The sequence below is a fragment of the Perna viridis genome, chromosome 4 (assembly GCF_037379345.1).
Source record: "Perna viridis isolate PV_CMFRI_1.1 ecotype Kerala chromosome 4, ASM3737934v1, whole genome shotgun sequence".
Lineage (NCBI taxonomy): Eukaryota > Metazoa > Mollusca > Bivalvia > Mytilida > Mytilidae > Perna > Perna viridis.
In genome coordinates this window covers 29,612,185-29,900,542 of record NC_142448.1, presented here as the reverse complement: position 1 = coordinate 29,900,542, position 288,358 = coordinate 29,612,185, and the positions used below count along the sequence as shown (strand labels likewise).

General features: G+C 32.1%; 17 protein-coding genes across 28 annotated transcripts in view; 8 read left to right on the top strand and 9 right to left on the bottom strand.

Moving 5' to 3' along the window:
* Positions 1-64,477, bottom strand: part of LOC148619685 (protein FAM149B1-like) — a 69,309-nt gene extending 4,832 nt beyond the window's left edge. Inside the window, exons 1-16 of one of the 9 annotated variants that reach the window (XM_088579850.1) lie at positions 28,366-28,956; positions 22,768-22,875; positions 17,601-17,739; positions 16,024-16,163; positions 14,999-15,139; positions 10,121-10,297; positions 8,427-8,559; positions 7,687-7,738; positions 6,854-6,960; positions 6,020-6,114; positions 5,429-5,594; positions 3,111-3,218; positions 2,558-2,671; positions 2,218-2,311; positions 1,131-1,247; positions 1-565 (exon numbers count right to left, since the gene is read on the bottom strand). The exon at positions 1-565 is cut by the window's left edge and continues 1,077 nt beyond it. In XM_088579850.1, coding sequence (XP_088435976.1) covers positions 531-565; positions 1,131-1,247; positions 2,218-2,311; positions 2,558-2,671; positions 3,111-3,218; positions 5,429-5,594; positions 6,020-6,114; positions 6,854-6,960; positions 7,687-7,738; positions 8,427-8,559; positions 10,121-10,297; positions 14,999-15,139; positions 16,024-16,163; positions 17,601-17,739; positions 22,768-22,875; positions 28,366-28,565 — 1,926 coding nt within the window. In that variant the 5' untranslated portion in view covers positions 28,566-28,956 and the 3' untranslated portion in view covers positions 1-530. Of the gene's footprint in view, positions 566-1,130; positions 1,251-2,217; positions 2,312-2,557; positions 2,672-3,110; positions 3,219-5,428; positions 5,595-6,019; positions 6,115-6,853; positions 6,961-7,686; positions 7,739-8,426; positions 8,560-10,120; positions 10,298-14,998; positions 15,140-16,023; positions 16,164-17,600; positions 17,740-17,873; positions 17,975-22,767; positions 22,876-28,365; positions 28,957-30,589; positions 30,649-34,381; positions 34,516-52,675; positions 53,417-64,034 lie in introns of those variants that run through there. The other 8 variants (XM_088579849.1, XM_088579852.1, XM_088579851.1 and 5 more) reach the window with 8 other exon arrangements.
* An 8,198-nt stretch (positions 64,478-72,675) lies between these two features.
* Positions 72,676-78,242, bottom strand: LOC148619684 (IQ domain-containing protein K-like). The gene is made up of 7 exons (XM_088579857.1): positions 78,162-78,242; positions 75,786-76,040; positions 75,010-75,107; positions 74,243-74,295; positions 73,652-73,729; positions 73,286-73,370; positions 72,676-72,968 (listed from the first exon to the last, which is right to left on the bottom strand). The coding sequence occupies exons 1-7, from the start codon at positions 78,214-78,216 to the stop codon at positions 72,750-72,752; spliced, it is 843 nt and encodes a 280-aa protein (XP_088435983.1). The 5' UTR covers positions 78,217-78,242; the 3' UTR covers positions 72,676-72,749.
* A 235-nt stretch (positions 78,243-78,477) lies between these two features.
* Positions 78,478-101,940, top strand: LOC148619683 (85/88 kDa calcium-independent phospholipase A2-like). Its single transcript, XM_088579846.1, has 17 exons — positions 78,478-78,523; positions 83,576-83,707; positions 84,444-84,545; positions 85,232-85,447; positions 85,988-86,165; positions 86,835-87,025; positions 87,465-87,561; positions 89,079-89,261; positions 90,159-90,274; positions 90,697-90,845; positions 91,603-91,676; positions 92,518-92,671; positions 94,232-94,379; positions 96,500-96,633; positions 97,299-97,453; positions 98,147-98,314; positions 99,584-101,940. The coding sequence occupies exons 2-17, from the start codon at positions 83,604-83,606 to the stop codon at positions 99,821-99,823; spliced, it is 2,409 nt and encodes an 802-aa protein (XP_088435972.1). The 5' UTR covers positions 78,478-78,523; positions 83,576-83,603; the 3' UTR covers positions 99,824-101,940.
* A 2,717-nt stretch (positions 101,941-104,657) lies between these two features.
* On the top strand, positions 104,658-145,855 carry LOC148619681 (p53 and DNA damage-regulated protein 1-like). 2 transcript variants are annotated; one of them, XM_088579844.1, is made up of 4 exons: positions 104,658-104,747; positions 111,728-111,870; positions 112,607-112,707; positions 145,510-145,855. In XM_088579844.1, exons 2-4 carry the CDS (start codon positions 111,740-111,742, stop codon positions 145,665-145,667), a joined length of 390 nt encoding a protein of 129 aa, XP_088435970.1. In that variant the 5' UTR covers positions 104,658-104,747; positions 111,728-111,739; the 3' UTR covers positions 145,668-145,855. The 2 variants fall into 2 exon arrangements, with proteins under 2 accessions (XP_088435970.1, XP_088435969.1); XM_088579843.1 differs by having other exon boundaries at positions 111,725-111,870.
* On the bottom strand, positions 132,959-136,949 carry LOC148619682 (neuropeptide FF receptor 2-like). The gene has a single exon (XM_088579839.1). It carries the CDS (start codon positions 136,353-136,355, stop codon positions 135,312-135,314), a length of 1,044 nt encoding a protein of 347 aa, XP_088435965.1. The 5' UTR covers positions 136,356-136,949; the 3' UTR covers positions 132,959-135,311.
* Positions 145,856-154,669: 8,814 nt separating the features above from the next.
* Positions 154,670-163,611, bottom strand: LOC148619680 (decapping and exoribonuclease protein-like). Its single transcript, XM_088579841.1, has 7 exons — positions 163,187-163,611; positions 161,601-161,827; positions 160,235-160,330; positions 159,655-159,772; positions 158,720-158,855; positions 157,650-157,744; positions 154,670-155,095 (listed from the first exon to the last, which is right to left on the bottom strand). The coding sequence occupies exons 1-7, from the start codon at positions 163,564-163,566 to the stop codon at positions 154,936-154,938; spliced, it is 1,212 nt and encodes a 403-aa protein (XP_088435967.1). The 5' UTR covers positions 163,567-163,611; the 3' UTR covers positions 154,670-154,935.
* A 64-nt stretch (positions 163,612-163,675) lies between these two features.
* Positions 163,676-171,929, top strand: LOC148619679 (winged helix repair factor 1-like). Its single transcript, XM_088579842.1, has 8 exons — positions 163,676-163,791; positions 164,360-164,461; positions 164,664-164,815; positions 166,506-166,647; positions 167,192-167,288; positions 167,766-167,922; positions 168,805-168,893; positions 169,454-171,929. The coding sequence occupies exons 2-8, from the start codon at positions 164,362-164,364 to the stop codon at positions 169,494-169,496; spliced, it is 780 nt and encodes a 259-aa protein (XP_088435968.1). The 5' UTR covers positions 163,676-163,791; positions 164,360-164,361; the 3' UTR covers positions 169,497-171,929.
* A 4,494-nt stretch (positions 171,930-176,423) lies between these two features.
* Positions 176,424-181,903, bottom strand: LOC148619678 (ependymin-related protein 1-like). Its single transcript, XM_088579838.1, has 5 exons — positions 181,588-181,903; positions 179,888-179,969; positions 179,456-179,566; positions 177,751-177,908; positions 176,424-176,676 (listed from the first exon to the last, which is right to left on the bottom strand). Exons 1-5 carry the CDS (start codon positions 181,855-181,857, stop codon positions 176,599-176,601), a joined length of 699 nt encoding a protein of 232 aa, XP_088435964.1. The 5' UTR covers positions 181,858-181,903; the 3' UTR covers positions 176,424-176,598.
* Positions 181,904-198,338: 16,435 nt separating this feature from the next.
* Positions 198,339-200,416, top strand: LOC148619677 (neuropeptide FF receptor 2-like). The gene has a single exon (XM_088579836.1). The coding sequence runs from the start codon at positions 198,964-198,966 to the stop codon at positions 199,984-199,986; it is 1,023 nt and encodes a 340-aa protein (XP_088435962.1). The 5' UTR covers positions 198,339-198,963; the 3' UTR covers positions 199,987-200,416.
* A 3,065-nt stretch (positions 200,417-203,481) lies between these two features.
* Positions 203,482-209,791, bottom strand: LOC148619676 (ependymin-related protein 1-like). Its single transcript, XM_088579837.1, has 5 exons — positions 209,410-209,791; positions 208,693-208,774; positions 207,638-207,748; positions 207,093-207,259; positions 203,482-203,743 (listed from the first exon to the last, which is right to left on the bottom strand). The coding sequence occupies exons 1-5, from the start codon at positions 209,713-209,715 to the stop codon at positions 203,678-203,680; spliced, it is 732 nt and encodes a 243-aa protein (XP_088435963.1). The 5' UTR covers positions 209,716-209,791; the 3' UTR covers positions 203,482-203,677.
* Positions 209,792-215,496: 5,705 nt separating this feature from the next.
* On the bottom strand, positions 215,497-217,448 carry LOC148619675 (uncharacterized). Its single transcript, XM_088579835.1, has 2 exons — positions 216,997-217,448; positions 215,497-215,751 (listed from the first exon to the last, which is right to left on the bottom strand). The coding sequence occupies exons 1-2, from the start codon at positions 217,418-217,420 to the stop codon at positions 215,534-215,536; spliced, it is 642 nt and encodes a 213-aa protein (XP_088435961.1). The 5' UTR covers positions 217,421-217,448; the 3' UTR covers positions 215,497-215,533.
* A 38-nt stretch (positions 217,449-217,486) lies between these two features.
* LOC148619674 (Golgi apparatus membrane protein TVP23 homolog B-like) lies at positions 217,487-225,528 on the top strand. The gene is made up of 6 exons (XM_088579834.1): positions 217,487-217,663; positions 219,068-219,222; positions 220,711-220,790; positions 222,380-222,505; positions 224,522-224,650; positions 225,299-225,528. The coding sequence occupies exons 1-6, from the start codon at positions 217,593-217,595 to the stop codon at positions 225,350-225,352; spliced, it is 615 nt and encodes a 204-aa protein (XP_088435960.1). The 5' UTR covers positions 217,487-217,592; the 3' UTR covers positions 225,353-225,528.
* A 2,680-nt stretch (positions 225,529-228,208) lies between these two features.
* On the bottom strand, positions 228,209-245,683 carry LOC148619673 (pentatricopeptide repeat-containing protein 1, mitochondrial-like). 2 transcript variants are annotated; one of them, XM_088579833.1, is made up of 9 exons: positions 245,469-245,683; positions 242,168-243,012; positions 239,859-239,979; positions 238,848-238,988; positions 236,656-236,973; positions 233,446-234,126; positions 232,348-232,464; positions 230,255-230,437; positions 228,209-228,574 (listed from the first exon to the last, which is right to left on the bottom strand). In XM_088579833.1, exons 2-9 carry the CDS (start codon positions 242,998-243,000, stop codon positions 228,407-228,409), a joined length of 2,562 nt encoding a protein of 853 aa, XP_088435959.1. In that variant the 5' UTR covers positions 243,001-243,012; positions 245,469-245,683; the 3' UTR covers positions 228,209-228,406. The 2 variants fall into 2 exon arrangements, with proteins under 2 accessions (XP_088435959.1, XP_088435958.1); XM_088579832.1 differs by lacking the exon at positions 245,469-245,683 and adding an exon at positions 245,203-245,427.
* Positions 245,684-245,992: 309 nt separating this feature from the next.
* On the top strand, positions 245,993-248,091 carry LOC148619672 (uncharacterized; the record flags this gene model as incomplete). Its single annotated transcript, XM_088577049.1, has 4 exons — positions 245,993-246,190; positions 246,532-246,798; positions 247,099-247,275; positions 247,551-248,091. Coding segments are annotated over 4 exons (882 nt in total), but the record flags the coding sequence as incomplete, so codon positions are not given.
* A 5,477-nt stretch (positions 248,092-253,568) lies between these two features.
* On the bottom strand, positions 253,569-255,676 carry LOC148619671 (uncharacterized). 2 transcript variants are annotated; one of them, XM_088579831.1, is made up of 2 exons: positions 255,603-255,676; positions 253,569-254,668 (listed from the first exon to the last, which is right to left on the bottom strand). In XM_088579831.1, the coding sequence occupies exon 2, from the start codon at positions 254,570-254,572 to the stop codon at positions 253,664-253,666; it is 909 nt and encodes a 302-aa protein (XP_088435957.1). In that variant the 5' UTR covers positions 254,573-254,668; positions 255,603-255,676; the 3' UTR covers positions 253,569-253,663. The 2 variants fall into 2 exon arrangements, with proteins under 2 accessions (XP_088435957.1, XP_088435956.1); XM_088579830.1 differs by lacking the exon at positions 255,603-255,676 and adding an exon at positions 254,977-255,064.
* Positions 255,677-257,196: 1,520 nt separating this feature from the next.
* Positions 257,197-276,481, top strand: LOC148619670 (neuroligin-4, X-linked-like). The gene is made up of 12 exons (XM_088579829.1): positions 257,197-257,511; positions 260,013-260,168; positions 260,875-261,037; positions 261,961-262,146; positions 263,164-263,372; positions 263,695-263,857; positions 264,239-264,417; positions 265,192-265,318; positions 265,763-265,925; positions 266,829-267,013; positions 268,027-275,394; positions 275,866-276,481. The coding sequence occupies exons 1-11, from the start codon at positions 257,266-257,268 to the stop codon at positions 268,173-268,175; spliced, it is 1,926 nt and encodes a 641-aa protein (XP_088435955.1). The 5' UTR covers positions 257,197-257,265; the 3' UTR covers positions 268,176-275,394; positions 275,866-276,481.
* Positions 276,482-278,584: 2,103 nt separating this feature from the next.
* On the top strand, positions 278,585-281,552 carry LOC148619669 (uncharacterized). The gene is made up of 3 exons (XM_088579828.1): positions 278,585-278,892; positions 280,053-280,103; positions 280,814-281,552. The coding sequence occupies exons 1-3, from the start codon at positions 278,749-278,751 to the stop codon at positions 280,988-280,990; spliced, it is 372 nt and encodes a 123-aa protein (XP_088435954.1). The 5' UTR covers positions 278,585-278,748; the 3' UTR covers positions 280,991-281,552.
* The last annotated feature ends 6,806 nt before the right edge of the window (positions 281,553-288,358 follow it).

The window sequence follows — 288,358 nt, the reverse complement described above, 5'->3', positions numbered from 1 at the left end:
TAATGGTAATTTAATCAGAAGAAAACCATCCCCTAAAGTTAACCATTTTACTTGCTGTAAATCATTTATAGTGTTTTTATTCATCAGCATTGCAACCAACTTAAATTCCCCATCCAAAATACTTTTTTGAATTTACAAATCTCTCTTGCACCCAAAATAATTATGAAAATTTCAATATGTTAATTTTTTTTATATAACTCACCAGAAATGTTTTGTAAAAATGAGGAAATTATCCAATGGTCACAAATGAAAACGAAAAAAACCTATTTCAATATATATATTCATTTGCCATCAATTCACGAAATGAATATCAGTCCTAATATTTCATTTATTGCTGTTATATGTTGTCAACAGATATGGAAAAAAACCATGAGAAAAGAACATGAAAAATACAGAAAATGATCAACACAAATAATAAAAGTTAACACAAATTTCATGCTAATAAGAAAACAGATATAAAGGCCTAGTTTTTCAAGAAGCTAGGCCCTTGTAATTTGAACAATCTCTAAAAAAATACATATACTTTCTACTTAATGTTTGTCTAAGTAAGGCAATTGGAGAGCTCCTAACATAAAAATAGCAAATTTCTAGTATAGTATTATATTATTTCCAAAGCCTGTAAAACACAAATTAGCATAACTACATGTATATCATTCCCCCCATTTTCTTTCCATACCATGCTGATAAAATATTCATAGAACTGTAGCCAGTTTCATTAAAAAAATAAAACTCCTGTAAATGTGGTATTTTTTGCAGTGTACTAGTTAATATGTGAGACAAAGAATAAAACAAACAGAAGCATATTTAAAAGCATTCCCTATTCGAGGGCACAGAGGGTATAGGTACCTGAAAATATGTATATTAGACAGAATGCGAAAACTGCAACCCTGAAAATTACATCCTAATTGGTTTTCGGAATTGAAACAGTGTTTGTTAACTTTTTCTAATCAACAGAGTTAAAGAGTATACACTTTTTACTAAAATAGCACCCCTTTACACAATTCATAAAATCACACAATTCATGAAACCAGGTATAAAACCTAAAGAAGTTTTCTAAACAAATTATCTAGCTGACAGTGATGTAAATAAGACTACTATCTACCAAGCCCAAGATCTAAAACCAGACTTACTCCATTTGTTATAGGAGGCATCTTCAATGTTTTCTTGGTCCTCAGAGATTTCTGGTTGTAAGGCATGACCAAGATCACTGGAGGGTTGTAACCCACTTCCTACCAATACCATACCACCTGCTGATAAAGGAGAAAAGGGTTTAACATGTCTAGTTTATACATTGTATCCTAAATCCAAAGAAGTTTATTTGCTGTTTAACATAACCTGAGGCAATGCCCATAAGTTAATTTGCCTGACATCAGGCATGGGCTAATGTGTAATGGTATAAATGCATTACATGTTTTCAAGTAATTTAATGTAATGTGTAATGCACCAATTTTTGCATTACATGTTATGGTCATTCCATGCATTACTATCACAAAAATGCATGTAATTCATGAATTACAAACGAATAACATTGCATTACTACTACCAACTGTAAAAAATAAAAAGGATACATGAAAAAGTGTTAATGAGACAACTGCTACAAATTCAAACTTACTGGGCCTTGTCATTTAAATTAATTCTCATCCACTTATGTTGAAAAAATAGAGGTCGGTGAGAGGGATTTTTTCACTGAATTTAATTGAAAATCTCATAAAATTAAAGTAACTTTGTACATAATTTGAAGAAAAATACTGACGAGGCAGACACATTTTTCTTAAGAAAATCACAGAAGTATTGAGTGTAATTAATTTCTTTGCCATTTCTTGAGAAATTATTAAGTAGAAAAACTTCTTACTAGATGCACAGTAATTTTGGCATGGGTCAGAAATTGTCAAATGTATTTAAAAAGTTGTTATTGTTGCACAGTATATTTGTAAGTTTCATAATATTTAAAAGAAAACATATATGGACTATCTCAAAGCCTGTGACTGACAGAATGCCATGAATGCATAGACCCCAAAAAAGAAAACAATTTTATATAGGTGGCCATAAAATTCTATGTGTAAATGTGGTGTTATGTTCACATCAATAAGCTTGGTCAAACATTGCACTTGGGTATAAATCTGGGAGTCAGACTTCTTACAACAAACTGTAAAAGGAAATTTTCATGCAGGGGTTACTTTCATAGTTATTTAGTAACCCTGACTGTAGAAATCATACCTGCATAAGCAGCACTTCTTGATGGAAAACCATTCAAAGTAGGACCAAATGGAGTTGAGGCTCTTCTGTTAAAATTTCCTTGAGGTGTATCAGACTGAAAATTGTATAACAAAAATTAATTGACCAAACTACCAGCAATAGCATAGTTCAAAGTTCAACATTTAGAATAAAAAGAATATAAATATCTGTAAAAAGTTTAAAATAAACTTGGCAATAGAAGGCATGATTTCACACTACATAATGTTTTTTTTTAAATTTTTTTTAAATACAAATTAAAAAAAAACAAATGAAATTTTGTAAACTACAATATAATGCTAATAAATAAATAAATAAAGCTTACCCTCATAGCATGAGTGGTACTGGGTCTGGCATCTGTCATTATACCATACCGTTCCCTGTGAGAGGCCAAACTATCCTTCACTACTGCACTACTAGCTCGACTATTACCTCTCTTCTACAAAAAAAGAAAAAATGGGTAATTTCATGCACTACATGAGTCTTTATCTTAGATAAGTTCAAATTGAAAACTGCATTATTGGCAAAATTTTCTTGTTCAACCTTAAAATACATATCTATACAGGTATTGTATTTATTGTATTTTTTGAAATACATACAGGTACTCTTTCTACTTAATATTTGTGTAAGTAAGGCAATAGGAGACCTCCTGACATAAAAAAAGTAAATTGTGTATCATCGGAAACTCGAGTTCTTGTTTTCAAACCCTGTCCCTGACAAAGTTGTCAGTTTTTTATAACTTTAGCTTAAGCAAAAGCTCTTCAGAGCTTATTTCATTTGTGTTTACAATTACCATTTAAAAAAAAGCACCTATGTATTGTCTATGAATCTTTCCATTGTACATTAAAATAATACAATGCAATGCATTTAGAATCTACCTGAACTTTGCTTGGTTCTACCTCAGTGTTAAGTGGTGGCAGAGCTCCATTCCTGGCATGAGCTATCTTAATTACTTGTAAAGCACCATTAGGCCCAACTCTCTCCTCCTGTCAAAGATAAACTAGTACATGTATGAATTATATAGGGAAACATGTACTTTTTGAGAAAGGAGTAAAGCAGGTCTTTTGGTGGAAAACAACTGCACTAATACAGAAAAACTACAGGCCCAAAGGCAGGAATTTGTAGAGGGGGTTCTTTAGACTTGCAGAGAGACCTTGAGGTGCTATCGACTTAAATAGTCACAAATCAAACAAGACTTTAATAGTGCTTATTAGTTTTTATGGGGGGTTCATAAGAACCCCAAGAACCGCAAGAACCCCCTGGCTATGTGTGTGAACTATTGCACAATACAGTGAAACCTGTTAGAACCAAATCATTTTAGGACTTTCAAATTTGCTCAGTTTAGTCAGGTGTGAGGTTTACCAAGGTTTAATTTGATAAATTGACTTTAGACAGTTTTTCAAATTATGCAGGGTTTGGTTTAGACAGGTTTAACTGTTATACAAAAATTAAAGAAAACAAACAAACCATTCATTTACAATCATCACAAGTTACATCATGATATATCTAAGGAAAAATATTTCCTTAGTTACATCACACCTTTCATGGAAAAACAAGAAAGTTTCCAAGTACTATCTGTTAATTGTTTATTGCTTCATAACATGCACACCTGATATATCAAAAACTTTCAGTAATTGATACATAATAGAAAATCTAATGATAAATTAGGTAATTATGCAATGAAATAAAAGGATCAAAACTGCAATTGGAAATAAAAAAAAGTTTAAAGGATAACAATAATTAAACTTTTTACTTAAATGGAATGGAATTCCACTACATACTGACAAAACTGCAGACTCATCTTCATTATGCTGATGATTATTACACATTAATTCAGTAACACTATAGCATGTGACATTTACAACTGTCAGAATCATTGTAGGTACCAGGGAACTAATGGCTTCTGTAGCCGAGAAGATAGTGCGGTAGATAGCTACCTTAACTATTAAGGCAATGCTTTGTTATTTATTCAAGGGTTTATAAAACTACAATGAAATGTTAAATGTATTTAAATTACTATGTAGTTTGTTATCATAAAAACATTACATCATTCTATCCATTCATGCAATGAATGACAGTGCAGAACTCACTCATGTGTGAAATATCTTTGCAAAACATTTAAACTTCATGTTAATTTGCTAGAGTTATTTCACTTTTACTGTTCAAATAAATTATGAATACTACTGGTGGTAGGTATTAAAGATATTATCAGCATGATCTGTTATTTTATGTCGTGAAATATGATTTATTACTTCATGTTCTCATAAATTATTTAAATAGATATTAAAACTTTCCATCTCTTATGACCAATAAATGCTGAAAAATAATATTTATGTTTTACTATTGTTAATACATCAATAATTTGAAAAAAAATTTAAGAACAGAGCCTGGAAAACTGTGGCAACTTTAGTGGTATAAATATCAGATTGTATCATGCAGAATGATGAGTAATTCACATCATTATACATGTATATGTATTTCCTCTTAAATTCATGAAATCTAAAAAATTTAAAAACTGATAAAAATTGTAGTGATGGCCAAATATCCTCTAAAACATAAAAAAAACACTGACACAGTCACTACCTGGAGTGACAAGTGCAGGAAGTTCATCTATTAAATAGCCAATATATAAATAGTATGTCATGAATATATTTATTTTGGACTTTGGACCTGAAAATAAATTTGATGAAAGCCACCTGAATTTTGAATTACATTCAGTAAAATGTGTGCTTATTTTGTCAGCAGTATTTATTTGCTGTTCATTCAAGCATGAAATGGAAACCTTAGTGCAAAATGGAGCCAGGAGACTTGCAAGTACATTAACATGGTAATTTTACAAAAATGAATTTGGGGGGGGGGGATATTGGAATTACACTGTCTTCTCATTTGTCCACATTTCTTGTACATGCAGCACTCTTCCTTGATTACTCCTTCTAAACTGCTAAAGGAATTTTAATGAAATTTTAGAGGAAGGTTGGAAATAAGAAATACAATTATAAATGTAAGAGTCCAAGGAGGAAATCAAACATAAGGGTTTTACATTTAACTCCTTTAGGGGTATTGTCTTTGTTAGACTTCTCACTCTATATCTTTTAAATGAAGACTTCGCTGTTGGAGAATTAGTTTTTTCTATAATGAAAATTGTAGAAAACTTCAAAAATATGAAAAATTGGGAAACCTATGATCCTTGACTTACAGTGTATGTTTTTGATGAGTCTGACTGTATTGGGGCAAGTCTAGCAGGTTTCTGAGCAGAAGGTCTTGTAAACTTTGTATTACTTAAAGGTCTTCGGACAGTAGCACTGGTTTGGAAGCTTGATGCTGGACGATTTGTAGAAGGTACAGGGGTCTCTACGTAATCCCTGAAAGAAGCAAATATTATAAAACATTGACACAAAAAAAAACCTTCAAATCAATCACACGATACTTAAATACAAGAATTATCTACATGACATTAATTAACAATTTGTAAAAATCTTCAGAACATCCTTTGGATAAACTTGCTGTTTTACATTATTTCAACCTTCTCAAAAAATTTTTTTAGCCAACCCTAAAGTAGAGATATGAAGAACTTTGCTCTATAGCCAGTGTAAAACTAAAAAAAAAAACGAAGTAAATAACAAGTCCAAAACAGATAGGCAATTTGAAATGTGAAACTATGACAATGTTTACATCTCAAAGCTCTGCAATTTTAAATTTCAAACAACATCCAAAAATGTTTCACATTGTATTGAATATATCAATGAAAAAGATTGCTCTATGAGTGTTTTAGTACAAATGTACTTACTGTAGATTAGAAGTCTCCCTGACTGATATCTTTTTACTAGATATAAGGAGCACATCATCCAAATTCAGATTATTGCCAGCTGTGTAGGATCTTTGCTGAAAACAAGAAATTTACAAAAATCATTATTTTTTGAAGAAGGAAATTACTACATCATAAGTGTTAAAAAAAGAATCTATTAAGTCATGTCCTGTGGTCCTTCCATCTCAAACCTGTGACTTAACAGAGGACGCTTACCCTACCGGTGCACCTGGTCCATGTTCCCAGTTTTTAGTGGAGTCTGAGTTGCTCATTTACTTTTGTTACTTTGTATGTATGATTTTAGTTACTTTATGTTCTTTGTTGTGTATGTCTGTTTTCCATGTCTGGTCTTTGTCCCTGGATTACATTCTTTTGATTACCGCTATAACCTTGGTTCCCTTGATTACTCTTTAACCAATGAAAATTTGTATTGTGGCTCTTTGAAATAATAGATCCTCCTGTTTTAACTTTGAAGGGAAGTTATGAGCATATGTAACATATAGTTAAGCAAGGTAAGGCTTGGAATCCTCCTTGCAGAAGTATATATGAAGCATGTGCATTGACCAACCTGCAGATAATACAAAATGGTCTTATAAAAAGTGCAGTTTAAACTTAGTAAAACTACCTAGGCTCCTTGAATGACAACTTCTCAGGAATTTTTTTTTTTTATCTCTGAACTTAAAAATCTAAAGCTAAGAATAGTCCACAAAGTATTAAATGAGTTAAAACTTACAACTGAAGATATCAGAAGTCAATGACCACAAACACCAATCATATGTACACTGTTTAACAGTAAGACATGAAGGATATACCCACCCTATACATGGCCTGACTGAAAGATGGCTCCCTCGATAACATTAAATGTTCATGTCGATTTGGTGGAGATGTGGGCTGCATAGGTATTACAAGAGGTTTGTTTTCTTCTGGAAATAGAAATACAGCAGTTACACGAATGAAAAAGTATAAATTTCTTACGAGATACTGCGAAAATACTTTTGTTCATGGGTTACAGAATTTCGTGGATTTCATGGCAAACTTAAACAACAAAATTTAATTCCCAACAAATAACAATTTTCTAATGCCTAATATTTAATCTAATCTTAAACCACAAATTTAACAACCCATGAAACAATGATAATTCAGCAAAGCACGCAAACTGCTATCCACAAATAAAGGAACTTCTACAGTATATCAGAAGCTGCTATCTATCATTAGAAATTATTAGACATTGAATCCCTTTCTAGACTATACTGATGGTTATACATCTGTTATCTGATTTGACTTGATAAACATGACAGGTGCCCTATAGGAAGCAGGAGGTGTTATTCATAAAACAAATTTTGTGTTGCTTGTTTTTTTGCATTTTAGTATTTTTTACCTCTTTGCTGCTTATTATTTCTGTTTACAATGATACATGTATAGGTGCAGATCTAAAAATAGGTGTGATGGGAGTACACCTCCCCTAAAATCGGGATTTCATTAATTTTTTTCATGATATCTTGATTTTCACAAATTCTATCCCATAAAATTTTCTTCCCTTGCTCACTCAATATTTATTCTATTTAAGCTCCCTAACCGGAATTAATGGATCTGCCCCTGATGAACAAGGATTTAGATCTCTCTAAATGGTACTTTGTTTGATAACTCACCTAACACTAACACTGAGTATTTTTTCGTTAAGTTTCTGTTCCAGGCAATTATCTAAGAAAAAAAAAATACAAAAAATGTAAAATGCATTATAATATTTCAGCAGCTTTGTCCCCATTAGGTATACAGATCAAGATGTTGAATCTAGAGATTGAGTGAGACCTTCAACTAGTATTTAGATTTGAAAAAAACATCCATTTTTTTTGTGATTGATTCTAATACATGTGTCTATAATCAAGATAATAGTATTGCAATTTCTAGGTTCATTCCAATCACTCTTACTCAATATTGGTAAAGTTTGGTGGAGTTCTTTTCTGTAAGCCAAATATTTTATATATAATCGATTTTTTAGTTGTTACTATAAACTCTTTCTAAACAATACTATTACATTTTCCTGTGTATAGACATTCATATTAGTTTTTAACCGCTATAGACATGAAGTGAACTGTATACATTAATGAGATTTCTACATTGTTAAAAGTTTTGCTAAATAACTGCTAAATGAGAACAGATTAGGTACAGATAAACTCTGCCATTGTTTTCCTATTCCAACTCTTTGTGTTGAGATATTGACAGTACATAGTATTAGTAATAATAGACTGGTAGATAAGGTCTACAAATTAAGCCAGGTGTTTGTTAATTTGCAGAATTACATAACTGATTTTCTGTAAGGTTTATGAAGAATTTAGGTATATTTGTCCTTGTAAATATTAAGTAAATAAGCTAACTTTTATTAACTTACTTCCTGCCATATTGAATCAAACACTGAACTGAGAACACTGTCTTTTACACAGGCATTAGGCGTGATTGGTGGATACCCCACCTTATGCCTTCGGGGTGTAATCTGTTTCTTTTGCTCTGAAGTCTCATCATATCTGTAACATGTACAAATAACCCATGAAACAATGATGTCATAGAGTGGCACAACAGATATAAGAAGGCCCAGGCCAAATGTTCTTTTATAGGTCAATATTAATTAACAAACTCAAATCCATCTTAGACAAAGAACTAATGGCTTTATTCACAGTGAGTTACTTAATAAAAAAAATCTATCTGTAAGTCCAGGCACCAATAACACATTTTTTTCTATAAATAAACCTGTCTAAACCAAACCCTAAACAAAATGGAAACCTGTCTAAACCAAACCCTAAACAAACTGGAAACCTGTCTAAACTAAACCCTAAATAAACTGGAACCAGTCAAAATCAGACATCTTTCAAAGTCTCCTTATTAGTTTCAATGCATTTTGATCCTGTGGAAACCAAACACTCACATAAACTAAACCTTCAGGCATAAAAGGATTATGTATAGGCTGGTTTCCTGGTACAAGCTGGTAATAAGATTTTTAAACGCAAATAATTTCCTTTTGCAATAAAATTTTGTCCTACATTTCATATAAATTTCTATAACACTTCATTCAATCAGTTGTAGATAAGGTGATTGAAAAAAAGGTGGATGAGATCAATTTATTCAAACATCATTCTTTTGTCAAAATAACCATTGAATGAATAAGTTTATTCCACACATTAATCATTCCAATGAAAATACTACAGTGAAAACTGAACAGACCAGTCATGAACAAAAAAAACCCAAAAAAACAGTAAAACCTCTCTAAACCAGATATTTTTTGAAGTCACTGTATACAATTTTGAATGTATTTTAACCTGAATAAACCAAACACCTGTCTAAACAAATTCAACTGTTGGAAAGCCGTTCTATTTGGAAAGGTTTCACTGTATTTCATTCCACAGCTAGAATTTAAAAAAAAAAAAAGATTCAGTCAAGCTTATACTCTCACAAAAAATTTGTTTGTAAGATTAAAAGGCTACAGGAGGCATTAACAGCTTCTGTGGTTTGCAATATAACATTTAAATGCATATCAGAATGAAATCCATGTACAATGACTTGCATTCCTTCTGCATATTGATATAAAAATAATATACAATTTATTGCAAAAAAAAATTAATTAACAAATACCAATCGTCAGAGGTGAGATTATTAAGTGTGAAAAAGATAAGCAACTAACACCCAGTGATTTCATTCATTGACTTTGTTTACAACTAAAGGAAATATATTTAAAACTTGTTCTCAACAGGAAGCTAAGGGAGATAACCCGAAATCAGTATCTATCCTCGACAGAAATGAATAAATTGTCATTTCTTTTAACCAAATACTTGACATGATATTAAGGTATGATATAAAACTACCCCATGTAAGGATCGTTAGGTTTCTAATTTTGCAACTGCATGGCATTTAATTGCAAAAAAAAACATAAAATAAATATTGATCTTGCCATTAAACTGCATTTAATCAAACACATGTATGCTAAGAAAAGACATTCTAAGGACTTAGCTTAAAACCTAAAAGTAGAAAAAAGTCGTGAAAAGATATAAAACATAGCATGAAATATCTCCCGGCGAGAAACTGAACACGTACATATCTTTATAGTCTATAGCAATAACTTCTTCATAATGTCCCTCCTGATCAAAGATTTCTTCCTCTAGGTGAGTATATTCTGATGTTAATGATGTGTCCTCTCTCCCCGATGATAAGACTGAGCGAGCTTCGATAGGCACAGACTTAGCTTCTACAGATCTACCCGTTAATGATAATCTGAAAATAAAAATGTATCGTAATAAGTTAAAAAATAATAAATACTTCAATTATTACTGGATATTTTTTTTTTCATTTTTACAGATAGAACATAATGATACATTAAGTATGCATCTACAAGCATATATGCACATATAATTTTAAGATCACAATGAGCCAATAGCAAAATGAATTACAGGGGAGAACAAAATAATGCATCTAAGTACAAGAAAATCAGATTTTTAATAATTGATAAAATTGTTACAAGTCTATTTAAAAGAAGCATTATCTAACTTATGCTAAATTTCTGACACAATTGAACTTTTGCTATCATATCAATTTAAATTTGGTTGGACAGTAAAAACTTTAATTTTATTTATAAAAGGTTATTAATATCTTCAGGGAGATCAATCAATGGCACATGTAATTGACAAGATTCGGTTCATGGTGCATAAGAAGAATTTAATCTCTCGTTGAACATATACTTTAAAATAAAATTTCTTTGCATCATTAGGTAGTCTGATAAAGCTCTGTATTTGCTTCACTTTCTATATTCATCATTTTCTACAACAATAGCTCAGGCCTTTATAAAATCAATCACAAGTTAGTAATTTTTCATCAATTTCGAGGGTCAAGGCAATGAACTTTATTAGTAAATTGGATACGGGCTCGTAAAAAACACCCAATATACTTTTTCAATTTCATCAACAAAACCGAGGTGCAAAATTACAACAAGATGAGCTCCATCATCTGTTGAATATTGATAACTTCCATCTAAATTAGTAATAAACAAGAAGCCATCCCAGTTTAATTTGTAATAGTATCCCTTCAAAGGCGACAGATCAATAGTATTTCATAAAAATCATCCCACATTCTGTCATCAACTTGTCATATTTTAACATGCAGCTGCTGATAAAATATTTCAATCCATTGAATCACCATGGAAACAGAAAAACAAACACCTGAAACAGTCTAATTTGAGAACTGACACTCCGACAGATAATTTTTTTGCAACAGATATGAATTATGACTTCCAAAAGACAATATTATTTCATAATAGGATTCTGCCATTTTTTTATGATATATCCTCAAATTATAGATTTCAAATGAAAAACCACTGTACAGTAGCTTTGAAAGGTATTGGATTGTACAAGATACAAATTCTCCAAAATATAACACAAAAATACTTTAAAATGTACACATAAAATATACTACACCGTAGAGGAAAGTTGATCAGATTTAGGGAAGTTAAGCTAAGCATTTTAATCAAAATTAGAAAAACTGTGATAAATGGTCACTAACATGATACCCTTCCAACTCTTCCATTTGATACCATGTACCTTTTGACCTCCATATTGATTTGGATGAAAGACTAAAGTAGAAGGTACACAAAGGGAGCATATAATGAAGATTTTATAAAAGTTTCATTCAAATCCATTCAGTGATGTAGTAGGAGTAATGGATAAGAGATGTGTAACAGAAGGAAGTATGATGGAAGGACATACCTACACTCCCATTCACTATATACAACCCCCTTGCAAGTGAGGGTATAATTATGCAAGATCAGAAATCAAGAAGATCACGAATGTTTTGCCTTTAACTATTTGTATTTTTTAATCATACATGTACTCCTTAATAACTTTAAAACATTATTCAGACAAACCACAAATAAAATCAGATATCTACTTCCATAATTTACGAATCTAAATGTCACAGTCAGTAATAATCATCCAACTTATTCCATAAAAAAAAGTAATTTGATACAAATCAAAAGATCAGACCATGACAAACTGTTTTAAAATCTATAGATAATTCCAATACTAATCTTTAATAATAAATAATGTTTCTCTTTAATCAAAAGATCAGTAGTACATTCTAAAGTCAACAAACATAAAATGTCTCAATGTTGAAATATTCCTACTTATGACAAAAAAGATTTTGACGTTAAAAAAATGCTGTTATACCCCCAGCTTCAAGATTATTTGGGTATATTTATCATAAAACCAATTTCATCTAAAAACAAGACTACCTCGTCAAAATACCCCCTGGATCACTACACTGTCAATGGACGAATTCAAGATGATTTAAACAAAATATTTGTCTACATTTATCAGGAAATGAGTAGTTAAAGAATCTATTTACTTAAGTGATTGAAGATGGTTCAATCTTCTTTGATAAGAGAGAAAACTACTGTCAGAATTTATTCCTCTATAACCAAATTACTGAACAAATTTAAAAAAAAATCTTTATCTTTACAACAGAGACATTGATTTCCAGATGTAAAGGACACTTTACCGATATTTCATTTTGGTACTTCACTAATTTAACACGTTTCTTGTGAAGATCATCGAGGAGAAAGGCTTGGTGATTGAAAGATGTTTTACTATGACTAAACACTTGAGAATATTTGTTTGTAATAAGATAATTGCCGGACACACTATCTATAGAATATTGATTGGTTACAATATGGTATTATAGGGTATTGAAAATGATGGGTTCTTTATCAACATGAAGGGTTATTATAAAGGAAATCAATCAAAGAAAGACCCTGGATAATAGTACAGTGTAGTAGTACAGTTACACTGGACATGTTTCCTAGGCCTGGAAATTATAAAATTTGATTGCAGTCTTCATTGTGTGCACCAGGTCCATCCTCCCAGTTTTTAGTGGAGTCTGAGTTGTTCATTTACTTTTTTTGCTTTGTACATATTATTTTGTTACTTTATGTTCTTTGTTGTGTGTGTCTGTTTTCTGTGTCTGGTCTGTGTCCCTGGATTACACTCTTTTGATTTCTGTTAGAATCTTGGTTCCCTTGATTACTCTTCCTCATCAATAGGCCTAAACCATATTTTGAAGGATGTTTCATATTGATAACACTGGCCTTTCAGTAGATTTTTTAATGGCTCTACCAGCTTCTGGCTTCAGACTACTGTTCATTGAGAAGACTGTAGTTGTAAAATCAGATAGATATCAAGATCAACTGAATTATTTAAATAGAATAACCAATCCAACAGGTACAAACAAGGAGACAGATAATGACCAAACAATGCTGGGAAATGTATGGACAAACCAATGCTGGGAAATATAAGGACAAAACAATACTGGGAAGGATAAGAACAAGACAATGCTGGAAAATGTAAGGACAAAACAATGCTGGGAAATATAAGGGCAAAACAATGCTGGGAAATATAAGGACAAAACAATACTGGAAGAATATAACGATAAAATAATGCTGGGAAATCTAAGGATAAAACAATGCTGGGAAATCTAAAGACAAAACAATGCTGGGAAATCTAGACAAAACAATGCTGGGAAATGTTAGGACAAAACAATGCTGGGAAATCTAAAGACAAAACAATGCTGCGAAATCTATAGACTAAACAATGTTGGGAAATGTAAGGACAAAACATTACTGGAAAATATAAGGACCAAACAATGCTGGGAAATGTAAGGACCAAACAATGCTGGGAAATCCAAAAGGACACCAGATAACGAAAATATATGTACAACACAAAAGAACTGGGAAATATAAGGACAAAACAATACTGGAAAATATATAACGATAAAATAATGCTGGGAAATCTAAGGATAAAACAATGCTGGGAAATCTAAAGACAAAACAATGCTGGGAAATCTATAGACAAAACAATGCTGGGAAATGTTAGGACAAAACAATGCTGGGAAATCTAAAGACAAAACAATGCTGGGAAATCTATAGACTAAACAATGTTGGGAAATGTAAGGACAAAACATTACTGGAAAATATAAGGACCAAACAATGCTGGGAAATGTAAGGACCAAACAATGCTGGGAAATCCAAAAGGACACCAGATAACGAAAATATATGTACAACACAAAAGAACTTAAAGTCAACAAGGAAAAAATGAACAAATGAAAAAAAAACAAAAAAAAACACAGAAACACACAGAGACAAGTTGCAAAAGCCCAACCAATTGTAAGAGTATTAAAAATGATAATGATTCAAGCTTATACAGAACTGTGACAAAATTCAAGTTCTGGTTAACTAAAGGTAGTGACAAGAACTATCTCCTTGAAAAAACAAAAATAATCAGTTATAAAAATGTGTTGGTTCCTAATCTTACATATTACCAGACCAAAGTCCTAAGTTTGGAATTCATAAAACAAGATTAAAAGTCTACTTCAAACGTTTACAATATCTCTATGATAAAATACTAAAACAATATCTCCCAAATTCTATGTTTCACCTTAAACAACTTAAGTGGATAGCACAAGTATCACAACGAAAAAGATAAACATGTTCAACAAGTTAATCTAAATTACTAAAACGGTATTTAACAGTAGTCTCATATCTTGTTAACAACTTCTTCAGCACTTATCTCCATAGCGTGAAAAATCCCAGCCTTAGTGACATGGCCCTACAGATCCTTTACAGTGAGAAACCATTCACTTCACCTAACATTTACAAGGTAATGTAAGAGCTTATGTCAGAGTTGGAGGAAACAAGTGTTGTTTAAAGGCATGGAACCCACAGAAACATATACAGCCTTTTTACATGATAACAAGAAATTATAGATATTTAGTAAGAATGAATATATTGTAAATATTACTGCTAGTTGATTATGTACATTTTGTAAGCATCTTCCATCCTATGGCTATCCCATGGATTTTTCTTGCACATCTCTTTAAAAACTTGCAGGCATTCTACCAGTAATTGCCAGTAATCTGGCAAAAAATACATACCCCTGAATGTCTTGAGTGCCAGATATGTCTTGGTCTGTCACGTCTGTAATACCCATGCTGCCTGTAGAGGGACGTGACGATTCTGTTTCTATCGCATTGTACCCAGTCTCCTGAGGACTTAATAACTGTCGACCTAATATTCTGAAATAGATATAGTAAAAATCTCTAAAAAAAATGTCAAGAGTTTTTCCTAATAATACCTATATAGCCAGTACTAGTTCAATTATCTGAAGTCAATGGCTCAAAAACATTGAGTATTTAACATGTAAACATGGTGTAAATGGTACATTCTCTGCCTAAATTTGCCAAAGCATGCGTTGCAAGTATACAAAATGAGAAAAGTAATACACAAACCCATTCTAAAAACACATTAAGATAGCAAAATTATGTATAAATGCCTATATTTTCATTTATCAAAGCAACCCAGAAATTAAAATTAAAATTTGATAATATTAAAAAAATGAAAGAACAATGTTCCAATGTCCCCCGCGTAAAAAGAATTTTCTAAGTCCAAGGGCCGTAACTTCTGTAAAAATCATTCAACCATAACCATAAGTCTAACTTAATCTGTAACCTGTAACTTTCATAATAAGGCTACATACCAAAGATAAAATCAACTGGTAAAAGCATTACAAAAAAAGTGCGGAAAAACCAGACAGACAGCATTTCCATGTCCCCTTACAACACGTCACAGGGGACAAAAACTTATATCAAAGTTGTTGTCTCTCTGACATATTCAGGATGTCTATTCTCGTTATATATTATAGAATTTTGAAAAGGCATAGCTTCTTTTCACAGTTATGCATAATTTAACAGTGTTGCATATTTCTTTTGATAAATGAGGGCCTAAGAATTTTATGAAATCTATTTTTAATATCCAATTTTATATTTTCAAAAGTTATAATTATTTGGTACATTCTAAAATGTGGAGACCACGATGCTTTTTATTACAATATGCATGAGATGAGGCTGTATAAAAGAAGGCAAACAGTTTCAGTAACAGATCAATAGCTTTTCACACAAACCTTAAATGCGGAAACTGAAACTGCCATTCTTGACATTCTTTCTTTATATACTGAGGACCATCAGAATTCTGCTCAAATAGCACAGAATCTATCTCATCAAACAGATATTGTACTGTTTTAGCAGCTTGTTTATCAAATTCCTACAATAAAAAGTTCATTACATCTTTAAGTACTTGTCATTTGAAGTCCATTATTTGTTATGGCCTAAAATTAAATCTCTTCAATCAAATACACCATAATTGCTTAAGTGACCTACAACGATGTAGAGAATGAATGTCACTCATATGCTAAAATGTCATCTTATTAATTTTGTCAAAATGTCTTAAATCTATAAACCCATTTTCTTATCTCAAGAAGTATATTATTGTATGACTAAACCCTAAAAAAGGGTGTAATTTAAATGATTTTTATACCTGGACCTACAACAAAGCATTGGATGGCATTAATGGTGGCATCGGGTGGTAAATGCAGTGCATAAATGGCAGAGTATTCTTAAACCCTCTTTACATGATCCCAGTGTAATGTAGCTAAGAACACGGAACATTGGAAAATCAATGCAAACAGCATATCATATTATATAAGGTGACATCAATTAAAAACAACAATTACCCATGGAAATTAAGATGGATGTTCTGATTAAGTTCAAATCATCATGATATAGCAAAAATTCAAAATAGCTTCAGCACCAATATATCAATATGAAATTTGATTTTATACATCTAATTTTGATAAATGATAAGACACAATTCCCTCCTGGTTTAAAGAGACAGAGTATCTCAAGCAGGAACTTATTGTTGTTTACACAATGGTTATAATGATATACAATGGTCTTCTGTTGTTATGGCTACCATGGAGTATGTATTTCATGATATAAAATCCCTAGAGCTGCTGAGCTGACTTTCATAATCCGGTTTATATCTTTTACAAACAATCATCTCCTTAAGTTTTTTCAATAAGCAAGAATGTAATAATTTAATAAAAATATTGTTTGTTTCTGCTACAAAAATGTAAACATACAAAGCCAACATCTTCCTTTTTCCTACTGAATCTAAAGCCATGTTTTACTTTAGGACCAAAATGTACAATAACTGTTCTTGTATAGACATAACAGTAGATGAAATTATCATATACCTAGATTGACTTTTTACAGACCTTGCCATTCAATCTTCTACTAAATTGTCATAGCAAATTAAAAAAAAACAAATTTATATAATCTTCATATTAGGGCATTGTGCTAAATAATCATGGTCCTCCAATGATTGGCCCATATATATTCTGCTTGGAGGATTTACTATGTAATTATAGTATTACATCTACAAGAAGTGAATCTCGTATCCCTTTTTGGATCTGTCCTTGACATAGTTTTTGTTTTGACCATAAAGATAGACAAAACAAAAATTATCTCCAGTGCTGAATTCCAAAAAGAATCATCAGTAAGTGTCAAAGAAACTTGTATTTCATATAAATTTGCTTATTTCAATGATTAGTGTATGATGTGCTATCAATTTATATGAAAAACTTCAAGGAAGACAGACAATACTAAAAATTAACCATTCTATGTTCTAAGAATAACTTACATCCCATGAATACGTGGAATCTGTACTGCTTCGTTCTGTTGTATTACCAGTCCACCCAATCTGAGCAGATGATGCTGTACTCTGAGTTTCTGTTACTGTTGGCGATGACCTTCCACTACCAGATGGTGTGCTCTGGTAACTACAATGAAAACAGAAAATTTGATGACTGTGTTTATTTACAAATGGCACTTGATGGTGACGGGAGTTAAAGTCATTAGTACAAAACTCATAAACACAATTGCTCAGTTGTTAGTGTCTCAATAATGAACTTACAGTTCTACCAAGAAAATCCCACTGAAAAATGACATCTAGGTCCAAGCACTAACTCAAACAAAATGAATTTTAAATGTTTAAGTCTCAAATTCTTTCAATAAAACGGATGGATCAGGATATATATCGATAAGGCAGGCATGCTAACAGCATGAATTTGACCCATCACCCGACTGAGTTTTGAGCATTCAGGTGTTCTTCTATACATTCAGTTCTAAGCACTTCTTCAAGTCATGTAAATGTTGGAAGACAAGATTAATGACAACCTTCAATTTGAGGAGCATAAAGTCAACCAAAACAAATTTTATAAAAGATCTATTCAAATCATTTATAAATAGGGACTAAAACTCCTTTGTCATAAGACAGAACAGAAATTTAAAGGTTAACTGATGTAGTACTACAGATTGATATCTCTTGCTAAAATTGCATTAAAAATCAACTTAATGTCAAAATGATTGCTCTCCTGAAAACAATTATCAAATCCTGTACATTTCGATAAGGTCAAACTAAAACCGCATGGATATGCACCTATAGCCCAGAATGTCTCAGTACAGTTAAATACCATATTCAATTGATTTTGTAAAGAACAAATCAGATGGTCCTCTGTTTTGATGTAATTGATACAAGCCCAGCAGTCAGTTATACTTCCATGTTTTCCTGAATCTATAAAACACCAGGTACAAGAAAATACAATCAAATACATTTTTGACATTTTTTTTTTTTTTTTAGATTTGTATTGATTTAATCATTATCAATCTAATACTTAAGGGCTTAAATCACACCACACAGTCAAGTAAATAGTATTTTTCCCAAAAGGGTGGATGCTTGTAATTCATCTGATTTATAGCAAACAATGAAACTTTTATGAAAAAATGGATGCTATACCATTAGGTAAATTTCAGGCATCCAGGAAGCAGACCTCTAATTTCTGTCAAGAAATTAAACACTTGAAGCAAAGGAGAGTTGTCACGGAAAAAATCAAATCTGCAAGCTTTCATTTTTTTTATCAAATAACTAGAAAGCTGACTTCATGACGGTTCTGTGTTCAATAAATACCTCCCTCAATACAGAGGCACAGACCTACTGACCCTAAGTAAATACCTCCTTCAATACTGGGGAACAGACCTACAAACCCTAAATTAATACCTCCCTAAATGTAGGGGAAAAGACCTACAGACCAAAAACAAATACCTTTGCAATGCAGGGAAACAGACCTACAGACCCTAAACTTCTATAATTTTACAAGGTAACATCCAAGGTACTTTTCTTTCCAACTGTTTTTGTTAAGATTTAACGTGTATTCTATATATTTAGTTTATAGAATCAATTCCCTATCAGGACACTTGTCCAAATGCATGTCTAAGGAACAACACTACATGGCAGATTATCACAAATTTAAAATTCTTTGTTCTCCAATAACTTACACAGGGTAAATGTCTATGTTTTAAGAATGAATGATAGAAAGTAGGTTCCCTTTTTTGTTATAATAAATCTTTGTGTCAATTCCAAAGATAACAACTAAATTCACATACCCTTAGAACATTGGATTGTATCCAGAGTGTACTTTAATACATGATTTTGGAAAGGGAGAAATAATATTCTTTAAAACAACACTGCAAAGTCAATAAGTTCAACATCTTAAATATTTAGGAAAAATACTATCAAATTTCTCCATAAAAGAAGGCACATATATATAAAATGATTTGCAAATTTTGAATGATATGAATTTAATAATTTTGATTTACAGAATACAATAAGTAGGTATCCACTAAGCATGAGGGAGACAGAGGGACAGACGGATGTACAAATTCAAGCAACCACTAGACCTGTTTTTTCACCGTTGGTGCCATAAGTAAAAATGGAAACCGACAATGTTTCTTCAAAAAATTTCATCACTTCAAATAAAGATCTGCATAAATTACCATGAGTAAATAGAATATATGTTATTATACTTTTCAATCAACTCTGTTTACATGTATCATTGCGTTTTGTCAGTAATTGTTTTCTCAATGTTCACATGCAGTATTTGTACATGTACAAAGCAACACCGAAGCAGGGGTTTGAATTACTTTCAAAAATGAAAAGTTAAGGACTTTTCCAAGGTTCAAATCAAAGGTCAACTTAAGTAGTACTAAGTCTTCCATACATTGACAATGAAACATTAAGACTGGGTTGAAGGTCCAAAACCTAGATATATGAAATTTTAAAGGTCAAAGGTAAGAAATTCATGGTCCCCTACCTTGAAACATCACTAATATTAACAGAATTTTACTCACAACATTTAAGAAACCCTACCCAATAATTTACTTAAATTTCAGCTTATTTGAAATATTTATAATTGTACTGCAACAAAAAGAAACATGAACTGCATTTAAAATTGTTTTTCATATTTCATTTCAGCAAGTCAAACCTAAGACTTTTGATACAGTCACTGTAAGACATAAATTTAAAGTTAGCCCTCTGTGTACTTTTCTTTTGAAATGTCATGAAAAAGCAATTTTGACTTTAAGTTAGACGCTGACAGAACTAGCCAAAAGAAATGATAGTCAGCAGAAAGGGAATTTAAAACTTAAACACTATTTATTCCTATTTATACAAATGTATTTCTTATCGATGCAGTGACGCTGAAGATACTGTTCAATTATTTTCTTGTTCTGTATCTTCCGCTTGATAAGTCAGAATGTCATGTACAATAATAATTCTCCTGAGATGACTTTTTGTCACAGCAAATAATTCAGTTAATGTGTTCCATATTCATAGAAGTTACATTCATAGGTCAAAACTTATCAGCTTCTAGAATGTATTACATTTCAAACTCATCATTTTATCATAAGTCTCTTTCAGTATGCTAATGACTTCACGTTTTTTGATGCAGTTATGGTTCATATTTTCATGATATAATATCGTTTTATCAAGATTGATTAAAGGAGTAACCAGGAGGAATAGATATGATCATGATAAATGGAAAATAGTTATGATCTGATATAGAAATAAAGTCCTGTTTCAGCTGATTTGTAATTCATCAACTCTGAATTCACTACTATTGAAGCAATTCTTTGGTGTTAGAAACAAATGACCTCTTCATCTATCAATGAAAACTTTTCCCAGCAATTGATATAGTTAACTTCGGGGGACAGAGTTAGCCTTTTTTGGATAAAATGACACCCATTGAACTTCCTAAGGAATTTTACTGGACAATTGACAAGGAAATCTTAAAATTCTATAACATACTCAAGGAACATGATAGAAAGTTTAAATCTTTTTTTCAACTGTCTAAGGAAGTTAACCAAGTAAAGGTCAAAGATCAATTCTATCCCTTCAATATCATCATTAAATGTGCTGCAAAGAAATAAAAAAAAATGTATACATACTGTGAAGGTACATTTATATGTGGATATCAATTTTCTAGGACTGCAGAAAGTGGTTGGTTCATGGATTCTTGGTTTTGCATTTCCCACAGTACAAATAAACAGAAAATATGAATTTTGTTGAGTCAACCAGGAAATCCACGAAATTGGTACAACACGATTATATAAGTACTTTCACAGTAGGTCAATGAACAATGTACAACCATGAAAGAAATTGCAGTTACATTACAACAAGTGTAAATCTACCCTTGTGTGATTTTCCCTTTTTTTCTTTTCATGGAAAAAAATATATAAATCAAAGAGGATACAACAATACAACCCACCATGCTGCAGCTGCATACCAAATTTTAAAATTAATTCAATGAAGGAACCCTATGCTAATTCATGGGACAGACACACATACATACGAAGAGCAATAAAGCTTATCTTACCAACAACTTAAAGGCAGAGACATAAAATAACACTTTAAAAGAAAAAAAAAGAAAATTTTGAGAAAAACGCATATTAAAACTAGTCAAATATATAGGTCCTTTGAATATTTACAATTTAACAATTAGAAATTTTAAAAGGAAGAATTTTCTACCTCACAGGAGACTACAACCCATAAAGCAACAAGGATGAAAGGGTGTTGAGGTGTAAATAGAGATAGATTGCATCACAATAATTTTTCAAAAGTATTTGACAGAATCATCATTAAAGGCATATGGATGCATAGTCAATTTTATTATGGAGCACTTATCATAAACACTCTGAATTCATTTATTTTCCTTAAGAATGGGTAAGTTGTTGGGAGTAGCTTGCCATTAAAATTTAGGCTCCTAATAAAACTCAAACACCATAGAGTATGTGCTATAAATAATGGATAAATATCATTCAGTTTATGGTTTTCTAAAGTTTATGACCCCTTCTATAGGCTGTTGTAGTTATATAGACCTGCAAGTATTTGGTTGTTGCACAACAATGACACCTGAAGATGCAGAGGAAAACTACTGGATCAGACTTAAAATTTTAATTTAATGGCTTTTTACTGCCAAGTTGAAATATTTTATGCTAAGTAGCAGTACTAAAAACACTTATCATAGTCACGTCATTGAAAACTATGCCTGTCTAACCATCCTACAAAATTTGACAAATTCTGATAGTTAGTCCTACAGGACTTGCATCCACACAGGACATTTAATAAATGGAGGAAGAATGGATGCAGACCTTAACAAATAGACATATTTACACTTGTCAACATCATTGGCGAAAATAACATATTTTCTGTTGTTTTCATACTGAATTCTCCTTCAATTTAAAGTTTAATGATGTCACAATTTAAAATTACATTGTTTCATTGATGTCAAAAGGTTATAGGGAGACAAATCTAGGGTCATTCAGAGCAAAAGGACAAGTGTGAATTCATGTATTAAGTCTCTTTGTCATACTGCTACTGGATACAATAATGTAATAAATACTTGATTTTTATGTTTATATTTTAGTCCAATGGTGTCCATAGTTACTGCATGGTTTCTTAGCAATTTAATTACCTGGTTAATGCTTCACTGACAGTACGTAAATATTCTGCTGGCAAGAATTGTGGAGTTTGTTCTTTGACAAAGGCTGTGGTAGGATCCTCTATTGGGCGTATACCCTGCCTGTAAATTATAGAGGAAACCTTTTATAGATTAAACCATACCAAGTAAATCAGATATCAGTAATCTTACTAACTCTGAAAAAATTAAACCATTTTGTCTATGGCCTTTTTCTACTTAAAGCACACAGCTGTCATTGAATATCAAAGGATATTGCATGAAAAGCTGCAATATTGCAATACAGCATGATAAAAGTATGTTCTGAAAATACAGTCTAAAACTCGGATTTACCTTTTTAGCCCTAGAGGGGCAAGTCTAGACAAATTTGTTTACAATGAAAGATGAGTGCTGTTTAAAAAATGTTTGTTATCTGACTCCACCCCTTTCCAGAAAACTAAATGTTTTAGTCTTAACTTCAGTAAATTATGCAAATTACATCACTCACATAAAACAAGCAAGACAGAGCCATACAGATGACACAGGGGTATCATGTTAGTTCATGTTTTACAAAAAACTTTTATGTAGAGGACCATAAAGTCTGTCTTAATTAGTTTGTCTTGTAAAAAAAACTTGATTTAAAGATTATAAACAAATTGCATCAGATTATAACATTAATATAATATAACTATAGCAATAAGGAAGCTGCTTTGTTTTAAGTGAAAAGTTCAAATCTACATCATTTTATAATTCCAGGAGAAAAAAGAGTACAACAAAAGCAAAAAACCAACCCCACCCTTATCAGAAAACAATACTTATGATTTTATGCCTTTAATAGTAAAAGAGCCATGACATGTAGTCATACATGCTAATTCAAGGACCAGCCATTGTGTAAATACAAAGCTGACAAAAAATGTTCAGACGAGGACCATGACCCTAACTGTTTAGTTATGCTAGAACAGTTTGTCTTGTTTATATGAAATAGCAGTAAACAAAAAACAAATGACCTTGAAAGGAACCAGAAGTGTTCACAATATAATTGGAATCCATGATCAAATCTATTGTCCAAATTCACATGTCAGGACTATGACTCATATTGGTGGTCATGAATTTAGACGGATCTCTTTCAAACTTGAATAGCAGATTGATGGCCATAGATTTTATCATTGTAAACAAACAGGACCTAACAAGCCTGTCATGGTTACTTAACAACAGTCAACAGTTATATATCCATAAATAGAAAAAAAAATCAAATTTACTAGGATGTTATACCAATAAGAGTTGCATTTTTTGCATCATAAAAATAAATATCACTAAAAAACACAGACTCAAAACAGAGATGTACTCCGATAGCCTACATCCTTGACAACACGTGCAGGTTTAATTGAGTAAACTAGATCTTCCCAAGTACAACAATTCATTGTTATAAGATAAAATGTTTTATTCTTATTACATAATAAATCAAGAACTTAAGTAAATGAGATTTCCCTCTTTGGCAAATTACACTTGTATAAATAAAGTTGTGCAACCTTAAAAAAAACTTTATATTTAATCAAATGACTTGGCCAACAAAAAAGTTTATGTAAGTTTCCAAGCTGTATGCAAATGAGATGGAACAGAATGTACATGAAACAATTCATTAGAAATAAAATATAATATGCAGTCATCAAATTTGCAAGAAGAAAATATCTTTCCTTAATTCTTTTTACATATTAAGTGTGAAATTCATTTGCGAAACAATGATTTAATTTACTTGACAAGGAAAGGTCAAGTATACAGGTTTGTAATAGAAAAATTTAAAGAATTAATTTACTGTTTAAAGTTACAGAATATGCACTTAAGTATAGGGGAACAAGTTGACATAATGGAAACTAAGAATCTATTTGTTGATAAACAATCTAAGACTTATGAAAAGTATTATAGAGATTAATCAAACATGAAACAAGGTTTATAATAAATACAGAATGTTCTATTTGCTATTTCTTTGTTGTATAGTGCTTTTAAACTTGACCACTCCATAGTGAATGTCAACATGTAATTTTGACAATAACTAGGAAGCGAGTATTGTCAATAACCTGGGTCAATAACTACCCTATCTTAGGGTGGTAACTAACTGGTCAACTATGGTCAACACTTAATCCTGAACAAACTATATTATCTAATCCAATACTTAATTGACAAATTTTCTAACAAAGACCAATATCAACTCATATTTTATTAAATTCTCAACATTTCAAGTCCGGAGTTCGATAATAAATTTCTCATTAAGGTTTATGTTTAAATTGCAAACCTTCAATTTACATTGTTCTATAATTAACAAAATAGCAAACTGAAATCTAATTCAGTCATATTTTTTTAAGTATAACATTTCACTTAAATACCAGCAAACTAAAACATTTCACTTAAATACCAGCAAACATGTAGGTAAAATCGAAATGACCTTTTTCCTCTTAGGAGTAAAGCAGTGAAAAGATACATTTCTTAACAGGTTCAGTAAATGTTTGACAACAGAACAGAGACAGAAGAAAACTTCAATAAATTCATAATCCCTCAAAATGGTTTTGTCCTTCAAAATTGAGTAAATAGAAAAATGTCATGCTACAATGGTGCAAAATTAAGCTTTAACAAATAAAGCCTCATTTGGTACCTTTCAATTTCAAAAGCAATAATTAAAGAATATTACCAGTAACAATGAGAGATATGGATCAATGATGGGTTTTGACTAATTCTTGAAACCACAACAGAGAATTAATAGGTCTATGATTATTGTCCTATTTATCACACAATAGACACAAGTAACAAGTTACTCCCCTTTCTCACTATTATTAGTAGGTTGATGTGCATCATCCAAGGTGCTATATACAGCTGTGTTTTTACAACAGTTTAGATCAATGTGTTATTGCTTCAATGTAGCCCTAATTCTTTTGATCAAAGAGGGCTATGGTACCTTGGTCTTACTAATTTCTTTCTCATCTTCAATCTTATATTTGAGGTATCAGAAAATAATAACTTCAAACATTTTTTAAATGCAATACCACAAAACTTTAGTAACAGTTTGGAAAATCAAACATTAGAACATTGACCCATGTAGGGCTTCATCACAATAGTTGTTGTTTACAAGATTAATTTGTACAGTAGTCTGCCATGGGAGACAACTCTTTGTTATGAATATGGTCACACTCACTACTTCTAACAATAAGATTTTAAAAAATGTAACTGTGTATTCCAAAGAAAAAAGAGTATTTAAAGGTTATATCATTATTAAGCTTTGAAAATAAGAATTTCAAAATCTACATAGAAATGGTAAACTGTTAGATTATTTACCAAATGTGTTTGAAAGGAGGAATCATGTTTTTTTTTATCTTTTTAATTACTGCTAAGTGACAGCATGAAGGCAAACTAGCCCTACATTTGAACAGTATGCATACCAGACATGGTTTTACAAAGCCAATAAAAAAGGCAGAAATTGGTGAAATCAGATGTAAACATACAATTAAACAAAGAATGTAATGGTAAAATCAGGATTTGAACAAGTGTAGTTCCACTAAAAGAAAAGCAGAAAAAAAATTATGTCTGACATACATATTTGTAATAAAGGACAGAAATGTTTTTGAAGGTACATTGTTCAAACTTTATTTCAAATATTATTTTTTCATTATAAACTTACAAATACATCTAGGTTCAATGTGTTTTTGATAATACATATATGGTTCAGCCCAGTAGTAGGGGTTTTAGTCTGACTAAAATTCTTCAAGATATTTTTCCTTAAATGAGTTTTTTTTCAATTTATAAGCCGGGTCTAAGAAAAGAAATTAATCCAATATTTGTCTTAATCTAAAACTTCTGGTCATTTTTTAAAAAAAAAAAGCTTGAGTGTAAGGCCTAGAAAGAGGTCCCTGCTGAAACCAGTCATCTTGTATAATGATAAAGTTGTAAAAAATAAAACTTATTTATTAAAAATTAGAAAGCAGCTCTCCATAAAATTAAATATCATGTCAGCTTAGTAAATCTTTCATGAGTCCTGCTGAGAGCATTTCTTCTGTTGAGAAATTTGACACTTTGTCATTTTTATTAATTAAAAAAAAAATAGTGAAAATAGTGAAAGGTAACAATTGATATTTTTATTTTATTTGACCCAAAAACATGTACTGCTTTGAAAATCAGCATTAGAAAATATGAATGAATATTTAGAAAAAATACAAATCCTTCAAAATTATAGGACTTGAGAATTAGACCATTGTTCAATCCAAAATGTTTTGTTTGTTTGTTGGGGTTTAACGCCCGAGCAGCAATATTTCAGCTATATTCAGGTGATCAATCCAAAATGAATAAATATTGTACTAAATGATATTCCAACTTTAATACCAGTATATTGGTATGTCTATATTGAACACAGAAAACATTCCTCTGAAAATTTGCTTGTGATACAGTTTAAGTCTATTATATTTGTGAATCGAAAATTATCTTACTCTAAAATAAATTGTACACAAAAGCAAAATGTCAGTGACAATAACTCTACAGCAAGAAAATTCAAAATACCAGAAGAAACTATTGGAGTTTTAACAACATAATATATTACTAGTATAGTAATTCAAATCTGGTGTACATGACCATTTACCCGTAAAACATTCATACAATGACTTCTAAATTTGTGGGGCAGTAGATTATTAATTATGGTAGAAGGCCAAATGACAAATAAATTATGCAAAAACTCTTCAAAACAATGCAGCGTTTCAAAAAAAAACATTACATATATATTGTAACATAACAATGTAACCACGGCCATGCAGAGAGATAATAACCACCTTCAATGTCTCTGAGTACATGTTTTTCAGTCCGTAAAATGAACAACTAAATGAGCACCATATTAATTAACGAGTCAATGACCTGATCATAAATCAGTACAAAAAATGTATTGTTAATGACCACCAAACCTCTGTATCATGTTTCAACACTTACAAAAATATCCAACTGATTTTAATAAAGATAGCAAATTACTGAATGCCAAAACTAAATTAAAGACAATTCCATTACTACCATCTGCATTTAGGGGTGTGAGAAAAAATATGTTTTTCCATGAACCCTTGTGAATATGGTAAAAAAAAATGTCAATGTTGGCGTAAATAATAAACTGATAAAGAAAAAAAAGACAATACTAGCTTAGACTAGACGGCAATTATAAACTCATATAAGTTGACAACACTTCCTTTTTCACGATTGTTTTATAAGTATAAGGTTTGTTTAACTGTTGTATTTTTTAAACAACAATGCACCACATATCATTGGTAAACAATAAGTAGAATTTATAAGAGAACAAAACTTACAACCTTAGTAACAAGCAAAATATCTAGTTTCAAAAGTTTGCATACATAATATCTGTTTATTCAAACCAAAACAAAAAATTTAGAAACAATTTTTTTATTTTACAGCATAGTAAGAAAAATAGAAAACTGTTACTTTTACAATAGCTGTAATTTATAAAGTTACAAAATTGGTGGGTAATCCTAAATCACTAGAAAACAAAAAATTAAATTTTAGAAATAGAAGAAAAATAAAAGAATTTTCTTTTCAGAGAAAAAATTGAATTTTGATATAGTAAACTGCTGAGACTCTCACCTTCTATTGTGTATTTTGGCACTAACACACACAATGGCTTTAGATAAGCCATAATGATGAGAATAAATAGGAAGACGAATCTGCCTAGAATGAACACTAGAATTGGTACTAGAGCCCCTAGAGGATGGTTTTATATCCAATTTAGTCCATGGGAAACTATGCTGCGACATCCCATTTCTTATGGTCACTGTTGATACCATGCTCACATTGTTATCATCAAAGTTTATATCTACATTTCCTCCTCATTTTAAAGCCATTAAATGTTAAAATATCCATAAAATCCTAAACAAAGAGACAGTTTGTCATTTAACTTTCTCACACAATTATCACCTATATACAGGTGAGACATCAAAGATCTTTGTCTGTTATTGTCTCTAAATAACTTCCCTTGGTCATGTTAATTAACCCATGTAACTCTGTCAGGAAGAGGGTAAACAATCATCTGTTGACTTCTAACTTTTACTTTCTCAACAAGTCCATACAGTGTTAGCTATTGGCTACAACAGGCGACAGGTAAATTTTAGTAATAAAATGTTGGAGTCTTAATCTCAGTTCTCTCATAGTTTTCTTATTTATCTGAAGTACAAAGCTTTTATCCGGGTTATTGAAATGGTTGTTCCATGGACAATAACTTTATCTTCCATGTGTGGACGGTGAGGTGGAGCTTACAATCTCATTATCATAGAAAACTAATTTACGCATTATTGAAGTTATGATGGAGGGGGATATATCAAATGAAGTGATGCTTTTGCCAATAAATATCTTGTAAATATTAAAATCTGATCTAAAGAAAAACCTTTTGGCCACTTTTTGACCTTAACTGTTTCATGTTATATCATGTAGGTGATGGAGAAACTTTCACATGTCATAGTAGTGAAACCGATAACAAAACAACCTGACATTATTTTATAGGAAAACAGAACATCATTGCTATTTTTATTTTTCTTCAATTATCTTCCTTTAAAAATTTTTTTCAATATTTCTGAGAATTTCAAATCATTCATTATTTTCTTAATTTTCAATTATATTTTTGGCTACGCCCATATGTATCAAAATACCCAAATTTTTGTAAGTTAACAGGAAGAATAAACCATGGTAAATTATGAGCTATAAAAGTGTTTTCCGAGAAAACAAGTTAAAATTTTCAAAGGAAAATGTTTAAAATCTTTAGAATTTTAATTCTTTGAAATAATCAACTATAGGTACAAAGAAACTTCCTACCTCAAACAAAAAAAAAAGCATAAATGAGTTCTTTAATTTAGCATGAGGTTGCAACTTAATTCAAAATACCATAATATTAGGTAACAACATATGATATAGTCAATGAATTATTCATTATATTGAGCAGTAAAGAGAAGGACTTTACTAAGGAAAAGTTATGCATAACAGATAAAAAGATAAGGTACATTTAACAGTAAAATTGCCCCCCCCTAATTTTCCTAAAAATAGATGTTTGATCCTAGGCTGACTTCTATTAACTGAACTAAAGTGTTAAACTTAATTTAATTTGCCTACAAATAAAAAGTATTTGTACTGCACATTTGGGATGTAATTTTTGGTCAGAATACCTGATGTACTAAAATTTGCAAAAAAATGGATATTGATCATTTTAACCCCAAAAACAAATGTCTGCCCAAATCAAAACCCATGCAACCTCTTGATAAAATTTGTGGATTGATAATATTATGTTACCATATTTAGAACTCGAAGAGGACCAAAGACTTCTCTTAATGTACACAGTCTTCTGTTTGGTTTTTGCAAAGTATGTATCAAACATACACGTAGGAACTAATTCTATAAATTTTTGGAGAACTAAATTTTCTAGTTACCTATAACATATTTCTTCCCTTACCTTGCACTTTACAATGTGAAAGGACCCTTTTTTCATTATTTTTACTAAGTATCTGCAAAGTTCCACTTTTGAAAGACAGTTTCCAGTCTCAACATTGAACTCATAAAAGAACCTTGATAAATTCTTTTGCAGTAGTATTTTGAATACATTTCTAGAGACTGAGAACTTAATTTTCAAGTGTTTTGTCCTTCTGGCATAGCTTTGTACCAGTGGTACACGTACAACTTTGTAGTTACATGTATTATGGAACCATATGGTTGAGTTCCTTTTGATCATAATTTCCATAACTACATATGTCTCTTATTTTATTGCCAGTATCAATAGTATTTTATATATTACATCATAGTATCAGTGTATCTAATGACATAATACCTGTCTGTACTAAAGTCCTCCAACAAATAGGATGGAAATTCCATCTATTACTGTGTCAATTACTTGAAGCTAACATTTTGATCTAAGTTTTCTCATGGGAATTGATCAAATTCTTCACTTGCCTAAAATATAATAGAGTATCTAGAATCCAAATTACTTCCCCTGAAACCACCAGATAGTTAACTAATTGTTAATCACTGATCTTACACCATATCATATAATGAAGCCAGATTGAGGGACTTGCTGCAGTACATGTCTTTCCAACATAATTAGACCCCAGATGCCCAATATATATATAATGACAGACTAGGCAGCAGATATTAGATAAGTTACTATAATTACTCTAAGCCTACTGTAATTTAGAAACTTATATGGGCGTTTATTACACGAAGGGCAAAAATGTTGTTTTAAGTTTTCCAATATTGAAAAAAAAAATCCTACACTATCGATAATACAACTGAAAATACTTGTAATTAAAACTTATTTGCATTTTTCACATTATTAAAAAGCAATGCAATAATTTTAGAATTTACTAATACTTTACAGTCTTCATCAGTTTGTGCAAAGTTTTAGTTTGGTTTATTTTACATCAAGTCCTTCTAAGGCCGTCATATATAACTGGACTCTTCAAAAATAATAATTTATACAAAGCACTTATTTAGAATTGATAAATGACCTCAAATATAAGTTTTTGACCTCTAAAAATGATTTTATTGGATCTGTCAATAGCATCTTCTCAGTACAAGTAAACTTTTCTATGATATACAATTACATGAAAGAAAAAGTTACTCCATAATGTAAATACTTCAAAAACAAAACTCTTTTGTACCAACCTAAGTTTTAAGTCAATTTGCAAATAATACTACATCATTGTAAAAAGATAAAACAAGCATTATCACTCAACTATTTCAAGATGTGTAGACAATATGTTTTTAAAAAGGAGTTTATTTGTTTTAAAATTCTACTTGAATGATTAGTACTTATGACCTGTTTAGAAACATTTTGAATTCATATAATAACTGAGAACAAAGGTCACCACCATTGAAAAAAAACAGAAGTTAAATGGGTAAGATCTTATAAGAATGAATCTAAATAGTGTCATGTAGTGGTATCCAGATGGAGTGCCAGTTTATTTCTTTTCTCCAAGTCTGCATCATTAATGTTTCAAGCTATCACACTCACTAATTTACACCCCAAAAATACTAAAATATACAAAATCAGCTCAATATCTACACTGGGAAGGTCTTAGTTTAATGAAATTCACTGTTCGGAGTCCATAATTTCATCATAAAACAGTGAAACTGAATGAACTTATTTCATCACCCTCAAGATCTATTCACATTCCAAAAATTAGCTCAATATCAGCCATTAAATGGGAAAGTCAGAAAAAACTTTTTGCATAATAACTGAATGAAGGAGAATTCATCTTGAAATGTGTGTATGAACCACATGGAAGTTTCATCATGTTTTCTCAAAATCCTCTTTCCAGTGGACACCATATAGAGATATATATATTTTTTTTACATTAACATGTCTTGCTCTTAATCATAGCATCATTAAATTTTCCTTTCCCCAACTAAAAAAAATCCTCTCTCCTTATAAACATTAGTTACTATTACAAAGAAAAACAAGATTATACATAATTCACCTAATAAAGTTTTTTGTCATTTGGACTTAAGAACAAGTGTTAAGCACTCACACCTTCCAGTCTACAGACAGAAAAACAACTATTAAATAAGGCAAGGATGAATGACCTGAGTGGGACAAAACATCAGTCTGTAACACATAGGACACTGTTACAGTATTAGCTATGGTTTTTTATCTCATTGACCAATCAACCTGTCTCAACTGAACCCTGAATAAACCAATCAACCTGTCTCAACTGAACCCTGAATAAACCAAAACCTGTCTCAACCGAACCCCGAATAAACCAAAACCTGCCTGAACTCAACCCTGAATAAACCAAAACCTGACTCAACCCAACACTGACTAAACCAAAACTTGCCTCAATCCAACACTGAATAAACTAAAACCTGTTTCAACCGAACCCTGAATAAACCTAAACTTGTCTCAACCTAACCCTGAATAAACCAAAACCTGTCTCAACTGAAGGCTGAATAAACCAAAACCTGTCTCAACCCAACACTGACTAAACCAAAACTTGTCTCAACCCAACACTGAATAAAGCAAAATCTGTCTAAACTGAACCCTGAATAAACCTAAGCCTGTGTAAAATGAACCCTGAATAGACCCAAACCTGTGTTTAATTAAACCCTGAATAAACCCTAACCTGTGTAAACTGAACATTGAATAAGCAGAAACCTGACTAAAGCACTCTGAATATACAAGAAAACTGTTTTAACTGAACACTGTTTCCTTCTGGTCAGTTAATACATATTTTCAACACGAAAAAAATCGAGTTTTTTCTAAATTAAACAGATTCTACAGTCCAAAAGGGAGTTCAGTTTAGACAGGTTTTGCTATATATTAAACTTGGTTTTTGTTTATTGTGATTATAAATAAATAACCAATGCTAAGCCATATGTTCAAATAGATAAATCTAATTTTAGGGATGAGGAATCTTTGAACAGCCTTTTGAGGGGAAGGGGACATTTTTAAAAATATCTAATTGGGTTGAAAATGGCCTCTTAAGTTTGGAAATTTAAATTGATTCTTTGAAATTAAAAAAATCTTCTTTTAAAAAAAAAGACTAAAAGCCAGAGTAATTATATCTTTCAAAACGTGTGTATAAATAAAGCATCTTGGCTTTATATTTTGGAATATGTGTTTATGAAAATAAATATAAATGAATAGTTTCTTCAGACTTTTTCAAAAGTATTGGAAAGTCAATAGGCACATTTATCAATTTATCAAATCTGATTTATTTGAATGCATGTAAATTTAGGAAGTATTAAAAAAATTTCCCATGCAACATAAAACTTATCTAGGGAATATTGAATGTGCATGTAATACATCCTTTCATTTAATACAATAATTAAGTGATGTTATTTTGTATTTTGGTGGGAACTGAATTCAAAACTATAATTACTTTAAAACTTTTATACTATCCTTTCATTACAGAATAATTACAGGTCTCTGCACAATTATTCACAACCAAATTCATAAGTATCAAAGAACACATCACTGAATATAAAATAAAATGTTGGTATTGAAAATCAAATTGAGGATCGTGTTCTAAATTGACAATTTAATCTGTAATAATTCATCTTTTAACCATGAGAACAAAAATTTGGAAATATAACATTGAAATCATATCATGTTACTAATTTCAACTTCAATAGTTAGGGTCAGGTGTATGTAATGTAGACATAGGCAAAGTTTCCTATTCACAAATACATGAACCAAGTCAAAATCTAGTCCAAATCAGAAATTATCATTACAGTACATTTTACTGCAAAAGAACTGGTATAAAAAGATTTCTAGGTCTCTGGAGACCCTAAAATAGCTATGTCAAGTTTTAAATAGTTCTATAGTTTAAAAAATTCCTTTTTTAAACACATTGTGTCATTGCAATAATGACTATTCTGCATACATCCTTTTTACATGCATGCTTGTGGTTATTTATTAAAACTGAAACTGTTCAGCAACTCAATCAATTTACTTCATTACAGGAAGTACCAAAATAAAGCTTCACTTTATATACTAACAGATTAATGATTTATACAAAAATGACAACAGTCATGCTCCAGTAGTCTCCCCTTACACCAAACCATTTCCATGGAAAGAAAGACAACTGTTGATGGATTAAAACTATGGTGATCACTAACTTACCTTTCTGACCAATAAGTATCCCTCCTTAATAGATACACCATTTTTCCAAGAAAGATGGCCCCACAAATCACTTCCGTTGTATCACTACGATACTAGACAAACATGCGTAAACCACAAGTATGAAGCAATTGATTGCATAAATATTGAAGAATTTAAATAATGCATTGAAAGAAGAAGTCAATTATGACAAAATTCTATTATTATCTAAGCAACATTTAAAAGGCAGTAAAGGTGGTAGTCTTGTCAATTAAAGCTTATTTCTACAAGCACCTGTAATTTATAGGTATGATATTTGAAACGAATTCATCATGTTTAATTGGAAAGGAGTAGATCGCCTATGGAATTAAAAGAAATTCAATCTAATGAAATGTACTTATTTCAAAAGTAAATATTATTTTAAAAGCCACACAAAATTGTTGGTGTTCACGAGTGTGAATGTAGGAGTAGCCAAGACTGAGGTAGAACTGAAATATATCCTGTCAAATAGTAATGTGATGTTCACCAGGATGAATAAACTTAAGACTGTGGGCTGACCTAGTCTTGGTTATAGGCAGATCCAAGGAGGGCCTGCTCCATCCATTGTGCTGAAAAAATGTAGATGCATTATATAGAAAATCACTCTGTAGTGCTCCTCTCTTAGGCAAGTCAGCAGGTTCCCCCTCTTCGGCAAATCAGTATGTTCCCCCATCTTAGGCAAGTAAGTGGTTTCGCCTCATAGGCAAGTCAGCAGGACCCCCCCCTACCATCTTAGACAATATCAGTGGTTCTCCCTCTCAGACTTGTCAGCAAGTTCCACCTCTCAGGAAAGTCAGCAGGTTCCCCCTGTCAGGAAAGTTAGCAAGGTCTCTCTTTACAGAATATCTTGATCTGCAACAATTTATGCAACCTTATACCAATTCAGATTCATACCTCAAATCTACCAAAAACAAAGGGAAGCAACACTGTAATATCTTAATAAGCACTTAATAATATAATGCCTATGTTCCAAACAAAGTTTTTTTCTTCTTCTAAGAATTGTCTCTGTCACATAATTGTCTCTGTCATAGAATTGTCCCAGTCACATAATTGTCTCTGTCACATAATTGTCTCTGTCATAGAATTGTCCCAGTCACAGAATTTTCTCTGTCACAGAATTGTCCCAGTCACAGAATTGTCTCTGTCACATAACTGTCTCTGTCATAGAATTGTCCCAGTCACAGAATTGTCTCTGTCATAGAATTTTCTCTGTCACAGAATTTCTTGCTGGTCAAATAAAACATTCATACTTCTTTAAACATTAAAGATATCAAATGATTATAGTAAAAAAAGTGAAGGTAAAAAAATTCAATAAGTGAATCTGAAAGTCCATACATTATTATGGAAAATTAAACAAGAAATGCAACACTTTGCATACCATGGCAGGATTCTAAAATTAGCACAATACAGCCATTATATGTCATATTAAATAACATGCATATCAAAGATCTCTATTTTTGCAACACTAGCTGATCATAAAAAGATGTACTTTTCCCTAACCTACACATTTTAATGAAAAAAAAATCTTTACAAGGTAATGAAAACCAAATAAATACATATCAGCAGGAAGCTGCCATTGAATAAACTATGGTTAACAGAGCAAATATAGGCTTCTTTCATTATTAGATCATAATTTTAATTATGCATTAACTATAGCATTGAAGGAACCTTCACTTGTACTTTAACAGTTTTATAAATTGTAAGGCCTAAATTAAAATTTCGTTTGTTTGCAATTTCCCTACCTACCCAGAAAAAAAATTGGCCCTAGTCATCTTTCAGCATGATTTGTTTATCAATGAATGAAAAGACATAAAACACCGATATTGATTATTTGGAATTATAATAAAATTATTTCCCTACATGTACCAACATCGGGTATAGGCAAAAAATACTATTATAATTCAAGCCTTAATGTTATAAAAGAAATGTACACACAAAAATGAATGTTCTGATATTTATATATTGAATAATCCAATATAATTTCAAAATGGTCACTTATTGATACATTATACTGGTATATAGTGGGGATTGTGCTGTACATTTTTCTATGCGTTTCATAAGGTTTGTCCCTATTGTGTTGTAATGTTGTTCTTTCCTATGTTGTCTAATGCCTAAGGATTTTCCTTTGTTGTCTTGCCTAAGGATTTTCCCTTGTTGCCTTGCCAAGGCAAGGTGATACCAATATACCAACCACTTGTTGAGTTCGGTATGATTAAAAGTTTTATAAAATTATTTATGAAGGATAGTTTTTTTTTTTGCTTTCCAAGAACAGATCTTCATATCCCCTATTGACAGGAAATTACAATTCTCTAGAACACTCTAAACATTAGAATCCACATGGAATAAAACTAACTGATGCATGTGCAGAAATTAACCCTGTTTCTCTCTCATCAACTTTCACTTCATCTCTAGGGCACAAAATGTAACAGGAAATTAATCTCTTACTTTTCCTTTAATATAATGTTTCACAAACTGCAAGTCATAGCAAAAACATTAAACAAAACTTTAGTCTAATTAATCTGCTTTTACTTCATAGGTCTTCATAACCCATAAGAAATGTCACTTCTTTAATCATTTAACTACAATTAGGCATCTCCTTTTGAAAAAAAAGAGAGAAAAAAAACTAAATTAAATGGGGCATTGAATACTTTTATGGAATACAGACTTGTAAAAGGTTTTAAAATACACATTAAGTCTAAACCCTGACATCAGGGATTTGTTTAGAAATAACATGCTATTCCTTCATTATCCTGAAATTAATCATCCTTCACCTTTAGGTCAACAATGTTAAAAATACCACATTCATATACTCTAATTGGTTCCTAGATTTGCTTTCTTGGTAACAATTCGTTTTTTTTAACTCATTTTTCAATAACAAATTTCAACTATCTATATCATGCATTAATATACAAGGGAAGTTACTCAAATAGAAACTGCTAAACAAACAAAAAACAAAAAAAGTTCTCTGAACTTAGAAACCAATTCAGATTTCCAAAAACAAGGGGTTAAACAAGCTAAGTCAAGAAGTAAGAAGGTTGATAGAACGATTAGCTGTTCCATGTATACAGTAAACCCCCTTCGTACAGAAATCTGATAAAGGCAAAGGACAAACAAATTTCAATCTCACTCCTGAAATCTAGAAAATTGGTGCCATTTCCATGTACAAATTAAGCATATGTACAGAAAGATTGGTCAATATCATTACATGAAGCACATGTACACATAATCAGTCTACTTTTTGAGTTGCTTCTGATACATATATTTTTCTACATGTGAATAACATGGTATTTACAGTCTTCACATTTTTGCAAGAAGTATGTATACATATACATATATGTTAAATACTCAAAGGTTAAAAGTTAACCATTAGCAACACCAAAATCAACTATTATTTCTCTAGTTGCACAAACAGCATTACAAGTTTCACTGAAATGTCTACTAATTTTTAAATACTAAAACCAGACTAGAATATCAAATTTTAAAGAAGCCAAGAAAATAGTAACTTGACCACTTATAAGCACTGCAATGCTAGAAATACAAATAAATGAACCATAATAAAAGAGATTCTTGAGACTTCTGTACACAGTCCTTCAACCCTCATTATATGTGACTTGAGACCACTATGTACATCATCTAGGCCAATGTACCTTGATGTCTTTAAGGTGTTACTATTGACAAGTTAGACCAGCTATTTGCACTATCTCTTAGCAATACTAAGAACTATCAATCATAAATGCTTCTGTTATGATTTGCAATGACGGAGTAGTGGGTCCTTAAGATGATTTAAATACTTTCTGAAGGATTGAAACTAGGGGAAAGGATTATCACTCGCTATCTTTGTCCTAGTGGTTCTATTCTGTATAAACTTGTTATAACAACTCTGGAGTGAGTAAAGAAAATCTAAAAACCCATCTAAACAATAACTATTCAATACAAAGTCAACCTTCAACAACCACCATGGAGTACCCAAGCCAACTTCAAATGCCAAGTCATAAAATAAGTCAAAAGAGAAAATTTGGACTAGTAAAACATGGAGGCCCATTTTGTTATAACAGACAACATCAGAGCACATCCAATATAGTTAGATAATAATGAAGTAAGAGTAAGTCAACAATCTATTATACACATTACAAACAATAGGAAAGCCCATTGTTAGATCTGTTTAAGTAGGGCTGAGAACAGTAAATAATATTCATGTTTGGTACCTGATGAATACATTGATTTGTAGCCTCTGTTCTTACAAATCTATAATTTCAATTTCGTTTCTACTGTTCTGCCATCAATACTACAAATAAACAGGACCTGGACAATTTGTTCTCCCCATTCTATAATTTTGTTTTGTCCATGTAACCACACAACGCCACATATTCCTGCCATTTTTTGACATTTCTAATCTTAAAATTAGACATTAGATATATTAATTAAAAATAAATATTTGTTATTCTTTTCATATGATAGGCATTTTTTTTTTACCTAAAGCATCAATAATGTGGATCTGTACGCACCTATGTCAGTCTGTGCAGTTAAAATTGTACTATAAAACCATGAGGTCTATTTCAATATTTTTAAGGAGATATATTATTTCCCTTATAAATATCCCAATCACAGTGTAAAGGTAACTCAAAGCTACAAAAACTGTGATCAATGTCAACTTATTTAATACCCCAACTCCCCCATTTGCTAACACATACTTTTTGACCTCTAAAATTGGTGTGAATTAAAATCTTAATTAAAAGGTGTGCAATGGGAATATGTAATAAAGGCTCTATGAGCATTTCATTAAATTGCATTCAGTGGCGTTGGAGGAGTTACGGGCAAGAGATGGATAACCTTCAATATAACAGAACGAAGGAAGAAAAGAAGTAGTTGCCGACAGAAGGATGAATACCACCATCATTTTATACAGTTTCTCAGAACTCTGCAGACTGAATACAGTGTGTCACAACTCTTATTAATAATCCTTACAAGTAGTTTAAGGTGAGCAACCGGAACTTGTCCTACTTATACAAGCACCCTGTTAATTTCTGCCAATTTTCCTAAATTTTAATGCTTACATGATGTGCATTCAAAGTTGCCTATAATCTTCTAGAGTGCCTTTTTTGACCTGGATTACCCACACTGAACTTTTCAAAGCTGCAGGGAACACTATCTATCATAAGTATAGATGTGCAGGAAATATCGGAAGTGCATTCTTCCTCAGACTGTGGTACCACAAAACAGACTCACTTAACTAGAAAAATTACTGAAGTCAAAATATAATTTAATTGTTTGTGGCTTTATAAAAGACTTTGACTAGAGTTTCCATGGAAGTTAAAATCTGGTTATTTTCTAAAATTCTGTACTTTTGAAGTATTGTGTCACCAAGGCCTGATTTGCATTTTAAGGGGAAATTTGTCAAAATAATTTTGAAGTAGCCTGTTCTACATGACTTTCAGCAATATTGACATAAACAACTACCTCAATTAGTTCATACAATACACTCAACTATGCTCATTGTCTACAATACAAAGACATAGAATTTAAAACTAAAACCAACTTGAATTTCTTATTGTTTCTAGATACTTTCTCTTTTTTTTTTACACAAAAATGTAAATGTTAACCTTTTAAAAAAAATTAAAAATAAATTTACAGGATAAAAATCTTATTGATCTTGCTTCCACAAAGTCTCCTTTCAAGCTTAAATAAAAGACAGTGAAGACTATTCTTTGGCCTGATTGTATCAAATGCATGTTCACATGCAACTGCAATGCAATCTATGTGCAGACATAACACAATACATACAGAGAACAATAACTGAAATCTAATGAAGTGTAAGACCACTGGTAAGTCTGATAGTATTTAGATGTCATTTTTATCTGACAGTAAATTAAAAACTCTTCCTTTCAAACATGAATTCCAAGGAGATTATTTTTCTATACTTTATGCCCTTTACTGTACACAAAGCACATAGTCTGATAATTGATAATGGAATGCAAGTTGATCATGGTTACAGAATATTGAAACTAACAAGGGTAAAAACCACCTAATTATATATAAAATTGATTACATTGTTCTCAAAGTACATTTATAGATACATGTATACTTCAAAGTGAGTATCATTTACTGTAATTCTTCAACAGAAGTTACATACTCTAAAACTCAGAAACTAACTGTCATTTAAGACCAAAAGTAGATGTTTTTTTTTACAGACGAAATCCTCAATTCATTCAAACTAGAGTTTCAAAATGCAACTTTTACAATAATTTCAATACTCAATGAAAGAGAGATAACTCTCATAAATGGACATGAACCCAATGAAATATACACTGCATTAACTCTCCAAGTCCTATGGCAGGAAAACAGGATGCTGGGAACCTAATTGTAAAGGAAAGCAAAAAATACCCAAAATACAACAAATTACAAAAAAGAAAACAACAAAAAACAACAGCCAAATTCCTTAGCACAAACATTTTTTCCCTAATGATCTTAACATGAAGTATACAAGATAACAACTTAAACCAACAATGAATTTCACACCAAATTTTTCTAACCAGAGAGATTAAACTAACGGACAAATATCTTATCAAAAAACTTCGTCCACATTATTGTAATTATCTATAACATCTCAATTGATATTTGACAAAGCACATTATGGCCATTATTTTTGACAATAAACCACCTCTTTATGTAAAATCAATAAAGTAAACTTCATATTATATAAGATATGAAAGGAAACACTCAGTTCTCATGTAAACTTTATTTGGTTTTATATTATAAATGCCATTCAACAAGACACTTAGGAATATTCATGTAAAACACGAATCTGGCAGGTTCTCCTAATCTGGATATAAACTGCGAACACTTTTCTTGTCAATACAGATTTATGATGTTTAGACCACTTATTTTAGTCCTTATGTTACATAATAGCAGAGCCCTAAACTTGAAGGAGAAATAGAAGGTCAGGCCTCAACCTACTCTATAGCTACTGGTTACAGTTATCTATACCAGTCAAGAACAAAGTAGAACTGCTTAGAAGGCAGAGAATATTTTATGTGGAACGATTTTTAGCAATAGAAATAACCTATTCTATAGGTACTGGTAACAGTTATTTATACTGGCAAGAACAAATTACAACTGGCCCCGTGCAGGTCCGGGTGTCAAAAGAATAGGCCTGCAGCAACGCTAAGCTTGTCGTAAAAGGCGACTAAATGGTGCTCAGAACCTTAGCCAGGGTCTAGGGCGCTCTGCCCACAGAGTAACTGGGTTGTGTGCGCCAGGTGGTGGGATGGGGTAACCCTGGTGTGTTACATGCTTGGTTTGTCAGACTATAACACAGAAAAACTGACCACAAACCATAGTGGTGCACCGTGTTGGGAAAGATGCCACGTTCCTCGCACGTTAAAGAACCCTACTGTGGTATTCTCCCGGAGTAGGAACCATTGGGCTCCGCCACAGGAGGCTAAATTGCCCGACCCTACCCACCTCTCCCTATTTCCAGTGGCAATCAAACTTTGTTGACCTCATTATCCTTGTGTCCCATTTCATCATCATTTCATGTTTATTTTTGTCATCCACTTCATGTTCATCGTCTGAATATGGCTGAAATATTGCTGCTCTGGTGTTAAACCCCAACTAACAAAACAAATTAAAACTGCTTGAGAAGGCAGAGGTGGAAAATGAAAAACTGCACTGCATGACAGATAATTGAGATGGACTAAAACTTATCCTTCAGACCTTACAAATCCTATATGCTATAAAATCATGCAAGTGAAGTTGAAAAACTGACTTGAAACAAAGTTAGTTTTAATTCTTGGTATGGATAATATGGAGCGTTTTCCAGCCATGTGGCACACCCAGGCATTACACTCCGAGTTGGTTTTAATGGTTAAACGAACTTGGCACTATTTTTTCTGCTGATTAGATTTGACAAATCCTTCCACTTTCAGCCTATAAAGAAATATGCCGTCAATATCATGACCTTAATGCTACCAAGAATTACTAAAGTAAACAAACAGAAAAAGAAGACATTTGTTTTTGGAAAAAAAGACTTAAGCTGAATGTTTGTAATTTAATCCTTATGGCAAATCGTACAGACCTGAATTATTGATAAGGCCCATCATATTTATCTTAGGGATTTAGTTTTTCTCTATTGATCTCTGACAACTGATCTGACCAAAGTTTTCATAGCTCATAAATTTTATATATTTTACCAAACTTGTAGAATTTAGATTTGTTTGTTGGGGTTTAACGTCCGAGCAGCAATATTTCAGCTATATTCAGACAAAGTAGAATTTAGAAAACATGTATATGATTTATATTTCAGTAAATATTGGATCTTTTAAAGTACAAAAAATAGCAATGCCTTTCGTGGCAATATTTCTACAATGTATACTGTAATTTAAATGTATCAAGTTTTCCTTGAATAAATTTTAATTTCATCTCCCCTTAAAAACTATTAAAACTTGAAGAAAAAAATGCCTTTAAACATTAAAAGTATCACATGCTTTGCCTTTTAATAATAAGATATTTTAAAAAAAAAAAAACCTGAGCAAGAAGTACAAACATATTATTGCTGTAAAAATCTTTTTAACCATTAAAATAAATATCATTACTTCCTTCAGAATACATATGTAATCATGTTTTTAGAAAATTCTCTTTTTTTGTGGTAGGGGGAAAAAATTCTATATTATGATTTTCGAACTTGTAAGGAACTGACTTCAACATAAAAAAAAATTATCATTCAAACCAAAGTTTACTGAAATTGCTGGAAAGGTTTTTTAAGTTAGAGTCTAAAAACAAAAATTCCCACATTTTTGTACAAATAAAGTCTGATAGAACAAAAACAAAAAATTTTTAAAAAATATTGATTGATTGATTGTTGGGGTTGAACGCCTGAGCAGCAATATTTCAGCTATATTCAGGCGAAATAAAAAAATAAAAAAAATAATAAAGAATCTTAGTGAGCGCACTCACATACCCATGCATCTCTAGTAAATTTGTTTGTAAGAGAAATACATGTAGAAGGACTCTGATAGAAAAAAAGGAATAAGAGTGTTTTTTAGGCTTTAGACCTTTATCTTCTAACTAAATTCTGTTACTCAGAAAGGTACTTTCAAACTCCAGACTGTGATTTCTTTGAGTTTTAGTTAATACAAAGTAAATATTATCGTAGTGGAACAAAACATATACTTGACCTGTAACTTATCATGGTGAACTTAAATACCAAAAATCATGTCAATATCTGCAAGCATTTAGAAATAAAGTCTGGAAAACTGATGATGAACAGATGGATGGACTGACGGACGGGTCAAAAACATTACACCCTTTGCAACTGTGTTGCATGGGGTATAATAAAAGTGAACAATGGATAGACACTAGTAACATACTATATCCCCTCTTAAAAGTCAGGCATAACATAAAATTGATCTTCCATAAGTACAGCTGCACTTAACTGTTCCAAAAAGTTTCTACAGCCTTAAAATTGGTTAATAAAAACTAATTAAACTCATTCCTAATCAGTTACTGCTTATAAAATTGAGCAAACATAGCAATAAATTGGAATTCTATACAAAATGTTGTTTTCTAAATCAGGCAGTGCATCCAACTAAGAGTTTAATTTATATCAACCTTTTATTAGAAGAATATAAATGGTATTATTCTTTAGAGAGAATGATTAACTGTCCTTAATGCTAGAGTATGACAGGGCATAACAATAGTTTTTTTTTACATTTTATGCCAAAAATAGCAAAGATTGAGAAGCAAATATTATATTTTCATCAATAAATAATTTATTTATTACATAATGATTATGCAATATATACAAATGAAGGTGTAAGCTCCTCTAACAGTGATTAGTAGATGTCAAAATATGACTCAAAATCAAACTTAACTAAATTGAGCATGATAATTTTCAAACTTTCATATAACATCAGCCAATTGTCTTCTTTTTTTTTCTTTTTTGAGCTGAAAGATTTACCATAATGCAAAACTAGGAAAAAAATTGCACATAGCAATTTCAATGAATAAATGGCAGGCCAACATTGCTTTTTTTATGGAACAGTGTTGTCAGTTTATCCCAGAACTTTCTTATTTCTTGACACAATTTTAAGTCATTTGAAATACATACAATGGTTTTTTACAATTTTTTAACAATTATTTCCTTACTGCCTTCATCAGAAATCCAGCAGAACAATTTCAAGTCATTCATGTTTCAGATCATAAACATAAGTAGGATGTCGCTGTGCTCTGTCCCTATCAATGCTTTAAACAACTATGTCAAAATGTAAGTGTAGTATATAACATCTATGAAGTAACTAAATTACGAAGTGGCACATTTAAGTTAAATTTGGAAACTGGTCGTTTTTTAAATATTAATAGAGATAGTCATTTATGTTTATGTTGTAATATGAGAGCTCTAAAAAATGAATACCACTTTGTACTTGCCAAAATTTTATTGTTCATGGCCTAATATACATAAGTTTTACAGACTGATTTAAGCTTCATACAGATCTCTTACATTTAAACTTTGTAACTACCTTGAAGCTGCTTGGAATACTATTATACCTCACTTATTGGCATAAATTTGTTAATACCTCGATTTGATAATATTGTTCTCTGTCATAATATTCATGTCTATTTTGTAGCAATAGAATGCATGTCATAGTTTTCCTTTCTTCTTTCGTCTATCCCAGACTTGACTTTTTCAGAGCAACTCGGCGGGTGTTTCTAGAAAAACAGAGGATGCTTACTTACCCTACCGATGCACCTGGTCCATGCTCCCAGTTTTTAGTGGAATCCAAGCTGCTCATTTGCTTTTGTTCCTTTGTATGTTTGATTTTAGTTACTTTATGTTCTTTGTTGTGTATGTTTGTTTTCCATGTCTGGTCTTTGTCCCTGGATTACATTCTTTTGATTACTGCTATAACCTTGGTTGCCTTGACTGTTCTTTATGCAAATGAAGATCATTCATTCATTCAATGATCCTTACTGTTCAGTATAGTACTTCATTCAATGACCCTTACTGTTCAGTATAGTACTTCATTCAATGATCCTAACTGTTCAGTATAATACTAAAAACATTTAGTTTTATATCTCAGTACACGTATAATTATACTACAGTGAAAGCTGTCTGCACCAAACCATAAAAAACCCAAAACCTACATGTTTCTACAACAGATACTTTTTGAAGTCTCTTCATATCAGTTTGTATGTATTCTAAACCTGGGTAAGTGAAACACCTGTTTAAACAGAACATACTCTAAAGTCCAGAATGGGTTTGGTTTAGACAGGTTTCACTGTATTTGATTAGTATCTCTTCATCTGATTAAAAATAAATGACAGTTAATGGATTCCACCAATGACATCGATGACAGCAACAGGATGATACTATAATACCATCAAAATATAATTTCAAATCATTAATTAATTTTAAAGTTAAATGCTTATAATTATAAGAAACATAATTTTAAACTAGTCTCCAGAGGGAATGACTAATAACTGAATCATATGGGGAATGCTGTACATCTTGCCACAGAAAGCCCATTACCCTACCACTGAAATAATCAGCCAACCACTGCTCTCTATTAGCACAACGGAAGACCATAAATTTCTTATACATAGTATTCATAGCCGGTCCCCATTATCATATAGCAATACTGGGTCAATGCTAGAGTTATGGTTCTTTCTGGTTTCCCATCAAAACAAATATGGCAACAAAACTGTTCACTGCCCTGACAGCAGATGAGATTGAAAAGAAGAAAATGTGTATTTCAAGTATGCATGTGTAGGTCATCGTTGGGTAAATTCATTACATAACCATTTAGTGACTGAGTATGGAATTTACCCTGGTCACAACTAATAACATCATGTAACCAGGATTGTAGGGGCAGAAATATACCAGGATTGTAGGGGCAGAAATATAACCAGGATTGTAGGGGCAGAAATATAACCAGGATTGTAGGGGCAGGAATGTAACCAGGATTGTAGTGGCAGAAATATAACTAGGATTGTAGGGGCAGAAATATAACCAGGATTGAGGGGCAGAAATATAACCAGGATTGTAGAGGCAGAAATGTAACCAGGATTGTAGGGGCAGAAATATAAACTAGAACACATTCTATACACTTTGATTGATTACAGTCAATGTCTGTTCCTAATAGATATTTATATACTAAAACCATTTGTATTACTTCAGTAGAGAACTCCCTTTAACTAGAAAAATATTTTTCATTTACATACATAATGATATTGTGTGAATGGATTACAGTTATATCATTGCATTAGGACATATGCTTGACATATTTTTTACAAAAGAAGGCATTTTTTTTAAGGATTTAAGTGATAAATATTGAACTTTTTATATCACAAGTGTGCTTCATTCAGTGTTAAACAGAATTTCAACATAAATAATGTCATACTAACAATACAAAAAGACAGTTTCTTAAAAAGATTTTTAACTTGTAAAGAATTAATTTGTGTAGTGGTTATAGATCTACTGTGACCTTCCCATAATGCCAAACAGGTTTTTTTTTCTCTCCCATTGAATGAAGTTGTTGAATCAGTGTTCTGATATATATCTCTGTTAGTGACATACAGAGATAGCATTGAAGTTCACCAAACCTATATAAACAGGCACTCACATTTATCATAAAAGATATATGGCCATAGATATTATTGCTGCCCTTTCATATGCAACCAGCAATATCGACTGGAGTTGTATATTTCATGTACAATCAACACAAGGTGACAAATATATTGACAAAGCTCCTTATGTTTTATTTATATTACTTTTAAATTGACCATTTGTCATAATTTACATATTTAATAAACATTGACCTATTACCGATTTAAAACCCAACAGGATTATTTAAATAAAATTCTAGAAGGTGTAAACTTTTAGACTTTAGCCCAGCAAGACCTTATCCATTCAATTCAATAAAAAATCATGCCATGCTAGTTATCATATAAAAAGTCCTCTCTCTTGCAGTGCCCATTTACAACCATTTCTATTCAACTGACAAAATTGTATAAATTTACCGAAGAAATTTATAGATTTATAAAGATTTTTTTTAAAAAGAGAAGTCACATACAGCAGCAACAAGTATGATCACATACCATATTTAGGTAACTCATAAAAAAAACATTGCAATACCATATATTTTGTAACTAGAATGACACAAAATCCCAAAAGTATTAGTTGCAAAATGCACAAATACAGTATCTCAGTCACCAAATCTATTCATGGAATGACAAAAACCACAACAAAGTCTACATCTTTGTAACCATGTTGGTTATTATTGGACTACAAATGTCTTATAAGTACATCCTACTGCTTGCTGAAAATACCTCTGCTCTCCCCCCAAAATAAAATGTGTTGCCTAAGTCCTCAAACAGGAAAAGACATGCCACAAATCTAAGACATGTATGAAAACACAAATCAGGGGTCTTAACCAGACTTTCAAGAGAGAAAGGTCCTCGACTTATTTTCATCCTTAATAAAAAAAGTCCAACAGATGAAAGTGAAAGGTCCTCAGTAAGAGTAAAGTATGGTAGGTCCAGGACCTAAGTGACTGGTCCTGCAACAGAAATTGCGAGTCTGAATCTCAGACCAGTGCCAACATGACCCCCTGCGAAATTGAAGTTGAGTAGCTATAAATTATAGCTGCTAAAGAAAAGTGTGATGAAAAATGTTACCCCATACTATAAATGTTTGACAAATATACTATGAAGGTAAACAGGAAATAGGTAAGAGACATGCCTGAAACCAGTACACACAATATAGAACCTCTTACCTATCAAACATCAGGTGGTTGTGATTTGTACATGTAAATACTTAAATATATTTGTTAAGATAGATGGACGGATGGACAGACATACAACACAACTAATTCCCCTTTTCTTTTGAAGTGAGAAATAATGAACTTTACTTCTGGAATTATACCATATCCAATATTCAGGAATATTTAATTGCCAAAACAGGACTACTATTGTGATATCAGGAAGAAAATTTTAAAGAAATTCTCAATTCTTATCAAAGAACCTTCAAGTTTGTAAGGAGGTACTTTCATCCTTAATTCATATTGGTCCCAAACCCTTTTGGCAAACCAATCCTTGTTGCATACATCATAGTCTGCAACTGAAAATAGCTCTCTATTACTATTTTGAAAAAAATGGCTGATACAGTGCAATATGATTTTCAGGCTTTTGAAATTTGTGGGGAAAATTGTCATTTATACAAGAGTTCAAACTAAAACAACTCAAATATATTCTAGATTGCAATTGCACATAAAAACATAAATGGTGACTAACACAGCATTACAATGTACAAAAAAGTATGCACATAAATACATGTACTAAACATCTGAGAGTAAAATAGAAGAACCACCTTTACTTTTTATGGTTTAATGAAGTAAAAGGGAGATTTCAAGTCGAATTCCTGTTAAACATTAAACCACTAAACTGATACTAACACAGTTTCCAATCATGATGAGTTAAACCAGATTTTAACTTTTCTATGCCTTTTTATCTTTCCAAAATCATTATGATATGTACGGACTGGAAAATGCTTTCAGCACATGTAAAAATTTAATATAGCAACACAAAGTAAATAAATGCTGTGATGATAGAGAGAAAAAAAGTCTACAATAACATCTAAAGTATAATCAATTGAAAACCAACATCATTTGACTTTTGTCAAATATCATTAAATAAATTCATGGTGAAAAAGACATATTACATAATATTTTACAATAGCAGTATAATCAACCATTAAAGTGACTAAGATGACAAAAAGAAAAAACTAAAACCAATATTAATGGAATTGTCAAATGAATGATCACACTGGTTAGCAACTGCTAAGTCATGCAGCTTCAAATGCTAGCCAGATAACATTAGAAGTATTTTTTTTTCTTTTTTAGTGCATGCACATTAAGAGAAGGTGATTAAAGTCAGATAATTTATAACTAAAAATTCTGCCAACCCACATCAAGAACATCAATCAAGTAAGTCTTGGACTAAAGTTCTCAAAGCATCCAATCGGACTCAACTTTTCTTGGATAGGTTCATACAACATGTGATCTTATTTATCCAAGATGTAAAGCAATTTACATGGGATCTAACCCAATCCCTGCCTCTTTAGTTGTAGCACAATCAATAAAATGCTAACCAACATGGTTTGAATGATTGATTGTGGTTTTACACCAAATGGCAGATATTTTTTTTTTATTTCAAGACCAGAACAACTGAATAATTAAATTTAAAAGTAGCCAACATGTTGAGTCAGTTTTTTATTGTGCTAGCTCACAGAAACAACATCCCGGCCGTTACATTAGGCATGTCACCCCACACTGACACATTATTCTGACTCAGATCCAAATAAACAATGGGTGATAAACTAACATAGTGAATTCACATAAGTACTGAAATACCAGTCCTCTTCTTCAAAATTCTCAATGACTAGCCGAAATAATAGAGGACTGTATAGGATTCAACTAGCCCAAACAAGAAATGTACACATCAGCTCACTAGCCCAAACAAGAAATGTACACATCAGCTCACTAGCCCAAATCAATTTTTACTAGCCCCAGGCTTCAAGCTAGTGGCTAAAGGCGAACACTGTGAATATAATTACAGGGTTTGAAATTAGCAAGGGACCACTCGCCAATTTGGTGTGGGCTACAAAAAAATTTACGTTAAAACCCTTTGACTATGGATAGAGGAACATAACTACATTTGTAAAAACAAAGCCATTTTTTTTTAATGTAAATCTGCCATGCAAAATAGAATACATATCAGTAATATAATTCAGAAGATTTAGAAATAAAGCCACTCAAAATATTTTGCACCACTGTTTATAAATACAAGTTCGAATAATAAGCATTCTATAGTTTCATATAAATCTATCGGTTTGCTCAAGAAGAATGATATATACAACATACATATACTGGTAATGTTACTGGTAGATAAATATAAATCAAATACTATCCAGATTCTTTTGGTAACATACTGACAAAAGAATTTGAATTTATAATTTACATTGAAGAGGAATAGGAGGTTTTATTTAATTTTATGAGACAGAATTTTTTAGCAAAATGCAAATTGATAATAAATTGTTTGAAAAGTTTCAGTGCAAGTTTTCCAACAACCAATTCTGCATTGGTAAAAGATTAATTGGTGATGACATATCCTGAAAATATTGAGAATTTCTCTTTTTTTTTTCAGTAGTTCCTGATTTGTTGAATGGCAAAACTACACAATAAAAAAAATGCTAAATGTTAACATGAAAAAAAATAATAACTTCTATAACATAAGAACTGGTCCTACAAAATATCTACATTTATAAAAACTTTCTGCTACATATCCTGAAGCCTCAGAGCACACAGCGAATTATTTAACTTAGTAATATCTCATACACACTACAGATACTGTGTACATGTACATGTATGTCAAATCCCCTTAAACACAGAGAAATTTCAGTTGCCAAATGAAATTCAATCTTGACAAATTCAAAAGTTTTAAGGTACATCAGTGAGGACATTTATAGTGAAAAAGCAAGATCAAATCAAAACTTTTACAAAAGACTTGCTTTATTCAATTACCTTTGTATAATAAGATGCATTTCAATTTTGCATGTTATGGAAATGAGATTGGATTAAATATTACATAATACACTTTGTTGTTTATAACCAATATAACAAAAGCTTCTGTGTAAAAGGTATGGGGTTGTTGTACCTAAATTTATTATTATGCAACTCAGTACAATTGCTATATATTTTGTTAATCCCAATGGTAAATTTAGTGTGGATAAAGAAATTAATACTTTAATCTGTTGTTGAGATATTTCTATTTGTATTACTTCAGTAGGAGTAGAAAACAGACAAACTTCACATTAATTGAGGGTGCTTCTTTAACTCTGTGTAAGATTCCTCACTAGTATTCAACCTATGGTATCATTTCAACTTAAGACTTTTTATCAGGGTTCAAAAGTTTAGAGAAAGGGAGATGTCTTTGGCCTATAGCCAAAGGTTTGGCACACTGTTGGTGGTTTCTACTTACTCTCATGACTAATAAATAGGTGTATACCAATTGCCAAAAGTCAAATCACTTGCTACAGATTTCATATTCATTCATTGTTTTCCAAGATCTTATTTTTTTAACAAAAAGTTTTCCCATGATATTATATTTTTTTTAAATTAAAATTCTTTTTGTGACAGTGGTACAGGACTGTTTCTGGCACCCTAAGACACTGCTAAGTGGACTGGTATTTGTATTTATGTCTCGTAAAAGGACTTACAAATTTGTAACTTAAAAGACTACAAAAAAAAGCACAAAATATTGAAATTTATAAAAAAAAAAATCACGATCCATTTTTTGTTGTTGAATAGTTGAAAAACAAGCATATCTAATTTGATGAGGACTTGACTTGGTTCTGTGTCATAAGGTCACTGAAAATACTTGGTGAAAATACAAAATGGTCAATTTTTAATGTATTATTTTTAAACTGGTAAAGGTATTTTTTTAGAAAACTCCAAAAAGCAACAAGCCTAAAAAATAATAATGGCTAATTAGTAAATATATTATGATAATAGAAAAAAAAAACAGAATAAATATCTGACCAGTAAGATATTACAAATTATTGGAAAGTATCAAACCATATTCTAATAATTTGGAAATTAATCATATGAGGTAGGAAAAAAAATTAATTTTAAACAAAACCGAAATGAACATATGGCTTAAACTTAGTAGTGTCAAGAACATCTCATATAACCTTATCATGGATCTAAATGCACTTGTAAAAAATGATCACTAGTTCAGAAGGCAACATTTCCAGCAGTTGTGTAACAAATTCAAGAAACTCATTTTTAAGGTGATATCCTGACTTGTTGCAAACTATTCACAAAAATTTGGTTTATTTCTTTTTTTTCAGATTCAAATACACTTTGTGATTTAAATTCACTTCAAAAAACCAAAAAAAAAAAAGAAAAGAAAAGAAAATAAGCATGGTCGACGGTTCATTATCATACAATAACTTTAAAAGCCCTTCTCCCCTCCCAAAAAAGACAGTAACGGTCAGTAAAAAATAAGTGTCTCTAAACTAATTGGGAACTATACATTATAATTTTTTCACGTTCAATATTTCTGTTTACAAAAAAAAAAAAATATATCATACACTGTATGTACTTTAAAGGTGCAAAACTATTAAAAAATCTTTTAGTAGACAATGTAAGATACAAAAAAAATGTAAGTAGAAACACTGTAAAATGATCATACTATGTTTATATTAGATATAATACAAAGCCATACCTTGGTGTGACAGGCAATAATGCTGCCCTACTCCGAGGTGTGGGGGTAACACTTGTTGATCTTTCTGTGTAGCCTATCCTCCCTAACGCATTAGGCCTAGGGTTTTGTCCAACAATTTCCAAATGTAACATGACAAATTTGAGACAGAATCATTGATTTATTCCTGACATTTTCCTGTCTACTAAATAAAAAATTTCAGAATTCCACATACTGGATAAACATTTGTTTCTACATCCTGAACTATGATCTTCAATTTGTATTTCTATTTATCACAGTCAAAATTTCCTCATTGGCATTTATTTCCTACATGATCAAATCCATCATGTAAAATCAGATAGAAATATCCTCAGATATAGTATTTAAAATCCACTTTCTTACATTTTAATAAAATGAATGTTTTACTGAGTGACATTTATCCTCAAATATATATAGGTATGAAACTTTCAAAAATATATTAAGGTTGTATTAGTAAAAATATCCTCACTAATCTATAGAATGTTGGACAGTAAGAAGGTATTGTTCTATTCTTTACGCCTGATTAGTTTAACAAATTCCAACTATATGGAACCAAGGCTTCCCAAACGTAAATACTCAGGTAAATACTGATCTGTCAAGGCTGGTAGAACCTCTCTATACTAAGCTATTTAACTGGAAAAAATATCTTCTGACATTTAACTATCGAAATCTGATTGTCACATAGCAATAATGCCTTGGGTCGCCACAAAAAAAAAACCACACTATAACGCACAACTCCCTCTAGTGGTACCAGCATTTACAGGATGTTTGAAAAATGCTACTTCATTGGTATGATTACTTTAGATATTGACATATGAACCAATAAAATTGAAAATAAAGTGAAACCGTCACCTATAAACTATATCTCTCTTTACATTGGAAAATGTATACACCTCGTCAGTGTGTTTAGTTAGCTACTTTCTTTGAAGTCTCATTTCTATTCACTGCATACAAAACATTTGTAAAGAAACTTATCAATATGTTAACTATAAATTAGACAATAAATTTGTATTAAAAAGTTTGTTAACATAGATTTTTCAAAATTCTATAGAAGTGGAAAAGGCATATCATTAAATTTTTACTTTCTTTCTAATATGTAACTGTTCAAATCAATCAATTCAAATTCTTTTCAAATAGAACAGAAAAGCAAAAGGATTATATCAATACTATTTAGCATAATTTAATTTTCCCACTTGCTTTTCTATAGGGTTTAGAAAAAAAAATGTTATTTGGATTTGAATAAAATGGAACTTGACTTCACAATAAAAAAGAAAGATTTATATAAGGAGTATGGGATAAAAACAACATAGCAAACCTTCAATGTTTATTGTATATGTTATGGATTGACATTGTATGTAATGTAACTTTATAAAAATGGAGTAAAGTAAAATGCATTATTTTTCAGCAAGTGGCTACTGTCATGGGTATGCATGCATAATTAAAAAAAATAGGTTAGAGACTTGACAGGATCAAATCTCAACTTCAGTGATTCTGAAAGACCTTAGATAGCACTACACATTTATTATATGAATAAAAAATCTAATTATAACTGGACCTACCAAATTTGAAAAGACATTGCCTTGATTCTGTACATGTATATGATTAAAACTTGAGCAAACTTTACCATGATAGAAAAGTTAAATCACACAGTATGAATTAATTGGGGGTAGTCTAGTAATTCTGACCAACTATTTTATCTATTCAGAAAAGTTAATTCAAAGGATGGAACAAAATATTTTCAGAACATCCACTCTTCATGATAAACCAGAAATAGGAAGTCCAGGCTAGTGGAAAGGCTTTTTGGCCTGTAAAAAACCACTAACATGCCAGTTTTATATACATGTGCCGGTAAATAAAATCCTCTTAAATTTGTTTGGGCCTGTGCTGATAAAAAAAGTTTATTTTGAATACAGAATTGCATTACTGAATATTTCTTTTGCATGTTCATAACCAGCCAAAACACCACTGTTCAGAAGTCAGGCTTTTAATTCAATTTACTCATTTAACTGGTACACTGAATCAACAAAAATATTGGAGTCAACTGAGAACAGTCCAGGGACATCATAGAGGACGAAGTCCTAATAATGGTATATTATACAAACACAACCTTTGACCTTAGAAGCACTGAGGGTCTGATTTCAGGCTGACAGTAATGGATAATATAAGTATGTGTAGTAAAATCCAAGTCGACAAACAGTATTGCAGAGTAAGGATCTTACTTCTTTCATATCTTTAACCAGCCCCTGCTTTAACAAAACCAAATGTTCATGGCTCACAACTTTCAATAGTATAAATATAACGAGAACAGGTATGATGTACAAGTCAAAGAGACACCACCACACAAGGATGAAAATGTCAGCCCAAGGCAACCCATTGGTCTCCAATAAAAGACCAGGAAACCCTTGCACTACAGGGCAGGCTGCAGCTGGCCCCAAAACATCATTATACACAGGTACAGCGAAAGAGTTGCCCCTATATACTCAAGTAACATAAAAATAAAGGTGAAAACAACACAAGACATATAGAGGTCAGAAATTCCCGACTTAAGACAGTGGAAAAAATATTAAACAATTCATATTCATTTCATTTTTTTTCAAATAAATAAATAAATTTTTCTTTAAGAGGCTGTCCATGTAAAAATCTGGCAGAACCTATATGGGTGGCTCAGGGTAAAAAAGTTTGTTTTAAATTGACAATACCAATGGATGCCTCAGAAAATGATTTTAAAGTTCACTAAATAAGCATCCAAATTTTTCTCAAATTAATGAGTTATCTCCCTTTTTTTCAAAGAATTTCAATGCATTCAATGTAATTTATTTCTATTTAACCGTTGCAGTAAATCAAAAACCAACATTCAAACTTTGAGAAAGGATGCATTTGTGATATGAAATGGATGAAAATTTTTTACAACAAAATTTGTCATGAGCCACCTACTGCCTTGTTTTCGCATGGACACCCTTTTAAAACATTTCTGTAAAAGGTAAGAATAGCATATATTCTACAAATGATCAAGAATTGATTGAGTTAACCACCAGATAACAACAATAAATAATTCCCTCTGCTGTAATAGCAACAACCAAAATATACCATAATATCATCAAATATAGATGCTGAAATTAATACAAAGTCCACAGAGCTTCTTTTATCACTTTTATAAGTAATAAATACATCACAGAATAAGGAAAGAAAATCTCTATTGTAGTGAAAGAATTTCACAAAGGAATCATAATGTGTTTTATTAGACATGAACAGAAAAAAAATATTTACCACAGAATCTTAGAATAATTATTTGGTACTACATGTATATATGCAATGGTGAATCTTACATTATGAAACCTCAGTCACAATATACTGGTAGCACACTAGAAGGGGATCGTAGCTTCCTTACTTTTCCCATATGTCCATATATTCTGGTATAAGGGAGCAAATGATCTTCTTACTGTAAATTGACTCTGATTTAATGAAAATGAAGACCCCATTATAATTTGACGAATAGACCTTCTATCTATAACTGGTTGTTTTGAGACAATTGCCACTTTCTAGTTTCTATCAAGGAAGTTTAAAACTCTGGCCTTTTTGCACAAGGCTAATTGACAGATTCATAGGGGCAAATCAAGTGTACACCCCCGAAAAAAAAGCTGTGAAAAAATCATGTTTTTGCATGAATTCTTTAATTTTTACAATTACATCCCAAAATATTTTCTTGCCTCTAAATCCAAGATCAGCCCCTTGCAAACATGCGATGTTTTTCAATTTACCATATGATAACTTAATTTTCTAAATTTCAGCATCTATTGTTTATACAATATCATAAGCATTCTTATAAATCATAGAATCTAGGCAAGCAATCTTCTATCAATGTCAAAATTCAGTTCATCTACATAGAAAGTTACTGGGATACTCAAAACTATACCACAGCAATTGAGATTCAGGCAGTAAAGTATCTGTTAACATGGATGATTACAGTATGCAAACAGGTATTTTACTGTCTAAACTTTAAAATTAATCACTATACTTGTGCATAATGATGGCAGAGCTTCTCAGTTAGCCTGCCCGTAAAAGACTGCGTATAACGCCTTGCATGGCATGCTTAATTTTCAAATTCTCACACTGGTTATATAGACAAAAACATGTATAATTTTAATACAGGGATGACTGTAACCTGCAACTTGAATAAACACATAAACCACAGAAGTCAATGACACAGAACAAGCTGTACCACAAGCAGCCATCTTCAACAAAACACATATTCATGCAAAATCTCATGCATAAACTGCACCTATATCAAACCCTTTATCAGTCATTCAGTACAAAGTAATTACAAAACAAATATCTGTTAAAGGATTGTATGAAGATATGAGATAACCAGGTCCACAGTAGTACCTTACAATACTGGATATTGTCCCTGTCTTAATATAAACATTTATCAATGAGATTGGGTATGTGATTGTAAACCAACATTAGAATATCTACTAAGCACATCTGTACCCCTTGTCATTGTTGTTATGACAATAGACCCTTCCCATGCCATGCTGATAGCTGTAGTCTGTATAATTAGACAGTGGTACTCATCTGATTTTAACAACCAAACAAACATGATAGAAACAATCATACTAATTGTCAATTCATAAATCATAGTGAAACTTAAGTCTGATTTCTGTATAAAAAGAAAAGATTTTTAACTGCAAAAGACAATATATGCACTCTCCCGCTGTAAGTTTCATGAGGGACAGGTCAAAGTTAAAACTGGGCTTACTCAGTTGGCCACCTAATATTGGATGTTTTTTTTCTCAATTTCTGTTCAACATATCATTATTTAAAAGCAAGAAATCTTTCCTCTGGGCCAGTTTATTTTCAACAAAACATGCCCATTTGACCAGTTTGACAAATTTTCTTTCCCTAAACTGGATCAGTGCATTTCTTCAAGTCTATCACAATGCTCTGACTTTGAAGAAACAGACTCAATGTTTAGATCTAGTGACTCAGTCTAGCACATTGATATTCTCAATTTAATGTTTAGATTTAGTGGAAATGGTATACAGTTTTTCATTGGAAGTGTAAATTCAAAGTAGTTCTTGAATGTATTTCAGGATAAAAATCACCAAATAATTTGGTAAATGTCTTCAGTGTAATGAAATTTTCCAAATATCCTAAAAGTACAAGTACATTGTAAGTATTGAAAACTGAAAACCTTGGAAAACATTATAAATAACGGTAAAAGATCGTAACTATGGTCAAACAGCGGTAAAAGATCCTTAAACTATGGTCAAACAGCAGTAAAAGATCCTAACTATGGTCAAACACCTCTGAAGTAGTTACTTGAATTGTACATTTGTATGTCAAAGCAAAAGAGGAGAGTTTTTGTAACCTTACATAACTGATGCCATATTAAGTACTCTTAACCATGAAGTTTTTGTGGCAGTTTTATTTTTTGCTATTTTCGTGGTAATACCTGTAACGTGAAAATAAAACACTCATGAATATTTTTTTCAAAGAACATTATACTGTAATTTGAGGTAAGACTGCACAAAACTGTGAGTAAGTAGATTTATCACAAAAATCGTGAAAAAAAGATGGCATGAAAGTTTTCTGGTTTACAGTACGTACAAATACATTTGTGAATGTCACTGGTAAAGGAACTTTAGAATTAGGTTAAACAAAAACATGGTTGAACTGAGCTAACCAAAAGTCAGCCCCACAGAAAGATTAAAGACTTGTAACATATTTGATGAAGGATCAGTAAAGCCTTCCCATCCATTTCATATCTCTAAATGGTGGATAAAATGTCGAAGTGTTTTGTATGTAACTCACATTGAACCATGTACCTTTACCATGTAAATCTTTATATGATGATTTAACATTAAATCAACTTCAAAGAGATTGCACGAAATGTGCTCTTTTCACCAAATATCATATAATCTTGCACTTGAGAAATTATGCACATTGTATACAAAGGAAGACTCAATCCTGTAATTCTGCTCCCAATGATTAAACACTTCTATTTAACTTGTTTCTAAAAAGAATTTTCAATACTTCTGTAAAACTAAACCTCCATGTTGAATTAAATACAGTTGTAAGCCTAGTTTTTTTTATCAAATGAAAGACCTCTTCTATAAATACAAAGTATCTAGATATTTTTTTTCATAAAAGCTCATTCAGGTGCAACAATTGACGAACATAAATAGATACAGGAATCACAAAGAGTTTTGTGTGCTTCAACATATTTTAATTAACTTTATTTACCAAATCATCAATTACTAGTAAGTAGTCCTGAACAACTTGTCATGAATTGGTCTGATTTCAAAACAGATAAAATATACTTTATTGTCATAATTCTTTAAATGGTTGTAACCTTTGACCACAAAATTTAAGATCAAATGTCACCTACAGCATTTTAACCATTGTGCTATGTATTGTCCTCACAAGACTCTGATATCTACATAAACAAAGGCTAAGTCACTACTAATGTTCTTAATTAACCCTTTGATGTAGAAAAAAACCATAATAAGCACCGTCTCGGTCAATTAATTTCTAAACAAATGAAGAAGTATTTAAAACAACTGAATAAGTATTGACAAATGAGACATGGTATTTAAAATAATATTTTGCTGTTACCCAACCCATACCAACATATACAAACGTAAGGATTTTTATTACAGGTAGAGAATATACAAATGTATGATGGGTGAACATCTCCAACAGTATAGCTGAAGGACCAAACATAAAGTTGCATGAGTTGTTGTGCTAGGAACTTGTGCTAGGCATACCCTCACTCATACAGGATATGGATATTGGAAAGCAACCAAAATTGCTTACAACATATACTCCATTCATTGGGAGTTCAAATTTTTGTGACAAAAATGTTTTCCATCATTCAACATAGTGACAGAGTCCCATGAAACAGGAAATTGATAATGGGCAACAACCAAAAATGCTTACCATGTATGCCTTATTTATATGAAGCCACAAACCAAATTTGAAATCACTCTGTCCATTGGGAGCCAAGAAAATTGCAATGAAATATGGATGGATAGACAGAATGATGCATGAACAAGCTGATTCCAATATACAATGTACTAACCACTTGTTCAGTGGGGGTATATAATGAACAGTTTTCTAAACTTAGATGTCCTTCCACATTATTAATATAATGCAGTGTTCTTAGATTTCTACTACTCATCCCCCAAGACAAAGTCAAATTTTGGTGAAGGAAATTAACTTACATGTACTATACTTCACTTCTGGCAAGTAGAAACACAAATTTGGAAAGGAATTTTTAAGTACTAATTCAGGGAAAAATAATTCCCATTTGGAGTTTTCCCATGAAAACTCAAATTTTCTTAAAAGTCCCAGGATTCTTAGAAACATGTCTTCTAACCAGTTCAAAAACGAGTCACAGCAAAACATCTTGCTTTTTTTAACAATATGACCACTTGAAATAAACACTTCAACATTCTTTCAATACAGATATATGTTCAGTAAATGGAGATATCTGAGAGTAGTAACCTCCCATTGTGTTACAGAAGTAACAAGAGAAGCAATTATAAGTCTTGTCACAAAACAAACCTTGGAGCCTTAAATGTCTTTACAATCATTATTTACAGGATTAACATCATTTTGAGAACATTTTTTTTTATTATTTCTTTTAATAACAAGAATGCTTACTCAGTATTTTTTTGTAAATGTAAACAGAGACCTGCATAACTGGCCTATAAAATTTCCTGTTTCAACTGATCAACATCAAATGTGGACAAATGAATTAATAACAAAAGGCTATACTCTCTTTCATAGTTAAAATTTAAATCTACTTTTGGTATTTTGGTATTTGAGATTTGAAGTTAAATATTTCCCCCAAATATTTTGTGAAAGTCTCTTACAAAAAGCATTCTCTATTTTAGTGCAAGGACTTTCTGGTTTCCTCTCCAGCTCTCAATATACTCAAACCTATCAAACAAGATACATTTTGCATCAACTTTAAATTTGGAACATAAAGAATTTTAGAAAATCAGTCTATTATAATTATTGAACAAACCACAGGGGCTACATAAATGTAGTAATGGTGTCATAACTACAGGTTTACTTAAGGTCAACTTGAGGATGTTCCATCAGTGTGCTAGTTTTTGAGATATACATGCAAGCAATTGAAATTTTGGTGGGAAAAGGGTTTTGTTAATTTTCCATAGGTTTTGTCTTTGCAGGTTTTATCAGATAAAATCTTAGACGAAATAACAAAGATTTCATAAAAAACTTTTTGAATAACATTTTAAGGTGTGTTTATTGAAATTATGGAGAAAAAAAGTGGGTGTCATTCAATGGACGAAAAGATCTATGCTATAAAATTGTTAAACCAGAGGAGTCCAAAAATCTGACAATAGTGACTGAACATAAGCAACGTACATCCCTAGGTGAACATGTCCTGCATTTTGTTAACTTACTAACAACAACAACGAAAAAGACTAAAAAACCTGAAGATTTGTTATGATTTGGATCATGTGAATATTGAGAGGTAAATGACATTACATTACTAATAGAAATTTCAGTTAAAACTTCTATTTGTTTTATTCAGCAACTGTACTACTGTACATGTATGAACCTGTACATCATGTACATGTTTTTTCCATAAGTTTGTGCATACAAATGTATATTTAAGACTGGAACATGCTGCTTATAATGTATGTAATAAGATATAAAAGATAATAAAACAATGAATATATGTACTATCTAGTAATTATTGATTAACATTGAGTTTACTGGTATTAATTAGGAAAATGGTCATTAAAGATCAATTTAAATATAAATAATGAGGCAATGACCAAGTACATGTAGATTTAGTAATCTAAGGGAGATAACCTACTTTTAAAGTCTCCATTGCTTTGTACATTACATTTTTTGTTGTACATTGTATTTTGGCTAGTTCATGTTCTTTGTTTGTGTGCCTGTTTTCCCTTTCTGGTGTTTGTCCCAGGATTACATTCTCTTGATTTCTGCAAGAGTCTTGGTTCCTTTGATTTCTCTTTCATCAAATGCACTTTGTAGTTTTAAATTTTTAAAATGGATTTCATTGAATAAGCAGTATGTGAAATTAATGCTAGACTGATTCCAACTTAAGACAATGTCAATGAGATACATGCACAACAATAGTACATGTACCAAACTGCAAAATTTCTACTAGCATGTTTTGATCTACATGTATGCATATTTTCAGTAGGTATACAATGTATGTGTACATGTAGATACACATGTAAACGAATCAGCTGGTTAAAATTCAATGTGTTTAAGTAAGGATATTTTGTAACAGACCATGCACACCACACTGGAATATAAATCTATTTATTCTGATCCAGACTAATTTCCTATCATACAATATGTAGTGTAGATACCTGTACCATTTGTCCATACAAGTTCTTAAAATAGCCCACATAGTGATACTGCCATACTATATACATTGTAGCCTAATGGTATACATATAAAAACTTTAAGTTTTTGGTTTCAGCTTGGAAAATTTACTAGGTAAATGCAATACTTTATGTTTAATTATGTTTAAAGAAAGATGTTTAACTCCTGGAAACACTGACTGAGCTAACACTGTGTTATTGGAATTCTCTTGTTTAAGCCCTTTTCTGTAACAGATTATATATGTACATGTACCAGTAAACTTTCCTGACCAGTGTATGATAGTTGTCATATTTTTAATTTCCATGCTAACATTCAGTTTAGTTGAAGAATATGTAGACAATAATTTAATCTATCTTAATTAAAAAAAGAAAGTTTCTGAAAGAGTGTGACATTATAATAAGTGGTTATACTTCTTTAGAAGTCAGCCATAAATTAATTTCAAAATCTGGGCACCACTACATTTGTATACCACTTCTTTGGTTTACAGCACAATATGATGGCTATGAGGCTCTAATTGGATTTATTGTGGAAAATGAAAATTACATGTTTGACAAGTATTTGAGCCAAAGGAAAAAATAGGATGACTATGCACCTTTGATTGAACATTTTCTAATTCCAAAGCAAATACATGTATTATTTCAAGTTACTGAAATTTTCCTACATGTATAATGTATGTTCTGAAAATATCAATATTTATATCAAATATATATATCAGTTTAATTTACAATGTAAGAATGAACTGTTTCCGAACAATACGAAACAAAGTATTTATAGCGAACACCACAAAGTGGTGTGAGCTCTAAAGTTATTGAATGTATTGTAATTTTCCTTTTATTAAAGATCCTGTATCAGTATAAATAAGTTAATCTTTAGTGATAGTCTTGAGGTCTTTTCTATTTTTATTTAAATTAAAAAAAATACCTATTGTTTAAAAAGTTCGGGAAATGTAATTACATATCTTTCTCCACTGTCCAGTTCCACTACCTATAGAAAAACCTAATCTGCCTCAGTAAAAGTATAGCTTTGATTTTACTACCCCAATCGTGGCATAGCATTTCTATGATAGGAAAGACATTCATTATCTTCATGTATATAGCCCCGTGCAGGTCCGGGTGTTAAAAGAATAGGCCTGCAGCAGCGCTAAGCTTGTCGTATAAGGCGACTAAATAGTGCTCAGAAACCTAGCCAGGGGCTAGGCGCTCTGCCCACAGAGCAACTGGGATGTGTGCCCCAGGTGGTGGAATGGGGTACCCCTGGCATGTTACATGCTGGGGTTGTCAGGCTATAATACGGAAAACCTGACCGCAAACCATAGTGGTGCACCGTGTTGGGAAAGATGCCACGTTCCTCACACGTTAAAGAACCCTGCTGTGGTATTCGATAGGAGTAGGAACCTTTGCGCTCCACCACAGGAGGCTAAATTGCCCGACCTTACCCATCCCCCTTTTTCCAGTGGCAATCAAAATTTGTCGACCCTATTATCCTTGTGACCCATCCTTTTTTTTCATTTCATGTTCATTTTATCATCCATTTCATGTTCATTGTCTGAATATAGCTGAAATATTGCTGCTCGGATGTTAAACCCCAACAAACAAACAAACTTCATGAAATAGAGTGGAAGTTGCATCAATATTTTTGATATACATTTGTTTACATCATACAATGTAAGTTATGTGTAATTAATATTCCCACCTTCCATAGGGAAATGACACTGTTCTGAAAATCTACAAATTATGACAAAAGGAATTGTTGGATCTGCTTGTAAGGGTAATTTCAAATATGGTATAACTCAAAGGTGTACTCTTTTATAGGCAATGCCTACTCCATTGGCAATATAATAATCAAGCAATGGTCAGGTTCATGACATATTCGTATAATTTTGTTGGCAGTATTTCAGGTTCACTTCAAAATATATCTGACCTCAGCAAGGAGTTTAACTTTTACTTACACTGAAATATCCAATGCAACCGGTTTCCTCACATATCGTCCTGTCATGATCATGACTGGTGCTGTTCTGGATTAGGGAGGCATGTGATGTAGGTCTTTATCAGCGACATTTCATTCATTGGCAAATTCAGGGCATAATATTGACACACAAAAAAACTATTTCCAATGGCTGTACAGGACCCTATATCTCTCTCAAGTCAAGTCTTCAACACCTTATGAACAAGAAAAAAATTCAATGACAAACACTAGAACACCTGCTATTGTTGCTTTTTGATTAGTTTCAGCCCTTACCATCAATATCGTATGTTGAAATTATCAAATATTCAATTTTGTGAAAGCAGGTGGACTTTTCCGACAAAAGTGTACAAATTTTAGATGCAGTGCTCAGAGGCTTTTTGGTATCGAATCAAAACAAATAACATGGCCGTCAGAATTTCCCACAATGCAATACGTGTGTAACGGATATAACTTATAACCACTAATACTATATCCTCATGGAAAAAGAACGACGTACCTGTCAAAAAGTTACGATTTAAAATTTTTTTTATTGTTAGGAGTGATTGGTTGATTGATTATTGGGATTAACGCCCGAGCAGCAATATTTCAGCTATATTCAGGCGATGAACATGAAAATGGATAATAAAATGAACATGAATGATGGTGATGATATGAAAAAGGGATGGGACACATGCGATATCAATTAAATCCCATACTTTTTTTTCTACATTGCAAGAGCCATAACTCTACATAGATCTTTTTGAGGACGTTATTTTAAAGGAGTTATATTTAATCAAATGAAATTTTCTATCAAGATATTGGCTATAAAAACTGCAAAACTGTCATTTGGCAATAACTCTTCAAAGAACGTGTTCTTCATCATTGACCCATATAGGCTAAAAACCACTAATTCCACTTCCCATAGGCTTCTATGCTAATTTCACAATATTCAATGGCTTCTCTGGACTTTACCTTAACTTTAACCTGCAGATGACTATATATCAGCATGATTCTACATATGTCAGCTCACAATCCTCAGAATGGCATGTGGGGTTAGCAGACTTGCAGTGCAGTACTGGTCACCGGAAGTGAAGGGTCTATAAATAGCATGGGAAATCCCAGTGTTTTCACAAGATAGGGGTACATTTAAAAATCATTATGGAGATTAGGCTTCACATCACAAGAAGCAAAATGCACCTATAAAATGTACAGAAATGTTTTTCCTTTCAGAAACTGTTTAAATTTTTTAAATAAGATGAGAACTTTTTTCACAGCACTATGAGGAACAGGGGTAATTTCTGCGTAGGACTATTTTTGCGTACGTTCCGAATGCTCATTGGTTGAATTGGTGGTCTGTAACCTATATATAAATTTTTGTAGTCCTTATCATAATCACCCGGGTAAACCCGTTGCTTCCAAAGTGGTGTTTATCGCAAATGCGGTTGATAAACAAGTTTACAAAAATTGATACCTGGAGTAAAATAATGAATCCTAAGGAAAAGTGGTGACTGTTTTTCATTTTCGGGTAAGCCTTACACAATCCCCTAAAGGTTTACTCATTAGCAAATGATTCGAATATTGAAGTAATTAACTCTTCTAGATTTTTTTTTATTGTAAACGGGCAAGCCTAAACACAAAAATTAACTTTCATTTGTATCTTCTTTGTAAAAACAACTCATATAATCATTATCAATTCCAGTAATTAAGAGATAAACATCAATTTATCAAAGCATCTAAGCCGAGAATGTATGCTTTTAATGCGGTTGATGTGATAGTCTAAAGCGGTTGAGAGCACAGAAATGTCTCGCAAATGTGGTTAATTTTAGTTATTTTACGACATGAATAACAATGAAAAGTTATGGGTATGTTTAACAACTAGCAAGACAAATAAACCTAACTCTTCACCATGATTTGCATAGTTGTAGATAAATTATAGGTGCACATCATCGTTTTTCGATGTCTTTTTGGTTTTGAACGTATGTCCATACACTATTCTGATACTAATACATAAAGCCAGCTTTAAATGATCAAAATAGGAAATTTCAGTACCAATCAAAGACATAATTAAAAAGCATGCTAATTGTGTTGCAGATGTAACAGTTTGAGGAAGGATTTTGCAAGTCTATGGCAAAGTCAGAAAATTCAAAGTTCATTTCGTGTTTGAATGCATACGTATACTACGGTGGCAGAATGCGGCCATGCAAAAACTGTTTTTTATGTCGTTCCCTCAACATAATATGTCTTTTCCACAAGGTAGTAATATCGTTCACTCAAGATTATACGTCGTTCCCCGAAGAAAGTTAGATCATTCCCTCCAGATATTATTCCGTTCCAACAAGTAAGTTATCTTGTTGTCTGTATATTATGTAATTGTTCACTCAAGATACTACATCGTTCCCTCAGTATAATATGTCGTACTCACATGGTATAGTTATACAGTTCCCTCAATATATATATGATTCGTTCAAGATACTACGTAGTTCCCTCAAGATAATATGTCGTACTCACATGTTATATAGTTCCCTCAATATATTATGTTATTCGTTCAAGATACTACGTAGTTCCCTCAAGATAATATGTCGTACTCACATGTTACATAGTTCCCTCAATATATTATGTTATTCGTTCAAGATACTACGTCGTTCCCTCAAGATAATATGGCGTACTCACATGGTATACTTATATAGTTCCTTCAATATATTATGTTATTCGTTCAAGATAATATGTCGTTCTCTCAAGATAATTTGTTGTTCCCACAAAGTAGCAATATAGTTGCGTAATAACTTTAAGGAACAAGATAAACTTCTTGTAGGAACGACATAATGATTTGAGGGAACGAAATAACTATCTTGTGGGAACGACATATCATCTTGAAATAACAACATATTATGCTGAGGGAACGACATAAAAAATACTCTTGCATGGCCGCATTCGGACACCGTACGAAACAATTAAGGATTCATCACGGTGGTCACCTTGCCGGTCAAACTTTTGTTTGTGTTTGCGTAGAATTCGGTAAAAATGAGCTTGGAACACCCCTCTATATCGGAATCACTGCACCTTTTTTGTAAATATTTGGATTCACCCATGCATGCATGAAATGTAAAGAAGGCTCTTTCAATTGGTACTCAGCATCCCTCTTCATGTTTTTCAGGATTTATAAATACACAAATACCAATCATGTGATATGCACTTTTTATAATCTTTCTTAACCTTCGAAGATAAACAGAAAATGGCTTATCATGTATCTAAAGTTTGTAGACGACTTCAATTTCAAACATGATAAGAGGTTAAAAGTCAACTATTTTTAATTGGATCGTTTTTAATTCAAACCAAATTTACCAGCATATTCAGTTAGGAATAAAAAAAAAAATTGTTGGTTCTGTTTATTGGATTGGCGTAAATAACATTACAATCCATTAAACTTGATATTTTACAAATAACCGTAAAGGGGAACCATTGGAACCAATGGAACTATGTTCCTGCGGCGGTGTATGAGATAGTTGCGGTATGCCTACAGGCTTTACAAATAAATAGGCTCTGGTGACTTCTATATTCATTCCGATCTTCGATATAAATTGATAAAAAAAACTCGATGGATAAAGTGATGCCTTCAAAAATATTTATTGGGTAAAAGTTGTAGCACGATTCCTTATTTTAAAAGAGTTATTGCCATTGAAAGGCGAAAATGGTGGTGTTTTTTTTTCATTTTTCCCCAACTATAATGGACAGTAAAGACTTGATCCTTATTATAAGGCATACAAAAGTCTCCACCATATTGAAGTTGTAGGAAGATTCATTGTTAGAGTTATTGTCCTTGAAAGGCAAAAACCAGTGATTCAGGCTCTTGGGGGCCTCTTATCGTACATATTCATGAGCACTAAGGTGCACACATTATCTTACTTATCATAATTTATCCATTACAAGTTCAAGTTCAATAGTTGATTAAAGTCCCACCACATACATTCATATAAAACATGACAATAATAAGAGATAAAATATACAAATTAAAATGCATGAGCCATTCTAAAAAGAATTATGAGAGATTGTTGAGAACATAGTAATATATACATCTAAAATACAGTTAAAAAAAGGTATGATTTAAAAAAGTATCATAGATTAATGATATAAAATACTATTTCTTCTCAGTAAAATACTATGGCAGGTTTTGGCAACTAAGCTACATACATTTTCATTATTAATTAAAAATATAAATTTATCATCATCAGACAATGACAAAAAATTTTTGCATTATAACTAATAATATCTAAAATAGTGACTGTCTTAGATCATCATACAATGGGCATGATAATAATACATTGTTTTCATCCTCTATATCATTACAACTGAGACATAATCTTTCGTTTAATGCTGACCTTTCATAATTACCAGTTTCAATCTTTAAAGGTGCTACACCACATCTAAATTTTGCAAATGCACTACAAAAACGTAAAGGTATATTTTGCAACAAATATTGTTCAGTAAAATATGAACATTTAAACAATTTATATGTTCTTAATTAATCACCTTGGCCATATTGACTCATTCTGTTACACCAGTCAGTTTTATATTTATCAAACATTTTTTCCTCTAATTGACATAGGGTACTCTTATCAAGTATATTTACTTCTATATTACAAAATTGTTCTTTATTATAAAATTTTAACATTTCCATAACTTTGTAACTCCAGTTTTTAATTCTATAACTGCCTTTTCTAATAGACCACTTAAAAACTTTATAATTAATTCTATCTACATCCATTTTACTACATCTAGACCAGTGTCTAAAAACGTTAACCCATTGTTAAACGTATGAGGGTTTCCAACCCATATCACCAGCTACTGCATCATTAGGGGTGTATTTTCCAACCCCAATATAAAATCTCATGGCTCGATTCTGAACTGCTGAAATACAGGAGAGCTCTTTCGTGCCCCAAATTGCTGAGCCATAATTACTGACCAAACTAAAGTGTCAAATAGTTTAATGAAAATATTGTGTTGGAAACCGCCATAAGTTTTACATTTTACAATAAGTAAACCTAGTGCTCAACTAAGTAAATCTGCCACTGCTTTGGCCATTACATTATAATCTAAAAATTAATTTAAAACCAGTCCCAAATATTGATAACTTGATACATATTCTATATTTTCACCATTGATCTGGAAAGTACATTCAGATCTTGGTATTGATTGATTTCTAAATTGAATCATTTTGGATTTATTAAAATTAATATTCAAGCAATTATTATTACACCATACACTTAAAACATCAAGCAGTTTTTGCATATTTTCTCCATTTTCTGACATATGTAGAATTAAGTCATCTGCATATAACAAAATAGCAACCTTTTGACCGTCAATATCTAATGTGAACTATTAACTTTTAGAATCATATATATTGCTTTTAAATGTATATATAATATGTCAGTTAGAGGTGAGACTATAATGAAGAATTGTCTTGTCTTGTCTATCTATACCAATATCTAATTCTTTTACATCAGTAATTAAATTATTAATGAAAATATTAAACATTACAGTTGACAAAACACAACCCTGTTTCAAACCAGTCTTTACATTAAACCAATCTGTAGTATTGATGTTATTAACTGTATAATTTTTACATAATTCAGCTTGAATTAAATCTATACCAGCACTTTTACCATTTTTGGCACTCATGACAACATTAAAAACTTCTTCAAAAATAATTGTTTTGTCTAGAAAATCACATACTATATTACTTTCAACATTCAATTTTACATTTGTAGCTAATTCATTGTTGGAATTTTGATTAAGTAAATTACAAAAACAATTTTCTCATATATTTAATACAGAATCCATATTGTTTGTAATAGTACCATCCGGCAATACAACTTCATTGGGAATGGAGGACTGCCTTTCATTGCCAATCCTAATATTACCAATTTTTCTCAAAATTGTTATTATTATTATTATTATTATTATTGTTCATATTTAATAGATCATCTCGGCATTGATGCCAGTAGATATGTTTCCTCTGTTGTACAAGTTTATCAAAGTCCTTTCTTCTATTCAAAAATAGAGTTCGTAACACAGTTTTATTACCACCGACAGTACAACTCAAATACTGGCTTTCTGCAAGGCACGTCTCATTCCATTTTAAAATTAATTCATCTCATCACCATGGCTTCTTAAATCGTTGTCGTTTATTGTTACAACTGTCTAAAATTTTGTTTTCTGTTCTAGCTTGCAGTTCATGTCAGTTTGCATGATTTTTATAAATTCGTTATAAACATTATCTACATCAATTTGATTACCATTACTATTTTCAATATTTACAATACATGAATTTATTTGACTAATAACATTTTCATCTTGTAACCAATTGTTTGGTATATTTTTCACATTATAAATCACTTGCTTTTTAACATTTTTATTTTTGTGCACATTTTCAATATAATTTTTTTTCACATAAAGCCATTTCCATTTCCCATTTTAACACAGAATGATCAGGGATGAATCTTGGCTCGATTGACCCTGCAATAATACTTTGTTGGCCAATTCACTATCTCTAATTACTTCAAAATTTTTATAACTAATTAAATTTTCATATGGTAATACACAATAATCGACAACTGACAACTGCGTGTCCATGCATATGTGAAATCATTTTTCAAACTATTTCTTCCATTCAACACACAACAATTTACATTTGACAAAAATTCACAGAAAATTTCTCCATAACTATTTGATTTGCAATCAATAACTTCTCGTTCTGGTAATTCATCGACACCAGGAATAAAATCTTCCATTTCTCCAATTCCACTGTTGAAATCACCACATATATAGAATGGATTTCCATTTGGAATTGAATATATTTGTGACATCAATGAATCGAAAAATTCATGAACATTTGTAGATCTTGCTGAGAATTCAGGCAGAAGATAGGTTACACATACGTAAAATTGATTGTCGCTTGTTGTTTTTTCAGTAAACTTGACCCATATTATACCATCTGTCGTTGCGTCTTCAATGTTGATGTTCATCACATTCGCTACTTCGTCCTTGACAAGGAGGCCCATGCTCCCTGAACCTGTTTTTGTCCGAGTGTGAATTTGGCTACAATTATTACCGAACCATTTATAGTTCTCTATATCTATAATATTATTGTTTACAAGATGAGATTCAGTAATACCAATTATATAAACTGATTCATGGGACTACCTACAGTAATTAATTAGAAAATAAGCATTATATTGTCGCTGCATTATTTAACCTTGAAATCAATAATTCAACAGTTTTCAATTATTTAATGATTTAGTGTGCACCACATGATTGAAGTTTTTGCTTCATAGACCAAAACAACATAACAGTAATTCCTTATAATTTAATTTATCGCTAAGTATCAAAATTCGAGTAAATCATTTAAAAAGTTTGATGTCACAGTCCTTACAAAATTTGCTTGCCATTAGTAGGGAAAAATTATTACACTAACATCAAATCTAGAAAAAACAGGAATTACCCACCCTTTTCTTGATGTGAGAAGCATTTAGAGCTTTAGAACTTAGCTATGGAACTGTATTTAATAATTAATAATTTACATTTGAAGCAGTTAATGCGGAACAGAGTAACGTCTTTACTATATTAGTTGTTGTTGTTGTGTGTGTGTGATATTTTAAAGAATTTTGTAATTATAATAATTATGCAATATTTTCAGAATGATGGAGTTATGGCTAACTGACCCTATGGTTCATTGGAAGACTATTTTTGTAGTTATTAAATTGAATGGAGAAACCCCTAAAAAAACAGGGCAACTATTCAAATGCAATTTTTAACAAATAACTCTTATTGACAATGAGTGAATGTCATAAAGGCAGACCTAACAATCTTAATGATAGCCACTAGAGGAAATAGAACAAAAAGAAAATGAAAAAAAAATTCAAATGTAATACATGTAGCAGTAACAAAATCAGGGAAAAGAAATCAATACTTCTGCATTATTAGTAACTTTCTGAGTTAAAAAGATCAAAACACTTTGAGTGCAATGATTATTAAGAAAAAAATATGTTGAAATTGTGTCTATGACATCTCGTTAAAAATTTGTCGAATTTCCAATATAAATAATTGATATTATGAAATAAAGAGAAATTAAAAAAAAAAAACATAATTGTTTCTGCAGCAAGAACTCTGATGAATAATTAATGGCTCATCAGTTATACTTAAGTATCACTCCAGATAAAAATCATGCAAAATGTGATTCATGATTGGAAGTCTGCATATTTTTATTTTTGAAATTTGTTTAAAATGTTATAGTAAACAGAAATTAACATGTGGCTTTTGATATATTTCCATATAACCTTTGTTCTTAGGAAATAAAAAGTATGTAGAGGAAATAAACATTATGTAGAATGTACTGTAAAATTCAAAATTATTGGAGATAACTCTGTAAATGGTACTAAAATACCAAAGAAACTGTTGGATTTTCAATGAGGATTATCTCCTAAGAGCAGACAGATTGGCATGAATAATTATACATTTCATCATATAGACCTATAAAGCAACTTAATAACAAAAATAAAAATGTGTCGCCTTTATTTGGGGGCATATCACATATTAGGGAATATGCATGATTCTTACAAAGACTACTAATTAGACAGAAACAAACACTTTTTTATAATAATTTAATTGAGATTTATATGTACAGTGATCACAGATTTTCCAAATATCAACAAGTCAGCCACTATCATTCCTTTTTTTCAGTCTGTTGAGTTGGTGATTTAACATTAATTGGAGCATTGTCCTGTTTATTTAATTGATCCTCAGAAGCGTTAGGGGTAGGAGTATCCCATCCAGGCATTTTCTTGTCCCAGAACTGACTAACTTTATCCTGTATTCCACCAGTTTCTTCCCTCCACTCTCTCTGCCACTGCCGTAACTCCTGAACTTCTGAATCTTTACGAACCTATAAATGCACATGAAACAATATGTACCATATTCTTCATCAATTACAGAAAAAAATGATTGATAATTGCTGACTCTAAGTCAGTTCAATTAAATTTAAGTAAGAACATGACTTATGTTAGTGTCAATAAAGTACACAGCACTTGCCATGCAGACATTATAAAACTTTATTGAACAACACAATTGTAAAGAAAAACCTTTTTGTTTAATGAATAGTTGTCTGCTATGCATTTTTTGCCGAGATTAAAATATATATTACAATATCATTCCATTCCTTACAGATTACTAAGATACAACATATAACATACTAGTACATACCAAAAACCCTCTCCAGTAGTTCTGAATTATTTGTGTGGCCTCATCTTCAGTCCATATTAATGACCATGGTAAAGGTGGGCGTGGACTGTAAAACAGAAACATAAGTGTCATATGATGGGTGCTTCCCAGGGCTTCTGTTCTTGAGTTTAATCATTCCCAGTGTAAACTGTATTGAAATTTTTACAAATTTTCAATAGCATGTAATAGAAAAGAAAATATAACATCTGAAATCAAATAAAGAAATATCAGTTCTATAATCAAGTTTGACTAAATTTGGAGATTGAAAATGATAACCTTTGTTTTATTTACATTTTTAGGATTTTATATTAAATGATAAAATAGAAGAAAAGCAAATCTAATACATACTGATCTTTCAACCACTCTTTAACAAAAGGTATTTCCTCCAAAGATACATCTTCTCTTCCTTCATGTAATGGATTTTTCCTGAAAAAGTTAAGGATCTTCAAACAAGGTGATCTACGATAGTCTCAACAAAAGTATATATCATGATAAAGCAGTGTAAGGATAAAAATTTCCAGGTTATGTGCAAAACTATATATTGTCATATGTGCCCTTACAAGGGCAGATCCAGGAGGGGTGCCTGCCAGGGTTCATCAGAAAAAAAGGGGGCTAGAACATTATTTGCCATTTTTTGTAAATTTTACACATGAAAATGACAAAATTTCCAATAAAAAAGGTGGATGCCAACCCTCTACACCCCTTCTGGATCAGCCACTGCTCTTACTAGTCATATGTTAAATTTCGATAAAAATTCTGTCAAGCAGATATTTTCAATTGCATTTTCGGGTTTTACTCTTAGTCACCATGAGATAAATGACTAATGGTGAAAATATGACTTTAATGTAATTGTTAAAACAATTCAATCTTGAATACGGAAGCATAATAAGAAAAATAAAACCTAGACACCAGCAGAATTTATATATCATACAAACATACTTGTATAATGCCTCTGTTAAAAAATCCAAAGCATTGAACCTGGTTCTTTTTCTCTAAAAAAAAAAGATTAATATGAATAAGTAATAAATAACACATTTTACAGTTGGAATAAATACAAGGTTGAGGATATGAAATTAACATGAATTACAATTAACAGTAACGAAAATAACTGCCAGCTTTGCTCATTAAAAGATACCCCCACTACCATCCCAGTCATCTCATGGTCAAAATATATACAAAGCTGTCAAACAGGAAGTTGATGTCACGTCATTCCAAAATATAATACCACCATATGGCATCCCTATATGGAGCTTTCGTCAAAATATTAAGTATTTGTGATAAGTAGTTGTTGAGAAATTGTAACAAAGAACGAACTGAAAGATGAACAGACAAAATGATCAATAAATACCTCGTGCGAAACAGAAGGTATAAAAAGCAAATGTGCTTGAAAAACTGTTCAAGATGAGACTACAGCTCCTTAAGTATACAGAAATTTCTTTTTGATACAAGGTTTTTTAATATAACAGACAACAGGTTGGCATGGTTTCTATTAGGAGTATTTCAATATTAATAAAATTCAATCTTTTACCATGTACAATGTATTGTCAAATCATTTCTATGTAAATCATATCAGTTATCTATGTTTTAGGTTCTAAAGTCAACCGATTAAGCATCTATTCCATAAAACATTATGTTATACGTATATGCTGAATTAAAGCTTGTCCACTCCTAAAAAGGTACTTTAAATATACTTAGGACATACTTACTTCTAAACATTTTTCCTTTTTTGCTTGCCTTAACATGTCTTCTAAAGCAGGCAGTAACCAGGGAAATATATAATGTTCTAGATATTCACGAGGACTACCTGAAAAGTGAAGGATACATGTAATGTCAGACCATCCACAAAAATTCAACTGACCCACCAATTAACTCCCCAATTTGTTGACCAATGTCATTGAAAATATATATTAAAAAAACTCTCAGATCAAAATCTACAATAATAGATGCACATCTTTGATGTTGAAAGCATAATCTGTGAAAGTTTCATAAAATTACATTCTGTGGGGTTTTGAGAAGTAGAGGATAAGAGAAGGGAACTCTCTCTGTGTAATGGAAGTGTAGATGGGAAGGTGAATATCCCTATCACTTGCAAGTGGGGTATATTAATTCACTTTCCCCCTACCAATCTCCAAAATAATTAAATTGTTCAAAAGAGTCCTACATGTAGATTTATCTATGGACTGAGGATGTATCCAGATACATGTAGGTAAAAATCCATAGTACAGTATTCTTGAAAATGTTTAACAATTCATTAATCCTATTGTAAGAAAGGCTGATTCCAAAGACTAAGCATTGAAGAGTTACAGAAGGAAGGATAGACAGTAGAGCAATCAAATGCACTGTATTTCCATTCAACAATATTTCGATGACTTGAAATAATAAAAAAGCAACCTGAAATAAGACATTACATGTATTAAAGCTGTTAGTAAAATAGTAATTCATCATCAGACAGCTAAAGATAATACCACTTTTTGTGACCTACATTTATCTTTATGTGGAGGCTCTGGTGGAGGTGGTGGGGGACTTGCTGGAGGTTTATCTGTAAATGCAAAACCAGCACAGGCAGGGTGGGATGTGGCTGGATCTATTTCCTTTAAAGGGTCTGCATCTGCTTCTATTCGCTGGTGCATTTTCCCATAGAAAACAGGTGAATGTTTTGCTGGATCAAAGTCCACATACTCTGTTTTTACAGACTGTTCATCTTCTTCTTGGAATGGAGGACATCTTGACTCAAAATCTATAGAAAGAAAATGGATACAATAAATGAAATGTTTATAGTTGAACACTTGATGTCTTTTTGAAGTTTTCATAAAGCAGCAAAGCATACAGTAAATATCTATGCAAAAAATGTATTTTCCTATAAATAACTTTAAAAAAAAAACAACTTGAAACTTCACTAAATTATCAAATTGTATCAACAGATTTAACAAAATATTACCAATTTTTTTTAATTCTACTGATTTACATGTACATGTAATACATGTCTGAACATCATGATTTTTAAATACATGTAATGGGGCCAAATTCCAGCTTAAATATGCAATCAGTCTACTGATAAGTAACATAAGGCTTTGTTTCATTGTGAGAACAGTTGTTCATACATTTACAGTGGTTATTAGGGTGTACTAATAAATTACTCAAGTATGGTAAGTTGGCTTACAGTCCTGAATGAGGAGTCATGGATTTCAGAGTATTTCTACAAACTAAACTAATACAACAACACAAGTTAAAAAAGCTTAGAACTAAAAATAAACATTAAAATACTCCCTGAAGGCATGCAACTCATAAATGCACTGCCATTAAATAATGTGGAAGACAGTTGCTTTAAAAAGTTATCTAAAGAGACAATGGACTAACTATCTTATAGACATATGAAATTTGTCCCTGAATTTTACAGACAGGGAGCAAGCATTAGTAGAAATGTGTAAATTAGATATATCAAATAGGCCAAACCCAACGATGCTTTAACCATTTTACTGTTAGTTTGTTCAGGGGTCAAAATTTACTTTAAACAGTAGCCTGGACTTTTCAAGTTTCAAGTCAATGGTCCACTTGACTAAACTCAAAAGTCCTCATCAAGTGTCAACAAAAATAGTTGAAAAGTCCTTGACCTAGGTACAAAATGTAAATGAAATTTCAAAGGTCCTAGGTCAGAAGTTCAGGTTCCTGGACCTTAGACCTAACTTGAACCCCTGTTAACTTTTAACAAAAAGTATTTTGTAATTTGTATTCATAGAAAAGCAACATATCAAAGGGCAATACATCAGATTGGGAACAATTCCTGAAACTAACATTGGGATTACTATCCATCACATAGTGTTTATTACCTATCATAATAATAAAAAGTTTGGGAAATGTGATTTTAAAGATCAAAGTGGGAATACTTATTGTATTTGGGGCATCTTTCCTGAATAAGGTATATATCTTATGTTTAACATTTAAAAAGTTATGAGAAATATTATGGTTTGCTTGGGTGAGTAACTCTTCAAATAATTCCAATTAAATATACTTCCTTTAAAAAAGTTTCTAAAAATCACTTGGGATATATTAACTTGTCTGCCAACAATCCTTGTATAAAAAATATGTATAAGGATTGTTGAATTTTTCAAAATAAAATATACGAACTAAGAGAGTATTTCTTAATATTATTTTAGGAATGTAACATGATTTTTTTATGACTTTTGTTACTTTTATGGTGAAAATTGAAGTTTTTGTGTTATAAAGAGGTGACTTTTGTGTGATTTGTTGGCTTGGGTGTCGGATTGTGGGTTGAACAAACAAGTGTTGAAAATACCTGAAAGGAATGTTGTTTTCTAAAAAGCTTCTTTATTTTCATAATGGATAAAAAAACCTCTTATTGTCTGAAAGTAGACCTCGCTGTTTTCAACACAAGCAATTGTGGCCAATCTGCTCACCAAAATTTTATTCCACAATGAAAATGGTTGTATGATAGCACATTTTTATGTTAGAAAAATGTCAGCAATCTGTTAAGATGTATTTTTTTACTTGAAATGAGATGAACTTGTTTCACAGGAGAGGACAAAAAATCAGTTGGTAAGAGTTACTTCCCGAGAAGAACTACTTCTTGACCAGTATGCCTTCGCAATATTGTCTGTATCAAAATGACATTTTTAAACTTTTGATCATGGTAGTTCCATCAAATGCTTTAGTTCATTGACAAACTTAAAAGAAATGAATTTTTAGAGCTTTTATAATGAGCTGTCCTGACACAATTGTATTGTTTATGGATAACTTGGCAGAATGATCCGTTCGTTGATTGCTATAAATATCAGACCGAACTGGATGGCAGAAATAATTGTATAGTCCTTCTCTTTTCATATCAAAAGCAGAAGATCACCTTTGCAAATTTCTTCCCACAAATTTTTCTCAGGAACCCTAACGATCACCGCCATATTGTTTACATCAGATTACTGTTTCTATAATAATATTGCACTAAAATATAGTTTCATGTTTGTTATATCATATTACAATTAAGTGGAATATTCTATATTTTATAAACAGAAATTATTTTAATAAATATTTTTTCTAATGTTGAACACATATCAAAGTAAATGTCACGAATGAATAATGAAAAATTTAATTTCCGCGTATTAATTTCGTTGCTAAACATTTATTCGATTTTCTTTAGAATTATCAAAATTTCCGCGGGAATTCCGATTGTCACAAAGGGGTTAATATTCAGAACGAGGCTTTGTCATGGTAAAGTTATTGAACAAGTCTTTTTTAATTTATTATGACTATGACATTAGAATACGTTTGTATTCGTTTATCGAATTTTAGGTTTGTCCAGAGAAAGGAGAGTTTGAAAAAAAAGAACTACTAAGTGTAACTGAATTTAATCAATGTCAGGCTAATGGTTACAGTCCTAATAATAGGCAAATTACAACCACATATCTGTGTGGTAGTACTTAGGGGGCGAGGCTCTGTCTGAAATGGAGGCTGTGCTAAGGGTTGAGTGTGAAAGCTCCATACTTGTATATATATGCCAACTTTTGAAAATCCCCATATGGCATTTGAACAATTGACATCATTTGTATTTAATCATCACAGCTAGGGCTTGTTTTTTTGAGACTGATGTGGTTCTCAATCGCATTCACAAAGTGTATGAGAATGATGCAATTTTTAAGCTTCTGATTTTACGTGCACAAATTAGATGTTTATGATTTTTTTTGCCATTTTAATGTATCCTGAACCCAGTTGATAATTAACAGAATCATAGCATCATTGTTGTGGATACTTGTAGAGAGGGCTGTCACAGTTTGAAAGAACTGGTAGTTTCATGGACAAATAAATGCTTTTAGCAATAACTGTTTTATCTAACTCAGGGACTGTATAATAGTAACAGAGATATTAATATACAACACTTTTCATATTTTTTGTTAGCCCTGTTATAATATTAACTTCTAAAATGGTCAAATTTGTTATGATATATGGTTTTTATTGTTCTTATGCATTCTTCAGTTTTCATGTTCTGAAATTTGTATAGGTTGAAATACATTGTATCCGGCTTTGGTAAGGACCTGTGGTGTCATGGTCTGAATTATTTTTGGGTCAAATTGCCCAGTACTGATAAGCTGATTACCTTATTTTCTTAATCATTCAAGTGCCATGTTTTGGCCGTCCCTATCTTGGAAAAGCTAAGATTTGATTTGTATTTAATCATTGATCTAGCAAATGTTTCCTAGACTGGAGTGGTTTTCAATTGCACTTATCAAGTATATGAGAATGAAGCTGCCATGATGCTATTAATAAACTCCCAATTTTATATGCAGGTAGGTATATACTGAACACGGTTGATAATACAACCATTTGGAAGTGTAATAGTATGCAGCAGGTACTTACTTAATCAACAAAAACAACTTGATTTCAATGATCATAACTTAAAAAATTATTGCAAATATTGAAATAAAATCCTTCAGTTTCTCATTGTACGATATCTTAGCTTCATGTTGATACCACATTTTTCTTTCTGCCAAAGCAAACTGAAAAGAAATATTGGAACAAGTTACCTACCCTGGATTTTTACGAAAATGAAAATTATTCAAAATTAAATTCATAATTTTCATTTAAACCTATCACAATATTTTTGTTTCATAAAATAGTTAGGTAAAATCTTCAGTTTTCCATTTTTTACATCTGGGCATGTGCTACAATTAATTTTATATCATTTAATCAAAAAGGAAAAAAGTAGTTCAATAAATGAAAGGAAAGGTCAAGGAATCTCGTTCCCCGCTGCATGATAATTTGATTGATAAACTGACTAATTAACAAATTTCTCATCTCTGTGTATTATGTCTCTGATTCTAACTAGGAACATAACCTCCCTGTCTAATTGTTATTCAAACAGTAACCTTTAAATTTTTCTTCTTAAATCAAATTAAATCAGGTATGGGCCAAATTAAAAATTGCCAAAACATATAATTACACATTTCGTGTATTGATCTTACACTGAATTATGATCATGATGATGTACCAAGACATTCAAAAGTATTTCTCTTGCATATGCAAAGAAAATTGTAGCATATGAAATATATTTTTATAACTTGTGCATTATCTTGATTTTTTAAATATTTTTTAAAAATGCCAAGAGGTTCATTTGAAAAAAAAGGACATTTTGTTTTAAATATACCATACATTGTATGCTGTATTTTATAGCTTATGCTATACAAGTATTTAGCTTATGTACATGTATCTAGTTACAAGCATACCATAAGTGTCATATTTAATTTTGTTGCATATGCAGCAAAAACATATTATGTTATGAATATTCATTAAGTAGATGGCCCCTCTGTAACATTGTTGAAATGCCTTACTAGTGTTACATTCAGAATGATTCCAAAATTTAAAATTGTTCATTTGATCTTTTGAGTCAAGATGAAAAACTTATTTTAGGTTTCTGCTTTTATTCTTATTATTCAGTTGCCCTTTTGGGATCAAGTAAAAACATTTTTTGACATAAATCTAAGTTGACATGCTGGTACTTTTTTTTAACAATGAGGAAATAATGCCTCTGTGATAAATAGTATATATGATATTAGCTTCAATTATGAGAAATGAATTCATGATTGAAGGGGCAAAGTGTAATTTGCATTAGTGATTTACTGACATATTCAAATCATACAGGAATATGCATTAGAGTGAACAAAAAGTTAATTTGTTTTAATTGGGATTGACTTTACATATGATGGGGACATAACTTTTTGTGGGTTTAAACTGGTCTGGAGCTGGTATGTTAGTTAAATGCTAGTAGTCCTTAGTTTTATTCAGTGTTTTCCCCAGAAATTTGTGAAGGCATGGCACTTAATGTATTTTGAGGGCACTAAACTGTAACAAGAGATCGAGGGCACCCCACCTAAACACGAGGGCAATTTATTTTCCAAAACCTGCAATAAACAGTGTTCAGCCTAGTTGGATGTTATGAAAGTGTTACAAATGGGTGCTAACACCACAGCATTATACATATGTGTTTGATTGCAAATCAGGTAAAAAATATTAAAATAAATCTAAAACTGAAAATTGGGTTTGGACAACTGGGGGCACATTGTGAAATTAATGATGTAGGCAACATGGTGCTTGAAGATGAAGGCATGGTGCAGTGCCATGCTAAATTGGTCGAGGGAAACCTCTGTTAGTTTGTACATTTGTGATATTTATATCCAGTTTCTTTATTTCCGTTGTAACAAGGAACTCAAATCTTTTTGAACTGATTTTTAGGTGTGATTAATTGTGTAATATTTTTTCCACAGTGGCCAGATTTTAAAGGGAGAGGGTTGTGATCATGCAAAAGTACTTTAACCCTGCCACATTTTTTATGTCTGTCCCAAATCAGAAATTTCTGGCCTCTGTATGTCATATTTTGTTTCACCTTTAGTTTATTTTTTATGTTACTTGATGTTTTGGGGACAGCTGCAGTTTGCCCTGTGGTATGAGGATTTACTTGTAGTTCATTGAAGACCAGTGGATGGCCTTGGGCTGACATTTTCATCCCAGTAGGGTTTTTGTCTCATTGACATATACACCATTATCCTATTGAATATACAACATATGATAAAATTCCAGCATGAGCTTTAAAGTAATTTTTAGCTCGTCTAGCTGAAGGTAAGTTGTCCTTAACAATTTTTCTCCTCTTACACTACATGTACTTATCCTATGAATGTTCCTTGGGGTGTCCTGCATAGAACTTATATTGGGATATTTGATCTGTCAAAAAGCATGGCTGCCATTACTTAAAATAGAACATAAGGGTCAGACACATAAATTTTTGCATATATCTCTAAAACCATTAGGTTTAGCCAAATTTTGATGGGACAAAAGTGTGCAGTATAATGAGCTCTGTCTGTAGACAAATTTTTGTTTTAATCTTTGAAGCCATGTTGGAGTTATTGCCAATTTTTTTTAATGTTTTTTTGCTCTTTTTAATGTTTTTTCTTTCAAAAATCTTCTGCTCTGACATTACTTGACTAATAAGAACCAAACTTAGTATGAATGTTCATTGAGGTATCCTCTATGGAATTTTTTTTTATATTTTGGATCCCTTGGAAAAACATGGCCACCATTACTAAAAATAGAACATAGGGCTCAGACATGTTTTTTTTGCAAATATATATCTCCAAAACTGTTACATTGTAGGTTTAGCCAAATTCTGACATAGGGTAAAAGTGTTCTGTATGATGAGATCTATCGTGTGTGAAATGTTTACTTGACCACTTTGATCAAATTTGGTATGAATGTTTTTCATTGAATTGAATTGGGGATTTTTGGTCAGTCGAAAAACATGGCCACTGTTAGTAAAAATAGGACATAGGGGTCAGACAGAATTCTTTCGCATACATCACCAAAATTGTTAGGTTTAGCCAAATTTTGACAACTTACAAGCGTTCAATGTAATAAGATATATTGCTGGTAAAATTTTCTTTTAATCTGTTAAGCCATGTTGGAATTATTATATTATCAATCATTTTTTCCCTATTTTAAAATTTACGAAAATCATCAACTGGTTGTTTTTGTCGCCCAATCAAATAAAAAATCGCAAATTGAAGCCCAGCATGATCCATGTAAATGATATTTCTTTCAAAACTTTCAAATATCTTTTCCTCTGAAAGTACACTAGTGTACCAAACCAATTAGAAGCAAACTTAGTATGAATATTCGTTTGGGTGTTATGCATAGATCTGATGTGGAGATTTTTGATTCATTGAAACACATGGCTGCTGTTATTAAAATGGAACAAAGTGTTCAGTTGGAAGGTTCCTAATACATCTCCGAAACCGTTACTTTCATTTGCCAATAAGATCCTTATTATAAGACCTACAAAAGTTTGCAGGGATCAAAGTTGTCGGACGACTCCTTGTTAGAGTTATTGCCCTTGAAAGGTGTGACAGAAAGAAACTTGTATTTGATGAAATGATCCTTATGATAGGTCCTACATGTACCTTAGTCTTTGTGAGTCAAAATTGTTGGACATCTTGTAAGAGTTACATGTTCCGCCCTTAAAAGGCAAAAAATTAACCAGGTGAGTGATTCAGGCTTATAGGAACCTCATAATTTAACCATACTGTATTTAACTGTCAAAAAAGATAAATTTACTCAAATTGCATATGCTGCAATATTGTAGAATATGCTAGGTTTTTCAGCTTTTGCTAATTTGTCTAATTTTTTTTTTGCCATATGCAAATAAAAATACTTTTGAACTTCATGATACACCATACTTAATGTCATTTTGAGTGATTCATTTCCTTTTTATGTTTACAGAAAAAATGAATAAAAAACCACAAGAGAAATGTTTAGGAACATAGTTGACAGTTTTAAAGGTCTTGTGGAGGTAGCTGGAGCTAGTATTAGTCCATATACAGTGAGCAATGTCAAACTGGATGATTACAAAGGGTAGGTGATGGCAACAAGCAAAGAAAGGTATGAGCAGAGCCTGAGCTTGAGCCTAATTATCATATGAATTAGATGTAATCTGTAAGAGAGCGAAGCCATAAGCAAGAGAAGTCTTTTAAAGGCTATGACATTTTACTTTAAATTTATAATGTCCAAAATCACTTTGTTGGTTTTTGTTATCAAAATTGAAAACAACTTACGAATTTCAATATTTTAGTAGTAGTTGTATATATATAATTCTGCTTCCTGGTTATTGGAAATTAAATTTCTACTACTGCAGGGGAAAGCCATTTGTATTATGTGATCAATCTAGTCACCAAGTTTTTTAAATTCTCTTGTAACCTGTCTACTCATTTCAAAATGCACAGGAGATTTATTTTCATTTCCTGTCACACTGAAATTGAACTGAAATAATTCCTTATGAAAGAAATGTTTTTCTTTGTCATGCTCATACAAAAAACTGACAATAGAAATATATATACAGAAAAATAGAGAATTAATATTTTTTATTTATGTCAAGGAAGATAGACAAAAATGATTACAGTTCCAGTTTCATCTGTGAGAGAGAAAAAAATTTGAAGGAGAGTCATGTAACATTAAAATCAAAGAAATAATCAGTCTTATAAGCTTTCTAAAGTTACTCTATACTTGGAGTTTAACAGTGAACATATGTAGTCGATTTTAAGTGATTATTGCATGACCTATAAATAATATGGTCTTTTTTTTATTATTTTAGGTCTACAAAGAGATGTGAAGAAGGATATATAACTCTGTATAAAAAACTAGGATGCTACGACTGTGTTGTTGTTAGTACTTCAACTCCCCCAACTTACTGGAGGTATAGCACTGATAGGAGGCTGTGTAGGGCTAACTTGTAGTTATTAATATATAAATTTTCTTGTTTACTAGAGGTAAAATTTCATATCTAAGTACTTTATTCAATAATGTTATGTTGAAGTAAATACAGAATGCTTGAGATGCAGTGTTGTGGGCATACTGGTTTTATCATCAGTTAGCTAAGTTTGTACTTCCTAAAACACTTTATTTAAGATTTGGATGTTTCATTTTTAATGTTTAATAGGCATATAAAAGCTTGAGCACTTCCTGTCCAAAATATAGAACTGGTCAACAACTTTACAAGCTGATAAAACATCAAAGATGAAACATTCAATTCTTTTATTTACATTTCAAGTATTTCTCATATTTCATTTCATCAGTTTCACAGGGTCCATGATGGCAAATGTTATTTCAGTCATTTGTATTGCAATACACAGTGATGAATAAAAGTAGTTGTGTAATTGTGGGCATGATCTGTATAAAAAAGCTAGAAATGAGTTTCATCATATAATGAAATATTGTTTTTAAAGCTAATTTTCTGAAGGGATAAGCATATTTTGATGATATGCACAGTAAATGTAATTATCATGTAATACAGATCAAATAGGGTAAGGATGGGATTTAGTATCATACATATTTTTTTATCATTGATGTTTAGGCGATTATTTTGTATAATTTTTTTAACAGTATTTTTAGATTAGCCAATGATGGAGAAGCTTTTGCCCAGTTTGGATTATTTTCTTCCAAGTTGAATGTATTGATAGCCAGAAGTAGTTCTGTATTTAATGGCAACAATCTTCAAAGAATTACTAATGTTATCAAAGAACACCCAGCATGGTCACCTATCCACATTGCTGCTTATCTTGGCATGTATGAGTTTATTCTACAAGGAGAAATTGTAAGGTATATTTTACATTACATTGAGTAAACATATTTAAACAATGAATATCTGCTTATGTGTGAATTCAAATCAGTCTTATTGCTTGAAGATTTTTACTACCTGTATATGGACATATAAGCTGTGTCTACAGCTGTAACTTGTGTCACTCTTCCCTTGGTGTATTTATCACTTCGGTAATATGTAATGGACATACCGATAGTTATGCTATTGATGAGTGGTGTTTCTATAGCACCCCTATAAATATTCTAGAATCAACATTCTGTTATGGGAGTTGTCCAGACTTGGTTTAGTCATTAAGGAACTCTAGTTCATGTGACAAGAACAGATTTAGTTGAGTTGTGTGGAGTTTAATTAAAAAAATATATGTGAACTAGAGTTTTAGCTACTATACATGTAGTTTAAATTAAATGTCAATATTTTACTTCACTGGATTGTTATGGTAATTGTTTTTTAGAAGTCTGAGTGATAGGTCCTTTAAAGTATTTATGCATTTTTTCTTTGGAATATAATTTAATTAATTTTTCATTTTTCTTTCAATGTAGCAAAATCAATGTGAAGTCTAATACAAGGGAGGTAACTCCACTAATGGTTGCTGTGATGGGTAATCAGTTACAGTGTGTGGAACAGTTACTACAGGCTGGTGCAGATCTAAGTTTACAAGACAATTCTGGAGAAAGTGTGTATCACTATGCTATTAAGCATGAACCTAAATGTATATTAGTAAGTACATGTATCTGGTAAAGTGGATAAAAAATTGTGAAGAAATAATACAACTTTAGGCTTAACCTATTGAGGAATGAAGCAATATGCAATTGTTATAGGAGATTTCTTGTTAAATGGAAGTATGTGAGACTTTCTATGACATATGCTCTACATATGTGTTAAATGTTCAAACAATCAGTTTCTAACAACATATGTCATTTCTGAAATGTGTCAAATCTTACTGAGAGATTTCCAGCCATTCCATGTTTCAGAGAATCTACATATATATGACATTGCTGACGTTCCATCCCTATCATGGGTTTCAGGGCAAAATTTAGTGACCAACATTCTGTTAAAATTATAACTTTGAATACTTGAAACCTCATGCCTGTTGTAAAATATCAAACCAGCAAAATTGAATTGATTAAAAATGCAGTGTTTTTGTAAGCCTATTATGGTGGTGTGTTGCTGAATCTTAAAACAAATAAATTACTCTTTCTTGTCTTTGAATCAATTTGAAGAGGATTTTGTTAAATTTAAGAATGGAGGATATGGAGCCCAGAAACAATATCTGAGATCCATTTTGTTTATCCTCCTTTTTCAAGGTAAGTTCAGTTCTTGACTGCTTTATATTTTAGTGATGAAGAAAAATATGTCTCTTGAGAAATATTACTTTGCATTTTTCAGATGATTGCTCAGTATGATAATGATCATGTGATAGACTTTGTAAATAATAAAGGTCAGACTGCCTTGTATATGGCATGTGAAAGTGGTTCTATAGATGCCGTGGAGGAATTACTCAAATTTGGAGCCAAACCTGATGCTTCTGCTTGTGATATGCTACCAATACATGTAGCTGTGAAAAGAAATAATATCAGGTCAGGATTTATTCATATTAGAGAATGATTTATTTTCACATTATTGTGTTTATATACATACAAGTTGTTAATTTACTTCTTAGGCAATGACAATCTCAATTTTACTCCTTTTATAAAACTCTTCAATGTGTTTTATGATTTGCCATTCTTGAGCTTCTCTTCACAAGACCAGTATACTTCTGTCTAAATATGAACTTTAGCTGTTAAATAAAAAAAACATTGGCCATTAGCTGTTTGTATAGTGGTGATTATTATGATATTATCCTAACTTGTGCTTTCTGATCATGGGTTTAGAAATTTTACCAGAAATGTTGACGGATTTGTCAAAGAAATAATTAATTTTATATTCAGAATTATACATTGAAGCATTCTTTCTGATAGACTTTCCACATATAGATATATGTACATGTATATCGATATTATTACAATCTAATTTTAGACAAATGGAAATGATATGTGAAAAATATGCTGACCAGTTATTCGCTAAAGATAACAAATATGGTGGTACACCAGTACACTGGGGCAGAAATAGAGAGGTTAGAATGATATGGGTTTGTTTAATGGGTTAAAAGTAAAATTTAGGGATTGAACATTTGATTAAGGTGGAATAGCCAGCAACATAAAAAGGTCTGAAGGTAGACAAATACATCATTAGAATGAAGTTTGCTAATTTAGACTTGACTCTTTTATTCAACATTAGTTTCCAAATACCTGTGTTCCCGTCAGTTTCAATTATTGGATTGTGAAATCAGAGTAAATTTGCAAAAAAGGTCTTTTGCCACTAAAAAACAAAAAAATACACAAAAAAAGAAAAACCAAACAAAAATAACAAAGAAAAACAGATCTGTGATTTTTTTAACATCAATGCTTTTTCCAATTCAGTTCTGAGGTTTGTATGCATCAAAAACCATATTTTTTCTCAGGCTTAAGATATTTCTCAGGTTTTTCCAATGTTTCTTATTATTTTATTATATGCCCGTCTAATACAGGACGTATTATGGTATACAGTTGTCCATCCATCCGTACGTCCGTCGTCCACACTTTGGACAATAACTCAAAAATACTTTCACCAACTTTAATGAAACTTTGGTGAATTGTTCATATCTATTGAACTAAGCTCTCTTTCGATTTTTTATAAATTTAAGATTTTTTGTTTCCATGTTGTGAATTTTTTTACTTAAAAAATAGGGATTTAAAGTTTTCACACAATAACTCAAAAACACTTTCACCGAAGTTTATGAAAGTTTGGTGAATTGTTCATATCTATTGACGTAATTCCCTTTCGATTTTTATAAATTTCAATTTTATCGTTTCCGTATGAGAAATTTTTTTACTTAAAAAAAGGGGGATTTTTAAGTTTTCGTACAAAAACTCAAGAACACTTTCATCAACTTTTATGAAACTGGTGATTTTGTTCATAGCTGTTGACAGAAGCTCCCTTTTAATTTTTATAAATTTCAGATGCATCATGTCCGTGTTATGAATTTTTATACTTAAAAAAAGGGAGATATTCAAGTTTTTGCACAATTACTCAAAAACACTTTCACTAACTTTTATGAAAGTTCGGTAAATTGATCATATCTGTTGAAGTAAGCTCCCTTCCAATTTGTATAAATGTCAAATTTTACGTTTCCGTGTTATGAAGTTTTACTCTTTAAAAAAGGGCGAAAACGGTCAAGGAAATTTTATTCGTTGAAAAATTGTTGAAAACGGAACCATTTGTTATGATGATTGACTAATAAAAATAAAAGATACTTGGTAACCTTGTCAGAAAAGTGTCCTTTGAACAAGATAGAAATGTATGGGTGAAAAATCAAGACAACAAATTTAGATTAACTTGAGGTAGCCTTGTTAGTGCCAATTTTTTTGTGCATTTTTTATTTACTTTTTTTTTTGGGGGGGGGATGGTATTTGACAGGGCTCACAGTATTTCTAGTTAATCATATAAATTCATTGAAAGCATGAGGACAAGTTTAAAGGACAATGGGTGTATCATGCACTTAAAGCACAGCTCTTTATTAAAACCTAATAAACCCTTGTCTGTTATTTTTAGGTGATTGAGAAGATGTGCCAGTTAGGGTGTGATATTAACACCCACAGTGATACAGGACACACCCCTTTACATGTAATGTTACAGAAAGATAGAAGGGATTGTATCATGGAACTTCTTATATTTGGTGCTGATACCAGGAAAATTGATAACTGTGGGAATACCCCCTTACATATAGCTGTACAGGTAATTGTTATAGGATTAAACACAGTTTTTCCAGAATTTATCAATGTGTAAAATTGGACCATTCACTCACAAAACAAATAAAAGTTCAAAGGACTTTTATGTCAGGTTTGTGAATGAATGAACCAATCAAGGCTACTGATAACTGTATTCTTTCAAAAACTGTTATTTTAAATATACAATGCCTACAATGAATGGACTTAAGCAGATAATACATATAAAGCCTCTAAGTGGCTCTATCTTTTGTCAAAGTGATGGTAGATATGTTGTTTACGATATGTACATTGAATTTACACTATTGTAAAAACTGTCGTTGCTTAGATCGTAAAAGGTGAACAACCAATCATAATGCATGAAAAAGGCATATGCTAATTATATTGGAATTATAGCATCATGTTAAAGTTGTTGTCAAGTTGTATAAATGAACATACTGGTAGTTTTTATACCTACTGCTTTGAAAATTGAAGGTATTTAGTGATCATGGTGTCCCTCTGCACATTTTTAGCTATTCAATGTCAAGGTCATTGATATGAACAAAATCAATAACAAGGTCTTTGATATGAACAAAGTCAATGTCAAGGTCATTGATGTGAACAAAGTCAGTGTCAAGGTCAAGTTCTTGAAAATGAAGGGATTTTTATGTCAACATGGTCTTTAGAATGAACATAACTGAGAACTTGTGGAGGATACTTTTAAATTGTTTAAGGATGAGGTAATCTTGATTTTTTTTAAAAAGTGAAGTTTTTCCTCTACCTACATATTACACAAATATATAAATCTATTTCCCATGCCATATGCATGAGGTACAAAAACACACAATACATTTGATCTTCCTATGCAATATATTGCGAAATTCATACTATATATCTATAGAGTCTTTGTTGATGTTTTTTTTTTTAGAAAGATGATATCGAGCTGGTCAAACTGTTCATTGTATTTGGTGCAGAGGTTAATATGTTAAATAAGAAAGGTGAAACGCCTCGTCATTTAGCTTCAGTCTCCAAGGAAAAGAACAGGTAGGTTATACCATGTACAAAATAATATTTAGGATAACTATAATTGGAAAATGTGAATAACCAAAATATGGTCTTGAGTTCTGAAGTATGCCTAGATGTAGCAAGTGCCTGGTTTATTTACAATAACAAATTACCAGTACATTTGTATGGAAATAATACCTGAGGATAAATTCCTCAAATTAGTTTTAAAGTTGAAAGACTAATAGAGGTTTTTGATTTCTGTAAACTCAAGTTATTATTTTTTTTATATACTTCATATGATATATGATATATAACTACTTATCCTGAGACTAAGCTAAAAAATTGACATTACCTCATAGTGGCTTAAAATAAAGTTACATTTAGGTGGTGTGTATCTTAAGATAAATAGCAAAATCCCAAAAATGAATGAAGAGGAATATTGTGTACACTTTCGATTTCAGAGATACTATACTAAATATGTTACATATATCTGGAGCATCGAGATGTTCTGAAATGGCCAAGGGATGTTTTAAGGGTTGTGTGATGGAAGGGAGCTACAATGGGACATCTGATGATACCATGAAATCCATGTTAACAACGGATAGAGAAGGTTAAACATTCAATCTGGAATTTAGAGAGTCACAAGTTTAATGCAACCATTTATTTTTATGAATGCTAAATTTAGATGTTTCAATCTAGCAATATAAGTTGTCCCTATTTGAAATCACTGGAGATGTTGGGCATTCAGAAAAAAAAAGATACTATTTTGACAACTCCAATGAATGTTCATCTATGATTGGTCAAAATCTAAGATGTTTTTGTTTTAAACTGTTAAAGTTAAAACTATGACACTTTTCAAAATGTTTTTTAATGGTGAAGTGCTCCACATTTTCAAATGTACCATTTTTTGAGAAAATATCCTGTTACAGCAACATTTTATTACTTCAATTAGTATTGTCTTTTGTTATGAAAATTCTGTAAGATAGTGCAAGAAAATCTAATATATTAGAATTTGTAAAATTTGATTGATACAATCTTTATTAGTTCACCATTTTGCAATTTATATTTTTTTTTTATTTTGCAGAGTAATATTTGTCAGGTTTGATATCGCAATGAGAAGAAATTTAAATACCATGTATGTGCATCAAATAAACCAAAATGTTAAACTTTTATTTATTCTGGCCAAAACTTTAATTTATTCTGGCCATTTTGGTCCTGAATATATAATCAGATTTTATTTTGGTGGCTGTTAAGATAGGCTAGTTTTATTTTACCTCAGCTTTAAGGTGACAGAAAATGTTTATAACATTTTATACCATACATTTTTTATCTGCCTGCTTTCTATTTTCCCTGTATGCTTATTTTAGTAATTGTGGATAACATGATAGCCTCCTTACAAGATCCTGACAGAGATTCTGATAGTTCCTTGAACAAAGATACTGTAAGATATTGTACTACAACGAAACCTGTCTAAATCAAACTCTGATTAATTTCAAAAACCTGTCTAAACCAAACACTTCTAAAAGTCCTGTTATGTCAATTTAAATGTAATTTGGACCTGGGTAATTTGAACACCTGTCTAAACTGAACACATTTTAAAGTTCCTGTCTAAATCAAACCCTGATTAATTTAGAAAACCTGTCTGAACCAAACATTTCTAAAAGTCCTGTTATGTCAATTTAAATGTAATTTGGACCTGGGTAATTTGAACACCTGTCTAAACTGAACACATTTTAAAGTACCTGTCTAAATCAAACTCTGATTAAGTTCGAAAACATGTCTAAACCAAACACTTCTAAAAGTCCTGTTATGTCAATTTAAATGTAATTTGGACCTGGGTAATTTGAACACCTGTCTAAACTGAACACATTTTAAAGTACCTGTCTAAATCAAACCCTGATTATTTTCGAAAACCTGTCTAAATGAAACATTTCTAAAAGTCCTGCTGTGTCAATTTAAATGTAATTTGGACCTGGGTAATTTGAACACCTGTCTAAACTGAACACATTTTAAACTTCCAAAAGGGTTTGTTTTAGGTAGGTTTCACTGTATATCTATATAGTATTTTAAAGTGGTATAAACTATTTTAATTATTTTTTTTATCCCCCCACAAACAAAGTTTCTTGTTTGGATATTTAATTCTGCAAAGCAAAGGAAAAATTAATTCATTTTAACGTATTACTTTGTATTAAGATAACATACATACATTTGTGATGCTAGTGTATGCCAGCAGTTTCAATATAAAAAACACCCTTAATCAGTTTAAATTCAACTATTTATAGGTTCTATGTTTAGATGGTGGTGGTATTCGGGGTTTGTGTCTGATACAGCTATTAATAGCTATAGAGGATGCTGCGGGAATCCCCATCAAAGACTGTTTTGATTGGATATCGGGCACTAGTACTGGAGGTTTATTGGCTCTTGGTGTAGCTATAGGTATGTATTACAGCAATCAAAAGTCTCTCATGGATTTTTTAACAGCGGCAATGGAACTATTGGCAAGTCATTGTCCTAAAAGACATGGACATATATTTAGAGGAAAATCATGTTGTACTATTACCCGAGGAACTCTGTTGGGAATTTGAGTATCGTAGGTAGCATTTTTGACTGATTGGCAATAAAAAGCTCTATTGCTTTGATTTGTTTATTCTATTTGTTCATTTCTGAGTAATGAAATGTTTGGTATGAGAAAAGGGTAGGGGCAGGCATATCATGTGCAGTAGCTGTATGTTTGAAAAATGTGTTTTTAGCTCACCTGGCCATAGGCCATGTGAGCTATTCCCATCACTTGGCATCTGTCGTCGTCGTCATTAACAATTATACAAAACTCTTCTCCTCTGAAAAACTTGACTGATTAGAACCAAACTTGGTATAAATGTTCCTTTGGGTATCCTCCATAGAACTACTGTGGGGATTTTTGATTTGTTGAAAAACATTGCCGCTGTTACTAAAAATAAAACATAGGGGTCAGACAGTAGTTTTTCACATATATCTCCAAATATGTTAGGTTTAGCAAAATTCTGATGTGGATAAATGTGTTCAGCATGATAAGATCTATCTCTGGTCAAATTTTGGTTTTAATCCGTTAAGCCATGTTGGAGTTATTGACCTTTTTGAATGATTTTTGCTATTTTTAATGTTATTTCTTTAAAAAATCTTCTCCTCTGACACTACTTGACCAATTGAAACCAAACTTGGTATGAATATTTCATGGTGTATCCTGCATAGAACTGTTATGGGGATTTTGGATTTGTCAAAAAACATGGCCACTGTTACTAAAAATAGAACATAGGGGTCAGACAGCTGATTTTTGCATATATCTCCAAAACCGTTAGCTTTAGCTTCATTCTGACACGGGTTAAAGTGTTCAGCATGATGAGATCTATCTGGTCAAATTTTGGTTTTAAACTGTTGAGTCATGTTGGAGATATTTCCCTTTTTCAATGATTTTTGCTATTTTTAATGTTATTTCTTCCAAAAATCTTCTCTGACACTATTTGATCAATTGGAACCAATCTTGGTACGTATGTTCCTTGGTGTATCCTGCATTGAACTGATGTGGGGATTTTTGATCCGTCAAAAAACATGGCAGCCATTACTAAAAGTAGAACATAGGGTCAGACAGTAGTTTTTTGCATATATCTCCAAAACCGTTATGTTTAGCCAAATTCTTTCAATAGCTGAAAGGATCTTTATTATTAGGAATAATAAAGTCTTCAGGGATAAAAGTTGTCAGATGACTCCTTGTAGGAGTTATTGCCCTTGAAAGGGGGAAAATGACTTTTTTTTAAAACAGTTTTCAGTCAGTATCTTGAAAACTATGATTGATTAAAAGAAACTTTCAGTTGTTGAAATGATCCTTATGATAAGCCCTACCAAAGCTTTCTTGAGTCAAAATTGTTGGACAACTTGTTATATTTATTGCCTTTGAAAGGCAAAATTCAACCAGGTGGGCGATTCAGGCTCCTGGGAGCCTCTTGTTTTTTTCTCTTTTAGGTAAGCCTTTATCATACTTGAAAGGATTATATGTAAGATTGAAGGATGAAGTGTTTAAAGGATCTAGACCCTATGCTTCAGAGCTATTTGAAACAATGCTGAAAAAAGAACTAGGGGATAAAGTTATGACTGACATTAAAGGACCAAAGTAAGTTTTGTCAGCTATCATCCAACAATGACAATTACTCTTCCACAGGTTATATTGTTATAACAAGAGTATTGAATCCATTCATGAATTGATTACAGCATAGTTGAAATACAAAGCCAGGAGTATATATATATAGTACCACTCCAGTTAAGAATCATGCAAAATGTTATTCATAGGTTAAAAGCCTACATATTTTTATTTTTGATATTATGTTTGAATTGCCAAAGTATACAGAAATAAACATTCAATTCTTCATATAACCCATGTTCTTAGGAGATAAAAATTATATAGAATGCACTGTAGATTTCAAAATCAAGGGAGATAACCCTGTAAATGACACTCAAATACAATAGAATCTATTGGATTTTCAATGTTGATTATCTCCTAAGAGCAGGCAGACTTGAATGAATAATTACATATTTCATTGTATAGACCCATAAAACAACTTAATTACAAAAATAAAAATATGTAGCCTTTTTTGGGGTGTATCACATTTTTCAGATTTTGCATGATACTTACAAAGACAGCTACTTAAGGCTCTAAAACTATTATTTGCCCTTACAAGTTGCCATTAACAAATTCCAGTTAGTTGGTAAGTGATCATCATGTAAAATTTTCCTAGACCAATCATCATTACTTTTACAATGTGCCTCCAGTTTACCAAAACTAAACTATCATCTTTAAAATCATATTTCTCGTTTTTTAACTAATTTACATTTAAACATGAATGCCTATTATATTAGTTCATGTCACAGAACCATCTCACAATCTGTTTCTGGGTGATTTTTATAGATTGGCTCAACCAAGTCTCTCTAAATCAAACACAATGTTGTGGACCAGAAGATACAGATAGAGACTGCTTATGTTGTATGTTGAATTTTCCTATGGATTTTGGAATATGGTTATTTTTAGTTCTTGGTAGAGATACCTCATACTTTGTAAAAAATAATTCCGAGTCATCTTCCAAATATACAGAAGAAGATGTTTTAAAAATGCTGGAATTTTTTATCAACAACATATTTGTTCAGTGTGGTGGATGCATTTTTCAACAAACAGTCGGTATTCCAGTTGGAACAAATTGTGCTCCCTACTTACTGTCCTTTTCCTACACTCTTATTAGGTTGACTTTATAGCTGATCTGATCTGAAAGAGTGAAAATCCTTTAGCTCAATCCTTTAATCTCAGTTTCTGCTATGTAGACGATGAACTATCGTTAAACAATCCTAGTTTCGGTGACTTGATTCTTCACATCTACCCCAAAGAACTTGAGATCAAGGATACTATAGACACTGTGAAGTCAGCCTCATATCTTGACCTACACTTAGAGATCGATGGTAAAGAAAAACTAATGACCAAACTTTACAACAAACGTGATGACTTTTCATTCAGAATTGTCAACTTCCTTTCATCTGTAGTAACATCCCTTCAGCACCTGCGTATAGAGTTTTCATATCACAACTCATACATTAAACCGGAGCTTGCCGTAACTACACAGACTTTTTGTATTGCGCTAGGACTCTTACAGTTAGACTTCTGGAACGAGGTTATGTTGCTACAAGATTGAAGTCATCACTACAGAAGTTTTATGGTCGTCATCATGAACTCATGGATTGTTACAGTTTATCCATCTGCACCATGAAAACTGATTTGTTCATTGTTTCATAGTTTGCTTTTTCTCTTTCATCTACCCCGCTAACTTGACTTTTCATGAGCAAGTCGGTGGGTGTTTCTAGAAAAGCATAGGACGCTTATCCTACCGGTGCACCTGGTCCATCCTCCCAGTTTTTAGTGGCGTCTGAGTTGCTCATTTGCTTTTGTTACTTTGTATGTATTATTTTAGTTACTTAATGTTCTTTGTTGTGTATGTCTGTTTTCCATGTCTGGCCCTTGTCCTGGATTACTTTGTTTTGATTTCCGCTGGAACCTTAGCTCCATTGATTACTCTTTTACCTAGAAAATTCTGAATGCATTAGTATCTGTGATCACCAAGTCAACTTTTTCTAGATATGTATTGTGTAAATCAGTCAATAATAAATTATTTGCATAGACCATTACTTAATGACATGTGTGGAACTAAAGATACATGGCTAGGTATTGTGACAAAATATTTATCATTTCAGGGTGATTATTACAAGTGTATTAGCTGACAGACATCCTTCCCAACTACATCTGTTTAGATCTTACCATCCTACTTTTAACACTTACAAAGACGAGAATCATCCTGAAGATAGACTAGTTCCAAGTCCTCCTGATGGTAAGGTGTCATTTTGTATTTAGTTTTCTCTTTGATAGCACCTTGAAATGGATTCAGTTATTTAAAAAATCTAATGTTTGGGGTAAAAAAAAGGCAAAATAAAAGTAAAACAATGACAAAATAGAGTTTCCTTGAATTATTTCATTTTTAATAATTTCTTCATATTTATGAAAAATGCAACCTACATGTTCCTCAAAATTGGGACCATTTTACCCAAGCTGTGTCTTAAGACCTATGAAGCTTGTCATATCAGGTTCAGGAAGTTATATGTCTCATTGTGAGAACATCTTTTTCAAAGTTATTGTTTACAAAAATATAGAGATTAAGTGTAAATTGGCAAGTATCAAAGTGATAACAACCAAACTTAAAAAAACAGGCTATTTCCTTTTAAAAATTGTTTTCAATGTAACGAAATTTCGAAACAAATGAGTTTACTCCTACAAATTTTGTTTTGCTTCCAAAGGCAAAATTTTCTTTCTGAATCTTAAATGGACAACTATTTATCTCCAAATAGAGTACAAAAGATTAGTTGAATGCCAGTGAAGAATTTTCATTCTATTGATGAAAAAAAGTTGTTAATTAATATTGCTTTTTTAGTAGATTGTAAAGTTACTAATTTATTTGAGCCAACATCAAATATAACCAGATTTGATCTTATTTTATAGAGCAGTTAATATGGGAAGCAGCTAGATCTAGTGGTGCAGCTCCTACCTACTTCAAACAGTCCAGGGCATTTGTTGATGGTGGTATGATTGCTAACAACCCAACGTTGGACACCCTGACTGAGATACATGAGTATCATTGTGGTCTTAAAATGAGGGTAAGAAAGTAATCAAGGGAGCCGAGGTTAAAGCGGTAATCAAAAGAATGTAACCCAGGGACAAAAACCAGACATGGAAAACAGACATACACAACAAAGAACGTAAAGTAACTAAAATCATACATATAAAGTATTAAAAGCAAATGAGCAACTCGGGACTCCACTAAAAACTGGGAGCATGGACCAGGTGCACTGATAGGGTAAGGATCCTCTGCTTTTCTAGAAACACCTACTGAGTTGATCATAAAAAGTCAAGTCCGGGGTAGATGAAAGAGGAAGAAATGGAGATACAAACAGAGAGATAAGTATTTTATGCTTTTACAACCATACATGTTCAAATTTGATAGTTTGGAATTTCTAATGGATTTTGTGATTTCATTGTAATATGAGTTTTTTAATTACTATGTTTAATCACAACAATATATTTTCATTGCTTAATATAACAATAAATCTGAAATGATAGAGTTAAATTACATCCAAATCCTTTTTGCGCTCCAAGTTTCATCATATCAGAATACCATATCATAATAGTTAGTAACAGAGTATTTGTTGCAGTTTTCAATGCATGCATACCATACACACCACTAGAGGAAAATAACATTAAATAAGTTTTTATAATTCTAATCAGGAATTTCCTCTTGTTTGCACCTATTACTTATTCTTGAATAAACAAAATTTTGATTCTAATTATAGAATGATGGCCATCTGATAAAACCTATAGGATGTGTGGTATCCTTGGGAACAGGTAGGATACCAGTTGTACCGGTATCCAGTGTTGATGTCTTCCGTCCAGAAGGAATTCTAGAAGTAAAAAAGTTAATAACAGGGTTTACTGGCTTAGTTACTATGATGGTGGATCAGGTAAGTAAATTTATATTGTTAAGTAGCACTTCAGATAAGAATCATGCAAGATGTGATTCATGGTTGGAAAGCCTACATATTTTTATTTTTTATTTTTTTTTTAAATGCTTAGGTAAACAGACAGTAACATGTGGCTATAAATTATATAGAATGTACTGTATAATTCAAAACTAAGAGAGATAACTCTGTAAATGACACTAAAATACAATAGAAAATGGTGGATTTTAAAGTGAATTATTTCCTGAGATCAGACAGATTGGAATGAATTATTATACATTTTATCATATAGATCTATAAAGCAACTTCTTAACAATATTAATGAAAATAAAAATATATAGCTCTTTTTGGGTTTATCACATAATACAGAATTTGCATGATTCTTACAAAGACTGCTGCTTAATAAGGGATAAGATAAGTTTATGCTAGTCGTCAATTGGCTGAATTTTAATACTTCTGTAGAACATTCCTCTTGGGAACATTTGGTCAATGCTATTTCAAACCAGGAAGACCTTCATAAAACTTTGATGATGTCATCTTCAAGCTATTCTTGTAAGTTTTGATGTTTAATATAAGTCTTCCGTGTTGAAGGCCATGTGGATGGTTACTCTTGTTGATGTATTTTTATTACATGATTTCATCACTTGTATCATTACTTATTTTCAACCAACTTTCATTAATTCTTTTTTCTGTTTGTCAGGTACAATAGTCTTAATCTAACCACTTAATACAAACCAATAATGGAACAGAAATCTGTCAATCAACTGGAATGAACCTGATACAAGAAATCACCCATTGTCTAATGAATATTTTCCCCATATCTTTAGTACAGTTATTGATTTTCAGATACACTTTGCTCATTTTATAATACTTAATCTATGCATCCATTGTTTTCCTATTAATCTGTCAGCCTGTCAAACCTCCATTCAAGGTGTGCAAAAAGCTCTTTGAAATAAAGATCTGAGTTTGATGAAACTTTGTAGATATGTTCATCAGGACATCAAGTTTGACATAGACATTCAGTTATTTTCATTCTGGCTGAACAGTACTGAATAGAGCTTTAGTATGACATAACTTTTTTATACCCCACTTGCAGAGTACATAGTGATAGGGATGTTCTCTACTTCCTTTCTTTGGTTACACAGTGCCAACCCTTCTCCTATCTGTTACTCCTCATATACCACTGAATGGAATTGAATGAAACTTTCACAGAATGACATCACTTTATTTTCTTATTGTTATGGTATTGATCAATTTTTTTTTCTATTTAAGGCAACTTTATCAGAGGGACCACCTGTTGATAGATCAAGAGCTTGGTGTAGTATGCTGAACATTCCATTTTACCGATTTAGTCCACGTCTAAGTGAAGACATTCCATTAGATTGCCATGACAACAAGGCTATTATTAAATTAATGTGGGAAACACAGTGTTATATTGTAGCAAACAAAGAAAAAATTGAGAGACTTGGAAAATTACTCAGAACTATACATGATGCCAAGCAAAATGCATAAATTGTTAAAAATTATTATTGTGATTGGATGGCCAATTTATGTCCATTTCTTAAATTGTGCCAAATAGCGAAATTAACATCCCAACGATGTCTTAGTTCAAAATCTTAGATAGGTACTAAGAAATACAAATAATTAATTACTTTACAGCCTAAGATAGCCAAACATCTAGAGAAGTTTGGTTTAACCAGATTTCACAGTACATGAGATTCATTTCTAAACTTGAGAACACACAATGTGCACTTAAATCAATGAAATTACATAGAGAAATTACATAGAATGACACATTGTACCATGTCAGAAAAAGATCTTTTTTCCTATGTTGTAAAGTGTTGAAAATAATCGTCAGTAATTGTTCTCCATGCAGATAGATGAACAATTTATGTCGCAGTATTTATCTTGATATTACAGTTATTTCAATTGCATCTACATCAAAGAGTGACAAAACCAAAACACTGGGTGCTGGCAAGTCTTTCTGGACTTGCAGTGTTTTTTTTTATATTAATTGTGTTTTTGGTATTGGTATATTATAAAATCATTTTTGATGTTTGATTTTTGCAATGATTTGTAGTGCAATATGTCATGTTATTATTCATATAAGTTTTTTACACTTCAGCAATTTATCCATTACATTTAACCATGACTAATGTAGTAGTAAATGTTTATTCATGAGGTACCGATTTGCTTGGTTTTCATGGGTCATTCTAATCACATGAAAACCAAGCAAATCTTGAAACATAGAATTTTATTATACCCCACACAAGGAAGTTGCGATGGGTATAATGTTTTTGACCCACCCCTCAGTCTGTCCATCAGTCCATCTTTAGTTTTCCAGACTTTTTTTTTAAAGGCTTTCAGATATTGACATGATTTTGGTATATAAGTTCAACATGATAAGTTACAGGTCAAGTGTAGGTTTTGTTCTGCTACGATGATATTTTCATTGGATTAACTAAAACTCAGTCTGGAGATTGAAACTGCCATTCTGAGTAACAGAATTTAGATAAAAGATAAAGGTCTAAAGCCTTTTATCAGGGTCCTTCTACATATATTTCTCTTACGAACAAATTTACTTGAGTATCCAACATTGGGACATGTGGGGTTTGTGAGCGCGCCCACTAAGGCTCTTTAATTGGATTACTGCATAAAATTCCAGAATGTAATTTCCACTACTGACTGTCTCTAATTAAGTATTATTTTAAAGGTTTTTTATTCTTGTTTAAAAGGGTAATCAAGGGAATCAAGATTGTAGCAGAAATCAAAAGAATGTAATCCAGGGACAAAGACCAGACATGGAAAAATAACCAAAATAATACATACAAAATAACAAAAGTATATGAGTAACTCAGACTCCACTAAAAACTGGGAGCATGGACCAGGTGCATCGGTAGGGTAAGCATCCTCTTTAAAAAAATAACCATTTACTTACTACACTGAGAAGTCACATGTATATTCATATTGTTACTATCAAATCCATAATTAATGCCTCTAAATATTCAAATTCTATATAGTTATCTCCTAATAAAAAAGTTGCACACATGGCATTCATAATCTTAACTAAATCTATGGATAATTTACAGCGAGTAAAATAGTGAACTTCAGGGAATAGAATTGGTCTTCCCTTGATTAGATGACCATTACCAGATGAAATGTCTTTGGTAGTCAACTGGACAATAAACATGGAGATTTAAACTCTATCAAAATTAGATTAAAATACCTATGAAAAAATCTCATTGTCAATTGTCCAGATAACTACTTAAGTCATTTCATATTCAATTCAATTCTATTCCCTGGAGATAACTATCTCACTTGCTGTAACAAAATATTGCAATGCATGAAAATGTATATCCATGATACGGGTACCAATGAAATGAAAAATGTGTACCTCTGCAGTAAAGTAAACTGTGTAGTGAATTTTTGTTATATATATAAACCTCTATCTTTTTGTCAAATTTATGAATCATTTCAACTTAATGTTTTATGGGAAAATATTTACATATTGTTTATTTACTAATTTAACTTTTTATTGACTTATTTTACTTGAAGTTAGTGTCTTATGGCAATTCATTATACTTACTTACAATACTTCTGTTAATAAAATTATATCTGATTTCCTTTAACTTTCATGTTTTGTCTGTTGGCAACTCATTATAGTCCATGTACATTCACTTTACCTGTTAAACCTAGTAGCTGATAACATATGGTACATCTACATCCCATGCATTTACACTGATTATGAAATGTCTCAATGAATTTTATGTACCGTAATGCATCATTATGGCAGAGAGCTGTTAAAGTCTCTTGAGCCAGCTTAAAAGGCTATATATTGGAATAAATTAAGTGGCAGGTATTACAATCATTTATACCTTAAGTTTGTAAACTTAATCATTTATTCCCCCATTACTGGTATATTGAGGAAGGGCTATGCTGCAATCACCTGGTCTGCCAATCTTCACATTCTTTCACAATTTTGTCACATATCTTCGTTATACTAAATAAAAACAGTTTATGTCCAGTGAATGTCTTTCCAGGTTTCTAGCACATCCACTTTCTAGCTGTTCAACATGTTACCATTTTTCAGGTTTGCCATTATGAAAATTTTGCAAGATATTTCTGGATATGTTTTTTATATTTGGTATGTGGCTTTTGGTGTATTTACTTTTCTTTGTCTCCCCTTTCTGAGATTCCAGCCCATTTAGCTCCTGTTTACTTTGTGACTTGTAATGTCTTAAGATAATTTCATTCATAGAAGTAAGTTCATATATTCCCCAGTACTAGTTCCATCACTTCCTGTTTAAAGTCATCTTATCAAAAAAATACTTTGTACTGGCATTTCACAACTAAACAAAGCAAACTTTCTCTAATTCAACTTTCAGTTTGTCTGGTTTGTCCTCTGAGATGAACCACATGGTAAGAACCAATAATGGTTTTGTTTGTTTGTTGGGGTTTAATGTCCAAGCAGCAATATTTCAGCTATATTCAGACAATGAACATGAAATTGATGATAAAATGAACATGAAATGATGATGTAATGAAAAAGGGATGGGACACAAGGACAATCGGGTCGACAAATTTTGATTGCCACTGGAAATAGGGAGAGTTGGGTAGGGTCAGGCAATTTAGCCTCCTGTGGCGGAGCCCTATGGTTCATACTCAGGGAAAATACCACAGTAGGGTTCTTTATCATGCGAGGATCGTGGCATCTTTCCCAACACGGTGCGCCACTATGGTTTGCGGTCAGGTTTTCCGTATTATAGCCTGACAACCCCAGCATGCAACACGCCAGGGGTACCCCATTCCACCACCTGGGGCACACATCCCAGTTGCTCTGTGGGCAGAGCACCCTACCCCCCAGCTAGGGTTCTGAGCACTATTTAGTCATCTTTTACGACAAGCTTAGCGCTGCTGCAGGCCTATTCTTTTAACACCCGGACCTGCACAGGTCAGAACCAATAATGGAACACAAATTGTGGTGCAAGTGATATGTAAGATAATCTTATAAATTTTGTACCTTATTAGATATCCTATAAAGAATAGAAGATGTCTACTTAATGACATAAGATATCTATAAATTGGTAAGGAATGCCATAGAAATAGCTTGTAATGTCAGGAATACTAATGTAAACATTGCTATAAAATTCTGCTTTCAAGGTCACATGATCTTTGATTTCTATGAAACACCAGTGGACATTGAATCATGTGGCATATATTTGCCATTGTTCATCTTTCACTGAAATTAACCATTTACTGAAGACCTCATTTTGAATAAAGAACACTTCTATCACTTTATTTTCAGATATACTTTTAGCAATGAATTTCGAGATGCCTAACAGATTACTTAACAAGAAACAATATATCTAAGATTTATGAACAAATGTTATCCCTTTTGAAATTCAGTGTTAAAAGCTATTTTTAGTTTTGGCCTGCCACTGACCCTCAGATAGCTTAGGAGACAAAATCCATAAGGGATTAAAAGACAGACTTAATGAAAAAGACATAAAAAAAATTGGAATTAATATATTCTTATAAATGAATGAAAAATACTCATCCTAAAATTCAATGGATTGTGCTATGTTGATAATTACACATGGATTTTACATGCTGTTTCTGCTTAAATATCTGCATCTAAACAAAACAGTCCCAGGGTGTATAGAATATCCAAAAATGCTGAATTATCCAATGCATACCAATTTTATTTACTTTATACTCTTTAAAATAATGCATAATTTAAGCTTATTTTAATTTTTATTCATCTCTAAGCACCTGTAATATAAAATTTGTAAAGATTTCAAGAAAAGAATTATCTCCCTTTTACCGATATTTAAACTTCATTTAACACATTTTTGTATAGTTAGGTGTCCTCTTTCTATTTGTTGGTGGAAATAAAATGGTAACATTTGTTCAGGAGAAGATATATATAAACTAATTTGCACACTAGATTCTTCATTTCTTTTATTTTTAAAGATCAAATAATACAAAGTAGTTAATAATTTTGGAAAAAAAACCTCATCATACCTTGTGTATCACTGAATATGATAACTTTCTGTTTATCGTAATATTCCCATTTGCTTGATTTTTATGTAATCTACTACATGAAAGCTGATTGTTTCACTTCATTTCAACCAGACAGGGAGTGTATTATTTAAGCCCGCGAACCAGGTGAGTAGTGCTCAAAAACCGAGCAAGTTCTTAATGTGACACATATTAGCAGGAAATTTACTGTATTTTAGTATCAAATTGTTAAAATTCACCGTTTGTTGAAGTTAAGATATTTACTTCATATTTCTGTCAAATTGCAGAGTCACATCAAGAAAGGACAACTCTAAATGAATATGCTGAGTTATCTCCCATTCAAAATGGCAGCCTCCATAAAATTTTATCACCGACAGTGACAGATTAAAAAAGAACGGACTTCCTTCGTTTAAAAGTAAGATTTGGGAATGATAGTCATTTTGACAGACAAATATACAATTATTGACCGTTTTGTCAGCACAAATTAAATATGTCATTGAATCAAATAAGATCATTTACACGGTTCATTAAAGTATGTTTACATCCAATTTATTTTTGGTGTCAGTAGGCATTGCACATTATGTCTTTTTGGCCAATATTAGCTTTCTTTTTAAATGCACATGCTTAAACAGTACTTATTCTTCCAAGAACCTTGACAATTCATATTTCAATTATACTCCTGTTTCCTGTTAAGACTTAAGTGTAAAAAAAATGGTCAGTAGGGCCAAACATAAAAATATGTTTGTTTGCTGTTCCTCTACTCAATGGTTTGAAGCTTGGGTCGGTATGTAGGGAAAAAAAAATAATGAAATTTTTGGAGAAGAAGAATTGCAGAATTCAATGTATAAGGGACAGTGACATATGCCAGGTAATAAGTTAGTCTCCATATCTTTGATGACTTGTTATTTTATTATCCTTATTTCTTTGTGTTTTATGAAGTTATACAAAAAGTGTGTATCAGTTATATCAATGACATGCTGATTTGTAATGGTAATGTTCCATATCTTGAATCATAATGCATGTACATCTTTCTGTATCTTTTGTCAATGTTTGATATATATGGACATGAGAATTTGAAATAGATATCAAATGGTCTAATAAAATGGAACAAACTGTTTATTCAATATCAAACAATTCCAACAATGTCAGACATTTACTAGTGCCTGTTTAAAGTCTGGTTTGAAATTTACTAAGACAATTTACGCCGATGGTATTAGGAAAATGTTTATAAAAAACTTGTTGATTTTTGTATTTATCAGGTTCTTAGCAAAATATTTAGACCATTATTAAAACTCCATAAAAATTAATTACATGCACATATTTTGTCACTATACCGTATGTTTGGAAAAGGAAGATAATATTTAAAAAAACACTCATATTATTATAGCAAATGTCAGTTACACCTTTCTTCAACAAAGAAACATTTCAAGTCAAAAATAAATTGTATCAAGAAGTACTCAGAACCAAAAATTTCAAAATGGAAACATGAAAAGTAAATCTAGCACAGAGAACAACAAGAAGTTCTACCAAATGTAATACAGGGAATGAAGCTTAAGTGTTTAGGGATATTGAATTTTGTAATACATGCGCAATGGTGTTAAGGTGTTTTCCAGAAAATTTGACAAAAATCCTGTACAATTTTAAATATGTTTCAACCTCCCAATAAATCCTTTATTTAACATTTTTCATACAAAAACTACATATGTACATATTCTACGGTATCAGTCCATCAATTCTTTATGAAAAATATTAACATTCCTAAAATAGAAACAAATCATGTGACCAAAACATGCCTCCTTCATAAAATATCAGAAACATCAAAAGTCCAGGAGGAAGCCGACCACAGCCCATTCTGAAATTTAACAGACATTTTTAAGTTACTTTATATTATTCAAAAAGTGCTGTGACTAATTTACCTGAGATCGTAAACATATTTAAATTTTGGTCCAAAGCAGTGTTTTTACAAATTTTATCTAGATTTTGCACTTAATTTGCTTTTTTCTATATGTTAAAAAGTTTAGGTAAATTAGTCACAGCAATTTTTAAAAACATTTAAATTTCCGCTATTGACCCCACCATAAATCTAGTGAGTCTATTAAGCTCTTCCTCCTGGACTTTTGGATCAAAATAGAGTGGTATCATTTAATTACTTTATATCATAATTGATGACATAAATCAAAATGTTCAAGAGAATGACAATAGTAATGTATTATCAAAATCGGACTACGGAAGAGAATGGAATGGATATTCCTTATTGTACTGATGACGACATGACGTTAACTGCCGAGAAAATATGGACGTGGTACTACTGGTTAATTAATAAATTTTAATTTTAAAACACTTTGTTCTCATTTTATTTAAATATTAAATCAAAACAATATAATTTTCTTGAACTAATTATAAAATAAAGCCATCTTCAATATTACAATGTCGAGTCTACTTTTTAGCAGGGACTGTTCAATGCACCATTCCACAGGCACTTGAGATCAAGATATAGTTATTTTTTTATTTTTTAACTTTTTGGAAAAAAAATACAGATTTTTTATTTATTGAACCCATAAAGGCCTTAGAACGCATTTCTGGCCCATTTTTTATGTAATTTTAGTATTTTTGATACATACCCTAGCCTGTTTTTCTCCATTATAGTACTATTTAAGTGTTTAGCAGTGGCAGATTTACCAGGGGAGCTAAGGGGACTTTAGCCCACACCCCAACTCTGCCTCTTTTAAAATTAGTAATCATCACCATAAAATTAAGCTACAAGTGTTTTATAGCCAAGGCTTATCTCGTACAACTAGGGGTAAAACCAATTAACACCCAGCGTGTGTATATCTGGTCAAATATCTTTCAGTCGATTTGTTTCGCGTCACGTCACCCCCTAGAATGTTTACGACTATTGAAGCGCGTGTTTCGATGCAAGTACATGTACCTTATAATCAGATAAATGTCCAATGTTTAGGTAAAGGATTATTGATAGGAGAATGATAATTGCTGCAAACTAGCGGAACTATAAAGCGACTCATGAGTAATGTATCTTAGTATCACCCAGCATTATCTTAAATGATAATAAAAAGAACAAATGAAGATAAGAACATGATATAAATTGGAAAGTAAAGCCGATTTTACATCAAGCATTTTAATTTTAGTAACTTGTCGGGGTTCGCCTTGCGAGAACCAAGATTGGTGGTTCTGTCTTTTGAATCATGCAGTAGTAAATTTGGAGGGGACGGAGGGAACGTTCATGCCCCCTTTCTTTCTTTTTTTTAACAGAAACATATATCATGTTTATCCTGCAAAAACATGTATGGATATACGATCAGAACCAAAACGACATAGAAAAAACAATAACATGCGCCTATTATTCATCTACCACTATGCAAATTATAGTTAAAAAAGAGTTGGGCTCATTTGCCTGGCTAGTTTCTAAACATAGCCATTACATTACATTGTTATTCATGCTGTAAGATATAACAAATAATCGCATATGTGACACATTTTTGTGCTCTCAACCACTTTAGCCAATAACATGTACATCAACCGTATTATGGGCTACATTTTCTTGGCAAGGTGCTTTGATAAGGTGTTGTTTATGTCTAAATTAATACAAACTTGGAAGAGATGCGAGTTGTTTTTGTATAGAAGAAACAAATGAAAGTAATTTTGATTAGACTTGCCCATTCACAATAAAAAACAAAATTTGTAAAAAAGTTCTGATAAAAAAAAAAGATTTTTTTTTCCTTTGAATTATAAATTCTCACAATCTACAAGAAATATTTCAATATTCAAATTGTTCGCTAAGGAGAAAACCTTGAAACAAGGAATGATGTAAGGCTCACTTGAAAAATAGTAATAATTTTTTCTTAGGATTCATTAATTTACACCCAGAGTCAATTTTCGTGAACTTGTTTGCAATAAACACTGCTTTGGAAACAACACGTTTTAGTTACTCGAATGATACTATGTTTGAAAACCATTCATTTACATATGTTACAGTACTTGATTGACCTGTAATATCTGTAATATTCAAAATAATTTTATTTTTGAATCCATGTCCCTTTGAGGACACTGCAATAGATTTTAAGAATTCAAGCAAATAATCTTTATTTTCACCATATTTTGAAAGCACACATTCTGTTTATTTTTGTCAATGCATGTATCTACATGTACATAGATGTTTTATACATGATGTGTTATTGCCTATGTATACATTGTAAGTACCAATATCTTCTTTACAATTGGCTCTTTCACTCAATTTCTCCTCACATTTTATCTTATTATAAGCACAGAGATTTCTTTCTTGGTGTTCATCAACAGGAACTTTGGGTATACTTCATTTGTCATTCATGTACATGTATATTCACACATTTAATACTCTTGATATCATGTTATTATACGGGTCAAAACAGCTCTCCAGAGTATAATCTAGTCATTATTGTGTTGATTCATTCATGATAAATGGTATGAGCTGGAACCCAACAAAACCTTTGGTGCAACCTAAAATGTAAAAGAAATAAAATGAATCACTTTCAATATTATGCATTTATCAAATGGGGATCACATTTTTACATATAGTGTTCAGATTTGTAAGGTTTTGCAGAAAATGTTACAAATACATACAGATCTAATTTTTCAATTTGTCTGTAATAGTTGCCAAGATATTACATATACTCACAATTAAAAACATTTCCTTATGGTTTTTTTTTCTCTGCCTGTTTTATGACTTATACCTGGACTACTAACTTGAGCAAAATAGTATTAAATTTGATAATATATTGCCAGTTTCAAAACAATTGAAAAATTCATTCCTCAAGAATTCTACATGCAATTTCATACTTTGTACTGAACATTTATTCATTCCTCATGCATTCTACATGCCATTTCATATCCTGTACTACAAATAAATTCATTCCTCATGCATTCTATATGCTATTTCATACTTTGTACTACACAGAAATTCATTCCTCAAGCATTCTATGAACAATAAAATTCTCATAACTGTTGACAATTTATCACTTCATGCCCTTTACTGCACAGAAATTAATTCCTCATGCATTCAACGTGCAATTTTATACTCTCTACTGCATATAAATTCATTCCTCATGCATTCTACATGCAATTTCATACTTAGTACTACACATAAATTCATTCCTCATGCATTCTACATGCCACTTCATACCCTGTACTGCACAGAAATTCATTCCTCATGCATTCAACATGCAATGTTTTACTCTCTACTGCACATAAATTCATTCCTCAGGCATTCTACATGCAATTTCATACTTAGTACTGCACATAAATTCATTCCTCAAGCATTCTACATGCCACTTCATACCCTGTACTGCACAGAAATTCATTCCTCATGCATTCAACATGTAATTTTTTTTCTCTCAACTGCACATAAATTCATTCTTCAGGCATTCCACATGCAATTTCATACTTAGTACTGCACATAAATTCATTCCTCATGCATTCTACATGCAATTTCAGACTTAGTACTGCACATAAATTCATTCCTAATGCATTCTACATGCAATTTTGTACATGAAGTTGCATGTAGAATGCTTGAGGAATCAATTTCATTTTATATGTACAAAGTATCAAATAATTCAGATAAACAGTTCAAAAGTGTGTCAAATCAGGCAGTAGATAATAAAATGAATAATGCAATTTATGATTTTGATGACCTTTCGAAGAATTCGAAGCTGATATGAAATGCCTTAAACTTTAACCTGTTAATACAAAACAATTATACATATTGTCAGCACATAACAATTGCTAGATTTTCTCCAATTTTGAACACATTTGAACCAAAAACAAAACAAAAACAAAATTGGCATCAAATTTTATATGTCATACAATCATTCAGTTTGAAATGAATATCATTCTGACACCCAAGTATAATTTTGACAATAAAACTGACATTTCGTTCTTCATTGGATTATTGAAACTAAGACGTCAGATTTTTCCCAACATTTTTCAGCAGGAGATGAGAATACTTATTCATTCTTTATTTTGTCAATTGACAAAAATATAAATACTGTAGGCACATAACATTGGCTAAAATTTCTATAAAAAGAGGGTCAGTACATTTTGCCAACCCACCACTGGAGATAAAATGACCAATTATAAATGTCAATTATTGAAATTAAACATATCATTTTTACATTGAGTGAAGTGGCCATAGTCTGCATGGATACAAAAAAGCAAAAATATTGCTTTGTTAACACAGTAAATGGTCAAAAAGAACATATAAAATAGTTAGCAATACATGTAGTTACAGGTACATGTACAATTGGACACTATATTTCTATGATTCAACCAGTATTTGAAATTTCCTGAGCTATAGCCCAATAGAATATGCATGATTTCAATTTTGACACAAGGCCAAGTAAAGCTTATGAGCAAAAATAATACTAAATCGATAACTACAGTATACAAACATCACCTGCAGCTATCATCCCATACGTTGGTACATTGGAATAGATGTAAGATTACGTCGTATAGCATTGTTTTCTTTTTCCTTTTCTCGAACAACGAGCAAACAGCTGACAGAAGATTTTAAAGCTTCTCGCCAATGTCATTTTCCGTATAAGGTTAAAAGCTCCACCCACGACTAATGATATGCACATTCACAAAATGACATACTTTCACCTTTAAATCGTTTTCTTTCATCTAACATGTAATATTAAAAAGAGTACATTTATTTCTACCAAATGCAAACAAAACCAATGCTATAAAGAACCGTAAAATATTGAAAAGACACCATTTTATGAAAGAAGTGAGGGTAATGGTGTAGCTGTTTCTATGGTTAGCACTTGACGTCATGACAGAGTTGTCTCCCCCTTACAAAACACACAAAAGTACCTTAACATCCTTGTGTGTACTAACAATTTCAGAAAGTAATCTATGATATAAATGGAGTCAGACAAGTCTGACCACTCGGCTGGTAAATCTCTTGTCCCCCAGCAATGACATTGATTCAGTGGTTTCTTTTGAAATTTCAGTATACTGTACATATTCTGTTTAAAGGAGGTAGACCTAGGGTAAGGGGCAGAACTCATGAAATCAGTGATATGTTTGTATCATATTTAATTTCACCAAAGCCTCTCAAGCTTTTGATTGAAGCAGAATAAAATGAATCCAAGGTAATTAGATGCTTACATAAGATTGATGTAAAATGCTGAATACAAACGTTCCAATGATTTTTAAGAGTTGTGTCCCTTACCCTAGGTCTACCTCTTTAAGGAGTGATTCCTCTAAAGACATTGGAAAAAATATGAAAATAATTTGTTTACAAGAAGCAATCAAAACCAATAATATCGATATTGGAAGAAAAATCTAGCATACCAAAGTTGTACCATAATATGTACATGATATATTTTTTCTTTTTAGCAGTTATATTATATCATGGATATTGACCCAGAAAAAGTTTTGCCATATTTAACGCAAGTTGAAGAAGTTGCCGAAGATATTTTGTCAGATAAACAACAGATGATAGATTTAGATAGGAAACGTCAAAAAACAAGGGAAGCAGTCAGGTACTATTGTCTGTAAAATATTCTGGATTATGAAAAAGAATACATAAACCTGTACTTAATTGAAATGAATGGAAGGTGTCAGAATTTCTACTGAAGTAAAAACTTGCTGATTGAGCTTAAAGCAGCTCGTACATGTGGCAAATTTAAAGATCATTTACAGATTTTTCTTCTCGTTTTTGTAAAATAAAGGATACTTTAAAAACTACAAATTTTGTCGAAATTGTGGTGATTGAATATTTATGTTAGTCACTAGTAATCTAGTTGACTTGCTACAAGTTCCCCTCTTTATATTAAAGAACACATGTATATGAAAAAGTTTATTGATTGCATATATCCCTCTGATAGCAAATCTACATACTATGGTAGGAGGGCCTCTTTCATGGCAATTAGTAGTGGGATTATCAGAGATGTTAATTATGCAGATTTTCTGTGTCATATATATAATAAAGACAGACTTGTAGCTAGTCTAGTAATCTAGTTAAGTTCCTTAAGACTAATTTTTGTAAGTACACAAAAAAAAATGAATAATTGATTAAAAAACTTTGTTATTTATAAATTTCATTTTGTGTACTTGAGAATTGAATGGCTGTAGCCTGGAATATCAGTGACTGTTAGATGCACAGCACTGTGTTCTGCTGATACATAAGAAGGTATACATGGTACCGGTACCCCAGTAGAATGCAAATCAAGCAACCAGGGGGCAACACTTAATTTAGAACTTCATTGAATTTCATAGAGTTTTACAAAAAGACAAAAGTACAGAGAAGACTTGGGTTTGTTTTGGTAACCAGTTTATAAAGCTACCTAAAGTAAAGACAAAGAAACTACTGGAGAAAGGTTAGTTCTATACATTATTTCCAATGTTGTACATGGTATACTAGTTTCCATTGGTCTTTAGGCAGATCAGGTCAGAGATATAATGAGAATGGATATGGTGAATATGTCAAAGTGACAACAACTCCACATGGATGAAACAAATTCAGCTCAAGGCCACCAATGTGTCTACAGTGAAGGATGAGGAAATCCTCACATTACATAAAGGGTGGGCTGCAGCTGGCCCAAAAATAAGATTATACACAGGTACAGGGAAATAGTTAGAATGCCTTCATTTTCCAAAATTTAGTTTTACATTTGAAACATTTCCCAAATTTGAGTAAACAAATAAAGGTGTCATTTCTAATCATTTTCAAGTTAAAGATCCCCATTCTAGTGAGTGGGGACTATATTGCAATCGCCTTTTCTGTCAGTGAGTTCATCCATAACACTTTTCTGTAACAGTCAGCTTTTATTGAAGGGAATGCTTTGATATATGAAATACTACTTTTGCATGATGACTTATACCATGGCTCCTCCTTCAAGGTTTTTTGTTAATCTACTTCCTGTTTACTGTACAACTTGCAATATATTTATACCCCCACAGTTTCACCCTGTCTGTCTGTCTGTCCAAACTTTTTTTCTAAGCAGCTTGCAGCATTGTTATGAAACTTAGTGGGATGTAATGTAACCATACGGAGATGTGCATACTGACAGGAATTTATGTTTGGACAAAGATTGTAGAAATGATTGCTGTTGAACTTTAATAGACATTTTTCAGCAAAACTTGGTCTCACACGTGTCTGCAACTTCTCTTCAACGAATCGCAGGATTGTTAGATTACCATATGGAGTTGTGCATATCGTCAGGAAATTAAGTTTGGACAGAAGTTGTAGAAATGATGGCTGTTGGAACCTATCCAACTGTAACATTAATTTTATTCAAGGAATTTTTCATGAAAGGATGCACATTTCAGGGAATGTATATGCACTTGTTCATCTCCAAATGGTCTTTTGATGGGGGATTTAAAAAATATTCAGTGAAAGCTATATAATGTGTGAGAAATCTTTCAAAGTGGGAGTTTTAAGCCTTCCATGCAGAGGACACACTCTATTTGGGAGTCTTCCTTAATATGTTGGAGGGTTAACAGGTATAATCACATCTCTTATCTATGTTTTATATGCAGAAAGTTTTTTTCCTTTTGAGAAGGTATCTCGTCATCATGAAACTTCATATACATGTTCTTCTTGATATTATCTTTAGAAATTGATTCCAGTTTTGTGTTTCAGACAATTAAAAAAAAACAACAAAAAGTGATATCTTGATAGAACAGTTTTCTTGTTTTTATGAGTTTGATGAACCACTGACTGAAGTGGAAGTCTAGAACTGACTTGAACACACTTTATTAAATAGTAGACATTTCTATACAGTTCACTGTTCTGTTTATCATTTTCAATCTTATGATAGTCCTGAACTTCTAAAAAAAATCATTTCGGCAAGTCATGTGGATCTTTATTTAAATGAAGTCAGAACCATTTGGGTCTGTGTTGTCCAATTGTTGTTTATGGAGCAGCACGTGTAAAACATAAACCTTATTAGCACATGCTGACTCTCCAACTGATATTTTAGATTCTTTGTCATGGTACATACTGTGTAAAATTAACCATAATATGAATACCATCTGCCTTATGTGACAATAATGGAAATGGAAGTTTAGCGTGCTGTAAATCTGGTTTAACCAACTATTTCCATTCGTAATGTCTGTACCAATTCAGGACAATTGCAGTTGTTACCAACTGTCTGGTTTTTATATAACCTCAATTTTTTTTTCGTATAATGGTATCATCGTGTTGTCATTGTCTTTGGCATCTATTAACTTTAGTTTATTTACAATAACTTGGGTAAGACTCATCCAATCTTTTTGAAATTTTAAACATTGTTCCCAGGGACAGAGCAGAGAGCTCTATAGGTTTTTGCCCCACCCTTTTTGGATATAAGGGGCTAAATGGGTATTATCATTAAAATTGGTAGGAAAAGCTTATTGTTGATCTGATTTTTATGATTCATATGTCAATCTGTCCCTTTTGAAATTCTGTTTTAAATTTTTATACAGGAAAGGCTTGTCTTTAATGTTTTTATTGTTGGTCTGATTTCAGAATTTAAAAAAATGAAAATCCCATCCTGCATCTATTGATCAGATTTCAGATATCTCTTTCAGTTCTAAAGTTATAAGGGGTAAAAGAGGCCTAACCCCAAATTTTTTTTATTTTTGTCCGATTTCAAAAATTTTTAAATGGATTCCTAACTGCAATTTTTAATTAGATCTCAGATATCTTGTACAATTTTCGAGTTGAAAAAAAATCAACATTATTATCTTTGGTCCGATTTTGAAAATTATGTTTTAATGGATTCTGTATGAAAATTTCTGCCTGCAGTTTTTAATCAAATTTCAGATATCTCTTACATTTTTTGAGTTAAAAAGGATCAAAGGGGCTACACCAAAAAATCTGACTTTTTTTCGATACAATTTGAAAAAAAAATTGTAATCGAATTTCAAATTGTCTGCAATACTATATCCAAATCAGATGTTGTGTCCATATTGTGTCAAAAACTAATATTGTGTCCTAGTGATGCTGCTGTCATATGCTGTACTCCATGAATCTCTTTATTACCTGAATATTGCCATTTCTTATGTTGACTTGCCTTCTTTTGATTGTTCTCTTGACTACTGCCTGGGGTTTTTACCTTTCAGTTCATTGTTGTTACTGTAAACATATTAATTTTCAGGACTGCTAATTTTATGTGGATTCTGTCAAGTGAACATATTTGTGAATATCAACTTTCGCAGTTTTAAAAAATGATTAGGGTTATATATTGTTATAACCAATTTCATGATACAATTTTTCACAGATTTTTGTACACTGCAAAAATAATGAAAATTAATAAGTTTACTGTATATGCACTCCCTCGGAACCAGAAAGATCTTCTAATATAGTGGTTTGACTGTACCACTATGTGACAGTGTGAACTGTCTTGTGACCTTTATCTCTGACCTCAAATTGAAAGTTTTAAGACATTTTTTTCAAGTAATATATTCCTTCTGTTTTTAATTGTTATGCGCTTATGATGAAAAGTGTAATGGGAGACAAATCTTGTAAACTAGAATCTAAAACAGCTCCCACTAGTTAAAAACTTGAGTTGTAGCCAGAAACATACTTTTCTGAATGATTTCAAAAATATATATCACTAATAGACAATTTTAGTCAAGTCCTCTATAAATATTAAACCTAATGATATTTTTCTTATTTGTCACATTTTCTATTATGTCTTGGACTGATTAAGCAGAGTAAGACAACCCTTTAACAGATAAGCTCACTTTATATGGTACTTAATCTGTGCTTTGGGAATTTTTATGAAAAATGTGTCAAATGAAGTATTTCCAATGGGAAAAGAAATGATATACTGCATATCTGATGTAAGCCATGGGAGTAAGATGACAGAAAGATGATTCATAGATTTGGAATTATTCTATAAATCAATAAAACTTTGTTTCCAAGCATTTTGAAAAAAAATAGATGAATTTACTTTTTTTTGAATGAGAACTGTACTAGATAGTACCAATAAGAACATTTAAGATAATGTACTTGAGTTAATGAAATATTCCATAACTAATACTCTAAGCTTCTTTTAGTATGTGTAAAAAGACAGATAAAACTTACCAAAGCTGTTATAGCACGTGTCATAGCTGTACTTTCATAAAAGTCTACTTAAATTCTTAAAAGTAGTGTCATTTACTTGCTCACTAATGCAACGCAGGTTCCAATAATGCAATTATCTAGTGAAGGATGTAAGATTGGCTGGTATTCTAGAGTCTTGAAATTGTCCATTTAAGGAAACCAAGTATATGTTTCATATGCCATAAACCTTTTTAAGGTTTTTAACTGCACTTTATATATGAATAAAGAGAAATGTCTCCTTAGAGTGTCTGACTTAATTACACAATATCTTCAGGCTAAAATTTTAGCTTTTATCTTTTTTTAGGATTACAGAAATTGAGTATTGAGTTGAACCATATTTAATTGATATTTGCAAAGAGAATGTGTAGGGTCAAGCCCCTGTAAGAGAATGGCTAAAAAATGATAAGGGAATATATTTCTCTTACATATGTTTTAGTTATTATTTCAGCAATCATTATCAAAACCTTAACAAGAAGTATGATTTAAATAAGTATTCAGTTTTGAATTAGTGAATGTCAAAATAACATACTATAAAAGTACGTCTATTTGTGGATACTAATTTTCATGGATTAGGGAAGAAACACGAGTCCTGGATTCTTGAATTAGTGGTTTTGAGGTTTTCAGTATACATATCAATGGGAATCTCTTTGTGGTTGGGAATCAAATTTTGTGGTTTTGCCTACCCACGAAAACCATGAAAATTGGTACCCCACGAACAATGGTACTTTCACAGTAATTCAATAAGACTTCCCTGTTTCACAGTACAAGTACATCCTGTCTTCTTGTTTTTGATATCTTCATTGTTACATCTAAAACACAGGAAGTTGGACAGTCTAATGAGATTAAGACCTATCAATTGTTTATTCAGTGACTGAATGGAACGATTGATAGGTCTATTTTAATTAGATTTGTAGTTAGAGGCATCACCTATTTATACAAATGCTGCCTACAAGAGATAATATACAGTAAAAATGAACTTTTAGAGCTACATACATTGGCTCTTGGCACTTGAGATGATAAAGTTTTCTGGTATACTGCCATATGCCTGTCTGTATGTCTGTATAAGACTCACTTATCAGATATAGACAATAACAGTGTATTGACTTGCAATAAAACAATGTATGGATGAGGCTGAAACTGCAAAAGTTTTGTATCCATTTTTTTGTTTGATAACATTGCCTATATTTTGACTATAAAGTCATCCTTTAGTGAGCTTTGCTATTTTTAAGGTAGATTTTATATAAAGAAGCATGTTTGATGGCTTTTACTATGTTTTGGTAGAATCTATGATAAATAAGAATGTTCTTTTTTATTTTGCAGAGTTTTGAACTTTCATCCATGAGAAATTCTAAAAGCCTTACAGCAAATTTGTAACATCAACACATCTTATTATAAAGGTTGAGTCATATTGAGTATACATGTATACTGGTATTCATTGATTGTAATTTGCAGGATGAGTTGTAGCATAGCTGTTTGTTATATTAATAACATATCCAATCCTAAGCTTTTTTGGGGATGTAAATGATTCTGGTTGCTAGAATCTATGCCCTGTCAAATCAATGGAGAGTTGTTTCTAGAAGAATATTTTTTACTTCCTGGTTATTTGTTAGCAAGCTTTGATGAATGCTAGAAGTCATCAGACTTGCCATTGTGTTTTGATCTTAATTTTATACACTAATGAAAAAACTTGGCTGAATTCTAGAAAGTTTATGTCAATGTCTTGATGCAGTAGAATTCATTTCACATGATTTCTGAAATTCACTTGTCAAAAAAGCAATTAAAATTGAAATACTCAGTTTTAAATAGAAACTATTATGACAACTGGAAAGTATTGCTATTTGGTTGCATTATCTCTTTGAAAAATGGTTATTGATTTTAGTTATTATTTTCTAGAATTTCATCTCAAATTAATGTTTTATTAACACGACAAGTATATATCTATGCTTATTACTGTATCAGTTTTATACACTGCATTAAGTTAATCATGGTAGGCTTACAAAATGATGACAATAGTTATGTACCTACCTTTTAAATAATTGACCTGTTTAAATTGCAATTATATTATTGGAAGTTAAAAACTTTAATCATTTATTGTTCAATATGCCTTTGTAAACAGAGAGTTAAATTGCATTGAAATTAATGCTTTTTGTTAGTCAGGGTAGGTGTCTCGTCAGTTCCACCATTTACACCACAGTCTATAGATATATAACAAAAATGTCTAAAATTTTGAGTATGGAATATTTGTGTTGTACATTTTGTACTTTTTGAAGAAAAAAGTTCCTGAAGTGAAAAAAAAAAAAGAAATATTGAAAAGATATTTTAACCCAAATGAAAACAAGATGCCATTTTGTAGATCTGGACCAAGTCTATGCTTTAAACTTATATTAAACTTGATACAAGTCTCTCTTTATTTTATATGTCACAGAAAATCTATGTAATTAAGTGCAAAAAGCAGTTTTTAATTGTGTATATACTACAATGTATATGGATATTTTATCAGAGATCTTAAATACAACTTTGCATGCAATGGCTAAGATAAGTGTGTCATTACTTCCTGTACATTGAATGAAGAAATATATTGTATAAACTTTAACAAATATTTAGTAACCCAAAAGTTTTCTTTTAAAATCTGTATAAACTTGCCTTGTATTTGTAAAACTGTATCTTCTCATCACAAGGTCTTGACATAAAACCGAATCACAGGATCAATCCTGGTATAGTTTTGTTTTACTGTATTTTCTTTTTCTTGCTACATATAATCATATATGTCCAATGCCATTCTAAACAAAGGATATATTTATATATTGTTATGTCTTGTCTATACCATCTTTTTTGGCAGCATACAAAACCTTAATGAATCCAGATGGTAAATAATGGCTCCTAGCTAATGGAACTATGGCTCCAGTATTACTTATTATTTATAATTAATGGTATTTAGACCAAGCTTGTTTATTTAAATGCCTCTGGGTATGTTTGAGCAAAAGTTCTTGCTGTCTTTGCTGTCTGTCACAACTTTTGTTCAATTTGATTAAAACATATTCTTTAAAACTTCTGGTCACAAGCATTTGGAAGTTTAAAGCAGAGGACGCTTACCCTACTGGTGCACCTGGTCCGTGCTCCGAGTTTTTAGTGGAGTCTGAGTTGCTCATTTGCTTTTATTACTTTGTATGTATGATTTTAGTTACTTTATGTTCTTTGTAGTGTATGTTGGTTTTCCATGTCTGGTCTTTGTCCCTGGATTACATTCTTTTGATTACCGCTGTAACCTTGGTTCCCTTGATTACTCTTTGATTACCACTATAACCTTAGTTCCCTTGATTACTCTTTGATTACCACTATAACCTTGGTTCCCTTGATTACTCTTTGATTACCACTATAACCTTAGTTCCCTTGATTACTCTTTGATTACCACTATAACCTTGGTTCCCTTGATTACTCTTTGATTACCACTATAACCTTGGTTCCCTTGGTTACTCTTTGATTACCACTATAACCTTGGTTCCCTTGATTACTCTTTGATTACCACTATAACCTTGGTTCCCTTGATTACTCTTTGATTACCACTATAACCTTAGTTCCCTTGATTAGTCTATAACAATGTTATGTATTTTGTGGTTTTGATTTAATTGCTTCTACATTGATTCCAAAATACTGTTAATATCTACATCATGATACTTAGTTGAAATGAATGATTTCTCCCTAGTATGAATAATGTTTGACATGTGTTGCCAAGCTGCTTGTTATTGGTAGATTATTACCAGATTATACACACTTGCAATATGGGGAGTGTCACTGGTGGAACAGGACAAGCTTACCCTTCTTTCTGAAGCGCCTGATGTCACTCCCCCCTTTTTTTGTGGGAGTTCATATTGCTAATGGTTTATTTTTTTGGTATGACGTCTTGTTTCCTTTATCTTCAGGTTTTATGTGTAATATATTTTATTTGGTTAGTTAAATTATGTAGGATGTCTTTGTTTCTTATGTTCACATATATTCCATGTTTTTGGATTTTGACGTACATGTATTGGAATCATCCCACTGCTGAACTTCCAGATTTTTTTTGTTGCCAATATTTGATTGTCACCTACTAGATGACAGAAAGTTGAAACCATCAGATTTAGATAACAAATCTTCAAAAACAATGAATCAAGTTATTTCCATTTTAATATGTTAATATGTTAATTCTGTGAAAATCATAATAAAATACCTTTAGATGGGTTCAAAAATTTAAATTGCCAACCATGCAATTGATTCTTATTAACATGTTATTCGATAAAATTCTTCAAAATAACGAATGTCATTTTTTATAAGACCGCAATGGTACCATGCTTTCTTTGTCATTATCATCCCTTGAAAATTGCTATGTGAACAAGAACTTGAATAAAAATGTATGAATCTTCATGAAACTGTACCAAAGGAATGATTTTGATGCTTGTGACTTGAACCAATAAGGAAAAAGCCATATTAGAGCCAATAACATTTACTTGATGTCCATATATTAACTTTACTGTTAATGAATGGATCTCTGAAAATGTACTACAGAGTGCCATACCCCAAAGGTAGGCAGGTATTGATTTGGAACCATTCAGTAATAAGTGGCTAAAATTGGGCCACTTTGATTCTAGTCATATTCTTATTCTTGTAAATATTGAATAGCAAATAAAATTCATGGCTGTTTCAAGCTTGAATTATGCATTTACACCTGCCCCTACTGTTTTGGGTTTGACCTCTGTGTTCATATCATACTTTACATTTTGTTTTATTTTTTGTGGTGAGAGCTTTAAGAAAATCATGTAAAAGAATAGAATTTTAAAATTTAATTTACAGCACAAAATTAGTTAACTATGAGTGAAAGTCTTCTGATTTCTACTGATCACCAGTTCATATTTTTTTTTGGCACTTTGATGTCATTGTTTTCCTGTTTCAACTTTATGTTGATTCTGTAATAATATAATGAGAATAGGTATGGTGTATATAAGCATTCTTGTGCAGTACATGTATTTTAAAAGTCTGTTTGTCCAATGGGAAAAGTTAGTCTTTAAATGGAGTTGACCTAATTGTATTGAATCTTCTTTGGCAAACATTACTGCTAGAGGTCAACAGTCACTATATATGATAACTTAATTAGCCCTTGTAAAACTTCCAATAGGCTCTTTAAGGATTTGATTACAATATGGTTATCAATTTTAAAATTGATCAATGTGGTCAATTTGTCCTTGATACGGTCTGTTTGTCCATCAATATGTGGTTGATAATAGAATTCATGGGCTCTGATAATGAGTTTTTATCAGGGTTGAATATAGAAATTGCCTTTTTTCCAGTACTTGTACATGCATGCTGTGTAGATATCAATTTATAAATCTGGTTGGTTAATACCAGATACATTCAGGTTTACCATTTCATAGTGTTAATGGGCAATTATGGTTCAACAACAATGTACATGAAAATAACATTCTTAAGGAGGTAGACCGAGGGTAAGGGACTCAACTCTTGCAAGTTATTGGAATGTTTATGTTCAGCATTTTACATCAATCTCATGTAAGCATCAAAGTAACTTGGATTGATTTCATTCTGTTTCAAATGAAAGCTTAATAGGCTTTGGGGAAATTGAATATGATACAAACATATCACTAGTTTCAAGAGTTATGTGCCTTACCTTAGGTCTACCTCCTTAAATCCCCCCATTGATAGTTATCAGCAAAGCAGGAAGTGATTTAGTAATTAGGGTAAAATAGTGCTTTTGCAGCAATATTTATACTATTGCTTGGACAATTATGTTTCCTGAAATGTTAATAATGCCTCATGCCATGTGAAAGCAAAACGGTCATTATAGCTATAAATTGATTGTTGGGGTGAATTTCATTACTTCATGTTTATCGCAAAAACAAGAACTTAGAGGAAAAAAATGTTGAATATATGTCTTTATTTAACCCCTTGCTTTTGATCAGGATAATACAATGCAACATTAATGGCCAGTCTGTGCTAAAACAATGATAAAATGGAGTCTCCATGATTTATTTCAGTTCTTATAAGACTAGTTTCTTCATATTTTTGAATAGATGCAGCATATGTGTTGCATGAAATATTGGTCATATGTTTATCACTTTTTTACCATGGTTGTGCTCCTTATTGGAGTATTACCTTGACATGGAAAGTATCTTTTTTATGCAAACACAACAGTTTTACAGTTTTGTAATGATGTGGCATTGGTGTGATGTCCATTTTGTCGTCTGTAGACACTGGTTTTGTACAATAACTTGAATATCTGTTGTTGGATCTTAATGAAATTTACAACAAAGTTGCATACCCCAAAGGAAGCTTGGCATCTTTCTTTTTTTTTTGGGGGGGGGGGGGATTGTGACCTTGACTTTATTAGAACGGAATAAAAAAAAGGCTAAAAACAAGAATTTTCCTTAAAAGAGTTAAAGTGCATTGATCTCTATGAGATACATGTAGTATATCAAGATGCCATACATAAAAATAAGGTATTTATATATTAAAGAGATTTTAAGCCTTCCACATTAATCGTTTTTGAAAATCATTGCTTATTTTGTTAGTCATATTGCAAAATTATAAAGTTTAGATTTAATTTGACCACTTTTATTCTATATAACCATTTAACCACTAAGTTTAGAGCTGTATCAAATTCTTTGTTTGACCTCTGCTGTCATATCAAGCTGCTACCTACATAGCATTTTATTTTACAGTTTTTATGTGATACCTTGAAAGATATATTAGATAAACTTTCATTGAAGGAATGATTTATGTGGTCAGGCCAACTCAATTCTACAATGGGTGAAAGTTTTTGGATGAGACCTTAAAAGATTGTTAACTTTTAAACAGTAAAAATGACAAGTTTTTGTTAGTATCTTGAATTCCATAACAGAAAGAAAAATATCCAATTGATGAAATTATCTTTATGGGCATCTATTAGCTTTAAACTATAGATGACTCATTATTAGAGTTATTGCCCTTGAATTGTTAAATATTATGTTTTTTTTATATTTAGCTGATATCTTGAAGAACCATAAAAAAGGAACAAATGTTGAATTGATTCTTATATAAGCCTACATAAGTCTGTTGAGATTGGGTTGGTTCCTTGTGAAAAAAAAATATTCTGTTTGATCAAATTATATGGTTTAAGATATATAATTTTTTTTAGTGAGATAGCTATTCAGGGTCTTTAGGGCATCAAGCTTTTTTTTGAACTGCATAATAACCATGTGAAGTGAATGTGATGATAAAATTATAGAGGGTTTATATCGTGGAGTAGGAGTCAGTGACTTAGGCTTACTAAACCTGTGTAATTTTCTGGTCTTATACTTAGTTAATGAACTATCAGGCACAGCAAGGATGAATCATTATCTATCAGCCTTCAGGGATTAACTAAATTTACCAAAATGGAAGGCATTATCATGATGCTTCCATAAATACTAGTTGACTGAGGTGTGAGTTAGGAATAAAACATTGGCATTAATGCTGATAATAAAATCATTAAGGGAAATGATGTAGTCCAACATCGACTGAAACAATTTTAGGGTGGCGAATGATGCTATAAAACAAACAATCAAATTATCATGTTTCTGAATAATGAGAGTGATTTTTTGGTTTCTATGTCACAAAGCTGTGCTTAATGGGTTGATTACAATAAAAAGTCTATATATTTTTATCATGATTTTGACCAATGCTAGAGAAACATTGGCTCTTGTAGGTGTTACATGTTCTTCAGCAAGTCAATCAGTTTAAGCTCTTGTGTGATGAATGAGATGGATAATTATATGTGAAAGCTGCCAAATATCTTAATAGAGCAGGTGAAAATTGTATACCATGGGACAATAAGATTAAATTTAGAAATAATAAGGAAATAAACTATTCCCATGGAATTTTGTCCATAAGGGACTTTCTCAGTTCTTTATTAATACATTAACCTTATTTTATTTTTTTAATGTTTCAGTTTATGAAACCAATGTCAATGACCTTTCTATTATTAACAAGATGTTATCTGATTATGAATTATTTTGTGTTTTAGTAGATGAGTTGGAAAATTTGATATCTAACCTCTACAAAAGTGGGGGGGTGTAGTTATGCCTTATGATAAAAGGGGATTAGTTTTTTTGTCTATATTTTAATTAAATGATGCCAAAACTTAACCCATTTAAGATTATTTTATACACTTTTTAAAAACAAAATAATTCTATATTCAATGTAATGATTTGTTGTTCAAAATATTGGTACATAGCCTATGACTTATAATTTCTCCAAATGGGCACTGAACTGTTTGATGACCATAACATTACTGAAGTAAATAAAGGCATACATATCTGCAACTTTTAAATGTGACAATGTCACTTACTCATTCTTTCTTCAGCCATTTAGTGATAAAGTGTAACAATCTAAATATAACTGTTATCACTAGGTTTATTTACAAATATGACTACCTCCTCATTAATAGGTTAATTTACAAATGTGACAACCTCATCATTTTAGATTTATTTAAATTTGTGAAAACCTCTTCAGGACTAGGTTTATTTGCAGTTCTGACAACCTTATCATGATTAGGTTTATTTGCAGCTGTGACAACTTCATCATGTCTAGGTTTATTTATATTTGTAACAACCTCATCATTACTAAGTTTATTTACAATTGTGACAACCTCATCATGACTAAGTTTATTACAAATGTGACAACCTCATCATGACTAGATTAATTTACAAATCTGACAACCTCTTCATTACTAGGTTTATTTACAGTTGTGACAATCTCATCATTACTATTTTTTTTACAATTGTGACAATCTCATCATTACTATTTTTTTTACAATTGTGACAATCTCATCATTACTATTTTTTTTACAAGTGTGACAATATCATCATGAATAGATTCATTTACAAAAATGTGACAACCTCATCATTATTAGGTTTCTATCCAGAACAAAACCAGATTTTTAAATTAAACATTTTTCTGTTTTAGTGTTATCAGACTTCCCTTCTTTTGACTATTTTTTGGCTATTGCCTAGAGTTAGCCTTCTAGTTGAGAAGCTTTGTTATTATACTTGATCAGTGATTTTTTTAGACTATTTTGCTGTTTGGAAAACATACAGCAAAATACATCAGTGGAAGATTTCCTCAGGCTGTCATAAACCTTTAACACAGTTACATTTATCTGGTTTCTATAGCTCATTTTAAAATGTTTATTTCTCCTAATGTTTTTAAGTATAACTCAATGAATTATTTATATTTTTTGGCGTATATGAACACAAATTTGATGGAAAACTTTTATTAATTCTGCACAAGTTGTAGTAATACATTGTAATTAAATTAAAATGGTGGAATCATGTTGTTGTAAACTGCATCAGGTAATGATTTATGTAGCAAATTCATAAATTATTGCAATATTGATATTGCAAAAAAAAATGTGTGTGTCAGAAAACTGCAATAATCATAACTTGTATAACAGAATTTCTTATACCAGCATTGCAGAAGTTTTTTTTTTCAAAATTGCAAAAAATTGACTTGCATTATCAACTTAAATCGCAATAAATGATATAAACCACAATTTGAGTATTTTTTTCTTGTTTTTTTTTTTTATAAATTAATGTGCTGCCATCCTTATCTGGTCCAGAAAAGATTTCTACTCCACGGGGTTGTCAAAATGACATATTGCATGTGTTGCTGTGCTAGGTACACCCACACTCATACTTAAATATGACAAAACAGAAAGTTTATATAGAAGAGCAACAAAAATGGCTTACAAGTTATGCCCAACTGAATTTGAAGCCTATCTATTCAGAGACAGCAGAGATTTTTGAGATGGAAAATTTCTCTGTAATTTTGTTTAGTAAAATATGGCTAACTCCTTCAAAACAGGAAGTTGAAATTGTACAGCAACTAAAACTGCTGATGAGGTATGCCCCTTCTATATAAAGCCACTTATCACATTTAAAATAAGAACATACTTAGTTGAGATAAATTTTTGGACAGGGGGAATGACAGATGGATGGGCTAGATGATTCAATATACCTCCTCATTAAATTGGATATAATTATATTATGCCCTTCACCGTTAGGAAATATCTGATGCATGTTTACTTTACCTTTACTCTCTGGTATTGATCATGCCACTGTTTTTGATTTGTTCAACATACATGTACCAGAATGAACAATTTCCGGATGACATAGGACATTGTGCCTTTTTTTAGTTCTAAAATGACCTTCGGTTGAACTGACAATGGTTTAAGGTTTTAATGATTGTATATTGATTTGTAATCTAATTTAAGTTCTTTCGTTATTGGCCACCATTTCTGATGCTGTAAATACAATCCCATTGTTTCTTTATGATCTATGTTTCCTAGGGACACTTATTGTTTTTATCAATGATTAGTTTTGGATATTAGTTGTAAATGGAATTAACCAAGTGATGAACTGTTAGTTACAATAATTTATTTATGTGATATTTATATAGTGTTCTGATAAAACACAATGAGACTATTGGTTTCTCTTATTTTTGCTACAATTACTTTGGTCCTGGTGCTTACATTCTGTTGGTCACATACAACATTTCCAATGAAGTACTTATTTCATTGTATTTCCTGTATTGACCCATGTATGAGCACAAGGCTCCCATATTAAGCCAACAGCTTAGCTTGATAGCTGATATTGGCCAAGGGTTGATGAAAAGGGTCATATGGAACAAAGCAATGTCACAAACTTGTCACATTTTTAAATTATTACAAAAAAAATACTGGATGACTTTTTAGGTCATATTTGAATGTAATTTCTTCATTTATAGACAAATTATTTGATTTTTAATTGGAGCATTACTTTCCTTTCCCATGCCTTCCTGATGGACAGATATTGTTTATGTTGTCATTGGCGATGGCCAATAATCTGTTATCTGTCTGGGGCTGATATCAGCTTTCAACTTCTAGCATTGTTAAAGGAGCAAAAATGTCCATATAATTTCCAAACCATATAAAATTCAGACCAATGGATGAGGTGATTCAAGGTGCAGTTCTCTCGCTTGACAGTGTGAAGCGGATGATTTAAGGTACGAGTTGCAATGCAAATGTTTCTGTAATAGGTAAAAATGTAAAACATTATAAAAGAAAAATCTTTTGCTGGCTTTAAGGATAGCACCTTCTTTATACTACAATAGCATTCAAGATGTTTACTGTTTGATGTAGAACAAGAACTGTAAGGTGATGCTACTTTAACTCACACTTTAATAATTTAGATCTTATTTAATTAAACACTGATGATTTGGGAAGAACAGGTATTATGTCATTTCCCTGGTGTATTGTAACTACCCAGGTGTATTGTAATTACCCAGGTATTATGTAATTACCCAGTTGTATTACCTCATTCTGTTCTTGATTTATTTTATTAAACACTAAACACACATTAAAGCATATTTGACTTCATAATTATACTTCAGTAAATGAAGATAATGGATAATGATAGAGTTTCTGATTGTTCCTTTAGTGCCTTTTAGGAGTGTTTGTGATTCTGAAGTAGAATTATGACTGGTGTGAATGATTGTTGTCATTAGATATTGCAGTTAGCCTGCATCTCAATTGTCAGCTGAATATCTCATGTAATAAGCTCATCTTAGATCCCATAGGTCACTTTAAGTTAATTTGAACAGCAGTCTGAATTTTTAGATGATACAGAAATACAAAGGAGTCTATAGGCTTTTGTTTAAAGTGTTTAAGGCACAAGGCATTGAGTCTGAAGGGTCCTGGGATTTTCATGCAGGCCAGATTTTTTCCTTATGATTAATACAAGAGAATTTTATGTAGAAGTTTTTTTTTTCTATGGACAAAAGGTGGGACAGAATATTTTTTTTATTTTAGATGCTGACCAGAAAATTTTTGGAATGCAGTTGGCTTAACCATTCAGTTTAATAAATCACAAATCAAGATAACTCTTAAAGGAGCCTCTGAAAATGCATGGACTGTTAAACCCAGTTGATGGTTCAGTTTGCTCTCTGTCGGTACATGTTTCTGTCTGTCTGTCTGTATGTTTCACATAATGCCCCCTCCTTTTGATGCATGATTTTTTTTATATTGAGATTTAAATAGAATGGCTGTAAAAGAATGAAAGTGTCTGTGACTTATTGGCAGGAAAAGGGAAATTATCAACTGGTATTCTAGTATTATCCAAGCATCTATTATTGTCCTGAAATGTGAAAATGAGTATATACAACACAGTGTTAGTATATGTCATGTACATTAATGTTATGTAAGGATAAGTGATTTTGCATGGCAGCTTTAACTACATAAGTACAGGCAAATTAATCGGTGAACATTAACTATAAAGTCAGACTAAACACAATTTGTGGTAATGAACAAACTTCTAATTTAATTTTAAGTCTGCATTCTACAATGACAATGCATGAAAGCGAATAGCTTCTTTCTGACAGATATAAAATTGATAATACGTAGTTAGAAGTAAACATTTGACTGTTTATTTCCATTGAAGTGATAAAATCTATTTTATTCCCCAGTTACATGATTAAGCTATTTTGCTATTTTATAATTTCCCTTGAGACTGAAAAACCAAACAAGACTGTAGAATGACTTTGGCCTATGATTTATAATTGATGGCTGTGTTTGCTTGCTGTATGATGTTTTGTCTTCCCCAGGTGCTAACATGTAGCATATTGTCTGACTTTTTTCTTTTTATTAAAGTTAGGTACTGAATTACAATGGCTGTGACTACTGACATGTACAGCATATACGGTTATAATTTTGAGTGCAGCACATTCATTTCTTAGTTGACAATATTTGAAGTTATATTCTCATGGTAACAGAGTGTTCGGTTAGAAAGTTTGTTCGATTTGTCAGAAAATTCCAGAGATCATCTCATTAATTTTTACACTCCCACTTTGTTAGGATGGTGACTTGAAAACTTGGTACAACAATATAACATGCTTAATTGATGAATCATAGCCTTATGCAGATGCAGATTTATAAGGTGGCAGATCTAGTGTATGCCCCCCCCCCTAAGTAATAAAAATATTTGTTCCTGCATAAAATTCAGAAATTTCGATTTTTCACAAATGCTACCTTAATTTGTTTGATATATATATATATATATATTTTTATGCAGTAACAAATATTTTTATTCCTGGGGGGGGGGGGTGGGGGGGGGGGCATACACTAGATCTGCCACCTGTTTTGTCTAGCTTGCTTGGCCTTTAATTCTATTTACACTCTCTCACCTAAAATTCTTTATCCATACCTACTATGGTATGACATATTTGCATAGATTTAGTACTTTGTTACATATAAAATGGAAACCTTTCTCACCCCCTTTTTGCCCCGCTTCCTTTGATCCAAAAAGACTCTTACATGTTATACAAGTAGTGTACAAATATTACCATGATGTCATAATTTGTACAATTTGTATCCTGAAATTGTACCATCCTAATGTTGTGCCATAAATGCACTGTCACTTCCTTTATGTGTTCTCTGTAGTTTAAAGAGATTAGATCTGCATAAATAATTGATTCTTTATATAAGGAGGATTGATTTTATATTTATAACAAAATACATACTGTGATACATGTAACAGTTTTTCTTGGAACAATTTCTTTTGATAAATGATTTGTATTCTAATATTTATGTTTATAATAGAATAACTGTGCAATAATGTACCAGCTAATGTACTGTTGCCATACATTTCTTTAGTTATAAGGTATCGCTACATTACAGAATAATTACATCTATTAGATTTGCCCTTTCTGTTCATAGAAATTTGCAGCCACAGAAAATTAAACCATTGTCTATTTTATCAGCATGTGATACATGAATAGATTCCATTGCTGTGAACATAGATGGCCTCTGATTGTATTGATGCTGTGCCTATATTTGGTAAAATATAATTTTTAAAAATACTTTAAAAATTCTATTTTATTTTGAGTTGATCAGATAATTTTCAGCCAATCATAAATCTATATTTGTTTGAAGCAAGATTGTTTAGTTATTTAAGTTGCTTTTTCATCTTCAGTGAATGTCCTTATTAATATCTATTTGTCAGTAAAAGTACACATATGTTGTCCTTATCTATATGTCCGTAAAAGTACACATATGTTGTCCTTATCTATATGTCAGTAAAAGTACACATATGTTGTCCTTATCTATATGTCAGTAAAAGTACACATATGTTGACCTTATCTATATGTCAGTAAAAGTACACATATGTTGTCCTTATCTATATGTCAGTAAAAGTACACATATGTTGACCTTATCTATATGTCAGTAAAAGTACACATATGTTGACCTTTAAAGGTTGATTGGTTGAGTTTATTTCTTATTTAGACAATAAAAAGTAAGTAATAATGAGAAGATACAAAATTCAAAACCCTCATTAATTTAAGTTACTCTATTCCACTAGTGCACAAATTGGCTCCACCTTTAACTGTTTCAGAGATAAAGGGGTCCAAAGTGGTCTGTTACCTTGCACACAGTTTTTTTTATGATTTAGATGGGTTCTGAGTTATTAAAAACAAAACAATGTTTTATGATACCAATTAATTATCCTAGAGAATTTATCTGTTAAAATACTTAGCCAATCCACCATTCTAAGAATGTATCAAACATAAATGGTATGTCTAGATATTGATCCTCAACATACAGGGTTCAATGGGGTTGCCATTTTATCACGCTCCTGTCAGGGAAGCTTTTTATTTTCTTATTAAGCAGCAATTTGGTGACATGAATATTGACAACAGACATTCACATTCTTACATGACTCAGACCTAGTTATCAATGCTGTCTTCAATGATATTTGGCATTGACTTTACTTTTCAGGTGAAAATTACCCAATGGATTGACTTTTATATACATGTACCATAATTCCACTTGAATCCTACAAACAAACATTCTATGGCATTGCATACCCAATGGTAACATCTACCTTAATAAAACACCAGGATAAATTCTGTAATTGAATATCAATTCACATAGTATACTAAAGAGAAATTGAACATGGAAAGTTTGCAACCGTGCACCCCTGGTGGTAATTCTGTATTGTTTACTGATCTGCAGATTTATTCATGGAATTTATGGGTATTCAATACATGTGCAATTTTCGTAGGTAAATATTTACCATGAATTCTATTAAATACTTTATTAGATTTCTCTGTATTTTGCTGAATTTGATCACTAGATACTGCTAATATACATGTATGTTATCGCTAGGTAACATTCACAACACATGGTGAAATATTATAAATATAAATCCACTTCTGGAACTAATACCTTGTTTGTGAGTGGGTAATAGAGTAGTATATTGGTATCACCTTGTCTTTCTGTCCATCCTTCATTCTGTCAGTCTGAATTTTATCACAGTTAAATGTCGTAAGCTATTTTGGTTAGTGGTCAATTCTAATTTACTGTCTTATGGAGCTATCATTTTTGCAATGTGGAATGATAGAGAAAGTCAGAAAAGTATGGAGTATCACTAGATGATTTTCAAATTGGTATATGTCTTTATATAGATGAAAGAGATATTGGTTGCTGTCCATTACCAACTTCCTGTTTTTGGGGACTTTCCCATGCTTTTATTATATTGAATTAGTGAATGGGGTGTACCTAACACATTCTGCTTCATGAATATTACTGATCTTTGACTTCGAAAAATATGAAGTTATTTTTTTTGTTATTAAGTTCTTTTCAAATTATAGCAAATACGATTATGATATTCAAGGGATAGACTAGATCTTCCTTCAATAGAATGACCATTACCAGGTAAACTTACCTGGACAATTAAAAGGGAGATTTAAACTATCATATTTCATGTCTATTTAAATCTTTATAATGATACAAAGTTGAGATCCCCTTCTCAATTGTCCAGTTAAATTTCCATACAAATTCATCAAGTGATTGTATCAAACGAAGACAACTCTGCCCCCTGAAGTTAACTATATTACTTGCTGTAAGTGACTTCATGTAAATGTTGTAGATATGGAAGCAAACATCTTCTTAATTTTGGTATAGCAGTTACAGATATTTTAGTTAGATGCCAAATCAAATTGGTTTTTGATATAAAATTATGTTTGTAAACAGTTTTTTTTTTTTTTAATTTATGTTAAATCCAAGTTGCCATTTTTATCGTAAATATTTATGCTATAATAATTCTGGTTAGATTTGTTATGGTTTGGTACAATATTACTGCTTTCATTTGCAACCTGTGTGGGACTATGAGTATGTAGACTATGTATTGTTACGTGAGACTCTCAAAGTCTTCGTTTACTTTTACAAATAGAATTTTAAAGCATTTATTTGACAAAATTATAACAACAATAACAAGACCAACATAATATATCACAAATATTATTATTTATGTTTTCTACAGTTTGATCACAATAGCCATTTAGCATATGGCTTATTACCAGTAATAGTAAAAACAAGCATTGTAAAAATTGTGGTCAATTTACTTAAATAACTAGAAAGATACAAAACTCCTTTTCCATATTTAAACATTATTGACAATATATAAGTGAGGGTTTCAGAATATTGTCCATAACATATTCACAAGATGTTAAAAAAATGTTATAGGAATTAAAAGGGTGAAAGAATTAAAGATTTTAGGAAATATTAAGTGTAATTTTACAGAAAAGGTTTAAACTAGGCAAACATTAAAATGTAAAAGTTTACATTACTCCCAAAACAATATCTGGAATGTTTTTATTTGTTTGTTATATCATAGAAGAACTTCAGGTAAGGGGAAATTATCTCTATCAAATATATTTATAGAATAGAAGAGCGCAATTATTCACAATGCAATTTCAGTATGAGGGGTCCTCACTTCCACTAAAATCTAAAAATAGATCCGGGTGAAATTTCTCTAATCTAAGGCAATGTTGTTAAAATACACCCATATAGCTTTTTGAAATAAAAACCACCATGTCATTCGGCGTTTCTGCCCGTAAATTAAGGTTCAAAAAGAAGGATACTTTTTTAAACATCAATTTTTCAGTAGCCACCCTAAGCCTTAAGTGCTCCATAAAATAAACATATATGGGCTGCTAGCTTTCAAATTCGATACTTTTGGTTCCTTACTGTTCATACTATTTTTTCATGAAAATATCTTTTTTATTATCCACCAATTGTGAACTTTTCTGTATTTTCCACTGGGCTGTATGTTGGGGTAAAGATTTGGCTGAATACCGAGGAGACATAATTGCACTATTGTAACCTATAGAACAAATCAGTCGGTTTTAAAACAAACTGTTGCTAGAAGAAACGATATGTCAGCCTATATGAACTTCAAAATTGGGCATAAAAATCTTCGATGAATCTTTGTTGAATTTTAAGATTTTTTTTCTGCACCCTACTCTCAGCAGAAAATTTGCTTGAAATTCTCGTGATTTTTAGGAACAATATGGTACTGCTTTCTATGACCTAACTTATGTGGAGTAATATTGCTACGGGATTTGGCAGGATCACAAGTGCTGGACATGCAGAGTAATGAGCCATTCAATTTCGTGGTTATTTCAGCGAATTTTTAACCTTTATCTTGAAATAATGGATTTCAGAATACTGAGGAGACGTAATTGTGCTATTGTAACCTTTAATGCTAGGCTGCCTCTATTTTGAATTTTTAAAATCATACTTGGGATTGCAGAAATACCATAATTAATTGGGTGAGAAGACAGATTCTCTAATAAGTTATATCAAATAACTATGTCAAAAATTGAAAACAATCATCTGCTGAAATTTTTTCAAATGTATATAATAGCACTATATTATGTATCATCCCAAGTTCTTTGACACCACCAATCTGACAATCATCCTGAAGATTTAGTTATGACATGCTATGAAAAAAAAGTATTTTATTTCATTACCACTGATGAGAACAGGAAACAATATGATGATTTAAGAATAATTTTTACGATGTTCTCCTTTACAACATGTTTCAGGAAATGTACACCCAATCTGAAGCACAACAAATTGCATTTTAAAAAAGTTAAAAAAAAGAAATAATTGAAAAATAATTGGATTTTTGGAATAGGGAGTAACAATATTAACAAGGAAAGGTCGTCATGCTGTTGTCAACCTCCACACTCAGAAATATTACCATCCTATAATTACCTGTATATTGTATTACATAATTTAATACATTTACTTGTTAAGCCTGTCTGATTTTTTTTCTATGGTAAGCTTTTCTTTTGAAATTGAGGATAGAACATGTTAACCACAAATATGCATATCAGATAAACCTTGTTATGTGTACCTTTCAGGTAAAAATAAATTACAAATTCTGCAAAATGTGCAGGAAAAGTGAGGGTCTACCAAAGTGCCTATCTCTATCTGTTTAAGCTTTTACAGGTTAAGTATATCTTTAGTTTTATGAGTATTGAAATTCACTTTTTCAACTTTTTAATGCACTTTAATAGAGTAAAATACCTGTGGATGATTAAAGACCCATGTTTTGTAATGTCAGATATTTAACATCATAAAGGGCAACTGAAGTGCATTTTTTATTTAATGTCAGAGTATTGTTTGCTAATCTGACAGTTATAAATAAAAAAATGTAAGGTTAAATTGCCTGGTTTAAAACAGCATTTCCACTTTTCACAATTATTATAATTAATATTCAGGAAATGATTTAGGTTTATACTGGCCATTACTTGTTTAAAATCATATGGTATTAGTACAAAACATAGAAAGAGACCAGACTGAACCTCTAAAAGTTAGTCAGTAATCTTTCTGTACTTAAAGTAGTTAGAAAATAGATTTTTTGTTTAAAATATTTCTTATCAAAGAGAAAAAGGAGCATTTAAAAATTTGTATTTAATATCTCACATAGTTTTTACACCGGGCTTATCAGTGTTTAACAAGTTTTTTAGGTAAAATGTTAATATTAAAATCATATTTTAAATTGGTCAGGCTAAAGACATCATCTCTGTTGAATCATTATTCAATTCTTTATCAAATTTTCGTTTACAAATCAAACTTATGATAATCCTTCCAAGTTTACGACAATGCTTGCGGAATCTAGCGTCACCAACATAGTAGACAAATATATTGACGACATTGTTTACAAAATATGACCTAAAAAGTAAAGGTAAAGTTCCTAAGACTAGAGGGCTTGGTGGGAAAATATCCCCCTGGATAAATGTAGTAATAGCATTCAGAGTCAAATGTGGAATATAACTTACAACATATGCAATAGTAATAGATAAAAATATTTTTGTCACAGTATGTTTGGCTTGCTTCTTACCATTGCCATTTTCAATTCGAAGAAGTCGGTTCATTCTGAAATGATCCCGTAACTCCCATATTATCCTTCCATAAAGATATATCAAGAGACAAAATACTGTTACAAAAATTACAAAAAGGAATGTTGCTTGAATAAATGGATACTTTGTCGTGCGAATGTCATCATCAGTTGAACAATCATATCCAGTTATATTTCCTGGAAAACTTTTCAAATGCTGTCCTTGTATAATAGCTGTTGGCCAAGACAGAAAGATTGAAACAGATATGGCCATTACACAACACATTTTAGCCATTTTAAGAGACATTTCCTCACTGAAGGGGAAACAGATCCTCCGGTATCTTCCAGCTGCCATAACTGTTAAAACTAATGCAGAACCAAGTTTAGCAACATCGCCAATGAATCGGGAAAATTTACAAAACACTTCACTATAGTACATATATGGAAAAGCATTGTCTACAATCTCAGATGGAATAGAAATAAAACAAGCTGTCAGATCTAAGATGGCCAGACATAAAATGTAACATCGGAAATTAGTTTTTTTGTATCTGGTCCCATACACAAGGAGTATTATTGTGTTACCCAATATTCCTATTGTAACTAGCATAGATAGGTATATAACTGTTGGAAGTCTCTGCTTTGCTTCTGCATCATTTAACTGTTGTAGTGTTAGATAGATTGTCTGGTTTGATACATTGGAGTCCACCATTTTCTGTTGTTACATGAATGGTGAAATCTATATTTACTCCTTGTAGATAGTAAGAAATTCTGTTTTTTAGTAACAATTGCAGGAACTTACCGTTGATTCACAATAGTACAGGAATTGTTTCCTCAAGAATTTTCAATGCATTTTTATGTACAAGGACACATTTTCACTTATGATTAGCTCAAAGTACATTGTTTTTTGCTTAAAATCATTTAAAATTTTAAATAAATGCACTAAATTTTACCTTGTACTATTGTCAGTTGTTCTTACTTTTATAATATTATCCTATGTCAAATAACACTTATTAGTGATTATCCAAGTTGAAAAAGGGTGCTAAACAAATAGTACCCGGTAATCCTATGACAGTTATCAAACTCAAACTGCCCTCAACACAAACATATAGCCTTAAATATACTGACTTCGCGCTTTTCACACAAAATTTCAATGCATCCTAAACTTTTGAGTACATCTAACAAAGTTCTCTACACTTTATCAGCCATATCACTTAGACTCTATAGTAACGTAATGCTATTGGTTGACTGATCACGTAGTGGCAGTGTCACAATCCTTTACGATAGTTTTATCAATTGACTACCTGTACCAGTATCTCTGTACTATATGGTTATTATAGTGAGAAACAAGATGTGGGAGGTTATTGAGGTGTCACGTAATACCAGTGTCTTAATTCTTTATTCAATTATCTTTTTGTTTAAAAAGTAGATTTAATAAAATAAGACTTGCTAATCAAGGATAAGTGCTGAGGGTATTGATAACATTATGGTATAATTGTATAATTTTTAAATGACTTTAAATTTAATCCAAGCTTATTTTTAAAGATCAAATTCTGGGAAAAAATAATAATAAGTGTGAGGATATTTTTAATTGATTTTAGTTTAGGAATAGATATGAATATTGCGAGATTTTGTTTCAGAATTTTCCTTCTATTTATTTTCAGATTTGTGTCATTCAAAAAGATATCAAAATTTATTCTTATGCAGCTTTATATGTGGGTTAAATTTGAAAGGTTTGCATGTAAATATTCCATTAGAAAAGTTTTAATTTCCTGGGTATATTGATCAGGCTTAGATTAATTACACTTAATACAAGGTCTCAACTTGAACGAGAATTGCAATATGCCATTGTATATGAACAATTTGTAGCATAGGAGAATTGTATTGCAGCTTATCCCTTACATGCTCCTATTCCATTCTTTTACTTCTGATTTTATTGAATGAAAATTGTCAATAACTATGATATACCACTACTTTGCTGCAAAATATCATCTGTTAAATTTAGCTTAGGAAAATGTCAATTTTTTTGCAACCTGTTTCTTGCATGCTCCTACTTAGACTTGTGACCTTATTGAACAAGAAAACTGTGAAATTACTTTAATTCGTGGATACCCATTTTCGTGAATTAGGGAAGAAACACAAGTTTGTGGATTCTTAAATTTGTATTTTTGAGGTTTTCAGTATGAACATCAATGGGATTTGCCTTTTCGTTTGGAACTAAATTTTGTGGTTAGGCATACCCATGAAAACCATGAAAATTAGTACCCCATGAACAATAATACTTTCACAGTAGTGTAAATTATGATAAACATTTACCCCTACTTTGCTGAAAAATATCATCTATTGAACTATAACAAAGGAACTTAATTAACCTCTTGATCATTGAGGTGAAACATTCTGAAGACTTAAAGACTTGATTATATAGGTGGAGTGATACAGTAGCTCCAGGCAGACTGTACATTACACCTTTGTTTCACTCACATGAAGTGTGAAAAATATGCCAGTTATATGGTAGATTTTCTGTTATATTTGACACTGTACTTAGTAAATACAGACCCCTTACCATTTGACAGGACGTGAATTCTAGACAATGAAATTTACCCTATTCTAACCTGTATAAGTGTGACAAACATTCATGCCAGCTGGTAACATCATGTGAAACTTAAATGAACACCCTAGGTTTAATAAATGTTCTCTTAGCATATTTGACTGTAGTTTAAAGTACCAGCATTTACCACCCTGGTAATAGTGTATCAGCTTCTTCTGTAATGATCCTTTGAATTATAAATACAAGATAATCATTATTCTGGTGAACTTTTACTAGGGTTTTCAGCATAAGTTTTAAGGAGGTAGACGTAGGGTAAGGGACATAACTCTTGAAATCAGTGATATGTTTGGATCATATTCAATTTCACCAAAGCCTATCAAGTTTTCATTTGAAGCAGAATAAAACCAATCTAAGTTACCTGATGCTTTCATTTGAGCAGAATGAAATCAATCCAAGTTTCTTTGATGCTTATATGAGATTGATGTAAAATATTGAATGCAAACATTCAAATGATTTGTAAGAGTTATGTCCCTTATCTCCTTAGAAAGGCTGTTATTCCAGTTCAGATTTTACTTACATATATTGCTTAATAATCATATGCTTAAGTAACTTTTACAAACCACTATGGAATGTTGATTGTTCATGTGCAAATAAAAAATCTGTATTTTTGATTGAAATATGATATAGATAGATAGATGTCCTATTCTGACAGTTCAAGTCAGTTACTATGTGATTTTAATAGGCATTCATTATGTTTTGATTTTTGCTGTGGTTTGTCATTTTATTTTGGTACTTAGATGTATTGTTTTATAATGGTCATGTTATAGTTTTACCAGGTACCAGTTTTTTTTATTAGAGTGTAAATCAGTTTATACATGTGTTTAGTAGAACTTCATTAGGTTGTGATTAATCAGCTTTTGTTCAAGGTCATTTGTGTTATGCATACAAAAAAGCAGTCATTGAACCTTTCAGAACCTGTAAATTAGTCTATGTAAATTATTTGTACATTACTTTGACAAAAGGCTATGTAAGGTTAACTTGTAATAAAATGTCTTTATTGATTTTTTTTATACCCTAACTGAATGAGTGGGTGGTATATTCGAATAACCTTGTCCATCCCATCCAAATTTTGTCACAATTATCTTGACTACCATGGATGACTTTATTTCAGATTTGGTGTGTGGCATCTTTATGTAAAAGGGGCATAAATTGTAAGCAATTTTGGTTGCTGCCAAGTATCAACTTCCTGTTTCATAGGGTTTTCCCATTTTCACTTTATGGAATGATCTAGAAAATTTTGTCACAAAAATTCACTTCTACTGGACAGATCGATTTAAAATTTAGATATTAGCTTTATATAGATGGTTCTTTTATTGTTTTAATGTTGCTGTCCAATATCAGTAGGGTATACTTAGTAGACAATGCAAACAACTATGTTATTTTTTAATTTTGTAGTTCAATATTGACCAAAGAAGCACATGAGCTGTTGCCACATAATTTGCATTCAGTGTCATCTGCACAAACATTAACTTTTATTTTGAATTATTTCTGCAATCACTGAAATCAATTGTAACTGGATTTTGTTGGTCACAAACATCTTTTGGTTATCTACTTAAGATATAGTGTTTGCTAAATGACAATCAAGCATAAAACATTTCTATTTTTAGAAACAGAGGGAAGCTATTAATTTCATCTTACATTTCTATAACTGTACAAAACACGTGAAAAAATAAATTTTATTTTCTTTCCTTAGCTTAAAGTGTTCGACAGTATCTTCCATTTGGATGAAGTGTAACATTAAGACAATGAACAAGAATTATTGCTGTCATGATTTTTGCTTTTTTTTACTTCAATTTTAAAAACCATAATGGAAAAAAACAAATTTCAATTAATGAAATTATCATCATGAATAAGTCACAAAATTTTCAAAAGAATCATTGTTGGAGTTATTACCCTTGAAAGAGTTATTTCCCTTTAAATGCCACTTGTTACTGATTGTGCTGTTTTACTATTTTTACTCTGTAAATGTTTCATTTGAGCTTTGTTATATAGCTTACCCTACCTGGTGTATTGTCGGGATATAAAAAAGTGTGTGGGTTGCTCGTGTATATTTTCATTTGCCCTTTTTCTGTTGCATGTTGTTTCAGGCCTTGTTTGTGTGTTGTATATGTCTCACTATATATATACAAACCCCTTAGATGAATGAAGATTGGTTTGGTGTCTTCATAATTTATTTTATCTTTCTCTGCAATGGTGTTTATAAGATATCAGATTGTGTTGCTCAGTATTGCAGTAGGATACTGATTACAGAATAAAAACTTCAGCCAGACATATGATTTGGAATATTTGCCCTATATAATGAAACATGTCTTAGCTGAACCCTAAATAAACCTGTCTAAAACAAACACTTTTTTGAAGTCCCTTCATATCAATTTAGATGTTAAATTTAACACCTGTCTAAACAGAACATATTCTATAAACCAAATGGTGTTCGGTAGAGACAGGTATCATTGTTATTATTTATAACAACAGAGATTATTGCTTTAATTGACCATCCTTGTCAGCACAGACAGAATACTGATTAGATTTAGTTCTGATTGTCTTGTTTCTTTACTTCTAATGAGATTGCACCCATTAGTATAGTCTATGTGCTAATATCGGTTTGTTGAAAATGAGAAAAAGATGTGCTTTGCAACACTGTGTAATGATAAATATTCCTCATAAATTTCTTATTAGCTCACCTGACCATAGGCTCCATTGAGTTTATGACATTGTGTCCTTCATACAATTTTTGTAAGTACTTACAGCCACTACAGGTATAATGTTTAGATGCACCTTTATCTATTTTTGGTATTACTTGATCAAACAAACATGGGTTAGTGGCTATTTTAGCTTTTGATTTACTAAGTTTAAGCACTTTGAAACTACATATGCCTATGTTTTAAAAGTTTATTAGATTGTTTATAACTTTGGAATCAACAAGCTATTCACTTTTTATGTAGCTGAGGTGGTTCCTGGAGTGAGTGTTGACTCAACCTTTAAAGTATACTTGGCCAATTGTATTAAAAATGGGGTCGGAGAATGAATCTATCCTCTATAAGATGGTTGCCATTGGCCATCAGAGCTTCTGTTGGAACGACTTTTAATTTCAATTCCTCTGAAGCTACAAGTACCAATGTTTTCAAAATAACATGATTGATTTTAATAGATATCTCCAATAACATCAACATCAGCTTCACTTTACACATTGTGATTTATATATATCAAGGTTAATTTGAGGGACAAGTGTGTCATATAATTTATAATACAGTAAGGAAATTAAGTTCTGACTATTAGCTCACATTTCACATCTGTATTCTTCCAAATCAAGTGTACACCAGGCAATCCTGTCCAAATTGGTCTGAATATGGTTCTGTAATTTCCGGCATACATATTGAATTACCCTTAAAGTGGATAAAGCATAATTCATAAATTGGATTTGCTACTGAGGCTTCAAGAGAAGAAAAAAAAATCCAATTTATAGAATTATTCAAGCTTGATATCATCCATAAAAAAATACCCTTTAAAACCAAGATGTTAAAACATTTCAGATTTTTATCTAAACCAAAAAAGAGTTAGCTTTCCCTTTTTAACATATAACAAGGAAAGGGTTTTCTATTCATCTTATTGTTTGAACAAGGTGTGGGAAATTTCTCAGCATTTGCTGATGGCCAATAGACTGCCTTTGGCTTTTATTCACGGTTTGAATGGGTTGTTGCTTCTAAATCACATTCCCTATTTCCACTTCATTTTATATTGAATACTTTGATGAGAATGATCACTACTACAAAGTCAGAAAGTTCTCACATACCTTAGTTATGTGGGTCTGAATTTTGTACTTCACTTTTGTTTGTTAATTTGTTTGTTTTTTTTAAAAAACCGTATGTATAATGCTTTTGATCTTTCTGTCCATTAGGCTATTTGTCTGTCAGTCTTAACATGTTGTCATATGGATAACACCTCCATATTATTATCAATTTCTTTCAAACTTTGGGCCCCGTGCAGGTCCGGGTATTAAAAGAATAGGCCTGCAGCAGCACTAAGCTTGTCGTAAAAGGCGACTAAATAGTGCTCAGAACCCTAGCCGGGGCTAGGGCACTCTGCCCACAGAGCAACTGGGATGTGTGCCCCAGGTGGTGGAATGGGGTACCCCTGGCGTGTTACATGCTGGGGTTGTCAGGCTATAATACGGAAAACCTGACCGCAAACCATAGTGGAGCACAGTGTTGGGAAAGATGGCACGTTCCTCACACTTTAAAGAACCCTACTGCGGTATTTTCCCGGAGTAGGAACTATAGGGCTCCGCCACAGGAGGCTAAATTGCCCGACCCTACCCATCTCTCCCTATTTCCAGTGGCAATCAAAATTTGTCGACCCTATTGTGCTTGTGTCCCATCCCTTTTTCATTTCATCATCATTTCATGTTCATTTTATCATCAATTTCATGTTCATTGTCTGAATATAGCTGAAATATTGCTTCTCGGACGGTAAACCCCAACAAACAAACAAACAAAACTTTCAAACTTTGGTGAACAGACAGTAGCTATTTAAACTTGGATTGGTTTTGGGGTATTGGGACTAATTTATTCTGAACAATACAAATGTGAAAGTGTAGGGGTATTGCGAGCATGCTTACTAGGATTCTTTAATTTCATTTTTTTCTTTATCTTAGAATATTCATCTATCTAACATTGGAATAAGTTGTCCCTGGAACAATGTATTTTCATTGTTTTAAATGTTTTTTTTTAAATCTTTTGTTACTGAACAGCATGTTTGAATTTTAAATAAAGAAATATGATATATAACAGTAGGAGTTTCCTCGTATAGTAGAGTGGTAATTGGTTTCAATTGAAATCTTCATTTTTTCTGAGAATGATGTAAAGTAATGTAGTGAAACCTAATGGCATGGCAATTAACATACTGCTTTGTAATGAGTTTAATGGAATTTCATGGTTAGGTCTCAATTTTCTTAATTTTTCAATGGACAAACTCCATTTAATTCCAGATGAATTATTATGCTACTATTTCTATAGTGAATCTTAACCAGGGATTCAAATTAACATTGAAGGAATGAAAGTTATAGACAAATTGTAATTTAAAGCCTTACTTCATGCTTAAGGATGGTAAAAATAATTGTATTTGATCAGAGACCTGTAATATCTAAATATCTCAGGTTCCTTTTTAATTTTAGGAAAGACAAGCTGTTTGTACCCACAAAAATGTTTGTTGTTGTATAATAGTATGGTGCTTGCTTTGTAGATACTAGGGTTTTGTACAGTAACTTGAGTATCAGTGAATAGATCTGTATGAAAGTGTACCCCAATGTCCCATACCACACAAGGAAGCTCAAGGCTGATTTTGGTCTAAAACAAGCAATGTGAAAATTTTCTTTTTCTTAATTTTCTTAATTTTCTTACTTATTCAGTTGGGTTTACTTTAATTCTTGTTACATGTAACAGGGGTGGAGCCTTTGAAAAGAAGGGGCGCCAGCTGTGGTTCCTCAGATAAAGGGGTGCTAGGGCATTCTTTGCCATATTTGTCCAATTTTCAATAAAAATGGTGGTGCCAACCCATTGCACCATTCTCTGTATCCTCCAATGTGTAAACCTTTTTGATATGCTGAATGTTTTGTGTGGATTTTTTTTATGTTTTCATTAATGTAGATGGCCAAAATTAAATTTTATTTGATTTCATAAAAAACCTTGAGTTTCTTTGATATGCTGAATATTACTGTGCATTTAGAACTAGAACTTTGGTGCCTGTTTTCAGGTAATATGTCCTTGCTTATTTATGAACTTTCTGTCTGCCTAGGCTTTAGATTTTTTGGCATATGATTGTATGTACCATGATGACCTACATAAAACCTATGACATATAGTTCATCTCTATGTAAATTTTAAGCTATACATTCCTTACCTATTTTTGTCTGTTAATAAGTCTTAGATCTTTGGCTGTTTAAATGTGACACCATGGATCACTATATTATATACCATGAAGAGCTTCTCGTGACCTAGCTGTTTGATCTCAAGGCCAAATATGTCTATTATTTCACTCTCTTAGCTTAATATGTTGATCAAGGAAAGTATTTTCTTAGCTGAAATTAGTTCCATTTGAGTATAATTACAGTGTAGGATAACACTTTGTTAAAATACTTTTGAATGTGATAACTTTTGGACAGGTTTAAAAAAAATTGGGAAAAAAGATGGAACAGAACCAAATTTGTAAATGTGTGTACAGTTGGAGACTGTTTAACTATCAATACAGTTTTTTTCCAGAAATAAGTAATTGATTGACATTCATTTTATACATATTAGGAAAATTAGTTCTAAATAGTATGGGAAATGCATATGTATGATTATAATTTTATTTATTATCATGGAATCATTTAAATTTTGTTCATGGTATAATTTTCACAAAAAAAAAAACCCCAAAAAAACAGTACTAACAGCATTTTGAATCTATAATGTACTTGATAGACAAGCAGTTTGAACCGAAAATCCATCATCATTTTGAAAAAATCTTAAAAACACCTAGAGTTCAATAAAGTTCGAAATTGTGGAATGTTGGGATGATTCAAAAGAATTTGTAGAATATTAAATTACAAAAGTGCACAATTCAGCTTTCCATGTGTATCAAAACAATTGTAGGTATTTAATCATAAGTTGTAACACTAGCTGTATTGAAAGACCATCTAAACCAACAGTGATTTTATCTGCATTAAATTGCCTCCAAAATATGACTGTTTCCCCAAAAAGAATTTGTCAATAGGCCCTAATAAGATAAGAAATTTCCCAAATGGATGTCTATAGGTTATGGTGTTTCAATTAACAGTGATAAATTGTCTAAATTATAAGACTTATTTTTTTATATCAGCTATAAAATTAATCATTTTTACTACAAATTCAAAGGTTTGTAACAGTTATTCCAAAGATCCAGATTTAAGAATTGATGCATATTTTCCCAATGATAAAAGAAAGAATGAGGTAGTTTCGAAAAAGGCCTATATCAATTACTAAAAACATTCATAAAGTAAAGGAAAAGATTATATTTCCAAATTTAGCTTAGTCTATCTGGAATCTGTCTAGTCTTTGTATACATTTGATTGCAGAAATTACGTAACTGGTTCTGATACAAACAGCAATACTGCCGTCACAACTAATGGTAATTAATATTTCATGTCCCTAGGACACCAATTCAAATTGAAATTGGATGTATCTTTCTAGAAAAATAGTCTGCAGCTATCAAAGGAGATGAATAATTATTTTACTTTCTATTTTCAGACTTTGAAGAACTTGATGATAAGATAAACACATTAAGACGAGAACTCAAACCAAAAGTCAGTAAATTATATGACATGGAGAAAAAAGATGACATTAAAGGATTCAATCTTAATCCCTTGTCAAAAGAGGAGCTGAAATCCATCCATGAACTGATATGATGGATATGGAATTGATATTGTGTTCTATTATGGTCCCTAGATTCAGCTTTGCCTTACATCTGGCAAATTTAGTGAGGAGAAAGTTCCATCAGCCGAGTTGTCTCAATATTACTATTCGATCCATCATTTAGCTGTGACGTAAATGAGTTTTAATATCAGTTGAGCAAAATAAATTATGAATGTTTTTACCGTTTGTTAGTGAAAATTTATGACTAGTGAAATGACAGTTTTTTTTGTTTTGTATTATATTCATGTTACTACTATGTCTTTCACATCAGTTTATTGACATCGTTTGGAATTGATCAGCTATTGGAATCCCTTCTCTAGTGTTCATTGTCATACAGGATGATAAGTAATTAAATGATAACGACATTCACAGTTCCAACAACAAAACCCTAGAATTTCATTACTTTATTTCATTATTTATCAATAAATTACAAAAAATAAAGATAATCGAAAGCTATTAGATCTAACTATGTACTGCAAAGTGTTAATGAAATGTAAACAAAAGACCAGTAATTTAGGAAAAAAGTCAATTTTTGATGAGACAAATTGGAAAGGAATTCGATGAAGTGGATTAATGCAACGATTGGTCTGTTATCTTGAGAAAAAAATATATCGTATAGTACAATAGTACAATAGTACAAGCAACTGTACATGTCATGCCATAAACTGATTTGAAAATACATATAGTTTATTCCCTGCAGTTGGCTGGTGAATATTTATTTTGTGGTTTTCTTGTTCTCTGTTGGACATAAGTATTGTATGTAATCACGTGTCTTCTAATTTTTTTTTTTTTTTATTTCTGATTTAGTTTACTTCAGTAAGATTGCCTACTCTTAAAGGCTAAGGCACAGACCATTTTTTTCTCAAGTTGGGGGGTTGCCTGGGAATTTTATTTTGAGATAGAATTATTTTTGTGCAAGTACAAAAATATTTAATTTTTTTAGCAGCAACTGTAGTTAGTTTTTTTATTTAAAAATCTATATTGTTAGGTGAGAGGGGAATATTAAATCATAATATTTTTTTCTGTCCATGGCTGGATAAACATTTTTTTGTTGCTCCTATTGAGAATAGCTATTTTTTTTTAAAAAGATTCCAGCCCCACCCCCATCAGTATAAAAATGATTGATGCCTTAATAGTACCCTCTAGTGCATTTGCTATGACCCATTCAGTTACTCTTGGGAATTTTTATTATTGTACTTTATTACATACAAACTTATTTACAAGTCAGCTTGAAAATCTTTCTCTTTTTGTAACCTCATATTTTGAGAATTTGGATATTTCCTCTAATATACTGTAAACATATTTATTTACGTGGTTGCTAATTTTCGTGGATTCTGTCAAGTGAACATATTTGCGGGTATCAACTTTCACAGTTTCAAAATAATGATTAGCTTTATGTAGTGTTAAAAAATCAATTTCGTGTGTACTATTTTACACTGTTTTCTGTCCACTATGAAAATAGTAAAAATTAGTACATTTACAGTATTATTTATTTCAGTTATTTAATAGGTGGGTATATTTCAATGTCCATATGAGGTGTTGTAAGAATAGAAATGACCTAAACTAAGATGATATTGTTTTCCCAGTTACATATTTCTGAAAAATATCTTCCATTTTTTTTCAGATCTAATGGAATTTAAGGAATCATGTCCTAGTGCCACAAAACTTGAAAAGTCGCTTTAGTCTGAAAAACTTCTTAAATGAATTTCTAAGTCTTTGATTTGAGTAACCATGAAAGAACATTCTCAGACTTTATAAGCTATGATTTGTAACACTCATGCATGATTCATCAATGTTTGAGTGGAGGAAAAATTTGAGAAAAAAACTCAAATTAGGTATTTTATGAAATCTAGCTCAAATGTGGTTGGCATGGCATGTTCTGAACAGCTCTAGTCACTTTACTCCTTTTCCATACTTCGTTAAAATTACCTTGTTCATAAGATTTATTGACAAGAGGAATTACAAATAAGGCTGTATGTATTATTTATTGGCAACTTAGAAATTGTTTACTTTTGTATGGATTTATATCAGTTAAAAGGAGTCTCAAAATATTCTAGTGATATTGAGAATATTTTTATGTGGCGCTCTTCAGTCTTGTATGTGTTCTACTGCTGTGGTACTTAAGTTTCAGTGAGTCAATATTTGACCCCTTTCGACCTTTTCCAAGTACATAACAACACTGACATTTACTCATCAACAATGTCATCAGTCAGATTCCATCCCATATTAAAGCCTAACGTCAAATGTGGGCTTATTAATGACTCACTTAAGTATAGCGTGGAATAATGTATGGACTTCAGTACTTTACTTTAATGGAAACAAATAAACCGTGGAATTGTTGTTAATCTAGTTAACTGTAATCTGACAGGGCAATGATCTGTTTTAGCCTGATTTGGATAATACAAAAAAAAAGACGAGAGTTATTGCTGTATTTCTGATTAAAACATGAAATAATATCATGGAATTAAACAGTTGATCCTTGTAAATCCTTTTCCAAATAGATCATTTTATTGTACTCAGGTTGGTCATTAGTTGACCTTCTCTAAGTCACTAAAAAAGCTAATTATAACCCCACTCAATGAAAGGGTAGTATAATGGAATCACCACGTCTTCTCATCATTCCATCCATCTGTCCGAAATTTGTCATGGTTATCTCTGCTCCATAAAGATTTCCAATTCAGTAAGTATCTTAATATAGATGGGTCATACATTGTAAGTGATTTTGGGCTCTGTCCAATATGAACTTACTGTTCTGTGGGACTTCGCCATTCTTCACTATATGGAATGATAGAGAAATTTTTTGCCACAAAGATCTTCCAGTGGATGAATTGATTGAAAATTTAGTGTGTTGTTTAATAAAGATGAAGCATATGTTGTAAAAATATTTTATGATGTTTTATGTTTTTCTTTTTTTTACATTTTATGAAAGGTTGTGGTATTGCAAGTCTAATAAGACCAAAACTATCAAAGTCAGACATGGGACTACAAAGAAATGGCCATTTTTATATCATGCCCCTCAGTAATATTTTTCTTAAATTACTAAAAATGACAATTTTAGGTAACTTGTCATACCATTTTGATATCTATGATAATTCAAGAAGTTGTAGTAGTTGATCATTGTGAAAAAGGGAGAGATAACAACAATTAATATCATACCTATTTCATCACTGTGTGATTCTTAGTCTGTGCTGTATGACAGTTTGAGTACTTTGAATATCCCAAGCAGTGACGTTATATATTTCAGGGATGATGTCAAGTTATGAGTCAGTTTTACTGATAAAAATCTTGTTGCTATGTTGTTTTTTAAAATACCCTGTACAATACACCTCGTAAAATATAGCCAGATTACCAATATTACTATACTGATTTTATGAGAAAATGGAAATAATGACCAGGAAAGGCAATTTTCCTCAAAGTATGTATTTCTCTGAAATATGCCATAATTTAGTTCTCACTAACCACTTCTAATGTTTCTGTTACTTTACATGTAATTTCCAAAGTTTCACTGTGAATTCCGAGGACAAATGATGTTTAAAGTTGCATACCATTGTGAAGCTGGGAAAATAAGGCTTTCAAAATCATTATGCTAATGGTATGATGATTGTAGTAGAAATTATTCACAAAATTTACTTGAATAAATAATACTGAAAATCCACAGTTTTACCTTTTCTGCTAACTGACAGCATGAAGGCAAATTACTCACTCATGTAAACAATATTCATACACTTTTGCAGTAAATTAAATATATGGTTTTAAAGTACACATTCTCAGCTTTATTTTGATTACTTTTAATCAGAATACACACAAATAATGCACAAACAATGCATAGGTCTAGGTTCAGTGTGTTTTTGGTACTACATAGGAGGTGGCCATTTGACCCAGAAGTGGTTAGTGAGACCTAAGTGATTTTGGTTGTCTCTGATATCAACTTCCTGTACCATGTCTAGGATGACAGTGCATGCAAATTCATTTTGGTACAGTGGTACAGAGGGTTCTGAGGTTAGACACCCCTTCTGGAAAATATTGATTTTTGTGGTTTGATCATACAATCCACCAACACTGCAGATACCATACAATCTGGCCACACTGTTGGTATCATCACCCACACTACTGTTAGCATGCAGTCTACCCTCACTGCTGGTAGCATGCAATCCACCCACACAATCCACCAACACTGCAGATATCACAAAATCCATCATACTGCTTGTATCACATAATCAACCCACACTGCAAGTATCACACAATCCAACCACACTGCCAGTATACCATACCATCTGGCCACACTCTTGCTATCATCACCAACACTGCTGGTATCACACATTCCACCCACACTGCTCATATCACACAATCCACCAACACTGCAGATATCACACAATCCACCAACACTGCTGGTATCACACAATCCACCCACACTGCTCATATCACTGCAGATATCACACAATCCACCAACACTGCAGATATCACACAATCCACCCACACTGCTCATATCACTGCAGATATCACACAATCCACCAACACTGCAGATATCACAGAATCCACCAACACTGCTGGTATCACACAATCCACCTACACTGCTCATATCACTGCATATATCACACAATCCACCAACACTGCAGATATAACAGAATCCACCAACACTGCTGGTATCACACAATCCACCCACACTGCTCATATCACTGCAGATATCACACAATCCACCAACACTGCAGATATCACACAATCCACCCACACAGCTCATATCATACAATCCAATAACACTGCAGATATCACACAATCCACCCACATTGCTGGTATCACACAATCCACCCACACTGCTCATTTCACTTAAATATCACACAATCCACCAACACTGCAGATATCACATAATCCACCCACACTGCTCATATCATACAATCCAATAACACTGCAGATATCACACAATCCACCCACATTGCTGGTATCACACAATCCACCCACACTGCTCATTTCACTCAAATATCACACAATCCACCAACACTGCTGGTATCACACAGTCCACCCACACTGCTCATATCACTGCAGATATCACACAATCCACCAACACTGCAGATATCAGACAATCCACCAATACTGCTGGTATCACACAGTCCAGCCACACTGCTCATATCACTGCAGATATCACACAATCCACCAACACTGCTGTTATGACACAATCCACCCACACTGCTCATATCACTGCAGATATCACACAATCCACCAACACTGCAGATATCACACAATCCACCAATACTGCTGGTATCACACAATCCACCCACACTGCTCATATCACTGCAAATATCACACAATCCACCAACACTGCAGATATCAGACAATCCACCAACTCTGCTGGTATTACACAGTCCACCCACACTGTTCATATCACTGCAGATATCACACAATCCACCAACACTGCAGATATCACACAATCCAACAACACTGCTGGTATCACACAATCCACCCACAATGCTAGTATCACACAATCCTTCCAACTGCTATTATCACACAATTTACCGAAACTGCTAGTATAACACTGCTTGTATCATACAGTTCATCCCCACTACTGGTATACCATACAATCCACCCACACTGCTGGTATCATAAATTTCACCCCACTACATGGAAGAGATACTTAACTTCCCAATAAATAGTTAAGTACTTCACATTGACATGAATTTTGAGAGATTCTTTAATCATATAGATCTTACTCTTCTAAAGGACAATATTCAGACTCAATTTTCAACTATTTTCTGAATACAGAATGTTTACATAGCATAAATCCTATCAAATATTCCAAGAGAGAAAAATTCAATTATTTGTTCTGGATTTCTATTTCATTAAGAAAGAAATCAATTTGTACTACAATAGATAACCTTATATGAAGTAATGAAGTTTCAAGGGTCTATCATATGTCCACTATTCTAATTATAACTAACCAACTTTGGTACTTGGGAGATAAAGATATCATAGATATCCAGCTTCTACACAATATTTAAATCGAGTTGAATCAATTCAGGTCCTATTGTTATAGTAAACAATACAAGTATGATTACTGGTACATGTATTGATAATTATATTATTTTTTTTGTATATTGTACTATACCAGTGTGACTCCAACATGACATGCTAAAGTCAGTTCTTAACAGAACGGGGCTAGAAAATATGTTTTTGTATCTCTAATTTATTTTTTTTCATGACTAGTTGAAAACAGTTTTTTTCTTCAAATATACGGTTAATGTTAGTAGAAGCTGAGAGTAAAAAGACAATTATATTTTGACATAGCTGAAAACAAACTATTTATTTCTCTAATAAAAAATTTGGAAACAAACTATTTAAAAAAAACACACCGCTGGCCAAAGTAAATCAAATGGTTGTTGCCTTTTATATTAGCAAGTATTAGATAAAGAAAAAGTTAATTTTGTGAAAATAATACTGATTCTAACAGTCAATGGAAATCACCACCAAAACACTGAGAGAGCAATCATCTGATTTTACAGGGTACTAAATTCAAAAAGATTCCCCTAAAACATGGGAGCATGGACCAGATTCACTGGTAGCGTAAGAACCGTCTGATTGTCTAGAAACACCTGCCAATTTGGAAAATGGTAAACAAGTAATAATGTATAAATATCTTCAGTTCATAAAAAAAACTCCCAACAAGGTATTCTGCAATGAAAGAAGCTGAATATGCTAAGATAATAAATCATAACCTCATGCATGTCTTGGAAAAACTGTTGTTTGCATCATTAAATTTTCAATTGAAGAATCTGACTGTTTAGACTTGTAGCAAGTCTACTGACTGTTAATCACGACATGCTTTAATTATACCTTGATTAATATTTATACCAATTGGTTCACTGATGATGAAGAGGCATTCTACTACAAATACAAACACTTCAATCAAAGCTTAATGTAATTACAAAATCTGTTAATTATCAATTGCTGTAACTTACATAATGTCAATGGCTCTTCTAGAACACTACAGATCATATTTTCCCCAACCTTTACATGTAACAATAATTACAGATATCCAGCCAATATTGTTGGATCTGAGGAATTCATACAATTTAACAAGGCATACACAAAATTTGTGTTAAAAGTAAGAAGAGTTCAAAAATCACAGATGAAAGAGCACTTGTTTTCCTTGATCAAAACTTCATGTTGTAATCTTATATCTGTGATTTGAATAAATATGTGGTCACTTGGTTAAATATATTATGCATGTCATGCTGATATCAAATTACTTAAATTTTGATGTTATACAAAGGTTTGTGATTGAAAAATTATTTTGGGATAAAGTTTATATGGATAAAATATGCACATTTACACTTGGTAACAAAAAATAAAATCCTACTAAATACAGAAGAAATCCAACAAGCAGTAGCAAAGCAGTCTTTAGTTGTACTGCATAAAGGAAGATAATCAATAAGAAATGTGGAAAAAAAGTCCCATAACTCATATAAAAATTGTCCAACCTAAATGATGGTATAGTATGACTATCTACAAGTCTTCAAATCCTACCAAATATTGAAAAATTCTGCAAATGAACAGCTACCAAAAACTCTGTGGCAGAGGACTTAAATGGTAATTGCTTTAGTTCACAATGAAACCAATTTGATAACATGTGATATCTCAGCATGTTTGTTTGCATACAAGTTATTCAACTAATGGTGACACTATCATTCAGTATCAGTTAGCAATCTTGGGAATTCTTTTCTATACAAAAATCTAAGAACATCCTCTACAGACAAGACAATAATGTTCTATGGTAATATATGAAGGATATAACTGTTATAAAGATGGAGTCATATACTTTCCATATAATCTCATCTTGAAAAGAATTGTTTCCACGAAACAAGAACACCTCCCTTGTAAGAACTAAATTTCAAACTAGATTAAAAACCTAAGCCTCAGAAGACATGGTTATTCAGACTTCGTGAGACAATTATAATGATGTTATTTCTTAATTCATCTCAGATATGAAATGAATTGTCATTACATTAATGCTGATGGCAGCATATTGTATAAAACTTCAGTTCAATACAGACTAAAGTCAATATTGGTAACTGATATACTTTTCATAGCTTATTGTGTACATATGATCTGAACATTGACCTTTAATTTAAGGTACAGTTGTAGTATGGTTGTTGGGTTGTAGCATTTTCCTATACTAAAATAAACTGGTGAAGGCATTGTCAAACAATACTGAATGTGTTGCCATGAATGCCACCACAATTAATGTCAAACAGAACTTGATGTGTAGTCATGAATGCCCCTCTACAAATGTCAAACAGAACTAGATGTGTAGTCATAAATGCCCCGATACAAATGTCAAACAGAACTAGATGTGTATCCACAAATGCCCTCCACCACACATCATGTCAAACAGAACTAAATGTATAGCCACAGATGCCTTCCACCACAAATGTCAAACAGAATTAAATGTGTAGTCACAGATGCCCTCCACCACAAATGTCAAACAGAACTAGACGTGTAGCCACAAATCCCTCTGCCACAAATGTCAAACAGAACTAGATGTGTAGCCACATATGCCCTCCACCACAAATGTCAAACCTTTAATAGGAGGGACAACAATGTACTTGACATTTGGACTAAGATTTAGAGTTGGACATAGTACTGGTTTCTGACATTGTTAATATTGTTATAGAGTACATAGTGTGTAACCAATTACAGTACAAACAGAATACCAGCTCAATACCTACAAGCATAGAAAACAGTGTGTTGCAAAGATATGAACAATCTGAATGAGAGACAAGTGTACAACTATAAAACAGGAGCATACACTGTTCAAACAAGTAAGACAGGGTAATGCATTTCATTTTTAAGGAAACATACTGGTACAACAAAATCAGTAACCTTATTTTAAAACATGAGTAAAGCACTCCTTCAACAAATGAGAAGTTATCAGCTATTGTACAAGTAGCCTATCTTAACTACTGTTAGAAGTCAATGTTCTAAAGAATGTTGAGATATTAGTGAAGAAGGTAAAGACTTTGTTTTTAATGTATGAATCCAAACTTATAAAGATAACTAACAAATCTTTTCTAATAAATGTATGAGTTTTTAATTACAATAAAATTGCTTTGTAGATTTGGATTTAAAAAACTGATCCCACACTTTCTTTCTAAAGTGAACTTTATCAGTCTATTCAAGTCAGAGGAGATCTAACATCTCATAATTATTATGTATCAGTAGATCTTTCTTGTATTATAGTATCCTTTCTCAAATACAAAAGGTCTGTTGCTGTCATCTGGTTTCTAGTTTTGGTTTTTTCTCACTGCTCCCTTCCACCTCTGATGTGTTTGGGTTAATGTACCAGTCAGGCAGGAACTGGTGCTCAGAACTGGTACCTATTTTTTGTAACCGTATATCATTTCCTGGTCGCCAATCCATCAAGAAAACTGTTCTATAAATATAACATACTTTGAAACACATTTAACCACTTTAGATGGCACAACTTTTAAGTTAAAGAAAAGGCTGTGACAATGACCAATGTCAATCCCTGAATACTCTGCAAACTTGTCTAAACCCACACTAAATATCCTGAAAACCTTTTAAACCCACCTAAATACTCTCAAAACCTGTCAAAACCCACCCTAGATACCCTAACAACTTGTCTAAACCGGCCCTGAATACTCTGAAAACCTATCAAAACCCACCCTAGATACCCTAAAAACTTGTCTAAACACACCCCTGAATACTCTGAAAACCTGTCTCAACCCACCTATAACGAATTCAGCACAAAGTACTATTGTAACAAACTGCAATAGGATGGGTTCAGACAGGTTTTCAGAGTATTCAGGAGTGGGTTAAGACAGGCATTTAGAGCATCCGGGGGTAGATTAAGATGAGTTTTCAGACTATTCAGGGTAGGTTCAGATAGGTTTTCAGAGTATTCAGGAGTGGGTTAAGACAGGCATTTAGAGCATTTAGAAGTAAATTAAGATGGGTTTTCAGACTATTCAGGGTAGATTCAGATAGGTTTTCAGAGTAATCAGGGTGGGTTCAGATAGGTTTTTTCAAAGTATTCAGGAGTGGGTTTTTCTATTTTAATGTATTTTTAACATTGATAAACCTCACACCTGTCTTAACAATACACTTTTAAAATAAGTTTGGTTTAATAGGTTTCACTATTCAAGGTAATGCAGTCAGCTGAATAATAAAATCAATGCAATAAGTATACCAAACTGAGGTTACATTTCCCTGTTAGGAGACAATGTATATTAAATGATGTGTATAATTGGATCACTAAGAGATTACTAGCCTTGGTATAAAAAAAAACTGTCCAAACATAATCTACATAAGCCAATGTTTCAAGATTAAATCTCCTTGTTGATCCTATAGGTTTGATTTCTGTTACAGTAAAATCATTAGCACCAATTTCATGCACAATGCATTTCATTATCTTGCTTTTCCTATTCATGGTATTTAGATAGATTCATGCTTTAAGGCACTGATATCAGGAAAGGACTCCATCAAGACTGTCTGTTGTCATTAGGAAGTGTAGGATACTTCTGATTGTTCAATAAATTATACCACCTTAGAAACATCAATAAAACATTGGTAATCAATCTGATCTTGTTTGTTTTGTTATCAGAACTATGCACCATACCAAGTTTCATGAAAGTAGGTCATTTCAACATTACTTATTTCAATGGATGATGGTTTTAACGGAAATCTGATCATATAATTCACATCAATAACCCATTACAAACATTTATTCCTTGTCAAGCATCTTTCATACTTTGTTATGATGTTTTCGACTCTTAATTATCAACACAATGTAAAGTAAACATATTCATTTCAGTGTGACAATTAACACTTTGAACAAAGGGCATCAAAGGGTTATCTCTTTCATAACACCAAAAAAAAAAAAAAGGTTAAAAAAGTAATTCAGAAACAGATTTGCAAAGAGGGGATTTAAAGTTATCCTTCCAAATTAAATTTTTTCATTAATTATTAGTAGGAAAAAACAAGAATTCAAGGTTCTTGGAACATAGATAGTTAAACAATTTCATTATATCATAAAGTATCGTCCCTTGTCATATAAACTTCAGAGCTTAGTAAACTATAGGCTCTAAAGAGCCTGAACAGCTCACCTGGTTTGATTAGCAACATTCTATTTTTGTAAAGCAACCATGTGTTTTTTTGGATAAAAATTTCTAATGCTTTTGCCTAAGGAACAGTCATATCAACTTTCATTAAATTCTGAGGAGAAAATCAAGATGAAGAGTACATGTAGCTCACAAGCTGAGTGGGAAATTCTTAAAATATCTACAGTGGAATGTACTTGAACAATTATGGCAGCTCTGCAATAATTGTATAGAATATATATGACACTGTTTTCAAGAATTTTGTTGTGGTACAGACACAAACAAAAAAAATTCATAGTTGACAAGATGTTTATTCCCACACTCCAACTGAACAAAAAAATATGGTATTGAGCAAGTTCAAAATTTTTTTTTTTAAATAAATGTTTTTTTTTTCTTTTTTTTTCACTTGCTTTTCCAAATTTGGCTTATTTTTAATATTTGGACATCCTATTTTCCATTTTTATCCTGTTTTTTCCCCTTTATCTTGATAATAGTCTTGAACAGAGAATACACAAGTGTTAAATACTTTTTCATAGAGCTATTTCATTAAACTACCTTACATGTTCTGATGAAAACAGACAGTCTTGATGTTAATGTACACTTAAATTAATGTTTTAAAGAAACAATCTATCTAAATACCATAAATAAGAAAAGAAAGACATTTGAATGCAACTTTGTAACAATAATGATTCACATTTATGAGGTATGGAAAGACCTGTGAAACAAAAAATAACTACTGAATGGCCTAATTGAAACAATATTAAATATAGGCTTCCCTAAAAATTAAATGTTGTATCTTTTCAGGAAAAATTGGTCATATATTTGTATATATTGACTGTACAATAAATATATAAACAAATACCTTACCTTGGGTTATTCTCTTTGACATGTGACTTGATAAAAGTAAGTAACTGGTCTAAAAAGTTTAACATTACGTTTGGTTTCCAGGGATCGCGAAGCTCCTACAACAAATACAAACTGTTATCACAAATTACCCAAAAGTTTAATCTAAAATGGATTTAAAGTAAAATTTTCATGATTATAGAAAAAAAAAACTTTTTATAAGTGCTTATAAATAATAGGGGAGACAACTCAATTATACTAGGCACCTAACTAGTCATTGTATGACTCTAGTTGACAATTGGAAAAATCAAGTATATAATTGATCTAAATGTTCTTTTAATATAAGGAAAATGGATATTGTGAATATGTCATAGAGACAATAATTCCACCAGGATGAAAAATGTCAGCTCAAGGCCACCCATGGGTCTTCAATGAACCATGAAGAAAACATCAAGCCACTTGGCAGGCTGCAGCTGGCCCAAAAAAATAGAATATACTCTTATTTGTCTTAGAAAAATTATTTAGCTAAATTAATAACAAATTTATTGCATAACTTTTGTTACTTTAAATGTAGTAGCCACACACTGCCAATTGAAACTGGTAGGTTATTTTAGTGTTGATAGGTGCAATTAATTTGTACACTTTGTAACTAACAAATTCAATTATTTGTTCAATTGTATTTCTTGATTCATGGAAGGTGTAGGTTCTTGCCAAAATGCTTAATAGATTGTCCAAATATTATAAGCTATAGTCAATAAATGAATGAGAAGACATATTTACTTTAATAGACCTTGCCAATTTTACCTTAACAATGTTTCAGATGCATAATGAAATCTTTAATGTTTTATTGATCCAACTAAACTTTCAACCAGGTGCAGATTCATAAATTATTAGTAGAGCAGACCCGTTCTAGACCCCCCAAATTATTTGAAAACAAAATTTTGCAGTTAATCTTGATGTTTTGAAAATTCTACCCATATTTTTTGGCCTCACTTCCTCCAACCTTTAATTCCATTTACTCCCCCTTACTTGAAATCCTGGATCTGCCCCTCACTTTTTAATCCTACATAATCTTTTAAGTGAAAAATACCAACCTGTACTTGTCCTGGAATGTTTAATGTTTTGAATGTTTCTAATCTGTGAACTATACCATCATCATCTCTATAGCCACAAATTATTCTAGGAATACCAACTAAATAGCTTTGTGCCCACCATTTTATCAATTTAAACCTTTAAAAAAAATGTACGACAACAATGTACACTTCTTCCTACTCCACAGCTGGAGGTAAAGAGTGACGATTTTCATTTAGGAGGTTACACAGAATGGATATGGTGAATAAACAGACAACAACCCCATCATCATGAAAAATGTCAGGTCAAGGCCACCTATGAGTCTTCAATGAAAGACAAGGAAACCCCCACACCACAGGACAGGCTGCAACTGGCGCGCAAAAAAAAAACATTGTACACAGGTACAGCAAAATAGCTCCCCATTATACTCAAACAACATAAAAGTACACTGAAAGTGAAAACAAAACAAGACATATAAAGCCCAGAAATTTCTGACTAGGGACAGGCACAAAAAAATGTGGTGGGGTTAAAGTACTTAGGTGTGATCACAATCCTCTCCCTTTTAAATCTAGTAGAGTATATTGAGCAAATTTAGACAGTAAAACCTGTCTAAACTGAACCCTGAATAATCTGAAAATCTGTTTAAATTGAATCCTAACTAATCTGAAAACCTGTCTATACTGAACCCTGACTAATCTGAAAACCTGTCTAGACTTTTCAAAGTCCCTTAACATCAATTCTAATGAGTTTTGAACTTTGGTAAACCAAGCACCTATCTAAACCAAGCAGATTTTAAAGGGGTTTTGTTTAAACAAGTTAAGGTTGTTTAATAAGTTTAAGCACAACAAAATACATAAGTAAGCTTAACCAAAACTTTTAAAAAATACAGCAGGGTAAAATATGTTTCAAATGGTAGTTACATATCTTTGACTTAAAGAAAAACCTGAGTCTTGAATACCTTTGAAAATTTTGCTGTTGTCTTTGGTTGTCAATCTCTCTGCTAGTTTTAAATTCTATGTAGCTACACTCATTCATGTTCCTACCAGAATCAAGTGCATCAACTTCTCCTGAGAACACTGAAAAGTAGGAATGTTTAAAATCTTTTATGTGCATTATGACAAAAGAGAGTAAGCATAAATTAAGGATTTCTTCCATTCTAAGTTGGTGATTAAAAAAACATGTGACTTTTTAACCACCGGAAAATAATTTAAACCACTCCTTAATGAAGGAAAATCTGTGCATATCTATCATTCAAACTGATCAGCAACATACCTGAATAAACAAATCTCCAATTTTAAAACTACTTACTGAAGTGTTAACAGTTTAAGTTTCAAAGAAAATGTTTACTGTTCTTCTTTTCCACAATGAGACTGCCAACCAAGTTGTCTTGTGCTGGTAGGTAACATCCCTTTGAAAAACTTTCTAAAATGGCTTGCATTCCGTAAATGTGAAAAACGACTATTGAACAATTTTGCTGAAGGTTTGCTTACAAAGCACAAGGTGGATAGACACAAACAGTCATTCAGTATGATAGCTACCTAATGAATGAGATTCTAATCGGGTCCTCACAACTGTAGCATATTCCTCGTTATTATTTACTGGGTCTTCAGTGACTGGTTTTCTGTCAGGTTTATCTGCAAATGCACCACTGGGTTAATAGAAATTAGCAAGTAGCATCATATTCAACACAAATAACTATTATTCAATGAGTTATTAGGCAGTGACTATGATTATTTATAAATGTAGTAGGAATTAAGAATTACTCAGAAGATAACAAAAAATAACTAAAGGCACAAATTAACATTATAATACAAGTTATTTTTTCTCACTGTTACTCGATAAAAAAATTTCATAAAAGCCTTTTTTTATTTGAAAACTAAACAAAATTAAGACACTAATTTTTTTCCTATTTTGAACTCATTGTCATGGTTATAGTGGAATTTCAAAGCAATTTTTCAACATAATTTTAGTTTAGTTAAATAAATCTAAGAATTAATGAAAAACATTTTTTTTTCTAACTTGAGACAATAAATGAGTTGAAAAGAAGGCAATTTAATTCAGTTGTTTTCCTCCTTGGTGCTGTCAACATATCTAATATGTACAATTTGGAGGTGTCCTCAACCATGAAAACAGCAATAATCATTTAAATTGAAAAGGAAAGAATTAAAAATTCAATTCTAAACTTTCTACTTCAAGTAACAATAAGAAAAGTCACTCTAATCAAAATTATTGTTGTTATTCATTGTTCTCCAGGTAAAATATGAAATCACTCTCATGAGTTGGACTCAGAAAGTTACTTTTCAAGTAACCAGTATTACCAATAAGGCAAACTAAGAGTAATGAAGGTAACCAAGATTCTAGCGGAAATCAAAAGAATGTAATCCAGAGACAAAGACCAGACATTGAAAACAGAAACACACAACAAAGAAAATAAATAGACAAAATAATACATACAAAGTAACAAAAGTAAATGAGCAACTCGGACTCCATTTTAAACTGAGAGCATGGTGCACTGATAGGGTAAGCATCCTCTGCTTTTCTAGAAAGGCCCAACAAAAAAGTAATACAATGCATGGTAATACATTAATGACCAACATCTCCTGACATTTGTATCGTATAGCAAAATAGTATTTCCAACAAGTAACGTAACCAGGAAAAAAGGTTTATTTTTTTAAGAGAGAGCTTAATACAAATAAAATATAAATAAAACATAAATAAATATTAAACTTTTAACATTTTCTTTCAAAGTTTTATGTTTTATTTATGTTTTATTAGTATTTTGTTCCTTTTACCTTTTAAACATGGCTATTGTTCACTTTAATTTTAACATTAATTTACGTTTAATTTAAGCCACTTCACAACATATATTATTTTTATTTTTTAAAATGATAAGATCTATCTTACCTGCTGTTAAATACTGTTCAAACTTCCATCCCCAACAACTCATCTCAGTCTGTCTTTCTGTCATCTCAGCTTTATTTTTTTTCCTCTGTTCTGTTTCAAATTCACACATATATATTGTATTGTTAAATTTTGTTATTGCTATTAACCAGTCTTCTCTATTTTCATATGGTGTGCATAAAAGTTTTGTTAACAGACCACGCCAGCATATGAAATCAGTGAACAGGTCTCTATAATGAAATTAAATTACATATTGTTAAAGCATAAATATATCTGAAGATAAGTTACTATGAAGTTACTTTCAACTAACCTTAGCAGAAGAACCTCCAAAAAAATATCCTAAATGCAATATAACTATCTCTTATGAAGTACATAAAAACAAAAAAGGTACTACATGGTTAAAAAAGACAAGATATTTTAAAAATTTTAGAACAATATCTACATCAAAACCCAATGAAAAGAAAAAAAATTATGAGCGGATGTAGAGGAATTTTTTGAACAGTAAATCGGTTTTCGTGCCGGGTATTTAAAAGAAATTGTGCAGATATTTAATTATCGAGGATTGGGCAGTAACCACTAGAGATGTGTTTATTTGAAGTTTAATTTTCAATAATGAAGAATGTATATTGTGTTCATGAATATTTGGGTCTTACACATATTTTTCTTTATTTTGTAGATAGTGTTGGGCCAGTTTTGTTTATTTTTGTGCATAATGGACATTATTATATCTCATGATATCTGATATATATATACAATGTACAAAAATGTAGAATATTGTTAATTACATTTAGAAGTGGTCATTGCGCCTCTCAGTATCAAACTTTAGTTGTTTTTATTTATGCCAATAGAAGTTTTCAGGTATGGATATTTGAATGTGCTCAAATATGCATACAGTGGTCAAAAAAGGGCATTGGTTGAGTACATAAATACTTTATGTTCGTTTGAACAAAGTGAATTTAGAACATAATAAGATTAAATTGAGTCTGTCCTGAGATATTTGATTTTGAACAATAATCTTTCCATCAAGATTATAGGACAAAGCATCAGCGACATCCTACAAACATATACAGGTCCTCCATCAAATTAAGAATAGCTCAATTAAACCTTTCTTTCAGAAGTTTTGTATGCAGTAAGGCTGTGATTGAACTTTTAACAGATGCATATCATCTATGCATTTTAGGAAATCTCTCATATTCTCGTTGGTAAAGACATCAACAATCTAACAACATAACGGTGCATTATCAATAAGTTAAATGTAATTTGAGTACAAAAAACTAAGCTTCGCCCTTCATTGGCAAAGCATATAGAATCATCTCCCCCCCAAAAAAAGATCCTTGATAAAATATTTAAATGCATGCATTTACACACAAAAATACTGTATTTTTATTTTTGTAAATTGATAAGGGCGGCCTTGGATCCACCTATGCTCTAAGATTATATTATTCTTTTTGGAAGCTACACAAGTCATGATTGTAAATTCTTACTAAATTCAAAAATGTCTCTTATAAATTCAGACTCCAGTATAATATTATATTTGGGCTTCTGTACTATGTATATTAGTAGATTATTAACAGATAGCTGAAGCTTGCCTATGAACAGAATCTTGTTGATTTTTTCCAGGAGTTTGAAGTTGAAACTTCTCTTTATTCAACACAATCCAGTGTAATATATTGTCAATGAATTCTTTTTTAGTTTCATCTTTTCTTATCATTTTCTTATATCCATCTGTCAAGTCAAACTTGACATGTTCTGGGTTTTTTGGATTTATGAAGTATTTCATGGTAGATTTATCATGTTTGAAGCATCTATTCTTGTCTACAGAATAACATCCAATCTCTTTTGGTTTCCTTAATGCAGGTGGGTTCCTGTCAAATCTGTGCCTCTGGCATGTTTTGAAAGAATGACAAACCGGTGCATCATTATTAATATTAGAAACATCGCTGTTTTCGTCTGCATATGTTCTTTTCATTCTTAAGTTGAAAAAGTTAAAACGAAAGTGAAAGTATAAGAATAGAACAGGAAGTGACCACAGTATCCAATCCTGGTCATTCTCAGAAATCGAATGAACCAATCAAACGGAGCGTTACTTTAGATTTGTTTGTTCTAACATGTCAGCGCCCATGTAATTTCCAACTAACTGAAAACTTGGTGTAAAAAGTACTTTTTCCTGGCTTAACATAATTAAGTGTTTTAAGTATGTAACTGTACGATAAATATAAATCCTAAGGTCATTACGTATTTTAGTATTTTGTTTAAACTTCCTGTGATGTATTTGCCATCTTACCAAGATTTCCTGTTTCAGTTGCCTTTCTGCTACTCTTTTTCTTGTTCTTTTAAGTAGCTCTTTAACACTAGTCTGTGGATGAGTCATATAATCTGTAAACACTGAGGTGCATTACCAAAGCTGCAATAGATTTTAAATAAGCTTTCAGAGTTTTACATACTTTAACCAAAGTTGCCTTTGAAGTGTCACCTTGCTACATCTACATCTCTTAGATCTGGAATTGCCAGAATGTTCGGAAAAGAGAATGGTCCCCAGCATGTCCAGAGTAAGGCCCTGGTAGAATTTAAGGATTCTGAAATGCCATTAGATGGCTATTTTATCATCTTATTACTTCAGACATGTAGGGATGCTTTGTTCTCCAGATTTTAATCTAGTTAATCTAGTTGATCATGAAAGATCATTGAAAAAATCCTTTTTAAAATACCATAAATATCCTGTATTACTTTTGTTAAAATTGTCATTTTACAATTTTTTGCAGGTATGAGTAGAAAAAGGACTCTAATGCCTGAGTTCTATAGGAAGAAGAAGTTGTGTACAGAATCTCAAAAATTATCTCGAACAGAAACTACCAATGATGAAGGTACTTTATTATCCTCATTTATGGAATTTGAATGTTTGAATTTCAAGTTTAACATCTGTGCATTGTTAATATATGGCTTAAGCTTTTTTATTACTTCAGTTTTGTTTATGTTGTATTGTTTTTGGTTTTTAGGGGGATTATATTTGTTGGTACTGCATTTTGAAATACAAAAATATTTGTCAGTGATTACTTTAATTTTCAGAAACCAGAGTCCCCACAGGCACAGAATTATCTTTATTGTATTTTAAAAACTTGTTTCCATCTGACAAGTTTGAACAACGCTTACCTCCAATGGTCCTGAAACACCAACTCTATAGTCTTAATCCAAGTAAAACTGTAGTAGATAAAGAATTGGTACGTAATATTAGTGTTTTCCTTAGAAATCAGTCATCAGTCATGCTATATATGGTTGAATATTGAGGGAAACTTTATCGTTAAGTAATAAATTTGAGAGCACTTCACCTTGACACTAGGGCTATATATTACAAAACCAGCATTAAACATTCGTCAAAATGTTATGGTATAAAATTTTCATGATTCATGAATGTGTGCCAACACATTTGGGAAGGATGATTAAATACAAATACAATTCAAAAGGTTATGATTAATCCCAAGATTTAAGTGACTTTTGGCCTCTTTGGGCACATGATGATGGCAGCATGGTGCAGTGCCATGCTAAATTGGTTGAGGGAATAGCTAAGTTAAAATTGTCAAAATCTGAACAGAATTACTGGTATTGTATATACAGATAGCCACTTATTGAAGGCTTTAGGCCATTGTAGTTTGTAATTTAAACCATTTTTCTCCCATTCTAAGCATGTGATTAAAACTTCATATGACCTTTTAACCTTTTGATCATGATTGATTTCTCCCATAAAGTCTGTAAAAAACTTCAGAAATGTAAAACAGTTGGATATGATATCACCTCCTGCATGAATTTAATTCTTTTTTAGCCTATTTTTAATTTACACTATTTCTCCACTCTCTATGGTAAAATGTACCATAGATTTAAAGATGCTTGCTAGACCATCGACTGAAACATATATGATTCCAAACTTTTCATGTATTCTCGCAATCTCATTTACTGTTACTCTAGACCTAAAATTTATCAAATTGGAAGTCGGCATATTAAGTTGTCTTGCGGGAATGTTACTTTCATAACATACTGTAAATGAATTATATGTTAGCAGTTGATAATTTTCATGGATTTTCTCAAGTGGACATATTGGTGGGTATCAATTTTTGCAGTTTCAAAAAAAATGTTTAGCATTATATAGTGTTAAAGATTAATTTCACAATTTTCTTTCCACAGTGAAAATAGCAAAAATTAGTAGGTTTACAGTAATCTCTCTTGGATTGGAGAAAATTCTAAACTTCTAGGGTTCCTTATTTTTAAAGTCTACTTGGTGAAACATCTAGGAGTGCCATTAATTAGTGGAAACCCAGTTTTCGAGAATAAGGAAAGAAACACAAATTTATGGATTCATGAATTCATGGTTTTGAGGTTTCCAGTACACACATCAGTGGAAATTTCCTTTTCGTTGGGAACTAAATTTCCTGGTTTAACCTACCCATGAAAACCATGAAAATTGGTACCCCAATGAATAATAGTACTTTCACAGTTATTGTAACATTAGTGTGATGAGTGTACATGCACTTTACTCTATTATAAAGTTGTTGCTATTGAATAGAAATTCAATACAATATAGGTATATGTTATGCAAAAGTTAAGTATGGAGGTGATGAAATGATATATGAAACATGTAGCTTATTCCTTAGTGGAGAATTATTACTGAGTGTATTCTACTATAAAACAACAATCACAAAAGATTGTCAGAATCTTCTTTCTTAATCAATTGAATTATTTTATTCACAGTTCTTTTCAATATGAAGTGATATTTTGACTGCTTACTTTGTATTGCATTGCCTCTTGAACCTCATGACTCAATCTTTTATTGACTTTTCAGCATTGGTAATTCTTCCTGCAGAGATGGAGGAGAAAAAACAGCTTATATTAAACTTCCTTGTGTATTTTATTTTGCAGAATGATATGAAGAATAGAAATTTGATCAAAATATTTAAACTAGGGTCTGACTTAGATGAATGTGCTGTGGTTTATACTGAAGATTACCGGTGCCATGTAACCAGAGTAATGGCAGAATTCTCAATACCTAAAACTGTGGCAGGTACATCTGTAGGAACAACTTCTGTAAACAGCTTAACAAATAATACACATCTCGAGTTGGCAATAGGGCCTCACACTTTAAAACGAGTAACAGTACTATCTTTAAAACAAGAATTTCTAACACAGTAAAATTTGTTCTTTTTACTAATAATTTTCTACATTTCATTAAAAAAAATAATAAAACATGAAACAATATTTCAATTTTCAAGGCAGTTTTTTTTCAAATGCCTCTAAGTTATCAGTATTTGGCCAATCAAGAAATAGAATTACGAGCATGTGACTTGCGTTTCCATGAAAAAGTGTCTTTAACAATAAGAAGCTAAACTATAAAGACTGTTGAAAAAAAGTTTTCTGTGTCTATGTGGTTATCTTATTAATTGTTCATGTGGATGTGGATATGTTATTTATGGATCACCTCTAAACATAACTCTATGAGTAAAGACCAAACAAACATCATTCTGTCTCATTTTGAAATCCTTTTACACATGCTTTGTTGAGGAAATAATTTTATAGCAGTATACAGTGTAAGAATTTTTTTATTCCAGATAAATTTGTAAATAATATAGTGAAGAGATGTTCTGATGTGTTCATTAACCAGGATACCCTCATTAACGAGTATAACTTTAAAGATGATGATATTACGTGAGTAGAAATAAAATTGTAGTAAACTTAAACCCATTTTTTTTTAAATCAACTTGACTATATTTTTCAAGTTCAAGATAAAGAATGGAAAATCAAGTTTCTTGTGAGTGATATTTTTCCCATTAATACTGTAGAATGAAAAATATATTGTGATGCTTTTGATATTGCAAAAAATAGCATTACTTATGCAGAAATTTTTTTAAAATTGCAATAATTAATTAATTCTAAATTTACGAAAATTTCTGTTTTAAGGACATTGTTGCATGTAGGTGACCTACGCCAGCATTTAAAGTTAAAACAATCGCTATCAAATTCAGTACGCTGTTTCCCACAGAACCATTTTGAACCATTTGTGTTTCTGATTCTATTTATAGAACAACGCTGATGCTTCATCCCCTTTATTAATTACAAATTTTTAACATTGAATTTTAAGTAAATAGTTAGATATAGTTTTAACATTTTTTCCATCAACTTTAGGCTACTAGTCAAAGCCTGTGTTTTAACAGTGAGAACTGTTGGAAGTTTCTGGTTAGCAGTACCTAATACAGGCATGTTTATGAAAAGTTTAGTAAGAGGAAGGAAAGCCATACTTACAATGATTAAAAAGAGCAAGTATAAAGAGATACTTAAAAATGTAAGTAATACATAGAGGATGATCCTGCTGGGAAACTTGTCTAAACCAAATCACTTTTTGACTTTATTGGTTGGGTTTAGACCAGACTGGTATTTTTGGTACCAAGGTTCAAATTACATTTTAACTGAAAGAAACTTTTAAAAGTGTCTTGTTTAGACAGGTTTTGAAACTTTCAAGGTTTGGTTCAGACAGGTTTCATTATATTTAAATCAAAATTAAAATTTGTCTCAAGTATTTTTTAGGCAAGTGACCATTAGTACAATTTAAACCTTATGCATCTTTTAATAATGGAAGTTCAACAGACATATTGTAATGCTACTGTCCATTTCTTATTCTGTAATTTCCTTGTGTACATTTTAAAATCAACATATTGTAATGATTCTTTATTAAACTTGGTTCATACTTAGTACATGGCAAATATTGACACTTTCTAAATTTTCTCAAGCAGAATTACTGAGCTATGTACTAAATATTACATTTAAAAGTCTGTATTGCATGTCATATCAACCCAAGACACCTATATCACTTTAAGGGCCAGCAGTCCGTCATGCATTGGTAGCTTGTGCAAAATAATATCTGCTCAGGACAATATTCTCTGATATTAATGCAATAAATTGCATATTATGGATATTTTAGATTTCTCCATATGCTTTAATGGTTACAGTGCATTCTTTTACAAATTTATTCAATTTTGAACTAATTCAGATTTTAAATAAAAAATACTTACAAAAATTTACAACAGTTCATCTCAGCTCACACGGGCTTGCCATCAATTTGTATGTCAATACATGTACATAGATACTATGTAATATAGTAGTAAGCTGTAATACCATTGGAAATATTAATTATTACAAATTATGAGTATGTTCTCTGTAATTAAAGGATCTAGAACAAAGGAAATTACCTAAGATGTGTAGATTAGGTCTTACATACCACATCCAGGATATAATTGGTGCTGATCTTATACACAGGTATGTTCTTAAACTGAAGATATTCAATTATAACGGATTTGTATGGTTGCCTAGTACTTTCAGTAGTACACTGATATGAAATTTAGATGTTGCCCAAGTTATACTCAAAGTGTTCTAATATTCATATATCCTGTTATCTTTGGTATTGACAAAAAATCCCAGCTGAAAGAGATTCTATAAATTTAGAACCATCATCATTCAGGGAATCTTGATTTAGTTGTAGAAAAGCTGTATCTGACTATTCTATTTTCAATAAAAATTCCATAAATATAAGGCAAAAAAATAATATATAATTGTGTGTTTCCGTTTACACTTTTGAAAAAAAAGTGTATGTAGGTAGGGATTTAAAAAAATATTCTGACTTTAACAGTTCTTATTGAAAAAGATCAAATAATCTTAAGTGTATACAATGTTTAGTGGTAAAGAATTTGGTGGGTAGGGTATTCTGAAACTCCTTTTGGAATCTTTCATACTGTTACTTATCAGGATTTAATGTCTTTATTTTGTGGTAATATGTACTTTACCATATACAGCCTAACTTTATATTATGTATTTTACAGTATACAGACAACCTCAGGACAGCTGTTAAGACTGAAAGAATAAACCGTGATGAAACTTAGCATGAATGCTTGTGTGTTTTCTTGTTTGTTAATGTGTGTAAGGTTTGGTTAAAAGTTATTTAAACATTGGTTTGTATGAAGTATTGATTTTATAAATTGTAGATCATTCAATTTTAGCTCACTATAATTAATACTAAGTTTTAAAGTCCATTAACTTAGTCCCATAACAAAATAGGGCTATTCATAGAATGGTCCCTTATACCAGTGTAAGAAACTTTACTTTAGCATATTATTTTTTGTTCCAAGAAGATGTTGTTATAAGACTGGACCTGTTAATAATTGCTGGAAGGAGAGGGGTAAACTATTTTATCTGTTCATCTGCAACAAATATTTTCATTCCATTTTGCTCAAGAATTACAAATTATTGTCACATGATATTTAACATGCAACATAAGTGGGGGTTCTATTACAGGACTGAATGAAGTCAAGTCTGTCACTTGTGTGGTCCAAGTTAAACAAATGATTGAATTTTTTAACCTTTTGCAGTAGATTTTGGGGATAATGGGGTATGCTCAGGCTGCAGTAGCTCACAGAATGGCATTCTGAAATACAAATGATAGTTTTTATTTTAAACTTTCATTTCCCTTCGTCCACCTTTTGAAGAAAATTAAACAGATTCAACTACTTTTTAGAACTGTCTGAAATTTTGAGAATGCGATGTATGAAGTTTCATTTGTGGAATTTCCTAAGTCAAATGTTTTTTGTTTTTATTTTATATGTAGAAAACAAGTTCTTAGTGAGTGCCTTCAGAGGGTAGTCTTAGTTTAAATATTGTAATGAAATATGCACTTATAGTGAGTAAAATAGTTAACTTGATTGAATGATTATAACCTGATGACCTGTTGTAGGTAGCTAATTGAACAATCAAGATTTGGACTTTCAATTAAAATTAAGTGTAAGTATTTGTAAGAGTCAGGCAAAATGGAAAAAAAATCAGAAACATGCATGTCAAAACCTGCCAATCTGATAACATAATTTCACTGAAGGATGATTTCTCTATTTGAAAAAAAACACTATATGATCCCTGTACCACTGGATTTGTTGAGAATTTTTTTAATAGAATGATAGAAAAATGAGGTTTTTTGTCAGAGGTAGTTCATTTTCAGTGCATTTCAATGAAATAATAACTCAATTTACCAAAGTGATATGGAAAACCTTGTCCTTTTAGCTTGATTCTGATGTTGCAAGTAGTTAAATTACACTTTCAAAATGGTGGGATTTTTCATACCATATTTCACCCACTGCCTGATTCTTACAGAGACAGACACTTAATTTAATTTCCCATGGAATAATAAAAGTTTTAAATTTTCTTCTCAGTTGACAAGTTAACTACCAGTGCCCAAGACATTTTATCAGGGAATGATCATTCAACCAAAGGAAAACAAATTCTATCACACATAGTGTAAGTATTTGTAAGAATCAGGCAAAATGGAAAAAAATCTAAAACATGCATGTAAAAAAATCCACCGATCTAACAATGTAATATCACTCAAGGATACTTTCTCTATTCGAAAATAACACTGTTTAATCTCTGCATCACTGGCCTTACTCAGAAATTTTCAATAGAATGTTAGAAAAATGAGATTTTTGACATAGTTATCTGCCCTTGAAATGTACATTTTCAGTGCATTTCAATGAAATTATAACTCAATTTACCAACATGATAGGGAAAATATTGTCTTTTTAACTTGATTCTGATGGTGCAAATAGTCAAATTACATTATCAAAATGATGGGTTTTTTCATACCATGTTTGAACAACTGCCTGACTCTTACAGGGACTGACACTTAATATTGATTTTACTTGCTGTAGTACCTATTATTAAATATATATATTACCTTGAATGTAAAGTAGTCAGATTTGTTATTTGTGCATAATAATATAAATGCAGTAAACCATTTTATACGTCTTGACTCCTCAGATAAAATTTGGGCAAGGTATGCCAACAAGTCATGAATTATATTTATACCATAGTTTTTTTTTTAATGTGACATTAAACATCCATGTATTATGTGTTCACATAATTAATGAATTTATATGTTATTTATTTTTATTATAGATATTGGAGATTTAATCTCCTTGGTGATACAGGTATTTGTCTCATGGTTATATAGTTCACAGAACTAAATTATTGTCTTTATTTAATAAAGTTTACGATATATATCCTCCAAAAACAGTGTATATATGCCAGAGAGAGTGAACGTCATCTCACTCCCCTGTTTTGGCAGGATGATGAAATACATGTTTGATGAGGTCCTACAGTGTTTTGAATTGACTTTCTGAAAGTATTCTCTATCTGTGTAGTAGTTTTATATGAGAATTTTAATTATATTTTTTTTCTGTTTCTTCTGTGTGCTATTCACTTTTAGTATCAGTAAGTTATGATGGTGTAATTGTTCAAAAAAAAAAGGAAAAAGATCCATTTGTATTACCACATACATTAAATTTTTATTATTGCAATAGTCTGTATTTTGTATTTTTGTGATATATGAACATTTTCTATAACTGATAGGAATTTTTTTTCACTCTTCTGAATTGTGTAAAAATAACATGCACATTCATTCTTTAAACTGATCAGAATCAAACTCCAAACTTACTATGTTTAAGGATCAACGGGCATTACTTACAGGTTATTTTTTTTGGTGACCTTTCAGTTGTCCAATCAAATCATCTGAAAATTCAGGATAGATAACGCTGTTAGAAGAGTGTTTAATTGATCTGTCTTGGTCCAAGACTCATATTTTTAACTTCTATGAATATTCAACAGCTCATAGAAATTCGATTCTCAAGGAACATCACTTGTATATTACATGCAGAGGTTTTTTATGATACGTAATAAAATGACAACTATAAAGCAATGCAGATGAAGTTGTTCTCACACAAGTCCCTAGTGAAGATTTCTTTCATGAGTGTTGAGAAATTTTGTCTTTGTGCACAAGTAAAGCACAGCAGAACAAATGAAGAAATGAATTTCTCACAAGACATACAGGATTTTACTGCTGTTTATTATTTATTGTACATTACTTCTTACCTTGCAAACATCCTTTTTACATGTTGTCCAGATAAGTTAAATTATCATCAACCAGCATCATTGTGAACTTTTTCAAGTTGTGTCTCAATTTTGATTTTCCCAGGTGAGTGATTCAGGTTCTTTAGAGCCAGTTGTTTATAAAATCATGTTTATATGATGTTGAGAATTTTGAATATGATTTTAATCTAATAGGTGTCCTTAACAGTTTATCATTTATTTAGTATTGTATGTATTAAACCTTTTATAAGCAGTAGTTGGCTTGAGTTATTGTTCCATTTTATACATTTTTAATTTTCATATATGCAGTTTTGAATTTCATATGGATTTTGTTCGATTACTTGATGTTTTGTGTAATGGTATAGTGCTATTGTTGTTGTCATACATATCATCGACTGTAGACACTTGGTTTTTGTCAGATTACTTGAATATTAAATGGATGAATGTTTTGAAATTTATTAACCAGGTTTAAATGAAAAATTGTAGATTTATATTGATTTTGAGGATTATGGCAATGATTGATTGATTGTTGGGGTTTAACGCCCGAGCAGCAATATCTCGGCTATATTCAGGCAAGAGGGGTTATGGCAAAAACTGTTTCGGAGTTAATGGCCAGAAACAACCATTTCATAGACATAAATAATATAACTCCAGTAAAAGCACATATATGTCTATGATATTGTTCCACAATACTGTTTACCACAGAGGTCAGACTCAGATGGATTTTAAGGGTTTTAAAGATTTGAACATGAAGGTGACTAAAAAAGGACCAAAAAAATGCATTTTCATTTTCCAGAATTAAACTCTTTGAAACAGCACCACAAAATGCCATCACATCCCCTAAAGAAGATTTGGATTGATTTTGGAGGTTTTGACTGGAACTTTTATAGTAATAATGGGCCTATAAGGCTGGTCAAATTCTTACCATGTGTCAAAGTCAAAATTCAAAGCTGTATCAAGCTTGTGTGGTGTATCCATACATGCCCGAACTGTTCAAGGTACAACTTCTGCAGTTATATTAAGCTGCTTTCTGTGAAGCATTTTATTTTTATACCGTAAAACCTGTCTAAAACTGAACATCTTTTGGACTGTAAAATTTGTTTGGTTTGGACAGATGTTGAGGTTATCAAGATTAAAATATGCTTAGATTGATGTGAAGGGACTTTATAACATGTCTAGTTTTAGAAGGTTTTCAGTTATTCAGGGTTTGGTTTTGGCAGCTATTGCTGTATGTAGCATGTAATGTTGATATATATAAATTAAGACCTTTGATTTCAATGTGTTTACTTTTTAATGTTAGTTTTTAGGTTAAAATGACTGCACAGGAGGGTTTTTTTTTGCTATTTTGCTTGGTAAGACTTCTAACACATAGCTGCTGGTCATATTTTCATAAAAAAATAGTATGGTACCATTCTACTGACTGCACAAATCTAGATTGCTTGAGAAAATAGTTTAGATGTGTTCAATAATTATTATAGCTTAAACTTATTGCCATGTGTAGGCACATGATTATAATTTTCCTTTCACTTGCATGCACATGTTTATTTTATTTGTTTGTGATAAGACTACTTTGTAATGCAACCTGCCCGATTATTTCAGATGTTATTTTAATATTTATAAGGACAGATATCATTAAAAGTTAAATTGTTCATTGTTTTCTTACTTATTGCATCATTTATTTGGAAGTCAGGTCCTGATATTCCTCCACTGAAACTGTTTTTTGTCTTGTCAGTTTCCACTATATACTGGTATTCCTATAAACACTAACTCTGCTTCTTTGACAAATCTGTTTGTACACCCATATAAATGCGAAAAAAAAATGACAATAAAGGAGTGATAAATGGTCCGATTGATAACCATTTCTATTGTTCTTCCCGAATCTTATTTATTTATAAATACTTATTTTATAAGTATATTTTGTGCATCCTGAAGATGCAAGATGGTTGGCAAAAGGACCAGTGTACACTTTCTATAATCACTTGTACTGAAACACACCAAATCTATTTATACACTTCCTATACGGAACTGAACTGAACACATCAGAACTATCATTAGTACACAAAGAAATTAAGGAAACCAAGATTCTGGCGGAAATCATAAACAAAGGCCATACAGAGAAAACAGACACACTCAACAAAGATCATAAAAATAACAAAAATAGTATGTACAAAGAAACACAAGTAAATGAGCATTTCAGACTCCACTGAAACTGAGAGTATGGACAAGGTACAGCGGTAGGATAAGCATATTCTCCTTTTCTAGAGACACCCACCGATTCGCTCATTAAAAGTCCGAGGTAGACGAAAGAGGAAAGAAAAACTGACCCGTTGAACAAATCGGTTCTCATGTTACAGATGGATACACGGTAACGATCCACGAGTTTATGAGAACGACCATAGAACTTTTGTAGTGATGATTTCAATCTTGTAACAACATAACCCTGTTCCAAAAGCCTAATTGAAAGAAATCTAGCGCGGAACAAAAAATCTGTGTAGTTACGACAAGCTCTCAAAACGTATTAGTTGTGATAAGAAAACTCCATAAGCAGGTGCAGAAAGGATGTTGCCACAGATGAAAGAAAAGTTGCTAATACGGAATGAAAAAAATAATCGCATTTGTCGTATAGTTTGGTTCCCTTTCCATCGATCTCTAAGCGTAGGTCAAGATATGATTGGCTTTACAGTGTATGTAGTATCCTATCTCTCCAAGTTCCTTGCGGTTAGATGCAATGTATAAAATCACCGAGATCAAGTACGTTGGATATTCGATGTTCGATATTCGACATTCAAACTTTTCAATATCAAACTGAATATCAAACGGTAAAATTTTACCAATTGATATTCGTTTGATGCTCATTTCTGGCTACCTTTAAGAATGTAAACTCTAAATGAATATCAAATGAATATCCAAAGGTTGTCTTTTTCTGTTCGATATTCGTTTGATATTCGTTTCCGGTTTAGATATCAAATCCATTCTGTATTCAATATATAAACCGGAAACGAGTTTTTAGAATTGTTAAAATAATTTGTTTAAAGATAATACGTCATCTATAAAGCGGAAACTGATATCAAAGGATCTGGCTAAATGATGTTACTTTCCTCGAGCTCAGGATCCACATCGAATAAATACCACTACAACTCTTGAACAGTATGAATTCCACTTTTACACTATATACCATTCCCACCCCATTTCCCCATAGAATTACCCCCATTGCATTTTTCATAATTATATTTTTAATTTTAAATGGAATATCAATTTATTTTAATTTTTTAACTATTGTTTTAAATTTAATCAAATATAATTCTGAAGTAGTTTGAACTTTTTAATCTAATTAACCCACTATCTCCGTTCAAAATCCCCATGCCCCATACGACACCCCAAAGGCCCATATCCCCATTCCTGAACTTTCTATAAACCACAAGAATATATACAATATATTCCCATAAAAGGGGAGTTTACCTCATACAAGCACCGGATTATTGTAACCAATAGAAAGGGGGAGGGGTTTACCTCATACAAGCACCGGATTGTAACCATTCCTAAATGATTATTTGACCCTTTATGGTCCCCTAAGATAATTTACGGATTTTGTATCATAATAAATTAAGTGTGTGTCATTGAACTGTCAGATTTATCTAAAAATGTTTGTATCACATTTAAACAAACTTATCCTTTACTCATGATGACAAACATATATCGTATTAACGTATGAATAACAAATGCTTCATCGTTCAATGACCAGAGCAATCCGGTTTTGAGTTCAAAGTTTGTCTTCAAACTAGGTAAGGTATCTGAGAGGAACACTTTGAGCATAAAATTTTAACTCAATCGCCACCATCTTTACGGACAATTATGCTAATTGATTTGAGAAAAAAGTTATAAGTTAATCTGTTTATTTGGAAAACCGAATCTTTTCACAAAAAGTTAATAAAATACATTTAAGGTAAATATTTTTTTTTCATTTTAACGTTTTAATATATACATACACATTTTTTAAAAAGGTTATGTTGACAATATCTCATGAAAAAAAACTAATGTTTTTCACAAATACTTTTGTCTATAAACCATGTTTTTGTCGACGTATAAACTTGTTGAGGATAACATCTCTAATTCTAGATCTAATAGGATTGGTCTCCTGAAATAAAGAAAAATGACTTTGGCGATATTTTACATTAGAAAGTTACAATAAAAACAAATTGAAAGAATTACGTAGATATTTATTTTTGCAACTCGTTAATCGTTTCATAGTTTTCCTTTCCTATTTCGTCTATCCCGGACTTGACTTTTTAGGAGAAACTCGGTGGGTTTTTGTAGAAAAGCAGAGGACGCTTACCCTACCGGTGCACCTGGTCCATGCTCCCAGTATTTAGTGGAGTCCGATTTGCTCATATACTTTTGTTGCTTTGTATGTATTATTTTGGTTGTTTTATGGTCTGTGTGTGTGTGTGTTTTCCCTGTTGGTCTTTGTCCATGGATTACATTCTTTTGATTTCCACTGAATATTAGTTACATTGATTACTCTTTTTTATTATCATTTCGAACGAGTTACCTATTTATCGGGTACAATTTCGACCATAGGAACCGTTGAATGTTTACAATGCAGTAGATGTATTGAGTTTCTAGCTGCTTTAATAGTTTTTGGAAATGATTTGATAGATTTAGGATTCCTTACCCGATCTTTTTCCTTAGTATTGCAATGTTTACCGATGTTGCAGCTTGAAATATAGTTCCTCCTGACTCATTTATTATTCTACTTTTAGTAGTATATCATTCCATTCTAGCTGAGAATGTTATAAACAGTTATATGTTTTGATAATTTCTGGACTCACCAAGAAAGGTAAATATTACTATCAATGACCTAGAAACAAATCGAACATATGTACTGAATATTACATATCAAAATCTGTATCACATGCTGTATAAACCCGAGACTCCTATATCACTCCAAGAGCCACCGGCCGCGTATGTGATACAGATTTTAACATGTCATGTTCATTATATATTTTAACCATACTCCAAGTATGTTCTGTGATGGGGTGCGATATAGGGTATGCGATATAGGTCTTAGGGTGTGATATAGAGTTGAAACAAACACTTATAAAGCATATACAAAAAAGTTGTATTTTAATCTAAATATATGATGTATAGACTTATCAGCTAATGATATCTTCTTTTACCGCAAAGTAATTCAGGAATACAACAAACTCACCTTTTTTTTCTGAGTCGGATCCATGTGTTTACATTGAGGTGGAATGTTGAAAACACTATAATCTTTTATGCCAGGTGTTACGTTGTAAGCATCAAGTTTGATAATAGAACCCAAATCTTGCGTATCAATGTAGACCACTTGGACAGGCAAGCATGTATCTGAAAGGTTACGAAACAAAAGTAAGCATAAAGAAGAACAGCGGATATGTTTGATAAATTAATATACAAATTACATTTTTATTTTACATTCCCAGTTCACATTTTAATTCTGTATCGTCAATTTTCCATTTACCTGTGCTTATATTATCTGTGAAATCCAGACGCGGATGGAATGTCATGGATTTCCTTCTCTCATCTCAAACATCATTTTTATAGGAGCTTATCGATATTCCATGGACAGTTTTGTACAATGTGATTTTTTAGGACTTGTTGATTGGGTGGTTTTGTTTTTGCATGTTTTTGTTTGGTGATGTACTAGTATATGTTCCTGTCTCATGTTTCTCTTACCGTTTTTAGCAGTTGATATAATATTTGTTTTGAATACATCTTGTCAGCTTACCCAAGTCGATGTTTAATATAAACAACAGATATAAGTAGCACTCTCATCCACTTCAAAGCGGGACAACATACAGTAATTAGAATATTTTCTTCCCTAATCATGCATTTTTTAGTGATTAAAACGAATCTTTCAGCACAAATGTATATTCTAGGTAATGCCATTTTGATAAAAAGTACCGAATGAATTTGGTGTTTACCAGTAACGTAACATGGAGTTAGCCATTAAATGAATGGTAGAATGTACCATTTTTGTGTTCGCAGTTTTTCTAAAAGACGGATTGATTTTTTTGCAGAATTGACTTTTAGGTAATATTTTTTTTTAAGTTTAATTTAATGAATTAAGGGTTTTTACTATCCTAGCATGGATTATGCACTTAGATGTATTGTAGGCAATTCACAGCTTGTATTCTAAATTACCCCTCCGAAATCCTTCCATAAATTATGAAAATTTCTAACGAAATTAGTACATCATATCGGTAAAAACTAAAGCATCAAAAAGAAGGACGATGTCGAATCATCAAAATCTATGTACATATGACCCAAACATGAACAACACGAACAATTAGACGATACACAGTGTAAATAACAACATAATTACGTATAAAGACTGAAAGACAACAAACATATAAATAACTAAATCACTTGCAGTATGAGCTCAAATAAATATTAAACCATCGCCAGCTACACCTGTCACATTGCAAGTGAGTAACTTCCGGTAGGATACAAGTTCGATGGGATGTAAATCCACCAAGACGTTAAATATAACTACAGATATTTTATTCGAGCGAGTTATTATCTAAGATGGTCCGATGCCAAATTTGTATCCGGAACTAGTATCCTCATTCAGCATTTTCTGGGCATGAGGATTAGGTACTAACATTTTGCACATTCCATTCTAATTTTTGATCTAAATGAATTTGGAATTTGCCCAAAGTTTACTGGTATTTTGCCTTTGACTCCAATGAGATACTAATTCTGTTTCTGTATGATCTGGTTTCCAAGGAATAATCCATTGTTCGTTGTAGTCAATAACTACGTCATGACTGATTGAAGATTTATTTTGCTTTTTGTTTGTATTTTAAGTGGCGTCAGTGTCGGAATGGTTCTTTTTTATGTAGTGGGTGGTTTTATGAACTTGAAATAGTTACCTTTCTGAATAGTTGCCCTGACATTAGAGTAAGAGTCACCAATAGAAGTGTTGTATGTGATTGTTTGAATACCATGTCCTACAGGCCCTTTGTATAGAAACTTATCACCGTCTGTAGTAATAGAAATAGGTGTATTACAGTACAGCTAAGTGTCAAATACATCCTAGTATTGCTTGTAATCTTCATAGGGATGGAAGGATGGATCGCATATGTTTTAAAAATTATATTCAGCGTATATAGATGTCCGTCGTATGCCTGTCAAACATGTTTCGAATTGCTTGGATTCAAAAGTACCTTAACAACTATTTAATTTTAGCATACCAATGAAACATGTCTATATTATCATGTTTTGTTACACTTATTATTAATATATATATCATAATTGTTATTACCATACGGAACCTCTGAAAGTTTTTCTTTAATGATACCTACCATTAATACATTGCTTGGTCATATTAAAATCCATCCATGCTTTCTGGCAGTCTTTAAAGTTATCAACTTCATATTCAACGTTCTGAATTTAAAATTGTATATATACATGTAATAAGAAAATTTTGATGTCACAAAAAGGGGGTAAATGCAGGTGGTACGTTGGAGCGACTTCATGAGTATGAATATTACCGGTCACAATTTTTGAGAACATGTGTTCTTTATTCATTGGTTGATATTGCCTTAAATATTTTAAGATACATGTTTAACTCATGTTGCTTATTATAGGAACTCGAAACCACAAAAGGATCAACGGAAAGTCTATCAATATAGTAAATATTAATTATTTCCTACCCAAACTTTTAAATCTTTCCTGTAAATACTTTACAATAATTGTACTTGGTTATTGGTTGCCCGCCATATTTTACCGTAATACAAAGCGTTGTAGGCAAGCCCTACAGAAATATAAGTAGCACGTTTGCTATGAGGGTCTAACGTCCCCTCGGCAATCATCAACTTCAGGATGACTGTTAGGTTTCCTTATACCTCCCATTTACAAAGCAATTTGTCCACAAAAAATAATCCCGAATTATTTGCAGTATAAGCCTACATTTGTATCTCACTTGGTCAAAAAGCCTAGATTTTTATGACTATTGTACAGGTTTTTTTTTAGTTAAATGCACAAAATTTACCTACCCCATTAAAAAAAACGATTAAATTGTTACATTTTTCAATGTCAAAACCCCTGGAAAATGTTTCTATTTAAAACTGTGTAATTCAGTGTTTTCTGTTTAGTAGTATTACAGTTGATACTTTGGGGTATTGGTGACTTAGTGTAGGGAGCAAGCGTCTAAATATGGAGTTATTCCATAAAAAATTCTATTTCTACATCATGTTCCAACATTACCTTGTTCCAAAGGGCTAAATGTAAGATGTCAAGCATAGCACAAAAAGTAAGCATAGTTTTGGCAAGCTCTGGCATAATGTATGGGTTATGATATGAAAACTTCTTACGCAGATGCTGATGGTAAGTTGCCACAGATAAAAGGAAATTTGACAATACGGAATAAGAAGTGTGTGTCGTACAGTTTGGTAATGAGTTTTCCTTTTCCATCGACCTCTTAGAGTAGGTCAAGATATATGTATGACTTCATAGTGTATGTTGTACTCTTTATCTCATGTCCTTGGGGGATAGATCGATACATCAAATCCCGAATCTAAGATTGTTTAAAAAAACAAAACGCCATCTTTATAGCGGAAAATGAAATCCGGCTTAATGTTGTTTCTTCTTAAGATTAGCTATAAAAACAGTCTTATAAAAGAGAAGGTATTGGTCAGCGAATAGCGGAGCTCAATTTATTTCCTTTTGGAATGTCGATCGTCTGCAAAAAAATATGTCCATTACACTGGACAAATAGGATGTATACAACAACCTCTAGTTTGAAGAATCTCTGCATAGTACAACATATTTGTATCTAATTGTTCCATCTTTCTTAGAATAACAACAATGCGTTTAATATGCTGCTATTAAGGCGGGATTTCGGAAATAATCTAGCATTTACATTTTCAAGAAGTTCTTTCAAAATTTCAAGATTCACCTTGAGAGATGCATAGGAACATCTGGGGCTACTCAGGAATCATAGTTAACTTTTTATTACAAAAATAAAATCACTAATAGAAGATTTCTTGTTGGTTTTACTCACGTTTTTGTAGTCTTCAATGTACATGACATGCTCACGCTGTACATGTGGTTGTAAATACAGACTTCTCTGAACGTAGCTAGCATTGATGAAAGCTCTAGAATTTACATAGTCGTATGATACTTCCGCTGTTGCATTAACATGAATAAAAAACGCTATCTGAGAATCGTCTAAGAAAATGCGTCCTTCCCACTGGTCAGGAGTGCAGCATATTGTAGCTGAGGTAACAGATCTGCTTTGAAGAATAAAAATTACAAAGGTGAAGAATAACATATTGTCTGGTTAACACTAATCTTGCAAGGTATATGATTTATTGATGACTATAGACAGTATTTATTTAAATAGATCAGCAGTATCTAGATATATTTGTAACAACGTGATAACACCTATAATGCAGTTCAAATTACCGAACTCAAAACACACTGTTTAAATGTGATACAAGGGCGGATACAGAGTCTGATAATGGAGAGCAAGGCTATTATTTCCTCATTTATGCCCAAATTTGACATGAAATTAACGAATAAGAAAATACTAACCACTGCAATATGAAGTACGCAATAATAAATATCAACATTTTATACTTGATCTTTAAATGAAAACGTCCAAAGGAACCATGGTATGATAAACATTCCAGAGATTAAAAAAATGTACCACAGTATAATTCATGTACCAGAAATTAAAAATGAACGATGGTATGATTCATGTACCAAAGATAGAGAAAATGAACAATGGTATAATTTATGACATTAAACAATGAAGCACGGAATGAGTCAGGTACCATAGAGGTCAACAAATGGTCGGCATTCTAAAGGGAACAAATTTTGCTCCTTTATTTGCTGACCTATTACATGTACTTCACTCTCATGAGGCTGACTTTATAGCTGATCTGAAACAAAAGGAACATCGTTTAGCTAGATTTTTTAATCTCAGTTTACGCTATACAGATGACGTATTATCGTTAGGCAATCCTAGTTTTGGGGATTTGATACATCGCATCTATCCCAAAGAACTTAAAATTAAGGATACTACAGACAATAGGAAGTCAGCCGCATATTGATGACCCACACTTAGAGACCGATTATAAAGGAAAACTATTGACCAAACTTTAAGACAAACGCGATGACTTTTCATTCCGTATTGTCAACTTTCCATTTATCTCCGGTAATATCCCTTCAGCACCTGCGTATGGAATTTTCATTTCACAACTCATACGTTATGCCAGACTTTTTGTATCGCGCTAGACCTCTTACAATTAGGCTTTTGGAACAGGGTTATGTTGCTACACGATTGAAGTCATCACTATATGGCCGTCATCATGAACTCGTGGAACGCTAAGGTGTATCCATTTGCACCATGAAAACTGATTTGTTAGACATTTCATTGTTTACTTCTCCTCTTTCGTCTATGGGAACTTCTAATGAGCAAATCGGCGAGTGTTTCTAGAAAAGCAGAAAATGCTTACCCTGCCGGTGCCGGTGCTCATGGTTTATGCTCCCGGTTTTTAGTGGTGTCCAAATTGCTCATTTACTTTTGTTACTTTGTTTTTATTATCTTGGTTGTTTTATGTTCTTTGTTATGTGTGTTTGTTTCCCATATCGAGTCTTTGTCCCTAGAATACATTTTTTTATTTCCGCTAGCATCTTGGTTCCCTTGATTACTCATTATTCTTTCCTTCTTATCCCTATTCCCTTTGTTTTTAAGTATAATTAAAATTAATGTTTATTGTAATTTAAAGATGTTTGACTGTTCTTCTCTAACCACAAGGAAGTGATCTGGTTTGTTTATTTAAGTATCAGTCTTTCTAAAAATCAGACAGAAAGTGATTCATGCATGTTAAAAACCCACCGAATTCAGTCTTATTTCTTGTTCAGAAACAATTTATGATCACATAGGTTGTTGCGCTTTTGAGATAAAAATCATGTAGATTGTACATGAAAGTTGCACTTCCGAAGAGTTATCGTTCTTAATTTGGCTTCATTTGGTTGATTTCAGTGGGAGATGTATGTATGATTTTCTTAAAAGTGCAGACCTGAATGCAGAAATGGTTATTGTTCTGTGAAAGTATAGCATATGTCGACTGAAAAGCATCATTCGTTTGGTGGGTTTTTCTTCACCATGAATCACTTTACCATTGGCAGTGTCTGAATTTTATGCGGACTGGTACTAAAAAGAATAATACATATACCACCCCTGTCACACTTTCAAGCGGGACAAGCGGGTTGAAAGTATATGTTACGTATTAATCTTAATTAAGCTTGATCGTTAATGGAGGATGTGGAGGATCATGAATCACTAATTAGGTGTTTCCTTGCTCATTTTTGTCACTTTTTCGACATTCACAGCAAAACGGCAGCTTTTACAACAAAAACAAAAACAAAACCAGAATGTCGGTCAAAGTGGTTACCATTTACAAAGGATATGGAATAATACACTATTGATTATGTTGTTTGTCAGAAAATACAAAAGGCAATACTTCGCCAGACAAGATTTCTATCGTTTTCCCCAATTTCGCCAACATTGAAAATGTAATTTCAAAAGAAATTTCATTTCTTATCGAGATTAGCATTAAATCATATTTGTTTTTTTATTGTATAAATATGTAAAAACCGACCGAATAATATTAACCCAAAATGATCTTGAGAAGGCAGTAAAGATTTTTTTTAATCGGGAACCATTCAATTATTTAAATCTGCAACTACAAAAGATATATTTGCTTTTAGGTTTCTGTTTAAACATATTCCATAGTCAATGCAACATAGACAATTGGATGCTTAAGCACAAGTAATTAGACTTTTAACGCCTTCTCTACTACATTACATTAATTCCACTACAAGATATATTACGCACTCGTACATTCAACAGTCCACATATCTTGACACTGAGGTGAACATGTTTTACGTTTTTTTCTGTAGATTAGGTCGAATTTCGTCTTTTATGTATAGTTTTACATCATTTATTTTCGGGACTTTTATAGTTTACTTTGTGATATGGGTTTTGCCGATCATTGAAGACCGTATGGTGACCTGTAGAAGTTTAATTGTTTGCTTCGATGTATGACTTTGGAACCATACCACATCTCATATTATATATGTAATGTGAAAAAAGGTCAGAATCTTAAAATAGACAAATTAAACAAACAAAACTAATTTATGATATTATGACTTTCTTTTGTAAATAATAAAAGATAATAATAAATCAATGCATACGGTCTCAATAGTTGCATATTTGTGACTTGGAACTTTCAATTCCTGTATGTTCAGAATTGAAATAGCCCTCTGTATTCTGTTTTTATTTAAACTTTGCCGTCTCTTAATTGTCGTGGAAAGAAGTATCTATCAAGTTATCGTTAGTAGTTTCTGATGTAAGTTGGGCCTATAACTTAACATGATATTCTTAACTTTCCTTTCAGTCATTTTATAAATTACTAATTAATAAATAATCTTATTACGATGTATTTTTTTTCTGTGAAATCTGTGCTTTTCTGCACCTTGGATATCATTTGGGTAATATTGTGTATATAAAATCGTTTTGACAGACATTTTACTTTAATAACAACTTAAAATCCAATATTGGTAAAATTAAACTGCCCTCCCATGTGACCCTTCGATAGATTCTGTTCACGACTCTTTACGTCTTTTACGATCAAGCTGCAATACTTGACACATAATATCGAAATGTTTACGATCATTTCTCTCGTTTGACAATTATGGTGTAGAAAAGTAGTTTCTACTGCTGGCAGCTTCTACTGGGCAATAAAATTAAACAATGAACAAGCGATTTCAACGGTTTCGAATTTCGCCATTTTTATAATTATCAGGGGTGGATCCAGATACTTTGTAAAGTGGAGTTTTAGAGAGGTTACAGTAAAATGGGGTTTCTAGGCTATTATTTGGCCCAGATTAGCTCGAAATTAACATTTTTTTCCCAAAAAGGTGACATCAACCCTAGGAACCCCCTGATAATTTTAGTGTAAAATTTTGGTATGATAAAAATTTCTTCTAGTTTAATTCCTGCTAGAATATGTCAGATGTTATTTTAAAGATATTTCAAGGATATTCATTAAAATCTTTCTTCTTTCGGTGGGGATTGCTTCTTGTATCAAAAACATCAACTACATGGAAGCCAGGTTGCCAAGTTATATCCTAGGTGACAGTATATATGTTTGAGGATCAGTATGAGCAAAAGATTAAAAATCAAGTTCATGTATCATTATAAATAGATAGATATTTTTATTTTAAAGTGCAACTTAATATACCAGATAATTATACAATATATAATCTCAAACTATAAGTTACAATAACATTACATACAGTAATAACCGGTCAGCATGTTGAGGCTTTTGATGAAAAATCAAATGATTTGTATTATCATTACTCAATATTTGTATAGCTCATTATCTAATAGTACAATTATTGTAAGCGCTTTACATGTTTAAAACATATTAAGTACATTCAATATATATATACAAACGTCTCAGAATGTGACGACTCTATTCGCTACACTGCTCCATTGGATCAAATTGATACAGGGAAGATAATGTAAAAGTATGGAAAGGTCTGAAAAATTCCCAACGATGTTAGAACTGTCAAATTTGCGATGCAAATTTTTGGTCGTTCCCTCCGCGGGACTCGAACTCGTACCGCGGTGACATCTATGGCAACACCGCCTGCACAAAGTCCAGCGCCCTAGACCACTTGGCCAGCTATGCTATAAAAAAATATAGCTTTCGCTGGCCGAGTCATTCCTCCTCGTAGGATTAATCTTGGGCTGTAACTTACACGATGTATGGTAATACGGGACAGTTCATTTAGGTGTTATTATGTAGGATAGAGGATCAAATTAATGATGCATGTCACAACAAATCAATAATATACAAACGTCTCAGAATGTGACGACTCTATTCGCTACACTGCTCCATCGGATCAAATTGATACAGGGAAGATAATGTGAACGTATATGAACGTTTTAAAATACACAAGTTAAATGAATGTAATACCAATATTTTTAAAATGTTTAAAGCTTTGTATATAAACCATCGCCATGTATGCCTAGTTCAGTCTGCGTATAAACTTTTTCAGGATAACATCTCTAATTCTCGATCTAATTGGGTCCGTGTCCTGAAATAATAAGTAATTTTGGCTATCTGTTAAATTGTAATACTATAATAGATCAACGAATTAAAAGCAGTTTCATTTTTATAACTATAAAATGCATACTTATCAGATACCGGTACTTAGTATTTTTTCTCTCTAATCATTAAAATTCAGGCAGTCGAGTCTTCAACATTTGGACGATGGTTTGAATTTCTAGCTGTATGGTATTCTTTGATTATTTTTGGAAATGTTATGATATATGAGATTTTGCCCGGCTATTGCAAAAAAACATATGGATCATACTAAGGCATTTTATATACTGATTGTTAGTAGCAAGTTATTCCAATTTAAGCAGAGTCGAGCATCACATTTAAATTATCACATACCATGTTTTCTTTTTACTTAATCCCGTGTAAATTTGATATGCATTCAACTAGTAATTTTCTTTTTCGAAGTTTATATATCAATGCTGTTGTTTGCATATTTGCATATCCTTTTATCACCGTGCGGTTCAGGTATGAAACAAACTCACCCTCTTCGTTTGTGCCGGGCCTATACATTTTTTAAATGTTTACATTGAGGTGGAATGTTGAAAACATTGTAATCTTTTATGCCAGGTATTACGTTGTAAGCATCAAGTTTGACTATAGATCCCAAATTTTGTGTGTCAATGTAGATCGCCTGAACCGGCAAGCATGTATCTAAAACATGTATATGATAAACAAACAAAGCAAATCAAACACAATCATGAATTAATGAATTTGGTGTTTTAAAGTAGCACTCCAGCTAAGGATCATGCAAAATGTGATTCGTGGGTTAAGACCTAGATATTTTTACTTTTGATATTTTGTTTGAAATGTCATTGTAAACAGAAATTAACATGTGGGTTTTCATATAACCTGTGCTCTTAGGAGATAAAAGTAATATAGATTGCACGGTAGATTTCAAAATTAATGGAGATAACTGTGCAAATGGCGCTGAAATACAATAGAATCTACTGGATTTTCGAAGTTGATGATCTCCTATGAACAGGCAGATTTGAATGAATAATTACACATTTCATAGTATAGACCCATATAACAACGTAATTACAAAAATTAAAATATGTAGCATTTTTGGCGGTGTATCACATTTTGCAGATTTTGCATGATTCTTACAAAGACAGCTACTTAAAGCTTGACATTGACTATAGGAATAACTTAAATGGTTGGTAACAGTATTAATTCTGTAACATCAACTTCTCCCTAAACGCTAAATCGATTTTCATGGAATGATAAAAAAAGTTATTTTAGTTTTGATCTGAAGGAATCAGAGGTCTCAATTGTCATATGAATTTGTCATTTATTAAGATGGTTGACAGGACTCACCTATTTTGTATGATGTATGCTGCTTTTTACACTTTTGAAATGAATAACTTATTAAAACTTTTTGGGTACAGGAATTAAGGATATCCTTTTATTATATAGATAATAGTAGTTAAACACTATTTATTATTCTTGGCTTTGCTCATAGTTATTCTTGTTTATGACTACGATCTGATATTAAGTTGTGGATTTTTTTTTTTTTTTGGTTGTTTGATATCGAAGAAGCTTTGAGTTAGGTCTTGTTTTTTATTAAGATGTGTGTAGCAGAGGTTGGTGTTTTTTTTTTTGAAATAGTTACCTTTCTGAATAGTTGCCCTGGCATTAGAGTAAGAGTCACCAAGGGACGTGTTATATGTGATTGTTTGAATACCATGTCCTACAGGCCCTTTGTATAGAAGTTTGTCACCGTCTGTAGTAATAGCAATAGGTGTATCATAGTACATATAAGTGTAGAATACATTATATCATTGCTTATTGGCGTAACAATTATATGGCAATGACCAAGTCTTGGCGTGTAAAAATTCACAATACCCTACAAATGTTTAGGATTATAAATAAAACTATTAAATGAAAAAACATACGGGAAAATATCAACTGTTCTTTTCAAGGATAGATATCACACATATTCATTATAAATTAAAAAGATACCAATCATATATACACTGTAGTGCAAATTTCGATATGCTGTATACGTGTTTTAAGGAATAAGCTCACAAAGCAGCTTTAAGATCAAATGTACAAGATCTAAAACCAAAACTTAATTGTATACAAGTAGTGCTCAAAACTTCAACTGTCGAAATAGTAAGCTTCAATGGTTTTGGTATTTTGAAAATAAATATGATAGATAAAATATATTTCAGGGACAGACAAATCTTACTATCGGGTTGGCGAATAACCTAGGGGGTCATGAGTCCATCAGCAGTGGCATCGATCCAGCGGTTATTAAATACAGAAATACCAGTCACATATTTTGCAAATTTCGATATGCTGTACGCGCATTTCAATGAATAATCTCTTATCAGCAGCATTTGAACCAAATATATAGGAAGATCTAATTATAAACAAGAAGTACTCAAAACCAAAAATATCGAAAAAGGTTGCATAGAGCATTTATACCTAATGTCTCAGAAAACATTAATACTATGATAGGTATCAGCTGTTCAATTGAAATCAGGAAATGAAGGGGATAACAAAATTATCGAAATGATAAAATCTAGGCTTGAGTCAAAAGGAATAATCTAAAAGGAAATTTCGTATAACAAATTACAATATCGGGGTAAAAAAGTGGAAAGTTGAAGAAACCACAATGGTCCTGACTTGATACAGGTATATCCAAACTGAAAGGTTTTGGTTTGAAATACCAACAAGTTTTATTATATAAATACGAATACAATTTTTAACCCTCTAAAAGTATCAAAAATATTAAGTTACCCCAAAATATCTTTTAAATTAATAAATATTTTTTACACCCCAAATGTTAACTAGATTTTTTTTTCGAAACCCCCCAAAAAAACTAAAATTTAAAAGATGAACAAAAAAGTCCTTGCCTATGCTTTGCCAAAATATTTGAGTACCCCACCCTTTTTGAGCAGAGGAATCATAACGACATAACAATTTTATACACACAAAATCACTAATAGAACGGGTTCTTGAATGTTTAACACGTTTTTGTAGTCTTCAATGTACACGACATGTTCACGCTGTACATGTGGTTGTAAATATAGACTTCGCTGAGCGTAGCTAGCATTGATGAAAGCTCTAGAATTAGTATAGTCATATGAGACCTCAGCTGAGGCATTTGAATTAATAAGAAACGCTATCTGAGAATCATCTAAGAATATGCGCCCTTCCCATTGGTCAGTACAACATATTATAGCGGAGGCATCGGAAGTGTATTGAAGAAAAATTAAGATCACGGAGATACTCCCTTTGTAGGAAAGAAAGCACTTCTTGTCAGATCAACGCTAATCTTGCAGAGGATTCAATGACGATAATCAATATTTATAGTATTTATTTAAGTACCTGTAGATAAATGGTATCTAAATATTTGCACCACGATATTTGACATACGCGTATATAATAAAAGATCAACGACGTGTAATTAAAAAACACTGGTCAATGACATCTGCAAGGCATAATTTATAACTGTTCAATAGGTTAGTGTTGAATTCATTTTTTTCAGTATTCATAGGTTTGGAAATATAAAAATACGAATCATGTTAATATTGCGAATTTCGTGATGCTATACATGTGTTTAAAGGAGAAAACTCTCATCAACAGCATGATAACCGAATAGCTGAGAAATTTTAAAAAACATAGATTAAGTTTATACAAGAAAGCACTCAAAACAAAAAAAAAAAGATTGAAATAAGAAGCGAAGCCAATCCAGCAGAAATTTTGATTTTGTAAGTATGGTTAAGACAACTATAACACAGGGGCAAATTCAGCAATTTAGATAGAGGGTTTCAGAACAATTTTTGGTTTATTTTTGCCAAAATTTGTCTTGAAATTTGTAAAATTTTCCATATGGTAGGAATGAATCACACATGTGACAATACTATTAACATGTACTTTTTGTGTAAAAAATACATATGTGAGATATGTGTGATTATTGCCTGTAAATGTATGCTGAATATACCAGAATTTTTAAGATTAAATATCAAAAGTGAAAATGCTGTTTAATTTCTTTTGGTTTGAATTTCGAAACATCTAACATGCCTTATCAATTGTAGGGCCAAATGCCCTGGTTTTCTTTTCCGATTCCGTTCTTGATGCAAAATATGAACAAAAATATAATGTGGCAATAATATCTGTAGGTTTGAAAACCTAACATTTGCGATAAGTACATTTACATTTCAAAATATATTCGATACAATCTACAATAACAATGAAAATATAGTATTGACGATAACAGTATTTATCCATGATTTAAATCACATCCAGTAAAACAAGTCCATCTACCCAAATTCACTCTATATTATATACCTTTTATGTTACTTTTGATATATTATTATAAAGTATTGCTATGAAGTTTCATTCGCTCCATAAACAAAATATATAAATATCTTTTTGATCAGTTGTGAGCTGAAACCGGTTTATGATAAATACAAAAATTACATTACTTTCAATACTGTGGACAAACTCTCAGAGAATATCCAAACTGTGCATGTGTGGTATTTTGTTACACTAGTAACAGCGATATTCAAATATCTGACTTAAATAACTAAGTCGTAACAAGTATTAATTACAAACAACAAAGATTTTTTTAGAAAACGAAAGAAGAGAAATGTGAGTAATGGAACAAATCTGAACACCAAAATTGTCGAGGATTGGAACATATCTTCTCACCATAGCAGTAGAAGAAAGATACACATCTGCTCACCATAATGGTCGAGGAAAGGAAATCTGCTCAATATAGTGGTCGAGGAAAGGAACAAATCTGCTCAACATAGTGCTCGAGGAAAGAAACAAATCTGCTCAAGATAGTGCTCGAGGAAAGGAATAAATCTGCTCATAGGGGTTGAGGATTGAAAAAACAAATTCCAAATCGAGAAATGAATAATGACAAGAAAAGTCCACAGACTATTTTCGTTTTATATTATTGTGATATATCGTATTGTTTAATAATTTGGTTTTGTGTGTTTTCGTTTTCGTTTTGTAATAAAATATTGTCCCAAATATATTAGGGACTTAAAAATTTAGGGTATCGGATACCGTACTTCTGAGAAAATGGTTTATTCATGATAGAATATTGCTTATGTTGACAAAGACTGACTGCATATTCTGTAAATTGGTATAGTATGCCATCGATAAGTAACTATAAACAGAAGGAGTCCGGATGTTTTAATACACGGCAGAACACTAAAAAGAGAAATCATAAAATTAAAGTTGCGCTGATCGAAAGAGTATTCAAGGTAACCAAGCTTCGAGCAGAACACAAGACAGGAAAAGACACACTCTGCAAAGAACATGAAATCATCAAACTAACATGTACAGAGAAATAAAAGCAAATGAGCAAATCGAATTCTACCAAAAACTGGGAGCATGGGCACTCGTCAAGTCTGGGGTAACGAAAGAGGAAAAGAAAATATGACACAGTGAACAAATGGGTATTCATGGTGCAGACGGCTATACGGTAACAATCAACGAATTCATGATGACGAACATAAACGTGCTGTAGTGATAACTTCAAACATTCCAGCTGCATATTTCATAGTCAAAGCTAGACACTTTGAATAAAATGTAACCGAAACTCACAAAGAAATACGAAACTTTGCATAAACCGAAGTCTTTCGTATTAAGCGTCAAATAGGTTGAATGCATTTACTTCATTTTGCTACACTCAGTTTTACCATCCATGATAACAAACTGAATATTATATAATATTTTGTCAGTAGTAAGAGAAGCCATTTTAAATTCAGTACCGACATGTTCATCTTCTAGTATTATAGAGATGGTGGTTTTCTTAAGTGAAACTTTACTCGATAGGTCAATTGCGTGTGTTATTGAACTTTTTGTGTTTACGAAGTAGTCATTATCAATATAATTTTGTGTTTGATTTATGATAACTTATAAACAGCATAAACAAGCACATGTTTATCCCTCAGCCATACATCCAGTGATGATAGCACATTGACCAATGTTTTCTTGGCATCGCACGTACCTGTTGTGTGTAATAAATTTAAGATGCCACAAAGTCAAAATATAGGACATTCATTGATGAAACGTGTTCATTCTTACATTACATTTAACTACGGAAGCTATATATCTATGCATATATCATAGATTTATAACGATTTTTCTGTGGGCCGAGAAGTTCCACATTTCTTGCTTTTGCAGACTAGACCTAAGCTGAGATAACATTTTTTAGTTGTTATAATTTGTTTCTATATTTATTGTTTTGTACAACTGTTAGTACATTGTAATATTTTACATAGTTTATATCACTTTCGAGACCCTTTATTGTACATTGAGACTTGTTACATTATGGATTTGGATGAACCCATCCGATTACTTGGGACGACGCCCTGTGAAATGATTCAGTTTTTAACCCTCTTGGGGTAGGTATTAACACCTTCCTAGTTCCTAGTGCCTATGACTCCTGTACTAAGCTTGAGCAATAAGCTATACTCGGACGAGTTCCAATTAGGTCTTCAATCCATGTTTCATCCTCAGTTGAAGTTACTCATACAATCAATTAAACGCTTATAGACGGCACTATGGTATCTACAGGTATGACACAAAATAATTTAACTTGGCTCAAGGTTGTACAGGAGGGTACTTCATAAGGTAATCCATTTGTTTGTACACCTCCAGGTTCAGTCTCTAGGTGGCCTCAACCTTCTTGGACTATGCCTTATCCTTTTTACGGAATTTCCAGGTGGCCCCTATATGCAACCTACTCGTGCAACACCACCTGTCATGTTCCTAGTAACATCCCCTGTTGCAGTGTTGCATATACAACTACTGTTGGCCCTTCTCAAAAAAGTGGTACATTCTGAAGTTAAGGGACTCTTTAATTAATTTAAGCAGTCTTTTTCTACTCAATTTTCAGAGTTTTTTTTCTTCCAGACTTGAAGCTTTGGAATCTAAGTCCACTTCTTCTAATGCTGAGATGTATCTTCATTCCTTTTAATCTGATGAAGTTCCTGGGGAGAAAAGGTTCCGTTTGCTCCGGGCTCTGACAAGGAGGGTTTTTCCCAAGATAAAAATTTACGTCCGCTTAGTGTTGTAGTTTCTACTTCTTAGAAGAGTTTTAGTTTTATTGGGTTTGAAGAACAAACTCAATCTAAGGATGGTTTGAAGGATAGAGTTCGAGAGAAAAGACCCAGATTAATTTACTTTCTCCTCCTAGAGTTAAGAAGAATATTTATTCTTTTGAGGCTTCTTGTGGTCTTTCTAAGGAATCCATAACTTCTTATAAGTCCTGTCCTGAATCTCAACACGTTCTATCAGCACTTCAGGTAGTGAAGGACAAGCTGGATGAATCATTGGTTGACGTTCCTTCTTCTAATAACTTTAAGTTCCCTGGTTTTGATGCCTCATATATTCATATTTTGAAACACTGGACCCCATGCTCTTAGGATTATACACATATACATCATGTCTGGGCTTTTGAACTTTTCTCGATGGAAAAACTTTTTCAGGCCTATGGCCTCCTGGTCAAATGCAGGAACACATCAACCTGTTAGAGATGAGAGCAGCACTTCATGCTTTATTTCACTTCAAGTAGGATCTATCTCACAAATGTGTGATTCTAGCTTCAGACAACCCAACAGTTGTAGCTTATCCAAATTCGGGGAGGCACTCACTATTTTCTCTGTACACAGAAATTCTTCTACTTTGGCAGACAGCCTATCGAGGTCGTCAGCTCCTGTCTACAGAATGGGAGCTTCATATGGGAATTTTCATTTCAATTCTCATTGCATACAGTCGGGTCGTCCTCACAAAGACATGTTTTGTACTTCACTGAACCACAGACCCAACTTTTGTGTCTCCAATACCAGATCCACAAGGCTTTGCCTTCGAAGAAACATCTCTCTCTTGGAACTAAATGTTTGCCTACGCATTTCCGCCGTTCAGCTTCCTCTCCTATGTTCTTCAAAAGATCAATCGGGAGTCTTGTCGGATCGTTCTTATTGCTGCAGCTTGGCCAGGACAGTTCACAGATCTTCTGTAACTGCCTTTTACAAATCTACTCCTTCCGCTGTGATCAAATTTGTTGTCTGAGTAGTAAGAAAGAATTCTGCATCCTCATCCGGAAAACCTGCATCATCACGCATGGATACTTTGCGGAAAGGCCTCCGTCAGAAAGACTTTTATGAAGGAGCATCCAGACAAATCTCTTAGGCTGTCAGACAGTCTAGAGACCGTCTATGATGCTAGGTGGTCAATCTTCAGTGATTGGTGTTCAAGGCGGGAAATTGACCCAATTAGCAGATTTTCTTGTTTTTCTGAAAAGAATTTGGTTCCATCCACCATTAAGGGTTACAAATCTGCTATATCACGTAGACCTGATTTCTCTAACAATGATCATTTGAAGAATTTGTTGAGAAATGTTGATATTGAAAGACCAAGACAGAAAAAAAATGATTCCTCATTGGAATCATGGTTTGGTTCTGTCTGCTCTAAAACATTTGAACCTGCATCTGAGATAGATTTAAAATTTGTTACTTACAAATATTGCTACCTTAGTCCAGGTAGAAGGAGAAGTGAAGTACACGCATTTTCTACTAAGAAGCTTGTCAGCGTCATAACAGACATCAGTACTCCGTTACTTTGTAAACATATCTCCTTTTGGGGTAAAAATCAGCTTCCCAGCAAAGGTTCTTGTCTATATGATTAGATATTCAGAATTTTTCCGCTAAATCTATTTTTATGGCTAGTTTACACTATTCGTTTAGCTTATGAAGTGTCTGATATTCATACTTTGGCACCGAATTATGTGAAAGCTCATTAAGTAAGAGCATTATCCTCTTCTTTCGCTCTGTTTAAGGGGGTAGACCTAGAATAAGGGACACAACTCTTACAAATCATTAGAACGTTTGTATTGTTAATTTTACATCAATCTCATGTAAGCACCAAGTAACTTGGACTGATTTCATTCTGTTTCAAAGGAAAGCTTGAAAGGTTTTGGTGAAATTGAAATGATACAAACATAACACTGATTTTAGTTATGTCCCTAACCCTAGGTCTACCTTTTTAAGTCAGCTTCAATTTCAGATGTTTTATTTGCAGGTTTTTGGCATTGTCATAATTCTTTTATTAATCACTACCTACGTTCTATAGCTACTCATGTTGATAGCTTTAATCTTTTGGACATATACATGTAGTAGCCACTCAGGGAATAAATTTTCCACCAGCCTCTTCTTATCAAGGGAATTCAGCTATACGTTTTTTTCTGATTTTCTCGGTAGTAGGCATATACAGTTTTAAATTTTAAAGTAAAATTAATTTTATTGAATAAATACTTACCAGGGGTTGGGTGGTACACTTGGTTTAGAAATGGAAACAAACAAATGCTTTGGAGTTAATTTTGAACAAACTTTTTTTTCGCGCCGGATCTTCATGATTGCATTGAGTTGAGCTTTGCATAATGAGCGATGGAATGGGATGATCTATCATAAGTTTAAGCCAACCATAGTTTCTCAGGTAAAAAAAAACATCTTTCAGATACCGCTCAGGGGAAGCAAATCCCCAGTGCCGAAAGTTCAGTGCAATTGATTTTGCAGTACACTTTTAACGTATATAACGTATAAGTTTAGACGATTTCGCGGTATGGTGTTAAACTCGCAGACATATATCATGTATCAATAAGTTTTATTAGGAATATATGCACATGTTAAATAACTTGTATATTTGCACTTTAGATGGACATTTTAACTGTATAATGGTAGAGTAAACTAGATAAAACGTGTACTCAGGCAGGAAAGCACAAATATTGAAAGACTCTAATATAAATTAGCAATCTTAACTATGTTTACCTCTATATATTACCAGATAATATTTCATGGTTAGTGCATTTTTGTTTCTTTGAACTCGTGTTATAGGATAATTGTAATTTAACATAGAAATATGGCTTACCTTACAATAGAATTTATTTTTATGTCACGTGAGTATATAGGAGCAACTCTTTCGCTATATCTATATATAATGATGTTTAAGGGTCAGCTGCAGCCTGTCCTGTAGTGTGAGGGTTTCCTCGTTCATTGAAGGCCAATGGTTGGCCTTAGGTTGACATTTTCATCCGGTGGTATTGTTGTCTCTTAGACATATTCACTATACCCATTCTCGTCATATTTGTGTACGTAGGACGCAGGTGGACACAAGTGGACACAGAAACCCTGACATTGTGAGAATATTCCATCTCTAATGGGAGCAATTTCTAAGCAGATTTTAGGTGCAACAAACGTGAATGTTATATAAGATCTTATTTAATTTTGTTTCTTCTTCCTCCAAACATTCTCGTTATTTTAATTATTTTAATACTTTTTATGTTTCTGATTTCTGAATTTCTGACATGTGAGAATGATTAATTTCTTAGTTTTCAAAAGCTCTGGCTTGAAATGCATTGATCTATTTTAAAAGTTCGAATTTTCTAATATCATTTACAAGCATTTGCGAATTGATAAAATATATATCAATATGATTTGCGATAATAAACAAATTTTACTTAGTGGTCCCTTACAAGTAGCTAACAGTAAATGTAGATCGCTAAGGGTGAGTTTTTCCAAATGAAATTTGCCATTCTTATCTACTTGCAATAAATAGCGGAAAAAATATCGAATCGTCGGGAGTGAGATAATATTTAAAACATGGCATGGCCTGAACAAGAACACTGTAAACACAGGCGATCTGTACACACACAGTGTAGCGCACCAAATAAAATAGATTAATGTAACACAAGTACATAATGTAACATGTATATAAAAACTGAAAACAAGGAAAACAAGACATAACACAAAAAACTAAAGCACTAGCAATATGAGAAAAAAAAACGGGAGAGAGTGGCATCAGGTGCTTCGGTGTCCTGCTCCGCCAGTGGCACTCATATTGCCAGTGAGTATAATCCGGTAATAGTCTAGCAACAATAATGCAGTATATGTTAATTGTCGGTAATTACTTGTACCGAATCTAAATAAAGTTTTTGTATTCGTAATCGTATTCGTATTCGTAACGCAGCTCCTCGACACAATTTTGTTATTCCACAAGGACTTCGAAGTTTGGATGAACGCTGAAGGCATCCTTTTGTCTTGGTTTTGGTTATGGTACATAAAAATGAGAGAAATATGGAATTATTAGTGTTTTAAGTTTTGGTTAAAAATTGATTTGTAAATGGAAGGAATCCAGTTACCTAGAAATATTCGAGTTGATGAGTGTTGATCCCAAGGTGAGTCGGGAAGCTGAGTTACTAGCTGGGTCGGGAAACAGACTATTTTTAAAGTTGGACTTAGTCTGTGACCAGTTAAATTCAAATGATTCATAGCTACGTGATTATACCTAATAACATTTGCCCTATAATAACTTTAACCTATCCATATTAATGAAATTTGACACGGTACTACATGACCACTATGGAAATCATGACCATTTTGATCATTGAACCATTACTGGGACACACTGATATGTGTTATATTCAAAGTTTACACATAAAACAATATACATAAGTATAAAACCTGTAAGATTCTCCTTGAGACGTGTATATTTACTTAGAGATAAAATCCTATGTGACATTGAACTCTATATAAAGTTGTGACCAACATGAACTTTGTTTTACCTTTTCGGTTCAGAATATGTATACGAGTACTGTTACACAAAGTGTCTGAGGTCAAGAACTTCCTCATTATAAAAGTAATTCCAGACATGGTTAATTATGAGGCTATTTCATTCTAGAAACATTTTAACATCTGGAAAAGACGATAGCAAATAACGTTAAATGTGTTTACCGCAAATGATTGCATGTGACATTTGAAATGTATCTTGTTAACCAGGTTGTTGGCGAAGCCGTAAGCAAAGTATAAACAAAGCTTAAGTAAATTCGCTGATATTGGACTTCTAGCCAATTGATAGTACTTTGGCTTGATCACATACAACCTTGGTGATTCCCCTTGCTATTTAAAGACCTTGGTCACAGCTGATCACAAATCCTCGAATCATCCTGGAGAACAAAGAAATGCTGACGTTTGACCTATTTTGTGGATAAGCAAGAAGTATAAGTTGGATTTGTACACGGTTTTCAACTGTCACGAGACAACTTAAGTTGTACAGGCGTGAAAAGATATTGATTTATCATTTATTTGCAAATATTAGTTTGTATGATACGGCTAATATAGAAAAAAGATTTTAAGAGCTTCGACAGTGACAACACAATGTTCAGTTGACACACACTCAAGTGAAAATTCTAAATATTTAAACGTTGGAAAATGAATATTTCACAGGATATAGTGTCTCTTAAAGACCGGAATGACGCCGAGGCAATGCAGAGGCTTCCAACTATAATTTATCTGACAATTTTAGGAGTAATCGGAGTTGTTGGAAATGTCATCATATTACTCATCATTGGATTAGTGTATAAGCCAAATAATTTCCGGTGCTATATTTTGACTCTAGCCGCGTTGGATTTAACGGCATGTTGCATTTCTATTCCTGCAGAAATTGCAGACAATGCGCTTCCTCTGATGTATTACAGTGAAAATTTCTGTAAATTTGCTCGATTGATAGGAAATATTGCCAAGCTAGGGTCGGCCTTTGTTCTTGTAGTAATGGCAGTTGGAAGGTACAGAAAAATTTGCTTTCCTTTTAATAAAAATCTGTCTCTGAAAACAGCCAGGATATTGTGTATAATTTCTATAGTCGTTGCTGTTGTTTTTTCTTGGGCGAATGTGATAATACAAGGCCATAAAGTGGAGCATTTTCCTGGGAACATTACAGGGTATGGCTGCTCGACAGATGATGATCTTCGAGACACTGAATATCCTTTCATACAGGCAACTACCATGCTTGTGATTTTTGCTATAGTGTTTTTCATTCTTACATTTCTGTATGCCCGGATTATTTGGGAATTAAGAGACCATTTTAGAATGAACCGGCTGTTGAGAATAGAGAACGGCAAAGAGCAAACGAAACATAGAGTGACGAAGTTATTTTTTGTGATAACATTAGCTTTTATCATCAGCTTCATACCTCACCTAACTTTGGAAGCCATTAGAACATTAAAGCATGGCAATATATTACCTCCAAGTCCGTGGGTGCTGGGAATCTTACCCCTTTTAGCAAGATCTTACTTTGTAAATAATGTCATTAATATTTTTGTTTATTACATGGGTGATCCGTTATTTCGAAAGCAGTGTCAGAAAATTAAGGTTTTTTTTCTAAGTTTGTGCTTTAGAAAGAAGATAAATTTAGAACTTCGAATTGATGCGACAAAGGTCGTTCTACTTGACTGATAGGCACCAACCATTTTATCTGTGGGATATGGTGTTTCTGAACAATATATATAAAAAAAACTAACTCGGTATGCTGCTTTAACAAAATAATTTCGCCCTTGCGTGATGAAAACTTCTCATCACCAAAAAGAAATCCAGCCATGGTAGGAAAATGGTCTATGCCCTAAAAATACACAGATGAAGCAGGTCCGATTTTATTTTTTTTATTTCTCCGATATTCATCTCGTGTGTGGAATATATCCACCATAGTAAAACTGTCCGTCATGTCATTGCTTGTTTGTCACTAATTTTATATTTAAAAGCCATATTTTGTCAGAAGAAAGTTATTGTGTGCATAGTATAGACCGGTGAATTCAACGAAATCTAATATTTATACAGTGTAAATCGTATATTCTGTATTTTTTAAAACTTAGATGGTCCTGCTATTAAGAATTGGCTATGATAAAAATTTTGTCTATTGAAAAATAACATAAATTTTCCATGTGCATATTGTTTATTGCGCGAAGTGCAATAAACAAAATATGCACATGGAAAATTTATGTTATTTTTCAATAGACAATTTTGTTTTCGTAGCCAATTCTTATAAATTAATTTTAAAACATATTTTTCTCTTTAAACATGAGAAAAGTGGCTCTGAATTTAACTGAATAGGGATGTGTCAATATTTTTTTATCCATTGAAATGTAACAAAATTATTTCAACCAATTAGATTACAGTATTTATCTCAAATTAATTTATTATAAGATAATATCTTTATTTTTCAATTTTATTTCGAAATTCAGCGATACAAATAGAATTATCGATTTGCTTGTTGAGACCAGTGTTAGCTCTAGAGTGTTATATGCCTTTTTTTCTAAATTGACTACATTTCTCCCAAGGTCAGAATGATCAATACACATCTATTACAGGTTCATATAGAGTTCACGCAACACAGATGTTGACACTTAAAGTTTGGTTTAAAGAGAAAACCATGCTCTGTTACGTTAGTATTATATATTTAGATACATAACTACAGGAGAGTGAGATCAATGAGTCGTGAAGAAATTCCAGACATGTAGAAATCTCTTGCCAGTCAGTTTACTCACATTAATAAATTCCCACGGCCATTGTAAGGATAACAAGAGCTGCAATAATCAATCTTTCTTGTAGCAATAAAAGGGCCAGATTTATATATGAAAATAAACCTAGTATACCAAGCCTGGCCTAATTAGATGTAATGAAAACGCACATGATCTATTTGGTTATGGCAATATATATTAATATGTTTTCGGTTTGTGTTTTTTTTCATTGAAGTAATTTTTTACACAGGTGTACTTTTTGTGTATTTACTGTTGAAAAACTTTGGCTGTACTTGAAATTTTAGAAAAAAAGACAAATTTGGCTGTAATTTTCTCTTATATCTGTTTTATAATGAGCATGATATGATGCAAGGACATCTGTCTTTTTTTTAAGTTTTTGTAGAACTTTTCTTTTCTTTTCACACTGATCACTGAAATTTCACAACTTCTTCGGTTTGGAGAAGTATTTTCTTTTTTTCTTGAACATATTTTAAGACAGAATTTCATTTATACCCAATCCATAGCATAAAAAGTGCATAAATTTCGTATAAGATATCTAACTTATAGCAAATAGTTTTTGGTAGTCGTAGTCATTTTTTTATTTACTACTATATATGTGTATTGTAGTAAAGAGACTTATATAAGCTTTCTATTATTAGTTGTGAATTGTTAAATATATACAGACAAGACAATAGTTTTTATGTCATATAATGGAATGACATTGTTGTCGTCATCCTCCGTAAGCATTTGGTTTGAGTATTAGTTGATAATTTTACTAGACGGTTTTATTTAAAATGGTTATGGCCCTTATCTCTATAGAAATAAGGTACCAAAAAAGAGGTCAAACAAACATTTAATAAACTTTAAATAAAATTATTTTTTTTTCTAGATCAATTTGAACGAGGTTTGTTTAGAAAACTTCGTTTCTTGGTGTTCTTTGACATGGCGATTCTTGAAAACCGCGTGTTTAGATTTTTGATTTAAGTTCCAGTTTGTAAGTTGCCTCAAATTATAAACTCCATTTGATTTTTAGAAAATGAACTGTGGAGTTCTTTGATATACATTTTAAAAATTTGCTTTTAACGGTGTGCTTTCATTTTCCATTTGTGGTCCGGTTTTAAGTTAAAAATAAACGCTCTTTATTTGTTTTATACACAATTTTAATTTTTGGAATTCTTTGATGAGCTGAACTTTACCGTGTATACGGCTATGATAGCTGAACATGTTTTATTTAAAATTCAAAATATTTAAGTACCATGAACACATTTACGCCGTTTCGTTAACCAAGGGTTATTGAAAATTGATCAATTGAAATTCAGGGTTTGATTTTCGTAGTCGCATCAGGAAGCGCCTGTTTGAATTACTGTATTAAGTACTAGTTCACATAAAATTCAGACACTGCCAATGGTAAAGTGATTCATGGTGTAGAAAATTGCACCAAATCAACGATGCTTTTTCAGTCTTCTTTCACATAGCAGCAATCTTTTCTGCATTCTGATCTGCACTTTTAAGAAAATCATACATTCATCTTCCACTGAAATCAACCAAATGAAGCCAAATCAAGGACGATAACTCTTCCAAAGTGCAAATTTCATGTGCAATCTATATGATTTTTATCTCAAAAGCGCGACAACCTAATGAAAAACTAAGACTGGTTATGTGATCAGTAATTGTTTCTGAACAAGAAATAAGAATGAATTCGGTGGGTTTTCACCTTCTGTCTGATCTTTGGAAAGACTGTTACCTAATTATGTAGCTCAGGTGCACATGGACGCTCCTGGTCATTTGGGATGAATACCGATTATTGTACTATGATTTTGCAACAGTAGTGTCTAGTTTCATTTTTCTTTCCGGAATATATTGAAATTAGAAGACCGATCTTCATTTTATTGTTACTTCCGGGATCTCGAAACGCTGCATTACAATGCTAAATCTTCTATTGTATGCTTTTTTATTTATTGGTCATTTTCTATCGGTAGATCGCATCTCCATGCATTTTAATGATAGACGAGGAACCAAGGAGTCACGCGACGAGACTTACATTAGGGGTTCCATGCCCGTGTTTTTGTTAATGATAGACATCATGTATACCGCTCTCAATATATTGTATTTATCATTAACCATAGAATGGATATGGAACGCTAAGATTGTATTTTTTTTTTTGTGCGTGTGTTTGGTAAAGGAAACACCGGTGAAAGGACTTATTATAAAACAAAGTAAAACATCCAGTTCGGGGAATCGTTATTATATTTTTCAGTTAGCGAATCCTGAAAAAAAGGAAGTGTTCACGAGTACATGTGGTATGGTACTGTTTCTTTTGCCAATATCCATGTGTCAATTTCGAATTTCATGCCAAATTTACGTATATACTGTTGTGATAATAAAATCAATTAAACTCCAGGCTTGAACCCTAATTACTTTATAGGACATTGTGATCTTAAAGAAAACAAGCACCATATTTTATTAATTCATTGCTTATCAGCATCATGCATTGTGTAAACATCTTTCTGGCCATCTTGCTGATAGAATAAACATTCAATTTGTTATAGTAATTCGTCAGAGTTCATCAAACAAGCATCTTAACTCGAAAGATACTCTCAAGTATCTGACCGACGTGATTAATTATGCCCGTATTATCCATACAACATTCTTCTGTGGAAAACTTGGCCAAGCATGGATTGGAGTTTGTCTGGTGGAGTCTGCGAAGAAATACACTCATTAGTAATATTATGATCACAAATTCGATTTTATTGGGAATATATAATAATTTTAACTACAAGACAGCAACAGGATAAGAAAAAGGTTCTTTGCACTTGAACTCATACGAATCTGTAATCCGTGTCATTTGCGGGGTAACATACGCGTATATTGCTAAAATATACGTTTTGGTAATTTTTTTTATATACGCACAATGTAATACAAAAGATGCGCGTATATCAAACGTGTGTTACCCCCCTATGACATGAACGACAACTCATAGTAAATAATCCGGTGAACTTGCGTACTAAGGCGGTTTATATAAATATATGTACGTAAGTCATGTCATGTGGTAATTGTCTGATGGTAATTTGTTCTTTTTGTATATCCAACTACTAGAACGGCACACCCACACAATACTGATGTTTCAACATTTCAATTTAAATTCCATTTTTTTTTCGTTTCATTTCTTTCTCAATTTGTAATCTTGACAACCCATTCTTAGTTTTAAACGTAGCCAATCACGCGGAATCCATATATGGATATCATAGACATTAATTGAATATAGCTCAAATTTCTATATATGTATTAGATTTCTTCTTTGACAATCAATCATGTAAAATATATTTTCAATCGTAAACTGTACAAACGGCAATGTATTTATACGAAATAATCAATTTGATACATTTTAATATTCATCCACCAGATCTCTTTCGCGGTGCACGTGGACGTACATTTAATTAAGGCTGTTATCAACCGGAAGTACTTTTGAATGACATCAGATAGTTTTAAGATTCAGAAGTCACATAGTTTTAAGATTCAGAAGTCACATGACTTCCGAGTAAAAACTCTAGGCATAAAGCCAAATCTGTGCAGCGCAAATCTGACCTGAAAGTCGATATAAACCAAAATCTAAATGTCTAAACATTCTCCACAGAGTTATGGATCCTTTCCCAGCCTTCTTTACACCTCAGTCAACCCCCAGCACAGGCACTAGACATTATATTAGTTGAATTTTAAAAAAAAAGTTCGTGCTTGTGCTCTTAGAAAGTAGTTCGTAAACCACGTGGTAAAATACCGATCATATGACAGTATCCGGATGAAATCTTAGGTAGTACAATACAGTTAGGTCATTTCTGAATATTTGGTTTCATTTTGTTGAAATAAAGCTGTTTTGAAGCAGTCCGCGCAGAAATTTCTGGTGTTTTGTCATAAAAAAGTGCATATTTTTGAAATCCTTGGTGTGTGGAGGTTCAAGTCATTTATAAGTAATTTAGTGATTATTGTTATAAAATCCAGTAGCCATGGTAACATACTGAAAAAAATATTACTGAGTTTTAGTACAAGTCAGGGGTGCCTTTCCAAAACTAACAGCCAATTGCTATGTTTTATAAAATATCAGGCACTTAGACACTACCACAGGATGAAAGCATGCATGGAGTAGTTGGAAAAAGGGTAAAAATAATAAGACCCTTTTCGATTCATTCTCTCACAATTTTAATTCCAAAAGTTCGTGCGAAACAAAGTATTTTGAAAATCAGCCATCTGATGCTGAGGAGAGAACCTAATACGGCAGGGGACTGAAACGTTCCGGGTACCATTCTTCCTTTCAATTACACCTGTTTACCATTATATATATTACATCTGTCAATGTATAAATTGCTTTACTACATTTAAACAATATAACCACCAAATTTCAACTTTTAATATTAAGTTTTACAACATTTGGCCGGGGAAACTTGGTGTGCGAAACAGTGCGCCTAAATGTAACTGTATAGTGCACCCTTATCCTGAGGAAATTATTTCAGAATATTTTGTTCCGGAGGATATTATTTCACTATGAAAAATTTGCCACACCTATTAAAAGCTAGACTTTTCCTAATTGTACACAGGAAATTTATTTCATACTACAGTATTAAATAATATCCAGAAAATAGTGAACATAATTCATAATTGTACACAGGGAATTATTACATACTATTAAATAATATCCTGAATATAATTCACATATGAAGAATGAACAGAATTCATTCTCTTGGTAAAATGGATAATATTTATCAATTAAATAATATCCTGGATGAAAAACTACGTGTAAAACATCCTATGAAATATCATTCAGGATACCTATTAATATCTGAAAACATCCTGGATGAAAATTAATATATAAAAGCATGCTGGATAACATGTCATATCAAAAACTATCCAAAATCGTTAACACCTTTAACACTGTGAACTCTTTTTACCCAACAACAAACCAAGCCCCACATTTTTTTATAGTTCCCCTAAAGGAAACCCTTTCAGACACTTGTGTGTTTAATCATCATAAGGTTGAGTATGGAAACAATTTAACTGTCATGGAAAAAAAACTATATATAATATCCCCGGATTAAATTTGATGTTATTTTTTTTTCGGTGGAAAGTATTTCACGCAGGATACTATTGGATGTTATAATAGGTACCTATACCAGAGAGACTGATGTCGTAATTGTCGGAAATGCAGAATGCATGGATAAAGGAATGAAACCAAACATGTAAAATTCCTTAAGTTTTCGTTTGGATTGCCAAAAGTGTGTTTTTGGAGTATAAGTTTTAAGTTTTGAATCTGTATTAATACAAATAAAAATACGTGAATGATAAGGTTTGTCTCGAATAGTGCAATAAAAAAGCCGTTTCCGCTTCTGTTTAATTGAGTGTTAGAACTGTGTCAGCTACATCGGCGGATCCAGGCTAAAAACCACTAATTCCACTTTCCATAGGCTTCTATGCTAATTTCACAATATTCAATGGCTTCTCTGGACTTTACCTTAACTTTAACCTGCAGAGGACTATATATCAGCATGATTCTACATATGTCAGCTCACAATCCTCAGAATGGCATGTGGGGTTAGCAGACTTGCAGTGCAGTACTGGTCACCGGAAGTGAAGGGTCTATAAATAGCATGGGAAATCCCAGTGTTTTCACAAGATAGGGGTATATTTAAAAATCATTATTGAGATTAGGCTTCACATCACAAGAAGCAAAATGCACCTATAAAATGTACAGAAATGTTTTTCCTTTCAGAAACTGTTTAAATTTTTTAAATAAGATGAGAACTTTTTTCACAGCACTATGAGGAACAGGGGTAATTTCTGCGTAGGACTATTTTTGCGTACGTTCCAAATGCTCATTGGTTGAATTGGTGGTCTGTAACCTCCAGACAATGATGATATAGGGGGCAGCGGGTGTCCGATCTTGAAATTTAAAAGTCCAAACTATGTTGTGTGCTCATTTTGTCCAGATTTTACACAAAACTAACAAACTTGGTCCGGAACTGCCTCTGGATATAGTTTTATAAATATGTTAGAACTTACACGTTTCTCTTTGTATGATGTAACATGCTGACATGACGATGGCGGAATAAAGAGGGACGGATTTATTATTTCCGGTTTTATACTGAGTATGTCCAGTGTGAAAACCGACCCACTATCAGGGTTTTGGGATCCTATATAGTAAACCATGTGAATTGGCAAACAAGTTCCTGCAAAGAATATCATATTTTTATCAATCAATGCTTCAATTGTAAATGAAAATGAGGTTAAGTAAATTAAAAGGAAACGGTATTCGAAGTTCGAATGCATGGAAACAGGCGAACAGAAAAAGCCGATTCGTTAAAAAAAAAAAAAAAATTATTAACAACCCGGAATCCACCAACAACTGCAATGGATAAAAATACCAGTAAGGCTCACAGTATCTTGCAATTGAGAACCAATAACTTAACCTTTAGCGGGTCAATTTTGAGTCAGTATGTAAAACTACATATTTTGTAGAGAAATATTTAAAAATAAAATCTTTTCAAGAGACATTCTGCGACATGATTCTTTTTCAAAGATACTTTTTAATTTCTATTATAACAAACCTCTTTGAACTGTCGCTCTCACATTACTAAAGTTTTCATTCAAAGACAAAATATACGTATCAGCTTCCACCTTCTCTCCGACTCGACTTCTTCTTTGCAGTATACCATTATCTATAAAGGACAAACGTACACACCGATTGGCACTTAAGCAGATGTTATCAGTTATAGCCTGGGCAGTCGTAGTGCTAACCTCTATGTTGTGGTAATGATCGTTACACATTTATAAATTCCAAACAGTGCAAATGATTATAACATTAAAGTTAACGATAACAGGTTCCTTTTCTGAATGGATAAAAAGTTCTTGTACTAAAACAATAAAACAGTCCCGTGCTGGTCCGGGTGTTATAAGAATAGGCCTGAAGCAGCACTATGCTTGTTGTAAAATGCGACTAAATAGTGCTCAGAACCCTGACCGGGGGCTAGGGCGCTCTGCCCACAGAGCAACTGAGTGTGTGCCCCAGGTGGTGGACTGGGGTGCCCCTGGCATGTAACATGCTAGGGTCGTCAGGCCATAATACGGAAAACCTGACCGCAAACAATAGTGGTGCCACGTGTTGGGAAAGATGCCACGTTTCTCGGACGTAAAAGAACCCTTCTGTGGTATTATGTCGGAGTAGGAACCGTTGACTCCTCCGCAGGAGGCTAAATTGCTCGACCCTATCCACCTCTCCCTATTTCTAGTGGCTATCAAAATTTGCTGACCCTATTAACCTTGTGTCTCATCCAATTTTTCATTACAGCATCATTCCATGTTCATTTTATCATCCATTTCATGTTCATCGCCTGAATAAAGCTAAAATATTGCTGCTCGGACGTTAAACCCCAACAATCAATCAATCAATCATACTAAAACAATGTTAGATCATAAATAGCAAGAAAAGTTTAACAAATACTGGTTCATGGCAGTAAAATGGCACCTATATCAACAATAGTTATAAAGTTTGTGAGGCCTGACATCTCCGCGTATTGCCGGTTTGAAAATTAAGTCCGAGTTAACGCCTATTATGCTAAAATAAACGTAACAAGAAGTAAAAATGCATGATCTACGTATATACCTCGAATACATTGCTTCGTCATATTCTGGTCAACTGTAGATTTCTCACATTCCCCACGGCCATTTATAGAATACTGAATGTTCTGAAATCATTAAGAGAATTGTAACACTATTCTTGCAATTTTCAAATGCAATACATATGTAAAAACTGTAAAAAAAGAAAGGCTGGAGTAAATATACACTCACATGAACGAATAAGCATGTGAAACAACAATTTTCTATATCCTCATTCCACAATGCACTAGGCAACAATTAAGCACTTATTTCGTCTTGAACAAAAAGTACGTAATTTTGTACAAAAGCACTCTTGACTGACACTATTTGTATAGATGAGAAAACAGACCAAGACCACATTCAGAGAAAATTCCTATATGGAAACTTGGAAAGGTGTTTACGTACAAGTCGTGGACTATTTTCTTCTCGGGGACGGATGGGGCTAGGGAGATTTTTTATTGGGTGAGAAAAAAAATGGCGCAAAATATTTTTGCATTAGCTTTTAGGTTGATACTATTTTTCTGTCCATGGCTGATAAAAATAAAATATTGAATAGTTTTTCTCACTTTTTCTAAAAAAAAAAAATAACGAAATTATATATAAAAAAACGCAGCCCCTTAGAGTAACGATAATTTTTAACATGTAATTTTGAATAGTATAAATCGTCCTTTAAATAGTACATTTTTTGTACGTAAATCAATGATAAACTTCAAAACAATTTTACCTGTTTGTAATCAATGATAGTAGTCGAGTTGATCGATACAGGATTAGGTACGAGAGGACTCAGCTGTGTACCAATGATACTGTAATATGTCCTGGAATTAGTAAAATCATAAGCTACATTGACACTCCCATTATCGTACACATACAGTGTGTTTTTGTCAATAAACACTTGTTGAAAGTCCAAATACATTTGACCTTCCCACTGATCCGGTGCACAGCATATGGTGGCTTCTGTCGTCACAAGTCTAGAATAGACTAGTACCAAAAGCACAAATGGCACGCAGGAAGATTTAATCCAAGGGTGCATGACAAAGTAATTGTCAACGTATTCAGATGGTCACCACATACTATCTTTCACGTTTGATTAACCTCTGATATCTGTTGTCTCGCTGAAATATTAAATATTCGTTACCAAATACAAATAAAATGTTTATCTATTTTGCATGTGTTTTCTGGTAACTCTATAATTCCATTCGTTTTGTCATATTTCATATAGCGTTGCACATTTAATAAAAATTACAGCAATTGCAATGATTGCTAAAAAATCTGAAAATACAAAACCTTTCAGCTATATCGGTTCTTTTGAAACAAACTGTATGATTACCAATTCCAGGACATATGACAGTGTCTTTTGTACACAGTTGAATCCGCTCATTCCTAATCCTGCATTGGTCAATTCGGCTACAACAATCATGTATTACAAACTAGTATTAAAGGACTTGATCTATATGTATGATACGTAATTTGACGAGTTAAACATAAATCATAATTTATTACAAAGAAAGCTTTTGACTAATGGAGGAGAAATCAAGGAAACCAAAATTCTAGCAAAAATCCAAAGAATGTAATCCAGGAACAAAGACCAGACATGGAAAACGGACATACACAACAAAGTACACAACACGAAATAACCAAAATAATACATACAAAGTAACAAAAGTAAATGAGCAACTCGAACTCCACAAAAAAAAAAAAACAAAAACAAAAACAAAAACAAAAACAAAAAACTGGGAGCATGGACTAGGTGCACCGGAAGGGTAAGCGTCTTGTACTTTTGTAGAAACACCCACCGAGTTGCTCATAAACAGCCAAGTCCATGGTAGACGAAAGAGGAAAGGAAAAGTATGACACGTCGAACAAATCCGTTCTCATAATGCAGATGGATACACCGTAACGATCCACGATTTAATGATGACAACCATTAAACTACTGTAGTGATGACTTCAATCTTGCAGCAACATAACCCTATCCAAGAAACCTAATTATAAAATCTAGTGCGATACAAAAAGTCTGCCTAGTTATGGCGATCTCTGCCATAATATTTGAGTTGAAATATGAAAACTCCATACGCAGGCGCTGAAGGGATGTTGCCACGAATGAAAGGAAAGTTGACAATACGGAATAAAAAGTCATCGCGGTTGTCGTATAGTTTGGTCAAAACTTTTCTTTTATCATCGATCTCTAAGTGTAGGTCAAGATATGGGGCTGACTACATTGTCTGCAATATCCTTTATCTCAAGTTCTCTGGGGTAGATGCGATGTATAAAATCCCGAAACTAGGATTGTGTAACGATAATACGTCATATATACAGCGGAAACTGAGATTAAAGGATCCACAGGTACTTGGGCCAGGTTTTTTTTTTGACAAATAAATATAAATCCCGACCCCAAGTACCTTTGAAAGGATCTAGCTAAACGGCATTCCTTCTTTTGGATCAGACCAGCCATGAAGTCAGCCTCATAAGAGCGATCTTTATAGCGGTAATCGAAAGAATGTAATCCAGGGGCGAAGACCAGGCATGGAAAACAGACATACACAACAAGTAACTAAAATCATACATACAAAGTAACAAAAGCAAATGAGCAACTCAGACTCCACCAAAAAACTGGGAGCATGGACCAGGTGCACCGGTAGGGTAAGCGTCCTCTGCTTTTCTAGAAACACTCGCCGAGTTGCTCATAAGAAGTCAAGTCTGGGGTAGACAAACGAGGAAAGGAAAAGTGAGGGTAAGGCTGTACTCATTTATGCATGAGAATCCGTAAAAAATCTATTTCATATTTAACTTTGTGTTTGCATAGCTGTTTGAATATGCACTAATTACATCACAGGGCTTGCTCCCACTATCAAATATGCAGCCCCACTGTATATTACCACGAACAGGGGGTAGCTACTACTATCAAATATGCAGCCCCACTAGTATATAACGACGAAAAAGGGTGATCCAGGTTTTGGGGGTGTCTCGCTTCAACTCATTTTTTTTCAAATAAAATCGGATATATCGCTATTTACTGCTCTGCAATTCCTTGATGAATCTAATGGAACAAAAAATATCACCATCAAATACTTCATATTAAATCAACACAATGATTTGAACATTCAAACTCCATATTGCTACAATCGCTTGGACTTCAAGTAAAACTACTGTGACCTTTACAAGATAAAAAGAAATGTTTTGGATATTTAGGTTGGTCATAAAAAGCAAAACATAGAAACAAAGAAAGAAAACCCTAAAAAACCTATATAAACAAACAAAACAAACCTCAAGGACGTAAAACGAATTTGTTGTAGTCATGTTTAGTTCATACTAATCGTTTCAAATCAAAAATCCTACTTTACAAAAAACCACGACAAATATTCTAAAAGTAATAAGTTCATAATTTGTATAAAAGTTCGTTCAGGCATCTATCGGTCTTGATTCATTGAATATCTCAAATTGAGTTTTTTTTTTTAACTGAAACCAAGATTGCATTTTAATGAAATTTGTTTCAGCTGTTCAAATTTCACGGACCAAACAATTGAAGTCAAAATAAATCCTATGCTCGAAATAATTATGGAAGTTCTGAGCAAGGTTCACAAACAAGGTCATACATTGTTCAAAATTTCAATAGCTGATATTGGTACGAAATTAAATCAGTTCTGTTATGATTATAATGAATATCTCAGTTTAAATTGGGAAGTCTAATAACCTTGACCACTAGTAGTAACGCACATTTAACTGCTTGACCACTAGACTAATAAATGGTCAGATAACGACCGATGTTTGAATATAATAGGGGGTAACGTTTGAGTTGGCATGGTATTAATCTGGGACATATAATACGAACTAGTATATGTCTCTGGTTTAATTGTCACTTTTAAAGAAATTAATGTACATTTGGGATATCAAATTTAATTGATTCGACCGGTTTGAATCACGGCGACCATAAGGAATATTAACTCTTAAGCGTATAGCTTAATGAATCGAGGTAGAATCCGACATGTAAACCAGAAAATTAAAGCTCCCCTAAGTTTACCATAATACCCACCTAGAAGCCATATGCATATGGTGAAATAAAAAAATGTCAAAAGGTATGTTGACGTTGCTTGAGTCTGAAATCGAATACCGCCTACATAAATTAACAAGTAACTATATGAAATGAAGTTTCAGAGAAATGTATTCTAACCATATGTTCAAAATATTAAAAAAAAAAACATCGTCAAAACAGTTAGATCTCGTTGTGCAAGTTTGCAATTGAATCTCACGTTACTGACTCGTACAAAGCTTCTATTAAAATGTCATGTGGCTGTAATAAATAGTGGTAGAGAAAACAGTTACGAAAAGGTGCAGATGGACAAACAGACGAACGGACATCAGGATCACTTTATACCATTTACTTTCAAATCGGGATATGATAACCAGTTTCAACATACATATGGTAACTGGAAGAAATAGACAATAAAGCTCCTTTAAAAATTTGATGACTATTTGATGATTTATAACAAGAATGAAAGGTTTTAAGTAGTAGTCTTTGTAAGAATAAGCAAATTCTGGGATGTGTGATACACCCTAAAAAAAAGGCTACACATTTTTAATTTTATTATTAAATTGCTTTAAACGTCTATATGATGAAATGCATAATTATTCATTTCTCCCGTCTGCGGTTAAGAGATAATCCAAATTGAAAATCAAACTGTTTCTATTGTATTTTAGTGTCATTTACAGAGTTATCTCCCTTAGTTTAGAATTCTACAGTACATTCTATATTATATTTTTCATATCATAAGAACAAGGGTTATGTGAAAAGTCACGTTAATTTCTGTTTACTAAAACATTTGAAACAAAATATCAAAGATAAACAAGAGACTCCAAGGAGCCTGAATCGTTCACCTTGTTGAATTTTGCCTTTCAAAGGCAATAAATTAAACAAGAAGTTGTCCAACAATTTTGACTCAAGAAGTCTTTGGTAGGACTTATCACAAGATCTTTTCAACAATTGAAAGTTTCTTTTAATCTATCAAGTTTTCAAGATATTGACTGAAAACTATTAAAAAAAGTCATTTTTCTCTTTTCAAGGGCATTAATTCTTACAAGGTTTCTGAAGACTTTTTTAGTCCTAATAATATGGATCATCTCAGCTATTGAAAGAATTTGGATAAACCTAACGGTTTTGGAGATATATGTGAAAAACTACTGTCTGACCCCTATATTCTATTTTTAGTAACGGTGGTCATGTTTTTCGACAAATCAAAAATCCCCACACATCAGTTCTATGCAAGGTACCCCAAGGAACATTCATACCAAGTCTGGTTTCAATTGGTCAAGTAGTGTCAGAGGAGAAGATTTTTGAAAGAAATCACATTAAAAATAGCAAAAATCCTTGAAAAAGGGCATTAACTCCAACATGGCTTAACGGATTAAAACCAAAATTTGACCAGAGATAGATCTCATCATGCTGAACGCTTTCTGAAGACTTTTGTAGTCCTAATAATATGGATCATTTCAGCTATTGAAAGAATTCAGCTAAACCTAATGGTTTAGGAGATATATGTGAAAAACTACTGTCTGACCACTGTTCTATTTTTAGTAATGTCTGCCATGTTTTTGACGAATCAAAAATTCCCACATCAGTTCTATGCAGGATACCCCAAGGAACATTCATACCAAGTTTGGTTCTAATTAGTTCAGTAGTTTCAGAGGAGAAGAGTTTTGTATAATTGTTAACGATGACGATGGACAACGACGACAACGGACGCCAAGTGATGGCAATAGCTCACCTGGCCTTTGGTCAGGTGAGCTAAAAATATAAAGGCTTTACAACCATGAATCACATTTTGCATTATTCTTATCGTGGGTGCTACTTAAGTACAATGTACCATGTAAGTAGGACTAAAATATATTCTAAACATCTACAAAACAATCAAAAAGTTACTTTAATTCATCCTGAAGCATCTGTGACATTGATATTTTTACTAATTATATAGGGAAAAAATTTCTGGATAATTTTTCCATCATTATTACTAAATTTGACCTATCAATATCTTAAAAAGGCAAAGTTTACAAACACTTTGATGGTTACTTCTGGAGGGTATGAGGTATACATGTAATCAAATCTCTGCATTTTTTCCTCGTGTGCCACACTTTATACAAATTTTGCTTGATTTTTGGACAGAGAAGTACATAACAGAAAATCAAAAGGTTACTTGCCAACTTTAAACAACTGTTTCGTTAGTTAGCATTAAAAAAAATTGAAATTCAAAATCACACAAAATCAATAAAAAGCTACATGTTCCTGACTTAGGCAGGCTTGGACCATAGACCTGTAATTAAAGTTTAAAAACAAGTCTATGGTTGAAGTAGTTTGACTGGGTCCTAACACAGCCCTTTTCTCTAGGCTTCAAGCAAATGCAGATGCCAAAATACACACTATATTATAAAACTTAACTAAAAAGAGGTTGAAGTTCAATGTAAAAACAGACACCTTGCTTAACAAGCATAAAATAATTACCAATGAAAGAACCTCCACAGGAGGAGCCAATTTAAAGTTGGAGACTTTCAAAATTGATAATGCAAATAAAATAATTTGGGTGATTGGGGAACGATATTTCAACAGTGCATTCTGGTTGGACAGACTGACAGATACATCAAAAGCACTACACTCTCTGCAACTTTGTTGACTAGAGTATAATAAACAAAGGGCTCTTAATCCATACATTTGTATATTAGACCAATTTACAACTTTTTAAAAAGGCTACAAAAAGTAACTATAGTCTTGGATCTAGAGATCCTCTTAATTTCATGGGGCTAAAAATACAAATGTAACAAATACAAAATTAAAAAATATATTTAATACAACAAGTAATTCAATTATTTCTTCATAGGATCATACTCCAACCAAAGTTTTTCAAATTCATTCAAAAAATGGACAACAATGTTTTGGTTATTTGAAATAAGAATATTTTCTGTGTTTCCTGTGATGGCTGTTCTAGTCCAATTGAATGATCCATTGATTAACACTTGTCTGTCTATGATGGCAAATTTATGGTGCATGTAAAATGATGAAGTATCTATTCTGACAGGTATACCTGAAAATAATGAAGCATAAATCTAGTTATAGGGCAGAGAAAATGACTCCATATTATAAGCTTAACTATTCATCATCATGACATACATTTGTACTTACATGTATTACAATAATGATGATTCTGTAAATCATACATAAAAAGAAAATGAATAAGAAATTAGCTCCATAAATTTTAATACTAGTAGATAAAATAAAACTAAGCAAAATCTCTTTCGTTTCGACATTTCACAATAAACATTGAGGGAGTGGTGCTGTAACTGAGTGTAAATATAGCAAGTAGGTCCACAGATCCATTATACCAAGACCACATCAAATTTCCAAAAAATTCCTGGTTTTAGCATATAGTGGGTTTTATATTATCATTTTTCTATGCATACTTTTTTTGTTCTTTTGTGCTGCACACTTTGTTTTTAGTGTGTTCATGCTCGCCTTGAGTGCAGGAGATCATAGGTTTGATCCCTGCCTGGCTGAGTCACACAAGAATTTATATCTAAATGTAATAGTCACTGTTTCTCTGCCAAGCATGCCATATTTAAGGGAATGCAGAGGTGACTAGGTGGCTCAGAGTCAGGATAATCTGTTCTGTTGGCATGTCTATTTGAGGACTGCTGCTTTTGTTAGGTCGTACAATCAGTAATTTTGTTCATTGTTTTAAAAGCAGCCTCAACCCTTTATTTTTGGGAGATTTCTGCTATATTGTGATACATGGTATGGCAGACAAAAACATGTCATATGCCAATCTAGAACTGAAAACCGATACCAAACTGACAAATACATACTCCCAGTATTCATTGGGTTACATGTACGACTTGCAAAAAAAAAAAAGAAAAATTCCCCAGAGGAGCCGAGAAATAACATCTCGAGAAACATTTCACTGGCTTCCTTATCTAATTTTTGAAAAATTAAGCTTGACAATTGGGACTTTTTCTCCCTTTGAGATAAATACTTTTTCAACATTTTGGGAAAAGTCTCAAGGGTAACTGTCGATATTCCGATGCAATAAAAGGGTAACAAAATCACTGACAATAAAGATCCTATTCAGCATGTTTTACTAGTACAAAGCAGGGTATGTTTCATTTGTCATTTTGCTTGTCCTGAAATGCATGAAATATCACCCAAAGGCTGTTAAATCATAATCAATCAGTAAATCTTTGGCTTTTACTTCATCCAAGGGACTCTCTGCATTACTAATTACTGTTTGCTACCATATGTTTCTTGTGGAATGTTTGGATAGCACAAATCTCACCTTCTTTCCTTAGTTTCCATATCTGAGAGCCAGATACATCGACTTGTTCTTGGTCTGTGACTACCCTAACTTTCACTCCTTTTTTGTGTGCTTTCACCAGTAAATCAGCCAAGTCACTACATGTTATCACAAATACACAAACATCTAAGGAAGTTCTTGCTGATATTAAATATGTAAAAAGCTTGCTGAGAGAGTTCTCTGTGTGTGAAAACTGACAATATGCATTTTCACAGCCATAATCGGCAGTAAAGTGTGCTTTACAGGCTACTTTCTTGTCCGGGAAAAATAATACCTCGGTTGACGGTTGATTTGTATTTTCATTTCCCTTTTGCCTGTAAATTCTTTTGTACAGTTGGTAGACAATCTCAGACAAAACCCCAAAAGACAAAAATCCAACACCCGCTTTTAAAATGAAAGTAGACATTCCCGCGCATTTCGGTACTCTTCGGGGTTAAAACTAAATTCCGAGAACCGGATACGCTTTCGGAATACACTTCTTAAATTCCGAATGGCGATGTGTTGTCAAATGTTTTTGTGAAAAAATACTCAAACTGCTCTATAATTTCCCTCTGTGTTGACTTTATTTAGTTGACAATATGAGTAAAGACGACGAAGTACCTTTGAACTTCGGAGAGGAGGAGGAATTGGACAGAAGGGAAAAGTTCAAGTGAGGGGAATTTTATTTGAGAAAAGTATTCCACAAAATTAAACCATCTTTAAAAAGCATCAAAGCATTCCATATTGTTAATAAACAGTCGGTACATCTATTCAGTGCACTACTAATCCATACAGAGGAAGTAACAGTAAAAATGAGATAAACCAGTCTTGTGTGCATGATATGGAGTAGGCATTGCCTACAGTGTATAACTAAATAAACAAACACCATGAGCTTCACCATACTTCAGGGATTGACACTAACACTAGTCCTGTGGCACCTGTATTTTGGAGAGGGCTGCTTGAAAATTTTTCATGGTAGACCTGTGGACTATCTAAATTTTGCCTTATTTTTCGTAAGATTTAAGAAGAGAACCATCATTACTGTTTGGGGACTACCTGTTTTACATGTACCTCTACAAAATTAGTTAGTGTCAAACCCTGTACTTTAAGCTTCATTTTAATACTTAGGGCAGCTCTAGCAAAATATTATTTTAGTTTCAGTGGGTGTGATTAATTAGTACAGATTCTTGAAAAAGTACTCCACTCTTGTATTTTACACACAACCTGTGACTTAAGCAAATGCCACATGCAGACAGTATGTCAACATTTCAAAAAAAAGAAAATGAAACACAAACATGAACATCTAACTTTTCCAATACTTTTAGTACTTTTAATATTGCAGATCATATTGACTTATTCATACCTGTTAACCTATTCAAACCTTATTGTGGGAAATCTGCAATACATCATAAAATTGCAGGAGATTTTGCGTGAAAACATAACTGACATATTTTGTTATGTTATAATTTAAATAAAACAGAGCGGATTTTAAATATTTTTTCTAATTAAATAAGTTATTTAATTAGAAAAAAAATTAGAAAAGACTTACAATGTAAAACTATCAGGAAAGATGAAGTTATTTTTACTGAAATGTAATCTTTAACTATATATATTTTTATTTGTTTGGTTTAAGGAAATGCTAATTTGTTTCTGTAGGGACAGTCACTTTTTTTTGTTACTTCCGAGACATGATTTTTTTTGTTTGGTATATTAGGGAACCTTCAGAATTGTGGTACAAGTAGCTACTTGCATGACTGTTATCAAATTTCGTAGGTGAAAATTGATGTAAAAATAAGCCAAATATATGGTTTATATTAGAATAAGATAATTCATTATAGAGCAAATTTATTTGTTATACCCCACTCAATGAGTGGGTGATACATGTATATTGGAATCACCTTGTCCTTCCAACATTCTGTCTGTCTAAATTTCCAAATAGATTTAATTAAAATTTGATGTATGGCTTCATATTGATGGGGCATTGGTTATAAGTGATTTTTGGTTGCTTTATGACATCAACTTCTTTACAAGTAGGGGTATGCCTAAGTTCATGACTTTTTCTTTTCCTTTTCAGACATCCTGTAGCAGTGTTTTTCCATCTGTTCTTCCGATCAGCAGCCATTATTATATACTTTATGTGTGATATTTTTGTAAATAGCTTTGTTACAAGTTTTGTGATAATTGTCCTGATGTTATCAATGGATTTCTGGACAGTGAAAAACATTACAGGTAAAATGTATGAATATTTCAAAACAGGAAATGATTTTCAGTTGCTTTTGTGGGGATCATGTTTATACACGTGTATATGGATGCTTAATTTATTATATGAATGACCATAAGTAAAGGTGTGTTATACATATGCTTTTTTTCTACCATTCAGCCAGTAGTTTGGCTTAGATGATAAACAACTTTTTATGGAATCTGCTTATGTCTTAAATTCTTAAGAACTACATATGTAATGTGATATATAATTATTTATACGCCTGTTTTTTAAGATTTATTATATACAACAGTGTCCGTCCGTCTGTCTGTCTGTTGTTCACACCTTGCAAAGAAGTAAAAAATACTGCTTCCAATTTTTGTGAAACTTTGGTGAATTGTTTTTCTTTTTTTAATGATGTGAACTCACTTTGATTTCATAAATTTCGAATTTTTTGCTTTTGAGTTATGGGACTTTATTAGATTAAATGGGATGATTATCTGTTTTTGGACTGTAACTCAAAAATATGTGAGCAGTCTTCAATGAAACTTTGGAAAATTGTTTCTTTATCTTGATGAAATCTTCCTATCAATTTTTTGAAAATTTGTGATATTACTATTTAAAGTTCTGGGATTTTACTAATTTTTTAAAAAAAATGGGGGGAGTTATGCAGTTTTAAAGACTATAATATTTGTAGAACTTACAGTGAGGGGCCTGATGGGGGTGTCTCATCACGATTCACAGAAAATAAATTTCCATGATCACGGATCACGAAAATATAAAAAGAGTATCCTCAATCAATCTTGATAATAGAGATTCAGAAGCTGGTTGTTTGTGTTGTAGATTGATTCAATTTAGCTACAATCAAATACATTACTGGCTCATTACTTGTTTATGTGTTGAATTTGTGCCACTTCAACTTTTTAAGCCAATAAAAACATATCAATGGAACTCTTTATTACCGTAATGAAAAAAAAATCACAATAACGAAATATATGTCTCAATCACGAAAAACGACATTAAAACTCCAATGAAATGATTCATGAACAATGCTTTCATCACAAATCACGAAAAATAAATCTGTAGAAAAATGGATCTTGATAGTGAAAATGTGCCGATCACGAAGAACGAAAATAACGCATCAGGCCCCTCTACAGTGGTTGCACCTATTTTCATGAAACTTTGTTGAATTGTCTCTTTTTGTTAATGAACTTTCCCTTTTCATTTTTATGAATTTCAGATTTTTCAGTTGTATCAAGCTTGAATTTTGCATCCATATTTGCCCCATCCATTTCGGGTTCTACTTCTATGGGGTATATAGCTGTGCTCCACAAAGCATTTTATTTCCCCATGTTGACATGGATGGATTGGAATTGTGTTCTAGCATACAGTGTGCTTTTTAGTTTCTGCAGCTGAAAACTCTTGTTCACTTCTTTTCCAGTCTGAAATAAATTTCATGTGCATGACTTAATAAGAAATGTAGGTAGAGCATTATCATCTTTTTATTATATTTGCAGGACGTTTATTAGTTGGATTAAGATGGTGGAATTATGTAGATGATGAAGGGAAAAGTCATTGGGTGTATGAAGCAAGAAAGGTTTGTATTTTTTCCATATTAATTTCAAGGAAGCAAAGGTATCACATGTAGATTCAAATTGATGACTAAGGAAATGGTATTAAGAAGCAGTCTTTGTAAGAATCATGGAAATTCTGTATTATGTGATACACTTCAAAAAAAGGCAACACATTTGAATTTTGTTATTAAGTTCAGTCTCTTTAAGAACCAGGCAGTGGATGAAACATGGTATGGAAAAATCCATCATTTTGATACTGTAATCTGACTGTAACATCAGAATCAAGGAAAAAAGACAATATTTTCCATATCATGTTGGTGCATTAAGTTATATTTCATTGAAATACACTGAAAATGAACATTTCAAGGGCAGATAACTGTCAAAAGCCTCATTTTTTCTAACATTCTATTGAAATATTTCTGAGCAAAGTCAGTGATACTGAGATCAAATAATGGTCTTTTTAAGTAGAGAAAGTATCCTTCAGTGGCATTAAATTGTAAGATTGTAGGGGTTTTGACATGCATGTTTCTGATTTTTCCCACTTTGCCTGATTCTTACAAACACTTACACTCAAATTGCTGTATGAGTTTATATGATTCAACACAAAAAAGTGTATAATTTATTTATTCCAATATATCTGGTCTTGAGAAATTATTCACATTGAAAATCCAATAGTTTCTATTGTATATCAGTGGTCCCACTAACTACTTCTTATGTTTCCATTACTTTACATGTTAAAAAAAGTAATTTTTAAAGTTTCACTGTGAATTCCCAGAACAAATGACATTTTAAAGTTACATACCATTGTGTAGCTTGGAAAATAAGACTTTCAAAATTATTATGCTAATGGTACGATGATTTTAGGAATTCTTCACCAAATTTACATGAATAAATGATTGTGAAAATCCACATTTTTACCTTTTCTGCTAACTGACAGCATGGAGGAAAATTACTCACACAGGTAAACAATATTCATACACTTTTGTAGTAAATTACAAATATGATTTTAAAGTACACATTCTCAGCTTAATTTTGACTACTTTTGATCAGACTAGACACAAATAATGCACTTGCGATGCATAGATCTAGGTTCAATGTGTTTTTGGTACTACATATGGGGGTGGCCATTTGACACGGAAGTGGTTAGTGAGACCAGTATCATTTACAGAGTTATCCCCCTTAATTTTGAATTCTCCCATACATTCTACAGGTATATAAAACCAAAAGATTTATGAAAAAAACAGTATACATATAACCTATTCTACATCACACCAAAAAGGAAACATTTTTACTGAAACACTGATAACTTTTATATATCAGTATATACATGTATAGGTCATGGGAATATAGCTTTTATATTTCCATTGGTAGTTTAACTGTGTATGCAAATATGTAAAAAAGGGGGAGTCAGTAAACTACAAACACTGAACTAAATGCTAAGCCAAGTCAAGTGCATATTTAGGAATTATAGTGAAGAAATGTGTTGTTTTATTACCCATACAATCTAAAGATTTAAAGAAGAAAAATCATGATATACATCTGTATGTTTAAAAGTTAGAAATTGTTCAGCAATAATTTTAAAAATATCAACTAAACCTTAGAATATTTTCAGGGAGCACAGAAAAGAAAAGTAACAGCTATGGAAGCAAGAATATTTTGGTTGTCATTAGTTGCATGTGAAGCCATTTGGATATTTTTGATATTTTCAACATTATTACGGTTGAGATTTGCATGGTTGGTAAGTGTTCATATTTTTTTGGTCAAAGAAAATCATAATTGAACAGTCTATGCATGTTATACCTTATAGAGTGTAATTTTCGTGGATGCCAAATTTCACAATTTACTCTTTATATATGAATGTCAAATTTCCGTGGTCTATACTTTTTTTGCGTCTTCACATTTAAAGAAATGGACATTATGTGTACAATATCTGGACGTCAATTTGGAGAGCTTTTATTTTCATGAATTCCTACACCTTGTGAAAATTTCCAGCTATATGGTAGTTATGCCAAATTTTGATTTTGCATATTTGAACTATTTATCATGTAAACATAGTTATTTTGATACCTGTACAGAAGTAAGACCAATCAGATTTAATTTCTTCCTTTTTAGCATGTTGAATTTAGTTTTGTCTTCTTATGTTGTAGACAATATCTTCTCAGTTAAACAGTAACTCAAAAAAGTATTGAACCAAAATTATTCAAACTTTGCTCAGTAATTTTTTTCCTATTGAACTTATTTTGTTGAAAAACATATGACAGTAGTGCTGATCCATGTTACATGTTGCTGGTCTTGTTAAATGTATATTTAACTATTGTCTCTTTGTTAAAGTTGGCAGCAATAATGCATGCTTTTGTTGAGTGAAATTTAAAGTAATTTGTGTGTTACATATGGAAAATTGCAACATACAATTTATGTTTTGAAAAACACCTGAAAAACATTTTTTTTTCACATCTTCATTGAAAATATATGTTTAAGACTAACAAGTAAATTCATAAAAAAGTCAATAAAAATCATATTTGGTATTTACACAGAAACATATATTTTTTTCCATAGCATAAAAAAAAGTAAGGTTTTAATAAAAGTTTGGAATACATTTGTTTTCATTTGATTTTTGATGTGAGCTATTGTCATCACTTGGCATCCGTCGTCATTACCAACTTTTCCAAACCGTTCTCCTCTGACACTACTTGACCAATTAGAACCAAATCAGACTTGGTATGAATTTTCCTTAGGGTATTATGCCTAGAAATAATGCGGGTATTATTGATTGGTAGACAAACATGGATACTGATACTTAAAATAGAACATAGGAGTAAGACCCCTGTGTTCTGCATGTACATTTGTATTTCCAAAACTTTTAGGTTTAGCCTGATTCTGACTAGGTAAAAGTGTGTAGCATGATGAGATCTACATATTTTTTGCTTTGGTAAAATTAATGGACATTTTTTTTACCATTTTTGATGTTATATAAACTTTCCAAAATCTCCTCTGACACTACTAGACCAACTAGAACCAAATTTGGTATGTACGTTCCTTAGGGTATACTGCCTTGAATTGAAATTTGATTTGTAATCCATAGACAAATATGGCCTCTGTTGCTAACATTTTTGATGTTATAAATTTTAAAAATCTCCTCTGATACTACTGGACCAACTGGAACCAGATATGTAATGAATGTTCCCTAGGGTATTATGCCTTGATTTGAAATTGGAATTTTTTATCCATAATGAAACATGGCCGCTGTTGCTTAACAATATTGCCCTCTCTTGACATTACTTTAAAAAATCATTTTCACGGAAACTACTGGACAGAGTTCAATGAAAGTTAGTATGTTTGTTTCATAGAGTATCCTGCACAAATTAATTGTTGGTATTTTTGGTCCTTGAGAAAACATTGCCACTGTTGTTCTAAATAGAACAAACATGTATGGGTCAGACAACTACAGGACAGAATTCAATATGATTGTTCCTTAGGTATGAGCATTGGGATTTTTAAGGTATAAAAACATAGGTTTATTTCCATATGGGCACTGAACATATGCTTTCTTATCTGAAAAGATGTTATTTTTCTTGTGCACTATAAAGTAAAACTATCACTTGTTGGATTACACACTTCTGAGTACATGCTTACATATTCTGACATCCTATGACGTTGGCAAAAAGTTAGATGGTAAGGCTTCTTGTGTAATGGTCTTCATCTGAATGACTTGTGTAATTGTAATACTTAATTTCACAAATATATTTCTTTACAGATGATAGTTCTTGTTGGCACAACAATGAATGGAGCGAACCTGTATGGTTATATACGATGTAAATATGGTGCTAAACAAAAACTATCTTCAGTAGCTACTGGCTTTCTGGGAAGACAATTGTGGAATTCTGTAAGTTTTGCCCAACCCTTTTGGATTACTGCGAAAGCATTTTAATTCTTGGATACTTATTTTCATGGATTAGGGAAGAAACACAAGTGCATGAATTCTTGACTTTGTGGTTTTAATATTTTCAGTATACACAACAAAGGAAATCTCCTTTTTGTTGGGAACCAAAATTAATTTTGGCCTTCCCATGAAAATTGAAATCCCACAAACAAAATACTGTCACAATACTTACTATAAATATGTAGTAGGTAACCAAACAAAAGTACATATGTATAAATTTTATAAGCTTATGGTAGATGCTAAGACCAGAAAATTTATTTTTCAGAGGTCTTGCAAAAATGTATTTAAATATACATTATCAAAAACAAATTGTATTTTTTGTAATGTAAAAAATATACCTTCAGTGAACTTGCAAAAATATCAAAAATACATATAAAGTGACAAAATTAAAAAAAAACTTTATTCTAAAAAGAAAATAGTCTAGAAGGTAAATGGTTGAAAATGTTTCTACAGAAGAAAAAGAAATTTGTAACAAAAAAATGTTTGTTTTTGGGCAGCCTATAGATAATTTGTGTTAGGCACATATGGTATTTATTGTGTTAAAATTGTTTTTAGAATTGTGAACCAAAGTTCTACTGGATCTGATTTCAGATGCTGTCAATTGGAAAATCAGGGGAGACAACCACTGCTCAAACACAACCTTAGATCTGTGGGAAACTTCAACATTCATGTGGGACATCACAAATCCATTAATTTGTATACAGTTCTGACATTTATGTGGGATACTCATTCATTGACATTGTTTATTTCATTATTATTAATTTTTCATTTTTGTTTGTGATTGTACACTTGACGATTTTATTAAATCGCTCTTAACTATACTTGGCTACTGATAGTTCTTTATAATATATTTTGAGGTTACCCTGATCATCTGTAAACAGCAAATTATCTTGAAAGGGGAGAGAAAAAGTGAAAATCATTAGGGAACAACCATTTATTTGTCTGTCAGTCCCCCCTATGGATTTCAGTTAACTTGAAAACAGATTTTTGACTTTTTTGAAACTTTGCAGAGTTATTTAGTACTACGAAATACAGGTTAAGTTAAATTTTAAGCAAAATCCAAAATACTGTTTTGAGATAAGCTATTTTGAACATTTTGTCATCTCCTTTTTTTTCACCATTACTTGGCAGGGTATCACTTAATGTTCCATTAACGCCATATTTTTATAATGTAAGATAACCAGCTCTTATTTTACAAAATGCAGTGTGTGTGTGTGTGTGTGTGTGTGCTGGAGTGAAACATTTCTACTTCTTTAAATGAACATGGAAGGTTTCGTTTTTAAAGAGAGAAATTTATGAAAAAAATCACTACTTTCTATTATTTGAGATAACAATTATATACCAGTAGATTGTACATGAAATTTGCACTAAGTAAGAGTTATGGTATTTAAATTTGGTTTATTTAAATAGGATATGAATGTACATGGTTTTCTCCAAAATTTTTGTATGTAGAAAGGACTATAGGTAAGTAAAAATATGCTATATGTAGATAAACAAATATTCTGTGAGTGTTGCATGGCAACACAAAATTCCCTACCAGAAGATCGTTTGAAGAGAACAGAATGCAAATGTCATGCATTTGTTAACATGGAAAATGTGGTAAACTGATTCTGCATTAATTATCTAAGTCCAAGGACCGAAACAAAATTGGAACTTAATCTGTATCTTGTCATGGTCAAGCAATATCCCAAATATCAAATTTTCATCTGCAACAATGACGAAAAAAGTTTTTTAAATGGAAGGGCCATAACTCACCAAAATATCAACAGATTGGAACAAAATTTGAAATTGATCTTTTAACTTGTCATGGTAAAGCAGTGTCAAAATGTAGAATGTATCTATGCAAGCATGGCTAAAATAAAATACTTTGCAGGGTGCAACTTGATACAACCGCAAAGGTCAACCCTGAACAATTGGGGCACTTATGGACACAACATTCAAGTTTAATACAGTTAAGAGTTTGGATTGTGAATAAATGATTGATATAGAATAAGATTCTGATACAGAATGAAACTATTAAAACAACTTTAAATTCCATTTAAACATTTCCTTAATTTTACCAGATATCCACAACTAAAAATCAAACAAGAGGTTACACGCTACTTTGGACTAAGAATACCTCCACTCAACCTGGGAAAGGTAGACACTGAGGCAATTGGTAAACAGGAAGTAGATGAGCGAGGGCCCTGAAAGGAGGAAACATGGTACAAGTCCTCATGCAAAAGCAATATACCAAATATCTAAGCATTCCCTCTAAAAAACTGAGAAATCTTGCCCGTTCACTGATATGATCATAATATCAAAGATTTGTCCCATGTGGTCTTACATAAATGAAACTTCTAGTATTCTTCAACTGGCTTGGGGGCTATATTGCAGTCACCTTGTTAGTCCATCTGTCTGTCCATATTCCTCTTATTTTATGGCACCTTGCGGTATAATTTCAAAAAGATCTCAAATTGTCATCAGGACATCAGGAAAATACTTATTCTGGCCCTTTTTGGGCCCTTCATTCTTTAATGGTTCAAGTCTCAACCCTAAACATAAATTCTGGACTTCCTTTGGTTGTGTGGCACTTTATGTTTGCCAATCAGTCTTACTAATGTCATTGTCCAAACTTAAAAATTAATGCTTGGTTTCTGGCCCCTTTAAGGACCCTCTTTCTTTAACAGTTCAAATCACAAAACCAAAATTCGATCCCAACTCTCTTTTTGTGGAATGACACATTGTGGTAGAATTTAATACCAGTACAGACCTATTCACATTTACCCTTTATTGTCTGAACATAAAAAATGTTTTTTCTAGCCCCTTTTTGGCCTTCATTCCAAAACAGTTTATGTCACAACCCCAAACAACTAAGCTTTCCATTAGTGGTTTGGAACCTTGTGGTACAATATCAAAGAGATCCATTCACTTGAAGTCAAGTTACTGTCCAGATACCAGAAAATGATGAATTGTTCTTGGTATCTAATTCCTAAATGGTTCTAGTCACAACCACCAAAATCCATCCCAGCATTCCTTTTGTTGTATGACACATTGTAGTACAATTATAAAGAGTTCTGTTCACAATTATTTAAGTTATTGTCTGGGTATCATGAAATGCCTCTTTCTGGCCCCTTTTTGTCCCCTAATTCCTAAACAGTTCAAGTCACAACTCCCCAAAATCAATTCTAGGCTTCCTATTGTGGCAAGGTGCCTTGTGGTATAATTTCATATGATCTATGCACTACTACCAAGACATCATGAAAATTCCTGTTTCTGGTTCCTTTTGGTCCCCTAATTCCTAAATGGTTCTATTTACAATCCCTTTAATCAATCCCAGACTTCCTATTTTTGGTATGGCACCTTGTGGTTATTGATTGAATGTGTAAGTGTCTATGGACGTCAATGACGACAGCATGATACCATTATAAAACCACAAAATGCAGACAACTGATTTGCCAGAAGAATGGGATGCAAACCTGAAGTAATTTTTATGGATTGATCCTTAAAAATGGAATCATACACATTACCAGCTTTAATCAAATGGCTTTTGGTAGATTTCACATATATAAAATAATTACAATGTTTCAAACAGTTTTCCTGTCATTTCTTTGCAAGTGTTTTGTCCTGCCTTGTCGTTGCTAGTGTCTACAATTTATATGGTTAGTTTCCATTGTTCTGATTTTTCTTTGCTCACGTCTACATTCTACATTTTCATGGCTATTTCTTTTGTTCTGCCTTTTCTTTGGTAGTGCTTCTAAATGAAGACCAAGGATGATCAGGAACTTCAAGGTCCATATTTCGTAGCCATGACTGATAAAACATCTTGAATTCCTCAAAACTACTGTCAAGCCTCTTTAAACTTTCATCAGCAGATTGATTCTTTTCCTGTAAAAGAATTCAAACAAATAACAACCTTGGCAATTTTATGCAGGTATAATACATACGAGACAGGTACAACATAGAAAATTGCCAAGGAAGCTCTTAACCTATTATGGAACATGTCAAACACACTGTTAGTACTTAAGAATTTCTGGCATAGAAGGAATGATATAGAAGGGACTTTTAAACAGGAATTGCTCAAAATTCTCTAACATATTTCAATTTATAGGGAGTGTATTTACCAACAGAAAACAAACTCTAAACCTTTCACTTTACTACAACTGTACTAACTTTAATGATTTAAGTTCTACATCTAGATGTATGATATTTAAAGAGCTGCACTTAAGAACACAATATGCTAATCTCATAAACCAAAGCCTCCATCTTGAAATTGGAAACAGTATTAGATGAGGACATCAGGAAATTGCAAGTAGAATTTTTCCCAAGATCCTTCAGCAACAAATTAATGTGGCAATCAATTTCTGTAATATGGCAACAAAATGTCAAGGCATATTTTCAGGATTTTCATACAAAGACTTTTATACACCATACAATATGGTATGTTATTTCCACCATCTTCACAATAGAATTACTTTTTTTTATATCAAATTTTAGCAGCAATTGACAAATGGGTTAGGAACTGAACATGTAGAACTAATCTGATTTTTTTTAAACTTTCATTAACATTTAATATGCACAAAGTTTCATGGACCCTCTTCAAATTTGAAATCCTTGATTTTCCAGTTTTGTTTTCATGTCCTTTCAAGAATTTCAAACACCTATGTGGAAAGCCTGAAATTACCACATAGCAGGTGTAAAATTTAGTACATTTTGGGCAAAAAAGGTTTCCAACAAATTTTGGTGTTCCGTTTTTTTTGGTGCACAAAGCCCAGAGTAAATTTTTCACAAAATTTATTTTGGTATTTTCAGACAGAGGGCAAAAACGTGCCAAAATTTGACTCCTGTGAAAGTTACTCGCTATAAAGTCGAACTTCACTTGCTCGAACTCGGATGACTCAAATACCCAAGTTGTCGAACACAATTTAAAGTACAAAACTTTTTTCCTATATAATGAATATAAACAATCTTGGATTTCTCAAACATTCAAACTGAACTGTTGGTCCTTTCGGTAATATGTCTTTGAGAATAATTCTCACTGACTCAAACTCGTCAGTCATTTTGTCTATTTGGGCCTTAAAAGGTGTGAAAAACTGAAACCCTATCATTATTCAAAGTGTCATTTCAATTAATTACAGGTAATATTTAATTCATCACTAATTGGTAGCTTTAATTAATGTAACATAGTACTGATTGAAGTTTGAGAAAGTCGACATAATGAAAGCATCAAAGAAAAATAGATGAAAACAAATTATTGACTAAAGAACTCTGAAAGTTTTTGAAAGCAAACATGGCAATTTTATTGTCCATAAATCAACATGACTTTCTGAAAGCAAATGAAAAATATCCAACTAACAAAACTTAGTAGGAAGTAAGCAATTTCTCATGATAAAGTCGAACTGGGAATGGCAAAAAAATATACAAACATTAATTTCTCTAACTTCTGATAACTCAAACACAATTCAATGGTACGTTAGAGTTTGAGCTACCAAGGTGTGACTGTACAATATATAGCAAGGTGTGACTGTACAATATATAGCAAGATCATTAGTTTTTTTCATTACTAACCTTGTATAAAATTAAGTTTCTAGCTTTGATAAGTTGACTTTCAATGGTTTGTAGAATTTTTTGATTTGGTTTAAGTCCATCGGCAGCCATCATCTTCAACAGAACCATCTTGTAATTGAAGTTATATTTGCTGGCATTCACCAAAGCCCCATATACTACTATGTTTGGACTCAAGTCTAAATTCTGAAATGTAGTATTAAAACAGAGATGAAAATAAGAATAGCTATATCTTAAAAGTTATTGTTCATTAAGACACAAAGATTACACAATCTACTGGAGGTCTTCAACATGGAGTGGTATAAGCAAGATAAAGGCTTTGCCAATGAGGAATGCTATTTGCACTGAAATATCATATAACTTTGTTAATAATGCACCATTATGCTGTTATATCCCTGACAGCTCAGCCCCAATGGGAATATACAGCACATGATGTGTGTCTGTGTTAAAAGTTCAAACAATCAAATTCAATTGGCCTGGAAAAAAAGGCAGATAATAAAGCAATTTCTAAGCAGACTCAGTCAGTATTTCTATATTGTTCCAAATACCTTGTGAAAGTACTTGACTCAGCTGCCTAAAAATGAAACAAGAGGCTTCCAGGAGCCTGAATCGCTCACCTGGTTGAATTTTGCCTCAAAGAAGTTGTCCAACATTTTTGACTCAAGAAAACTTTGATAGGACTTATCATAAGGATCATTTCAGTAAATGAAAGTCTAGATCTATCATAGTTTTCAAGACATTGGCTGAAAACTGTAAAAAAAAGAACTGTCATTTTCCTCTGTCAAGGGCAATAACTCTTATAAGTAGGCGTCTGACAAATTTTATACCTGAAGACTTTTGTAGTCCTAAAAATAAGGATCATTTCAGCTATTGAAAGAATTTGGCTAAACCTAGCGGTTTTGGAGATATAGGCGAAAAACTACTGTCTGACCCCTATATTCAATGTTTTTCGATGGATCAAAAATCCCCACTTCAGTTCTATGCAGGATACCCCAAGGAACATTCATACCAAGTTTGGTTTCAATTAGTACTAATTAGTACTAAGTAGTTTCAGAGGAGAAGAGTGATGGCAATAGCTCACATGGCCTTCGACCAGGTGAGCTAAAAATGGGACTACACTGTACAAAACTGTCACTCATCTGACAGGTAACCATAACTTAACAAATTAAGAACAAAATGTTTCACACTACAAAGCTTGATACAACCAAAGAGGTTGAATCCTGCATAGTTGAGACTCAAATCCCAATTTGATACAGCTCCTAATTCTGAATGTGATGTTTGACTAGTTTTGACCAAAATAAAATGCTTCATAAACTTTTTGCATTTAGACATAAAAAATAAGAAATTCATATTGGTCCTTAATTTCTCAAAGATAAAGGCTACAACACTTTCTATCAAAATATTTTTTTCTGTTGTATAGAACTTAGTGGTACAATTTCATAGATACATTCATATTTACTAAAGTTATTGTGTGTTAACCAGAAATGTGTTGGTTTTTGGCCCCGACATCAATCACACCTTGACTTTAGTGGTATAAAAACTTGAGATACAATTGCATGGAGATTCATGGACTTATATTTATGCTATATAGTCAAGTTTTAAAATGTTTTTTTTTACCACTTTTGACCTCTATTTCTAAAAATTAAAGGTTAATTTTTTATAACCCCAAAATTTACCAAAGCACTTCTTTTTATGGTATGGAACCTCATGGTACATACACAAGCAAATGTGCCACATATGAGAATCATATGGTTTGCATCATATGATTATCATATAAATCAAGCACCATATGATAATCATATGTTTCGGTATACATATGATTATCGCATGATTATCATATGATAATCATATGTTTTTCACAAACATATGATTGTCATATGTTTTTAAGCCCAAATTACATATGAGAATCATTTGATAATCAAATGACTATCATATATTAAATATCATATGATTGTCCTATGATTACCATATGATTATCATATGAATCGAGCACCATATGATTATCATATGTGGCACATTTGGCTGTGTAACCAGAAAATTATCATTTTGTTATTTAATTTCAACCAGTATCCCAGATCTCTATTTGAAATACTAACCCTTATTGTTGTAATTAACTCCATCCCATCTTTAAATGAGGTACAAGTCAGTGCTAGGGCTGAGTATACTCTCATATTACATACAAGTTTCTTCCTGTTGATAATTCCAAGTACATCCTGAAATCAGTACAGTTATTATATAAAAGCAAAACACAAAGCATGGTACTGTTTAAATATGGAAACTTTAGAAATTTAGGATATTTTTTTCTTTTAAACCTAAAGACCAAATGATAGTGCATTAATGGAACATTAAGTGTGATACCCTGTCACATAACGGTAAAAAAAGAGGGATGGCAATATTTACTTGCCTAATTCAAAAACTATATTCAGGACTTTGCTTAAAACATGAAAAATTAAACTTTATTTTATGGACCAGTGGGTTTTGGTGAATTACACACCCTATTTGTCAGAGAATTTTATGCAATTAAACTGGCTATGCGATTGAACGAAAGGCAATGAATCAGCTGATTTTCACTACGTACAAGTGTGACATTACATCACGGACGACTGGTTAATTGTACCATTTTAATTTGTTTACTTATGTAGCTTACATGAATAAAAGTTTGATTTGAAGTGTGTTGTGTGTTTTTTTTATTGTGCAGATGTATATCCTAGTGTTTTTATACTGTCTGTACTTCCGTAACTATTCATATTTTTTATTACCTACTTTGAGAATCACGTGGTGTGAATCAAATTTACATTGGAGTTTTATTCAGTAAATTAAACCAAGTACATGATGGACAAATATTTATTTCCAAAAGAAAAAAAGTGAAGTAAATCATCAGACCTAATGCATTATAATTTTCTTCATCGCTGTAATCCAAAAAAAACTTCATTTTATCGTGTGTATCAGATACAAAATTATTGATCAGTTGTTTTAGTCACATGAACAAGTGTACTAAACAATTGTGCAAAGTTTAAAAAAAAATCTATTAATCCTTTCTCATCTGTCGGGGGACAGACAGGCAACTTTTCAGACGGTATCAAATAATACCTCACCACTTTGAGGCGGGGTCTAATAAGTAAAAATAAACATTTACTTCCAATGAATTAAGTGTAAATTCACAGAAAGCTTAATAACCTGTGATTTAATATTACCTTTGCTCCTGTATAATCATATCTCTTACATTTCTTTAACATAAGATTTGCATAGAAATCTGAATCAGCTTGTACTCCCATGGTGTCCATTATGGTAAGCAGCTCCAGCTCTTCTTCAGGATGAACTACAGATAACATTTGGTCAAATGTCTGTATGTCTGGCTTCACACCATACTTTTCCATGTCCTTAAAAAAACCTTTCATACCTCCCACCATTGCAAATCTATCTTGAGGCGTAGTAATGGTGCTAACAGCAAGTATGTCAGAGAAATTTTCATTGATATTGAGGACATTTGGCAACCGAACATGACTGTTTGTTTTTAAAGAAGAATCCTGTGATGAAATTGCAATATCATTTTCAACACCTACATCAACTATCTGTTCAGCAACTAAACTATTATTTACTCCATCTGAGATGCATTTGTCATTTCTAACGACATTTTCCATGTGAACAGAAGAGTTTCTCGACCCCTTAATCTTCTTTAGTGACATTTCATCCTGCTGTTCAACATCAGTGGTTGTTTTCTTGAAAAACCTTAGAGTGGACGCGGGATTAACTGGTGTTAATAGCTGTTTAACCAGGTTCTGGTCACCTACATTACATTCTCTGATGACTCGTAACATAAGATTGTAAAGTTTAAGGTCTGGCTGAACTCTTTTTATCAACATCCAACGCCATACCTAAAAATATGATATGGTACTTCATATACTGCAGTTAACCATGCAATAGTCCTTTTTTATATCCCTGACTTTGACTTTTTTTTAAATTTTAAGCAAAGGGAAGTAACTATCCAACCTGATAGACTGGTTTACTGTCCAATTGGAGCAATGGACAGCAGTAGACCTCAAATTCAAATATTTGATTTATTTGGGTTGTGGTAAGTACACATACTTAGATAATTTAAAACTTATTTCAAACCATTTAAGTATCACTCCAGATAAGATTCATGAAAAATGTGAGTCATGGTTGGAAAGCCTACATATTTTTTATTTTTAATATCATGTTGGAAATATTATGGTAAACAGAAATTAACATGTGGCTTTTCATAGATAAAAATTATATAAAATGTACTGCAGAATTCAAAATTAAGGGAGATAACTCTGTAAATGACACTAAAATACAATAGAATCTGTTGGATTCTAAATGTGGATTCCCTCCTAAGAGAAGACCGATTGGAATGAATAATTATACAATTTATCATATAGACCTATAAAGCAAATTAATAACACAAATCAAAATATGTAGCCTTTTTTAAAGGTGTATCACATATTACAGAGTTTGCATGATTCTCTCAAAGACTGCCACTTAAGTACTTATGGAAGTGAAAAAAAGTTTTAGTTTCAGAAGATTGGTGGTGGTGATGTGTCCCTTTGAAAAAACTTGCTTAAATGGCTTGAATTCCATGAACACAAATAAGGACTATTGATAATTTGTGTGGTTTCACCTCAAATAGCCCCGTGCAGGTCCGGGTGTTAAAAGAATAGGCCTGCAGCAGCGCTAAGCTTGTCGTATAAGGCGACTAAATAGTGCTCAGAAACCTAGCCGAGGGCTAGGCGCTCTGCCCACAGAGCAACTGGGATGTGTGCCCCAGGTGGTTGAATGGGGTACCCCTGGTGTGTTACATGCTGGGGTTGTCAGGCTATAATACGGAAAACCTGACCGCAAACCATAGTGGTGCACCCTGCTGGGGAAGATGCCACATTCTTCGCACGTTAAAGAACCCTGCTGTGGTATTCGATAGGAGTAGAAACCTTTGCGCTCCGCCACAGGAGGCTAAATTGCCCGACCTTACCCATCCCCCCTTTTTCCAGTGGCAATCAAATTTGTCGACCCTATTATCCTTGTGTCCCATCCTTTTTTTTTTCATTTCATGTTCATTTTATCATCCATTTCATGTTCATCGTCTGAATACAGCTGAAATATTGCTGCTCGGACGTTAAACCCCAACAAACAATCACCTAAAATAATTTTTAAAGACAGAGAGGAATTGATTGGCATATATCTTTTGACAAAAATATTATGACTGGAAACCGTTCAAAATGACAATTTTTTTTTTTTAAATGTAAATATCTGAAAAATGAAGTTAAGTATATATTTACAGCTGAAATTAATTAAATTCCATTATAAGTATTATATTATTTCCTGCCATTTGTCAATAAACAGTTAAATAAGATCTCATATCTACATCATTTCTTTAGGAACAATCATAACATAACAAATATGTATAGTCTACTTAGGAATAAAAATATGATATGGAAGATGTCAAATTTAGTGATTTTGAGGAAAAAAGTAATTGAAAAATTTTTACCGATTATAATTATGCTGCATGCTAAATGGTGGACTTAGTACTCAAGTTCAGATTTTATATTTATCAGAATTTATTCTGGTGTTTTTAGCCAGATTGCTAGAATATTCCAAAATTAGCACCTCACAAAAATTACCTGCCATACAATAAATTATGAATCCCTCCTTATTATTGGAATGATAAATATTTCTCAGCTTGATTTTGTATTTTGTAGATAGTTTTGATACATGTACATGTATGTATTCCTCTTTTTCAGTTCTCCTGGGTCTGGTTTCATAAAAAATGCAATTCAAGATTTTCCTAAAATCCTTGAAATAAAACAAAATGACCTTAAACACAAGGGTTAGATTATTAAATTTGAGATTTTTAAAATAAAACCTAGACCTGGAATCCAAGTGTTTTTGACAGGACTTTAAAAAAACAGCATGTTAAAGAGTTTGACAGCATTAATCTCAGTTTCTACAATGTAGAAAGACCTTTTTATTTCCGACATAATTCCCTCTTTTACAAATAACAAGGTTTAAAGAGTAATCAAGGGAACCAAGGTTATAGCGGTAATCAAAAGAATGTAATCCAGGGACAAAGACCAGACATGGAAAACAGACATACACAACAAAGAACATAAAGTAACTAAAATCATACATACAAAGTAACAAAAGTCAATGAACAACTCGGACTCCACTAAAACCTAGGAGTATGGACCTTGTTCACCAGTAAGGTAAGCATCCTCTGCTTTTCTACAAATACCCACCGAGTTGTTCATAAAAAGTCAAGTCCGGGGTAGATGAAAAAAGAAAGGAAAACTATGACACATTGAACAAATCAGTTTTCATGGTGCAGATGGATGCACCATAAAAATAGTGAGGCATCCAATAAAAGTTGTACTGTTTGTATACTCTCATACCTGAACAGCATACCAGAATCCTGCCTTCTTGTCACTAATGGCAGCCATTAACACATGGCTATATGTCACTGGTGTCAATTTCATCTCATTCTGTAATTTATCAGCCAGTAGATAAGCTGTCCTTGAATCTCCACAAAAGGCAAATGCTTTAATCATAGAATTATACATCTCAGCATTTGGTTTAAAATCTTTAATAGCAAGATCTTCCAGGAGATGTGTAGCTCTCTGTAGCCCATCTTCAGGCCATGGTGAATTGGCACAGGCATTAAACAAACATGAAAAGACATACTCATTTGGTTGTAGTCCTAACTTCTTGTACTGTAATATTATGAAAAACATTTGCTGTAGTTCTAGGTATACCCTTATGCATACAGGAAGTTGATATCAGATAGCAACTTAAATCCCCTATTTATATAAAGCCACATACCAAATTTGAAAGCAATACTTCCAGGGGCAGCTGAGAATGTAGTGATGAAAAATTTCTCTAATCAGTCCATATAGTGAAAATTTGTTAAGCTCCACAAAACAGAAAGTTCATATCAAACAATAGCCAAAATACAACCTATGCCCCATCTATATCAAGCCACATACATGCACCATAACTGAAATTAATCTGTCCAGTAGGAGACAAGATTTTTGTGACAAATTTTACTGGAAAGAATGACGGACAGATGGACAAGGTGATTCCAATACACAACATACTCAATTACTTCTACTTAGATAATGTTCACTTGAATAAAACCTCATGGTGAGTTAAATAAGATGTTGAGATAGTGTAGGTTAAAGCTACCAGGTTAGAATTAAATCAATTATTAAATAAAATAAAAAGCTTCACGAGTGCAGCAAGATACAACGACAGCCAGCTGAACTCTGTTCACTAGGGTCAAATTTGGACACAATATTAGTCTTTGACACATTTTAATATAGGAACATACAGTTCATTATGGACATAACTCATTTGGATACAATATCGCACAATATTTCAAAATTCAATTTAAGTACAGAGTTGTGCTTCTGGGTGCATTCATAAATCATTTTGTACCTCTTATCTCAAAACCAGTAAATAATAGAGTTGTAAATTAACTAAGCATACTGCTTAATGTTCTTGTATTAAGGCCGGGATTTTCATAGGGAATCTAACTAAAAAAAAATCAAAATTTGACCAAAAATAAAAAAATGACGATTTTTTTTTTTTGGAATGGCCCCCTTCTGCCTCTTATACATGTAATTCAAAAACTTAAGAGATATCTGAAGTCTGATTGAAAAATGTAGGAAAAGATTTTCATGAGAAATCTAATAAATAAAGAATTAAAAGCAGACCAGAAATAAATCAAAAGGCATTTAGCAATTAAGATTCTTGATTATTGTGAAAATAGCAGCATACACAGTCAATTTCAAAGATTATTTGATGTAAAATAAAACTGTTTTTCCCAAATAATTTATAATTTTTCTTTCCATAAAAGTTAAAACTGAATTTCAATCTATAATGTTTATCTCAAAGTTATGCATATACTGTTTACATTTAGAACGTTATCTCCAACTGACACTGTCACATGTGGGAAATTTTTATATAAAAGCAAATTTATTATGTAAAAATTCATTCTCAGAAATTATAGTAATTTTAACCAAAATCCTCCCTTATATTTTACATTTTTAAGTGGGAGACTCTAAATTATTCATTGATTTTGTGGGAGTCTCCCCCTAATGTAGAAGGGTTAACAGGTATGGATATGATTTGTAGATCAATAATTAAACAGTAACATTTCACACACCTTTACAAATTGTTTCACTTCAACTTTTACACAACAACTTAAACCTGTCAAAATTAATTTCTATGACATTAAAAAACACTGCTTAAAAAATTATTTTCTAGATATACATAACATTGTTAAAATATAAACACTTTTTTAATCAATTTTGAATTTTCCCACCAATTTTTCTTCGTAAGAACAAAACATGACATTAGGCATACCTTAACTCATACAGGAACTTGATATAGGAGATCTACCAACGTATGCCCAATCTATATGAAGCCATACACCAAATTTGAAATCAATCCAACCATTGGGAACCATGATAATTGCAATGAAATTCTGACAGACAGACGGATGGACATGGTGATTCCAATATATTACCCACATTTCGAGTATAATAAACTTTAAATATCTACAATATTATTAATTACAATATACCATATTAAAGACTTGAAAAGCTTTCTTTGTATAACCAGCTCTGCCCAGTGTAATAAGAAGGGCTGTAAGTACAAAGTTATTTGGCTTCACTCGGTCTTCCTGTAACATCCATACTTCAAAGACTTCTATAGCCTCTCTAACCTAAACAATACAATACAAGAAAAATACAGATCAGTTGCAGAGACATTTACATAGGCAAATCAATAGGAATCTAGTTCCCACTTATCCTCTAAAATTTTGGTTCATAGAAAATCACTGGAAATCATATGATCAAGTCATTTGTCAGAATTAGCTAACTAGAGTCTGTGTAGCAGCAATCAATGGTATGAAACTGTACAAAAGGAAAATAAAACCTTTAAAATGCAATCAGCTTTTCAAGTGTAAGTTTTTGTAAAAATCGAGGAAAATGGGAAAAATCAGAAACATGCATATCAAAACCCCACTGATCTGACAATGTAATTTCACTCATGGGTGCTTTCTCTATTTGAAAAGACCATTATTTGATCTCTGCAACACTGGATTTGCTCAGAATTTTTTTAATAGAATGTTAAAAAAATGAGATTTTTGATGGAGTTATCTGCCCTGGAAATGTTCATTTCCAGTGCATTTCAATGACATTATAACTCAATTCACCAAAATGAGATGGTAAAACTGGTCTTTTTTCCTTGATTCTGATGGTGCAAATAATCAAATTAAACATTCAAAATGGTGGATTTTTTCCTTGTTTCACCCAATGCCTGATTCTTACAGATACAGACACTTAACAACAAAAAAAAAGATGCAAGGAATATAAGCTTGCAGTTTAGGGTCAACATGGTCAAACTAATGACACAACTGGAGAAGAGCAAGTATAGACACAAAAACAAAATTATTGTATGGAACTTTTCTGTAAAATGTGAGAGCCTGAATAACATGTACTATACATGGGGCTTAGGACAAAAACCAATACTACGTAATAAGTCAGCATTGTACAAAATGTTTGAATGTCTATTACATATACATAAAGATTACTTTTCCTTTCTTTCCTAGTTTAAGTATTTTCTTGCCATACCAGTCAGGATTATGTCTTCTCCCAGTCTTCACAAGTCTAAAGTGAGGTTTAAGCTCTACATCCTCTTCCTCATCAGAAAAACTGAAATAAATGGCAGTTTCTTTTCAATCTTTTATATCTGTAATATGTCCCATTAGCAAGTGTCTTTTCATTCAATACCAGTATAAAGGCTACACTTATATTGTACATACTGTGAAAGTACTATTGTTTGTGGGGTACCAATTTTCGTGGATTTCTTGGGTATGGTAAACCACAAAATTTGGTTCCCAATGACAGGATTATTTACTTAAATTGTATGACAGGATCATCAAAACCACAAATTCAAGAACCCACAAACTTGTGCTTTTTCCCAAAAACCACGAAAATTGATACCCACGAACATAAGTACTTTCACAGTATACTAAAAATAGGGCATCAATGAACATTAAGTAACACTCCGCTATGTAATGGTGAAAAAAGGGGAATTGCAAAATGTTTGAAATGATCTTCCTAGAAAACCACATTTTGAATTTTACTGAAAATTAAGCTTATCCAGTATTGTATGGTACTAAACAATTGTGCAAAGTTTGAAAAAAAATCATAGACTAGTTCTGTAGATATCTGGAAACCAACAGTGGAAAGACACATGGATATGCAACTATCGGATAGTATCACAAAATACCTCGCCACTTAGGTGTACAAAAACCACCTATTCTAAATAGTGTACAGCAATCTGGCACACATGTACATGTATCTCAAACTGATTTTAATTCGACTGGAATTAAATAAAAAGGAAATTTGAAACAGCTTTCGAATTTAAGTTTTCTTTAATCAGTTCAAAATTTTTTTATAATTATGGAGTAAGTGCCACAAATATTCAAAGATAACAAAAAAAAATATTAGGAATCACACAAAATAGACACCTAAGTAGCGTTGCACTCTCATCTATATTATATGTTAATAAATATTTAATTTCATATTGGCCCTGTTATAGGTTTGAGGTCTGTCATATTGGTTGAGGCGGTCGTATTGGTCCTGAGGCATTGCTGAGGGCCAATACGGCTGTCGACGCCAATATGATTGACTGAAACCTGTAACGGGGCCAATATGAAATTACATATTTATTGACAATTTTATCAACCAACTCAACTAGATGAATTGTAGAACAGTTGCTTTCATGTTTTAACAAGAACAGGTAGTTTAATTTGCATTATTCAATCTTAAATATCATTTTTGTATTAAATGGAAGATTTTTTTTTGTGTTTCTGCAGCTTTTGGTTCTGGTGATGAAAGTTCATTAAATCCAATTCTAACTCAAAATGGCAGTGTGAAACAAACAGAAGTTATAATGCCTTATTGGCCCAGGTTTGATCCATATTGGCCCCGTATAGATGCCTGATTTGAATTCATATCAATTGGTCAGTTTTTGACATATTTTAACGTATTTTGGGTAGTTGTTAATAAACATGAGTATTATTCACAAATCAAAACCTTTTTTAGCCCCTACAATGGTAATGTTCAGCAAGTCAATTTGGTCTTCCTTTGATTAAATATCATACATGTAATAATCACCCACAGAAATTCCTTTTTTAGTTAAATGGACATATGAGAAAATTTAATCTTTTATCATATATTAAGATTAAATTGCAACTTTTTTGTATATGCATTTTAAGTGATCGTTTAAACCCTGTATCATCTACCCTATATCCCATACCCTATATCGCATATCCTATATTGCATACCCTATATCGCATACCCTAAATCACATACCCTATATTGCATACCCTATATCACATACCCTGTATCACACCCCTAGATCTATATCGCATACCCTATATCACATACCCTGTATCACACCCCTAGATCTATATCGCATACCTTATATCTCACCCCTTAACAGACCATACTTGAAGTATAGTTGAAGTATATGATATAATCAACATGACATGTCGAAATCTGTATCACATGCTGTATCAACACTCGACCTAGATCACCTGAAGTGCTGGTGGCCTATGAGGTGATGTAGGAGTCTCGGGTTGATACAGCATGCAATACAGATTTTGACATGTAATATTAAGTATATGTCATACAATTCAATATTAAGTATGAATAGAAAACTTAATTGTGAACATTTCTCAATTGTTCAGCTAACTAACTAAGGCAATTCTTTAAGTTATTTATAGGAATGATCAACTCTACTCTATTCCATGAACATCACCATCATATGTGTTAAAATATCCACATCCCTGAACCAATTACTTATCAATTCATTGGATTTATGGTTTCTTACCCTTCAAGTTCTTCATCAACATGAGGGACGTCAGAAAGAGTGCCAAAAGTATTTCTCCATCTCTTGTCATGCTGACTGGAATTAAAGTCTTTATCATTCTGTCTCTTAAAACTTGATTTCTTATTTTGACTTTTCTTCAACTCTTGCCAAATGCCACTTCCAGGATGAACAAATTTTGATCTCTGTTCGGCTTTATCCAGACCACTGCCATCAATTTGTCCTGTAGGCTTTAGAGTATTGCTTTTGTTGAAAGTTCCAAATGTATCTTCTTTTGAGATACTTGAAAATGGTTCTAAGAGCACTCTATCCTCCTCTAAATCATTTTCAGACAGCTCCCTTTTATGGCTAACCTTATTAAATCTTTTTCTACTACTTGTATTGTAGTAACCAACCTTTGAGTCAGATAGTTGTTCAGTGTTGTTAACTTGAAGGTTTCCAAAGCTGTCTTCCACTGCTAAGTTTTCAATGTTCTCACTCATTTGTCTGTCTCTTTCCAAGTCCTCTTCTGACAGAACTCTTTTATGTAGTTTAATTTTGTCAGATCTCCCTTCATCACATCTTTCAAAAATATCCCTTTTATTAGCCGTACAATATGTTTTGTAGTTCAAAAGAGAGAAATTGGATTTTCCTAATGACAAAAAGTCTGCGTTTTGTTTAAGATGTGCATCTGAACAACAACTGTAAGGTCTAATGTAATGTTTGACTTGTGATTTAGTCTGGTTTGTACTTATGTAAAGATCAATATCCTGAAAGTGTTTCCTGACATACAGAAGTTTTCTGTAGGTGAGACCACATTTCATAGTATTGAACATCTTAGGTCTTAGTTGAGACATAACTGATGGTTCCTACAAATTTAAGTAATAATAAATGTAAGACAAAACACTTTGCAAAACTGCTTTGACCCTTAATATTCTGGATAATGGACAATCTTAATATGATACGTTGCGTCATGAATACAATATGCAGTACTGTATCTTTACATAAAACCACTTACACGTTTTCCATTGATGTCAATTTGTGGGGATTTCTGATCTTGTGAAAAATGTGGCCACCATTACTAAAAATAGACCATAGGGGTCAAATAAAAAGCCTGTCAATAACTCTTCCTTAGGACCAAATTAGTAGTGTGTGATTTGCTAAGAATTTACATCTATAAGGTCTTTAGTCATAGTTAAACAGTTCTCTAGTAAAAGAGAATAAAATTGTATATCAAATAAAATACATGAGCATCATTTGCATTTACATGATCTAGTATTTTTTCTTTCTTTGTTTTTTTAATACAACTGTACATACATTGACTCTGCCCCTTTTGGACATCATCCCCTGGTGGCTTCGGCATCTGCATAACTGTTTAAATATGCCTAACCCATGTATGTGCTTCACTCATTGGAAGGGTTGTCTTATCATGAGTTAAACATTTTGAACTTGAACTGTTACAAATATTTACAAAGCCCCTTTTCTTGTATTACTTATTTTTGTTACAATCCTCAAGTCTTGGTTTCATGCTAGTATTCAGTCACATGTCTTTGGTTGCTCAGGAATAACATTTGCTTAAACTTTGAGTCTGCACCAATGTGGACAATTTTTGGCATATGAAAGAATGTTATGTAAACTATAATGTCTCTTTAAAGCAAAGACATTTTGTACCATGACATCCAACAGAAATTTCCAGGGCAGTGTTCTCCCCAGGATTTTGGATAGCGCTGTATTCAGCGCACGTGACATGACATTAATAGGTCCCTTGTTTTAAAGTGCCACATCGTATTTTATGTGTAACATTCATTTATAAATAGCCTTTGGTCAGGGTTGAGTTATCTTTGACCATAGTCAAGTTTTGATTGGTTCAGTACAAAGATAATTGTATCTGATTGACACCTTCATTAAATTAACTTGTGACCAGGTGGGGTGACTAAGAATTAAGAACTGCATTCACGTTTCCTGTCATTATTGATTTTTAATACTCATATTAAACTTCATAGTACAGCGCTGTACAGAGGTCAGTAGTACAGCACTTTAAGGGCCTGGGGAGAACACTGTTTCTCTACCAAAGCCGGACATTTTGGCCATATTTCAGACCACAACAATAGTACAATGCCTAAGGAAAATAAAAACTGTATATCATAACAAATTTTACCATTTTGGAAGGTACATGTAATAACAGGGCTGACAAAAATTATTAAAAACCTTAGGTGTTTCTTCGGGGTTTAAAGTTTCACCTTCCTTATATCAGTGGAGAAATGAAAATAATGAATATGGTCACCAATATCAGGCCATTTCGTGAACATAAATTTCCTTTTGATCATGAAAAAATATCTCCAGAGCCAAATCCACTTTTAAAAGGGATTAATAGACGTATTTACACCGATTTCATGTCGACCCATCCCCTAGTTGATCCGTCCCCAATCATAAACTTGATGCATTATGTGTAAGGAATTCATACGATTAAAATATTAAACATAAATATTGAAAATAAATTATCTTATCCTTTTCTATATGTCTTTTCCTAAATTTTTCAATATAAATGAATAGATTACACATGTAAGTTCATAAAATATTAATATAAGACCTAATTGAGTACAGTTTAAAGTGATTATATATATTTACATTACAAAATGAAAAGTAATCAGTCAATTTAAGTTATTTTTTATCGTGATAGAGTTATTATTATCCACTTACTTGTTTTTAGTCAAGATTTTAACAAGTTCTAATCAGAAGCTGGTAGGCAGAGGTTACACATCTACAAGATGGTACCAGCACTGTACAAGGAGTCCAAGACAGTTTTTTTTTCATGTCTTAATTAAGAATTTAGATACCTACCTTGAAAGTGTAATGACTGCAGTCCTAAATAAAATTGTCTGTAAATAGCAGGTTTTGGTATATGACACTAAATTTTACACAAATCAATTCATACAATATAATCATTAGAGGGGACAGAAAACCAGGAGACAGATCATCTGGGGATGCATCAACTTGGGGCAAGATAAACTTGGGGACAGAAAAGAATGGAGACGGATTAACCTGTTATCTGAACCTACCATTTACATTAGTGGATGCCATTGATGAAAATAATATATTTTCCCCGTTGTTTGTGTACTAAATTCTCCTTCAACTTAAAGATTAATGATGTCACAATAGTTAAAATTACATTGTTTCACTGACATCAAAAAGTTATTCAGAGAAAAATCTGGGGTACAGTAATTCGGAGCAAAATGACAAGTGTAAATTCCTATCTTAATATGGCATTTCGATTTACCATAGATCATATAAGTCTTGATGGTAAAGATGATTTTTTTTATGTTACCTGTAACTTCTTGAAATAAAATATAATGATAAATGTTCAGTTTCAGTGCATTTTTTTGAGTTTGAAGGATTTTTGTCTGGGATTTAAATTCTCTGCACGTTTTCATTTTCCAAGGGGAAATTTCTGCAGGGAACTGTAACAAAAATAAAAAAAACACCTATACTTTATACTAATTCGTCCCAATTAACATGTTCATTCGTCCCAAACTTTTTTATGGGGTGCAAGTTCAGCATTCAACTGTCGTGAGTTAATTGAGCCTAAAATATTTAGAGCTGGGTTAATAAATCCGAATCTATGTCAACCCGTACCTTCGGCAACTCGTACCCAACAAACTCGTACCTTTTCCAACCTTTCTATATATTTATAACAAAATAGATAATGCGTGTAAAAAATACATTTTAGGAAATAAAATATACATTTTGGGAAATAAAATAAACATTTTGAGAATTAATACATAGTCTATATTTTTATAATATATATGGTATTGGTAGTGTCTTGTTTATATATGTACTTAATATGTTTATTTTGTATTGCAGGCTAAATCCCAAGCAAAACAAGATGTATTCAGAGCTACTGGTGATATTGTAGAGACAGCTATTAGACAACATTCAGATCCTAGTCAGCCAGCTGGTAGCCGCATTAAGCAGACCAATCTTCAGCGCACTGTTAACAGAGTTAAACAGAAACTTCGTCCCGCTGAACCACACAGTTTAGATTTTGAGGTAAGTGAAATTTATACTTATTGCATAAATAACAAAGGGATATGGAGTAAATGTACAGTTTTAGACTTTAAGACATAATTTATAAATGATAGTAAGAAAGACAAGAAGAACAAACAATGCAATTTTAAGAAACAACAAAACATAAGAAGGTGTATATTTTAATCATTCAGAAATTTTAACTGACTTGAGAACATTGCGAATGTAAAGTAGTAAATGTAAATGAGACAAACGATAATACACTTTTAATAATATCCAACAATCCAACACATAAAGATGTATTTTTTCATCATTCAGAATTTTTATTTAACATGAATAATTGCATTTATTTATTATAATTTTAGATAGACACAGACTTCATTCCTGCCAGGTTTCTGCAAAGAGACATTACAGTTGACACACAGCGTCATATACTTTTCTCCACACCAGATCAACTACGTGTGTTACAGAAAGCGAGGCGTTGGTTCATCGACGGTACATTCAAGATAGTCAAGGAGCCTTTTACTCAGCTGCTGTCCGTACATGCTTTCATCACTGCAAACAACAACACCAAGATGGTTCCTCTTGCCTTTGTATTGATGTCCAGACGTCGGAAGATAGACTACATTCCTGTAAGTAATTTAAGCATATATACTAATGAATTTCAGGTCTTACACTTACACTTCAAATTCTGATGTGATCAATAGTGATGAGGTATTAATTTACCAAAATGGCCGTCTACACAACTAAAATATACTAGTATACAATTAACATTATAATAAATACTATGTACAGAGTAAATGTAAATGAGACAATATTCAGAGTAAATGTAAATGAGACAATATACATAATAATTAAGCAATAGCATATCATAGCATGAAGCAATACTCATTATTTCTATATTGTTCTTATCATTTCTTATTATATTTCAGGTATTACAGGCTTTGACAGAACTTCTTGCTCAGCCAGCAGTATGTGGTTTCGTTGCTGACTTTGAGTCTGGTTTATGGCAAGCACTTCGTGTGGTGTTTCCAGGCAAGACCATCAACGGCTGTCTTTTCCATTTTACACAGGCTGTGTTTCGACATGTGCAGGAACTTGGACTTCAGGTAAATAACTTAAAATTCATACTTTCATAAAAAGGATAACATAAAACATCGACAATGTACGACGCAATCAACAACATTTGAATTTTGTACAACACTGCGTGGACATTTGTATGTTGCACACAAATCCGAAAACATGACTAAGAGCACGAAACCCAAAGTTCCAAACCAGTAATGCCAAATGAATGATATAAACATCAGAGCTTTGCATGCATGATTAAATTTTGACGATCTGTTGTGTTTGTACATGTTAACTAAATATTCTTTTTCTTTTTCAGCCAGCTTATCGCCAACAAGATAGTATCTTCAAATACATCAGGAAGTTGATGGCCTTACCATTTCTGCCAGCAGAACATATTGCACCCGCCTTCAACAAACTGAAAGACATGGAGACGGAACCAGTGACAGCTTTAGTAGAATACATCAACAACACATGGATACGTAGTACCGTTTGGCCGATTGAGACATGGACCGTCTATATGCAACCAACGAGAACGAACAACGACGTGGAAGGGTGACATCGACGTATCAACAAGAGATCCAACGACGAGACAAAACCGTTCTACCTCCTGGTTCCCAAGTTGTATGAAGAGGCCGCTCTATTACCAACCCAGATGAAGATGGTGACAGAAGCCAAGCTGACGAGACAACAGAGAGCATCAACCAAGCTGTTACAACGGAAGTTTTTCGAACTGTGGGACCAGTACAGCTCCAGTGATCTTACTGCTAGCCAGTTACTTCGCAGTTGTGGCTTACTGAATGGGCCTGCAGCAGTTTAGACTGACAAATGTGAACCATTAAATTGTATTAATTTTATAATGTATGTGACTCTTGAAAATGAAAATAACAACACATCAATCTTTTTTAAATAGTAAATTATCCTTCAGATTAACGAACACGAAGGTAAATACAAATTTATATAGAAAGGTACGAGTTGGCAAAGGTACGAGTTTGTTGGGTACGAGTTGCCGAAGGTACGAGTTGACCTGTACCCAATAAATCCCACGGGCAAATTTTTCAAACGGCCCTGCCCCATCAGCTGATCATTATAGCTTACTCCCACAATTCCGTTCCTCCATACCACAAGGATGCATGGCACCATGCCAGACAATCTTCAGCATTGCTGGAATTATAGGATTATTCAGTGTTATCACATTCACTTCTTTAAATAAGTAAAACAAATCAGAAAAAAGACTTGAAAACTATCAGAAAAGATGAATTTATCTTTACTGAAACGTAATCTCAACCTATTTTTTTTATTTGTTTGATTGAAGGAAATGATGAATTTTCTCCGTAAAGACAGTTAGTCACTTTTTGTTACTTCCGGGACATGACTTTTTTTCGTAAGTATATTGGGGAACCTTAAGGGAAATTTAGAAAGTACACGTACATGCAATAACGGTAGAGCTCACACCGCTTCGCGGCGCTCGCTATAAAGATCTTTGATGCTACTCGGTTGTTCTAGAATGACTGTCCCTGTTCTGTAGCATACATTTCATTTTGATGATATTTTTTCTTGTTTTTATCGGCTATTTTCATTTTTATTTTGTTTGTAGTCTTAACGCCATTGATTTGTGATTACCCCGGCCTTATTTACAAGTCTGTTTGATACCTTTATATTTTTGATCGACAACCTATTTGTCCAGTGTGGTGGACGCGCTTTTCAACAAACGGTCGGCATTCCAATGGGGACAAATTGTGCTCCTCTACTTGCTGATATATTTCTTCACTCTTATGAGGCTGACTTTATAGCTGATCTAATCCGAAAGAAAGAACATCGTTTAGCTAGATCCTTTAATCTCAATTTCCGCTATATAGATGACGTGTCATAGTTAAACAATCTTAGTTTCAGGGATTTGATTCATCGCATCTACCCAAAGAACTTGAGATAAAGGATACTGCAGACACTGTGAAGTCAGCCTCATATCTTGACTTACACTTTGTGATCGATGGTAAAATTTTCTATTGACCAAACTTTACGACGCACGCGAGGACTTTTCATTCAGAATTGTCAACTTTCTTTTCATCTTTGGCAAAATCCTTTCAGCACCTGAGTACGGAGTTTTCTTATCACAACTCATACGTTATGCCAGAGCTCGCCGTAAGTACGCAGACTTTTTGTATTGCGCTAGACTTCTTGCTGTTAGGCTTCTGGAACAGGGTTATGTGGCTGCAAGATTGAAGTCATCACTACAGAAGTTTTATGGTCGTCATCATGAACTCGTGGTCCGTTACGGTTTATAAATCTGCACCATAAAACTAATTTGTTCAACGTGTCATACATTTTATGAGCAACTCAGTAGGTGTTTCTATAAAAGCAGAGGACGCTTACCCTACCGGTGCACCTGGTCCATGCTCCCATTTTTTAGTGGAGTCAGAGTTGCTCATTTACTTTTGTTACTTTGTACATGTATGTATGATTTTAGTTACTTCAAGTTCTTTGTTGGGTTTTTTTGGTTTTCCATGTCTGGTCTTTGTCCCTGGATTGCATTCTTTTTATTTCCGCCAGAATTTTGGTTCCCTTGATTACTTTTTCACAGAATTGAACAAAACTGAATCCAAGTCGCTCAAACGTTATTTCATGTATACATCTGAACCAAGTTTTAGCCGGCAATTTATCTTGAATATCGCTATGATTAGGACGGGGTGAAGGGAGACGGGGAAATAAGTCGGAAGGAAGGAGAGATGAGATAAGAGAAAGGAGAATGGTATCCCCTGTACGTCCACTCATAATTTTGCAAAATATGTGATTTGGGTTATGGTGCAAGTACGTTATCAGTAAACAGCATTGCACCTGATCCGTCACAGCAACTCTAACTATAGCAGAGATTGATTTTCTGACTTGGTACCATTCTAACGATGAAGTATGAAAGCATATATAGAACATTGCAAACTCTTACGTTGATAGCGCAGCCCTGGTTTACAATACTTGAACAAATGTTTTAAGAATTAAGATTATCCTTTTTTAGTTGTTTGTAATGTCATAAAATTAAAACAAATGATTTCAGCTATATCACAGAAGTTAGACGACAATTCAAGAGAGAGGGATCCTGTGTCATTGCAAAGGATAGAGTAATCAAGGGAACCAAGGTTATAGCGGTAATCAAAAGAATGTAATCCAGGGACAAAGCCCAGACATGGAAAACAGACATACACAACAAAGAACATAAAGTAACTAAAATCATACATACAAAGTAACAAAAGTAAATGAGCAACTCGGATTCCACTAAAAACTGGGAGCATGGACCAGGTGCACCGGTAGGGCAAAAAAGTGCACTCGACGGGTTTTACCGTGTTTGTCAGTTACCCGGTAAATGAGGTTGGTGGTTTCGATCAATGAACGGCTCCAGGTCAGAATTATGAAATGGCATATATTTTACACGGTAAATGATGATGCTTATCTACACCAAGTTTCACTTAAAACACAATTATTAACTCCGTATTTACATTGGACTATTCCAGTTCAATAAGGTCAGAGGTTACGGTCATTACGCTTTAATTATCAGAGAGACAATTTGTGTGTGTGTGCCCTTTACCCTCTGAAATTTATTAATTGAACAATCAAATATGGATTCATTCTAAATAATTTAGAAAATTAATTTAGGAATTTGAATACTAAAAATTTTGTGTGATTTATTATCCGCTAATATTGTGTATTTTTTTCACTGATAAAACATCAGTAGCGCTCACAAAAAAGCCGCATGGTTTATGCATTAATTAAACCTGTTTGAATAAGAAATTGTCTTATTCGTCTTTCAACTTCAAGTTTTGACTCTTTTTCATGTTTTGCAGGAACGTTAAGAGAGTTACGATTGTTTACTATAGCAGGCACGTCGACAGTCTGAAGCCGTTTTGATCCATGGTACGGTTTGTCCAATAAAGATTCGAGTTTTACGAATCTAGTGTCTTCTGATACGGGAGGCAAACATTTTCCCGGTTGGATATTGGTAGAATTCATTCTTTCCCATGGAATTAACGACGGTGTCGGTAAACTTTTCGACCTTTCCCTATAAATGCTTGGATATCTGTCAAAAGTTGGATCTCTGCTTAGTGGAAATGTGCTACGTGCGCTATGTTTGGGAGAACTATTCGTCAACAAAGCGTCAAATTTCACAGTTTTAATGTAGGTCCCTCTTGAGTTAAGTTTATCCTCAATAGACGGCAGTGTGAGCCATTCAATGCCATTTCCACCAGCGTCTGAATCTTCCCTTTTGCTTTTCCCTTTATAATCCAATAAAGCAACACGTGTTTTAGACAGGATGCCTTTCTCACTGTACTTGGGAACATAACCATGTTCTATAGAAACGCCCGCCGATGAATCGTCGATACTAATATCCCGATCGGCGACACTCCACCCCCTGGTTAGTGACTCATGAACTAGAGCTTTTCGTAAGTCCTCAGATTTGTTCATTTGCTTGTCCCAAAAAATTTTCTTGTTGTAATTGTGTTGAGCTTTATATTCATGTCTTTGACGGGCAAGTTCATTAAGCATGCGACCCAGTCTCCTCTCTTCTACCACAACACCCGGAACAACCCCAAGGGTAATCGAACTTTCTTTTTTCTTATCGTACAAATTTCCGCCATGTATCCATTCGTCATAGTCTCTTCTTAATCGTTTTCGTCGAATTAAAGCCTTTTCACTTTTACTTTTTGGCTTTGGAACATGAGGGTGGAAATCAAAATCCATCCCTGAAAAACCTGTTTATTTTTCATCTGCATGTAATATCTGTAGTGGTTTTACACTTTAACGTCCGCCAGTGTTGATAATAGTTCTACCCAAGTTGCGATGCTTGAGCAGATAGTTTTGTATTTCTGAAGCCGACTTGAACACATGGTTTAACACAGATTATTGTTTAAGACCAATGGACTTTTTGTCGAAATATTTTGTCAGCAATAATTATTTTGAACCAGTCCAGAGTACACATTGTTATTTTAATTGCCCAATAAAAAATGCAACAGTTATACAGAGCATTTAACTGCATTTTGGATAAAGACAACGAACACCAAAATCAGAGCTCACTGTTTTTTTTTTAATTTATAAATAACATAATTATAAATAATTAAATTAAACGATATTACTACTCGTGACCAACTTTACAAAACTCGAATAAGCTTTTCAAGATGATAGATGATATGAGGAATCCCATTAAACAAACAATAATTAAGTGAGAACACGGAGTCAAATATCTATTTTTTTTTCTCTCGATTTTTCCTGTTATTGATACAATTTAAAATAATTTGAAGTCTACAGTTGTTGATTACGTTCAACTATCACATGCGCATTATTATTGTCTGTCTGTCTGTTTGTTTTTTCCTGTGCTTTTTTGGTCCATACATTTTTCTGTGAAGGTAATATAAAACAAATGTAGGTAACTAAAACCTGATATTTTTTTTCTAAGCTTGAATAACTGCAGTGATTCATAAAAAATGTGTTTTTTCATGTACATGTATAACCATTTCACGCATACGTATACAACACCTATCGTGCATATACGCGAAGTTTTCCCGACATCTATGTATTTGGCTATTGAATGAAACCACACATATCAAATATTGTAATTAAATGCATGTTCAATTGCATGAGGAAAACACTCATATATAGTCTAATTATGTAACAAATAATCAAAAGAGAAAAAAAATGTAAAAACATAAAAACAGAAGGTATCATTCAGTCTAAAATGTGATTTTTTGGGGGTTAATTTCTTGCAAAATATAGACTAAAGTGACCAAATAAAAGCCTGAAACCTCCTTTTTCTGGACCCTTTTTCGAAATCTCTAGACCAACCCCTGCTGTTATTGTAATGGAAGTAAACAAGAACTGCTTTTATTTCAAGTGATTTCTATTAAAGTAAATATACTAAAAAATGTTGATTTAGAAGTGGCAGATCTAAGAAATTTATTTTAAAAGGGAATTAATTTAACTTGTCTTGAAAATATGATACCTAATAACATATTTGCACGATGAATTATATTTCTTTTTCTTTTATTGTTTAACTTACAATAATATTAACAATAATTAATAATTTCAAAAGGGGATTTGGTCACCTGGCGTCGGTTTGACAAAAAGTCGTAAGTGTGAAATTGATCGTAAATCATGACGTCACAATGTTATTTTAATTTATGACGTCATTACTTACGATCAACTTTACACTTACGACTTTTTGTGAAATCGAGACCTGGCCACTCCCCAGGATACGGCTATGTTAATTACCATGATCAAATTAAGTTATTTTCATACTTCACGTAAATATATTTTTCATGTTGATTTTTTTAAACAATAAATTTCTACAACAGTCAACACTATCTAATACATTTTATTTCCAGTACATGTATATGCTCCTGATCGATGTATTTTAGTAATGCGATTCGCATAATTATGTAATGTTTTTTTTTAATTTGATGGTGACGGACTAACAAGAGACGACTTCTTTGTCAGACGTTTCGCCATCATATGTTGTTTAACGACACCAGAGAACGTCAGTTTACATTCTTTCATAAAATCTTGAATTTTAGCTGTCATATCTATTTTAGTAACTCCTGTTCCTGGAAGTCTATGGAGTGATTCTATGCTCTGTACAATTTCGGGAACTGATCTCTTGCTTTTACCATCAACGTATGCTGGGGATAAAGCATTTTCTAAGAATGAATACCTTGGATCATGAGTATGTCCCTGAATTGATCCTCCAAACTTGGCAAATTTATTCTTCCTACTTAATGTACTTCCAGCACTGTTTGTTACTCTAGAACTTGATCGACTAAAGCCCATCGGTGTTGAATTCTTCATAACACGTGATGCTGGTTTTCTCACCTGTGATGGCATGAAATGAACAGTCCTAGCACGTGATGGTAATTCCCTTCCATTTGAATTGTCTTGTGTATCCGCTCCATTGACCCGGCATCCCTTTCCTTCGCTCCGGTCTGATACCGTGGACTGGCGAGACGAACCGAGCCTACCAGGAGCAGATAGAGCACTTTGGGCAGACATAACTCTCGATTTCATAGCGTTTATTCTCTTAACTTTTTTGTCCTGGAATTGTTGTTTCTCAAACGCGTACCGTGCTAGAAACTTGTATCGTTCATTCCCAAGTTCGAATAGTCTAGATTTCAAAAGTCTTTCCTCTGTAACATTTTCTGCCAGCTGACCGGACATTCTAGAGTCTTTGTGGCTGCTCTTGTTCATAAAATCCTCAAAATCACTTTCACCTTCTTTTTTATGTTTTTCATTTATCCAGTCCTCAATATCTTTCATCACACCTCTTCTCCTTGTCTGCAGGTTGTGATTTTTCATAATTTTGCTCATGTTTTTACTTTGCAGAACAACTCTGGAATTCAGTTCTCAGGAAGCTTGATTGCTTAGAAATTTCCATTATTTTACGTTGAATCAATTATTGATCACCTGTCAAAAGCAATTAAAAGACCTTGCGTTATTAAATATATGTATAAAATTAATATAGTTTTATACAGCTCACGATTTTTTACACATTCGGATTGCGTTAAGTACTTGATGATGGAAATTAAAGTTTATTTTGCGTTTTTCAATCCCCTAAATGCTTAAACATAATCATTAAAATTACATAAGAACATCATAAGCAAGGTAAACAATTAATTGTACACTTAAGCATCCATCGCCTTTAATCGACAAAAGGTCTACTTTCAGCGTTAAAAATTTATTCACGGTGCATTCCACTAAAATTAATTTCTTACCATTTTCAAAACAATGACAAATCAATCCATTCCAGAAATAAGTTTTGAAATCATGAGAATATTCTCCTACTTAGATGCATATATAAATTCCAAATCATTTAATTTAATCTTTAATCATTTGTTAATATCAAAAATTGTCAAACAAACAAAGCAAACAAATGATCCAGACTGAATCCCATTTAGAATCATAGCTACAATCTAGGTAACAGATATTTACTGAAAACAATGAAATACCAAACCGATTTGACGTTATAATTAACCTTAGAACATTATAAAATGAGTCAGTAATTTCCTATTTGTGTTTCATTCTGTCCAATACACTTTAGAATTTTAAGAAGTCAACGTCGACCTTAAACATCATTTGAATCTTGTGTATGTTCAAATATAGTATATGCAAACTGAGGTGATTGTTCAGTGGATAATTTCCATAGCCTAATTCCTTAACCAAACACCCCATGGTAGAACAACGTACTACATTGCTTACATTTCAGATGATGCAAAATTTAAAACTTAAAAGTACAGAACTTTTTCAACCTTTCTTTGGTGTATTCAAACTAAATGATATTAAAGTTGCATCTCCGTGTGAATATTAAGGTAACAAAAACCACTAATTTAAAAATACTTACATAGTTAAATTTGTAAAGATCTCCATTAAGCTGTGGTTTGTTATCTCGCATCAGGTGTTAAACCATTTAAACAAGGTCTCTTATTTGTTCAGGATAGGCACACTACATTTTTAAAGCAACAATAAGTTTTATCATTTATTGTTCTCAAATCTATCCACGAGCCTGTACGTTCTGTGTTACAACATATTGAATTAGCCTAGCTTCTTCAAGTTTATTAGCAAAATTTGGTTTTATCTATTAAAATTTAGTTTGCACGATCCAACCAGACAAATTTTCCCGGGCTAATTGAATTTCACGACAGGAATTAACTGCATTCATACAGAAAATTATTGTACTGTGGAAGTACTGTTGTTAATGGGGTACCAATTTGTATTTTTTTTTTTGGTAAACTAAACCACGAAATTTGGGTCCATACCAAAAGGATATTTTTATTGATGTGTATACTGAAAACCTGAAACTAACAAATACCTCAAATTTATTTGAAGGTATACTTATGCCTCGGTGTAGTTTATAGAAATATTAAAATGTTTTATATGATCAAATTCGTCTTGTACAAAGTCAAAATTCAAACTATAATTTGTACATTTTTTTTTTCATGCAAATAATAGTAATGTGTACAAAATGACAACTTGTACACAACATATATATGAATTGATGTTCTATGGAAATATGAATGTTTAAGTTGAAATAACATAGTCAGTGGCGGATCCAGAGATTTACTAAAAAGGAAGGGTGAACATAAGGCAAAACATTCCTTCCTCAAGAAAAAAATAGATATTCACTTGCATGTGATTTTATTTTAACTTGTGGTGCTTCTTGGCAGATGTACTTGCGGGTGTTGACTATTTTTTTCTGCTGGGTTATACAGGGCCGAACTTAGATACTTTGAAATTTAAGGAGGGTGTCTGCTGACATTCCTCAGAAAAAGGTGCATGCTACCCATTGTTTGCCATTTTTCGTCAATTTTATACATAAAAATGACAAATTTTCTAATAAAAAGAACCCCCTGCACCCCACTGATTTTGACTATATTTTACTCGTAGAGTGTTGCTTATTTCATATATCTACACGGTCTTGTTATTCTTATAATTTATGTTCTGTTTTATCACACATGTGTTTTGACTTGGGTTCCTTTCCCATGTTGTTTGGTACACGGAGCAGTGCTTGCCACACGCGTTTTAAGCTGCCTGGATTTGGGCCATGTCTTGCTGTTATGTTTTGTTAATACTATGTGTTTGTTGTCTTTATGTATGTCTTTTAAATATATGTATGTTATATATTTCCACGCAATAATCAGTTAAACAGCTATTCAGGGCTCATGTTTTTGTTTTTGTTTTATTTTTATGTATATATGTACCGACTCTAAATAAATACTGACTGACTTATATTTACAATATGCGAAACGATTATTTAATGAACTGCAATTCTTTCCTGATTATTTCATATTTTTTCACTAAAAAACAAACACTTAAAAAAAACAATTTCATAGAGGGCTCGGAATCAATCGGACCACGCTTTCCTTCTAAGCGAATGACAGTTAGGGACGTTGTATGGTTGATCCGACCTGTCAAGAGTCACATTATTTTTACCTGTGTCACGTGATAATGACTTCCTGTTTTGGAATGTAAACTCAGGTGTATCAAAAGAAAAGGAAAACAGTGAAATGATTCGATATCGTGGGGCCAAACTGTCCCCGATATCTATCCTCATTTGCTGTTTTGTTGCTTTAACAAATTGTGTTGAAAAACGCCCAATCACAGTGAGCACAAGGCATGGTGCTGTGAAAGGCTTCAGCATACCGTCTCATTACTCAGCTTATCACAACAGGAGAATCAATGTTTTTCTTGGTATTCCATACGCCAAGCGATTAGAACAATATCGTGATTGGCGTAGAGAGTTTCGTTTTAATGTAAGTTAAAGAAAAATTACAAAAAATAAAATAAAATGGATAGATTTATATCTTTAAAAATGTTGCATGATGTATTCACAAAATTTACAACTAGAATAAGATCCAGTCAGGAATAGAACCCTAGACTCCAGTATTTATAATTGCATTCTTCTCGGCGAAGCTAATAGGAAAACTCATTAGCACAGCTAATTGTGTGCAGTTCTAAAAAATATGCTACCACCATTTTTGAATAAAATGATTATTATATGTATACAATTTCAGAGAGTTAAATTTGTGATGTCATCACTTACATGTGATTTGGTTTTGGTTAGCAAAAAATCCATTGAGTGGCATGATGGATCAATTTTAAACCATCGTCTGTTAAGATAATTTAAAAATTCTTTTGGTTCCCTACACTGCCAATAAATCTCTTTTTCCATGAAAAAAATATTCAGTAATTAAACTATATTAGCATAAAATTGTAATAATTATTTCATTTGAAAATAGAGGTTTACGTATAATTACCATTACTAATTCACTATTCACACAAAAGAGTTATAAATTCACATATAAATTATGAATTATTTTATCAAATGAAACATTTCACAGACCCAAAATTGGATATGAATTAACGTTACTAAGTTATAAAATTTTAACAATTGTGATTCTAATCATGCAATTATCAATTGTTTATTTAGTTATTTTCCAACCAATATGACACTTAATGATATGCAAATTAGTGAATATGACATCACTAATGAGATTGGTGAAATCTCCAATATTTCAGCAGTTGCAGGAACATTACCAAATGTGTACATTTGTAACTTGTACCAAAGTTCTCTGTACCCAAATAACATTTTCGCTTAATCCTGTATTTCATAACGAAACCTAAAAATGAACATTGGTCTAGATGTTTGAAAGAATATTTTTTATAAAAACTTAAAGAGGTCCCTGAACCATAAAATAAGTAAATGGTTTCCTTATTTGTCAAATGGGACTCATTTTTTTTCAAAAAGTACTAAAAGTGTAACTTGAAGTTGTCATCGGAATGCTTGATTCTGATACATGTAAGTGTTTGTAAGAATCAGGCAAAATGGGAAAAAACAGAAACATGCATATCAAGAACCTACCGATCTGACAATAAAATGTCACTGACGGATGCTTTCTCTATTTGAAAAGACCATTATTGGATCTCTGTATCATCGAATTTGCTCAGAATTTTTTCAATGGAATGTTAGAAAATGAGGTTTTGACAGAGTTATCTGTCCTTCATATGTTCATTTTCAGTGCATTTTAATGAAATTGTAACTCAGTGGTTCAGCATGATATAGAAAATCTTGATTCTGATGGTACAAATTATGTCAAATTACACTATCAAAATTATGGGTTTTTTCATACCATGTTTCACCTACTGCCTGATTCTTACAGGGACTGAACTTAATCTTTTAATCCTGTCCAATTCTTGTGAATTTATACTATGTGTTTCCCATTAAAGTCTATTTTATAGCATTTATGTATTGTTTATAAAAGTGTTATGAATAAAAAAGAAGTGATCATCTTTGACCATGTGTATGTACCATGTGTTAGCAGTAGTAGGAAATTTGCAATACTTACTATGTTACTGAATAAAGTGTTGACAAATGCTGTGGCTAATGTCCACTGTATTTTAAAAGGCCATCCTCAAAATTTAATTCGCCACATTCAAGATCATCTGCATTTGGCTACACGGCTACTTTCTACTGCTAACACAGGTACCTGAACCAAACATTTTTTCCTGTACCAACATTGGATAAGTATAATGCTATGTATATTATTAATTATGTTTTCTGAATTCGAACTAAATCTTCTATTACATGTATCTCATCATTGGCACATATTTTGACAATATTATGTTTCAAAAATGACAGTATTAAATCAAAATTAGATTTTAGGTATATGTTTTTGAGTAACATATTTTACCTTTTGAAAAAAGAAAAAAATTGGGATATATTTTATATCTTACTTGAAAGAAAAAACCTCATTTTAAAGATAAAATGTCAGTTTGGGAGCTAATTTACCGATTATGACGCGATAGCATGCAAATGCTATTTAATCACCAGTTGTATATTCACACCTCAATGGAAGAAGGTTTAGCGCACTGTAAAACCTAGATTTAAGCCACCATTTCGTTTTGAAGTGGCTGTACTAAGTCAGAACCATTGCGGTACCAGCTGCTTGGTGGTATAGTATCTATTTTGGACTTGAATTGATAATGGATTGCATTATTGTTTGGTAATTTTGTTGTTTCCCTTATTTATTAAAAATTTATGAAATAAATAATAATGAAAATTTAGATGATAATGTGCTTTAGGTATGGAGAAAGTTTGTACACATTTTTTACCATGTATGTACCTTAGGTGTATTTTTATATGTCAATTATATATTATACACATTGTTATGTATATTTAGTCCTATCACACACCTAGAATATACATGCATTATTTATTGGATGCAAAACTTCATATCTACATTTATTTCAACAGCGGCCACAACCTCCAAGTTGGACAGGTGTATGGGATGCCACATATTACAGACCAGCTTGTCCGCAACACATTTGGAATATAAGAGAAACTCTACCTAACTTTTCCAAGAGTAATGTCAGTGAAGACTGTCTTTATATGAATATATTTACACCTAATGTAAGTACTGTATTTAGTTGCTTCATTGTCTTCATGTGATAAATGTTTTAAATACTTGTATGTGTTTACATGGTTGCTTACTAGAAATTGATTTATATATTATTCAGACCATTGGATTCTCTCTCTTGCATTTTTATATTTTTGTCTGCACCAACATGCACAGAATGTTGTATAATTGAGTTTTATTCTAAGATTTTAATACATGTGAATTGCCATTTTAGTGAATGTTATTCCACATGTATACCTTCGTAGATTAACTAAAATAAGAAACAAAAATTTCTAACTGTATATTTTGATAAGTTTAATAAAAAAGATCAGTGTATTATGTACATCACACAAAGATTGAATGAGTGAAATTAATATAGACTCTGACGTTGCAGATAATTGTCATTATATGATCAGATACTTGAGGAGTTTCTAAGTAACAGTTTAAATGCTTCTAATACATTTAGGCCTCTTTAAGTTGTCATTGTTGAAAATTGTCATTATTTGAATATTGAGTTGACAAGTTTCTAAGTAACAGATGAAATGCTTCAAATACATGTACATGGAGGCCTCTTTATGTTGTCATTGTTAATAATTGTTATTATTTGAATATAGAGTTGATGAGCCTCTAAGAACATTTTTGTAAGTGTCAGATGAAATGCTTCAAATACATAGAGGCCTCTTAAGTTTCCATTGTTAATAATTGTTAATATTTGAACAGAGAGTTGATGAGTTTCCAAGTAACAGTCCTAACCTATACCCAGTAATAGTCTATATACATGGAGGAGGATTTGTAGTGGGAGCTTCACAGCAGTACCCTGGAGTGTTCCTTGCAGAGAGAAATGTTGTAGTGGTTACATTTAACTATAGACTCGGTCCATTAGGTTTGTTTTACAACTATATATTAGATGTATTCTATTATTTTTTTATTACATACTTCATATAAAATTCTATGCTTTTTTAATTGGTTTGTATAGATGAACAATTCTGGTATATATCACCCTTTCTTCATGAAAACCACCCTTCTGTCATGAATACCACCTGCTCCAACCTCATTTTTTTTATCCTTTCCTTTCTGTTCTCTGCTTATTTATGCTTTTTTTTAACACAAAATTTTTTTGAAAATGTATTTTGCAAATGTAAATAAGGAACAGATCTGTAGTTAAAGATGCAAAGGGGACACAACAAATTGTGTCAAGAGGAATGGGATCGTTCAGGTTCTATTAAAGGATGAATTTGTCTTGGGCAATATTTTTCCTTTGTGTGATCATCTAGTATACCAGACCCTAAACTTCAGGCAGTATGTGTACAGCTACTATTATTCAAAGAGTAAATGTTTGTTATCCTGAATTTGTCAAAGTATTGATATAGTATTTATAAATTCTCAACAAAATGAAAATTTCTGTCCCCAACAAAATAAAAGAATTCAAAAAGAATCACAGTTACATGTACCTGTTTTTACAGAGAATGTGACTGCAATTTTAACATTTTTTTCACACTTTTGAAACAAGAATAAGGGTTAAAGGTATTTTAGGAAGCTGACTGTATGCTTGTAGGTCATAATGATGTACATGCTTACAAGTGTATTGTTGCATTATATACTGTATAAAAATATTTTAGTGCTATACTAATTTTTTGCTATTTTCATGTTTAACAGATAAGTTTAGAAAATTAATTTGTAACACCATGAACCACTTAATATTTAAAAATCTTGAAAATTAATACCCACCACTATGTTCTCATGACAGAATCTGTGATTTAACAACCATGAAAATTACAATAATACAATATTTTGTCTTCTTTTCAGGTTTCCTAAGTACAAATTCCAGAGATTCTTGGGGAAATTATGGAATGTGGGACCAGGTCAGACTGTTAGAATTTGTACGAGATAATATAGAATTTTTTAGAGGGAATCCTCAGTTAGTAACACTTGCAGGACAAAGTACTGGTGCTGCATGTGTGGGTCTGCATCTGTTGTCACCTAGGTCAAACAGTAAGTAAAATTATACATGTATTATTATACTCCAAGAGTGGGTGGTATATTGGAATCACCTTTTCTGTCAATCGGTCCGTCCGTCTGAATTATGTCACAATTATCTTGGCTCTCAATGGACAGATTGGTTTCAGATTTTTTGTGTGGCTTCATATTGAGGTGGCTTACATTGTAAGCAATTTTGGGTGCTGTCTGATGTCAATTTCCTGTTCTGTGGGATTTTGCCATTTTTTATTTTATGGAATGATAGAAAAAAAGTATCAAAAAAATCTCTTTTTCAAATGGATGAATTGATTTCAAATTTGTGTAACTTCATAAGGATGTGGCATACATAATAAATGATTCTGGTACTAATGATACCAATTTCCTGTAGGTGTGGGGGTTTGCCTACCATGACAATGCATACAACTTCACCTTGCGTCAACTTGCTAGCGTCCTTACAGAATAGCGACTACAAGCACCTGTCTACATTTACAAAGGAATATAGCCTTTAAAAAATGACTTGCTGTGATCATCAGTTTACTACATATTTGTATACATTTGTATGAAAAGCCATTTGTTCCATAAACCCTTTAAATATTTCATAGTAATCATCACTGTCAGTTTTTCAAATTTATTGGAATTAATTCTCAATTATCAAAAGTTGAAATGCTAACAACATAACCTTTTTAAATATCAAAGTGCTAGCACAGGTTTTCAGGCTTAGTATTTTAAGCATGTACTCACCCATATTAATTTCAGATAAGCACTATGTTAGTTACAAGAAGCACTGCATGAATTAGTACTATATTACTAAGTGAAAACCACAATTTAATGTTACTAAATAATTACAGTACTTATACAGAGCTATCAATTTTTGACCAAAAGTTTTAAAGATTACAAGATAAAAATGATTAAAGGAATTTTCCCCAAATTTGGATTCAAATTGGATGTTTCTTGACAGGCATGATTAATACACTTTCCTTTTCCATATCCTTCTATGTAGTATAACTATAAACATGTTTTTCCTCTTTCCAGGATTATTTGTGAGGGCAATCATGCAGAGTGGCTCAGACAGAAGTGAATGGGCAATTATAAAATCCAATGAGGATGCTAAGTCCTATGCTATAGATTTGGCAATGGAGGTTGGATGTCCTACTGGAGATATGGCAAGACTTGTTAACTGTTTACAGGTCTCAAGGATTGCTGATGAAATAGTCAATGCCTCTTCATTAGTCAGATTAAAGGTAAGGGTGTTATTGTTTGTTTGTATGTGCTCAACCTACAACTGCTGACCAGAAGCCATTGGTACCAATGAAAAAAAACATAGCTTTCATTGGCAAACAGATTCCTTAAATGATACCAGATGCTAACATTAGTTAATGGATGTCTGTAAGTCCCTATTTAAGATCTCACAGGTATTATTTCCATGAATACTAGAAATTCTTTTTTAATAGAAAATTGTCAATGACATCAAAAGAATATGTTTTATATATTTTTAAAAATGTTGTTGTTAGCTTGGAACTTTTAATGCATGATGAAATAACTTACTTTATAAATTTGTTTTAGCCTGCCTCAGTGGGAAATCCTTGGGGCCCTGTGGTTGACATTGGTCAAGGTGCAATGTGGGCTTTTCTACCAGAGTCACCAAAGTCCATGAGAGAACAGTTTAGGTTCAAATTGATTGAAGTTATGGCAGGAATCAATAAAGATGATGGGTCATATTTTATTCGTATGTATTAAGTATGCATGTATTATCATCTGAGGGGTAAATTTTCCATGGACGTATTGTTACACTAGTAACTGCTACGGACCATGTTTTTCCTTGTTTTTTTTTGTTAGAAAAAAAGCTAGTGGTGTTTTTTTTTGTTAGAAAAAAAAGTAGAGGTGTTTTTTTTGTTAGAAAAAATAGTAGAGGCTGTAAGAAGCCTAATGATATCATGAGTTTTCAACCAAATCTTTTTTTCATTTTTTAACATGCATTTACTAACGGGCAACCTAGGTTTCAATTTTGACAAGTATAATTTTTCATCAACTTGCACCATAGGATAAGGCTCTTGAAATGTTAATGTCACCATGCTACTCAAATTTTATTTATGATATGATTTTTCAGCTAATTTGAGAGATTTAGAAGATGGAATAGACAATACAAAATTCAGTAACATTATCAATGAGTTCCTGACAGACAGAAAGGTAGAAGATCTATTCAACACCAAAGATGCTTTAGAGTTTGAGTATACATGGTGGCCACAACCATGGAATAAGTCTATGATTAGACAGATGTTGATGGATGTAAGGATAAATATATTATCTACTGATCTGACATGTGATAAACATATATTGACAGTTTTTTTAGGTCAAGACAGAAGTAAATACATAATCACTGTGATTGCAGATAGATGTGATACTAATGAAACATTTATGAAAATGAAAAGTTTTCTGCAAGTTGTGAATAAAAATTTACAATGAGCTTTTAATATAAATATTTAGCAAGTAAAGAGTAATTAATGTTAATTCAAAAACCATACAAATAGTATAAATATCTAGTAAGTGGATGGAAATCAGACAAATTTTCATTACTCCTCTTTAAAGGTTCTATTTTTGTATAGTCCATGCAACAGCTTTGCATTGATACATTGTATGTTATTTTTGTTGAGTCTGTCTGTCTGTCTGTAAAATTGGTTTTTATTCAATAAATTGAGATTTGCTTTACCTGCCTTTTAAAGGTGTATCAATTATAGACGGTAACAGTTTGCTGGACATTTGTTGAGTTAAAGTGATTTGTATATTAGACAAAGAACTGAGGGAAATTGTGAGGCTCAGTCAAAAATTTTCACTGTTTAAAGCAGAGCTGTATTTGTTCAGCAAAAGTTTTGTTGAATAAGTGCACTACTAATTTTTGCTTTTATGGAACAGCAATGTTTACCAACAAAACAATTCTTTTTATTTTGATGGGATCCGACATCTATTTTCAATGCACTTATTCTATTGAGAAGCCTAACAAGCTATAGTACTATTGACTTTGCTGGATTACTTGAGGACTGATCTATATTTATTATTTTGTAGATGATGACAGACTATATGTTTGGTACTGGAATGGATGAAGTGGTCAAGGGTCATGCTGCATATAATAAAACCTATGTTTACAACTTCAATTACTACTCATGGAATAACTATCTACCACCTTGGAGAGGTATACATGTTCTGAAATATTTAATAATAAAAACTAATGTTGATAATTTGGATTATCCTTATGGTGTATCTATCTGCACCAATGAATTGATTTGTTCACTGAGTTATAGTTTTCCTTTCTTCTGTAACTAACCTAGATGTGATATTTTAGGATCAACTCTTCGGATGTTTCTAGAAATGCAGACGATGCTTACCCAACCAATGCACCTGGTCCATGCTCCCAGTTTTTAGTGGAGTTCGTGTTGCTCATTTACTTTTTGTTTCTATGTGCTTGTCATTTTGGTTTTTTCATGTTATTTTTTAAGTGTGCCTATTTTGTTTGTCTAGTTTATTGTGAATTTGTCATTATAATATGGTTAGATATTAACATAGGAGGGGATATCATGTACAATTATTTTTGCCCTTGTTTTAGATTTAAGTAACTTACCCATATGTTTACATACAGGTATAGCCCATGGCCAGGAGTTGCAATATACATTTGGATTTCCATACATCAACCAGACCTATATTGACCTATTTGAGGTTCGTCCTCGGCAGCAATATGATTACCAGGATCGGAATGTCAGTGAATATATGATAAGCATGCTGACTAACTTTACTGCCTCTGGGTATGTATGTGGAAATGTGTTGGGAGTGCTAGTCCATCATAAAAGTGTAGTTTTAATGAACACCATAAAGAGTAGAGTTAAAGCATTTAATAAGTCATGTACCATGAATATGATAGTATACATGGTGCTGCTAAAAGACAGTGAATCCTGTCTAAACTGAACCATGAATAAATAAAAAAAAGTGTCTTAACCAGATACTTTTTATGAGTCCTTTTATATCAGTCCAAATGTATTTTGAACCTTGGAAAACCAAACACCTGTCTAAACCAAACAAATTTTACAGTTCAGTAGGGGTTTGGTTTAGACAGGTTTCACTGTACTGTGTGCTGGTTACATGTTCTAACAAGCACCCAATAGTGCTTAGAGATCATGGAAGTTTTTGCTGATCACATGACCTGAACTGGACAACTTAGCATGTTTTTATCTTAATTGCCCTATAGTATGATGCAACTTCAATATAAGAATTGAAAATATTTTGCTTGCATTCAAGATTGCAGGTTTACATTTTACTTTGATTAATCAAATTAATAGGAAATGTACTAACATATCCGTTAGTTTCACAGAACATAAAAATAATCATACCTTAAAATCTTAAATGTTTTTGAGGCTTGACTGGCTGAACATATTAATTATTTTATATTAGTTATGAAGAGCAAACAATTCATTAAGAATTTGATATTCATTTTGATAAGATAAACATCTGGTTTCAGAAATATCTCAATTTTTTAATGAGATTTCCTTCACATCCCTAATCAATCAAATCGCTGATTTCTAGCTTCCAGATGGGTCAATACTTTACTTGAAAAAGATTACTATTAAACTTAAAATTGTACTTAATGATCATAATATTCTTCATGTTGTTTTTTTTTTTAATGTAATAAATGAGAATTTTCATATTTACAGGAATCCTACACCGAAGACCTATGACACGGCCATACACTTCAGAAATGTAACGTGGTTACAGTATAATCTCTTTAATCATAGTTACTTAGAGATTGGCAATAAATCTGTGAACAGGATTAATTATAGACAGAATTTCTATGGCTTCTGGAGACAATATTTCCCACAACTCTTTAATAGGCCCAGTTGTAAGTGTATAGACTGTAAAAAACTATTTAATGGAAAAAGTTTGAATTCATCACAAATGAAACATCAACATGTTTTAATTAAATTTCCAAAGGTTAAGGGATACAACTTCCTGGTTTCAATTTGTTTCTTTGATTTTGAAATTTTAAATGTAGTTAAAACCTTCTTTCCATATTATTGTAAATCATGTATTTATAAGTTGTTCCTGATGTAATACTTGGTCATTGTTACTTGCAAAAAAGTAGGTGAGTTTTTTTATTTTCTGACCTTTTAATGGGCATAAAATGGTCCCTCATTTATCTACATTTAGTATTTGTAATAACACAGAAATTCTTTGAGAAATTTTACTAATGTTTTGTTTTGAATGTTAGCCTTTACAGATGTTTGACATTATCATTATATTATTTTCTTAAATTATAATGTCAGAGTTATGGGACTTTAAACAAGGAAAATAGGAGTTACAAATATGCTATATGGTTCAGCACATGTTAAGTGTTAGTTTTTGTAAAAATCGGGCAAAATTTGAGAAAATAAGAAATATGTTTGTCAAAAACCCTCTAATCTGACGATATAGTTTCTTTCAGTGATACTTTCACTATTTCAATAGACCGTTATTTGATCTCTGCATCACTGGATTTGCTCATAAATTTTTCAATAGAATGTTAGAAAAATTAGGTTTTTGCCAGTGTTATCTGCCATTGAAATGTTCTTCTCAGTGCATTTCAATGAAATTAAAACTCAATTTATTGAAGTGATATGGACATTTTGTCTTTTTTCCTTGATTCTGCAGGTGCAAATAGTCGAATTAAACTTTCAAAATGGTGCTTTTTTCATATTTCACCCACTGCCTGATTGATTCGTACATAGACTGATACTTAAATGCAACATGAACCATTTTTTTATCCTTAGTTATTTGTTACAAAACCTATGTCTAAATGAAGAGTCAGTCTGACCAAAGTGTCATGATTTTCAACATTGCCATAATTTCAAATTAATTTTTTTCTCTTTTTTTCAGTTATTTCTGGTAAAGGATCAGAAGTAAAAGATGATACCAAAAACTATCAAATGGCTACCTACTCCTTAGCTGGTGTAGGAGCTTTACTTTGCATAATAGTTTTAGCTTTATGTATTGCTGTGTACAGAAGAAGACCTAAGGACTATTGAGGACAATGGTCTCTTTAATGTTTATGTCTGGTACAGTTTAAGTTGTGTTAACCAAACCTTTTGATGATTTCCTTTATTTTTGCTAGTATTAGGTTCACCTAGGATACCGATAGATCATATATATTCTCTTGCATGTGCAAATTGCATAAACTTATGACATTTCTTAAGTCCAAAACTGACTTAGTCAGACTTATGATACACGGGGGTATAAATAGTACCATGTATAAAAAGTAAAAAACAGGCTATTGTACCCACATTTAAAAAAGAACTGGAAATAAAATCATAGACTGAATGTAATACATTGTATTTCAAAATTAAGAAAATATATCAGCAAATAGTATTAAAGATGTGTAAAGAAACTGCTTTAAAATGTTAATAAGACCTGTTTGATTTAGACAGTTTAGTGCTTTGTTGAAGGTTTGGTTAAGTCAGATTTTACTGTATATGTATATTTATTGTTTTTATTGTTGACAGTTGGATGTGGATGTAAATACACAATGTATATTTATGTACATTTAAATTGACAAAGAATGAACTTTTTAAAAATGTTTGTTAAGAATTTCTGAAAGGTATTACATCAGTTAATATATATTGTTGTTTTTGTGGATTATAATCAGAAGCTATCTGTACTCAACATTTTGTATGTGTAATCAAGGCACAATTTAAATTGGCAATTTCATTACAAATTTAAATCTGAATTTTAATATTTTTGAATTAACAAAAAAAAATGTGATTCATAAAATATTTTATTTTTGTTAATAAGTATTATCATTATAATAGCCGGATTTTCTGGAGTTTATTTGAGGTTAGATAATTGAATAACAGAAAGACATTTGTAGCATATTTATTCACTTAACAGACAATTAAAACTATATTTACCTGTATCTATCCTAAACTTGTATGTTAAGTTTACAAATATATTGATATTTTGAAAAATGTTAAAAAAAACTTATTTATACTTGCATGGTCATCTTTTTTCATAGACAAATACTGATATAAAACAGTTGTTGAGAAAAAAGTATTTGAGTGATTTTGACAAATGTTGTATTGAAGGTCTGCATCCATGCTGTTTATTTATTCTGAATGATATAAAATGTCAGATTCAGTTTTCTACATATTTTTTCCATCTGTGAATATCACCTTGCCTGAAACTGAAATTTTTAGGGGTCTTCCTAAAAAGAATACATTTTTTTCCTTTTACTATCAAACAGGATGTACACAATCATTTCGTATGTGGACATTCCTTTCTAAACTTATGATCTAAACCAAATAGAACATATTTTTAGTCTTTTCAATAATCATTTCATTCTCTTGTGTAAGAATTGTAAATATAGCATTTAATTTACCTGTATATATTGTAAATAACAAAGCAAATTCTTTCAATTCTTATACTTTGTATATTTTTGTATCATACATGTAGATAAATTTAAGTGCTCTTATTTCTTGATATATTAAGTATAATTTTTTGTAAGAATCAGGCAAATAGGAAAAATCAGAAAAATGCATATCAAAAACTCACCGATCTGACAATTTGATTTCACTCGAGGATGCTTTCTCTATTTGAAATCTGCATCACTGGATTTGCTCAGAATTTTTTCTATAGAATGTTAGGAAAATGAGGTTTTTGACAGAGTTATCTGCCCTTGAAATGTTCATTTGTAATGAATTTCAGTAAAAAAATAACTCATTTTAAAAATGAAAATCTTGTCTTTTTTTCTTGATTCTGAATGTACAAATAGTCAAATTAAACTGATAAAATGATGGGTATGTTTACACCATGTTTCATCCATTGCCTCATTCTTACAAAGACTGACACTTAATATATTAGTAAAATATGATACTAATGTTATTAGTAAATGGAAATGTTTTATTGATGTTTATATGACCTGCATAATGTATGTGGGGATCATGGTAACCATCTGTTTGTCTGCTTGTCCTTCTATTAACAACTTTTTCGTTACAGTTTTTTTAAACTACTTTTCACAATAAATATTGTGACATAAACTTAATATATGTATGTCATATCATAGGGTTTAGTCCTGTTCAACAACCATTTTTATTTTGACTATATTGATAATTGTGGGGGGGGGGGTAGTGGGTAGCTTTAAGTGAGCTATGTTCACAGTTTATATATAGTCCAAGTCACCTCAGATTGTTTGCGTTTTTTTGCGTTTATTTTTGTAATTACTCGACGGTTCCTTTCAAAAACTTGCCATTTTATTCATGTCGTTCTGTACTATGATTCCCTTACAATTATTTTTCGTTCTTACCTCCGAGATTGAAAAAACTCAAAATTTATTTTTCCTACGAGAATTTTGCATTGAATGTATTGTTTATCCACCATCTTGTTTCTATGGATATTTTGAAATATTCCCTATTATCTCACAATTGAAGAGGTGAAATAACATGATTTCCCGCCATATTTCTGGTTCCCTGCTAATTTATAACTTTATGTGGTAAGACTCTTATTAAGTACCAGTTGTAACATTTTCATTCGGAACTTCTGGTTTTGTCTTTTACTAAAGGTAAAGAGCAGAAATATGGCGGGAAATCATGGTATTTCAGCTCTTCAATTGTGAGATAATAGGGAACATTTCAAAATATCCATAGAAACAAGATGGCGGATAAACAATACATTCAATGCAAAATTCTCGTAGGAAAAATAAATTTTGAATTTTTTCAATCTCGGAGGTAAGAACAAAAAATAATTGTAAGGGAATCGTAGTACAGAACGACATAAATAAAATGGCAAGTTTTTGAAAAGAACCGTCGAGTAATTACAAAAATAAACGCAAAAAACCGCAAACAATCTGAGGTGAATTGGACTATAGTGTCTGTATTTATTATAATCACCATTCCAGTAAAAATGATTAAATCTGAATAAAAATGTCTTTTTTGCTGTTGATTTTGACTATGAAAATGTTACACTAGTATCATGTTTTGGTAGTAGACCTTTTATCATGCAATATTTATACATTACAATTAAGGAGGTAGACCTAGGGTAAGGGACACAATTCCTAAAAATCATTGGAAAGTTTGTATTCAGCATTTTACATCAATATTATGTAAGCATCTAAGTAACTTGGATTGATTTTACTCCGATTCAAACAAAAGCTTGAGAGGCTTTGGTGAAATTGAATATGATACAAACATATCACTGATTTCAAGAGTTATATCCCTTATTGCAGGTCTACCTCCTTAATCAGTACTTTTCTCAGGTTCATGTAGATCTGTTGTAAAAATTATCTCATTTTTCATATTACATGTATATACATAGAGTACAAAATTTCTGGTTGTGTTAGCTGTATATTTCTTATTCTGATAAGGAGAAATATAATACTAGTTATAATATCTGTAATGACCTTCATATGTCCTATTGTTGTCCTCATCAAGGTCATCAATCTACACAGGCAAATTTTGTTCATATGAAATTAATGTGAAGCAAGGTTTGCATGAAATTCACCTGAATTTACATGATATTTACTTGATTTTGACTCACCATGAATTTCACAAGATATTCACATGAATTTCATGTGAATCTATCACAAATTTTATTTTCTCAATTTGGGTGAAAATTACTTCAAATTCATAAGAAAATCGTGTGAAATAATATTACTTGTGTATAATGTTGTGATAGATGATTTTTTTATATCATATATGCTTTTAAGAGTAAATTATACTGTCTTTAACAATTTTTTTTAAAGAATACACACATATCAAATTCTATCTGGTTCCATAAATTTTATTTATTATTCATTATTTTTGTTTTTACAGTTGTATCTTTTGAGTTACAATTTTGAATTTCATGGACTATGCCATATTGACTGTCACAAAGAGTCATAAACAATTCCAAGATATTTATGTTTAGACCCAGGTGATGTGCTCAGTGTCATTCCATTTAAAAAAAAAGCTTAAACATTTCACGTCAAACATAATCATATATTGTCATCACTTTTTAGATTTTGATACTTCTTCTGAACATGAAAATGCAATTGTATAGAGATGTTTTAACCATGTACAATGTATTATGTGTCATACTTGATATTTTTATATTTGCATGTTATGACTATTTTTGAACTCTTAACAGAATTTCCATCTTAAGAATAGACTTATACAGAGATGTTTTACTACCTTTAAAAAGTTTTCAAGTGGTCAATTTTAATAAAAAGAGTAATTGCAGGAATTGTAAATAAATTTTTGCATGTGATGGTTTTTAATGAAATTTACCCTTTTGTTATTACTCGTTATATGTTTTTGTTACAGTCTTATAGAGAATGAATTGTTTCTTAATAGCCAGACTCTATTAGGAACAGACAGAAGCTGAAAAAATAGTCAAAATGTAAAACTCTAACTTTGAAAGAAACTTTGAACTTCGAAGGTGTAATTTTACAATTTGTACCTTCAAAATTAAAAGTAGAACAAAATTTGTTAATAATGAGTAATAGTTTCATTGAAATGCACTGGGGCAGGTAACTCTGTCAACTTGCATAGTTTTGTAACATTCTTTTGCGAAATCTCTGATTTCAGTAGGTTTGTTGGGACATTTTGTGAATTAGTTATTTTTTAAAGTTAGACCACTTTAGTAGTATATTCTTAGGTTGGTCGTTTTTCAACAGAAAGGTTTAATACTGTATCAGTTACTTGTATTTGAGATTTGCCTGATTTTTACAACTTGCACTAAATGAAAACTGCTAAAGGTAAGTATAGCGGTTCTGATCCCCAACCACATACTCCTGCTTCCATTTTCAGACTGTCCAGCTGCCTTAAAATTAGTAAGTTTGGCTAAAATTTCTTAAAAATCTTGAAATTCAAAGGGAATTCCTAAAAAAGCCCTTATCCTCAAGTTTCATGTTACTCCAATGCTGTCTTAGGAATTTTGAAAATTAACCTTGCAGTCATGAGGTGTGTTCTTCTGACTAATGTTAGCCCTAAAATTAGCCCTTTTTTTGCAAAAAGGTGCTGGACAGCATGTCTTTAAAGTTGTAGGTTGTTTCATTAGTGCAATCTTGTTATATTTGAAATATTGATGTATACAATATGCCAAATTTTATTTTTCAGGGCTGTTTAAATGATCAAAGATAAGTTATTCCATGAAATAGAATGGAAAATACTTCAGAAACTCAAATTTGTTTTTTTTGTTTATAATCTGAAAACTCATTAAATAGGATGGAGTTATATTCCATCTAGATTTTAATTCCGCCAAAGTTTTTTGTCAAACTTATGTTTACAGGGTCAGACAACTTTAACAAAGATTTTGTTGGAACCTATGATCATTTAAACAGATCTAAACATATATTACTGCATTTAATGATTTGTAATTGAGCAATTACATGTATGTACATTCCAACTGAAACATATTTTAATTTAGTATTGATAATTTTGTAATAAGGAGATATTGTTTTGTTTAATTATTTCCATCATTTAATTGTTTTGTAAATTCTTTGAAGTATTGATCATTGTGTATATTAGATTTCTTTTTTTTATAAACATTCCTTACATTTATGGCACAAGGTGCAAATGTCATTGATTATCTCAAATCAAATAAAGTTTTCTACAAATATAGAATTGCCATTGTTACATTTTTTCTTTTGAGTGCTCTGCTCTCTCTGTAAATTTGTAAATTGATAGTGCTGACATGCAGCCAACCCATTAAGATAGTGTTGAAATGGAAGTATAACATAGTGCCGTCAATGTATTATAATTAAATTTCAGTTAAGATAGCAAACTGCTGAAAATTATAGCACTTAAAAGAATGGTACTTTATTTGCCTGGAGAGAACAGATTGAAATTTACAACTGGAAAGATTTTTTTACTCTTTTAACATCAATTTTCATATAATATAGGATTTTTCATGGTAAAGAAAAAAAAATGAACCCAATCATGTATCAAAATTTATGAAATAATTACGAACATTAAGCATGGATGTCCATTAAGCATGGATGTCCGTCTATCTCTAATTAGTTTATTGAATCAATTAAATCATGGACGTAACAAAATTAGTAATATTTTGTAAAATACAATTAGCCTGTGTAGGTTTGAATGGAAATGCTATTTATGTTATATATAAGGAAATCCCTTCAGTTTTGTGTTTCTATATTGAATGTGATGAAATGTGACAAATATCATTAAGAAAATGAATGCCTTTGTGGAGAGTCTTTTCCAATTTAATTCTTTAATTATATACACTTTATTATGTAAAGCAATCCTACTATAAGATTTATTTTCATGGTATAAATTTCGATAAGAATCTGGCAGGTATGCATTTATAGAATATACACTCCCATTCAACCAGTGGTATTGTATTAGAATCACCTAAGGCACGTCCGTCCAAATGTTCATTTATCTAAATATTCATTGTATGGATTAGTTTCAAATTTAGTATGTGGCTTTATATAGACATACATTATAAACAGTTTTGGTTACCGTCTGATATTAATTAATTTTTTTGTGGGACTTTCCCATTTCCAATATGGAATGATCAAGAAAATATTTTTCACAAAAATCTTAGCTCACACTGGACGGATTTATTTCAAATTTGGTATGTGTCTTTATATAGAAGGCACATATATTGTAAGTGATTTTGGTTGCCATCCGATATCCATTTCCTGTTCGTGGGATCAATCTCCCCCATAGTAAAATACAAAAGTACCAATCATATTTATTGCAAATTTCCATATGCTGTACACGTGTTTCAAGGAGTAACCTCCTCATCAGCAGCATTATAATCAAATGCATAGAAAGATCTGAATCCAAAAAGTAGTACGTTTTGCATTCAAAACCAACACTTTCGAAACAGGAAGCCAAGTGACGTATTGACATTTTATGTGTACAGCCGATACAAATCTTAACATTTTACATGAATGTCTTATACTTGATATGTCCTCTATGTATGTGTCAGTTAACTTAAGGCAAGCGTATGTTAGGTACACGTCAATCTTCGAGACAGTTAACGAAAATACCACCCCGTTGACCTTTGAAGATGTTGAATAGAACGCATTTTTTAAATCCTTTACCGACAAGTGTCCTTAATAGTCAATTATAGTGAAATTAAGTGTTCTATGTTTGCAAACGATTTCAAAATACTCAAGTGAGCTAGCTATAACTATATACGAACTTGTCTTGTACAGAAGGCTGTAGTTCAATAGATAAAGAATAAAAACTATTGTTTTTTTTTATGCAGAAACAAACTTAGTTAATATTCTCTTGGAAAGGCATTTAGGTTACAGACCACCAATTCAACCAATGAGCATTTGGAACGTACGCAAAAATAGTCCTACGCAGAAATTACCCCTGTTCCTCATAGTGCTGTGAAAAAAGTTCTCATCTTATTTAAAAAATTTAAACAGTTTCTGAAAGGAAAAACATTTCTGTACATTTTATAGGTGCATTTTGCTTCTTGTGATGTGAAGCCTAATCTCCATAATGATTTTTAAATATACCCCTATCTTGTGAAAACACTGGGATTTCCCATGCTATTTATAGACCCTTCACTTCCGGTGACCAGTACTGCACTGCAAGTCTGCTAACCCCACATGCCATTCTGAGGATTGTGAGCTGACATATGTAGAATCATGCTGATATATAGTCCTCTGCAGGTTAAAGTTAAGGTAAAGTCCAGAGAAGCCATTAAATATTGTGAAATTAGCATAGAAGCCTATGGAAAGTGGAATTAGTGGTTTTTAGCCTTTAGCAGGACAAATAAACGGAGTAGTCTTTTGTTAATCCCTAATGCATTTACTCTAATCTGTATACATTTTGATAATGGATCTCATAATTCCCGATAATGCGGTTTTCCTTTTATTTACGTTTTCGTGGAATCTCGACTAAGTTAAACAAAAATATATCGTAGAACCGAGACTAGGTTTGAGAGGTATTTTTTTCCACTTCCTATGAGGTGTACTATATTGCTATAACAATCATATCCGTATTATACACTTAATCAAAAGATAAGTAAAGCATCTAGCCAAATGTTCATTTTCCTTGATTTTATTTATTGTAAAATTATTTCTACTAGGGAGTGATGAAGGAGTCTTACGAATATTGTATTAATTACATTGTTCTTTAACAAGGTCACTTATCAGGATTTCTCAATATGTGATATGTAAAAATATGATTTGTTAAGCTGTAAACCTTATGATGCTTTATGACTGAACTATTAAAATTTTGTTAGAAGCAAAGATAAGGCTGCTCTCCATCATTTATTGCCCAACATATTGAAGGACACCCTAAACCGAGTAGGTCTGTCGAGGAAATATACTTCTTAAACCTGGAAGGGTTTCTGTTACTGTTAAAAAAAACAAAACAAATGTTCCTATTGAAACTTATTGTATGTCAATTGAGTATATACTGAACATAGATGGATGATTTCAATACTTATTTAAATGATTAAATCAGTCGGTAATACGACATTGAGAAAACACTCCGCTAGTAATTAATTTTAGTGAGTGTTAAATTTCGCGTTTTTTCCCCAAAATTGAGCTGTTATTATTTTAGGCCGCCAGAGGTTTCAGAGGTTTGATGATTGAAAGTACTTGTAAGATATAAACAAAAAAAAATCAGAGGGCTTTAATTTTTGCGACTCTCTAGTTATGACCTCGCAAAAGTGCTAAGTTCGGAATCAGAGAAAAATTTCAACAATGTGGTATATGTTTTAGAATTACTTTAACATTTTAGCGTCAATCTGATTCAAATTAGAATTTCTAATTACGCTTCACTCGATAATCCGTTACGTAGTTAAAGATTCCTTTCAATGAAGGTAACGTAATCAAAGATATTATTACATATTACATGTACATGTTTCCTTACAGGATTATGCGAAAAAGGCTACGTATAAAGTAAAAAAGCGATAGGAATTACTGAGACTGGCACTTAACTCACTTCGTTCCTTCTGGTACTTAAGGTCTCAAGACATCTCTGCCATTTATCCATATATGTCATTGCCTTCTCCGAGGTGTAACCCTAAACTTTTAAATCTCCCACAGATCGTATGAAATTATAGAAAAGCAATATGTACATATAGTATTAACCGAACTGACAAATAAATCTATAATATATACACTTCATATTGCAACTTACGAGCAATCGAAGCACTGCATATGCCTGTGCATATTAGTCGATTATTACAGGGAACTCACTAGATAAAAAAAACAGAACAAGATATATGTGAAGAATGACCCTTTTGATAATTCCATAGACCATTATTGCATTTAAACGATGTCTCAATAATCCCTTTGAAAGGAATTTTGGTTCCCTTTCACCAACATACAAGGGTAATCGGGAATAATAAAGTTTATTAGCTGAATACCTTCCGAAATTGATCTCTGTTAAGGTCATTTATGAAGACAGTATATATGTAGATGATTGTGCTCAATTCAGCAAATAACTGATCTTCCACACCTCAAAGTACTATACGTTGTAGATTCACTAATGCAGCCCAAACACCTACTCCTAATACTATGGAAGTTGGATGTCCGTACCGCCATAGACACCAAATCAGAAAATAGCTTGCTAGCCATCCTCAAACATTGCTGTTAATTGAAGTTCCAAAACACTAAGTTTCAATGTAAAACTAGATGTATGGTTATATGTTCATTTATCATGAATATATACCAGTATTTATTTGGATATTATATCCATATTGTCTAGAATTGTCTAATGGATTTTATTTAATCTACACTAGTCTTCAGTCAGAATATTAGAACAAGATATCGTGTTTTACGATAAGTATTGCGATTAAGATTCTTTCATTTTTATATCACGAACAAACCATTTTTCCTCAAATATTCGATAACGTTAGTCAATGCCAATTGATAAAATTACCCTTTTCTCTTGAGCCACAGCCGTCATTTTCTTCTGGAAGGAAAGTAAAGAGGAGTCAGACTTTGACCCTTACGTTATTCTCTGACGTGTTCTTTTCTTTACAGGACACGACAAAAACCCAACAGACAGCACTGTCTATTATTTGGCTTCTTCAGTGGTTACTATATTTTCATTTTTATACTGCGCGGTCTAATTTCAATTTCAGAAAACCAATTATTCGTCAAGGAAATGAATGGAAAGTTAAGACTATGAGCACGATGTGAGGATTAAAAGGATATGCCTTTCTAATAGTACTAATACTGTGTTCTTTAAAAACCGACCTTATAAGATAAAAATAATATACCTTGGTCGTGTTTAAGTGTTATATTTATAATAGTGTGCATTTAAATACTGATACCAATAAATAATTGATTTAAAAGACTTTAAATTCTTGACCCATCTATCAAAATTCAACAGTTTTTCTATGTGCGGATCGATTTGAATAAACTTCACATAGCAACAGACGACTTTGTTACATTCTGGACTTTTTTGTTACTAAACTGCAGGGGGTACCTTAGTTCGACCTGACTTAGGTTACACATTCATTATTGATTTGTGTATTGGGTTTTAATTATGCTATACACAACCCTATTCTATTATTAATAAATCTATCCAGTTCTTAACAACAGGTTAATCTGTAATGTAACGACCATACTGCCAGGCTAGAATTCGCCAACGTTAGCATTTGGTTTTAGTGGGGAAATAGCTTGAGGACATGGCAACTGCACGTGGGAATGATACGTCTGATACTTCTAGTAGCGTCAATGTTCCTGCCGTAAGCGTAAAGAAAGCTGCCCCACACCCAGAGGAATGGACACTGCCACATGAGCATAGTATGGAAAAGCGGGAAAAATATGAGGTCAGTCGAAATGAATTACATACTTCATTGTAGAGCGTATTATTAATGTTTCAACAGACAAAACAATTGTAAATCTGCATTTTTGCCTATGTTTAATTTACGGATCCACTCAGAGTTTTTTTCCCAAAGTACAGACTTTAGAACAAGTTCAACTGAACTATACATGGAATGAAAGAGCCGACAGTTTAACAGGACTATTGATCTTAAAACAAAGGCGACGAACGAAAATCTTTAGCCAAGCAATAATTACGCGTTTTACTTATTTTAACGTGAATCTTATGTCGTTATCTTCTATTCTAAAAAAAATACTTATGACTATTCCAGTTGCACACCTGGACAGTTAGGTTTGTTTAGATTTTTATTATATGCCTAAAATTAAATTAAACAAGCAACTATTGTTTCGAATAGACACGTTGTTAATTATTTGACAATATTCTATAACGTGCCTATTGAGTCAAAACTAACATTGTGGTTATATGACCTACTGAGTGGTGCAACAATTATAACGCTTTTTTCATGTGTGGGACATTAGGAAAGTAATCCCATATAACGTTACTAGGTAAGATCAAACGTACATATTGTATTACTATTCAGACGTTCATTTTAGTACTTAGTCATATAATAGCTTAAATGATATATATTGATTTTTGAAGACATCTTATAAATAATAAAACAACATATTGCGTAAGATTGATTGCATCATAAAAACACATACATGTGTCATTTAAATCAGACAAAAATATAGTGAGGCAGTCTCAGACTGAACATTGCTCTCAATTATTTAAAAGATTGTTCTGTGATACACTGATATGCATTGTGATTTCTTTTTTTACGTGCATTATGATTTCTTTTTTTTTACGTTATAGCTAAAACTATCCACCATATATGACAAAACTGACATCTACCAGACATAGTTTAGACTTAGGAGTAAATTCTGTTTAAAAAGTATTTAATAAACCGAAATTGGGCTACATGTACTTATAATTTGCTTAACCTTTGGATGTTTAACATTGTTCACAAACAGGAACATGTATCTCCAGAGAATTTGTATCTTCTGCTGACGTAAGTCCATTTATCGTTACATGTACAACTACTAATTACATGTAAATAAATCATAATCATCCTATTTTAACAATGTAATTGTGACATTTTGTTTACAGAACTGGCGGATGGACTTACAGAACCAAATTGCTGGAGTTGCAGTATCTTTGGTAAGGCATGCTTCAGTAGAAGCTTCCTTTTCTGTACATGCAGTTAAATTGTACAAATAATACGTAATTGAGAACTGTTATAAAAAAAGACAATTATCGTAAAGTTCTGGATACTGGTAAGGCTGCTGGCTAAGCACTACGAAGTCTGGCATTGCTTTTGGTTCGAGACCGCGAGTTCAAACTTGACTCAAAAGAGCTCAGACGTTTGTTGCATTTGGAACATCGGGTTTCTCCCGCATGCAAAGTTCGCGATTGTGTGAACCCAAGACTGTAGAATACTATTATCTTTTTTAATATGACAAAATTTGATGGTGGAGCCCCTTGTGCTTATCTGATATTAGGTTTTCTGTTTGGTTACATTTTATGTTGTTTGTTATTTCAGTTTTCTTCTCATTGTGTCTTTTTATCTTCGCTGTTAAGGAGGTAGACCTAGGGTAAGGGACATAACTCTTGAAATCTGTGATGTATTTGTATCATATTAAATTTCACCAAAGCCTTTCAAGCACATTTTTGAAACCGAATGAAAGTAGTCCAAGTTACTTAAATGCTTACCTGAGATTGACGTAAAATGGTGAATACAAACGTTCCAATGATTTGTAAGAGTTGTGTGCCTTACCCTAGGTCTACCTCCTTAATATCTTGCCATAAATGATGTCTATTTGAACTTACTAACAATAGTACATTTTTGTAACCTTTTATTATTGTTGTAGTCGAAATCTCTCAGAGAGTATCCAAATGAAGATGCTGGAGACGAATTTGACTATTCCGACGAAATAATTCGGGCGAAATATGCAAAAGAAGCTAGACTATACGCAAGGAAGATGGGAGAAACACTTAACCTTGGTCTTGCAAGAGTTCCGGTTATGGCAAATAAAGACAAATACTAAATCGAGTCATATGAGGTCTCAAAGGTGCTAAAGTGTTGTATGAGCTATAGTAGTTTGGCAGACTCAATTTGTCAATATTCAAACTTGTGCATATTTAGACATTATTTACAAAACACAAAATATTTCAACAACAAAAATACAATTCTAAAATTTAAACTTTTTAATCGCACCTGTTCAGGTAAATGGATGCACATTTTCTTCTATCAATATTTTGGAACTAAAAATGTTGATGGTTATCATTGGTTTAATCATTTTGAAATGAATTTCTCTAGAAAATTGTCGGCATAATTATTGTGATGATTTTAGATAAAGAGAACACAATGCACGACTTGTTCTCTCAAGATGTACAATGTGTTGTTAAGATGGACACGATCTTGCACAATGTATTATTATAAGATTTTGTGTAACCAGCAAAAATGACATTTATAATAACACTATGCATTTTTATTTTGTGTGGTTCAGTTGTATACTGGTTTGTGTTATGAATGTATGAATTATTTATTTTTTTCACTCGTGTCTTTCATAAGTCGTAATCAGTATTAAATCAATATTTAAAAGTAAAGTTTTGTAGTTTTAATTTGGCGCTCTTCTTGTCCTCTTAGAGGCCAGTTTCTTGTGCTTGTGAATGGTCGCAGATTAAGATTTACCGATGTTCAAGTTGGTTGGGATTGCAGCATGTACTATATCATATTCCGTTGGTTATGAGAATAAAACTAACAAAAGCTCTGATTGCTTGTTTCTATAATTACATTTTCACGCTTACCCTACCAGTTCACCTGCCTCATGACTATGTGTTACTTTGATTTACGGATTTTGTTCTTCGTTTCTGTCCGAGATTTCTTTCCAATCACTGTTATTCATTTTTGGGATATCGCTATACCGTTCAACTCGAAACATACTCACGAGTGCACTTTCTATTTTGTATTTCAATATGAACGATGTCTAGATTTCTCGATGCAGAACATGGACTTAATTTGTCATTCGTCGACTAAATCTTGATTACTTCTATACTGGTTGCAATGGTGAAAGTCATATAAGAAAAAACAAATCCTCATTTTATGCTGGACAATTAAATGATATAACCTTCGTATGTGTTGCCATATAATGAAACTTTAAATCAGATTAATACGCAAATACATCACTAACATTACGAAAGCGACTCAGAAGTTGAATGATGTGAACACGTGAATGTAAAAAATAGCCTTGTTTACCATAAGAGGTTACTTAAGGAATGGCATTGTAAAGGTACATGCACCCGCTAGCACATTATTCTTACCTAATTGTATATTTTTCGTTATTGTTAAAACTATGATATATAGAAGAACAGAAGTCAGTAAACGATGGCATCTGTTTAATGTTACTCAAAAGTAATTATTTCATCTATCACATTTTCTATAATAAAATCTAGTTGTCTGTTTTGATAAAGGAAATATACAGATAAAGACAGCAGACATTAGTATATACTATTTCCATATTGATTGCCCGAGTAAGTACGCATACGAGATATTTACAAGTAACCCATTTGTCAACTGTAAAATCCTTACGCATTAGGGGAAGTATCAATATCCTTTATTTGGTTATTTTACGACATTTCAGGGAAAATAATTGTTAAAATATCATAAGTTATTAGCATATCTGATTTCTATTACTTTCAAGTGTCGCAAAAGGAAACGAGTTCTCAGTGTGTTATCGGCGAGGAAGAAATCAGAGTGATAAAACGAGAGTAGGTATGGTGTATATGTCAGAGACAACAACCCCACCAGTTGAAAATGTCAGCCCAAGGCCATCCATTGGTCATTAATGAATAACGAGGAAGTCATCATACCCCAGGGCAGGCCGCAGCTGGTCCCAAAACATCATTATACACAGTAACAGCGAAAGGGTTGCCCCCATATACTCAAGTAACATAAACATAAACTATAGGTAAAAACGAAACAAGAAACATACAGAGACCAGAAATTCCTAACTCGGGACAGGCGCAAAACATGCGGCCGGGTTAAAGTACTTTAGTGTGATCCCAACCCTCCCCCTTTCAAATCTGGCCACTGTGGAAAAAATATTACAAAATGAAACACACCTAATAATCAGTTTAAAAAGTCTGAGTCCCTTATTACAACGGAAATAAAGAACCTGAATATAAATTACACAAATGTACAAACTAAGGACTACTAGCGGTTAACTGATATGCCAGCTCCAGAATAGTTTAAATCTACAAAAAGTTATGTCCATATCGTATGTAAAATAAATCCAAATTCTTCCATTCGGGATTGAGAATCACGGTACACCATATAAAGGTGACCAGGAGATGTCACCATCTAAAAACGGACAGTTGACAATAGGTAATGAAAAACACCCTTTTATCCTAAATTTTAGTATAAAGTTCACCATTATCGATATGAATACTAAGATAAAGAAACGAAAATTCTTTATTATTAATGTTTGCTTTATTCAAAGACAGTTCTACAGGATATATATCTTTTATATAAATATTGAAGTCATCGTTGATTAGAGCCAACATATCGTCCAAGTATCTACAGGTTTTATTAATTTTTTCTAAAGTTGTATGGAAGGGTCTTAATTCATTCTAGTCATACATTGTGATTCGTAACAGTACAGACAGAGGTTCGCCATAAGTGGTGCACAATTTGTCCCCATGGGAATTCCAATAACTTGACGACAAACGGTTTCGCCAAAGCGTACGGAAATGTCTAACAGGAATTCGAGTGTTGTAAGCATATCAAAAGAAGTACAATTAACGTAGTTTTTATGTTTTTCGTTACTAAAAATAATCTAAAAGAATTCGAACACATATATTCACATTCTGATTTATTAAATGACCATTTGATAAGATATGTGAATTTTGTTTTATGATTTTATATAGAAGTGTAGTGTTAAGTATTGTTTCACTGAAAGGTTTTAAAATCATAATTAGTATTTTAGGTAAACGCTAATTTTTTCACTCGCTTAAAAGCTGGTGGTAAACAGTGATCATGCTAACCACCCGTTTGTTGGTCCGTTCTTCCGTCCCCAATATGTACACGCATCTCGTCTGAAACCGCAAAATGGAATTCAATGAAACTTGGACACATTCTTCACTAAACGAAGCAACATTTGTATTGTACAACTTCCAAAGTTTTATTCCATTTGAATGTCTTTTTTGGTTTCCTTTTTGGTTTGTGGAAAGGGGAGTTTAGAATAAACCTTGTGATTTACTCAAAGTTGTCTTACTCCAGCAATGCTAGAGGTTGTCTGGCAAGCTATTTTCTTACTTGGTGACATCCTAACCTCTAGGATCTGACATGTTGAAAGCCACCGCAAATGTTAATTAGCTAAGCACGTGTTTTAAAATACTTTGTCTTTTATTTACATAAATGAAGTTTAATCTACCGGAAATTGAACGATAAAACTCCTAAATATTTGTTGAATAACTAGAAAACATTTGTAATGAAGACATTTGTCAACATGACCAGCAATTTTGATTAGGAAACTAATTTTTCGGAATACAATATATTTTTGAGAAAACGAACTTAAAGTTGGTAAAGGCAATTCGTTGGTTAATTTGATATGTTCGTTTCGCAAATTTTAAAATCCGAAATTTTATCAACCGGAATTACACACTCAAAAAGCTAAAAACCAAATATGATGTTCATTTTAACTGCTTTTACAAAGGATTTCCAGGATTGCTGGATTTTCTCATCAGGCAGGTAATTGTTTTTCTTTAGTTTAGTCACCTTCACCCGTGTAATGGTAAAGAAACTTTATAAAACGTTTTCAATGGAAAATAGTTTACTATAATTCTGCCGATTTCAAGGAACGGCGGAACGAGTGTTATGCAATATGACGCTTGGAAGTAAGAGGTTGGGGTATGGAGGAACGGAATTCCAACCTCTTATGTTGCAGGAGTAAAAGTTGTCTTAGTTTTCACTGTAAAAGGTACAATAACAATATTTATGAAAATGTATTTTTTATGATTTCAAATGAATGCTTTCTACCCTGGACTTGACATTTATGAGCAAATCGGTGGCTGTTTCTAGAAAAGCAGAGGACTCTTACCCTACCGGTGCACCTGGTCCATGCTCCCATTTTTTAGTGAAGTCCGATTTGCTCATATACTTTTGTTGCTTTGTACGTATTATTTGGTTATTTTATGTTCTGTTGTATGTGTCCGTTTTCCATGTCTGGTCTGTGTCCCCGGTATTACATTCTTTTGATTTCCTCTAGAATCTTGATTCCCTTGATTATTCTTTCTTTTGATTTCAATATATATTAATAAATCAGACGAAAGTTTGTTTCGAATTCAGGACAAACCAAATGTCAATTATATACGTAAGTACAAAGAATGTACGAAAACAAATTAAATGTATGAGTTACATGTTTTCTATTTTTTGCATGTTCAATGTATAAAAAAGCTGATAACAACTTAAGTAGTTGTCTTAGTAAGAGTCATGCATATTCTGTAATATGTGACATATTCTAAAAAAAAACTACATATTCTAATATTTTTAATAAGTTGTTTTATATGTCTGTATGATGACATGTATAGTTCATTCCAATCAGTCTGCTCCTAGGAGATAATTCACTTTGAAAATCCAACAGCTTCTATTGTATTTCACTGTCATTTACAGAGTTATCTCCCTTAATTTTTACAGTACATTCTATATAATTTCTTATGAACAAGGGTTATGTGAAAAGCCATATGTCACTGTCTGTTTACTGAAGCATTTTAAACAAAATATCAAAAATAAAAATATGTAGGCTTTCCAACCATGAATCACATTTTGCATGGTTCTTAGCTGGAGTGCTACTTAAAAAGACTCCCTATGATAGTTTTGATTTGATTGGTATTATTTTCATCTTCTGATCAAGCCATGATGTAAAAATCCACACATAAATCCTCTTTTTAATTTCCAAATAATATTAGCTGATCAAATACAGGAACATTAAATATGTCCAGAATTCGATTGACAGACAGAATATAATTGAAACTCGAATGCACCAAGTTCAATCAAACAGTGATGTGGAAGTGAAATAAAATAGAACCTTGTATAAGTAATATTCAACTCACGAAGACCAAAGCTCAAAGGATATGCTAAGAAAAAATAGAGATAGAAACATCGATTACCACACAGAAAATGAAATTGAATATTGAAAAAAAAAAAACAAAACAAAAAAAAAAAACAAAAAACAAAAAAACAAAAAAACATATCGCATAATGTGAAAAACAAAGTGAGAAAGTTTAATCAAATTCCTTATTACACAAGAAGAGATTTTAATTCAATGCGAACGTATAAATGAAGCCATTTTGAACTGATGGAAAGCTTTCCAGGTTTTATCAAAAGTAACATCAAGATCATTGATTTTCAGTCTATGCATATAACATTCAGATTATAAATAATTAAAAGTAATTTTTCATTCAACGGAAAAAGCGCAGTTGTCACATCTTTTTTTTTTTTCAAAATATATACATTTCTTGACGCAAACAAAACACACACAAAGTCAACTTTAACAAACTTTTCTGTCTTGTAATCGATCGACAGCACATTTGTCAATTTCGCTATATTCATGATATTTTGTTAATAAAACTATTCTATTCGGTAATAATCGCAGCTGCATCTTTATGTTATAACTTGTAGTAAGGGACGCCACTGACGCTGGTATGCCCATATTGTATCTAGAACATACTCTTAGACATCAAGTGCAACGATTGAAAACATACCTTCAACAAATGGGCTAGTTTTTATTTTTTCCCCGCATCGTATATCTTCCATTTATTAGTAATGACATTAAAAACGCCATTCTACGGAAACACAAGTCACATATCTGATCGCAATTCAGTTTCCTAATTGGCCAAACACTGGTAACTTAGTGGCGTTCGTTAAACATGTACCCAAAATTGAAATCGCGTCTCGTGTGGTATTTTTATATAATGAAATGTAGAAACTTAAAAGAGATAAATTTTAATGCGTCGACTACCGGTATATAAAAAAATAGTACTTGTTTACACATATTGTGTATCTATATATCACAGGGGTACATTTATTTCATGATATTTTTCTTATAACAAGGGGTTACCTCTTTGGCATAGATAATTAGACTTGCAGTTAACAGTTGCTGTATACTCACAAAAACTCGGGACAGACCGCTCATCTGAATTACTGCTTAGTTATAGTAGGCTAGTAAGCGTGATTGTTCCTTAAAATTGACGCATTAGATACTCAACCTCGCAGACTTTTTTGAGTTGGGCATGCTTAATTGTTACGTTTTAAAACAAATCAAGCTCCATGCACTGCGTACGAGCAAAAGGAAAGTAATATACATATGTTTTGTTATACCAACCCCTGTCAGTTTCAATATAAAATACTCACAATACATTAAACAGATGGCACAATACTTAACTTATATGTTCCTATGTATGTACTTATATGCAGAAGTAAGATTGCTTTCTAGGGAAATCTCTTTCATCAAAACTGGCGTGTCATATTTCTTGGTGTTCTATTATTCAAATGAACCGCTGATTCAATTGCAGAAATAATTCTAATGGAAATTCTGCAGACTGTTTTAGAGATTTGGTTTCACGGTTTCATATATCAGCCGATACGTCAGGCCGTCATAAACCTCTGCTCAAGGGACCATATGTTTTTACTGTACGATAAAATAAGATCAGATGAATGCTAGTGTTTCTATTTGTAACATCTATGTTTCATATTCCTTCTTGCACTGATCCTTAAATTCGTAGAAGTACAATTTCATTTTAGTGTTTGTTGCTTACATTAAGTGAAATCTTTTAATATCATATTTTTAACTATCAATACAGTAATCAGAAATTTCAACGACTTCACCTCAACAATTTCATTCTGTAATTTTTAGTCAACCTAAAATATTTAATAAAACACCAGAAGACAGTCATATAACTTGGTTACCCTAAGCACCTGCAACTCGTCACAGTTTGCGTTAACGTTGCAAGTTTATTTTTTTTTTACATTTCATGAACGATAAAACGTTTTTTTTCGAAAAGAATTTAATACTTCTATGTAATTATGACTGACAAACTGACACATGCTTAACGAAGTATTCTATTAACAGGATGCTATTAAATTCCTTTTTAAACATTGTTAGAATTCTTACAAAAGCACCTGACAGAAGATTGACATTTATTTTGTAATAAGACGAAAATTGTTCATTCATTACTCGAATACGTAAAAAAATTGCTGTTAGAGAGCAATCGAGTTGAGAATATAAAGGACAGGGAATGTTGGCATACTCTAAAACATGACATGGCCTGGTGTCAATTTTGGCCTTTCCTGGCTAAAGCGTACGATTGGTCTGGCATTGCATTCACATTTTTGGTCTTCACCATTTTATATTGTT

Coding starts and splice junctions, on each gene's coding strand:
- LOC148619681 (XM_088579844.1), top strand. CDS start 111,740: ATGGATATTGACCCAGAAAAAGTTTTGCCATATTTAACGCAAGTTGAA. Junction 111,871..112,606: donor AAAACAAGGGAAGCAGTCAG/GTACTATTGTCT, acceptor TGAATTTCATAG/AGTTTTACAAAAAGACAAAA. Junction 112,708..145,509: donor AAAGAAACTACTGGAGAAAG/GTTAGTTCTATA, acceptor TTCTATTTTCAG/ACTTTGAAGAACTTGATGAT.
- LOC148619682 (XM_088579839.1), bottom strand. CDS start 136,355: ATGGTGGACTCCAATGTATCAAACCAGACAATCTATCTAACACTACAA.
- LOC148619670 (XM_088579829.1), top strand. CDS start 257,266: ATGATTCGATATCGTGGGGCCAAACTGTCCCCGATATCTATCCTCATT. Junction 264,418..265,191: donor TTAGACAGATGTTGATGGAT/GTAAGGATAAAT, acceptor ATTATTTTGTAG/ATGATGACAGACTATATGTT. Junction 267,014..268,026: donor ACTCTTTAATAGGCCCAGTT/GTAAGTGTATAG, acceptor TCTTTTTTTCAG/TTATTTCTGGTAAAGGATCA.
- LOC148619678 (XM_088579838.1), bottom strand. CDS start 181,857: ATGTTATTCTTCACCTTTGTAATTTTTATTCTTCAAAGCAGATCTGTT. Junction 179,567..179,887: donor GACCAAGCAATGTATTAATG/GTAGGTATCATT, acceptor CTATTACTACAG/ACGGTGATAAGTTTCTATAC. Junction 177,909..179,455: donor CAGGGCAACTATTCAGAAAG/GTAACTATTTCA, acceptor GTAACCTTTCAG/ATACATGCTTGCCTGTCCAA.
- LOC148619683 (XM_088579846.1), top strand. CDS start 83,604: ATGTTTAGGAACATAGTTGACAGTTTTAAAGGTCTTGTGGAGGTAGCT. Junction 87,026..87,464: donor GTGAAAAGAAATAATATCAG/GTCAGGATTTAT, acceptor ATCTAATTTTAG/ACAAATGGAAATGATATGTG. Junction 87,562..89,078: donor ACTGGGGCAGAAATAGAGAG/GTTAGAATGATA, acceptor TGTTATTTTTAG/GTGATTGAGAAGATGTGCCA.
- LOC148619671 (XM_088579831.1), bottom strand. CDS start 254,572: ATGAGCAAAATTATGAAAAATCACAACCTGCAGACAAGGAGAAGAGGT.
- LOC148619675 (XM_088579835.1), bottom strand. CDS start 217,420: ATGTCTACTTTCATTTTAAAAGCGGGTGTTGGATTTTTGTCTTTTGGG. Junction 215,752..216,996: donor ATGGAAACTAAGGAAAGAAG/GTGAGATTTGTG, acceptor CATTATTTTCAG/GTATACCTGTCAGAATAGAT.
- LOC148619676 (XM_088579837.1), bottom strand. CDS start 209,715: ATGCACCCTTGGATTAAATCTTCCTGCGTGCCATTTGTGCTTTTGGTA. Junction 207,749..208,692: donor GACGAAGCAATGTATTCGAG/GTATATACGTAG, acceptor TGTCCTTTATAG/ATAATGGTATACTGCAAAGA. Junction 207,260..207,637: donor GAGAGCGACAGTTCAAAGAG/GTTTGTTATAAT, acceptor TATTCTTTGCAG/GAACTTGTTTGCCAATTCAC.
- LOC148619674 (XM_088579834.1), top strand. CDS start 217,593: ATGAGTAAAGACGACGAAGTACCTTTGAACTTCGGAGAGGAGGAGGAA. Junction 217,664..219,067: donor GACAGAAGGGAAAAGTTCAA/GTGAGGGGAATT, acceptor TTTCCTTTTCAG/ACATCCTGTAGCAGTGTTTT. Junction 219,223..220,710: donor GACAGTGAAAAACATTACAG/GTAAAATGTATG, acceptor TTATATTTGCAG/GACGTTTATTAGTTGGATTA.
- LOC148619669 (XM_088579828.1), top strand. CDS start 278,749: ATGGCAACTGCACGTGGGAATGATACGTCTGATACTTCTAGTAGCGTC. Junction 278,893..280,052: donor AAAAGCGGGAAAAATATGAG/GTCAGTCGAAAT, acceptor TTTTGTTTACAG/AACTGGCGGATGGACTTACA. Junction 280,104..280,813: donor CTGGAGTTGCAGTATCTTTG/GTAAGGCATGCT, acceptor TTATTGTTGTAG/TCGAAATCTCTCAGAGAGTA.
- LOC148619679 (XM_088579842.1), top strand. CDS start 164,362: ATGAGTAGAAAAAGGACTCTAATGCCTGAGTTCTATAGGAAGAAGAAG. Junction 164,816..166,505: donor CTGTAGTAGATAAAGAATTG/GTACGTAATATT, acceptor TTTATTTTGCAG/AATGATATGAAGAATAGAAA. Junction 168,894..169,453: donor GGTGCTGATCTTATACACAG/GTATGTTCTTAA, acceptor TGTATTTTACAG/TATACAGACAACCTCAGGAC.
- LOC148619680 (XM_088579841.1), bottom strand. CDS start 163,566: ATGAAAAGAACATATGCAGACGAAAACAGCGATGTTTCTAATATTAAT. Junction 158,856..159,654: donor CAACAGCAAAATTTTCAAAG/GTATTCAAGACT, acceptor TTTTTTTTAAAG/GTTTAAATTGATAAAATGGT. Junction 157,745..158,719: donor ACATTCCAGGACAAGTACAG/GTTGGTATTTTT, acceptor TATTTGTTGTAG/GAGCTTCGCGATCCCTGGAA.
- LOC148619684 (XM_088579857.1), bottom strand. CDS start 78,216: ATGGCGGTGATCGTTAGGGTTCCTGAGAAAAATTTGTGGGAAGAAATT. Junction 76,041..78,161: donor GTGGGAAGAAATTTGCAAAG/GTGATCTTCTGC, acceptor TTCTTTCTATAG/ATTTTGAGTCAAGATGTCCT. Junction 73,730..74,242: donor TTAACAGAGGCATTATACAA/GTATGTTTGTAT, acceptor TAACTTTTTCAG/GAAAAATCCATTACATGAAG.
- LOC148619673 (XM_088579832.1), bottom strand. Junction 238,989..239,858: donor AACTAGGAAAGAAAGGAAAA/GTAATCTTTATG, acceptor TGTATTGTTTAG/GTTAGAGAGGCTATAGAAGT. Junction 232,465..233,445: donor ATGATTATACAGGAGCAAAG/GTAATATTAAAT, acceptor TACTGATTTCAG/GATGTACTTGGAATTATCAA.
- LOC148619677 (XM_088579836.1), top strand. CDS start 198,964: ATGAATATTTCACAGGATATAGTGTCTCTTAAAGACCGGAATGACGCC.